Raw genomic sequence first — 247,085 nt, 5'->3', positions numbered from 1 at the left:
CAAACACCTACAAGATCTCTATCAAGCATTCTTACAACTTATTCTATGATTAACTACAATACCCACCTGCGGAAGTGAAGAAACAGATTGATAGAGCCAGATATATGCCATCATGTGCCAGCAATGCCCCTCTGCCATGTACATTGGTCAAACTGGACAGTCTCTACGTAAAAGAATAAATGGACACAAATCAGATGTCAAGAATTATAACATTCATAAACCAGTCGGAGAACACTTCAATCTCTCTGGTCACACGATTACAGACATGAAAGTTGCGATATTACAACAAAAAAAACTTCAAATCCAGACTCCAGCGGGAAACTGTTGAATTGGAATTCATTTGCAAATTGGATACAATTAACTTAGGCTTGAATAGAGACTGGGAGTGGCTCAATCATTATGCAAGGTAACCTATTTCCTGTTTTTTCCTACCCACCCCTCCTCAGACGTTCTTGTTAAACGCTGGATTTGTGCTGGAAATGGCCCAACTTGATTATCATACACAATGTAAGGAGAGTGATCACTTTAGATAAGCTATTACCAGCAGGAGAGTGGGGTGGGGAGAGGTATTTTTTCATGCTTTGTGTGTATAAAAAGATCTTCTACACTTTCCACAGTATGCATCCGATGAAGTGAGCTGTAGCTCACGAAAGCTTAAGCTCAAATAAATTGGTTAGTCTCTAAGGTGCCACAAGTCCTCCTTTTCTTTTTGCAAATACAGACTAACACGGCTGTTACTCTGAAACCTGAAAAATAATCTATGCTTTCGGAGACAGATTAGATTTTGGACAGTTGAAGTTCTCAGATGAACTCCATTAAAAAAAAATATCCACACAACACTTGCATTTATTTTTCCCTTCTTATCCAAAAAGAAGGGAAGGAACGGTGGCCCATTGGTTGGGGCACCGGCCCTGGACAGGGGAAACCCAGGTTCGGTTGCCTGGTCGGCCAAAGACTTCGCGTGTGACCTTGGACAAGTCACTTAGCCTCTCTGTGCCTCAGTTTCCCATCTATACGTGGGGATGATAATGCTTCCCTACCTCAGGGGTCCCAGAGAGGAGGTGGGCATGACTGAGATAGAAGTGCCAGTGAAACATCCTAAAATGAGTCCCGTGATTGAATTGGTCATAAGATGCATAGACAACGACATCCAAATGGAATGTAACTAATATATACCAAGCAAATGAATCTATACATACACTCACATGCACATTTCTTGGGCTGCCTATCATTTTTGTCTGATTAATGAATACTACCGTGGGGTGGGGGAGGGGAAGGGGAGAGATAAGAGGCGGCTACGGTATCAGGTTTAACACCTGTGCAAACCTCCTTTCCTGAGTATGGATGTAGAATTCCACTATTATAGTTATGGCTTCCACTACATTTATTTATTGACTTTAGTGTGGTTGAAATTGGAGCATTTGAATCTAATTCTGTTCTATTTTGGACCAATCGCCTAAAATTTTCTCTCATGCAGTTTCCAGCAAGCAATAAGAATGTCTTGGTTGATTATAGGACATAGAATCGATATTCAGAAATCAGACCATCAAGTCTAGTGTCCTGGCTCTTTCACTAACCAACAGCTAGGAAAAGCTGGACTGATTCTCCAGTCTTGCATCAACATTTACACCTGTTCAAAGAGTCTGGAAAGTGGTACCATTCTAATTTTGTAGCATTTTACATCCTCTTTGCATAGGAATAAATGACTAAGCAAGGTGCAAGACAGTAGAGAATAAAGTCCCTATTGCAAGCTTCCCTTGTGAGCTGTGGGTCCTAAGTATCTCTGAAAATCAAGCACAAGATGTAGCAACAGTTGGGCACCCAAAACTTGAGGCACAATTAGTTAACACTTCAAAAATATGGCTGTGTAGCAGTAAATGTATGTTGCATTCAACATCACTTAGTGGGAAAAATTATAAAAAGTACTTTATAACTGCTTCTGTTTCTGCCTTTTGGGCATTTGAACATGCAGTTACATGATATTTGTCCACAATAGTGGTAAGTGCAAATAAGGTGCATACTTGTGAAACACCAACAGACCCCCAGTCGTCAGCAGGTGGGAACCTGGGACCTCTGGAGCTTAGTGCATGAGCCTCTACTGCACGAGCTAAAAACCAACTGGCTGTTAGTTAAGGCTGTAGAGCAGACTCAACCTCTAAGTGGTCTCTGTGCCACTAGATGGGACAGAACACCACACCCAGAAGGGGTATAGGTTACATACTTCCCCTAGGTGAGGAAGCACATCCTGAGCTTCAGAGTCTTCCCAGTTGCAATCCCGGACCAGCCCCCACTTGTAACACCAACTGACCCCAGCTGTCGGTGGGCGGGATTGAACCTGGGACCTCTGGAGCTTAGTGCATGAGCCTTTACCACATGAGCTAAAAGCCAACTGGCTGTTAGCTAAGGCTGCAGAGCAAACTCATTAATCGCTCTCTACATGGTCTCGATGCCACTAGATGGGACAGAACACTACATCCAGAAGGTGTGTGGGTTACACTTGCACACCTAAATTATTTGAAATTCTTGTCCTTAGGTTATTGTTAGTCTTAAAAGACAGCCCACGGAAATGAATGCTGTTCAGAGCTGTTTTAGATCGTCTAAGGATTATGTTGGGTCATCTTTGAAAAGCTTTCTTTAAAGCTATGAGGGCTAAGAATGTACTTTTTAAAAAAAAATGGAAGCTCTTAATCTGCAAAATCTGAATCTGTTGTAGAATCAGATAAACACATCATTCAGATCAGATGAGCCCATGGGCTGTAAATACATAAAGTACTTACTATGTACTCCTTCAGCGAGTTTTCAACTGATGATCAATGTCAGCTCACTACATTAAGGAATCAAAACAACTGCAAAAATCAAGCCCACAAAGTTTTGAGTAAAAGTTTGACTTTTCACCTGAAAAAGAAATTTACCCTAACTAAAAAGTAAAATGAAAAATATTGTCTCTTCTAATTAATACCTGGTGCTTCAGAAGGAGGTGAAAAAGCCTCCCATGTAGCTAGATGCAAACTCTGTTCTTACTTCCATGCAGACAAGCAGCAATTTGCTGCATGTCAGTGGAACCTATGCAGTTTGGGGGCACTAGGAATGCAAGGTCTGTTAAGTGTATTTTAGGAGGAGCACATCCGCTGTCATGGGGCATACACCAGGCATTAGGCTGGAGTAAGTTTCGTGGAATGGCTCCACTGTTGGTTCACAGTCTTGTAGGAAGTATTCTTTCCTTCCCCCGTAAATCTCCCTAGAGTTCACGCAGAATAATCAGTTAGGATACAACAGACTAGATCTGCTCCTTAGTCCAGTGGACCATGCAATATAAGATAGAATAAAATGCCTTTATGACCCTTTTTATACCTTTGTACCACAAAGCATGCAGTTTGATAATTCTGTATCATTTTATCTTAAATTATTTACTACAAATTTTATTAATGAATATAAACTCATAATATCTTTTCTGGTCCACTGGTTAGAACTCTAGCTTAGGACTTAGAAAAACTAGGTTTAATTCCCTGCTCTGCCTGTTGCAGGGTATGCACACCCTGTCCCCTTTTGGGGCAGGTCAGGGTTGTGATACTACCAGAGTTACAGTCTACCCAACTATCCCTGAGCTGAGAGCAGCACAACCCAATGGCCAGAGTCAGTATGGCTTCCCTGGGGCTCAAGGCTGTGTGGCCAGAGTCAATACAGATGCCCTTCAGGGTCAGGGTGTTGCAGCCCAATGACCAGAATCAGTATGACTGCCCTGGGGATCAGGGCCTTGTGGCTTAATAGCCATCATCAATATAACCACCCTTGGAGATCAGGGCAGCATGGCCTAGTAGCCAGAGTCAATACAACTTCCCTTGGGCTTCAGGGCTGTGGGGCCTAATGACCAGAGTCAGGGGCCACCACACAGCAGAGGTTGGGGGGGTTTGAGAGCTGGGGTAGAGGGACCCAGGCCCTCCCTGCTCAGGGCCCTGTCAGTGGCAAGTATGGCCACCACCCTCTCAGCAGGGAACCTGCTGCAACACACTGACTTTCCTCGGGTGGGGGATACCACTCACACCACCTTCTTTGGCCACTTCCTACTGTGTCTCCTGAAGCTGGGGTCCATACGTCATTGGGGCCTCCAAGCTCCTCAGTATAGGCAGCTCCCGGGGATTCTGAGTCCAGCTGGCCTACGGTAGGCAATAGGTCTCGTGTCTGGTCCTTGGGATCTCTGGTTCCAGCAGTCAAGTCCTGAAGTGGCTCCTAGGCAGGAGCCTCCACCAAACATCCTTCTTCCTTGGTGGTCAGCCTAGAATGAGCTGGGCTGCTCCCTTTTATACTGAGGCAGCAGTTGGAGCATGCCCAGCACTGTCAGATGAGCAGGACTTCCACCGCCATAGTGTAGGGTTAACCCTTTCTTGCCTAGTGTGAGGTATTCACACCCCATCACACTGCCCTAGACTTCCTGTGTGACCTTGCATGTCACTTAGCTGATCTGTGCCTCAGTTCCCCATCTATAAAATGGAAATTCCCTATCTCTCAGAGGTGTTGAGGGGATAAATACATTAAAGATTATAAGGCAATTGCATACTAGGGAGATGCGAGCAATATGAGTACCTGCAGCACTGAATTCTACACATTGCCTATGTGAATAAACATTTTCCTTTCATTACTTCTTTATGATTTTGAGTGATCCCTCTTTTTAACGTTCCAGAACAGCATAAAAAGAAAGCAATTATGTTGTTCCACTATATCCTTCCAAATGTCAATACCCCCCTTATGCACTGTCACAGAGGGTGCAGTTTCCAAGCTTGCTCTGCTGGCCTAGTATAACCCAACAGGCCACAGCCATGACTACGCCCTGTGCTCAAGAGTCTCAGCAATTACTCCACCTCCACCTTTTTAAATCAGAAAGCATCCCCTGTTCTAGGTTTATTTATTAATGGTCGAAATAACTCTGCCCACAGCCTTAAAACAAACCTTAGTGTCCCAACTTAAAGTCCTTGGTCAATCCCTTCTTCTCCGTGCCTGGTTCTTCAGACATTCTACTCCTTTTCCCTCTGCACAGGCTCCAAGTTCCTTCATAAATGAAGCAGTCAAACAAAATGATATCTTTCCAGCCAGGTGTAATCACAGTGTTTTCATATTCCATACCTGTCCTCTCTGGGCTGACTTTCTTTCCAAGTGGTTTCAAGCAGCTTCCCAACTATTCTCTTTTTGACCCCTGTCCTGGTAATCATGACAGGAGCCAGCTTCCCTCCTGCAGCTCTATTCAGTGGCTTCCCCTAGTCTCCTCTTCCAGCTTGTTTCTGGGATGGCTGTTTTGCAGCTTCCTCCCTTTTTTAGGTACCTGGCTGCAGATCTTTTCTTATCTTCTAATTCAGGTGTTGACCGGCCCCTCATTAAGCGTCCCCTACTCATCAGGGGAGCTGGACCTGCTGCACTTGAAGGGGACAGCCACCCTGTGACAAGCCCCCTTTAACATTTATTCTAAGCTTAAATAATGCTAGTTTATTCTCTCATCCCACTGTATAAATCCAGCAGACAGTATTTAAACTGAAGCAGTTAAACAAAAGAAGTCCTTGAACAATTTTAGAATGTTTGGTGGTGTGACTTTGAAAAGAAATAAACTCAAGTTTCTAAGAAAGCATTACGATCAAGAGGAAAAAATTACTTTAGTGTCCTTTAATTTGCCAATGCATCGTTAGCAACAAATTCTTGAATTATGATGCTTGTAAATGATTCATTTTCAAACTCTTTGGCTGCTGGTATCTACTGCAGCCTCTGTGTAGCTTTAAAATGCCAATTTTCTATATCGATTAGTAAATCAATAACTCAATATTTATTTGTATTTATTCCAGTAACTGTCCAACACATGAAGCTGCCATTAATGTGAAAGCTCTCTCTTCCACCTCCCTCCAGTATGTTCAAAGCTTTAATATACCAGAAAAAAAGTGCCAATGTAAGCAACAATTTGAAATGAGAACAGGAACCCGTACATTCTTTATAAATATTTTACTATATGCAAGAGACAAATTAGACAGATTCTTTATCAAAAACAAATCAAGCTTTTTTAATGAAAAGAAATCATGAAAATGTTTTAATCAGTATTTCTAGAATGCCTCTTCCCTCTTATACTGTGAAATATTAGCTTGGAATTGGTACCATGTAACAAAATGATTAGAATATACCAATCATCGGTCTAGACTGGTGGTGATGTGACAGTGCAAAATGCAGGCCCCATGAGGAATTCAAATTTGGATTCAGAAATTGACCCCTTGATCATCAGGTCAACAGATATTGGGAATGGAATGGAGGCAGCATGCTTAACCCAGTGGGTGAAGGGGTTTTGCACCCCTGTTAAGCAATTCCTTCTGGATGACACTCAGATATGCATAGATTGGTTCTGGAAGATGGTTAGTCCTTGTCAGACAAATGGAGGGTCAGTGCAGATCTGGGGTCATTGGAGGTGATGTTGGGAAAGAAAATGAAGAGGCAAAATGGGAAGTCTTAGAAAAAACCTTCTCAAACAAAACAAAACCCAGCAACCCAACCCACAAGACAGAAAAACATAAGAACATAAGAATGGCCCTACTGGGTCAGACAAAAGGTCCATCTAGTAACCTGTCTACCAACAGTGGCCAGTGCCAGGTGCCCCAGAGGGAATGAACAGAACAGGTAATCATCCAGTGATCCATCCCCTGTCGCCCATTCCAAGCTTCTGGCAAACAGAGGCTAAGGGCACCATCCCTGCCCACCCTGGCTAACAGCCATTGATGGACCTATCCTCCATGAATTTATCTAGTTCTTTTTTGAAGCCTGATATGGTTTTGGCCTTCACAACATCCTCTGGCAAGGAGTTACACAGATTGACTGTGCGTTGTATAAAAAAAATACTTCCTTTTATTTGTTTTAAACCTGCTGCCTATTAATTTCATTTGGTGATCCCTAGTTCTTGTGTTATGACAAGTGGTAAACAACACTTCCTTATCCACTTTCTCAACACCAGTCAGGATTTTATAGACCTCAATCATATCTCCCCTTAGCCATCTCTTTTCCAAGCTGAAAAGTCCCAGTCTTATTATTCTCTCCTCATTTGGAAGCCGTTCCATACCCCAAATCATTTTTCTGCCCTTTTCTGAACCTTTTCCAATTCTAATATATCTTTTTTGAGATGGGATGACCACATCTGCACACAGTATTCAAGATGTGGGAGTACCACGGATTTATATAGAGGCAATATGATATTTTCTGTCTTATTATCTATCCCTTTCTTAACGATTCCCAACATTCTGTTAGTTTTTTTGACTGCCGCTGCACATTGAGTGAATGTCTTCAGAGAACTATCCACAATGACTCCAAGATCTCTTTCTTGGGTGATAACAGCTAATTTAGACCCCATTATTTTAGATGTATAGTTGGGATTATGCTTTCCAATGTGCATTACTTTGCATTTATCAACACTGAATTTCATCTGCCATTTTGTTGCCCAGTCACCCAGTTCTGAGAGATCCTTTTGTAGCTCTTCGCAGTCTTAACTATCTTTAGTAATTTTGTATCATCTGCAAATTTTGCCACCTCACTGTTTACTCCTTTTTTCATAATTTATAATTTATGAATATATTGAATAGCACGGGCCCAGTACAGACCCTTGGGGGACATCACTATTTATCTCTCTCCATTCTGAAAACTGACCATTTATACCTACCCTTTGTTTCCTATCTTTTAACCAGTTACCAATCCATGAGAGCACCTTCCCTCTTATCCTGTGGCAGCTTACTTTGCGTAAGAGACTTTCGTGAGGGACCTTGTCAAACGTTTTCTGAAAATCTAAGTATACTATATCCACTGGATCCACTTGGTCCACATGCTTGTTCACCCCCTCAAAGAATTCTAGTAGATTGGTGAGGCATGATTTCCCTTTACTAAAACCATGTTGACTCTTCCTCAACAAATTATGTTCACCTATATGTCTGACAATATTGTTCTTTATTATAGTTTTAACAAGTTTGCCCAGTACTGAAGTCAGGCTTACAGGCCTGTAATTGCCAGGATCACCTCTGGAGCCCTTTTTAAAAATTGGTATCACGTTAGCTATCCTCCAGTCATCTGGTACAGCACCTGATTTAAATGATGGGTTATAGTTTACAGTTAAAAGAAAAGGAGGACTTGTGGCACTTTAGAGACTAACAAATTTATCTGAGTATAAGCTTTCGTGAGCTACAGCTCACTTCATCGGATGAAGTGAGCTGTAGTTCACGAAAGCTTATGCTCAAATAAATTTGTTAGTCTCTAAGATGCCACAAGTTCTCCTTTTCTTTTTGAAGATACAGACTAAAGTGGCTGCTACTCTGAAACCTGTCAGATTACAGTTAATAGTTCTGCAATTTCACATTTGAGTTCCTTCAGAACTCTTGGGTGAATACCATCTGGTCCTGATGACTTATTGCTGTTTAATTTAACAATTTGTTCCAAAACCTCCTCTAATGATACCTCAATCTGGGACTGTTCCTCAGACCTGTCACCTAAAAAGTTTAGCTCAGGTTTGGGAATCTCCCTCACATCCTCAGCCATGAAGACTGATGCAAAGAATTCATTTAGTTTCTCCGCAATGGCCTTATCATCCTTGAGTGCTCCTTTAGCACCTCCATTGTCCAGTGGCCCCACTGGTTGTTTAGCAGGCTTCCTGCTTCTGATGTACTTAAAAAAAATTGGCTATTACTTTTTGAGTCTTTGGCTGTTCCTTAAATTCTTTTTTGGACTTCCTAATTGTATTTTTATACTTCGTTTGCCATTGTTTATGCTCCTTTCTATTTTCCTCACTAGGATTGAACTTCCACTTTTTAAAGGATGCCTTTTTGCCTCTTACTGCTTCTTTTAATTTGTTGTTTAACCACGGTGGCTCTTTTTTGGTTCTCTTACTATGTTTTTTAAATTGGGGTATACATTTAAGTTGAGGCTCTATTATAGTGTTTTTAAAAAGTTTCCACGCAGCTTGCAGAGATTTCACTTTTGGCACTGTACCCTTTAATTTCTGTTTTAACTAACCTCCTCATTTTTGTGTTGTTCCCCTTTCTGAAATTAAATGCTACAGTGTTGGGCTGCTGTGGTGTTTCTCCTGTCACAGGGATATTAAATTTAATTATATTATGGTCACTATTACCAAGAAGTCAAGCTATATTCACCTCTTGGATCAGATCCTGTGCTCCACTTAGGACTAAATCAAGAATTTAGTCCTAGTGGATTCCAGGACCAGCTGCTCCAAGAAACAGTAATTTAAGGTGTCAAGAAACTTTATCTCTGCATCCTGTCCTGAGGTGACATGTACCCAGTCAATATGGGGATAACTGTAATTCCCCATTCTTATTATTATTGAGTTTTTAATTTTAATAGCCTCTCTAATCTCCCTGAGCATTTCACAGTCACTATCACCATCCTGGTGAGGTGGTCGGTAATATATCCCTGCCACTATATTCTTATTATTAGAGCATGGGATTTCTAGCCATAGAGATTCTATGGTACAGTTTGATTGGTTTATGATTTTTACTTCATTTGATTCTACACTTTCTTTCACATATAATGCTACTCCTCCACCTGCATGACCTGTTCTGTCCTTCTGATTTTGTATTTTGTACCCTGCTATTACTGTACCGCATTGATTATCCTCATTCCACCAAGTTTCTGTGATGCCTATTATATCAATATCCTCATTAATACGAGGCACTCTAGTTCACCCATTTTATTATTTAGACTTTTAGCATTGGTATATAAGCACTTTAAAAACTTTTAGCTGTCTGCTATTACACGATGTACTTGAATGGGACTCTCTTTTATTTGACTGTTTCTGATCAGACCCTGCCTGTATTTTATCATTTTCCATCCGCTTGTCCTCACTAGGACATAGAGTTTCTCTATTAATAGATCCTCCCCGAAGGGATGTCCGAACCATGTTCTCCTCTGCACCTGTCGGCTTCCCCCAGCCCCTAGTTTAAAAACTGCTATATGAACTTTTTAATGTTAAGTGCTAGCAATCTGGTTCCATTTTGGTTTAGGTGGAGCCCATCCTTCCTGCATAGGCTCCCCCTTCCCCAAAAGTTTCCCCAGTTTCTTATAAATCTAAACCCCTTCTCCCTACACCATCGTCTCATCCATGCATTGAGACTCTGCAGTTCTGTCTGTGTAACTGGCCCTGTGCATGGAACTGGGAGCAACTTTGGAAAATGAATTCTAAAGACTGCCTGCAGATCTTATGGTACATAAAAATGTCTAAAGCAGCTCAAAGTTCTTCAAGAAAATTCATTGGGCAACTGTGCAAACTTAAAATTCTGACAAGATCAGATTTTTGATCTGTAAGTCCATCTGGAAAGGATAAATATTGCCAAATCTTCACAAACATAATCAAAACACCCAGGTTGGAACAGTGAATATCTGTATCTACAAAGCTCAGAAATATTATTCAGTGGACAATCAAAAGTAAGAATAACAAAGCATATAATTTTGCTTTTAGCCCTGTTAACCTGTTTTTGATAGTCGGATGGGGCGAAGACCAAAAAAATGAATCCCAATTTGAAAATTAGCCTCACAATACATTTTCTTGAATTGAATAACTGTGTAACATCAGAAGGTTTATGAACATCATTAAGTAAACTACCTCTGCACAATCTCACATTTTAGTACCAATATTCTGACACTTCTATAGCTAACTATACACACTTTTATATAGTTAATTTGACTATAGAATGTATAGGTTTGAGCTCTCCCAAGAGAAGAAGGCGGGTGGTGGTGGTCGGGGACTCTCTCCTCCGGGGGACTGAGTCATCTATCTGCCGCCCTGACCGGGAAAACCGAGAAGTCTGCTGCTTGCCGGGGGCTAAGATTCACGATGTGATGGAGAGACTGCCGAGACTCATCAAGCCCTCGGATCGCTACCCCTTCCTGCTTCTCCACGTGGGCACCAATGATACTGCCAAGAATGACCTTGAGCGGATCACTGCGGACTACGTGGCCCTGGGAAGAAGGATAAAGGAGTTTGAGGCGCAAGTGGTGTTCTCGTCCATTCTCCCCGTGGAAGGAAAAGGCCTGGGTAGGGACCACCGAATCGTGGAAGTCAATGAATGGCTACGCAGGTGGTGTCGGAGAGAAGGCTTTGGATTCTTTGACCATGGGATGGTCTTCCACGAAGGAGGAGTGCTGGGCAGAGATGGGCTCCACCTTACGAAGAGAGGGAAGAGCATCTTTGCGAGCAGGCTGGCTAACCTAGTGAGGAGGGCTTTAAACTAGGTTCACCGGGGGAAGGAGACCAAAGCCCTGAGGTAAGTGGGAAAGCGGGATACCGGGAGGAAGCACAGGCAGGAATGTCTGTGAGGGGAGGGCTCCTGCCTCATACTGAGAATGAGGGGCGGTCAGCAGGTTATCTCAAGTGCTTATATACGAATGCACAAAGCCTTGGAAACAAGCAGGGAGAACTGGAGGTCCTGGTGATGTCAAGGAATTATGACGTGATTGGAATAACAGAGACTTGGTGGGATAACTCACATGACTGGAGTACTGTCATGGATGGTTATAAACTGTTCAGGAAGGACAGGCAGGGCAGAAAAGGTGGGGGAGTAGCACTGTATGTAAGGGAGCAGTATGACTGCTCAGAGCTCCGGTACGAAACTGCAGAAAAACCTGAGTGTCTCTGGATTAAGTTTAGAAGTGTGAGCAACAAGAGTAATGTAGTGGTGGGAGTCTGCTATAGACCACCGGACCAGGGGGATGAGGTGGATGAGGCTTTCTTCCGGCAGCTCACAGAAGCTACTAGATCGCACGCCCTGGTTCTCATGGGTGACTTTAATTTTCCTGATATCTGCTGGGAGAGCAATACAGCGGTGCATAGACAATCCAGGAAGTTTATGGAAAGCGTAGGGGACAATTTCCTGGTGCAAGTGCTAGAGGAGCCAACTAAGGGGGGGAGCTTTTCTTGACCTGCTGCTCACAAACCGGGAAGAATTAGTGGGGGAAGCAAAAGTGGATGGGAATCTGGGAGGCAGTGACCATGAGTTGGTTGAGTTCAGGATCCTGACACAGGGAAGAAAGGTAAGCAGCAGGATACGGACCCTGGACTTCAGAAAAGCAGACTTCGACTTCCTCAGGGAACGGATGGGTAGGATCCCCTGGGGGACTAACATGAAGGGGAAAGGAGTCCAGGAGACCTGGCTGTATTTCAAGGAATCCCTGTTGAGGTTACAGGGACGAACCATCCCAATGTGTCGAAAGAATAGTAAATATGGCAGGCGACCAGCTTGGCTTAACGGTGAAATCCTAGTGGATCTTAAACATAAAAAAGAAGCTTACAAGAGTGGAAGGTTGGACATATGACCAGGGAAGAGTATAAAAATATTGCTCGGGCATGTAGGAATGAAATCAGGAGGGCCTTAATGAATGAGGGAGGCAACCTAGTGACAGAGGATGTGGAAAAAACTAATGTACTCAATGCTTTTTTTGCCTCTGTCTTCACTAACAAGGTCAGCTCCCAGACTGCTGCGCTGGGCATCACAAAATGGGGAATAGATGGCCAGCCCTCTGTGGAGAAAGAGGTGGTTAGGGACTATTTAGAAAAGCTGGACGTGCACAAGTCCATGGGGCTGGACGAGTTGCATCCGAGAGTGCTAAAGGAATTGGCGGATGTGATTGCAGAGCCATTGGCCATTATCTTTGAAAACTCGTGGCGAACGGGGGAAGTTCCGGATGACTGGAAAAAGGCTAATGTAGTGCCAATCTTTAAAAAAGGGAAGAAGGAGGATCCTGGGAACTACAGGCCAGTCAGCCTCACCTCAGTCCCCGGAAAAATCATGGAGCAGGTCCTCAAAGAATCAATCCTGAAGCACTTACATGAGAGGAAAGTGATCAGGAACAGTCAGCATGGATTCACCAAGGGAAGGTCATGCCTGACTAATCTAATCGCCTTCTATGATGAGATTACTGGTTCTGTGGATGAAGGGAAAGCAGTGGATGTATTGTTTCTTGACTTTAGCAAAGCTTTTGACACGGTCTCCCACAGTATTCTTGTCAGCAAGTTAAAGAAGTATGGGCTGGATGAATGCACTATAAGGTGGGTAGAAAGTTGGCTAGATTGTCGGGCTCAACGGGTAGTGATCAATGGCTCCATGTCTAGTTGGCAGCTGGTGTCAAGTGGAGTGCCCCAGGGGTCGGTCCTGGGGCCGGTTTTGTTCAATATCTTCATAAATGATCTGGAGGATGGTGTGGATTGCACTCTCAGCAAATTTGCGGATGATACTAAACTGGGAGGAGTGGTAGATACCCTGGAGGGCAGGGATAGGATACAGAGGGACCTAGACAAATTGGAGGATTGGGCCAAAAGAAATCTGATGAGGTTCAATAAGGATAAATGCAGGGTCCTGCACTTAGGACGGAAGAACCCAATGCACCGCTACAGACTAGGGACCGAATGGCTAGGCAGCAGTTCTGCGGAAAAGGACCTCGGGGTGACAGTGGACGAGAAGCTGGATATGAGTCAGCAGTGTGCCCTGGTTGCCAAGAAGGCCAATGGCATTTTGGGATGTATAAGGGGCATAGCGAGCAGATCGAGGGACGTGATCGTTCCCCTCTATTCGACATTGGTGAGGTCTTATCTGGAGTACTGTGTCCAGTTTTGGGCCCCACACTACAAGAAGGATGTGGATAAATTGGAGAGAGTCCGGCGAAGGGCAACAAAAATGATTAGGGGTCTGGAACACATGACTTATGAGGAGAGGCTGAGGGAACTGGGATTGTTTAGTCTGCAGAAGAGAAGAATGAGGGGGGATTTGATAGCTGCTTTCAACTACCTGAGAGGTGGTTCCAGAGAGGATGGTTCTAGACTATTCTCAGTGGTAGAAGAGGACAGGACAAGGAGTAATGGTCTCAAGTTGCAGTGGGGGAGGTTTAGGTTGGATATTAGGAAAAACTTTTTCACTAGGAGGGTGGTGAAACACTGGAATGCGTTACCTAGGGAGGTGGTAGAATCTCCTTCCTTAGAAGTTTTTAAGGTCAGGCTTGACAAAGCCCTGGCTGGGATGATTTAATTGGGGATTGGTCCTGCTTTGAGCAGGGGGTTGGACTAGATGACCTCCTAAGGTCCCTTCCAACCCTGATATTCTATGATTCTATGGTTCTTTTGCAAAATGGTTTAGCTCAAGGCATAAAATAGTTCCAAGGCAAAGGGTTCTCTCAAATAAGAATATTTTTGTACAAATGTAAAATTGGTGCCATAATGATCAGAAGCCACATACAAGAGATATTTTCCACTAGCTGTCAAAGAGAATGTAACTTTAAAGTATACACTTTTTAGATTGGCCACTAGATAGTCAATTAATCTAAAACCGATAAACCTCGTAGCAGTCACATATCCATCCTACAGAGGGCAGGCAGTACATTACAATGAGAGTTTCCAGTTCTTACTTTTAAAAAGAGACTATCAGGACAAAAATTATATGTTTGTTTTTGTTGCCATTTTTTAAAACATCTCTGTTACTAGTAATATTTTAGGTCACAGGAAATGGAAACGTGGAAACTAATGTATTTCCATCATTTTTCTTGTTTATTTACTATTTGCATGTAATTCAAATGGAACAGTGAAACAATCTAATTTCACTTCCTGCTTTTCGTGTGATAACACTGTTTGGGTTCATAAGTCTGCAACATGGTGTTTAAATATGTTTTTTAAAAAATTATTTTTTTTACAAATGCTTTTAATTTTACAGACACATTTACATAAGAACTGCCATACTAGGTCAGGCCAATTGTCCATCTAGCTCAGTCTCCTGTCTTCCGACTGTGGCCAATACGAAATATTTCCAAGCAATTATTATTTCTATTCACTTTATGTTTTATAAAAACATTTTTAAAAACAGATCCTAATTGTTGAGTCTTAACAAACTGGCAACATCTTCCATATATTTTTACAACATCTTTATGTTTCAAACTATTGAATTAATTTTATTTTGACGCATATCATGTAAATGCTTTTTTAAAGCTAACTAAAGAGGCAGAATTCCAAAAAAGGCATTGAAGACAACAAAGAGAAACTGTCAATCAACATATATATACAAGTTTGGGAACAGTATATATCACCACACAGACACACAGGAATGCTTCTCTTTGACGACTAAGCAGTCTAACAAAAGCTCAAGACAATATGCCATGTCTGAACTTGATAGTGTTGTTTCAGTGCATCTATTGCTATCATACAAAACTGATTCCAGGGAAAAGGTAACTCCCAGTGCAAAAAGGAAGTATTTAAGTTTATATTTCCATACAGTTCCATGTGAACTTGTGGAATTATCTTCTATGAGAGAGATAACATCTCTTGGATATTGCTAGAAGTAGGTCAGCATCTAAGACTTAATCATTTTGCAGAATGCCCACAAGCCAATGGACAAGAGAACAATCATAATATTTCAATCAGATGCAAGTCAATTTCCAAGAAGAGTACACACTAAAATTTCCTAAACATTTGCATCTCACTTCCTGTCAGCAAATTTCACATTGATGGCGTCTCCAGGAGTCAAAAGTCCATGGGTTTTGGCCTTAACTGGTTTAGTTTTGGGAGAAATTTTGATCTCAAAATTTTGAAGCAGCTGGAAAGAGACATATGTTGATATTAGACAGCTTATAAATTGACAAATACAAACTTATAATTCTAGAAACAGAAAACCAGTAATACTCCTTAGAGTTCATCACTACCACTAATGTTGCTATCAGTTCCATTGAACCTGCTTAACATGATTTCTCAGTGGGGAAAATGAAATGGCTCCAGGATGAAGACCATGGTTGACAGCTATGCTCCTCTGGCACGATGGAACTTTCGACAATAAGAGAAAAGCTTGTCTGTGCAGGAGACAGAGCTTTTTCGGTGCCTGGCCTAAAACTGTGGAAAAAACTCCCACAGGAACTAAGGACTCTCTAAGTGCAAGGCATGTATGTCTGACCTTGCCATCATGAACAAATATATAGTGTGTGTATATAATGAAAAATATTCCAAAACAAAATACTCCACTGCACACACTTCTCCACCTGGGCAGAGGATGGAACAACAGAACATGACAGATGTTAGTTGCATTCCTTAATGCAAGTGCTCTGATAATAAAGTGATGAGCATGATACAAGAACCTATATTGAACAGAATAACAATAAGAGTCTGTCATTCAATCAAGGTGATTCTGCTGATATTAGACCATTGCACTGATGCCCATGATACATCCACTAAAGCAGCATGAGAACCAACACATGGGAGAGACAGCAACTTCTTTGAAATGCTACAGTGCATTACACAAATGACTGTGGAGCACATCCAAGTAGATCAGTTCTGACTGTGAAGTCATGGTAAATAAATAAACCAACAAACAAACAAATAAATAAAATTGCAAACTCATGTGGTTTGATTGCTCAATCTGATCCAAATCTTTTGGGGGATTCTTGGAGATGCATACATACAGTAGGAATTGATAGGAAAGCCTTCTCTACCTCAGGATGTAATACAAAATAATCTATATAAAACAGCAAAAAAGAATACATGCAGAAGCCTGAAAAAGAAGACACAGGGATCAGAGAAAAATGGAGACGGTGAATGTTTGATTTGAATGTTGGTTAGTATGGTCTGCCTTAGTCTCAGGATTACAAACCTTCTTCACTTTCTGGTAAATGCTCCACTGTTCTCAATACAACAATGTTTTAATCAAAATCCTATAACTGAGTAAAGAACCATCCTGCCATATGCCAAGGGAGCCTTTCATTTAAAGGTTGCAATTGACTTATGAAAATCCTTTTACCCTAAAGTAATTTATTTCCTTGGTAATCTTACATTGGATGGATTTTGCTTGTACTACAACTGGGATTTACAATTTTTATTTCTGTAATGTAGATTTTTATTGAAATGCTTATTTCTAAGCACATGTGTATTCTGAATGAAAAAGAATGCAGGATCGGGGCCTAGTCAACATTCTTTAAACAAAGCTTTTCTTAAATAAAAAGATGTCCAGAGGCAGTTTGCATATTAAAGAGCTGATACTAATATATTTTATCTCTTTATAACACTGTCACAGATTCCTCACCTGAATCAGTGCAAGGTGAATTTCCAGTTCTGCAATTCTTTTTCCTATACAACTGCGAATGCCATAACCAAATGGAATGGAACCAAAGTTGTCCACTCTGTCCGTATTGTCTTTCCTCAGCCAGCGCTCAGGTCGGAAATCATTTGCCATTGGGAAATTCTCTTCCTCATACGATGTAGCATAATGACAGAGTGCTAACTGGGTCTGAGAAAACAAATGATATTTTATTTTTAATTAATGCTGATACACATAGCAATAATAATAATAATAATTCAGTTATAATTTGTATAACATGAAATATGATGGATAAAAAGATGATGTAGAAATTACATATCTGAGTTTTCACAAAGAGCAGTATCTCAAAATTAGATCTCCTTCTCATTGGCTCAAATTAGATCATCTTCAAAAACTTTTAGGCTCAGTAAAAGATTCCTCATGAGCTTGTATAAAAAGAAAATACACAAGGGAATGTAATATAATAAACCCTTTTATGTCTGTTTTTCTCCTATATGTATTGCCTAACACAATCAAAGGAAAAAAGGAAGAGATGGTTACTCACCCTGTGCAGTAAATGAGGTTCTTGGAGAGGTGTGTTCCTATGGGTGCTCCACTGTAGGGGCGGCAGCACCCCCTGCACCTGGGATGGGAGATCTTCACCAGCAGTGCCCATCAGACCGCGCGTACGCACCTCCCCTCTCTCGCTCTGTGTGCGGGACGCATATAGAGTGCTGTGCGGTCCGACCACCCCCAGTTCCTTCTCTACTGCAGAGCTTATATTTTCGTCTCTGAAGCAGAGGGGAGGTGGGTGGGTAGTGGAGCACCCACAGGGACACACATCTCGAAGAACCTCAGTTACTGCACAGGGCAAGTAACCTTTTCTTCTTTGAGTGACGTCCCTATGGGTGCTCCAGTGTAGGTGACTATAAAGCAGTGACCCTAGTTGGAAGGCTGGGGCTTCAGAGCAACATGTACTATTGAGGATAGGACAGCATGTCCAAGGAGAGTATTGTGCAAAACTGCCAGGCAAAAGTGTTTGTTGGTGCCCATGTGGCAGCCTTACAAATGTCATCAATGGGGACATTATTAAGAAAGGCAAACGAGGTAAATAATGATCATGTGGAATGTGTTCTGACTGAGATAGGAGGTTGTCTATCGTGGAGTTCATAAAATAAATGCATACAAATGTGCATACATTTAGAGAGGCATTGTTTTGATATAGCAGTGCCTCTGGATCTTTTAGTGGTGGATTGGAATAATCATGACGATTTCCGGAAGCATTTAGTCCTGTCCAAGTAGAAGACTCATGCACACCTCACATCTAGGGTTTGTAGAGCTGCCTCCTATTGATTACTGTGAGGCTTTCAGAAGAAGCAAAGGAGGTGTATTGGTTGATTGAGATGAAAAGATGTTGGGACCTTAGGTAAGAATCTTGGGTGTGGGCGTAGTTTAATTTTGTCTTTACAGTAACACTGTGTATGGTGGACATACCACGAGGGCTGTGAATTCGCCCACCTGCCTAGCAGAGATGATGGCAAAAAGAAAGGCCATTTTCCTTGATAGGTGTATGTAAGAACAGGTTGCCATTGGTTCAAACGGGGGCCTAGTGAGAGAACAGACGACTAGGCTGGGGCCAGGCTGAGGTCAAGTCTTGTATATGGCAAATACCCATCAACAAGTGCTTCATGAGCAGGTGTGTGAAGACGGAGTGGCCAACAATGGGGGAGGGAAAGGTAGTGATTGCCACCAAGTGTAGTCTAATAGAGCTATTGGCCAATCCTGGCTGTTTAAAGGGGAGGGTGTGTAGTGGGACAGTGGCCCCACTTTGGCAGAAGAGGAGTTAAAGCAGGCTGGAGGGCGCCTGTGCAGAACCTGACCAATCAGAGAAGGGCAGAAAGGCAGCCAGTCAGGGCCAGGCTGGGCCCTATATAAAGGCTGCAAAGAATAAGTGGCAATGGAGAGTGTGCTGTGTCAACCTGACGTGAGCTACATCAGCAGTGAAATCTAGTCCATTCTTGAATGTAAGTGTGTCTGGTTGTGTCACGCCTGCTATTCAAAAGTATCTGTTTGATTTAGTCTGAGCAGGCTATTTCTGGACCCCAGAACCACAGAGGAGCCAGGCTTTAAGGTGGAGCATCTGCGGATTGGGATGGAGAATGCATCCTGTGTCCTGTGAGAGGATCCACGGTTTTAGGTGGAGACAGATCGGTCAGCATACCATCACGCGTAGAAGGTAAGTATACCAGACCTGTTGTGGCCATGTTTGGAGTTATTAGTATGACATGAGCTCGGTACGCCTGTATTTTGCGAAGTACTCGGAATAGGAGAAAGGGAGGGAAGGCATAAAGGAGTGGTATATCCCAGGTTACGAAGAACAAGTGTCCCAGCAATCCGCGCCCCAGTCCTGCTCCAGAACAGAATTGAGGGCAGTGTGCACTGTGTTGAGTGCCAAAGAGATCTATGATGGGACAGCCCCAGTGGTTGAATATGGGTTGAAGTGCTCGCATATCCAGCTCCCACTCATGATCGTGCAAGACCATCCTGCTCAATGTGTCTGCGGTTGTGTTCTGGGAGGTGCGTGGCTGAAATGGAGATGTTATTCTGGATACACCAGTTCCACAATTTGATTGCCTCTGAGCATAAAGAGTGGAACCTCGCTCCACCCTGCCTGTTGATGTAATACATTCAGGCAAGATTATCCGTCATCACTCTTATGATATGATGTTTGAGAAGAGGTAAGAAATGTCAGCAGGCATTGCGAACCACTCGTAGCTTTAGGAGATTGATGTGTAAGGTAGATTCGGTGGACAACAATCTGCCCTGCATTGTTGAGTTCGGGATCACAGGGGGCAGTTGATACTTCCCTGAGCATCCCTTTGGTGCTGGCATGTATATCCGGAGAGAACAAAGTGTAGCTCAAGAATCTTTAAGGGAGTGCAGAGAGTTATCTGTGCACTCTGAGAATAGTTCCTGGCCTTGGAATGGTAAGTCCTCTACTGCTGTTTGTACCTCCTTAGGAAAGCCTGAGAAGTGGAGCCATGATGCACACCTCATGACCACAGCAGTTGCGATGGATTGAGCAGCGGTGTCTGCAGGATCTAGCGAGGTTTGTAGGGCTGTACAGGCTAGAAGGTGTCCCTCCAATATTAAGGACTGGAATGGCTCCTTTTTGGTCTCTGGTATATCGTGACAGAATTCCTCCAATTTGGAGTAGTTCAGATCATTATACTGGGCCATGAGAGCTTCATAATTTGACATCCTAAATCGTAGCGTGGAGAGTATGCCTTGTGTCCAAATAGGGTCCAGGCGTTTCCAATCTCTTCTGGATGACTAGATCGAGGTTGGTACTGATGGCTTTTCTCCTGCACCGCACTGACCACCAAAGCATTTGGGGTGGGGAGCGAAAAGAAAAATTCAGCATCCTTCATCAGAACATAACATTTTCTGTCGGCGTGTTTGCAGGTCAGAGGGATGGAAGCTGGTGTCTGCCATAGAACCTTTGCAGGTTCGAGAAAAGCTTCACTGAACAATAGTGTGATCTCTGAGGAAGAGGATGTGTGGAGAATGTCCAGCAGTTTATGCTGCTGGTCTTTGACTTCCTCCAATGATATCTGGAGGGAATCCACAATCCTATGGAATAGATCTTGAAAGTGCCTGAAGTCATCGGCAGATTTAGGGGGTGGTGGCATAATCGCCTTGTCAGGTGAGAAGGAGGAAAAATTTAAAGTTGTGGGAGCCTCCTCTTCCTGCTCTTTCTCCTGTTCTTCCTCCCTGGTACTGGGGGTGGTTCGACTTCCTGAGGACAAGAGACTGATGGAGAAGGGAGAGGTGTAGGTCTCCAACTTTGCTCTCTGGGAGGGTTCCTGAATTGTGCCCTGTAGCCCAAGGGTCCCAATATGGCCAGTTTGGTGGGAGTGGCACATGTGGCTGCATCCACAGTGGTCCCTGCCAGGATTGGGGGCCAGAGTGAGGATAAGCCAGTGCAAATTGCCCAGAAGTCGAGGGAACAATGGAGCCCTTGTCCTCCTCCTCCTCTTCCTCCCTGGGGAAGGGAGGTGCTGTCCTCGGCGAAGAGAGGAAGGAATGTTGTGAATCCAGAGAGGAAGGCAGAAGTGGGGGGAGATCCCGTCAAAGAAGTGAAGACTCGGGAGTGTCAGATATCAGCAGGTCTTTAGAGTATCTGAAGTCTTGTGGAGGGGAAAGGAGCATCATTGGTGCCTTTGTAATACACGGTGCCGAAGAGAGGGTGTATGTCCCTGAAATTTTAGAAGATGGCTCCAGAGACTTAGCCGATGACTTGACCAGTGCCAAAGACTTGACTGGTGCTTAAGATTTCAGTGTCAATGATTCGGCTGGCGTCAGTAACTTGGCTGGTGCCAATGATTTTAATGGTGCCGAGGACTTACTCGGTGCCAACAGCTTTATCAATGCCAGAAACAGTGTCGATGCATAGTTCCAGCAAGCGGGCTGCCTCAGTCCCCAGAGCTGGGAAATGGCATCGAAGTCTGAAGGTCTGGCCAGATAGGTTCTTTAAACAATTTCTTTGAGCCTGTACCAGAGGTACTCAGACGAGCCCTGGAGCTATGTCCCCTGTCGGATGAGGCTGAGGCCACCAACCTAGCCAGGGACAGTGTTCTGGCAGGCTGCACCTCAGAATGTGAGGAGGAGGACGCCCGTTTCTGGTCATCTGCACAATCACAGGATGACTTTCTCTTCACACAGCATGGATAATAGGGGTCAGCAGATGACCTGGCAGAGTGTGAGGGCCTCTCTGGGGGAGAGTCCGGGCCCGGGTCCGATGCTGGATGTAGCAATCTCTCCATGAGGAAAAGTTTCAATCTAATGTCCCTGTCCTTTCTGGCGCTGGGTTTCAGGTGAGACAGTGTCTCCAGACAGCAGATACGCTGCGGGTGGCTGTCCATTATCGAGAAGGCAGCCCCACACGAAACGCACTCTTAAACTCGGGAGAGCCAGGCATAAGGGTGAAGGGAAAAGGCTTCGCAGTCGGGAAAGGTGGGAAGTGAGAAAAACAGAAACCTAAACTATGAGAAGAACTGTAAAGATTAAGTTAAAACAAAACAAAACAAAATTTTGTAGATAGAAGGAGAAAGAAAAAGAGGAGGAAAATACTAACTACATTATCAGGTAAGGCACTCTCTATGAGGGAATAGGAGAAGTGGGCTCTGCTAGTGGATTCCGTACCAGACCAAAAGGTGGTAGAGCAGGAAGTGGGGGTGGTCAGACAGCACAGCTCTACATATACGTCCTGCGCACAGCACAAAAGAGGGGAGCTGCACATGTGCAGTCCGACGGGCACTGCTGGTGAAAATCTCTGATCCCAGCTGCAGGGGGTGCTGCCGCACCTACATTGGAACACCCACAAGGACATCACTTGAAGAAGAACTGCATTTATCAAAAAAGAAATTGGAGACTAGATTTTGTTCTCAACTACTTTAGGGGGTGTAAATCTCAACTACTTTGGTGTAAATCCTGCATATCTTCACTGATTTCAACAGATTAACTCTGAATTTACACCAGTGTAACAGTGGAATTTGGCCTTAGGAGGTGACACAACAAGAGATAGCATGGCAAAGAACATACATCACAATTTATAATATAAAAACAGAAATGAACAGAAGCCACATGTGTACACCTAAGTGCAGAATTTAGCCATAAGGGTTGACACAACAGGCAGTTGCATCACTCCTTCGAAACATTCTGATCTATTTTGCAAACATATATCAGAATTAAACCAGTGGTTTCAAACACATGACTCATGAGCCAAACCCACTCCCAGTGTGATGCATTGTTGTGGCCCAAATGCCATACTCAGATTCTGCAAAATCTAAGCTTTCATTTTTAAAAAAAATAATTTTTTAACCTCATGATTGTGAAAATAACTTTCCAAACACGAACCAGGTGTAAATCAATGCAATTCTTGAGTCTGCAGACATTGTGAAACAATAACTTTGAGGGATGTGGGTTCCCCAGCTCCCTCATTAACTCATGGATTAACATTAAAGTCTATTTACAACATTGTAACGGTCAGCATTAATTATTTAACTGATGATTATTTTAGAGCAGAAGGGATGGGGAAGGCATAGGTACAAAACTGGGAATTGTGTCAGGAAGAGAAATGCAAGATGGAGACGGGAGGAGACAGACACAAAGGCTCATATCCACAAAGGGGACTGGACCATGGGTCTCCCACCTGCCAGGTGGATGCTCAGCTCACCAGGCTATAAAATTATTCTCACTCTCTTTGGCACACTGACGAACTATTTATTTAAAGCACAACAGCTTGAACAGGAGGGACTGAGGGAGCCCCACGTCAAAATAACCCATAACTCAGTGGTTAGAGCACTGTCCTGAGGGGAGAACCTTTCCCACCTCCTTTCTCTGTATCAGATAGAGGGGAGAATTGAACCTGGGTCTCCCATATCCCAAGTGAGTACTCTAACCATTGGGTTATAAGGTTGGCACCACTCTCTCCTCTTCTGCCAGTTGTTTGTGTGGAGTGAGACAGATGCCTAACTCAGGACTTGTCTACACTGGCACTTTACAGTGCTGCAACTTTCTCACTTAGGGGTGTGAAAAAACACACCCCTGAGCACTGCAAGTTTCAGCGCAGTAAAGTGCCGGTGTAATAGCTATTCCCCTTGTGAAGGTATTTTTTTTATAGCACTGGGAGAGCTCTCTCCCAGCGCTATGCTGTGACTACACAAGCCATGTTAAAGCGCTGCCATGGTGCTAGTGAAGACATGCCCTCATTCTCACAATAAATGACTAAGGCCTGACTGCAGCAGAATGATTCCTGGTTGTGGATCACTAGCAGAGATAGGTGCCTCCCTGCAGCCCAGATTTAGGTGCCTATCTCCTAGAAATGGATGGAACTTAGGACATACCACTCTTGTCAGAATTTCCCATTGGCTAGCTTAGGCTAGCTCCTTGCCTAGTGTGCTGACTTTTGTGGATTGTATTCTTAGACACCTATCTCTCCCCATTCATTGTATAGGGAGCCTAGGTGATGTGGTTCTCGTTATTCCGATGATTTTCCAGGTAACACCTAAATCCCTTTGTGGATTCAGGCCAAGACAGTGGAAAAGGAGAGAAACAGAAATGAGAATGTAGAAGAAAGGAAAACAGAGATCAGAAATAGTGGCAGTACTAAAGGTGATCATTTAACCAAGAGAGATGCTGAATGCAATAGATAAATAATAAAGAATGTTAAGAACGCAAGGGTCTGTTTCTTTACACTAAGGCCCTTTTACTTTGCTCTGACAATGTAAAAGGATTTTAAAGGAGCAAATTACACTTACATCCATTTAAAAGGCCACTTAACTCTTCTATAGCAATGTCAGGGAGCCTTAACGTAAATGAGAATCAGGCCTTCTAAGCTTAGTTACTTTATAAAAGCATACTCTACCCTTCATCTTGTGTAAGTCTCCAAATGGTATCAATGAGAGTTCCACTGTGAACTGAGAGTAGTTTGTAGTCCTAATTTTATACCTTGGCTATGACCATAATTAAAACAAAAATTCACCTCTCCCGATAGAATGAGTTTGATACCCCAAATTACACTAATTTACAAAAATAATTAAATGTGTGCTCTAGTTTGAAATCTAATCATAGCAACCTAATACAAATTTATCAACAGCCCTCTTTGTTTCTAAGGTACTGAAGAGTAAAGCCAAAACTGAAAGACTCATCAGAGGGTGAGAACCAGTCCTTCTAATAAGGAAAACACTCACATTTCCATCAGGATTTAGGTAAAAAACATAGTCAGTGATAAAATTATTTTTTTTCACATAAATGAACACTATTATAAATTCCTCTTTCCTGTGCTTCCATCTTTGGTGATATCTTGCAAAGTCACACAAGTGTACTTCTGTCTTAATGGAAGACTTTCCATACATAAAGACATAAATCTGTCAGGACTGGTCTAGGTATATTTATCCTGCCTCAGCATGGTAGGGATACCCCTATAGGAGATTGGGCCAGGGATACAAGATGACCTTTTGAAGTCCTTTCCAGTCCAACATTTCTATGATTCTATGAAGAAAATCTGTTCCCTGTCTCCCTCCATAAGGCCATCACACAACTCACCCCTTTAGGTATCAAGTATCCTCCAACAACCAAGTCTTCTTGTGTCACTCTACCATTTCCTGGCAATACTGGGAATAACCTACAGACAAATGTTAATGAGGGATTCAGCATCTATAATTTATAAAATTTACAAAGGTTTACAAAAGATCCAGTTTAGCTACCACATTAACATATACTCAGAGTGAAAAGAACTGTAGCAAGTATGGATTCTCTTGGGGACCAAAAGAGTGTGGGGCGCCATGGTCTGTCTATTGGTCTCTATAAGACTAGTTGCTAGTATCTCTTTAGTTCTAATTTTGGCTCTGCCAGAGAAATAATAAGAGACAAGATGGGTGAGGTAATATCTTTTATTGGACTAAAGTACCTTTTCCGGACCTGAAGAAGAGTTCTGCGTAAGTCTGAAAGCTTGTCTTTTTCACCAACAGAAGCTGGTCCAATAAAAGATATCACCTCACCCACCTTGTCTCGCTAATATTCTGGGACCAACACGGTTCAACAACATTGCAAACAAAAGTGAAATAATGGGTAGCTGTAACATGACAAATTAATCTCAATGCCTCAGTTTCTCCATCTGTGAAATAGGGATAATGATACTTCTGTCATTTTACTTCCATGAGCACAGGTACTGCTCCTGGCTAGCAGAGCTAGCCACCCCTAAAAGGGAGAAGTAGGCTATGTGTCCATGGCCTCAAGAATGGTAGCAGTGGGCACACTCTCCCTGTACTCCCTGAGGCACAACTTCTCCAGAACTCCTGCTGAGGTGGTATGGTTTCACAGTCCCTCACAGTGATCAGTGCTCTAACGGCACAGTCAAGCTCTTAATTATCTATTACAGGAACATTGTGAGCATTAATTAGCTAATATTTATACAGCACTTAGGAAACATAAAGTATTATATAGGTGCTATGTATGATATTAAATTGCTCAGAATGCACTGAGTATACTGGTGATACAATGAATAAAAGTAATAGCAGCCACCACCACCAATAGCAGAAACTGAAAACATATTTTAGCTTGGACACAAGAGTCACTATAACCAGAAAGAAACTGGCAGACAACTGCATGTTGATCATTAAAAGTTTCACTTACCTCAGGGTTTCTTTGAGCAGGCCTCTAATCAGTGGCAATTTGGGGACATCATCTGAAGTGGGAACTTGATCTTTTCCCAGATTATTGACTATCTCTTCATACACAGATTCCTGAACTTCAGGATGCTTTGCCAACAAGTATGTTGCCCAGGACAAAGTGAAAGAAGTCTAAGAAAGAAACCGCCAACATCATCAGGAAAAAGAAAAAAATAATGAAAGTAGCTACAAATATTTAATTCAATGCCAGGAAAAACAAGCAGTTTTCAACTAAGGATTCACTATGTACACACACAGTTATAAAACAAAAGGATATGAGTAACATCTGGGTTTCAGGGCATGGAATCAGTCTACATCATCCTCTACCTCAGCCCTTTTCCACCTGGAAAAACACACCAGAACTACCCCTCCTCTGTATTTCTACAAGTGAAAGATCAAAAAGCAACAAGAAAAGTAAACTACAAAATGATATATGTAATACAAAAGCTATAAACATGAATGGATGAAATTATTAGCTAGTTCTCAATTACTGCTGTGCCTTTCCTCCCAACAAAAATATTCTGCAGGATGATAGAATGCTATGCAGACCATTTCCACCCACTGTAAGCATATTGCATTCTCCTCACAGAATCCTAGTAACGATAACATTGATATTACCATTTCTAGAATTATATCTCATCATTTAGTAAGTGATGTTGTAACATAATATGCATTTTCCAGCAGTTGGAAACTACCAATATGACATAATTCTACCTCCTATGGAAAGTTTTCCTATCAATGCTTAAGGGGAGTGTGTGTATAAATCAGAGTTTAAAACAACCCAGCATAATTCACCTTTTTACTCTCTTCATGAATAAGCTGTTTCCATTAAAATGACATATTCAAAGAAAACAAATCACACATTTATGATACTAATGATCATGAAAGACTGTACAGAATTACAGGTTTCAGAATTAGGCATTTAAGGAGACACTGGCATATTAAAAATCATAAATTCCAAATGTGGCTTGCCCTGCATAAGCGCACAAAGGCAGGGATAGGACACAAGAACAGGAGCCATGTCCCCATCCTTCTCTACACCAGCTAAATGACTGAAGTTGGTTCAGGTGCATGTGTGTGTCGGAGACCACATGTTACCACATCCAAAAAGAAGGTACAGCAGCCTCTTTTGAACCTGCTTCCCTCAGAACTCCTCTCCACAGACAGAATACCTCCAAGACTGACTGATTCAGTGTCCCTTGGCAAACATGGCAGTTTACTTTTTTATAAATAACATCTTCGATTACTAAAAGTGAAAGAAGATTTAATCTCTACTTTATTTTTCACCATTGAAAAATAATGTGGTTTGAGTTTGCATTTTTCTCAGTTTATATAATGAAAACAGATTATTCAGTTTCATTTTTGTATAGTTAGTTACCAATCAATTTTACTTTCAGGTTCTCATGCACTACAACAACGTTGGAATTTTTGGGTTGCCAACAATATACTGGTAAAAACAAATTTATGGAAATATTTCTGTTGGTATAACTTTACAAAATTGGAATCAGAGAGCAAGTTTGACATGACAGTGACCTTTTCAGTTTGTGTTTATTTGCAAAAATAGGACACAATGCTGAAAATCCTGTCCCCAAATGTGTCTACTCTGCAACGTAAGCCCAGGGTTAGTAGAACATGAGTTAGCAGACCATGGGTTTGTTTACCTAGGGCTTGTGCATCTACACTCATTTGTAACCCCAAGTTAGGAATTGTTGAAACCTGGGTCTCAACCTGGGGCTCCAGCGTCTACACTGCATTCTGTGAACCCAAGACCAATCACACATATCCCTGACTTCCTTGCGCCCTCCCAAAATGTGAACACTCTGCCCTTTGTTCATAGTGCAGTGTGGAAAAACTTGACCAGCCACCAGAAGACTGTCCAATGGGCAAAAAGTTGGCTGGTGGGATTGCGTAATACTTTTTGCGGACTCCCTGTGCATAAATTCAGTGGGGCAGCATCTACACTGCAAAGCAATAGGGCTTGAACCATCGGACCCAGCTGGACTCAGGCTCGGACCCTCCACCCCTGGGCGGGTGCCCCTGGGTCAGAGCCCTGGGTTAGTGCGATTTGTGTGTAGATGGAAGGGAGATTAGGCTTGAGCCAGAATTCAAACCCTGGGCTTACATTTCAGGGTAGAAATAGCCCAAGAATCCTCTTTTTAGCCTTCCGTCCCTATAACATCCTTCACTACAGCTCAGTTCTGGGCTGCTCCTCTCTGAAGAGGCTGACAGTTGTGCCAAACTACACACAAGAGTTATTGTGATATAAACAGTGTCTCCTCTCAGGTTCCCAGGTCCTTCATATCCTCTTCAAAACTGGCTCTGTGCTACAACAGCCAAAATGCTTGGAAGCCAAATAACAGCTTTAGAAATTTATTCAAAATCTTTAATAATCCTTGTGAGCTCTTTCAGTTTCCATCATGTAACAAAACCTGAAACGCCAGCATTGGGGAAACAGGGCTCCCTCCATTTCTATCATGTACCAGAAGGGGGGAAGCCAGAAGCACATGTTTCTCATAAAATAATCATTGTTAGTTGAGAAAGCTGTATAAATGCAAACACAGACTCTGTTGTCATGAACTAGTATACTGCTCTTTTGGTTTAATGAAAACTCTCTCCGCCTAAAAGTGGAAAATTAGGGCTTTGAAAGGCTGGAAAACTAATGGGATGAATAAATTGTGTTTTATTTAAATAAACAATAAAAAGCTCACCAAGCTCATAAGCCTCTGGAAAACTTAACCAACCGAGTAATTCTAATACAGAAATAAGCCCTTACATATGCTTTTTGTTCTGAGGCTAATAAAGTTTCTTTTTTTCCCAACCATCCCTCCAGACCGCTCTCACACCCAGAGAAAGCTGAATCCAATTAGCAACAAATGAGCTGGATTTTTATTTCAAGCTTACTGGCAAACAAGCTTGTAGAGGGTTATAGATCTTCATCAAACCCTTCTAGGCTTGATCCAAAAAGTTTAATTACAATCTCCAGCACATGGCTCATTTATATCTCTGTGGATGAACCCAATCCTAGAATGCAATTCTCAGCTGTGCTGAGCCCATGCTGTGGGGCAGGGAAGGCAGAGGTGGCTCTAAAACCACCTTTATGCCACCCCAATCTCTAATCCACAGGGATGTTCTAACATGGACTGTCAAGAATGGTTCCTTAGGCATTATGTGTATCATACTCTAGCCTCGCTGCCTGCCCCCCCAACCAGGCTCCATCATGCCCCGCCCCTGCCTTCGAATGCCCCCACCACACCCCATCATGCCCCCTATACCAGCAGGGCTGGCAGAAAAACGGCACAGAGTTCAGGCTTCCTCCATGCTTGTGACTTCACATCATCCCCATACGGCTGGTCTAAGATCCCCTTGATATCAGTCTAGTGGTACAAAGGGACTTTAACAGAGGCCACGTATCTTATCTATAATGTCTCTCAATGATTAATTGTACATATATCAAAATCTATTAGCAAGTTCTAAATATACCTATTTTTTTAAAGAGAGACCCTCAATAGAGTTGCCTATTTCCTTTTTTCTGAAGGGCCATTAAATATTTATTCCATCCCCAAATTAGAAAAGGGAATTTAAGAAAAACTAACAAATACATATATTTCTATTAGACTGTGAAGTAGTGTCCTATAGAAAATGGTGGAAGCCCCATCACTTACAAAGTTCAAAATCAAATTGCACTGTAGAGAGTATATTTTGGCTTCAGTGGATGGACTATATGAACTAGTACATATTTTCCATTACTACTATGATTCCATGATTCATACATGCAATTTATGATGCACAAAAACGCTTACACAGCACTGGCCCAAGGTTGCAAATGGAGTGGATTTATACAGCAATAAAATTGTCCAAACAGAAAATGATATAATAATCTTACTGTGTCCACTCCTGCCAGAAGCATTTCAGTCATATTAGCATAGATCTCTTCCACAGTAAGCTCTTTAGTCATTAGGAGATAGGTGAGTAGCCCACCTTTTACTTCTTCTCCTTGGTCCAATTGGGACTGAATAGCCTTTATCTTGTTGTCAACGTGGATTTGACCTTTTAAATGACCAAAAAAAAAAAAAATTAAAAAAATCCCCTAATCATTGTTCAGCCCTTCTTTTCTTTCCTCCCTTCTTTCCGATTTATACTTCGGTGATTACAAACATGGCACCTCCAGTGTAGAGGTGGGTTATGCTAAAGAAGAGGTCATACCACAATGCTTAAACCACCCCACAGATTGGTCAGATGCTGACCTCATAGAAAAAAGAACCATAATTGGCATATTCTTGCATGAAGACCACACAGACAAACACACACACAAACAAACAGGTGACCTTGGTAAAGCACATAATCTCCAACTATATTTTAATTCCTTTTCACAGCAAGTGCTACTGCAAAAAAGAAACAATGTGACAAAGAAACCTGAAAACAAAGAGATTGGAGTCTGTTGTTGTTCAGTTGCTGTTAATATTAATCAGAGGTCTGCAGGGGAAGGGCTTGTTTGTTTGTTTTTGGAGGTGGGTGTTCCACAAGGGGAAATGGTAGAAGCCCCATCAAATGCATTCTTTAAAGCAATCAAAAATGTATTATAGGGAATAATTTTATATGTGTAGGGGTATGGACTTGATTTCCTGATAGATCTTGCACATCTTTCATTTTAGCCCTGGGGAAATTCTGCGGGAACTACCCCCCTCGCAGAATGCCTGTGCTTCCCTGCAGAAAACGTCAGGGGAAGCAAAGAGAAGCCTCACGGGCAGTGGGATGACCATGAGTGCAGTTGAGGGAGGGTTTCCCACACCCAAACAGGGGTGAGGCATGGGGGAAGCACACAGGGTACATGCCACTGCCCCTCCGCCCCTCATTTCTGCAACCACAGAGCTGTCCAGCTGAAGTAGGGGGATGAGATGGAGAAGAACGGGGATAGGGGAATTGCAAGGGGAAGCAGGAGTCCGGCATGTGGCGTCCCCTTGGCTGCATCTGGGGCTTCCCTGTTAAGCAGACCCATGGAACCCTTACCCTGAAAAGCCCTAGCCCCCTACACCTCGACCTCTCTGCTGAGCCCCTCACACCCAGACCCCCACTACACTGAGCCCCAACCAGCTGCACCTGGATCCCCCTCATCAAACCCCACTCCCCCAGTAACTGGACCCTCCCACTAAGCTCCCCACACTCAGACCCCCTCCACCAAGCCCCATCTCCCCATACCCAGACCCCCCCCCCCGAGCCCCCTACATTCAGAATTTTAAAATATTATTTTAAATACATTTTATTTTTTGGTGCCTAATTTTTAATTTTTTTGTGCGTAATTTCGCTCAGGAGTAATTACTATAGGTCAATACAGCTCCAGCCATATGACAGATTTATATCGTTAATAATCTGAAAGAACCTCAAAACTTCTCTCAAAAAGTATACATTTGGGGGAATGTAGAAAAAGAAGATTCTGCTACAATATGAATGAAGTAATATGCAGATGTTTCCTAGCACCACTTCTGCAGGGTAAAAAGATTAGAGGGTTTTTGATACCCCCAAATTTTAAATGAGAAATATGAAAACAGGACTCCACTTCCGCAGAGTGATTATAGGCCACTGAAATGCTTATAAATAGAATGTTTTAAACCATATGCCATACTTTCCCTTACTTTTCTTTCCTCATTTTTTTAAGTAGTAGGTATGTTTGCATGAAATACACTCAGTATTTCTTAAGAGTTCATGAGCTGATTCCTCATTTTGTTCACAGTCAGTTGAAGAGATGATGGTTTTGTTACAGAGCTCCTGTTCCAAAACTCACTGAAGTCAATGGGGAAAAAGCTTCCATTAAATTGAATAGGTTTTGGACAAGTGATGATTCTGACTTCAAGTGAGGAACAAGCAACAGAACAGATTAAAATAAATAATGAACTGGTAATGTAAAATAAGGGACTTACTAGACCATATTGGCAAAATTGTTTCCAAATGGAATATTTTTCAAACTTTTCTGTAAGAACATAAGAAGGCCATATTGGGTAGACCAATGGTGTATCTAGCCCAATATCCTGTCTTCCAAAAGTGGCCAATACCAGATGTTTCCAAGGGAATGGACAGAACAGGATAATCATCAAGGGATCCATCTGCTGCATCGAGTCCCAGCATCTGGCAGTCAGAGGCTTAGGGACATCCAGAGTGTAGAGTTGCATCTCTGCCCACTTTGTCTAATAGCCTTGATGGACCTATCCTCCACGAACTTATTTAATTCTTTTTTGAACTCAGTTATACTTTTGGCCTTCACAACATCTCCTGGCAATCAGTTCTACAGGTTGACTGTGCGTTGTGTGAAGAAGTACTTCCTTTTGTTTGTTTTAAATCTTCAGCCTATTAATTTCATTGGTGATCCCTGATTCTTGTGTTATGTGAAGGAGTAAATAACACTTCCTTATTCATGATTTTATAGACCTCTATCATATCCGCACTTAGTCATTTCTTTTCCAAGCTGAAAAGTCCATGTCTTTAAATCTCTCCTCATATGGAAGCTGTTCCATACCCTTAATCATTTTTGTTTCCCTTCTCTGTATCTTTTCCATTTCTAATGTCTTTCTTGAGATGGGTTGACCAGAACTGCACACAGTATTCAAGATGTGGGCGTACCATTGATTTATATAGTGGCATTATGATATTTACTCTCTTATTATCTATCCCTTTCCTAATGGTTCCTAACATTTTGTTAGCTTTTTTGACCCGCAGTGCACATTCAGTGGATGTTTTCAAAGAACTATCCGTGATGACTCCCAGATCTCTTTCTTGAATGATAACAGCTAATTTAGACCCCATCATTTTGTATGGATAGCTGGAAATATGTTTTCCAATATAGATTACTTTGCATTTATCAACATTGAATTTCATCTGCCATTTTGCAGTGCAGTCACCCAGTTTTGTGAGATCCCTTTGTAACTCTTTGCAGTCAACTTTGGACTTAACTATCTTGAGTAATTTTGTATCATCTGTAAACTTTGCCATCTCACTGGCAAATTGTGGGGTCAGCGACAAGGGACTGGTTGGGGATTATGACAGATATCCATTCCTCTCGCCAGAGTGTTTCTGCCCTAACATCCTGGCGTGGAAAATGAGACCATAATGGGCGACGTGATGACAAACATGCAGCTGGTGGTTTAAAAAGGTCATTGTGCAGCAGCAGGCTTGAATTGGTGCGTACTTTCTCCAGTAACTTGCCAGTGGCAACCTCTCATCTGATATGATGTGGAGCAATATTGCTTAGAACTGGAAGCCATGGGAGTGGGGTCAGACGCAGGGTGCCGGAGATGATATGCATGGTGGCATGTAACTGCGGATCCACCAGTTTGGTGTGTGACGATCGACTCCAAACTGGTGTGCAGTACTCCACCACCGAATAGGTGGTGGCAAGGGCTGATATCCACAAAGTTGGAGCATGAGCACCCCATGAAGAACCTGCCAGTTTGCTAAGAAGATTGTTGTGCGTCTTAACTTTAGCTGCTGTCTTCTTCAGGTGGGCATGGTAACTCAGTGTGCAGTCTAAGGTCACACCTAGATAGATCAGTTCTACTTCATGCTTCACCTTCTGACCATTCAGATAAACATTCAGTGTTTGGGTTGTGCTGGTGTGGCGAAGATGGAACAAACTGGAAACTGTTTTTATGACACTTGGCTGGAGGCACCCAGTCTTACAGTAGCTAACTTTATCATATCCCAGTTTAAGGTGGCATCAAGCTCGTGAAATGTCCAGGCTTGAGTACCGCAACAGATGTCATCTGCGTAAATGAACTTTCGTGACTCCATTGTTGGCAGGTCATTGATGTAAAAGTTGAACAGAGTTGGAAAAAGCACACAGACCTGGGGTAACGCATTGTTGTCTCTGGGGATATAAGGAGGTTGACACCAACTGTGAACAACTTGCAAACTGGGCATCTCGAAACAACCTTGCCCTTCTCCATGATGTTAAGCAGTGAGGCACGTTCCATTCTACTAGATGGGATCATGACTACTCTCCTGACTTGTGCTGGGTCAGTTCAGTTCATGGCCATCCTCAGCCAGCAACATGCCAAGTCTTGGATAACTTTCCACGCAGCCAACACAGACCGTCGCTGATCCATATCAGGCTACAGATCACAGTTGTTAAGAGTCCCAAAAAGAAGTGGTGGAGATTCTGAAAGGCAGACAGGGAAAAATACAGGGAAGCACTGGAGAAGAGAGTAGTGACAATACCAGCCGAGCATATCTCGGTAAATGAGACCTACTGTCACTTCTGTGGTGCTATCCCATGCGGTTGCCGCCCCGTCTACATCCCCTCTCTCGACGAAGAGTGCGCTGCCTTGCTAGGGCAGTATGAGGCATCTGGTGACCCAGATGTCACTGACCATCTGATCGAATCGTTGGACTCTGTTCGCCGAGCCAGATGGGAGGAGACAACCAACAAGATGAGCTTTACCCGCTCCAGCTGCAAGTGTTAGAGTCTGCTCTGAAGCCTTGGAGCAGGGCAGCAGCCACCTCCACTCTGCCGACCCTCAGTGACACCCAACCAGGTAGCTGGACACCTACTTAAAGTGGCCAGAGCACCTTTGGAGAAACAGGTGTGAAGACAAGTGAGGAACAAATGGCGTATGTTTAAATGTGTACACCAGATCAGAAGCTGCCCAGAACCATTCACTGTAACCAAGCTGGAACAGACACTGGGTAGCATCAAGTGTGGAACAGCTGCGGGCTATGACAACATATCTCCAGAATTCCTGAAAAACCTTGGCCCCCGTGCTCAGCTTTGGCTTGTGAAATGCAACAGGTGAACAAGACAGACAAACAAGGTGGATGGGTAAATGGGGTAACAAAACAAATAAGCTTTATGTCCGAATATCTTTAACCTCTAGATAATAAGCATGATTTCACAGAAACATAGAAGATAGTGATGGAAAAGAAGTGTTGGGCCGCACAGTCCACCACTTGGCCAATAAAGGATTGTTTCCTAGAATACTTTTCCTAGTTTTCTGTTCAGTTTAATTCCAATTGTCCCAATCAGTGCGGCTTCCACTACGCCTCTTAAAAGATTACCGCACCACATTCTAGTAGATCTCGTTGTCAAGAAGTTCTTTCTGCTATGTAGCCCAAATGTTCATCTAGTTTCTCTAAATAATCCCTTAATATTTCACACTGTACTTTATTCCTACTTTCTTCCTCTTCCCCAGTTTCTTACTATAATTTTAGGGTACAAATGCAACAAGCTCTATTCAAATACAGTGACAGCAGCTACAGAGACAAAGTTGAACTTTTCTATTATTAAATCTTACTGAATTTGAAGAGTCCATCCCAGGATCTGCAGAACTCTCTCCAAGGTTTTGGAATAAATGGACGAAGCCATTTGGGAATTGCCCCTGCATACATAGTTGTCTTAAACATGCTAAACATCAATTCCAGAGCCTCAATGTATTCCACAGTCTTCTCTGGGATGTTGTTTTCCAGGCAGCCCAATCGGGATTCATACAGAATAGTTGCCACACCTGAAAAGGAGAAAAGTCACAGAATTTACAGTCCCTTCATTCTTTTTATTTTCTTTGAGTTATTTATGGTACAGAATTAAAAGGTAAAGGAACAGAACCAAGTCTGCAAAAACATGCTTAATTAGTTTGACTAGCACTTACTTGGGATGGTTTAGGGATAGTACAGTCCCTTATAAAACAGAGGGTAGACTAAATGACCTCCTTATGTGTCCTTTCTATGATAAAGGAGATGTTAAAGTTATTTCTTTTATCTCCTTTTACCTCTTCATGGGCCACCTTGAAGAATTATTTCTGGACAAATGAACTATGAAACCAATGATATACCTGAGATACATCGATGATATATTCATTCTCTGGACAAACGACTTAAACTCCCTTATAGACTTCCACCACAACTTCAGCAATCACCACCTATCCATTAAACTCTCTCTGGAACATTCCCATACGAGCAACAATTTCCTTCATACCACAATCAGCTTCAACAATGGAATCCTACAGACAACTATATACAAGAAACCCACGGATTACCACACCTACCTTCATAGATCCAGTAACCACCCCAAACACACCAAGAAATCTGTTACTTACAACCAGGCACTCATATATCACAGAATATGCTCTGAGGAGAAAGTCCAGGACACTCAAAACTGCCTTCACCAAACAAGGACACTCCACCAGAAAAGAAGATTGTATCATAGAACAGGCCACCCAAATACCCTGAGAGAACCTGTTTCAATACAGAAATAAAACCACCTCTGACACACACCCCTACTTGTCACTAGCGCCCCACACTGGAACTCATACGGGGTGTCATCAAATAACTACAACCCGTACTCAATGGGGACCCCCATCCTGAAAGAAATATTTTCTGAACCCCCTCTCCTGGCCTTCCAACAATCCCACAACCTCTCCAAGCTCATCATCAGAAGCAAGCTTCTCACAGGCCAGGGGCACACCACTTCAAAGCAGTACCAGATCCTGCCCAAACAACAGATACAAAACCTGCAGATATACCTCCACTGCTACAATGATTGACATCCCCGACACACACCTTTCAAGATCCATGGGTCCTACTCATGCCTACAACAATATGTGGTGTACTTCATTCAGTGCACTCAATGCCCCAACAGAACCTATGTGGGTGAAACCAGACAATCATTACACTCTCCAATGAACTCACACAGGAAAATGATAAAAGACAAAAACACCCTATCTCCTGTGGGTGAACACTTTTCACAAAGCGATCACTCTATATCTAACCTATCAGTCTTCAACCTCAAAGGGAACCTGCACAACATTTCCAAAGATGAGCCTGGGAGCTTAAATTCATAACTTTGCTAGACACTAAAAATCATGGATTGAATTGAGACACAGGATTTATGGCTTATTACAACAATCTATAACCCCTAACAATGCCTCCTTAGTTGCTTCCCCCCACCACCACTTCCTTTCCTTCCTATGACTGGAGGGGTGACAACGGGTCACTTCACTTTGAAGGATCCCTGGAAATATATGTTAACTGCTTACACTAAACAATCTGTTCCATCTTGTATTTAGCTGTGACACTCTTAAGTTTCCCAGATCTGAAGAAAAGCTCTGTGTAAGCTCAAAAGTTTGTCTCTCTCATCAACAGAAGTTCGTCCAATAAAATATATTACCGCACTCCCCTTGTCTCTCTAGTTCATGCAGTGTCAGTTAAAGAACCACATGAAACTTTAAAACAAAAACTAATAATTCAACCACTGCTGAAAATCAGATATTTGGGAAAGGAATAAAACAAATGTTTAAATGCACAAAAAAAAAGCTACATAACAGTTACATAAGAACATAGGAATCGCTATATTTGATTGGACAGGAGATCCATCTAGTCAAGTATCTTTGCCTCCACCAGTAGCCAGATGCTTCTGAAGAATGCGTAAGACCCCCACAGTTAGGCAGATGTAGGCACTGAAGAAAAATACTTTTCCCTGTTGAAACTGAAGACAGAATTTAGGGAGGCTAAATGTGACCCCTTGGCCTAGAACTTGGTAAGTATATTGAAGCTTAATGTCCCTACACTTGTGAAAAGTACCCTAGTATTTTGGATGATTACAAGTGGTTAGGACCTTGGGTTTACACTTTGTTTGTAGGCGGGAACTTCAGTAGCAAGTGACCCTTAACACAAGGCAGATATGGGATTAGTTCTGACTCTGATGAAAGAATGCTACTGATTCTTTAGCTGAAGTAGGCGCTAGTTAAGTGAAGCATTTGTAGGATCAAGCCATCTAATTGTTTTAAATTAGCTCGAGTGTGGCAGTGGCAGTTTATGATAAAAATGCCTAATTATAATCACATGGTTTAGCATTAATTTTCTTTCCAGATATTATGTGGTCTGTGTCTCACCTTCCATGGAATACTTGAAGAAAAGGTTGTTAACATTGGTCACTGTTTCCCTATCTTCCTCTTGACTCCTGAGAGTGTTGATTCTCTTAATTAAATCTGTGATGACTTCATTGACTCCTTCAGAGAAAACAGCCACATCCTTGGGTTTCAGGACCTTCTGCCTTAGTACACTCCTCATTTTTAGCCATTCTTCCCCTTCCCTAGAAGAAATAATTTAAAATATCTATGTACAATTCTTCCTGACAATCGTTAGCGAGGCAGGAAGTTCATGAATTAAATAAGAGTCTCTCATTAGTGAGTGATAAACAAATTGGTAAAACTGAAACCACTACTGGGAAGGAGTATAGTGGACACTGGTGTGTCAAGTAATATGTTCTTAAGTTTCTTATTCTGTATTTACTGAAGGTGGCAAGTCATTCCATTGTCTAATTCACCTCACTGTTACAGTACGCAATCAAGTTTGTAAGTTAATTAATGTGCACTGGTTAGAGCTGTAGGACTCTTTCTGTCAGTATTCTGGAAGGGTCTTCAGGTAATTGTTTAATCACACCTGCTATATACATACAGTACCTGACCAACAAAACACATCTGAGATTCTGGTTTGCAAAAGTATCACACATATTCCCATTAAAATGAAATTTTAAATATACATTTATCTTTGCTAATTTGTTTTCTTTTATACAGATTTGGTGCTTTTCTCCCCAAAACATCCAACATAACCAGATTTCATGGTCCACTGGTCTGATTTAATATAGCAAATCCTGTTATTGGCATATCAAGCCCTGTTATGTTTATTCCAAATCTAGGGGAAGTTTTCTGTAAGCAAAGTTTACTTTCTGTGAGATATGGTACTTTTCAAGTCCTAACCACCTACAGTACGAGAAGTTCAAGACAGACCATTAATACATTAAGAATTACATAACTTAGAACAGTGGTTCTCAACAAGAGAGTACGTAGAGGTCTTTCAAACGGTACATCAAGTCATCTAGATATTTACCTAGGTTTACAATAGGCTACATAAAAAGCACTAGCAAAGTCAGTACAAACTAAAATTTCATACAGACAATGACTTGCTTATTCTACTCTGTATACTATACACTGAAATGTAAGTACAATATTTATAGTCCAATTGATTTATTTTATAATTATATGGTAAAAATGAGAAGGTCAGCAATTTTTCAATAACAGTGTGCAATGACACTTTTGTATTTTTATGTCTGATTTTTTAAGCAAGTTGTTTTTAAGTGAGGTGAAACTTGAAATACACAAGACAAATCAGATTCCTGAAGGGGTACAGTAGTCTGGAAAGGTTGAGAGCCACTGACTTAGAGTATGTGAGCTGAACAGGTTCATGCCAATTCAGATACTATAATGTGTCTGTATAATGTCTATGTGTATAACAGCAGTTCTCAACCAGGAGTCTGTGGGCCCTTTCTGTGGGGCCACAGGGCCCCACAGCTGAAACCCGGTGCCCCAAGTCCTAGCCCCCCCCCCCCCCCCCCCGGGGCTGAAACTAGGAGATCCAGGGTGAGGGGTGCGGGCTCTGGGAGAAAGTTCGGGAGCAGGGTGCAGGCTCTGGGCTGGGGCAGGAGGTTGTGGGGTGGGAGGGAGGATGGGAGTGGCCAATGGGAGCTGCAGAGTCGGCGCTCAGGGCGGGGGCAGCGGCACGGAGGGAGGGAGGCAGAGCGGGCAAGGAGCCGCCTTGGCCCTGCTGCTGGCATGTCTCTGCGCACCTCTTGCAGGGAGGGGGGCAGCAGGTCTCCGTGTGCTGCCCGGGCTGGGGGTAGCGCACGAAGCCACCTCCTCCCCGCTCCAGGGGCGCACAGAGACGTGCCAGCAGCCGTCCACTTCCGTGTGCGGCGTGGGGCCACCAGCCATGGCATGCAGTACCTGCCTGAGCCCTGCTGCACTGCTGGCTGGGACTCAGGGGCAGGTTGTCAAATATTTGTCCTGCATTTTGGGGCCCCCCTGTCATTGGGGGCCCCGTGCCACTGCACGGTTTGTTTCATGGTAAATCCGCTTCTGAGTGTTGTGGCAGCCATGTTGGTCCCAGGACATTAGAGAGACAAGGTGAGTGAGGTAATATCTTTTATTGGAACAACTTCTGTTAGTGAAAAAGACAAGCTTTTGTATTTACACAGTGCTCTTCTTCAGGTCTGGGAAAGGTACTCAAGAGTGTTACAGATAAGTACAAGGTGGATCAGATAAGGAACTAACACATACACACCAACTTAAAGCAGCACTAGTTGCTGCCATAACAACAGATGCAAAACCTGCAAACATATCTGCACTGCTCCAGTGATCAATATCCCCCCAACAAACACACCTTTCAAGATCCATACGTTCTACACATGCCCATCACAAAATGTGGTGTACCTCAATCAGTACACTAAATGCCCCCAAAAACTACATGGGTGAAACGAGAGAATCGTTACACTCAAATGAACTCACCCACAAAAATGATAAAAGACATATACACCATATCACCTGTGGGCAAACAATTTTCACAAAACGGTTATTCTGTATCTGACCTCTCAGTCCTCATCCTCAAAGGTAACCTGCACAACATCTTTAAAAAACAAGCCTGGGAACTTATATTCACAACTCCACTAGACACCAAAAATCATAGACTTAATAAAGATAAGGAGTACTTGTGGCACCTTAGAGACTAACAAATTTATTTGAGCATAAGCTTTCGTGAGCTACAGCTCACTTCACTGGATGCATAAAGTGGAAAATGCAGTGAGGATGTTTTATACACACAGACCATGAAAAAATGGGTGTTTATCACTTCAAAAGGTTTTCTCTCCCCCCACCCCACTCTCCTGCTGGTAATAGTTTATCTAAAGTGATCACTCTCCTTACAATGTGTATAAAGATAGGTTTCAGAGTAGCAGCCGTGTTAGTTTGTATTCGCAAAAAGAAAAGGAGTATTTGTCGCACCTTAGAGACTAACAAATTTATTTGAGCATAAGCTTTCGTGAGCTACAGCTCACTTCATCGGATGCATTAATAAAGATACTGGATTTATGGCTCATTACAACAATCTGTAAACTACTAACACACCTTTGGCCTAGGATTTTAGAAGTGTTAACTGCCCACTTCACCTTGAATGGTCTCTTGCAACATGAGTTGACTCCTTATCTGTTCCATCCTTGTATTTAGTTGTGACACTCTGAGTACCTTCCCCAGACCTGAAGAAGGGGAAAGCTTGTCTCTTTCACCAACAGAAGCTGGTCTAATATCTAAAGGTATTACCTCACCCACCGTCTCTCTCTTCGTTATTTAAGCAGACAAACCAACAGTCTTTCAAACATTTTTAAATTGTCATTTGAATAAGCACTCCCGCTGAAAGTCTTCCACTTGGAATGGGATGCTGCTGTAGATTACAGAAAGTTACTGGACCAGAGAGGAATTTCATCTCCCGCCACCTCCCCACTGCCTTCTCTTCTCTTGCTGTCTCTGGAATGCCCACTCCATCTCTAAAAAGGTCTCAGTCATCCATGACCTTTTCATATCTTGCTCCCTCCAGCTCCTGGCTCTCAGATACCTGAATCCCTTCGTTTGGCTTGGCCTCTGAAACTTGCCCTCTCTTATGGAGGCCTCTCCTCTCACATCTCCTGCCCTGCATCAGGCCACGGTGGAGTTGTCGGGCTTCCCTCCCATTCCTGCTGCTTCCAACCCCTCCCTCTTCCCCCTTCCCACCCTTTCTTCTCTTTTGGACAGCACGGCATCCAACTCTTCTCTCCTTTTCCTGTCCACGTTGCTATCAACTACCATTCACCCAACTCCTTCCCATCAGCCTTCTTCTCCGGCTATGATTCCTGGCTCTCTCTCTTCCTCTCCTCACAATCCACCATATGCATCCTTCTCATCCCTGAGTAATTTCATGTTGATAACCCATCCAACCCCCGTAAATGCATGTTTCCTCACCCTTCAACCTGCAGCCCTGGTTCAACTATCCCACTTGCAAAAAGAGCCATTCACTTGACTTGGTTTTACCAAGCACTGCTCTCTTTGATCTCTCTGTTGCTGAGTTCCCCCTCTTCAACCATTATTCAGTCTCGTTCAACATTGCCTGTCAGCCTCCTCTCTCATGCCCTGTCATTTGGCCTTTCCATGACTTCCAGTCCATCAGCACTTCCAGTGCACTTCTCATCTGCTCTCTGCTCTCTCTTCCCTTTCCTCCATTGATATGGTTGTTGATTCACTTAATTCCTCTCTGTCCTCCACCCTTGATTCTTTTGCCCCCCTTTCCCATTGAAAGGGCCACCCACAATCCCAGTTGTCTTTTCACCACCTTTACTCATTCCTCAAACTGTCTCATCTTCCTGTCTCCACTTCTCTCTTTGCAGAGTACCTTGCTGATTTCTAGCAGGAAAAAAATGACAAAATATTATGTGACTTTCCCCGACTCTTCAGTTTGCCTTCCCTTCCCCCTCCTACAACTCTCTCCTCCTTCTCTCTCATCACAGATGCACAAATTCTTCTCTGATCTCCTCCTTCAGGCCCTCCACTTGCCCCAGTGACATCATCCTATCCCATCTCCTGATCTCCCTTGTGCCCACTTTCATCCCCTACCTGACTCATCTCCTTAACTGCTCACTATCTTCCATCTCTTTGCCTTCACAATACAAACATATTTTAGTCTCTCATATCTTAAAAAAAAAAAAAAAAACCACCTGTGACCCCACTAGTCTCTGCAACTACTGCCCCAACTCCCTTCTCCATTTCATCTCCAAACTCATTGAACACACTGTCTACAATCGTTGTCTGGAGTTCCTCTTCTCCAATTCCATCCTAGACCCTCGTCAGTCTGGCTTCCACCCCTTACACTCAACTGAAGCCGCTCTCACCAAAGGCTCTAATGATCTCTTTTTTAAGCCAGATCACAGAACCAGTACTCCATCCTCATTCTCATTCTCCTTAACTTGTCTGCTGCCCTGTCATCCCTATCATCCAGTCTCAGCTTCTTGCAGAGGTTTAGGGACAACTGGAGCATGGGGCTGTGTCCCTGACCATCTTGGGTAATAGCCTTTGATGAACCTACCTTCATGATCTTATCTAATTCTTTATGGAACAGAGTTATACTTTTAGACTTTCCAACATCCCCTGGCAATGAGTTCTGCAGATTGTCTGTGCATTGTGTGAAGAACTACTTCTTTTTGCTTTCAACTTACTGCCTATTAATTTCATTGGGTGACTCCCGTTCTTGTGTTACATGAAGGGGTAAAGAACACTTCCCTATTCAGTTTCTCCACATCGTTCACAATTTTATAGACTTCTATCATATCCCCCTGACCCTTACTCAGCTCTTTTCTAAGCTGAACAGTCCCAGTCTTTTTAAATCTCTCCTCGTATGGAAGCTGTTCTATACCCCAATCAGTTTTGTTGCCCTTCTCTGCACCTTTTCCAATTCTTATATATCAACAAGGAGCCATTATTTTGAATCTGACCTATATTTTAACCTTGAGATTTTGGTGTAATGTGAGTGTTAAATGCATTATCAGGCTTTCACTATATAAAGCCTTTTGCTACTGCAATTTTATCTCATCAAAGTAAGAGAATGGCCATGACTCACAAAAAGATTGGTTCCCTTTTGCATAAACACATTACATCATTGATTACTGTGAATGCTTCACAAGGACAATTACCCTCATACACCCCCCCCACACACACACACACAATCATGTTACATGCAAGCTTTCAGAGGCAGATAACTCTTCTTGAACCAATCATATGCTAAATGAAAAAAACCACCAGGCTGATTTATATAGTACTTCAGAAGATTAACATGCTTTGATAATACAAATTAAGAAGGGAAAAAAGTAACCATACTTACGCAGAAATAAGTCCTGTAGCTCTCCCTCTTAAATCTCTGTACTCTTGCCAGGATTCCATGTTAGCTCTTTGTGGAGTTCTACCTTCCGCCCGGAGCACCTGAGCAACCATGTCTCGATCTGCAATGGACACTACAAACTGTGGACCAAAGTGAGACTTGAAGATCTTTCCATACTCCTGAGTGTGTTTTTGCTGCAACATCAACAACAAATCAGAGAAAAAAAACATTATGAAAAAAAAAATAAAGGCAAAGGAAACTGATACTTTTGTCATAGAACATATCAATTTGCATTGACATAAAATGCCACCTAATCTACTGAGGGGAGAGTTTGCAGCAGTAGCACTTTAGAAACAGAATAAGTTTTTCAGGAGCAAACCATACTTCTGAATACCAGCCATCTTCAAAGATATTTCATTACTTGAAAGACAGGAGTTGAAGACCAGCCTGATGATCTAGTGGCAGAACCGTGAGCAGTCATGTGTTGGATCCAGATCTAGGTCCCAAGCTCTTCAATCAAGCAATAGCTGGAAGTGTCACTAGAAAGCATCATCATTCTTGAAATACTCACCATGACCAGAAGGGGAGGTCACTGCTATGCAGGATCTTTGAGGCTGGAAAGACCCCAGACCTCCACAAGACACAAAGGGCTAGCTACACTGAATATTGAAGAGGTGAAAGGACTTGTGGAGTATGGAAATGTCCAACTCATGTCCAAAAGAGTGACAAAATTGTTTTCCTCCCATGTCAACCTGTTGTGCAGTGCTCCATTTTGAAAATATTGGTCTTATATAAAAGATCAGCCCCAAAAAGATCAAAACAAAGGATGAAAGTAAAGGGAGGTAAGAAGCATAGTCAAGAAGTAAATTTTTACTTTTTTGTTTTAAAAAGGCTCACTTGTCCCTCTTCAATAAATAAAGCAATTAGTGTGTTCCTTATTCTTTACAAAGTCTACTCAATGACCTTGCCATTAGGGCTGCCAGCACAACAGCAGTGCATTGAAATTTCCAAATTTTAGAGTAGATTTATTATGACAAACATCTCAAAAAAGGCATACATTGTCAGGTGGTGGAAAAGAAAAGGTGGAGGGTGTTCTACTTATCTAATAAGGTATCTCTGTTGAGTGATCCATGAATACTAGCTGGAGGCAAAGAGCAGGCAATTAAGAAAGAGGAATTGAGAAACATTCAACAATAAAAAAAACAAACAAAAAGATTTCTCAAAAGATTATTTTACAGAGTGATGCTCTATCTTTCCCAACAAATAGAAAAAGATTAACAGATTTCATTCGGAGATGGTCTTGAAATGAAGCACCCATCTCTCAGGAATTCATTTTGAATATATCTGAGGAGAGATTAGAACTAAATGTAGGCCGAGATAAAGCCACAAAACCACTTTAGGAGATAGTAGATATAGATAATAAAAATCCATTAGCAGGAGAGCTGGTGTAGAAGAACCAAGAGTTCTGAAGGAACTCAAATGTGAAATTGCAGGACCTCTAACTGTTGTCTGTAATCTATCATTTAAACCAGCTTCTGTATCAAATGACTGGAGGATACCTAATGTGACGTCAATTTTTAAAAAGGGCTCCAGAGATGACCCCAGCAATTACAGGCCGGTAAGCCTGACTTCAGTACCGGGCAAACTGATTGAAACTATAGTAAAGAACAAAATTGTCAGACAAATAGATGAGCATAATTTGTTGAGGAATAGTCAAAATGGTTTTTATAAAGGGAAATCATGCCTCACCAATCTACTAGAATTCTTTGAGGGGGTCAACAAGCATGTGGACAAGGGGAATCCAGTGGATGTAGTGTACTTGGATTTTCAGAAAGCCTTTGACAAGGTCCCTCACAAAAGGCTCTTAAGCAAAGTAAGTTGTAATAGGCTAAGAGGGAAGATTCTCTCATGGATTGGTAACTGGTTAAAAAATAGGAAACAAAGGGTAGGAATAAATGGTCAGTTTTCAGAATGGAGAGAGGTAAATAGTGGCGTTCCCCAAGGGTCTGTACTGGGCCCAGTCCTATTCAACATGTTCAGAAATGATCTGGAAAAAGGGGTAAACAGTGAGGTGGCAAAATTTGCAGATGATACAAAACTACTCAAGATAGTTAAGTCCCAAGCAGAATGCAAAGAGCTACAAAAGGATCTCTCAAAACTGGGTGACTGGGCAACAAAATGGCAGATGAAATTCAATGTTGATAAATGCAAAGTAATGCACACTGGAAAACATAATCCTAACTATACATATAAAATGATGGGGTCTAAATTAGCTGTTACAACTCAAGAAAGAGATCTTGGAGTCACTGTGGATAGTTCTCTGAAAACATCCACCCAATGTGCATCGACAGTCAAAAAAGCGAACGGAATGTTGGGCATCATTAAGAAAGGGATAGATAATAAGACAGAAAATATCATATTGCCTCTATATAAGTCCATGGTATGCCCACATCTTGAATACTGCATGCAGATGTGGTTGGCCCATCTCAAAAAATATATATTAGAATTGGAAAAGTTTCAGAAAAGGGCAACAAAATTTATTAGAAGTATGGAACGGCTGTCGTATGAGGAGAGATGAATAAGACTGGGACTTTTCATCTTGGAAAAGAGATGACTAAGGGGGGATATAATAGAGATCTATAAAATCATAAGGAAGTATTATTTACTCCTTCTCATAACTCAAGAACTAGGGGCCACCAAATGAAATTAATAGGCAGCAGGTTTAAAACAAACAAAAGGAAGTATTTTTTTTATACAACGCACAGTCAATCTGTGTAACTCCTTGCCAGAGGATGTTGTGAAGGCCAAGACTATAACAGGGTTCAAAAAAGAACTAGATAAATTCATGGAGGATAGGTCCATCAATGGCTATTAGCCAGAATGGGCAGGGATGGTGTCTCTAGCCTGTTTACCAGAAGCTGGGAATTGTGGGCAGGGGATGGATCACTTGATGATTACCTGTTCTGTTCATTCCCTCTGGGCTATTGACCTGGCATTGGCCACTGTCGGAAGACGGGATACTTCTGGGCTAGATGGACCTTTGGTCTGATCCAGTATGGCCGTTCTTATGGTAAGAAAATTTACAATCAGAGAATCAGGATCGGAAAAAATCCACCATCAGGAGAACAGATTTAATTTGAGTAAAAAGAAAACGGTGAAGTGAGCTGTAGCTCATGAAAGCTTATGCTCAAATAAATTTGTTAGTCTCTAAGGTGCCACAAGTCCTCCTTTTCCTTTTGCGAATACAGACTAACAGAGCTGCTACTTTGAAACCTTAATTTGAGTAGTATCCCTTAATCTTCCACTATTGTATAGATGAGATGTTCAATTGCCTGTAATAACCTTGGAAAGAATTAATCATTCTTTAACATATTGTACTACATTCTTATAACATACGTACATTCAGTTATACTCTTTATGGTGAGATTTATAAGCTAGAATTCAATAAAGACAACTTTGGACTAAATTTTGAGGAGTGAAATCTAATGAAATATGTGTTCTTTCCACAAATAATAGAAAAAGAAGGTAACTCTTCAGGGCAGGAATCTTGTCTTTCATTGTGACTGTACAGCCTCTAGCTCATCTGGGGACATTACTTGTAAAAAATAATAAAATAATAAACAAAATGGCGTTTTGTGCATCACATGTATATTGCAGATATGTCTGAAAGGTCTGTTTGATATTTTATTTCACAAACCCATTAATTCCATATTTTGTTTCTTGTTACAATTATTAAAAATATCCTGCCTTGTCTCCCTACTCCCTCATATGTCATGCTGTACTTCACACACAACATTTGAATTCACAGAGTCCAAACCCTTCCCCCTCACCTTCGTTTTCCTTCTCTCTGAACCTATGGGTGGAACACAACAGCTCCAACTCCACTGAACTCAAAACTCTTTTCCTTTACCCAGAGTTGCTGTAGGCACTGCTGCTATGGCCAACTAGATTCTGGAATCAGGTTACTGAGAACAGAACCTTCATTGTAAAAAATGCTTAAATCCCCCCCACACCACCCCTTTGCATATGGAACATTTCTGTCTTTCAAAGAACATAATTTAAGTAGCTGCAATGGTTACCAAGAGGTTTCAGATTAATTCATTCCTGATGTTCACTCTGTTGTTAAATTTAACAGGGTGTTATTAATCCAGTTACAGAGTATATACAAACAAGCCATCATGATTTGTAAACTAAAATGTTTTGTGAGACTCTAAACTGAATAAAAAATAGATAAGATATACTGCCCCACACCTTTTTTTGCGGTTTTTCCTTCCACAAATTGTATTGGATTAAGGGGAAAATCCTGTATTGTTCAGTGGTTGTGGCATGTATTACTATTTTTCCACCTCTAGTTTCTTTGATTGTTGTTATTTTCAAAAATTTTCATAGCACTAACAAATATTTTAGTTGCTAAAATTAAAGAAAGCAATATTTTGCACAGTACGTATAACCCTGTTGTAATTTAATTTGTGGATATGGGTCACATGTCTGTCTTGTACACCCACACACACACACAGTATTTTTTGCTTTGTTTCTCTCAGGGGGGAGTCAGTTGTTTTAATTGGCTACCAATCCAGTTAGGCCAAGAAATTAAAAAATAGAAGACTAAAGTTTGGCTGCCATTGACCTCACTAAAGATTTAAGAGTCTAACTCTAGTCTATTTTTAAAAATTTTAACAGAAAGTAACATATAATCTTTACTCTAAAATACAGCAACTTGTTTGAATTTTCCCTTTTTGCCTTTCCTTTCCCTTTCTGGGAATTTTTAGTCCCTCTTCTCCATCCTGATTTTTGTTTCCTTCCATAGTTCATGTTTCTATCCTGATACCTTGTGTTTTCTCAGCAGCTGCCCTTTCCTTTCCCCTCTTTTCCCTTTTTATCTTCTCTGCTCCTTTTCCATCCCCAAGATCCTCTGCTGCTGCTTCTTAGACCTGGTCTACACTTAAAAAGCTTTAACTTATGGCACAACTTATATTATTAAAGGGTATGATTTTTTACCAACAGTTAAACCCTAGCATAGGTGAGCCATACTGGTATAAAGCCCTTTATGCTAGCCTTGTATATTTTGTTCACCGAACAGGAATAAGCTATACTGGTAGAAGCACTTTTACTCTGGTATAACTGCATCTATATAACAGGGTTTCTGCTGCTTGAATTGAACTATGCCAGCATAGTTAAGGAAGCAAAACTTTTAAGTTTAGACAAGGCCTTATGGGCTGGAATACAGACAATCCCTCCACCTATAATGCAAGGCATTTGGTCACTCCCGCCCTTATATCCCCAGTGCAGCCACAGTTGCAGTCTTTGTATTTTTCTGGAGAGGAGGGGGAAGCAGACCTGCTTAACCCTGAGCTACTGTAAAACAGGTAATCAGATTTGACAGAAAATGAAGTATATGCTTTTAATTTTGCCCTCCTTAGGGATGGTGCCTTCAGAGGGCACACAAGTCCCTTCCTCACTCCAGTGGTTTCATTCAGTGTCAGTTCCCTTTTCTGCCTCTGAAGGGTGAAGAGCTCCTCTCTTCCTCTGAAGCTTCCCAACTCAAGTTTTTCCCTCCTTTCTGCCCCATCCCTTTCTGTTCCCCTTCCCCCAATGTCTAACAACTCCACAACTTTCCTCTGACTGTCTCATGACCCACTGGATTTTGCCCCTTTCAGGTCTCCTGCTCCCCACTGTCTTGACTCCACAAGGGAAGATGGGGACTCATTTGACTGTTGCTTCCGCCATTGCTTGATGCAGCACACCTTCTCTATATGGTACCTCACCACAGTCCCCACACTGCCTCTTTCCTCATGTAGCAAGAGCACAGAGCAGGAGCTGATGGAGAAACCAAAGAGAGTGTGACAAGGGATCAACCAAAGAAGAAAGAGAAGAAGTTTCAACTGCTGGTCTCTCACCTAGCCAGCAATTAAGAGTGAGCAGGAGAGAAACAAAATCCTGAATGCTGACCTAGCAAAGCTGGAGACACCACTGGGGAGCCCAGAATTGAGATGGAAAGCTATCCTCTGTCCAAAAGCCTGAGGTTAAGTTGTTTTGGGCACCAGGGATTCCTACTGTGGGTGTAACTACTGCGGGAAAATTCAAACCTATCTACAGTGACATCCCACCCTGTAGTGTATTGTGATGCCTAAAGTCTAATGTTATCTAACAAAAAGAAACATTTGATCAGACAGTATTTTTTCTAGCAATAATTATTCTAAAGGGTCAATACTCTGCATTACAAATGTCTGATTTTGTACCAGGCATGAAAACCCATTAGGTACTGTCCCTGAAAAATAAACACAAGCTTGTATTTTTCATACAGTTCTTTATTTTCTTGAAATGCAGGTGCTCACCCTAAACCCACTTGTCCGAGGAAGATGCAGATGGGAGGGAAGGGAGCCCCAGCATAGGAAGGAGTGGCTGCTTAAAAAACAAAGATAGAGGAACTCCCTCTTTATAAAAGACACATTCCAGAGGCTATGTCAGCAGCATGCTCTAATTATTGCACATCTCTCCTGCTGCTCCTGGGAATTGTGCAGGGACACCTTGCAGGCTGGGGCCTATCAAATGCAAAGGCGCAGGGCCTGGAGATGACAGGTCCCAACCCACAAGGCATTCCCATCTTTGCTCTCTGACCCAGACAGACCAAGATGATGACCCATTGTCTAGGCTGCTCGTCCCACAGGCCAGATTGTGGGAGCCCTGGGACTTCCCCAGTGGTGAAGCTAGGTGGAGCGAACAGGGGCAGCGGACATAAAAAAAGGTGCCACCCGCTTGTACGCACTGGGCGGCACTCCAGGTCCTCGGCAGCACTGAAGGCCCCCGCCAAGCTGGAGCGCATGAAGGCCCCCGCCGCCGAGGAGCCGGAGTGCGTGGAGGCCCCCACCGCCGAAGACCCGGAGCACTGCCGGGTGAGTAAAAATTAAAAAAGGTGCCTATAAATTAGAAAAGCGCCACTTGAGTTCAGAGCGGGAGCGGCCGCTCCCCCCGCTCCTTCCCTGGCTACGCTACTGGACTTCCCGTTAGCTGCCCACTCCAGACACTGGTCCTCTCCCACTCAAATTAAGAATCTGCCATCAGCATGTGGGGCCTCACCTGCCCTAGTCTATGTCATCGCTTGGCCCACCTCAGAGTAGTTTATTACATGCCTGGGTGTGGGGCTTTAGTGTCCATGCAACTGTGTGTGAAACATGAGTGAGCACAAAGCCAAGCTGTGGCCAAGGGGCCCCCAAGCCTGCAGTCACTCACTCGCCCGTCCCTTCTTAGAAGAATCATAGAATCACAGAAGATTAGGGTTAGAAGAGACCTCAGGCGGTCATCTAGTCCAACCCCCTGCTCAAAGCAGAACCAATCCCAACTAAATCATCCCAGCCAGGGCTTTGTCAAGCCGGGCCTTAAAAACCTCTAAGGAAGGAGATTCCACCACCTCCCTAGGGAACCCATTCCAGTGCTTCACCACCCTCCTCCTGAAACAGTGTTTCCTAATATCCAACCTAGACCTCCCCCACTGCAACTTGAGAGCACCACTCCTTGTTCTGTCATCTGCCACCACTGAGAACAGCCGAGCGCCATCCTCCTTGGAACCCCCCTTCAGGTAGTTGAAGGCTTTTATCAAATCCCCCCTCAGTCTTCTCTTCTAAACTAAGTCTAAACAAGCCCAGACTAAACAAACCCAGTTCCCTCAGCCTCTCCTCGTAAATCACGTGCCCCAGCCCCCTAATCATTTTTGTTGCCCTCCGCAGGACTCTCTCCAATTTGTCCACCTCCCTTCTATAGTGGGGGGGCCCCCAAACTGGATGCAATACTCCAGATTAACAAATTTATTTGAGCATAAGCTTTCCTGAGCTACAGCTCACTTCATGGGATGCATGCATGCATCCCATGAAGTGAGCTGTAGCTCAGGAAAGCTTATGCTCAAATAAATTTGTTAGTCTCTAAGGGGCCACAAGTCCTCCTGTTCTTTTTGCAGATACAGACTAACAGGGCTGCTACTCTGAATACTCCAGATGTGGCCTCACAGTGCCAGACAGAGGGGAATGATCACGTCCCTTGATCTGCTCCCAACGCTCCTACTTCTTGCCCACTACCAGGAAGCCTCCTCCCCCCGCAACTAGAAGGGGGCCAGCCCCTCCCCTCTATACAACCACCCCCTCGCACACGTGGGGTCCGTCCCTCCCTGCTGTCTGCCAATAGGGGGTGCAGGAGGGAGGGCAGCTGTCTCGGGGACATGGGGGAGCCGCGCCATTGGCTCCCTTCCGGCAGCGCGAGCCCCTTTGGAACGTTGGGGCGCCGCGAGCCGCGACCGTTGGCTGGGTCCCCCCCACCCCCAACTTTGGCGCGCGCTGCCATCCTCCGAAGGGGTGGAGGGAGGGGGAAGGGAGGGTTTCAAATGGCCCGCCTGCCGCTGAGGGGATGGCTGTCTAAACAACTCAGCGGCGGCAGCCCCGCCAGCCCTCAGGCCAATACACAGCCGGCGCAGACATATACACAGAAACCGGCCCCCGAGGGGCCCGATATGTGAAGGGTCTGCATGCAGAGCGGGGTGCGAGCGAGGGATAGTTAAGAGACAAAATGGTCTCTCTGAGGAACTGATGAGCTCTGGGGAGATGTAGGTGAAAAAAGCTGAGGGAACCACCCCCCGCAATGTGTTGTATAGAGCCAAATTCTGCTCACAGAGACATGTGCGCCCCCACAGCATAGTGTGGACGCTGCTCCAAGGTTGCAGTTCAAATTTTCATTATAAGTCACAGAAATTCTGCCTTGTGCTGACACTGCCTCGTTCTGGAGATGAACAGAGTTGGTTGGTTTTTGGTAAAATCTGAGGAAAAATCCTCTCTTGTGTTCCTCAAATCTTAAAGGGGAAAAAAAGCCCCCTCTGCCATGTATTATTATGGCTGGATTTCTTCAGTTCTACATGTAATGTTAAACAAGTCAGTCGTGCCAACTAAAACCCCAAACAGCTAAGGTTGAAAAGACGGGAAAATATTGCCCCAAAAAAGGGAGGAGGAGGAAGATGCAAAGGAAGTCCCACAAGATGCTGGGTTTGTGGGGGATAGAGAAAGCCCTAATATTAGATGAGAGATTTGGAAAAAAACCACAAGAATCAGTCAGAAATCTGTTCTCACTAAAGCAGATTCTAATGCACGTTTTGCAGACTCTTGTCCATGACTGAAAAGCACGTTTTTAATACTGTTCTCTGACGGAAAGAAAGAAGAAAGCCAGGGTTGAAGTCGCCAAACACTGAAACACTCATTGCATGAAGATTGAATGGGGCGAACAGGGATCCTGTAAACAAACACCAACTGTAGCGTGACAACAGCACCAACACGACGTTGTCATGACAAGCAGGATTAACTGGGACTGCAACTCATTAATTAAGCAGATACTTTTTTAAAAAAAAAACTGATATCCTAGAGTAAATCAAAATGGTTCTTTTAACTAAACTGTACCTGGATTTCATGAATGCGACCAAAGCCGTCCTTCCAGAAGAACTCAACCAGGTTGGAGAGGGTTTTGGGTCCAGGCATTTCTTGCAGGCTCTTCACTTTGCAGTGGTGGTGTTGGGTGGGTTTCAGGAGCCGCTCTGCCTCCTCTGAAACTGCCACCATCTCCTCCTCTTTGTCCTCTGCTGCTGCAGCTGCTGTTGTAGTGTTATTTTGCACCTCCAAAGTCTGGCTGCTAGAACGTTTGGTCAGTTGGTGAAACCCGCTGACAAAAATCACACGAAAAAAGCAACTCCTTTTCTCAGGCTCAAGCGCCTGTCTGCAACTGCTCTTCAAGACTTTGGTGAAAAGAGACATTTTTTTTTTATATTCAGTAAAAGTTCTGTTTTGTTTCTGCAGCCGCTTTTTATTTGATTGCCGTTTCTCTTCTCCTTTAACTTGCGCAAGCAGCACTTCTCCAATCTCTTAATGCCTGAGCATCAGTTTACACAGACCATTATTAAAGGCTCCCTCCCCTAAGGCTGGAAAAGGGGTGGTGGTCTGGAATGAGACTTGAATAAAATGAGCCTTTTGTTTTGTTTAATTCAAATCCGATAAATTTACTAATTAAGCCTGCTCTGAAGCAATCAAGGTTTAGATTCCACCCTTCCGCCCCCTGTTTTTGGCAAAAATCTCTCATGGGTTACAGTTTTCTCATTCATTAAAAGGTGGTGTTAAGATTAGTAAACGATTTTTTTTTCTGAAAGCTAGCATTTCCACCTTTCAGCAAATACTAAGTTCTTTTAATAAAACTTATGTAACTACCACTCAATATGCAATAAAATACAAGAACGTTTTTATTCATATATAAATACCAGTGCTTTTCTACAGCATCTGATGAAGTGAGCTGTAGCTCACAAAAGCTTATGCTCTAATAAATTGGTTAGTCTCTAAGGTGCCACAAGTACTCCTTTTCTTACAGCAATTATGTTTGCCAACAATTCCTGTGATAATAATCAGGTTGCCCATATGTTTTCTTTGTTCTTGAATTTATTGCACAAATATCTCTCATCAGAAGTAACTTCTGCATGTTTTGGTAGAACAGTTTCAACTGAACATTATCTTGTAATTGCATGTCATGTTCAGCCACCTTTTGATTCTCAATAAATATGTACACATCTATAATGAATTGTGATTATTTTTTCTGCACAGGGAATTAAAGTTAAAACCGGATAGCAATTTCTTTTGCACAATTTTAAAAATAATTCAACAACAAAAGCCTGCTAAAATCAAATAGTGTGTAATAGCTATTTTTTTGTAGATGAAATCTGTTTTTATCCTTTCTTCCAAGCAATTTTTAGTTACTTCAGTCCTTTTTGTCAGCTTTGCTGGCCACACTACCCTTTTCCTTCATTCATGGCAATTCTGTCCCTCTGTTCCCACAGACTTAATTGCCTCTTGGCTTGCCCAGACAAAACCTTCTTTCTTGGCTCTCCATATTATAACTGTTCCTTTTTCAGTTTCCACCTTGTCTTTGTTTCTCACGTCTCTACTATACAACCTGTCACTGAAAAATAATAACAGGTTTCAGAGTAGCAGCCGTGTTAGTCTGTATTCACAAAAAGAAAAGGAGGACTTGTGGCACCTTAGAGACTAACAAATTTATTTGAGCATAAGCTTTCGTGAGCTGATGAAGTGAGCTGTAGCTCACGAAAGCTTATGCTCAAATAAATTTGTTAGTCTCTAAGGTGCCACAAGTAATTCTTTTTTTGAAAAATAATAATAGACTTCCACACTCAAGAGCAACAATATTCAGTAGTAACAACACTATTTTTTTTGGCAGTGGAAATACAGTGCTATCACTAAGGCAATAGTGTTCAGGACTTAAATCATTCTATGCCAGTGGTTTTCAACCGTTTTTCATTTGTGGACCCTTAAAAACATTTCGAATGGAGTTGCAGACCCCTTTGGAAATTCTGTCTGCGGTCTGCAGACTCCTACCATAGAAGTCTTAGGCTGAAAGCAGACTGAACAGAATTCAACTTTAAATGTTGCACATGATCGGCAAGGCTTTGGCATTTGATGTAGCGTGAAAAGGGGCGCTAAATGGTGGGCTTCTATGGTAATGACAAAACTTCTGGGTTTTGACCGTTAGGCCAGCACATCTCTCAGCCCGCGCCGTTTCCCACAGCCCCCATTGGCCTGGAACGGCGAACCGCAGCCAGTGGGAGCTGTGATCAGCCGAACCTGCGGTCACTGCAGGTAAACAAACTGTCCCGGCCTGCCAGCAGATTTCCCTGAATGGCCATGTGCCAAAGGTTGCCGATCCCTGGTATACCCCATCACAGGTAGGCAGAATAGAATTAAGCAATTTTGAATTTGCCTAGAATATTGTGTTAAGTGTCTACAATAACAGTACAAGAGTATTCAGACTTCACAGCAAATCTTTCTCTTCCCCGTATCAGATAAAGAAATATACCAAATATCTTCTGAATATGGCCTCCTCTTAAAGCACATAAAAGCAGCAAAGAGTCCTGTGGCACCTTATAGACTAACAGACGTATTGGAGCATAAGCTTTCGTGGGTGAATACCCACTTCGTCGGATGACATGCATCCGACGAAGTGGGTATTCACCCATGAAAGCTTAAGGTGCCACAGGACTCTTTGCCGCTTTTATAGATCCAGACTAACAGGGCTACCCTTCTGATACTTAAAGCACATAGTGTTCCACAACATGTAAGGGTATGCAAAAGAAACATTTCCAACTACATAAATCTTATTAACCATTTTATTTACTAAAAAGAGTAACAAAGATCATAAGGTCATTACAGATTTAGTACACAATGTGAGAGGAACATGATAGTCTAAGAAAAGTTCTAACAAATAAATTAAAAATTAAGAGAAAAATACCCTATAGCAGCACTAGATCTAAAATATTTGGAAATATATTAGTTAAAAACCCTATTAAACTGGATTAGTCTAAATGAAGATAAGCAACTCAAAATAAAATAGGAATTACAGATATTCCAAGGAATAGTTATGTACTTGTAATTACACTACTGAGTTCCTATACACACTAAAAAAAAAAAAAAAATGACAAGAAAACATTACTGAATAAACCTTGAGCTTACAGCACTTTTCATCAGAGTACAAAATAGGCATCCTGATTTCTGAGCATTTAAGGTACTAGTTATAATCTTTTTTCTTATGTGTCACAAGGTGATATCTAGATTGATGCAGCAGATAGATGGCTGAACACTGAGGGTAGCAAAGTGTTACAGTCTGCTCTGCCCTCCAATCTTCTAGTTGTGGAGGTGTGTGCAATAAAAGGTTAGCATCGCTGTCCCACAATTACTGTGGAGATTGGGCTAAGTCAAATTTTTGCATTGTGGCAACCCACTCAGCTTTCCAGTCAGTAGCCTATTAAGTCTAGTCCAGGGCCTGTGTCCCAGGATGAAAACAGATGTAAATTAGGACTTCTGAAGTTCATCAGTTGCTGCCACTCTGCTGGCTCGTATATGCCATTGGTCATCTGAGATTGGCAGTGGGTTGGCAGCACTAGACATAAGTGCATGAATGGCCACCACAAAAGAATGTTGTGATGTCAGTCATGGCAAGTCAGTAGGAACTTCAGGTGCAGGTGTTTTCTTCTGGAGGCAGGCAGATCTCATAGGAAGCATGTGTTGCTTGTTGGCACCTATTTGAACCATTGTCAGCCTTTTGTGCAGCAAGTTGTTTTATCCATCGTAGCCCTCCAGGCAGTTTTAAGGGTAATAGCATCTCATCAAAGTTTTGGGCGAGCTATATGAGCCAAGATATACAAATTAGACATTAATGTGTGCAGAGGCGCTGACTTTCTACTGTGCCAAGGGGTGCTCAACTCCCCCTCTGCCCCACTCCACTCCTTCCCCCAAAGCCCCATCCCTGCCCCACCTCTTCCCGCCCCCGCTCCCACCTCAAGCCCTCTCCACCATTGCTCCTTCTCCTCCCTCTCAGCGCCTCCGGAGGAACAGCTGATCCGCGGTGGGCGGGAGGCACTGGGAGAGAGGGGGAGGCGCTGATCGGTGGGGCTACCAGCGGGTGGGAGGTGCTGGGAGGGATGGGGAGGCGCTGATAGGGGAGCTGCCGGTGGACGCTCAGCACCCCCATTCTTTTTCCTGTGGGTGCTCCAGCCCCAAAGCATCCATGGAGTCGGCACCTATGAAGGTGTGTCTAAGGCAATCACTAATGGTATGGTTGGGTGTATTCAGCTCCAAATCAATGAGATGAATATGCTGACTTTTGCCCCAAACTGCTGCACAATATGTTGTTGGATTGAATACCAGCACCTTGACTGAGGTTAATAAAACATTTGTCTTTGCTCCCCCAGGAGGCTCTTGCTAGCTTCTGGAGGATCAAGGCATTGTAGGAGGTGATCTGTTTCCTTAAGTTCTAGATGGGAATGGTATGTTAGACTGTGGTCCAGTTTGATAAATAAGGGGGCTCTGGGTTGAGGCAGGGGGTTGGGGTGTGGGAGGTGGTACGGGCTCTGGGCTGGGGGTGCAGGTTTCAGGGTGGGGCCAGAAATGAGGGGTTCAGGGTGTGGGAGGGGGCTCCAGACTGGGGCTGGGGGTTGGGATGCGGGGGGCTCAGGGTGCAGACTCTGGGGTGAGGCTGGGGATGAGGGGCTTGGGGTGCAAGAGAGTGCTCTACGCTGGGATCGAGGGGTTCAGCAGGCAGGAAGGGGATCAGGGCTGGGGTGCAGGGGTGTGTGAGGGCTCTGTCTGGGGGTGCAGACTCTGGGGTGTGGCTGGGGATGAGGGGCTTGGGGTGTAGGAGGGTGCTCCAGGCTGGGACTGAGGGGTTCAGAGGGCAGGAGGGGGATCAGGGCTGGGGCAGAGGGTTGGGGCATGGGGGCAAGTGAGGGCTCTGGCTGGTGGTGCAGGCTCTGGGGTGGGGCTGGGAATGAGGGATTTGGGGTGCAAGAGGGTGCTCTGGGCTGGGATTGAGGGGTTCGGAGGGCAGGAAGGGGATCAGGGCTGGGGTAGGGTGTTGGGGCACAGGGGGGTGGCTCAGGGGTGCAGGCTCAGGGATGCAGGCTCAGGGCAGCACTTACCTCAAGTGGCTCCCAGAAACAGCAGTATGTCTCCCCTCCGGCTCCTACATGGAGGCGCAGCCAGGCAGCTCTGTGTGCTGCCCGTCCACAGACACTGCCCCCGCAGCTACCGTTGGCTGCGGTTCCCTGCCAATGGGAGCTGCAGGGGCATCGCTTGGGGCAGGGGCATCATGCAGCACCCCCTGGCTGCCCCTATGCATAGTAGCTGGAGGAGAGACATGCCAGATGCTTCCCGGGAGCCGCGTGGACGCTAGCAGGGAGTCTGCGAGCCCCGCTGTGCGGCGCCACCAACCAAACAGTCAACCACCCAGTCAGCATGGACACCTGGTCACCTTCGCAGTATACCAGGCATGCTACCGGCACCCTAGGTGTTTGGGATACACTGTAACCTCAATAACTACAAGTTTTTGTTCAAAATGAATAACTGACTTATCTTCCAGTTTCACTTTGGTCTACAGTACTGTAATCCTACTGCTCTCTGTAGAAAGAAGGACTACATACTTGAACTCTGTCACCCTCACTGGTTTCTTATCCACCTCACCCTTTGTCCAAACTCTGCATGGACTTAATATCTAGCTGTTTCCAATCCTCTTCACTCCACATCAGTCAAGTTTTCCTCTGTGTCCTCACCCCGTGACTCTCCACAGTTCGTGATCACATGATCATTTAAATTGCCCGATCTATTAGGAATTCTATCTTCTGCTAAGTTATTGTCACTTCCGAGCTACTGAGTCACTCTTTGATTTAAAACCTGGTTTGTATTCAGTTTAGGGCTCCTGGCCTATCTCCCCAGCCCAGGAAGGACTAATGCCACACCCAAAATCTTTTCAGGCCCTTTTGTCAGGATACAGTGCATTCTTTGCACACAATAAAACAGTTCAACATAAGTTCCACATGTAACCCCCTCTCCTGTTCACTGACCTAGTATGAGGTTGTTCAAGAAAGCTATGTCGGCACAGCCGGTGTCCGAGATCAGGGCACACACACACCTAGAATGGAATGGACATGAGCAACACATCTCGAAGAACAACAGTTATGAAAGGTAGGTAACCATTTTTTCCCAGGGGTGCTGTTTACACACACTAGACCTTGGGCTACACCCTCCCCCCACTTATAGAAAAGGCGACCTTGTCCCTTTCCTTTTTTGAGGACCGGTAAGTAAATGTCCTGGCCTGTGTGGAACTGGGAAACGACCTTGGGCAGAAAAGCCAGATGCGGGTGCAGCTGGACCTTGTCCTCGTAGAAGACCGTACAAGGCAGCTCCCAAGTGAGTGCCCTGATCTCGGACGCCTGCCGGGCTGACATTATAGTCATCAAGAAGGACACTTTGCAAGAAAGGAGCAGGAGGGAGCAGGAAGCTAGGGGTTCAAAAGGAGGGCCAATGAGCTTTGAGAGCTGCAGATTCAGGCCCCACGGAGGAACCTGATCTCAGACATGTGGGTACAAGCACTCTAGAGCTTTCACGAATCGTGCCGTCATGGATGGGCAAAGAGCAACCTGCCTTGATTGATTTATTTTATAATTATATGGTAAAAATAAGAAAGGAAGCAATTTTTCAGCAATACTGTGCTGTGACAATTGTATTTTTATGTCTGATTTTGTAAGTAAATAGTCTTTAAGTTAGGTGAAACTTGGGGGGTATGCAAGACAAATCAGACTCCAGAAAGGGGTACAGTAGTCTGGAAAGTTGAAAGCCACTGAGTTAAGGCACTTGCAGCACTTTTGGAGGGGAGTGCAGCTTAGGAAGAACTGCTCTAATCTAGCACTCAAGCCTCAAACTGGTGGATATATCCCAGTAAAAATTGTGTGTAGATGTTTACAGAATTAACTTTCCCTCCTTGCCTTACTGAGGGCGCCAGGAGTATAAATGACCACTGGCTTTTGAATGATCCATGCTGTCAGAAACAATGCAGAGAAACTAGCTTTCTGTGCATATGCCCCACGATGGTAGGAATTGAACTTGATTTCCCAATGTATTTTTGGACATCCCTGCAGTTAAAAAGCCAGGTGGTTAGAAAGCCCTGCCTTCTGCGTTTTCTGAATGTCCACACACTCCTTCCTGAGGGGAGAGTTTTTCAGGCTGTCTATGCAGATACCTCCATCATGGAGTTCTCTGCATACTTTCCCATTTTGCATGGGTTTGCCTGTTAGTGCCGAATATGAGTATGAGGTGAGAGCAGAGCTCGTAGTCAGTTATGAAAGCAGTTTTGGTTTAAGAAAAGTCTGTTAATACAGATAAACTTTAGGTTTCTGCACCCCATCATCTATCACATGACAGCCACTAAAGTCTAAACCAAACATTTTAACAAAAGAAGAGATTAAAAAAAAAAGATTGAAGAAAAGGAGGAAAGAAATTCAAGTCCATAGCAGTGGTAACATTCCATGTGACTGTGTTCAGTATTTAATAAAGAACATTAATTGATTGCAACAAAGAACATGAGAGAATTCAACTTTGCACATGGATTTTTGTAACAGGTCTGGAGTCTGACCCCTCCCATGCTTCTTTGTTACTTTTTTCTAATGAAGTGTTGGTATTTGAGATATGGAGGGATATAACTCAGAGAGAAGACTTTTAACATGTCTACATAGCAGCAGCTTTCTCTGTTCCACTAAGTCCTTCCCTATTTCTCTTCTTTAAGTACAAGTCACACGAAGGTAAGTAAAGCTATGAATACTGTACAGTAATTAACTAATCAAAGGATTAAAAGGCAAAAATTGCAAGGTTAATTAGTCTGTTCTCCCTTGGAGATATTCCTAACTCCCATTAACAGCAATATGAGTTACAAACAAGCTTTAAAAAAAACAAACTGTTAAAGTCCTAATCCTGCAACCCTTAATCACGAGTCCATTTACATACTTAGTGGAACTACTTGTGTGAATACAGGATTCCTTTTATGAATTGAAGGTATAAGATTGGGGCTATGGACTTGATCCTGCTCTTACCCTTAAAGCAATGGCAAAACTCCAACTGATGTCAACAGGATAAAGTTCAGGTCCTGTATTTATAAATCAATCACTTTTGTACTGTATACTGAAATGTAGGAAACAAAAATATTGCATTTGTTTTGTTCACTTGAGCCCTAAAGTACTCTCTACTATGACTTTATAGTTTTGTTTTCACAGATCATCTCCCTCAACTCATATTAAACTCAAAGTTTAGATTTTGTTAAACTGAAACATTAGAAAAATATCCTAAGACCAATAAAAATATTTCCATTAATTTGTGCATAAAACTTCCAAAGGAAGAAGTTATTTTAAAACAAGTGAATATCTGTAATGTTTTCAACCCAAACATTGCAGCATGTTCTCAGAGCTATGAAACCTGGCTATGAACAAAAGCAACACAGATTTAACTGATTTTCATTGTACACACAGAGTAATGCAAAAAGTAAACCACATAAAAAGTAAAAATAAAATTCTTGACTGTATTTGTTATTAGTAACGTAAGTAAAAAGGCATTTATTTACAGAATGTGATTTTTATTTCAGTGTCCCTTTTAAATATTTGAAGCTTTTTATTTTGTGACAAGCCCAAACTTCTAAAAATGTTCTCTATAGTTCTTTATTACTTTTAGTAAATATATCCATAAAATTGTAAGATTTGTGCATGACAACTATTTTTCAAACTCAGTTGCAATTAGCAATATCTGCTGCTCCACTATGGAAAGAGTTTTTATTTAAAGGGAGACTATTATCTTAAAATCTAGTCATTTTAAAATAGTGAATTAAAAGTAATTTCCATTACTACAACTGTTTCTAAGAGCCACAACATAACTTTGTGGCTTTACAATCTCATTTTCCTGTTCCAGTTTGAGGTTGGAAAGGAATTTTCCCTCAGTGCAGGGACCCTTCTGGTTTTTTGCCTTCCTCTATACCACTGATCGCATGTAGGAGCATTTGGACTTATCTCATCTAGTCAATCCCCTGACATTGCAGAGGTCTTGGGAATTGGTGGTGACTTAGTTTCTCCTGTTCTCCAGAGTTAGACTAAAGAATTTCAGTCCTCAAGTCATTGGGCTTAATACAGGGATAATTTAAGGGCCTGTGATATACAGGAGGTCAAATTAGATGATCTAAGGATCCCTTCTGGCATTAAACACTAAGAACATTAAGCACTATGAAAATGACTTGCTTTTGAAAATTTTATCCTTTGTGATTGATTACCTTTCTTCCAACCTTCTGTAGAAATAGCATTGTGCTTTTCCTTCAAAGGGGAAAATAGAAAGCGAGAGGGGAGAATTTAAGTTATAAAAAGTCAACAAATGTCAACAAATAGTTTAATGTGGAAGAACTTGATTTAACTTAGAGAACTCCCTTTATAGGTGTGTGAGGAAGAAAACATGTTTTTTTCACAACAGGGATACTATCTCTTACCTTAGGACCCACTCTTACAGTTTTTGCTTAGGCAAAAGTTTCTGAAATCAATGGAAATTATGCTTGAGTAATGTCTGCAGGATAGAGCCCTTTGTGTATGTTTCCCTAATTTCAGGTTGCTGGTTAAGATCAAAAGAGAAAAAGTAAAATAAAAGGTCTGGATTTCATCAACAAGCTGTTCAGCTTTTATTCTTCCCTGGCTAATTGTCTCTCAAGACTCTCTATGTAAACTGGTGTTAAAAAAAAGGAGAAATACCTATTTATTTGTTTTACTTGAAGTTGTTAGTCTGTCTCTTAGTAACATTCACTTTCCATGTCTGTGTCTGGCAGTCCTGGAGTTTTCATTTAAATTTGATCTCCCTTCCACGATTTATATTCTACCACCTAGAGTGAATGTACTGAAACAAGATTGCATATGGTCCTGTGGCTTTCATTTTAATTAAATTGAAAAAGCTGAACAATGCTAATGTGAAATCATGAAAACATCTGATGGATGGCAGTACATGAAGAAAAGTTCACAGATATAAACTTGGAACTGTGAAAGACAAGACTGAGTCCATATTCAGATACAGTGACAGTGTTTCATCATAACATTATAGGAAAGACACTGGAAAAAATGGAAAGTTGCACTAGATACTTGGGTAAGTTGTTCCAGTCGTTAGTCACCTTTGATGTTAAATATTTACATACTATATTTCTAGTCTCGGTTTGTCTAGGTAAGGCTTCCAACCATTGGATCTCATTATGGCTTTTTCTGCTAGACTTAAGAGCAATCTATTATAAGAAATCTCTTCACCATGACGATACTTGTAGACCATGATCAAGTTTCCTTTTAATTTTCTCTTGTTCAATCTATTTAGTTTATCCTTCTTTCGTCTGTCACTATAAAGCATGTTTTTTCAGAACTTGAATAATTCTTGTAGTTTTTTTCTGAACTCTTTCCAATTTTTCAACACTTTTTTGAAGTGCGGACAAAAGAACTGGACTCAGTAATGAAGCAATGTTCCCACCAATTCTGTATTCAGAGGTAATACCACCTCCTCACTCCTTTTTTATATTTCCCCATTTATATATCCAAGAACGACTACCACTCTTGTAGCTACACTATTGCACAGGAGGTTCTTGTTCAATTGGTTATCTAGCACAGCCCTTAGGTCCTTTTCAGAGCCATTGCTTTCTAAAATACAGTCAGCCATCTTATAAATGTGACCCATATTCTTTGTCCCTAAATGTATCACCGTGCATTTGGTTGTGTTTAAACACGTTATTCAAATGATCCCACCTTTCCAAATGATCCAGATCAGTCTGTAGAACTGTCTGTCCCCATCATTATTTACCTCTTCACCAATGTTTGTGTCATCTGCAAATTTTATCAGCAATGATTTTATTTTCTTGCAAGTTATTGATAAATATACTCAATATCATTGGCCAAGAATGATCCCTGAAACAACCCCACTAGAAATGCCCCCCAGTGAATGACAACTGCCCATTTAAAATTACTTCTTGCAATCTGCCAATTAACCAGTTTTTAATCCATTTATTGTGGGCTATATTGAGTTTGTATAATGCTGTTTTTAATCAGAATATCAGGTGGGACAAAATCAAATGCCTTAAGGAAGTCTAAGTACATTACGTCAACACAGTTACCTTTATTAACCAAACTTGTGATTTCATCAGAAAACGAATTTGCTTGACAAAACCTATTTTCCATAAAACCATGTTGATTGGCATTAACTAAGCTGTCATCTTTTAATTCTTTACCATTTGTGTCCTTTTCATGAACAGTCAGAAATGACTTCTTGGGTTATCCACTCAGCCCTCTCTGCATTTATAGAACCTTTTCCTAAACGATTGATTTAAAATCTTATCTTTTACATAAATGATAATAAAATATCCTATTCAATCCAAGCCTGATTAGCAGAATGATTCCTTTTACAATTAAACTGACAAACAGCATGAATTTCACAACGAACAAACATATCATTTTGACTGTTAGGACATCAGTTTACAGAAAAGAGCAAGGATAATTGAAACACTAGTAAACTATTACACGCAAAAAATTAGTGCAGTGAAAAGTATTTATTTGATGAGTATTGAATGGGAATGGCCTAGCAATTTGAGCAATTAATTGGAAGTCTGTTCTATCCAATTTATGTATTTATAATGCTCTCATCATTGTCTCATCCAGGTACCAAAATATAAGAAAGCAACACTTCAATCCAAAAGGATTTTTGTTTTCCACCCTTCTCACGTTTATTTTGCATTCTTAAAGGATTGTAAGGCTCCAACCCATTCTGATCTTCTGTTGTAAGAAAGTCCATGGCCATTTGGCCAAGAGTTTCACCTTGGGCTCTGACAGCTGCATCTTTCTTGTATGGACCTATCAGACAGTCATGTCCTCTTTACTCTTCTAGTTGTCACTGTGCTTATCTAACGGTTATAACTCTTTCTCATATAGCAACCTCTCCAGCCACCTACATTTTTAAAATTTCTGTTCTCCTTAAATTTGTTAGGAATTTCCTGTTCGTGTAGTACCCAGAACTGAGATTATTATTCCAGGTGTGGCTTCACTTTCTATTGCTCATTTCCTTCAAACAGAAATTCAAAATATAGGCCTCTTCACAAACGTGAGATACATTATCGCATTGTTCTTACAAACATGCCAAGTGACAAATATTTTGATGTTCTAAAATGATCAGATTAAATGTTATCACCAAGGAACGGTCAGATTAACAACAAGAGTATTTTATTTGTTCTTGTTCACAGCTTATTATGACAAATCCTTGAAAAATGGTACTATTAATTTACTAAATTAATACAATTAAATATCCCTACAGCATCACTAGTAAAACACTCCTGTCCTGAATTTGGACAGGTATTCACCTAGCTATATTTATGTCACACAGATAAACTTGAGTTGCCTGCCAGGACATTACCTTTGCAAGAAGACTTTTGTAAGGACAAAAAATGCATCATTAATAAGCTATTACTTTGTAATGAAGAAAACAGAATGGGCCTTCATTACAAAACAAGCCCATGTCACACATTAACACTATCTTAAAGTCCAATAGTCTAAAATAGTCCCAAAGCGGGGTCTCATATATAGCCTTATCTTCTATTTCCAGAGCACCAAACTAGCATTATTTCTTATTTTCCTAAATTCAGATCTGTTTGGTTCATTATGGAGGTGTCAACTTCAGCTCCACAATTAAGGATGAGTTAAGTTTTACAATTAAAGCAGAGATTTAACATCTTTACATATAAACAAATACAGCACATGCTCACCAAAATGAACACTTACTGAATATAGAATGAATTTTCTGAGAATTGATAAATAAATCTAATTAGACTTAAAATTAATTTAAAGACAGGTCCTTTAAGAAATGTGGATCCTGCTTGTATCCCAAACGATCTCATCAGAACACCAGACTTGCCTCAAACTTTTTATATAACTTAAACTCACTCATCTTGTGCCTAGGCTATATGTGAAGAAGTTTTACAATTAATGGTCATTTTTTTCTGTTACTCTTCATAAAGAAAAGTTGCTTACTTGTACAGCAACTGGAATTCTCTGAAATGTTGTCCATATACATATATTCCATTCCTGGGGCACATGCATTCAAGATTGGAGCCTTTGGGCCAGCAGTAGTTGTTGGGTCTGCACATGCACCCTGATTGTCCTTGTATTCTCATACTGAAGGAATAAAGGGTAGTGTGGGACCAAGTGCCACTAAGTTCTTTCACCACTCTGAAGTGGGACTCTGAAGCAAAGGGGAATAAAGGCGGGTCATGAAATTTTATATATAGTATATATGGACAACACATCTCAAAAAACTCCACTTATTGTACAGGTAAGTAACTTTTTTCTCTTCTTTGAGTGCTTGTCCATATATATAAACTCTCCAGCAGCAATCTAACTAAAGTGATGGGTGCTCTGAGTTTCACTTAAAGATAGACTGTAAGAAACAGCTCTGCCAAAGGAAGCATCTGCTCCAGAAGCTGTCACTAAGGTTGAATTTATAGAAGTCTATTTTTAGGAAGCAATTTTATACAGTCGATTGTGTGTCCCCCCACTAAGCACATTAAATTGGCGGAGTACGTCCACAGAACCGTGGTTAGCATCGACTTTAGGAGCGTTGCACTGTGGGTAGCTATCCCACAGTTCCTGCAGTCTCCGCTGCCCATTGGAATTCTGGGTTGATGGGACAAAAACATTGTCGCGGGTGGTTTTGGGTACATGTCGTCAGTCGCCCCTCCCTCCGTGAAAGCAACGGCAGACAATCGTTTTGCACCTTTTTTCCTTGCCAACGCCATACTGCTGTCAGCAGACGGTGCAGTAGGACTGCTAACTGTCGTCATCCACCGCTTCCGCAGCAACTCTGCTCTCCTGGTGCCATGAGTCCACCTCGCAGGTCCTCTCGTCATTCTGTATAAATATCTATTCTCGTGGTATCCGTCGTCATCCACTGCTTCTGCTGCAACTCTGCTCTCCTGCAGACGCCATACCATGGCAAGCATGGAGCCCCCTCAGCCCACCGCTGCTGTTGTGCGCATTGTAAACACCTCATGCATTATCCTGCAGTATGTGCAGAACCTGCAAAAGCAGGCGAAGAGGCGACAACAGCGCGATCACGATAGTGATGAGAACATGGACACAGACTTCTCTCAAAGCACGGGCCCTGGCAATTTGGACATCATGGTGGTAATGGGGCAGGTTCTTGCTATGGAACGCCGATTCAGGGCCCGGAAAACAAGCACAGACTGGTGGGACTGCATAGTGTTGCAGGTCTGGGATGATTCCCAGTGGCTGTGAAACTTTCGCATGCGTTAGGGCACTTTCATGGAACTTTGTGACTTGCTTTCCCCTGCCCTAAAGTGCAAGAATACCAAGATGAGAGCAGCCCTCACAGTTGAGAAGTGAGTGGCGATAGCGTTCTGGAAGCTTGCAACACCAGGCAGCTACCGGTCAGTCGGGAATCAGTTTGGAGTGGGTAAATCTACTGTAGGGGCTGCTATAATCCAAGTAGCCAATGCAATCACTGAGCTGCTGCTATCAAGGGTACTGACTCTGGGAAATGTACAGGCCATAGTGGATGGCTTTGCTGCAATGGGGTTCCCTAACTGTGGTGGGGTGATAGACGGAACGCATATCCCTAACTTGGGACCGGACCACCTTGGCAGCCAGTACGTAAACCGCAATGGGTACTTTTCAATGGTTCTGCAAGCACTGGTGGATCACAAGGGACATTTCACCAACATCAAAGTGGGATGGCAGGGAAAGGTGCATGATGCTCGCATCTTCAAGAACTCTGATCTGTTTGAACAGCTGCAGGAAGGGATTTACTTCCCAGACCAGCAAATAACTGTTGTGGATGTTGAAATGCCTATAGTTATCCTTGGGGACCCAGCCTACCCTTTAATGCCATGGCTCATGAAGCCATACACAGGTACCCTGGACAGTAGGAAGGAGCAGTTCAACTACAGGCTGAGCAAGTGCAGAATGGTGGTGGAATGTGCATTTGGACGTTTTAAAGCTCGCTGGCGCAGTTTACTGACTCGGTTAGACCTCAGCTAAACCAATATTCCCATTGTTATTGCTGCTTGCTGTGTCCTCCACAATATCTGTGAGAATAAGGGGGAAGATGTTTATGGCAGGGTGGGAGGTTGAGGCAAATCACCTGGCGGCCGATTACACGCAGCCAGACACCAGGGAGATTAGAAGAGCACAGCTGGGCGCACTGCGCAGCAGAGAAGCTTTGAAAACCAGTTTCATGACTGACCAGGCTACGGTGTGACAGTTCTGTTTGTTTCTCCTTGATGAAAGCCCGCCCCCTTGATTGACTCTACTTCCCTGTAAGCCAACTGACCTTCCCGCTTCAATCACCACTTTCAGAGGCAATAAAGTCATAATTGTTTCAAAATCATGCATTCTTTATTAATTCATCACACAAATAGGGAGAAAACTCGCAAGGTAGCCAGGGAGGGGTGGGTGAGGAGGGAAGCAGCGGGTGGGGTGGTGGATGAGGAGAGGAGGGAAGGAAAGGCCACACTACAGTTCAAAACTTATTGAATGCCAGCCTTCTGTTGCTTGGGCAATTCTCTGGGGTGGAGTGGCTGGGTGCCCGTAGCCTCCGCCCTCCCCCTCCTGTGTTCTTGGGCATCTGGGTGAGGAGGATATGGAACTTGGGGAGGAGGGCAGGTGGTTATACAGGGGCTGCAGCGGCAGTCTGGGCTCCTGTTGCCTTTCCTGCAGCTCCACCAGGTGCCTGAGCAGGTCAGTTTGCTCCCCCCATTAGCCTCAGCATTGCATCCTGCCTCCTCTCTGCGTGCTTCTCCCTCCTCTCATCGCGTTCATTTAACGCTTTCCTGGACTCTGCCATTGTTGGCCTCCACACATTCTGCTGAGCTCTTTCAGTGCAGGAGGACTGCATGAGCTCTGAGAATGTCATTGCAAGTGCGTTTCTTCCGCCTTCTAGTCTGCGCTAGCCACTGGGATGGAGATGATAGGGGAAGCGTAGAAAAATTTGCAGCTGCGGGAGGAAAAAAAGGGAGAGTAGTATTTAAAAAGATACATTTTAGAGAACAAAGGGAAGACTATTTCACACTGAATCAAGCGATTCACATTACATAGCACATGTGCTTTTGGTACAAGGTGGCATTTTGCCGCTTATATTGCGTGCCTGCCGGTTTGGTGTGAGACATCACACAAGCTCGGCTGGGCGACAGAATTCGGCTTGTAGGCAGCCATGGTAAGGCAAAGGGTTTTGGCTTCTTCAACCTTCATAACATGTGGGAACAGTTTCAAACAGCAGCGCCCTCCTTCCCCATACCAAGCAAAGCCCGTTGGGTTGGCCATTTAAAAGGAGGGGCTGCGGTTTTAGGGTGAATGTGCAGCACAATCCAAACCCCCCTCCACTCAATTCTCTGGAATGATCACTTCACGCACACACTCACCCCACCGCATGGCTAGTATCAGGGAAGATCCCTGTCAGCCAAACACAAACAGCTCAGCATGAACAGGCCTCCCTCCACCGGGTGGCTAACAGCGGGGATGATTTCTTTTCAGCCAAAGGCAAACAGCCCAGCAGGAACGGCACCTCTGAATGTCCCCTTAAACAAATTTCCCGTATTTCAACCAGGTGACCATGAATGATATCACTCTCCTGAGGCTAACGCAGAGATAAAGAATGGATGTTGCTTGAATGCCACCAAAGCCCGGGCCCATTCGCTGCAATGCTTTGTTTTGCAATGATTCCAGACTACTTGCTACTGGCTTGGCATGGTAAAGTCTCCTACCATGGAGGACGAAATAAGGCTGCCCTCCCCAGAAACCTTCTGCAAAGGCTTTTAGAGTACCTCCAGGAGAGTTTCATGGAAATATCCCTGGAGGATTTCCGCTCCATCCCCAGAGACGTTAACAGACTTTTCCAGTAGCTATACTGGCTGCGAATGCATCCCAAGTCTTCATGGCAAATTTATCATTAAACACACTTGCTTTTAAACCCTGTATTATATTTACAAAGGTACACTCACCAGAGGTGCCGTCTCCAGTTTCATGGTCCGGGAGCCTGCCTTGGGAGGGTTGGGAGGGTATTGGCTCCAGGGTGATGAACAGTTCCTGGCTGCTGGGGAGAAGGGATTCTCTGCTTGCCTGCTCTGTGCTATCCTCAACCTCCTCCTCATCTTCCTCATCCACAAAATCCTCATCCCTGTTGTGAGAGACTCCCCCCTTGCAGGTGTCCACACACAGTGGTGGGGTAGTGGTAGCCCCCCCCCCCCCGTGAATTGCATGCAGCTTATTATAGAAGCAGCATGTATGGGGCTCTGACCCGGAGCGACCGTTTGCATCCTTTGTTTTTTGGTAGGCTTGCCTCAGCTCCTTAACTTTCACGCAGCAATGCTGTGTGTCCCTGTTGTAGCCTCTGTCCATCATGCCCTTGGAGATTTTTGCAAATATTTTGGCATTTCATCTTTTGGAATGGAGGTCTGCCTGCACGGATTCTTCTCCCCATACAGCGATCAAATCCAGTACCTCCCATTCAGTCCATGCTGGAGCTCTTTTGTGATTCTGGGACTCCATGGTCACCTGTGCTGCTGAGCTCTGCATGGTCACCTGCGCTGATCAGCTCGCCATGCTGGCCAAACAGGAAATGAAATTCAAAAGTTCCCGGGGATTTTCCTGTCTACTTGGCCAGAGCATCTGAGTTGAGAGCGCTGTCCAGAGAGGTCACAATGGAGCACTCTGGAATAGCTCCCGGAGGCCAATACCGTTGAATTGCATCCACACTACCCCAAATTCGACCCAGCAAGGTCGATTTTAGCGCTAAACCCCTCACTGGGGAGGAGTACAGAAATCGATTTTAAGAGCCCTTTAAGTCAACAAAACAGGCTTGGTCGTATGGACGGGTGCAGGGTTAAATCGACCTAATGTTGCTAAATTCAACCTAAACTTGTAGTGTAGACCAGGGCTCAGGTACAGTGTCTGATTAAATGTATGTATAGAACCCAATGTGGCTGCTTCACAAAATGCTTCTCAAGGAAGCAGCTGAAACTGCCTGTGAACTAGTAAAATGGACTCTAATATCCATGGTGGATGTAATTTAGCTAGTTCATAGCAGAGAGTAATCCACCCTCAAACCCATTTAAATAATCTTTGGGTGGAAATAGGATTGACTTTTATCTTCTCAGCAAAGGATAAGAACTGTCTAAGAAATGAAGTAAAAGGTATCGTTTGCTGTAGTAAAAAGGCTCAAGCCCTAGGCACATCAAAAGGTATGTAATTTAACTTAACTATAGAATCATAGAACTGGAAGGGACCTCAAGAGGTCATCTAGTCCAGTACCCTGCACTCAAGGCTGGACTAAGTATTATCATCCCTGGCAGGTGTTTGTCCAACCTGCTCTTAAAAATCCCCAATGATGGAGATTCCAGCACCTCCCTAGGCAATTTATTCCAGTGCTTAACCACTCTGACAGTGAGAAAGTTTTTCCTAATGTCCAACCTAAACCACCCTTGCTGCAATTTAAGCCCATTGCTTCTTGTCCTATCCTCAGAAGTTAAGCACAATTTTTCTCCCTCCTTGTAACAACCTTTTATGGACTTGAAAACTGTTATAATGTCCCCTTTCAGTCTTCTCTTTTCCAGACTAAACAAACCCAATTTTTTCAACCTTCCCTCATAGGTCATGTTTTCTAGACCGTTAATCATTTTTATTGCTCTTCTCTGGACTTTCTCCAATTTGTCCACATCTTTCCTGAAATGTGGCACCCAGAACTGAACACAATACTTCAGTTAAGGCCTAATCAGCACGGAGTAGAGCAGAAGAATTACTTCTCGTGTCTTGCTTACAATACTCCTGCTAATACATCCCAGAATGATGTTTGCTTTTTTTGCACCGTGTTACACTGTTGACTCTTATTTAGCTTGTGATCCACTATGACCCCCAGATCCCTTTCCACAATGAGGTTTGGAAAAATATAGGTAGATTTATAACCTGATTTAAACTTTTCAGTAGAACTTAGGATGTGGTCTCAGACACCTTTTCTGAGTGAAAAATAGTATAAGGGGGATCCACCATGAGTGACCTTGTCTCCCCAATTCTCCTAGCTGATGTGACTGCTATAAGGAAGGAGGTCTTTATAAATACGTGTAAGAGAACATGATGTCATGAGCTCAAATGGAGGACCCAGGAGGCCCACAAGTACACCATTAAGGTTCCAAGTGGGAGTTGGTTCTTCTTATAGGTGGAAAATCTCTTAAGAAACCCCTGAGAAATCTGAAAATAGTGGAATAGGAAAAAAATTGTATACGCCCCTCCAGGTGGATGGAATGTGTGAAAAGCTGCAAGTTGCAGCTTGACAAAACTAACTGAAAGTCCTGAGTTCTTTAGAGAGAGTAAGAAGTCTAAAATGGCAATGATTTGTGCCTCAAGAGGCTGAAAGTGATGGTGTTCACACCAAGCTGAAAATCTCCACTTAGCTGCATAAGTCTTCCTGGTAGAGTCTTTCTGTTATTAGTTAAAATGTTATGTTCAGTTGGTGCACAGAACTTCTCTATTTCTGACATCCTGTGACAGGGTGTATTTACCCCGCACTGACCCTGCAGAGGACACCATGCCCCTTTGCTGGGCATGCTCCAACTGGAGGCAGACTATAAAAGAGGCTAGTCTGGCTCAGTCTGGGCTGACCAGGGAGGTGAGTGGACATGTGTTGCAAACTCCCACCCAGAAGTTGTCGGAACCAGAGGCCTCAGAGACCAACCACACCAAGACCCATGGGTGGAAGGAGTTGTAGGAAACCCCACCCACCAAGTGCCCCATGGAGGAGGATGACCTGCAGGCTACAGAGCAGGGAGACCGGGTCAGAAGTAGTCCAGGGGAACCAGACATTGGTCCGGTTGTGGTACCGGGAATGGAGTCAGCGTATTTCGGTGCTATCCCTCTGACCCAGTGTTGGGACCACTCACTAGTGATGGGGCCCTGGGCTGGGATCCAGTGGAGTAGGAAGGGCCTGAGTTCCTTACCCCTGGCCTCCAGCCCCACCACTAGGTGGCATGGCCTGCTCCCCTTTGGCTTCAAGGCCCAAACTTGTTGCTGATTTGCCGCAGCAAGGAAGCTGTGGGACCCTATACAGTGAGGGCTGCCTGCCCAGCCCTATCGACTGACCACTAGGACACACCACCCTGCATCAGAGGATAGTCCTATCAACTGTGGCCACTAGGTCATGCTGCCCTGCACCAAAGGGCGGCCCTATTGACTCTGGCCACTAGGCCACATGGCCCTGCACCGAAGGAAAGCCATATTGACTTTGGCCACTAGGCCTCGCTGCCCTGCACAGGAGGAAAGCCACCTTGATGCTTATCTGACACCCCGTGACGGGGTATACTTACCCAGCGATACATCCATTCAGAAACCAGGCTGTTAGCTGAAGGGTGGATGTGCTGGGATGAAGGATGGCTCCTTCATTCTTAAATAACAGGTCTAGGAATAGTGGGAGTAGTTTTGGAGGATGGTTTGACAACTATAACAGTTTCAGGTACCAGAACTGCCTTGGCCAGGCAGGAGTGATCACGATGACCCTGGCTGCATTTTGTCTGATATTTCTAAGTACCCTTGGGAGCAATACAATCAGTGACTAAGTGTGCATCAGTGCACAAGACCAAGGAACACATATGATAGGGATGCTGGACTCTGTCCCCCTCTGGAGCAGAAAATACTTGACATTACTTGTTCCTGTCAATCACAAATAAGACTACTGATTGGATGATCCCATTTCTTGAAAATCGACTAAATAACTGACTAGTGAATTGTCCATTCATGCTCTGATGAATAGTATCTGCTCAAATCGTTCACCAGAGTGTTCTGTAGCCCCATATAGTGAATTGCTGAGAGAGATATCTGATGTTGAATGCACTAATTCCATAATTGAACTGTTTCTTGGCACAGAGGAGATAAGAGTCCCTCCTGTGGGTTTGTATAAAACATGGCAGTTGTGTTGTTTGTCATTAACTGAACAGACAGTCTGCGTATTGGAGGTAAGGGCTCCATGCAAGCTTTGCACACTACTGAGTTCTTGAATATTGAGTCTCCGTTTGCCTTGCCTAATTTGTGATCCAAGTGGGGTTCCTCAACCCAGTAACGAAGCATCAGTCACTATGGTCTTGGTTGGGATAGTTGGGAGAAAGGGACTCCCATTCATACCTTGTTATGATTCTTCTACAACTAAGAGAGCAGAGAATGTCTTGTGGCACCATCAGAGGTATGTCTAAGTTATGCTAGCTCAAAATTTCACTACACTGATTTCAGCCACACCTGTATGCAACAAAGGTGCAGTCTAGCATGCAGCGTGACAAAATGCAGGAGGCCATGTGACCCAGCAGATTTAGACAAGTTCTTAGTATGGTTTGAGGATTTGTCTGAAGCTGGGAGACAAGCATGGCTATTGTCTGGAACCTGCTGTAGGTTAAGCTCTGGTTGTCTTGGAGTCTATAATGGTCCCTATAAATTCTTCCTATAAATTGGTGTAATAATGGCCTAAAAGTCAACAGATAAGTCCAAGGGATATGAATAGCTCAAAAATGCTTTGGATGGTGCTCTGTACCTCTGATGAGCCAGTCATCCAGGTATAGCGACACACTTATTCTCTGTCTCTTCAGGTGTACTACTACTATGGCTAAGACTTTTGTACATAATCTTGGTGCTATAGAAAGGCCAAAGAGACCTCTATATTGGTAGTGGTTTTGATGTAACATATCTCAGGAATTTCTTGTGCACCCAATGTATGATGATATGAAAATAGATGTCCTGCAGGTAGAGAGCCGCAACCAATCTTCTTCATCTGGAGATGGTATTATGTAGGCTAAGGTGTCCATTCTGAACTTTATTCAGTGGATAAAAGGTATTAAGTGCTCTGTAATCCAGAATTGGCCCTTATCCCCCTTTCTTCTGGGTATGAGGATATAATCTGATTAGAAACCTTTCCCTCGGTTGTAGAGGAATCTCTTCTATTGCTCCAAGAGACAGAAATGATTCTACTTCTTGGAGTAAATCTCTCATGAAAGAGGTCCCTGAATAGGGATGGGGAAGGTGGAGAGGAGGCCGGTGTAGAATGATATAGGAATCCCTCAAAGTGTGAAAAGCATCATCTGTTTTCGTTTTGAAAAAAATCTGAACCCTCAAACAGAAAATCCTCCACTGTTGATTGCACTTCTCTTGGGATCTCGGAACTTTTCCCAGCATAGTTGCATGCAAAACATCCAGTAACTTATGAGGAGCCCTCTGTACCTTCTCAAACAGAATGTGAAGCAATTGGACTACTCTCATCATCTGTTTCTGGATGCTTTTATAGTCATCCAAATGAGATTGTGCTGAAGGGATCACCATCTCATCTAGAGACAAAGAAGAGTGGTTACTAGTGCCTGAATATCCTAATTTCTAGGTTGTTGTTCTTCCTCGAGATGCCGAGGGGATGCTTGAGGTTGCACTGTTTTTTGCCTCTGTGCAGCTCTCTGAGACAGTACATGTGAGGTATGCCTGTAATAAGGACCCCAGTGGTTTCAATATGGCCATACAGTAACCAGAATTGAAATGCTCAGGTCCAATACCTTTATCTGTACCTAAGAGGAGCCAGTGCTGACATATGTGGTGCTGCACACACCTCAGTAGTCTCTGTATTTATTAAGTACCACCTTCAATTAATGGTATTGAACAGTTAGTAGTATACTCCCTTGAAGGCCCTCAACTCAGGCTGTGAAATCTCCTTGGATTGGGAATGAAGGGATTATTTTGATCTCTGTTTTATAGAGCTCTCTTGAGAAAAACTGCCTCTACTCTTAGAGAAGGAACAATTCTCCTTTCTGTCTCACTACTCTTAACAGGGACTGTCCTACCCAAACCTATGGAAGTCAAAGAAACCCTGCAGCTAGCTGATATTAGGCTCCCAGGGGCACAGCTCTTTACCACAAACTGATGTACCAGGTACAAAGGCTGACCCAGGCTGCATGGAGAAGTTTAGAAGAAACATTTTAAGCCTTGCTCCTCTGGCTTTTAAAGTCCTTTTAGAAAAAGGGCTTGTGGACAATGCATTTATTGGGGATATGGGACTACCCCAAACAAAACAAAAAAAGAGACAACTTGTGTGCCCATCAGCGAGACATGTCCTGGTACTGGGAAGGTTCTGGTCAAGAATATATACAAAGGGAAGGAAAGAATTTTTCTTCCAAAATTTAACTAAAGATCATCAAAAAGGGGAGTACCAATGGGCAACTACTCAATCTAAATAACTAAACTAGAAATTACTGTATCAAGTGAGAGTGTAGCATGGACACTTGGAGCTCTGTCTAAAACCCAAAGGTGAGGAGAAAGAACTATGGGGCGGTTGGTCCCGCACCACCATTTATGCCCTTGGGATGGAGCATGAGGGCACTCAGGGCATGTCTGCACAGACCCAACGGACACTGCTGACCAAAAGAATGCAATCTCAAGCTCATAGGGTATATGTGCGCATAGATTGGAAGGACTACACACACACACAGACACACGTACGTACATATGGACAAGTACTTAAAGAGCTGAAAGTTTCTTCAGCAGAAGCTGAAAAATTATTTTTCTACAGAGAATTCCATGAAGATTCAAAATGGCTGCTATCTCCCATTAACAGGACTGAAGCAACCAAGGAGGAAGAAAACTGACATCCTTCTACTTTACAGACCTTTGGACACCAAAGGCTTCCTGTAAGAGAGAGTCTCTAATTATGATTGAGCACTATCTGATTGTGGTAATGGAGTTCAGAAGAGTTTAGAGTTCAAGACATCATCATCTTGAGAGACTCCAACGTCAACGCAGATCACAACATAAAACCTCCTGCCCTTTTCACTTTTGTTTTCACACAAGATATGGACACACCCATCCACACGGGGACGCACCCAGGACTGGATAGAGATATTAGCAGTGCAAGAACTATCCTGTATAGATCACTTCCTTCTCCAGGCAGAGATTCGTACTTCCCCCCCCCATCACATAACAGGAAGCTATCACACCATCGCTCACCTTCGGAAACTTGGGGCCCTGTTAAATTCCAAAAATTGTTCACAGAAAATTATTCAATTAAGAGCCTTGGGAGAATTAGTAAACACTGCAACCAAATTCCTGAAAAGAGACTTGGGCATCAAAGCAACCTTCCCACCACATTGCCCCTACACATCTATCCACCCGGATTCTTATACTGGCATCTATCACGTTAGTATCTGAGTTGAGTACGCCATTGACGTGTGACTTAAGGGTATTCTGCACTTTACGGGATGGGCCAGGGCTGAAGCAATTCTGCTGTGTTCCATTCCATTCTTCAAAAATGAACTGAGCATTTGGGTGCATGGCAGGGAAAACAAGAAAAAAATGAGGCAGATTATCTCCAACTATAGCAGAGATCATTTTTCACTTCTTCCAGTGAGCTGTTCATCATGCAGGTCAGCTGAACGTCTGTATCAATAAACCAGGTACAGTACAGTCAAACCAGCCTTTGGTAATTACCCTATGGACCAGAAAAAGTTGGTTACACAATAAAAGCTGTCTTTAAAGGATGAAAGAAATTACACTAGAAACTGCATGGGGATACTTTGAAGTGTTCATTTTAAAAGGTGGAAGAGTCACTTGAAGGTGACATTTTAGGTTTTACTCTATATCAGTAAGTGACCTATGAATAGCCATTCTTCAGACTGCTAGTAACAAGAATTTTGAAAACTAGAAATCTTTGAATAATCAGATTTATGGAACATTAGCAGGCCATGATCCAGATACAGTTATGCACAACTTTAAACAAGGGACCCTATTGTTTATTTTAAAATGTAGCAATGTTCTCTCTAAGCATAGTAGAATACACACTAGCTGTACAGCTCTGAAGACCTAGATTCTACTCTTGAAATGAGTGGCAGCGGTTTGCTTAATTCTTACCACACATGCAGTCGTGCGTACTATTTCTGTGCCGAGCACAGTCTGAACAAGAGGTTTCCATGCATAGTGCCATAGCAGGAGGGCTAGATGTCAGGACCAACATGCATTGTCAAAGCTGCAGAGCACATGTTTGGCTCTAGCCAGTGCTATAGATGCATCATGAGGATTAATTTAACTAGTAAATTACAGCCATCTCCATATTTGGCATAGTACAGCTTTTTCAAAGTTTGTAAAAACAGAAAGTGGTTCTGAAGTGAGCATTAAAACCTGGCAGAGATAAGCGTCCCACTAGGAACACTGACAAACTTGTATGCTTAATGATCACATCATCCCACTTCCTCATTCTGTTCTCCTAAACAAACAGTTCAACAAACTGCTTTGTGTAAGGCCCAAGACAAAGAGAAGAGATATGAGGAATGGGCAAATGTTCCAGTGCTGTGCCCTTGCTTATTGTCTGAGGAATTCAAAGGGGAAAGGAATGAGCACCGAGATACTACACACGTTATTCCTATATAGATATCTTAAATCAAGCTACCCAAGCACCACCTTGACAGGTTCCAGGCTTGCCACATGGAAGGAAGATACAGCACAGGGGAGGGAGAATTGAGCATTGTGAGATGAAGTTGCGGGGACTAACAATGAAACAATTTGAATTGAACCGGTTGGATTCAATTCTCACATCTGTCTGGATCTGGTGCAGTTATACAGATCCTGGGAATACTTGTGAAACATCAGAAGCATTTGTGTGAATGTTAACAGTTTGCATTCCAAGCACATTAACCAAAAAATGGAAACACCAGCATTCGCCAGCATAAACAGAGCTTTGGTGTTCATTTCCCATAAGGAAATAAGTCCATCTCTGTTTTTTTCCCCTCAAAAGATCCCCCTGCTCTGTAGCTACCTGAAGACTTAGCCCCGAATATACATCTCATCCAGCATAGTAAGGCTAATCCTAACCTTAGATCTGAACTGGTGAATCAAGGGCAGCATTACATTATAGGTTGTTCACAAAAATCCTACTCACAGAAAAGGAGCTAATAAATGCAATATCAAAAGTTTTGGTCTTATATCATTAGTGGGCTGTTTGGTGGGTTTGTGTTTAAAACAAATCTCAGCAGTTTCATGATTACATTTATTTTGTTAGGAATTTTCACAGTGGTAAAAGCAAATCCATCACTGAATCAAATTAACTCTCACTTCAGAAGACTTCTTTGCCAGTATTGCCAAGAATAAAAAATACCCATGTTTTAAAAAAGGGCTCTCTCCATCGCAACCCAGCTTTCAGCTCTCCCTGTAGCAAGTCAAAATACTACCTTTTTATGCAAAACTAAAATGGTAATATGCCAATGTTAAACAGAGGATTATTTATGATGGCAGTGTATGATGTATACAACAGAAAAACTGTAGTAAGAACACCAAAAATACAGGTTAAATGGATTGCTCATTAACTTTTAAATGTTTTTCCCAGTTTTACTCCAGTGACAAAGTCCCTCTTCAGGTTTTTTCTCTTGAAGTTTCATGACATGTTGAGCTAGTTTGTTATAAATTTAAACTAGGTTAAATTAGGAGTACAAATTACTCAATTCTCCATATGTAAAAAACATAATAAAATGTGCACAATGAATGATTTTTATGCAAGTTTTATTTAAGTTTTTCCTTCAAGCATTTTAGACTTCCTTATGTTTTTTTCAACTAGAATACTTATGAGATAAATAAAATTTTAAACATTAGTACAAACTTGATATACAAAAAAAATCACGTTTGCAGCATTTGCTTAAAAAGTGGTCTTTAAATTCACTTGATAAAAATAAAGGTTTTTTATTACCTTGGGAACACCACAGAGGCATAACCAGGGTTCAGTCCTTCTATAACATCTTTCACTGTGGTCAGAGATAGTTCATTCACTTTTTCAGTCTCACCCATTAGCATACATATATTGCTAACTATTTATGCATCTATATAGCCACACATTAAAGAGTCCTTTAAGGGTCTACAAGATATTTAGGCTCCATATTCCGCTGTATGGAAGGATAAATAGGTCCACAATTTGACAAAATGCATCCATATATTACATCATTTCCTGAAACGTTTGAAAAGTGGATGGACATGTTTATTTGAAGATGCCTTGCTCCGTGAAGTATGATATTCCATATAAACTGCGTCATCTGCTCCAGACATAGAGCTCATTGTGCCAAAACGACGGGACACCTAGAGTAAGAGAAATCACAATTGTTCAGTTTAACTACATACATAATGTTCTTAACCCACTGATGCCAGAGTAGCTAGATGCAATGCTGAATGATCAAATTTATATTTATTTATTTTAAATTAAATACGAAAACGCTGGACACCTAGTGGATGATCAAGAATTCTGTACAACGAAGTGCGTAGGTAAGTATACCCCTACGCCTGCGCCAGGGATGCTCCTCAACCAAAGCACCTCACAGCTAACTGCAGGAGTAATATGCCTCTAGTTAAAGCTGGTATAACAAAAGCAATGGATCTATAGAAAAGATACCTCAAGAGATTGAGAATTCAAAGGGCGTTCCAGCCCAATGCCACCATAGTTAATGGTCAAGCCTGAAGTCTGAGCAACACTCCTATGATGTCCCCTTAACTCATAATATATTAGCAACCCTTAGGCTTGTCTATGCAGGGACGCTAAGGAAAATTAATCCAAATTAATTTTAGAAGTGGATTAGTAAAACTGTATTAAATGCCTGTGGGAACACCCTCATTCAGACTAAAGTGGCTTTAATTCAGGTTAGCTTAATTAACTTCAGAAATGAATTAAACTAAACCAAATAAAGGCCACTTTAGTCTGAATGAGGATGTTCATGCAGGAATTTAATGTGGTTTAACTAATCCACTACAAATTCACACGTTTGGTTAATTCATATTAATTTTCTTAGATCTCCCTGTGTAGAAAAGCCCTTAGTTTCTCATGTTTATTTTTAGGGAAATCATGTTTTATTTTCTAGGAGTAAAAATAAAATAGCATATATAAAGACTCATCTTCTTGAATAGCCTTAACAGTCAGCCCTATTTGAAGTACTATAGGGGGTAAGGTCTTGGAGCATGAAACCTTTCAATCAGTGTGACACGACAAATAAATTAAGTGCACTAGGATATTTTTAATGTGTATTTCATAAAATTGATCTCAATAAAAGAAATTTGCCATCTGCCACCAATGTCCTAAAACATAAAAGGATACTGTAGAGGTCACACTTGAACAAGTGTCTCATTTCTCTCTCCCAACTTGATTATCATACACATTGTAAGGAGAGTGATCACTTTAGATAAGTTATTACCAGCAGGAGAGTGGGGTCGGGGGAGGTATTTTTTCATGCTTTATGTGTATAAAAAGATCTTCTACACTTTCCACAGTATGCATCCGATGAAGTGAGCTGTAGCTCACGAAAGCTTATGCTCAAATAAATTGGTTAGTCTCTAAGGTGCCACAAGTACTCCTTTTCTTTTCGCAAATACAGACTAACACGGCTGTTACTCTGAAACCTGTCATTTCTCTCTAGTACCTAAGCTAGCAATTACTCTTATTGCTAAATAAGGTGTTATACGAGCTGAAAGTAAAGAAGTCTATTTTTCTATTCTTTTTTGCGTATTGGCATGGTTATGCAGAAGCAAGACTAAGAAGTAAGGGTCCAGTTCTGTAGCATTTGTAGTTCACAATTACCAGAAGCTAAGCATTCTTCATTTACCTGAGTTGACTTTGAGCCATACTCTCCTGCTACCACCTCTTCCTCAGCATCCAGGTCAGATGCTTGCAGGACCTTCTGAAGAAGCTGCTGCTGCTCTTCTTTGGATGAAAATGAAAGTTGTTCTTCTTCCATTCCTGCAAGCTTTGTGATCACCTAGGAAGCAGAATGTGGTGGAGGATGCATTTTCTCAGTGTTCAGTTTAGTTTTTTTTTAAATTAGCATCTCCCCCATTCCCAAGAAAATCAACTACGCCCCCCAATGGACCTTACTGCATTTATAGCGTATTAGCAGTCCAACAGCTTTGCTTCACAGCTAGCACAAATATACGTAGGCTTGGAAAGATTATATTTTTAAATTAGTAAATGTCGGTAAATCTCGATTCACCGCACATACAAACTGACAGAAATATTTCCATCAATGATAATCGAAATTTACAGATGGGCAAAGAAAGAAAAATGACGTTTCAGAACGTAGAATTTGATTTAAGAATTTTACTTTGTATATTTTGACAGTTATAAAGCTTCTAATTTTTGACTCTCAATATCTACTGTCATTAAATTATTCCCTGACCCCTCCCGCCAATTTTATACAAACTGTGAAAATTTAAATTGATAAAATTAGAAAAAAAAAGCTTAAAAATAAAAAAAATAATTTTGATGGATATATGGGTTTAAAAATTGAATTCTGCCAAGTCTAAATACACATAATGCAAAGTGAATGATACCACACACCTGCCTTGTTACATTCTGTGCTAAAGGAACCTAATGCAAAATGTCATTTAGATAAGAGACTAGAACAAAAGCACATAGCTGAGGATGAAGGCATTTCAGAATGTTCAGCCAAATGCTTAATGTACCACATTGACAAGGAAATTGAGCAAAGCACATTTAGCTTAGTAATTATATTTGAGTTAATAATAAAGAGGGCAGAAAACTGCTTTTTAGATTAGTTTCTTCTTATGGACTGACCCTCTTTTGTTTATTCCTTTAGCTTTCTTCACTATTCTACATTTTCATGAGGCACAATCCACCAGCTCTCACTATGAGAATTCTGACATGTGCATCCCACCCTGATTTACCTTCACCACCAAGGATAGGAGTACAGTTTAGCACATATTTTAGTCTCCTATTTAGTCAGATATCTGGGCAAGTATAGTAAATGTGCTATCTCCACTCTACTTCAAAGTCCTTCTTTCCTAGAGAACTCCAAAGTCTCCCAGCTTCTGCTTCTTAGTCTTAGTGAAAAAAGAATGTTTACAATATATGACCATTCGCTGTAAATTCAGTTTCTTTCACAATCACTGAAACATCTCTCCCCTCAGTAGGGCTCTCAGACTCAAATACAATCTCTGTTTAAATCCAGAGTAGAAAGGAATAGACATTCCCCTCCGCCCCCCTCTCCCCCCGCATTTTGATTACTGAGCCAAGTTTACTGCTTTTAAAAAAATGCGCTAGTCCTGGGTGCACTTCTAACTTCCCAGCGTTCCCAGCCATGGCAGGTTGCAAGACAGACATTCAAATTGGGTCACACTGATTTATCATCTGGCTTTTTTCCTCTCCCATCTCAATTTAGATATCCTCTGAACACCCGAGTTCTCTTGAACTTCTACAGTTAAGAGGTTAATGCTTGATACCATTAGGCAGCTAGGACACCAAACTGTGATCATATTTTATAAAGCTTTGCTTTATATAGCTGTTTAGAACATATAATTAATGCCAGTCACCATGGTTTATGGAAAATAGATCTTGTCAAACATTATTATATATACATATTTATGAAATTACAAAGGTATAGCGTTCATGTAATATATTTAGACTTCTATAAAGCATTTTGAATAAGAAACTGGAATGATATATCAACATGGAACACAAATGGATGAAAGACTGGCTAACAGACATGTCTCAAAATGTAAACAGAAATGGGGAATCATTATCAAGGGGATGTATGTTTCTACTGAGGTTCCACAGTTATCGGTTCTTCGCACAGTTGACAAATACTTACACGGGGCACAAAACTTTGATAACGGGCTCTTCAATCTGGCAGAGAAGGGTGTAACAATGACTAGAAATCGAAACTAGACAAATTCACACTAGAAATAAGGTGCATATTTTTAACAGTGAGGGTAATTAACCACTGCTCCACTTACCAACAGTTGCAGTGGATTCTCCCTCACTGGAGGTTTTTTTAAATCAAGATTGAACAATAGAGTATCTTTTAGAAAAACATCTAAACAGAAATTAATTCAGGGAAGTCCCTATGGCCTCCGTTAGACAGGGCTAACTAGATCACAATTGTCCCTTCTAGCCTTACAATCTGTGAATCTATGAAAAATAGCATCTGCTAAGATCGTGTCCAGCTTCTAACAGGAAAAAGTGTATTAATCTGTCCCTTGCGATGATTTAAAAACAAAATTATGTGTACCACTAAAGAGAGACTCTTTGCTTTTCAGCAGTATACAGTACTTGTTTCAAGCTGGCCTGGTTCAAGATGGGTCAAATTTATAAGTTATCACCGATTCTTAGACCAACAGCAGAAAAACCTGCTAGACCAAAGATTTAGTATAAAAGTCTTAGATTTTGTAGAGCAATATTTTTCAAAGGGAATATACTTTAATAAGATGTAACATGAGCCAAGTGCAGTTAACTCACTGGGTTCTGAGCAAGGAATCATGACAAGAGGGCTCTATTTAAAAAGCCAGTGCACCACACAAAATAGCAAAAAGATGAAAAAAGCCACAATTTTTATCCCTACAGACAGATATAACACATGGAACTATTTAATAAATGGCACATAAAACTATCCATAAATAGCAAGTGTTTCCAAAAAACTAATTTTTATTTCTTCCCACATTACCAGCCTTAAGTTTGGCACCAACCATTTGGCACTAACACTTGTCCTAGTTATAATGCCAATTTAAGGCTCCTAAAACTGATTACTTGCAAAAGGAAATCTCTCTGTTTTGGACTTTTTTAATTAGTTCCATAATCCAAAGCATTCAAATACAAGTAAAGAGATTTCTTTGAGTCTTTTTGGCTATAACCACATAGGCCTGTTCGCTATTAGATCAACCCTAATCTGCAATGATTTGGGCACATTTGATATGCTACAAAAAAGGCTTTCATATAAAAAGACTGCGGTGAATTATTTCAATTGTGAGGCCTGTTCTGAAGCGGTCCTCTTAACTAGCCATAGACTATGAAAAAAAGGATTCTTCTGGATGTTTTATCCGCGCAGATCCCACTCAAGGTTGTGCAAGTACCTCATGTGTGCAAGGTCAGAATCTTTCTATAGTAGTGTCCACTGGGCTACGCCTGCACTGTGGATGTCCTAGTGACCCCTTCCCTCACCCAAGGGCAAAGCAGCCACAACCGTCCCACAGCTCCCTCAATTCTTAATATCAATTAAAGACTCTGAAAAAGCAGGGATGGAGGGTGGATCATGGGCAAAACACTGAAGAACCAGAGTTATTGTAAGATAAATAATAGTTTTTTCTCAGAGTATTTGAACCCATTCTAGGGCTCTGCTCATCAGTCACCATCTGGAAGAGGGGACTGAGGAGTCCTAGCTGCCACTAAATCAGGATAACATTCCCCTACCATGTTTGGCACCTGATCTTTCCAACAAGTTGAGGGCATAATATTTAACCAAAGTAGAGGGGGTTCTACAAGTGGCTGCCAGGTTTATCTCATATGTAGAGGTTTGTAAAACAAGTCTGCGCTCTAGTGGAATGAGCTTTGACATCTGGAGAAAGTACACCAGCCAGGTGATAGCAAGCTGAAATACCCTAAATGGATATATCAGTATATGTCTATGTTGCAATTCAGAAGTTTGATTGCAACATGTAAACATACCCAAGGTAGATCAAAGATAACTAGAATTGCAGTATTAAAGATGCAGCACCATGGGTGGTGGCCACTTGAGCATGTACCTCGAGTCCTGGGTGGTCAGGGCTTCACTGTTGTTTCGTGAGCTAGCTATGATCTAACTACATCAAAGATAGCTCAGGTATGTCTGACAACTTTGGGGATAAACGTAAGATGAGCTCTCAATGGAATGTTGTTTAAGGAGGGTTGCCCATGGGAGTTTGAAATTTGTTGACCCTTCTGTCTGATGTCAAAAAGGTGGTGGGGAAAAGCCTCCATGAGGCTTGAAAGGACAATATTAAGATCTCACATTGCAGGGATTCCCTAATTGGTAGTTAAATATAGAGTAACCCCTTTCAAAAATCTACATAGAGTGGGGTAAGAAAAACTGAACATGACTGGAAGAGGGAGTTGTCCTGCCAAAAGTCACTGCACAGTGGACCTTAAAGGATCTGAATGAAAGTTCAAAGTATTTCAAATGTAGAATATAATCAAGGATTTTAGGTATGGGGCCTCCAAAAGGTCATGTTTGTGCTGGGCTGCCCAAACAATTTTTGTTGAATAAGTATGCCTTGTCAGAGTTTTCTGCTCTGCAGTAGAATTTCTCATATTTGCAGTGAGAAATTTCTACTAGTGGCATTCAATCAGCCAACACTCAGGCTGTAAGGTGCAGTGGTTTTTGGTGGGCCTGGGTGTAATATTTGCCCTTGGTTCTGCGTTGTGTCTAGACAGTCTGGAAGGGCTATCAGAGGCTCAGTAGACATTCTGAGCTCTGTTAACCAGAACTGTTTGGGCAAATATAGTACCCCAGGTATTTTTCCATATCATCCTGAGTATTAGCAAGATCCGTTGAAATGCCTAAGTGAGATATTGATCCACAGGACAAAATGATGTCTTGTGAGGATCCCAGGCTTACATCTCCTCTAGAGCAAAAGACTGGATAGTATGTTTTCTTTTTGATGGCAAGCAAACCTATAATGGGATTTCCCCAATGGTGAAATATCTGTCTGAGAAGGGAACTCTTCAGTGACCATTTGTGGTTGGTAATGGATTGTCCTCTTAGGAAGCCTGTGAAATCACTGCTGGCTCCTAGGAGATGAAAAGCTACTGGGGTTATTCCATGGAGTTGACATTATGTCCATAATTTGATTGCCTTCTGCCACAAGGGTGATGAGCAGGTTCCTCCCTTGCTTGCTTACATAATACATTGCAAGTGTGTTGCCTGTGAGAATCTGTACTATGGAATTTTTTAAAACAGGTTGGAATACTATGCAAGCTAGTGAGATCGCTTATAATTCTAGAGTTATGTATACATTCATGTCCTTTTGGGACCATATCCCTATTCTAGTCTATCTAGATTTTTATACCACTTTCATCCCCACAGCATCTGGGGACCTTCCAAGTAGCAGATTAAGCAACATGAATACACATCTCTCATGTGTTTGTTCTCTTATCCCATCCCCAGAGTGGGAAGCATGTACAGTGGAAAGTCCCTGTATCTGGAGGTGGTCCAGGTGTGCACTGTTCCTGACTGATGTCTTATCAGTCTTTGTAGGAGGGTATAGAGAAGGATACTCCCCTTCTGAACTCTCTTGATGTAACTGAACTGGTGGTCAGATAACAGGATGTAAACTAGAACCACAACTTGTGTGTGGTCATCTGATGTCTTCTGGGGTGATAAACTGACTTTAGCCAGCATTGCAACGGACATGGGTGAAATCTGATTAGTGGTGTCAGGTAGCTGCATGCTGACATGTGGCCATTAAATCTGAGGCAAGTTCTGATTGTGGCTGATTAATTCACTTTGATGTTGGTGATAACTGTCTAGAGAGAGTGAAATGTGTCTTTGGGAAAGTATGCTTTGGGTGACTTGGAATCAAGTAGGGCTCCTATGAACTCTGATGGGTTGGGAGTCTTTCCCCATGCTGTCTACATAGGTGAAGGACATAGTTCTAGGCTGTGGTGACTTCTTGATGAGACCAGCCTTTGACCAGCCAATTGTCTAAATATGGATAGATGTGAAAGGTTTGTCTCAGTTATGCTGCCGCAACAAGTAGGCATTTTGTGAAGACTACTGGTGTGTGGAGAGACTGAACAGTAGCATCTTGTATTGGATCACAGTATTGAAGTCACGTCTTGGAGATCAACAGCTACAAACCAATCTTGAGCTAAAGGGAAGGGATGATGGCCGCAATCATTTTCAGCCTGAACCTGAAATGGCATAGATATTCGTTCAGTCTGCTCAGGTCTAAGATAGGACAAAGACGCCCTTTTGTCTTCAGAATAAGGATATTTTGTGATCTGAAGCCTCTTGCCCTAAACTCCACAGGTAGCTTCTCAAGGATCCCTAGATGAAGAAGGGAAACTACTTAGAATCATAGAATATCAGGGTTGGAAGGGACCTCAGGAGATTATCTAGTCCAACCCCCTGCTCAAAGCAGGGCCAATCCCCAATTTTTGCCCCAGATCCCTAAATGGCCCCCCTCAAGGATTGAGCTCAGAACCCTGGGTTTAGCAGGCCAATGCTCAAACCACTGAGCTATCCCTCTCCCTTCTTTTAGTTGGTTTTCATAAGAAGGATCCCTGAAGAGGGATGGGAAGGGATTTGGGGGAGAGGGGAAAGATTTAAATAGGTTCTAGTATTCAGTGGCAACAACTTCCAGCACCCCTTTGTCAATTGTTATTCCAGTTGGGCTTGGTAGAAAAGAGAAAGATGGCACCTGAAGGTGGGGTTTGGGGATGACTCTCGTCCAGTTTCAGTGTGGTACTCAACTCCTGCGTCAAATCTATCTGGCAGCAAGTGTAGTCTGAATAGTGATTGCGAAAGATTTACTTCTTTTGAGAGAGTCTTGGCTTCTTTCTAGGTGGGTACTCAGAAGGCCGTTGTTGAGAGTAGCTGCGTCTCTTCTGTCTAGCTTGCCTTTTGTATCTGAATAGCTTGCAGTTTGGGGCTGAGTGCCCAGTGACCATAGTGTGACTCTGAAATCTTTTAGGGCATATAACGCATCATCATCAGTATGTCATATTAATAAATCTGTACCCAAAACTGAGAAATCTACTGTATTCTGTCTCCCCTTAGGAATACCAGAGGCATGATGCTCTTTTACATAGTAACTACAGTGGCCCTATGTCTAGCCATCATGTCTGATGCATCCATGGCTGCCGGTAACTTCTTTGCCATTAGTTATTTTTAATCATAATAGTTTTTAACTCCACTCTATAGAGTTTGGGAAGAAAGAAAGATAGTATGTCCCAGGTTACATAATTCAATTTTGCAAACAAAGCTTTAGTTCACTATTTGTAGCTGAAGTGATGCTGATGAATAAGCCTTCCTCCCAAAAGAGATCTACTTTCTTTAGGTCTTTGTGCGTTGGTGTACTCTTAAATGGTTTCATTTTTTCATGAACTGCAGAGTCCACGAAATAATCCAGAGTTGGGAAGGGGCATAATTGCTTAAAACCCTTTTGCCTATTTGGTACCTTTTTTCCTGCTCTTTTAGCAGTCGGCGGTAATGTTGCTTGCATTCACCACAGAATTTTTGCAGTTCTAAAATGCCCTTGTTAATGGGCAATGCTATTACAGCAGAACCGAAATAATATATTATGTCAAATAAATTTCCTTAGTCAATGAGGTCTCTGTTTCTGGTTCATCAACAATCCAGGCAAACAGCTTCTGGAAGCGCCTAAAGTCATCAGGAGATAGTATAAGTGCCAAGACAACTGCCTTGATGGGAGAAGATGAGGAGTCTTGGGACAGAATGAAGGATGTTGGTCAGGTGGCTCAAGATCTGTCATTTGAATGGTGGGGAGAAGGTTCTCCGCTGGAAGTTGAGTAGACTCCTTCCAGTGGTGGTGCTAATCTTTGAGGCAATGTTGATACCAACCTGTTATTGTTGGGATAGTTATTGCTCACTATGCCAGCCCTACTGATGCCACTAGTCCAACGATAAGGAATCAGAAATGCTTCATTTACAAATTTCTGAGAGCTATCTTTGATAGAATAATACCTCTGAGCCCTTACTAAGTGTGGATGCTGAAAACAAATCCCAAGAGAAAAAAAAAAAGATACCAACCACTGAACCATTAATTTGGGCAATATGGTTTCAGAAATAAAGGCTGTTCAAACTGCAATTCAATTATGAAGCCTTTCATGACAGCATCAAGCAGAACTGATGAAGTGGAGGGAAGGAAAAGGTCACAAATGAAAAAAAAAAGTAGTGTTCTTAAGATATAACCAGAGGAAGTAAAATATACCAAGATATTCACTGGACTCTGATGTACACTATACACAACATCACCTACAGCAATGAGGACTTGGACCAACTGGGGACACAAAGCTAGTTTAATTGAGTCTCTATTCTTCACACTCTCAAATGGGAAGGCTTCCAAAACTTCCAAGTACAGGTTAAGGCCATCCCATTTTTGTGGAATCAGTCAATTTTTCCCATAAGTGTTCTTACTTTGGTCCCACTCCCCAGTTGTTGCCTGCTATAAAGTCAGAATGCTTTGCATGGTCAGATGCTGTAATTAATGCTACCTTACCATGTCCTCTATAGCAGTACAGACACCACAATATAGTAACGTTACAGCAACAGTAGTTGCCTGTAAGCACCAACTGATTAACCAATTGCACCCTTCATTATCTTCAGGAGGTACAGGAGGTACATTAAGACTCCAAGATGCGCGAATTTGACATTATATGCACAAGTCATCAGTGTTCCACATTAAAGGGACAAAATTACCTTGAAGCTGTAACCTTGATCTACCAGAAATCTTTGTCGTTTGGTTGAATATGCCATTTCCTGAGTATCTTGGGATACAAGGGAATAAAAGAAGGCATTGTATTCCTCTGCAACCGTCCCTAGGAGACAAGAAGTATTGGACAATTAGCCTATATGAGTATATTGAAGAATAAAAAGAAAACATCCAGAGCAGAAGTGTAAAGTTATTTTTACAGAATTGCTTTTCTGAACATACTTTAAAGATTAACTGCACACATGCATTAAGGTAATCTGATCCATCAGCAAGTGATCATGTATATAGCATGGAAATTCTTGCTGAGAACTACTGACAGCCTGAAAAGAATATGGGAAGAGGCAATGGGAGATATAGGAGACCTAACTCTTGGAGGAAAATATTGCTTGTTGAGTTGTGTATTCCAAACAAGGTAAGAACAAAAATTCACAAGGGTGCTATGCAGGATAATCTTAAAAACAACTCAAGTTGTGCTTGAGATACAAGTCAGGAAATAGTACTGCAGCAAGATACCAGAGGAAAAGTTTTATAAATGTAAATGTAGAGATTTGCACTGACATGGCACAAAACCAGATGAGACAATAAGATATTTAGCTTTATTCAGGAATTAGTAAGGCTATTCAATATTCAGAATAACCTAGGCTATATACAGTAGTTGTATATGGGTAATAGATTTTATGGCTCAAACAGCACAAAGCAACTATTAGAGAATCTAAGCCCTCTCCCCCCGCACTAGCTAGTACAATAGTGCAAATGTTATATCTATTTCAGACACATTTTCAAATCCATACTGTTCCCATTGTGCAATCTAAGCAACAAGGAACCATATCCTGAGTGTGCACTAAGGGTTGCACTTTCTAATTTCAAACATAAACAGTGCTTCGGGTAACTGCTGTCTCAATACAAGGCACTTTAGGTACATTTTTCAAAAGCACCTAAGCACTGAGGAACTCAAGTTCTGTTTTCAAAAGCAACCTAGGCACTTGGTTGGGGACTTGGGACACAATGGGACTTGGTTTAAAAAATTAGATATGTACATTTAGAGTAATGCTACAATAATAACTAGGATTATCGGTCAGGAGAGCATTGAGGAATGGAAAACTAAAGGAAGGTGAATTAGAGGGAACTTTACCTGTAGATAAAAATGTGTATTACTTGGAGTCCACTTGGAAATTAGACACTGAATCTAATAGAGATTACTCTAATGAAAAGTAGCACAAAATACATATAGTATATTTCTTCTAATTTATAAAAATATATGCACCCATCTTATGCTTTGGGTGCCCAGACCATGAACTGAAGGGCACCGGATATAAACGGAATATCCCTAAATATGCAACTTGCCCATTTCTCCTCAGTAGCTGGAGGGGAAGGGAGCTTTACAGCATGCCAGAGAGGTTTAGAAACCACACTCTGCAGTCCAGTGTTGGGGAGCAAGATACCAAGTCACTGACCTTCACAGAGAATGCCCTGCCAGCACCTCCAGTTCAAATACCACCAGTGACTTAATTGTGGTGGCTGGGCAAGGGGAGAAAGGGATCTCAAGTAAGGAGGTCTCAAATTATTTAGGGCCTTACAAGGTACAACCAGCTCCTTGAATTCCACCTGGAAGCTTACTGCAAGCCCTGCAGATCCCAGGGCACTGATCTGACATGTTTCCCATGTGCAATTCCATTCACCAGAAAGGACTTAGCATTTTGCACTAGCTTCAGCCTCTAACTAGTCCCAAGATGAAAAGGAGGACTTGTGGCACCTTAGAGACTAACCAATTTATTTGAGCATAAGCTTTCGGGAGCTACAGCTCACTTCATCGGATGTAGACCCACACCAAGTGCGTTACAGCAATCTAGTTTCCAGGTGATAAAGGCATGGATAATTGTGGCGAGGTCTGCACTGAAGATAAGGTCATACTTCTTACATGGTAAGGATGGGAAAAGCAGCACTGTGCACACCACAGTCACTATCCAGGCATCCAAAAGCAGTCCCGGATGTGACAACTATGGTGTTACAAATGGTTGCACTCTCTCAATGAGGGCAGCAAGCAAGTTCTACTAAAATTCTTCTGGCTGCCTCCCCCAGCCAATTAACATTCTCTCTCTCTCTCTCTCTCTCTCTCTCTTTTTTCAGGATTATGTTACAGTTGGCCCCAAGCTCATAGAATCGTAGAATATCAGGGTTGGAAGGGACCTCAGGAGGTCATCTAGTCCAACCCCCCGCTCAAAGCAGGGCCAATCCCCAATTTTTTTTTTGCTCCAGATCCCTAAATGGCCCCCTCAAGGACTGAATTCAAACCCCTGGGTTTACCATGCCAATGTTCAAACCACTGAGCTATCCCTCCCCCTCATCTAGGCACAGTGGTACCTTGCAGGAAAGAACCCTTGAAGTAAAGGAAGAGTTGCCTCCAGCTACGTTTTAGGTTCTCCCAGAACAATACCAGAGCCATTTAAGAGCAGCTCAACCACTTCTGAGAGGGTCCACAAGTGAATCAAAGTCTTATGCTCCAAACCATCAAAGGTAGCTTACAGATTTGAGAATAAGCATGTCTTCATCCATTGACAGTAAATAATCAACTAATGCAATCAGTGCAGTTTTGGCACCTGACTTGTAACTCAACTAACTTGAGGCCAAGGAAATCTGATCAATCAAGAAACTGAGCACTGCCCCACTACCACCTTCTTAATGACCTTCCCCAGGTGGATGATGGATACCCAGTCACAGTTAGCCAGAATGTCAGTATCAAGAATTGGTTTCTTGAACTCTGGCCTCAATAGCTTAAGACCCACTGGCATCTTTCCCACCACATAGGGAAACATCAACACACACAAGGAAAAACGGACACAGTACTCTCCAGCTGGCCTTCACTTGAAAGTTGTAGGATAAAAGCATTCCAGCACCTCTGTAACCTGAATGGCACCAGCTGTAATTCAAGCAAAGATGACAGCATTTCCCCCTGCTGGAGACGGTTCTGTATCCGCGTCAGCAGACAGCTCATTCTGAAATCAGAACAAGTTTGTCTGCAAAACATGAAATTTTTCACATAAGTCAAGCTCAACCTCAGTGGTTACAGGCTTTACCAAGCTGTTGGTCACTTCAAACAGTTCTGTTGTGATGGAAGGAGAAGAAACCTGTCTTTACTTCCTGCAAAGCCACAACATACAATCTTAAAGTCTGCACATCATAACTGGTCAGATTCACGAGACTTCCACCATCAATGCTCTAGTTGTCTCTCCTCTTATTTCATTGGTTATGGGTCATCAGAACCACAGTGAGCGGTGAGGACAGAGTTGGTGAAGTGGATATTTAGGGACCACAGAACCAACAATGGTATACTGTGATCATCTAGGCCAAGTAGTAGTTAGATTCCTCTTCCTTAATTATGGAAGCCATCATTCCAGAACTGCAGCCAAAACTTAACAAGTTTTTTAGTTTACATTTATTCGAAAAGAAAAACCTTTCAGGACTGAAAGAAATGTTCATTCTGATTTTCAACAGATTAGATTTGAGGTGGAGAGTGATTATAAGTGTTAAGCACTGAGCGGCTTTGAGATCTGCCACTCAGAAATTTCTCAACTCAAAATCCACAGCTCAGAGAACAGCAGTTTCAAGTACTACGATTATGCAACTACGAAGACAACTTGAAAATATACTCTCATTGTCTTGCAAACATTTATCTAGTTTTTAAATGTGAAAATTATGCTGGTGGAAGGTACCAGTCGGTGGTCCATCTTGTGGCCAAAGAAGGGAGGATATCTGAAGCACCAAGATCTGATTCATGAGTTCGGAGGAGGCCTTGAAAGTTGTGAATGTGCTATGGTATGGGAGCAGTGGCCTTCAGCTTTACTGGGAGCTAATCAGTACCCAGTGCTGCAGTAGATTCAAGTCACCAAAGCATTCTCCCACCAAGTATAAAATGGTGAGAAGTCCAAGATGTGTCAAGAAAGAGTCAATCCTAAAATTGTCTAAGTAGGAGAGAAGAGAAGCAATTGAGACTCCCGCATCCCATCCCACCCAGGACCACACAGGTAGGAAAAAAAAACCCTTGCCCCAGAGGGAGGAATGAATAAATGGAGGATCCTACTCAGGAGTTGGTGGGGAGGGAGAACAGTATTCTACATATCATGCCGCCTGGAAGCCTGGAAGGGAGGCAGAGGAGTGTATCAAGGAGAAAACACAGGATTTGTTTGTTAACCATTTTCTGAAGTTTTGGTGGTTCCATGCCCATCCACACCTGTCCTCTACAGAACAGAAAAAGCACCGAACAGTACTAGTGCAAGCTTTCCCACACCAGCTTGCCAGTGTCTGACCTCTGCTCTGAAGGCACTATCTAGACAAGTGATAAGATAATTCTGTCTCAACACACAGACAAATGCTTGACCTCTGCAGATACTTTCAACAAGATTATCAATTTGTGCTCATTTTCACAGTGGTGTCAGTAATGCTGACACTTGTTCATTAGGAACTGCAATGAGACCCAATCTCCAGAATACTGATTAAATGTGTTTCAAGACTGCACTTTGCTGGGGTTTCCTGAAGAAAATGGACCTTAATAAGTTCTTAAAGGAAAGGAAAGGCAAAACAAAGAAAGAAGAAGAGAGAGCCAAGCAGGAACCAGGGGTGATCAAGTGTTCTAACAGGCAGACAGGAAAGGATAGGAGATAAGACCAAGAAGTATGAAAAGGAGAAAGATAAAGGAAGGAAAGAAAAAGTCAGGATAAGAAGTAGAGAACATGAAAGAAACAGAAAAGAGGTGGCTCCTTAGTGCAGCAGAATTTAATAACTACTCTTCAATTTTTATCTTACATGTAAACTTGGGTCAACAGTGGCCACTGCCGACTATGGCAATCTGCCTGCTTAGTTATATGGATGGTTTGTGTTACACCAACATTTGAGTGTTCAACCTCAATTATTAAAAATTCCTAATCTTGTACTAGGACTCAAGACATAAAGCCCAAAACCATGCTCATTTACCTTTTTTGGCTCTCAGCACACGTCCCAATCTTTGAGCCTCCTGTCTTCGAGACCCACCATGGGACGAAATCTGAATCAGAACATTGGCTTCTGGTAGATCAAACGATGTGTCACCTACCTACAATACAAAAGCATCCTCTGAGCAATAAGCTATTTTCCCACATTAAGAAATGAAGACCATGAAAAATACAACTTTGGTGATGCAATAAGTAGTATGTCAAAAATAAGCTGGCACATGTAACTTACTGCATTTTTAAAATAAATTTGCACCCTTCAATCTGATGCAGCATCACAGCGAATGTCTTCACTTACCTTGGAAATAAAGATAGTGTTGATTTTTGGATTGTGCTTGAAGTTCTGTAGAATCTGCATTCTCTCTCCTTGTGCAGTAGGACCATATATGTAAGGTCTAAGATAGAACAAACATTGAAAGTAATCAGTTCTCAAGACTTCTCAGAACTATTTATCCTTAGGTGTTAGAATACCATGGTGGGGAATGCAGTAAAACTATTTAAAATTTCAGATCAGTATATAAATAGGAGTGTTTTGGGTTTTGTTTAAAAACAAAAAAAGTTTTGCTGCTCATCTTTAATCCTTTGGCTCTTTACTGTAATCCTGCCCAAATGTTAACTGAATCACCACCTGGGGCAAACCCAAGCTGCCAGAGGCAGACATCTTTCCACTTTCTGCAGAAATAAATCCTGACAGTGGTAAGTGCTTTTCATTTGATGTGCTCTGACTGAACTGCGGATCAGTGGACTGAAAACATTTGCTAATCCTAGATGAAAGGTTGAATGCAGCTGTTAAAATAAAAAGGTGGGTGGCTGGATTTTTTTGTTTTTTTTTTTTTGCTCAAATCCAATGAGCCAGCATATGGACAGCTGTGCCCTTCTCACTTCTTCCCACTAGAGTCCTTAATAATCCAAGTTTCCCTTTTAATTAAATTCTCAGTGTCTCAAGCTGGCTGTTAGGCATTTTATCTGGAAATGACATCTATATTTTGAAGTCAACACCTTTCTCCTCCTCTCCAGTAACCCCTGGACATGTGGTTTGTGACCAGGATAGAATGTTCACTGGGTTCTATGGAAAAGAGCAGAACAACCTGGGATTTACAATGGTGGAGGAAGCTATGAGACTCTTTAGTGTACCTTGCAAGCCGACACTCAAAGGTTAAGATACATGCGGCAAGTTCATATTTCTGTCTGCAATCTCAAAATGACTGCAGCACAGTTCAGACTGTACAGGTTACCTCCTTACAGCGTCCGAAAGGAAAGTGATAATACAGGAAGTTTTTGTGGGAAATGTTGTACATACCCTGACTTTGTACCTGTAGAGCTGGATTGCCCCTGGATCTCCTTCGTTCCACATAGTCTCCAAACTACCTTACATTAGCAGCAGTTTTCCATAACACCACATATAACTTGACCCCTTCATCAACTCCCTCCCACTTTAAAGTCTGTTGTGACTCTGCCAGGGCCTGACTGTAAATGCAAGAGAAACCTGCAGTAATGTGTAGCTGCTGCTTTTCCATCTCTTCCCCATTCTTTGGAGAAGCTTGTTAACAAGCACCTTCAAAAACCAAGAGGAGCAAGTTTCATAATTTATGTTAAGAAGTTTTTTCCCTATTTTTTTTTAATTAGGCCCAAAAATTTAGCTTAAGTTTACATACTGCACACATCACCATGGCATCTGAGCACAAGAACCCAACTCATAGCATGCCAAGGCCTTCTACATCCCCTGGGCATTGGCTGTTAATGCCTTCTCTTACTGAAAACGTCATTCTAGTTTTTGTGCTGCCAAATCTCCTCTAATCCAATTCTTCTACTTGGTACATTTTGGTAACAGTCTTTTCCTAGCCAAAGCTGAAGTGGCTCATAGGAATGAGACACAAAGTGTTTTAAACAATACTGTTGTTGTACAGCTAGGGATACCCTGTAATGCTGCTGTAGTTACCAGTCTGCCAGTGCTTCTATTTTAAGCCTTCATTTATAATTTCATTTTAGGATGTGAAGGTGATATTCGTCCCAAACAAAATTCACACGCAAAACATCCGCTGTTGATTGAACTAAGATTTAAAAACTTGTGAGAACTTCACGTCCATCAGGTGCTGCTTCCCAAGGCTGTAAACAGAGAGCTTCTCAAGCATTTGCCTATATTGCTGTAGTTAAACCAAAAAAGTGGGATGACCTAAAACTGTTGGGTGTCTAATCTCCCCTTAACTCCCATCAGTTGGGTTTATCGTGATGAACAAACAAGTTATAACACTTCCCCACCCAGAACAAACAAAAACCATCTAACAACAACAACTTGAAAACCAACCTTTCCTCCAACCAATGGGAAGATGAGCCTCAAGGATCAATACCTGTGTCGTCATAATCTGTCAAACCCAGGAAGGCTGGACGTGGCTTTTATAAAGCAATGATTTAGATGTATTGATAAGCATCAGGGCTGTACGTAAAGAATGGCTTTCATACAAGCTATACTAGCTCTTGCTCTGGAGGATGCAAAGAATGATGGTCAAGATGCCAGGATCAGCTCAAGAGACTCCTAATCTCAGCATTTAACATGAGCTTTAAGAAACTCCACCTTTTCTGCCCCATGCCAATCCCCCGTGACTGCCAAGCATTGCAATCCTGCCTTCCCTGTGGTACTGACAGTTGTGTAACCTTGGGCTCCACTCCAGATCCGAAGAGAGCAATTTGGAAGATGGAGATTTCATTTTAAAAAAGCAACTCCCCTCCCCCCATCCTCCAGCAATTTAATAACTCTGCCAAAAACCTTCAGTAGTTTTACTTACAATGTTTCTCAAACATCTTCACCAGTCACTAAGCTACAGGACTGCCCCCTCCCACCCATCTCTTTTTTATTCTTTACTCAAAAGACCCATTATATATATTATCTTATATGGAACACCGAACATAGTTATTAACATTCCAGCAGCATCATTCTAGCTAATCTCTGTCCAGACAGGTTTAAGAATGATGATGAAAGAGACCATGAGTTCTGAATCTGGAAGTCATCCAGCACTGTTAGCCCAGCTTATTGTTCGAAGTCACAGTGAGCTGGTGTAGAATGGCTATTGCACTGCCATTCAAAACTCATCACACATTTGGGAAAAAGAGATAAGGGAAGTTGTTTTTTGTAAGAAATACTGTTGGAAACTCCTGGACAGCTGAAAAAGTTTACAGGGCTAAATGGTCCTCACCATTTCTGCCAAGAGAGGGGAATAGAAAAGCCATGATTTCGACTCATAATTGAAAGGGTAAGGCTGGCTTCTCCACATGCTCCATGGAGAAAATCCTTCCACGAGTATCAGGCAGGGAAGAACCAATCTCCTTTACTATTCCCTCATTAATCCTGCAAGCACTTTGATGCTAAACCCTTGGCAAGTACATTTTAATTTTTACCTTTTCTTTTGCAACTGAACCCCGCCCCAAAGAGTAAGTCATTCCAAGGCAGCAGAGGGGCTCCTACAGAAGCTGTGCTGCTGTTTATTAATTGTATTAAAGTAGTGTGTGGAAGCACAATGTACTAGGCACTGTATAGACATGTTATATAAGCCATTGCCCCAAAGAGCTTAAAATCTTAGTTTAGGACAAAACTGCCACAGGCCTGGAAGGCGGCAGAAAGCAGGGAAGGCCACGGCTTTCTGTGGGCCTTGAAGGATGCAGGGGCTCCCTGGTACAAAATTTCCTTCTCATTTCACATGGGGGCAAGGAGACAAGTCTGTTACATGCACAGATAGTTGACCATCCAAATAGCCCCTTATTTAGTCACTTGCCTACAGTGCTTTTATCCTCAGCTCATTTTATTGTGACTATCAACTCTCTACATAAGTACTGGTTTCAAATTCCTCTGTAGCCACTACAGAAAATGCAGAGAGTTTAAACTTAGAATGTTACACTTGGAAAAATATATTGCAATACACATTGAAATTTACTTGAAATGCTCTTTGATGTTTCTTATCTTTATTAAGTTTAATGTTTATTATAAAAATGTCTGAAGTGACTGAAATTTGTGGAACATATTAATTTTCCAGTAAGAAGAAGAAGGCGGCGAAGCCCTCCTCATTCATGAATACTTACTTCCCCAGTCTGATTGCATACTCCTTCAACGCAAACACATTGTCAGCAAATACAATGATCTTGTCATTCCTTCGCTCATGAAATTTAATCAGGAACTGGCATGCTCTGAATTTATTTGGGTTCATAGTGTAGAGCAATATCCGCTTCTTTGTTTTGATAGCTACATATTCTCTGTAAAACTCTGGAGACATTGGGCACCAAACCTAGAATTTTTGAAAAAAAAAAAATTATACACAGTAATCCATAATGAGTTTCCATGTAGTAGAAAACAGATATTCATAGATTTTAAGGCCAGAAGGCACCATTATAATCATCTACTCTGGTTTCCGGGCCAGAGAATTTCACCCAATAATTCCTGCAACAAGCTCATAACTTCTGGTTGAACTAAAGGATATATTTTAGACATCCAATCTTGGTATAAAGATAGTCTTCTTTTGGACTTCCCACCACTAGTTGAAATCATCTCTTAAATCACGGTCAGCTGAAAGAGACATTTAGTGTACAAGTGTAGAAACTCATCAATCTGTTTTTAACATGTCCATGCCAAGTTCCATCTAATTTTAATTGCTATTTTCCAGAGATTTTTTTCTAAGAGAGTCCATTGCTTCACTGGTGCACATATAGATTCTGCCACTCCTGAAAAGCTTCAACTAGCACCGCTAGCTCAAATTAATAGGATTCTGGAGGCTTTCCTCATTTATGGGCTTTCCTTACAATTCATTTTTTAGCATTACATGATTTTATATTTAGTGAGACCCCTTTATTTACTTATTATTATTGCATATATTTAACTCAATTTGAGGAACTTGCCACAAATGCAGCGGTATTATCTGTACACCATAGTTTAGAATAGAAGTTCTCTCCCCCACCCCCATTCTGTATACCATGCTCTTTGCCATAGATGCCAAGCACCCAAGAACAGAACACTTGCAAATAAAAACTAAGAACGTATAACTACTCTGTAAATGAAAACGTAGTTTATAATTATTGTTTAATAAATCAAGTTTAAAAACAAATCTACCATTAATTTAATGGAACATTTGCATTATGGTATGGAAACAATATAGGAGACTTTACTGAATAATTACTTGCTTTCTTAGTGGTCATTATTATTTTCTTTTAGTCAAATCCTGTCTTCAGTGCACAGACTAAACAAGTGGACTACACAATGGGTTTAGAGGAAGTCTCTTTCCCACCAGGTTAGAGTGTAACAATGGAATTACTCTGGATTAGGTTTCATAGCTCCTGCACATCCCCTACTTGAAAGGGAAGTAAGAAATTTTACATCAATGAGTATTTTCAACTAGGACCAGCAGATGTGTGAGTTTGCTAGGGGGGAAAGGTGAAAGACAGAAATAAAGGATACTTCTTGACAACAGAATTTAAACCACAGGATTTAGGAATTACTGCCACAGAGTACACAGGATCTTTCCCATTTAGTGACTTATGCACTCATTCAAGAGTAAAACTGGTAAAAATGCACTTCCATCCCCACTGATCTTTTAATTTTAAAATTTTGCAAGGCATGTACTCCAAGGTATAAACCTGGGACAACATCTGGGGACAAGTTTATTGCAAATCAGAAACCTCTGGAAAAAAAAGAGTTAGTGGAAATATTAAAAATAATATGAGATAGGAGCAGCATTTCCCTTTAACATGCTGCAGCTACTACTGATAATTTTACAGTCTGTAACTCACACACTGAAGCAAGCGATATATGCCGTGAATATGATCTCCTGCATCACTGGGTAGCACTGCCCTCTACTGCCACATGGAAGATCTGGCCTCAGGAGCAACCAGGTTGCTTTCTCAGGCCAGAATAGATAAGGCAAGCTATGAAAGACACTACACGAATGTGAATAAAGTTCATAACGATCACAGACGTTCGTTACTTCCCAGAAACCACCATTACTTTTTTGGCTGGTTGTTGAAATAATGTAGATTTTAAATTAAATGTAAAAAAAAATCTAACACTCTCTTAAAGAACACGAACTCCCACAAAGCTGCAAGTAACTAAGAAAAGTTCACAACAAGGAACATTCGTTGTGCTTTATTTAATGCACAGGAGGTCAGCCTAGATCAGAAGTGGGCAAACTACGGCCTGCAGGACAGTCCTGCCCGGCCCCTGAGCTCCTGGCCCAGGAGGCTCGCCCCTGGCTCCTCCCCCGCTGACCCTCCTCCCCTGCAGGTATGCCATCATGTGTGCAGCGCTCTGGGGAGCAGCCAGACATGCTGCTCTGAGCGGCATGGTAAGGGGGCCAGGGCCAGGGGGTTGGATAAGGGGCAGGGAGTCGGGGGCGGGGGGTGTCAGGGGAACGGGGGGGTTAGATGGGGGCAGGGGCCAGGCTGTTTGCGGAGGCACAGCCTTCCCTACCCGGCCCTCCATACAGTTTCACAACACGATGTGGCCCTCGGGCCAAAAAGTTTGCCCACCCCTGGCCTAGATGATCATGATGGTCCCTTCTGACCTTAAAAAGTCTATGAGTCTATGACAGGAGTGGGCAAACTTTTTGGCCCAAGGGCCACATTTGGGTATGGAAATTGTATGGCAGGCCATGAATGCTCATGAAATTGGGGGTTGGGGTGCAGGAGGGGGTGAGGGCTCTGGCTGGGGGTGCGGGCTCTGGCGTGGGGCCAGAAATAAGGAGTTCAGGGTGCAGGAGTGGGCTCCAGGCTGGGACAGGGAGGAAGGGTTAGGGCTTCGGCTGGAGGTGCAGGCTCTGGGGTGGGGCTGGGATTAAGGGGTTTGGAGGGGGATCAGGGCAGCGCTTACCTCAAGCAGCTCCCGGAAGCAGCGGCATGTCCCCCCTCCAGCTCCTATGCAGAGGTGAGGCCAGGCGGCTCTGCACACTGCCCAGTCTGCAGGCACAGACCCTGCAGCTCCCACTGGCCACAGTTCCCAACCAATGGGAGTTGTGGGGGCGGTGCTTGGGGTGGGGGCAGCATGTGGAGCCCCCTGGCTACCTCTATGCGTAGGAGCCAGAGAGGGACATGCCGCTGCTTCTGGGAGCCGTGTGGAGCGCCCCCCGACCCCGCTTCGTGGCTGGAGTTTGGGAAGCCCCAGATCCTGCTCCCCAGCGAGAGCTCAAGGGCCGGATAAAATCAGCTGGCGGGCTGAATGTGGCCCACGGGCTGTAGTTTGCCCACCCCTAGTCTATGAGCTACCAGCCAGTGTGTGCAACAGGGAAACCGTACTCCTGAAATGGAATTGCCTAAAAAGTGTCTAATAATGGTTTTGTCAGCCTGGATTTTTTGGTTTTGTGTTTTAGCTTGATCAATTTCCAGTCATTCCAATTCCTGACAGAGCACCATCCAGAGCACAGTATGGACTCAAAAAAAAAAAAAAAGTAATTTGTATGAGACTTGAGATTCATAAGGTTGTTTTTAACAAGGCAAAAAATGACTCATTCTTCAGGGAAAGGTGGCTGGAAAATGCTGACAAATGTAAGTAAAACTAAAAACTAAAACAAAACAAGGTTTTGGTAAGCTTGGGTGTTACTTGTAATTAAATGGGTACAAAGATAGAATGAAATTTTCAAATTGTTGTCCCTATAATACTGCAGTTTCAGTGCTACAGTGTATATACATATGCAAAAAGAAAAGGAGTACTTGTGGCACCTTAGAGACTAACCAATTTATTTGAGCATGAGCTTTCGTGAGCTACAGCTCATTTCATCGGATGCATACCCATCTGATGAAGTGAGCTGTAGCTCACGAAAGCTCATGCTCAAATAAATTGGTTAGTCTCTAAGGTGCCACAAGTACTCCTTTTCTTTTTGCGAATACAGACTAACACGGCTGTTACTCTGAAACCTGTCATTATACATATGCATTTACCATGACAGCAGTCCTCCCAATAGCTCCATTGGAGGGACAAGATTAGTGGAAGCTTCACAGAACCAAGGGCAGGCACACTATTATATCTGAGAGGTTGGAAGTTCAACCTGCTTGGGGATTTATTTATTTTGTTTTAAGGAAAACCAATTTGTCCATAAGGAGACTGAGCTCACTCTCTAAGGCAGTGCAGTGGCAGCTATCAACAGTGCCTCCTGACCAGCACCAAACAGCTGATCAGTGGGTGGCTGGTGGGAGCTGAGCACCCTTCCCCCCAACCCCCATGGGTACTCCAGCCCCAGAGCACCCACAGAGTCAACACCTATGGGCAGAAGGAGAACCCCATAAGACTTCCATCTCACAGCAATCAATTACACTGAACTCTATTCCTGTCTGGAGAATTGCTTTACTTTATTTCAATTATATCCTCAAAAGCTTGAGGGCTTCAGATGCGAGAGACAGATTTTCCCTTCTCAGGCACCATAGTTCACACTAATCCTTTCCCTTCAATTGAGTGACTAGAGGAGATCAAACACAGGCACATTTCAAAGGTATAACAAGAACCAGTGGCTGGAATTTGCAGCCAAAGAAATCTGAACATGACATAAAGGCACACATTCATAGTAGTCAGGATAATTAACCACTGGAAGAGCTTTCCCAAGGGCTGTGGTAGATTCTCCATCACCTGAAGTCTTTAAATCAAGACTGGGTGCCTTTCTAAAATACAGTCTATGACAGGGGTCTATAGATCCATCACAAGTTACTGGGCTTGATACTAGGTGGCATTCCATGGTTTGTTATGCAAGAGAACAAAGGAGATGGTCATAATAGTCCCTTCTGACCTTAAAATCTATGATCAAAGAACTACATTAGTACTGAAGCCAGTGTGTGCCGATGTCTGAGGATGGGGCTACAGAGAGCCAACCAAACACCACAGTATCAGCAGTCAGCATTAGTGTCTCAACAGATGCATGTCCAGATACCGTTATATTAGCATGCAATGACAGAGTCACAATACAGTATTTAGCATGGATTTATGTTGATTACCGACAGTCTTGCCTGAAATACACAGTATCTCAATATTGTTGCAGATCTATAAAGACGACTGATTGCCCTAATTAAACATAAATGGGATTAGATAGTTCTGGCTGCAAGAGAATATAGACTGTAGCACTTGTAGTAAAAAGCGGAGCATCACCTCAGCACACTGGACTTTAGCAATGTAGCCATTGTTCTGTAGCTCCATCCAGTTGGCTTCATAGAGTTTTGGTCCAATCAGGAAATTCAAGTCGACAATTTTGTCATCTTCTCTGACGAGAGTAGCAGTCAGTCCCAGTTTGCAGTGAGCTTGCACAATGGTGAGCACACGTCTGAACATTTTGGCTAAGAAACACAAGGTGAGATTTCCTTTTGATTTCATAAAAGGATTAAAAAGACACACATTGCAAGTGTGTAGATTTTGTTGTATTAGCTATACGCCAGAGATGAGCACACTATAAATGGGTAAGCAACACGATTCTAATCTAATATTACTCCTACATTAAAACCAAACACTCGATTGGTTGCAGCTTTTGACTTATACTTAAGCACTTTTACTGCACTGTACATCTTCAAAGCACTGTACAAACCTTAACTAGTCCTCAGACCCCAGTATTATCCATGTCAACTGTCCGGAGCGGCTCACAAACATGGGTGCCAACTGTTACAAACCAGGGCGCGAACACCAAACTGGCTGTGTGTTCTATAATTAGATTTCACCAACCCAGTATCAAATGTGAACTGCTCAAGCAATATAACAGCCTTAACCTGGAGTCACAGAGAGTCCCCTTGGGCATCCCAGTCTATCTCCCCACCCAGGCAAGCTTGCCTTTGTGACAGAAGGACCCTTATGCCAAAAAAAATCACAACAAGGTACAGGTTACTTCCAGTCCCAAAAGGACCAGTCACTTACCTCAGGTCAATTGTACCTTAGATCTCTCACCAAAGACAATGCTAATAGTCAATCCTACATTAAGCTAACTAAAGGTTTGTTAACTAGGAAAAAGAAGTTAGAGTTATTTGTAATGCTGAAGCAGGTAAACATCTACACAAATGCATGACCGTCTTAGGTTCCAAAAAGTAATAGCAGCTGCTGCAATATGCAGGCTCTATGTGTCCTTTATGGCTAACTCAAACTAACCAACTTGGGGACTCCCCTCGCTTATGGGTTGAAATACTGCCCTCACCAAATTCCAAGCAGCACAGTGATATAGACCCTCCTGGTCAAGGATTTATATTCCTTTCCCCCCCAAGTTCAAACAGTGATGGGATGCAGATTTGTGCATATCCCCTCTTCATGGGTGTGGGAGGAGCAAACAACAAAGTCTTTTGTTCATTGATGTTCCACAGTAGTTTGTCTGGTGCTTAACAACTCTTTTGGTAAAACTAATATTTTACACTCGGTCATGTCTCTCTCTTGACTGTGGGGGTTTCCAGTTTCATAAGAAACACTTTTGTAGTTACAAAGCAAACACTCCAATATTATAACATGGGATATGGATATAAGAAGTAATATTAATGCAGGCAGTGACTCACAAGTATTTCACGAAGTCCAAACACTAAACACCAATCTATAAATCTAATACCTATTTTGACAATATTAACACACAGGCGAGCCAGACTGGTTTCCAGCTAAGCATTTGTCAGTGCGGCCTAGGGATCTTGTCATGAGCTGGCAGCTGGACTGCCAGCAACACAATCCCCGTTTACCAGATGGGAAAAAAGGAGAGATATAGAGGTGTTAAGTGACTTAGCCTAGGCCACACAGCACTTCAGAGCCAGGATAGAAAATAGGGGTTCTACTATTCCTAGGTTGAGTCCATTGGAGTACGATGGCATCATCTCTCTCAGGTATTTCCAGAACTCCCATCATCTTTCTAGTAGTATAAAGTAGGCCTTCTGCCTTATTTTTTATGACCAAGTCTAAGAAGCGATGATGGTAAGAAAATTGAGGCAACAGCATAGATCTTTGTTAAAAGTGGCTGCCAACGAGCAATGGCTATTTCCATATTTTACCATTTCTCCCATTTCTGTTAATACTTAAAAATTACATGCAAACTCTTTCAGTAAAGGTATAGCAGTCAGAGACTTGGACTGGACTGGGGGGGGGCATTTCTAACCAGCATTATTTCCTGTAAACTGAAATGCTCCATTCTTTCCTTCCAACACCATATATCCCTATCTGGAAGTCAACACACCTATTGATAAATTATTTTAGAAACAAATTAGCATAGATATATTTCTTCCCAGTAAAATACATACATAGACAAAGGGATCCCTAACTTATTCATAGGGACCACACTTCAAGAGATTGTATCAGGACACCTGCCTACCCACTTAAGAGAATGCAGACCAACTCTTCTCCCACTTGTGTTGATGTAACAGCCACATGGCAACTTTAGCAACTGTTACATGAAAAGTAAATGCATATTAAGTGTACTACAGAAATCTTTTACTGAAGTTTAAGCAGCTTCAGAAGAAAGCCTCCATCATGTTACCATCCATTCTCTGGAACAAAGCTCTAGAGATGACACCTCTTACTACTGTAATTAGGAAAAGTACTAACATTACTATAATGATTTCCCACTGGTATTAAGAATAGTAACACCTGTTCCCTAATGAGTTGAGAGGTCTCTGGAAAGCAGTCTTCCTATAAATACTGCAGTACTGCAAAAACTTCTACCAGAGCCGATGATCATTTACATGTATTAAACCTCAAATACTAAGCTATGAATTTATTCTAGAACTCCAGAACAACATTAAAGAGAAAGCCAGCAAGAAACAGCATGGCAACAGTAGCGAAGCATTAACAATGGGTCTGGGGGGGGAGGGGACTATTTAAGAATTTGTACACTCCTTACCAGGTATGGTGTGCACCTCATCAAGTATCATAAGGCCCCATTCTTGACTTTTAAGCCATTCCATTACTCTCTCTGCCTCCCAAGACCTCTTAGTTGTGTGTCCCAACATAGAGTAGGTACTAATTGCAACAGAGCAGCCGATAGGCTTGTCCTTGGCATCTGACGTGAATCGACAGATTTGGCTGTCATCTATGGTGGACCACATTTTGAATTGGGCTTTCCACTGCTCCACAGAGACAGAAGAGTTGCCAAGTACCAGGCAACGCTTACGGACTGTACACGCAGCTGTAACTCCAACTAAAGACTTGCCAGCACCTGTAGGAGGACAAATAAGAGCAACGGTCATCAGTAATCAGCTCAGACAGATAGATCCCATCATTCCTTGGATAAAAAGGGGGAGGGGAGGAAAACCACTGTGGAATGGTTAGCCAGGAATTGTCCTAGAGGAGGGGAAATTTCTCAGTAGCCACTGCTTCAAGACTAGAATAGAAGCAGCAGCCTTTACATATTAGCATATGAAACCACACATCTGTGTCTGCTGCTTGTCATACACTTATGAAAAATCTCAGCAAAATCACTGCAATTAATGTTCTCTTTGCAGCAAAATGAACTGCTTTGAATAGTTTCTTTGTTCCAAAACTTAGGCCAGGTCTACACTACAAGCCTACACTGGTAGAACGACGTCGCTCAGGGGTGTGAAAAATCCACTCCCTTAGTTACACCGACCTAACCCCTGGGTAGGCAGCGCTATGCTGATGAGACAGCTTCTCCTGTCGACAAAGCTACTGCCTCTCATGGAGATGGATTAACTACACCAAAGGGAGCAGCTCTCCTGTCAGCGTAGAACCGTCTTCACTAAAGCGGCACAGCTGTACGTGTCGACAACCCTTTAAATTAGACCAGATGGCTTCAGCAAGCTGCTAGTTACTGAGTGGGTCTTTGTTGCTTCTATAGGCTGAGCCCATTGCACACCAGGGGCTCATTGCATTCCTCTATTCCCCACCCCTACAAGCTCCCGTTGTGCCACCCTCATAAGAACGGCCAGACTGGGTCAGACCAAAGGTCCATCTAGCCCAGGATCCTGTCTGCCGACAGTGGCCAATGCCAGGTGCCCCAGAGGGAATGAACAGAACAGGTAATTGTCAAGTAGTCCATCTTCTGTCGCCCACTGCCATCCCCATCTATTTCAGAGGCTCCCTGGCAGTTTCCTACCCACCCCCTCCATCATGCCAGGGCTCTGTGTACTCCCAGACGCTCATGGATCGCTAACTGGTTAAAAGACAGGAAAACAAAGGGTAGGAATAAATGGTCAGTTTTCAGAATGGAGAGAGGTAAATAGTGGTGTCCCCCAGGGGTCTGTACTGGGCCCAGTCCTATTCAACATATTCATAAATGATCTGGAAAAAGGGGTAAACAGTGAGGTGGCAAAATCTGCAGATGATACAAAATTACTCAAGATAGTCAAGTCCAAAACAAAGGGTTACAAAAGTATCTCACTAAACTGGGTGACTGAGCGACAAAATGGCAGATTTCAGAGTAGCAGCCGTGTTAGTCTGTATTCGCAAAAAGAACAGGAGTACTTGTGGCACCTTAGAGACTAACAAATTTATTTGAGCATGAGCTTTCGTGAGCTACAGCTCACTTCATCGGATACATTTGTTAGTCTCTTAGGTGCTACAAGTACTCCTGTTCTTTTTGCAAAATGGCAGATGAAATTCAATGTTGATAAATGCAAAGTAATGCACATTGGAAAACAATCCCAACTCTACATACAAAATAATGGGGTCTAATTTAGCTGTTACTACTGAAGAGAGAGATCGTAGAGTCATCGTGGATAGTTCTCGGAAAACATCTGCTCAGTGTGCAGCAGCAGTCGTCAAAAAAGCTAACAATGTTAGGAACCATTAGGAAAGGAATCGATAATAAGACACAAAATATCATAGTGCCATTATATAAATCCATGGTGTGCCCGCACCTTGAACAGTGCATGCAGTTCTGGTCACCCTATCTCAAAAAAAATATTAGAAATGGAGAAAGGTACAGAGAAGGGCAATGGAAATGATTAAGGGTATGGAACAGCTTCCATACAAGGAGAGATGAAAAAGACGGCGACTTTTCAGCTTGGAAAAGCGACGACTAAGAGGGAATGTAATTGAGGTCGATAAAAGCTTGACTGGTGTGGAAAAAAATGAATAAGAAAGTGTTATTTATTCCTTTCACGTAACACAAGAACCAGGGGGCATGTGATGAAATTAATAGGCAGCAGGTTTAAAACAAACAAAAAGAAATAGTTCTTCACATGACACAGTCAACCTGTGGAATTCGTTGCCTGGGGAATTGTGAAGGTCAAAACTATAGCAGTGTTCAAAAAACAATGAGATAAATTCACAGAGGACAGGTCTATCAATGGCTATTAGCAAAGATGGTCAGTGATACAACCCCATGCTCTGGGTGTCCCTAGCCTCTGACTGCCAGAAGCTGGGAGTGGACACAGGGAATGAATCACTTGATCATTGCTCTGTTCTCTGCCTTCCCTTGGAAGCACCTGGCATTGGCCACTGTCAGAAGACAGGATACTGAGCTAGAAGGACCATTGGTCTGACCCAATATGGCTGTTCTTACATTTCCTGCTTTGCCATCATTCTTATTTCTTTTCTTTCTATTTGGAAGATAAATCATTTATGGTGTCAACATTTTAAAACTCTATTGGCACAAGCAAAAGAACTGAGATGGGGGGGGGGGCGGTATTGTTATACTGGAAGGTGTTAATGGCTGCCAGCAGCTGGTTCTTTGATCGGCAGATATTTGCAGACCTACCTGCTAACCAGATGCCAGGGGCTCTGTCCCCCCGCAAGGGTTATGCCCAGAACATTCCCTGAAACTCTCTGGAACTGATCAGCTGTGGCAGTCAAAAATTAGTTACAAACAGAGAAATGCCATCAAGTTGCGCATAAGGCCTTACTTCAACTTAGCCAAAATCCAACTACTTACCACATGGCAGGACAATAACACCAGATCTAGCACGCCCATTCCCAAACATCTTCCTTAGACTTTTCTCCTGGTAAGGTCTGAGAACTGCTGTGGGCTTCAGGTCGATATTAATGTCAGGATTCACTGAATCATTTCTGAAATCATACTCTGCCAGCAAGGGGTACTCCAAGTGAATGCAACGCTTCTGAAGCTCTTCAATCATTTCCTAGAAAGGAAACAAAGCTTCTAACAGCATATTCTAAATTTCTGAAACCTGCTGAGGATTTTTTAAAGTCATCAGTTTATATACCCTAGCTGTATAAAGGCAAGTTAATTGTTCTTTTACACCCTTTGCTTGCTCTATAACAGCAGGAGTTAAAACCTATTCTCAGAACTTTGCTGGTGATCAAAGCAGAAAACAGAACAATTTAAGTATTATTATATATTAGAAACAAAGGGGGGAAATTGTTGACAAATGGAAAAAAGTGAGATATTCAAATCTCTGAAAGGGTGTTATTCTGTAGGGAAAGCCCCTGATAATGTCCTTTATAGGACTATTGACAAATCAACATTTTGAACACAAACAATTCAAAATACAGCATCTCTAGTCACTTTTGTAACTGAAGGTCCACAGAAGCTACACAGGTGACTCAGAAATCTTCGCTCTGCAGTAACAGATACTCTACCACAAAAGCATGTTGCATTTAATTGCTATCTGAGACATTGAAAAAATGACCTGAATAGCCTGCCGATTGTCTTTATGTTTCCTATAAGGCAACAAAAGACTTGCCAAATCTAGGATAAAACGACAGAAAATTCACAAAAAAGCCTCATAAATACATCTGATCTAATAAGTCAATTCATATGCAGCACCTGCTAAGCACCGATATCCTCCATTCTGTACATGACAGAAATATAAAAAGCATCTTTGTCCAAAGATTTTATAATCCAAGAGATTTTAGACAAAACACTGCAAGAAACAAACTGATTCAGACCCCTACATGATCTCACACCTCACTAATTACACACTGCTGGGATGGGGAAGGCACTTAACAGAAATGACTTAACAGAAGCAGTAACATTAAAGGTTCCACACCCGCAAATAAGAACAGTGTATCTCTTTACATAGGCCAGGTTTGCATAAGGAGTAAGAATAGTATTGTAGCTAAGGCATTAGAGTGGAACTCGTGAACTTTGTCCTTGGGCCAGTCGCTTAAGCTCCTGGGACCTCAGCTCCCCATCTGCATGAGGGAAGAAATAACGATCTCTATTTCACACAAGATTGGGGTTTTTGAGGATCGAGGTTGGGATTTTCAAATGTGCCCAAGGGAGTTAAGCATGCAACTCCCTTTTAACTTCCATAGGATCCTCTGAAAATCATAGCCAAATTCACTAGTATTTGTGACGTGCTCAGACATTACAACAATGAGCACCAAAGAAAAGTCCACAAGATCTTACTTACCAAGCTCCTCAAACATATGGGACATGTATGCAAGCCACATTAACTTTTGCTGAATAGTGTAGGTTAACCGCCAACAAGATCAAGCAGACAAGGTAAATTTAAGAACAGTCTCACAGTTGCCAGAAGCTGCTGGGGCTGGAAGGAGATGTGAAGTCACACAAAGCATCTGGGTGGATTTAGAATCTGCCTTCAGACTACATTAATATTTTCAAGTAATTATCTCACTCAGGTTTGGTCAGCATAACAGTCCACACGAGATAGCACATTCAATCCTGCAGAAAGGGAGCCCATATACCCTAGCAACTGCCCTGTAGCCTGTCAACATCGCTCACGCGTCAGCCAGGGAAGGGGCAGTGTCTAGTCCCTCCCACCAGGCTGGAGAGGAAGAATCTGTGATGTGGGACTTTCAGAGGTGAGGGAAGAAGTCTTTGTGGCTCAGAGGGCCACCCCCGATAGAAAAGCCTTAGAATATGGTATTTAGCAACCCCACATCCAATTGCCTGCAGTGGGACTCACTATGACCATGGGTGCCAAGCAGTTAACAGATATTTTACCTGCTTGACTTCAAAAGATACAGTCTGTGTTTCTTCCTCCTCCTCCTCATCTTTGTCCATCTGCTCGTAAAACTCAAATAAGTCGGCCGGGACATCCGATTTATTCTGAGCATCTGTCCCTTGTGATGTTGAAGGACCTCCGTCACTGGATTTGGAAATCTGAAACAGGAATTTAAAAGACCCCATTAGAGATTCTCGCTGAGCAATGGTTCATTAATGAAGCACAGAGCATGTGCAATGTTTACAACAGAAGGAAGTATGCAATAACCACCGCTGCAGATATTCAACAGTATGTACAGCCTCACAAAGAGGAATCCAGCATTTTAGAAGATGACCCTCGATCCCAACGTACTGCTGATTTGCTCGTGAATGTCTCTGTGATGAGCTCGGTTTCTTCTCCCTCAGCGTTTCTCAGCCGACACTCTTTGATGACGTGGTCCTGAAGAAGCTGCTGGATGACTTCAGGGTGGGTGCTTTCTACAAAATACCTAGATGGAAAGGACAAACAAGAACTAGACAAGCAGCTCCCAACAAAGTTTAAAGCATGTTATACCAATCAGAGAATCTGTCTGAGCACCTACTGCAACACCGGAACTGGCGTTTCAATCTACCTGACAGTGATTCCAGATGGAGTCACTCAAGCTATAGCATCTTTGCCATCGCTCGTGCGTATGAGGGTTAAAACAATTGTTGCTACTACAGAGAACTTTTCACAGACATCCTCACAGCAAATATTTAACTGCTAAAGATTCCCTTGCTTGAATAATCCATTTCAAAACTTAGATAAGACTAGAAAGACTCCAAAAGCACCATTTAGATAACCCTGGAAAGCTCCCCACTTCACCGTCCATCATCTCTAAAAGGAGGCAATTCTTTTGAAGCCGCCTTTGGGGTGGGGCCAGGAAAGAAATCCGAGTACACAGGGTGAGCTGCCTGAGCCCTTAGTATAAGGCAGAAGCTATGAAAACCTCATTCTGCAAGCTCTAGGAGTGTTTCTTCCCCTTGAAGCTTGCCAATAAAGATGCTCGTTGGAGAGTCTCATTAAAACGTGAGCCTACAGAAGCTGAAAAACGTTTGAACTGGAGAAGCAGGTGGTGGTTCAGGGAGGACTCCTAAAAATGGCTATAAAGAGCGTGCTAGTATTGAACAGAAGAACGGCCACCCTGGGTCAGACCAAAGGCCCATCTAGCCCAGTCTCCTGTCTTCCGACAGCAGCCAATGCCAGGTGCTCCAGAGGGAATGAACAGAACAGGGAATCATCCAGTGATCCATCCCCTGTTGCCCATTCCCAGCTTCTGACAAACAGAGGCTAGGAACACCATCCCTGCCCATCCTGGATAATAGCCACTGATGGACCTGTCCTCCATGAATTTATCTAGTTCTTTTTTTAATCCTTTTTTGAATCCTGAGTCTTGGCCTTCACAACATCCTCTGGCAAAGAGTTCCACAGGTGGGTGAATTTCTGTTTTACCCAACAGGGCAGGTTAAAAGGGAGGCGAGAGGGCACCGGGAGTCAGGAGTCCTGGGTTCTATTCCTGGCTCAGCCACTGACACGCTGTGGCATCTCAGGCATGCCACTTCCCCTCTGACCCTTGGTTTTCTCATATGCAGGATAGATTTTAAGGCTAAAAGGGACCATTTAGATCATCTAGGCCAGTGGTGGGCAACCTGCGGCCCGCACACAGTTCGTCAGGGTCATCCGCTGGCGGGCCGCCAGACAGTTTGTTTACATTTGCAAGGCTGCCTGCAGCTTCCAGTGGTCGCGGTTCACCGTTCCTGGCCAACGGGAGCCATGGGAAGCGGCAGCCAGCATGTCCCATGCAGCCCGCGCCACTTCCCGCAGTAAGACAATCTACTGCAGTAAAACAAACATCGTCAGCTCAGCAGTCTGAGACCATAGATTGACCAGTCAATTAACGTAAATCAGCACTTTTGGTTTGAAGAATCTTTCTAAAAAAAAACCAAAAAAACAAAAAACAAACAAAGCATACCCATGCTAACACAATGATCACCACTAGAGTGAACCCAGAACAGTCAAACTTAAAGCAAATAACTACTATACTAAAGTACTGCAAGCAGGGGGAATAAAAAAAAAAAATTATATTCCCTCCCTCCCACCCCCTTCCCCACACACACACAAGAAAAGCTGCTTACCTGTTGTGTTTCAGAACTAGCTTTACCTTTCCATAGCTGACAGTACACAGCTACAAACAGACAAGAACATCCATTAGGAACAAGCAATTCAGATTCAGCATAATAAAGCAGTGGCTGATTTAATGACACAACATTTGTGTGTGTATACAAAAATACAGACACACAACCTTTGCTGCGTAACCAGAATGGTTCACCAAGACTAGTACAGGATCAATAAGAGTCAGAACAAATGGGAAGTATAAGGGAGAACTGAAATCAGTCAACTCTACACGCACAGGATTGCTGAGAGCTGCTGCAAAATAGATGGGCATCAAAGACGAGAGGTCTTCAAGAGGTTTCACAACCTATTATGGATTACGTAAAAAAAATGGTCTTCGTTACCACTAAGAACTGGATGCTTTGAAACATCGGAGGAATTCCTCCTCTGAATATAGAAGAGATGGGAACTCATCTATCCCGCAATATAGTGTTAGAGACTCCAGGTCAAGTCTGGAATCTTTGGTAATATCTGTCCAAATGGCAGCTTGTTCACAAATATTTAGGGCTACGCCATGGTGTCTCTCACATGCTTCTGCACCTCACAATCCATATGCATAGAGACCTGGAGGACCCAGACAGGTTATAGCTATTTGCTGATAACAAGACTGGTTACGACAGGTGCCTGGCAATGTCCACAATAGTTTTTATTTGTATTATCATAGCACTTAGGAGTACAATTCAAGGACGAGGACCCTGGTGTGCTAGATGAACGAAAAGACAGCCCCTGCTACTTGCTAAGGTTGAAAGGCACAATCCTCACTAAGGAGCATGTGCTTTTCTTGGCTTAAAATAAATTACATTTTTATCATTTTCAGAGAACTGCCTCCCGCCAACCAGTGTACATTAATTTCCATTATTATGCAATAGCTACGTTTCATTAATGCAAGGCTATGATTGCTCAGTTAAATTAGGATTCTTATAGCAATGTTAACTCTGACACACTGCACAGCTTGAATATTCTATGGAATACTTTCTACCAAAAATAATAAGATTTAGTTCCTAATTCCTGATTAAGAGTGTGTTTTCTACACTACTTTTATGGCTATATGTGTAGATTACTGTATTTCTGTTAATATAAAAAATACATTCAAAAAAACATACAGGATGCACAACACAGGTGGGTTAATACATCTTTTGGAACCTTGACTTTGGCATTTCTGACTTTGATTTTAATAGAGCAACCTCAACTATGCATTAACTTACTATTAAATGCAAAAAACCATAAGCAACTCAGACACTGTTCTATAGTGCAGGTTTGTACCTTTCGACAATGTGACGTTTTAATGCATATAGCAGGGGTGATTCCAAATTTGGGGCCAGATGCTGTAGCACTTACTGACTCCAGTTAAATTATTTACATGAACAATGGTTACAAGATCAGACCTTTACATGAAATTTTCTATTTGTGGGTCAAACCTATTTATAAGGTGTATTTAGGATATGCATACATGTTGCATGGAGAAATCAATCAGAAATATGCAATTTTGATGTCCAGTTCCAATCTGTCACAGCCTGAAAGCTATGTTTCTGATGCTATCCTAAGGGTAAAGGAAGAAGATAGGATGAAGAGCGTGCTTCCCTGAATTCTGAAACCAAGCAATAGAAGAGAACAGGAGCATTAGAGACATGAAAAGACAATGGAGAATGACTCTCCACTGAAACGATCTCACCTTGATAAACTGAATTATTCCATCTGGGACACCAGTCTTGCTCAGCTTTCGCAAATATTCAGTGATGTCACTTGTCTGTAAACCAACACTGACAGCAGCATAAAGCGAGTAAGCAGTGAGTTTGTATTCGTGTACATGGGTTGGCCTGCACACAGGTTCAGCAATAGCAACCAGAAAATCCTGGGCATATTTGTAAACAGGAGAAAAGGCTTCCAGGAAAACATGGCCATCAGGAGCCTAGAAGACAGAAAAGGAAAAATGGGTTAAAGAAATAATGAGGTTGTGTGAGAAAGGTAGAAAGCCCTCTCTACTACTAGGATTAAGGACACACGATGCAAAGGGACCATTATTATTTAATGGACAGTATGTCATGGGGCATGGAAAAGGTGCTGCTGTTTCAGGGTGAGAGCCACATATGAAGGAAAACTAATCTGATGTTCAAGACACAAACAAAATAAGTCAGCAAAAAACTCGAGGCCACCTTGAGGTTCATCTAATCAGTTTCACGATTACCAATTTTCCCATCAGAGAGCATCAAGTGAGAGAAAAAAGCTTTTTAAAAATAGGCTGTAACAGGGTGAATAAAATTGATGATTTAAAAAGTCAGATCTTTTAAAATTAAATACAGGTTTATTGTTAAAATAATAAACCTATTTAAAATTGGCAATTTATGTTAAGGCCTAAACCAATCATAATCTGTTAAAATCATTTAATGAAATACAACAAACAACATGTTTGCTGCCAACTTCTTAAGAAAATCCAACCACTGAACTGGTGGAAGTCACTGGCTAAGCATCTGGGCCACAGTTTGCTGAAGTGTTAAGCCAGTTTTGGACAGCAGTAGCAGAGCAAATATTTTCTTCATTTCAGTTTATGCGACTAGTTCAGTTCAATGACTAGTTCTTTCAAAATTAAGAGACCAATGGGAGCTGAAAAAGCAAGAAAGCTTGTTATCCTCTTCCAGTCTATGAATAAAAACTGGGATGAGATCTATTAGTTCTAAAGGCTTGAAGGACATGGTGACCAGAAACAATCAGTTCAATTTGCTAACTACAGATCATAGTTCCTTCGCTTAATAAATCAGTTTTAAAACTAAAATCGGTTTTGATAAACTTTTTTCTTATGTATCCAGCACATTTGAAGTAGTTTAAATTTAATAAACCAAAATAATATGCTGTTTTTGTCCTTCAATTGAATTTGAATTACCATCCAAATAAAGCTTGACACAAATCACAAGTAAAAAATTAATTGTCTACTAAATAAGAAATGCACCATTCACCATTAACATAATACAAAAATTAAAATTGAGACTGCGAATACATGTAAGTTAAGCTGCATAACTGCTTAAATAAATGTGTATAGATACGGTGTATCCTGGTTAGCACCAAGAATCACCAAGTGTAGTGTAAAGGCTATATTAGTTGCAAATCAATATGTTTAACCACCAATAAAAATAAACCTTTCTTTAGGAAAATATCTAACTAAAATGTACAAATGCAAAACACGATTAAAATCGATGGATTTAAATCAAGGTTTCCTGCTTGCTGATTTAAATCGTGTTGACTTACATCAATTCACCCTGGGCTTTAAAACCACAAAAACTGACAGGGGACTCAGAGCTAGGCATAGTACCAGAACCTACTTTTAACTCATTTTCTGCAAGTGACCAGATACTAATTTGTTGGTGTCTCTTTAATGCATTCAAGTGTAAACGCCCCTAGAACTGATGAGGTTTTTTCAGTCTGACATATTAATTTTGTAGTAAGACCACATACTAACTGTTTGAGAAGAGTCACTATGCTAATCAAAGTCCTGAATCATAACAGCAATACACACTGACTCATGGGATAAGAAGGAAGGTCCTCTCATGGATCAGTAACTGGTTGAAAGATAGGAAACAAAGGTTTTACAGTTTTCACAGTGGAGAGAAGTAAACAGCGAGTTGTCCCCAAAGGATCTGTATTGGGACCAGTGCTGTTCAACAAATTCAATGATTTAGAAAAAGGGTAAACAGTGAGGTTGCAAAAATTTTGCAGATGACACAAAATTACTCAAAATAGTTAAGTCCAAAGCAGATTGCAAAGGGTTACAAAGGGATCTCACTAAACTGGATGACTGTGCGACAAACTGGCAGATGAAATTCAATGTTGATAAATGCACAGTAATTCACATTGGAAAACAATCCCAACTATACATATAAAGTGACTGAGTCTAAATTAGCTGTTACCACTCAAGAGACCTTGAAGTCTTGGATAGTTCTCTGAAAACATCTGCTCAATATTCAGCAGCAGTCAAAGAAGCTAGAAGAATACTAGGAACCATTAGGAAAGGGACAAATGATAAAATAGTAAATATCGTATCACCATTATATAAATCCTTGGTATGCTCACACCTTGAATACTGGGTGCAGTTCTGGTTGCCCTCATCTCACAAAAGATATATTAGGATTGGAAAAGACCAGAAAAAGTGATTAGGGTTACGGAACACCGTGCGTATGAGGCAAGATTAAAAAGACAGGGATTGTTCAGCTTGGAAAAGAGACGACTGAGGGGGGATATGAAACAGGTCTACAAAATCATGAATGGTGTGTGGAGACAGTAAATAAGGAAGTGTTATTTACACCTTCACGTTATACAAGAACCAAGCGTCACACAATGAAATGAATAGGCAGCAGGTTTAAAACAAATGCAAGGAAGTACTTCCTCACAAAACACAAAGTCAACCTGTGCCAGACGACACTGAGAAGCCCAAAACCATAACTGGATTCAAAAGAGAATTAAATAAGTTCATGGAGGACAGGTACATCAATGGCTATTATTGAAAATGGTCATGGAGGCAACCCCATGCCCTGGGTGTCCTGAAACCCCTGACTGCCAGAAGCTTGGACTGCATGATAGGGGATGGCTCACTCGATAAATCTGGTTAGTTGTGAAAGGGTATTTGGTGGGAGAGCCTCCCAACCAACCCTTGCAGGCCATCTGTTTATGCCCTGATACACAAAGTTTGCTTTCCTCAATAAGAACATAAAAATGGCCGTATTGAGTCAGACAAATGGTCCATCTAGTCCAGTATCCTGTCTTCCAACAGTGGCCGGTGCCAGATGCTTCAGAGGGAATGAACAGAACAGGGCAATTTATCGAGGCAGGACTAAGTAATATCTAGACCATCCCTGACAGGTGTTTGTCCAACCTGCTCTTAAAAATCCCCAATGATGCAGATTCCACAACCTCCCTAGGCAATTTATTCCAGTGCTTAACCACCCTGACAGTTAGGAAAAATTTCCTAATGTCCAACCTAAACCTCCCTTCCTGCAATTTAAGCCCATTGCTTCTTGTTCTATCCTCAGAGGTTAAGATGAATAATTTTTCTCCCTCCTCCTTGTAATAACCTTTTATGTACTTGAAAACTGTTATATCCCCTCTCAGTCTTCTCTTCTCCAGACTAAACAAACCCAATTTTTTTCAAACTTCCCTTTTAGGTCATGTTTTCTAGACCTTTAATCACTTTTGTTGCTCTTCTCTGGACTTTCTCCAATTTGTCCCCATCTTTCTTGAAATGTGTTGCCCAGAACTGGACACAATGCTCCAGTTGAGGCCTAATCAGCGCAGAGTAGAGCGGAAAAATTACTTCTCGCATCTTGCTTACAACACTCCTGCTAATACATCCCAGAATGATGTTTGCTTTTTTTGCAAGTGTGTGTGACAAAGCTCCTCCTCTGCCTTGGTGGGTCCTGTGCTTTTGGCAGATTTGCTCACCTCAGAGACTGACGGCAGCCCTCAGTTTGGCCGCTTCTGCTAGAGGCTCAAATCTGCCATTCACTCAGCTAACCTCATCACTGGTCAGCATGAGGGAAACGGAGAACGATCTCCGCAGTCTCTGTTGTCCCACCTAGTGGGTTGGGGACAGGCCAGATCCCTTTCCAAATTAGCCCTTCCCTTCTGGTGTTGCTCACAGACCAGGTCAACTCCTCCTGTGTCTGATCAGGAGTTGGGGGGACAGACCCAGGCCTGCCCTTTACACTGGGTTCCAGCCAGGGCCCTGTGGATAACAGTTGTCTACAATGTCTCCTGTATCAGCTGTGTGACAGCTACAACTCCCTGGGTTACTTCCCCATGGCCTCCCCCCCACAGCACCTTCTTTATCCTCATCGCAGGATCTTCCTCCTGAAGCCTGATCACACTTGTTCTTCTCAGTCCTCCAAGCAGCATGCCTTCTCGCTCCTTGTACACCCTCCACTAACTGATGGGAGGTCCTTTTTAAACCAGGTGTCCTGATTAGCCTGCCTGCCATAATTGATTCTCTTAAGTTCTTAATTGGCTCCAGGCGTCTTAATTAGCTTGCCTGTCTTAATTGGTTCTAGCACATTCCTGATTGCTCTAGCACAGCCCCTGCTCTGGTCACCCAGGGAACAGAAAACTATTCATCCAGTAGCCAGTATATTTGCCTTCGACCAGACTCCAGTATCCCACTGGTCTGGGTCTGTCACAAGTGTTACACTGTTGACTCATAGTTAGCTTGTGATCCACTATGACCCCGAGATCCCTTTCCACAGTACTCCTTCCTAGGCAGTCATTTTGTATGTGTGCAACTAATTGTTCCTTCCTAAGTGGAGTACTTTGCATTTGTCCTTATTGAATTTCATCCTATTTACTTCTGACCATTTCTCCAGATCATTCTCAATTTTAATCCTATCCTTCAAAGAACTTGCAACCCCTCCCAGCTTGGTATTGCCGCAAACTTTATAAGTGTACTCTTTATGCCATTATCTAAATCATTGATGAAGATATTCAAAACAACTAGACCCAGAACCGATCCCTGCTGGACCCCACTCGTTATGCTCTTCCAGCATAACTGTGAACCACTGATAACTACTCTATGGGAATGATTTTCCAACCATTTATGCACCCACCTTATAGTAGTTCCATATAGATTGCATTTCCCTATTTGTTTATGAGAAGGTGATGCGAGACAGTATCAAAAGCCTTACTAAAGTCAAGATATACCACATCTACCGCTTTCCCCCTATCCACAAGGCTCCATTATCTTTCCAGGTACAGAAGTTAAGCTGACTGGTCTGTAATATCCTGGGTTGTCCTTATTTCCCTTTTTATATATGGACACTATATTTGCCCTTTTGCAGTCTTCTGGAATGTCTCCCGTCTTCCATGACTTTTCAAAGATAATTGCTAATGGCTCAGATATCTCCTCAGTCAGCTCCTGGAGCATTCTAGGATGCATTTCATCAGGCCTTGGTCATTTGAAGACATCTAACTTGTTTAATTTTTGACTTCTTCTTTCCCTATTTTAGACTCCGATCCTACCTCATTTTCACTGGCATTCACTATGTTAGACATCCAATCGCCACCAACCTTCTTGGTGAAAACTGAAACAAATAAGTCATTAAGCATCTCTGTCATCCTCTCATGCCACTCTAAACTAGGACTGTACCAAAACTTTAAAGTTTGCTCAGAATGTTTTACACGGGCAAACTCACACCAAGATTTCTGTCTACCTGGAGACACATGATATGTTTTTGTCCCCCCCCCCCCCCCCCACTATGCCTCTCTACTAGATTGCAATAAGTGAAGCATATTTTGAAATGGCTACAAATCCTCCTGTATTCCCAGCTTTTCTCTGGGGAAAAAATATTGATGGGGCCTTCCAGTTTTAACCTTTTACCTCAAACCTCATTTGTACCATATTACAGAGAAAGGTATTTGCCTAGATAACATGAATCCCTCCTCTAGATCTCCAAAGCATCCCGTCCTATGTCCGTTGTTAGCAATCTAGGGCAGAGACTGTCTCCCTGGCTGTGTTTTGCACAGCATTTGTCCGTATTGTTGGGTCTTATGCAAAATCTTCCTCCTCACAGTGTCCCTTTCTAAGTCTACCTAATTCAAACTCACTGCACAGTACTATACTTCATTCTCCTTTGTTATTTGCCACAAACAAAAGAAGTCTTTTACAAAGCTGTTTGATGGGACTTACCACCCAGAGTGGACGTGAGGAATGATCACCCTTTAGAAGCATCTGGAGTCTGTAGTCTTTTGCTCCATACTCATCCACTTTGATCCCAGACTCTTCCACTTGTTTCCCAGCTGCAGATGGAACGGCTTCCTGAGACTCTCTACCAGGAGTTTCATCGTCGTCGTCATCGTCATCATCGTAATGACGTTTCTTAGATTTCTTCTTATCTGAAAACAAAGTCACAAAAATTAAAATATAAATTTATCTACACCTTGATCAGTTAAGGTCCATCAAGACGACAAGACACTGTCCAGATCTGTAGCCGAGTGAGTCAGACATCTATTTAAAAAAACCAAAAACCTACATTAAGAGATACTTGCTGGGAGGTTATTGATAGGATAGGCATCATAGAAACTTGGTGGAATGAGGAAAATCAAGGAGACCCAGTAATATCAGGGTACAAAATATATGAAACGACAGGTCGTGCTGGTGAGGGCGCTACACTACATGTGAAAGAAAGCATAGAGTCAAATAAAGTAAAGATCTTAAATGAATCAAACTGTACCACAGAATGTCTATGGATAGAAATCCCATGCTTGAATAGTAAGACTATAGCAGTAGGTATATACTACTGACCACTTGACCAGGATGGTGATTGTGAAAAGCTCAGGGAGATTAGGTAGCCTACAAGGTAGAAAATGCATTTTCATGGGGGATTTCAACTATCCTCATACTAACTGGGAATGTGTCACCTCAGGGAGGGATGCAGAGACAAAATTTCTAGACACATTGATTGACTGCTTCTTGGAGCAGCTTGTCCCGGAACTCACAAGGAGAGAGGCAATTCTTGATTTAGTCTTAAGTAGAACACAGGATCTGGTTCTGTTCATCCTGAATATAGCTGAACCGCTCAGTAATAGCAACCATAAATGTAATTAAATTTCACATCCTTAATTGGGGGAAAATGCCAAAGAACCGCACTACAGAAGCATTTAACTTCAAAAAGGAGAACTACACAAAAATGAGGAAGCTAGTTAAATGGAAATTAAAAGGAACTGTCACAAGGGAGAAATGCCTGCAAACTGCATGGACGCTATTTAAAAAGTTTCAGAGTAGCAGCCGTGTTAGTCTGTATCCGCAAAAAGAAAAGGAGTACTTGTGGCACCTTAGCGACTAACAAATTTATTTGAGCATAAGCTTTCATGAGCTACAGCTCACTTCACTGGATGCATATAAATCTCCCCACTGTATTTTCCACTGAATGCATCCGATGAAGTGAGCTGTAGCTCACAAAAGCTTATGCTCAAATAAATTGGTTAGTCTCTAAGGTGTCACAAGTACTCCTTTACTATTTAAAAATATCATAATAGAGATTCAAACTAAAGCTATATGCCAAATATAAAAATAAAAGTAAGAGGACCAAAAAAACGCCACCATGGCTAAACAAAAGAGTTCGTTAGATGCAAAAAGACATCCTTTAACAATTGGAAGTCAAATTCTAGTGAGGAGTCAGAAAGGAGCATAAACTCTGGCAAGTCAAGTGTAGAAGCATAAGGCAGGCGGGCCAAGAAAGAATCTGAAGAGCAACTAGCAGGAAACAGAAAAACTAACAGCAAAAATACTTTTTAAGTACACCCGAAGCAGAAAGCCTGCCAAACAATCAGTGGGGTCACTGGACGTTAGAGGTGCTAAAGGAGCACTCAAGGAAGACAAGGCTGTTGTGGAGAAGCTAAATGAATTATTTGCACAACAGAGGATGAGGGGGAGATTCCCACATCTGAGCCATTTTTTTTAGATGACAAATCTGAAAAACTGTCTCAGACGGAGGTGTCGGTAGAGAAGGTTTTGGAAAAAAGTCACCAGGACCAGATGGCATTCACCCAAGAGTTCTGAAGGAACTCAAATATGTGTGGTATGTAACCTATCACTTAAATCAGCCTCTGTATCAAATGACCGAAGGGTAACTAATGTAACACCTATGTTTAAAAGAGGCTCCAGAGGCTATCCTGGCAATTACAGGCCAGTAATCCTAACTACAGTACCAGGTAAATTGGTTGAAACTATCATAAATTACAGAATTATAGGACACATAGACAAACACAGTTTGTTGGGGAAAAGTCAACACAGCTTTTGTAAAGGGAAATCATGCCTCCCCATCTACAATTCTTTGAGGGGGTAAAACAGACACATGGACAAGAACGATCCAGTGGATATAGTATACTTGGATTTTCAGAAAGTCTTTGACAAGGTCCCTCACCAAAGGCTCTCAAACAAAGTAACAAGTCATGGGATAAAAGGGAAGGTCCTCTCGCGGATGAGTAACTGGTTAAAAGATAGGAAACAAAGGCTAGGAATAAATCATCAGTTTTCACAATAGAGAGGTAAATAAAAGGGTCCCAATGGATCTGTACTGGAACCTGTGCTAGTCAACATGTTCATAACGGGTGTGGAAAAAGGGGTGAACACGAACGTGGCAAAGTTTGCAGACGATACAAAATTACTCAAGATAGTTACGTTCAAAGCAGACAGCAAAGAGTTACAACGGGATCTCACTAAACTGAGTAAGTGGGTCACAAGATGGAAGAAGAAATTCAGTGCTGATGAATGCAAAGTAATGCACACTGGAAAATATAATCCAAAGTACACATAAAAAACGATGGGGTCTAAATGAGCTATTAAAACTCAAGAAGGAGATTTTGGAGTCATTGTGGATAGTTCCCTGAAAACATCCGCTCAGTGTGCAGCAGCACTCAAAAAACCTAACCAAATGGTAAGAACCAATAGGAAAGAGAGAGATAAAAACCCCCAGAAAACATAATGCCACTATATAAATACGTGGTACACCCACACTTTGAATACTGTGTACAGTTCTGGCTGCCCCATCTTTTTTTTAAAAAAAAAGATACATTTGAATTGGGACAGGTACAGAGAAAAGATAAGGGCAATAAAAATGATTGGGGTATGAAACAGCTTCCATACAAAGAGAAATTAAAAAGACTGGGGCTGTTCAGTTTAGAAAAGAGATGACTAAGGGGGGATATGATACAAGTCTTTAAAATCATCCATGGTGTGGAAAAAGCAAATAGAGAAGCGTTATTCATCCCTTCACATAACACAAGAATTAGGGGTCCCCTGCCAAAATTAATAGGCATCATATTTAAAACAAACTTAAGGAAGTACTTCTTCACACAATGCACAATCCACTTGTGGAACTCATTGCCAGGAGATGTTTTGAAGGACAAAAGCATAACAGCGTTCAAAGAAGAAATAGATAAGTTCACAGAGAATAGGTCCATCAATGGTTAATAGCCAAGATAGTCAGGGAGGTAACCCCATACAACTGGGTTGTGTCCCTAAACTTCCAGCTGCCAGAAGCCGAGACTGGACAACAGGGGTTAAATCACTCGAAATTGCCCTGTTCTGTTCATTTTTTCTGAACTATATGGCACCGGCCACCGTCAGAAGACAGGATATGGGACTAGATGGACCATTGGTCTGACCCAGTATGGCTGTTCTTATGAGTTTAGCTCCTGGTTGGCAGATGAAGAGGGACCTGCATGTAGGAAGACTTTGGCAGGAAGACTTGAGATAGGAATTTAGAAGTGGGGAAAAGGAAAAGTCACCTTCTGTTCAGATTATTTTGTAAACATGGGATATGCCTGCACTACAGCAACACAGCTGCAGTCATGCCACTGTAGTACAGACACTTACGAAAGCCACGAAAGGGGGTTTTCCATTGCTGTACTAAATTCACCTACTTTAGAGGTGGTAGCTAAGTTGAGGGGAGAATTCTTCTATTGATCTAGTGGTGTCTACACCGGAACTTAGGTCAGTTAAACAACATCGCTTTTCACATGAGTGACATAACTAAGTGGACGTAAGTATTAGCTTACATCGGGTCTTAGCTTTCACAAGTAGAGATCCCTCAACTTTCCCAATGGCTCTTAGCTCCCTGGATTTCAATCACACCCACCATCAGTTACAGGGGCACCAAGCACAACAAGGTTATTTAATATGTGTACGACAGTAATGACCAACCTCGCACACCAATAAGGGGGCTCCCTCGTGCTAGGTGGTGTGTGGGTGCGCACGTGCAAGGCATGCACAGACAAATGCCAGGCACCCACACACACTCACCTGCCACACACAAGACACACGTGCACCTGCCACACATGCACACTCACCCACCATGAGCATACACACACAGTCGCCCGCACAGACACCTGCCACGCGCCCGCAGACACGGACACGCGCCCGCAGACACGGACACGCGGGCACCTGCCACGCGCCCGCGGACGCGCGCACCTGCCACGCGCCCGCAGACGCGGACACGCGCACCTGCCACGCGCCCGCAGACGCGGACACGCGCACCTGCCACGCGCCCGCAGACGCGGCACGCGCACCTGCCACGCGCCCGCAGACGCGGACACGCGCACCTGCCACGCGCCCGCAGACGCGGACACGCGCACCTGCCACGCGCCCGCAGACGCGGACACGCGCACCTGCCACGCGCCCGCAGACGCGGACACGCGCACCTGCCACGCGCCCGCAGACGCGGACACGCGCACCTGCCACGCGCCCGCAGACACGGACACGGACACGCGCGCGCACCTGCCACGCGCCCGCAGACGCGGACACGGACACGCGCGCGCACCTGCCACGCGCCCGCAGACGCGGACACGCGCGCGCACCTGCCACGCGCCCGCAGACGCGGACACGCGCGCGCACCTGCCACGCGCCCGCAGACGCGGACACGCGCGCGCACCTGCCACGCGCCCGCAGACGCGGACACGCGCGCGCACCTGCCACGCGCCCGCAGACGCGGACACGCGCGCGCACCTGCCACGCGCCCGCAGACGCGGACGCGCGCGCGCACCTGCCACGCGCCCGCAGACGCGGACACGGACACGCGCACCTGCCACGCGCCCGCAGACGCGGACACGGACACGCGCACCTGCCACGCGCCCGCAGACGCGGACACGGACACGGACACGCGCACCTGCCACGCGCCCGCAGACGCGGACACGGACACCTGCCACGCGCCCGCAGACGCGGACACGGACACGCGCACCTGCCACGCGCCCGCAGACGCGGACACGCGCACCGGACACGCGGACACGCGCACACGCCTGTTACACGCCCAGTCTAAGGGCCACAGCCCCGGGGCCCGGTTTCCAGACGTGGCCCCTGCGGCTGGTGGCGGCCGGAGCCCAGGGAAGCCGGGCGGGGGCAGCTCCCATCGCCCCGCAGGCTGCGCGGCCCGTCGGGGGGCCCCGGCTACGCCCGGGGCGGGAAAGGGGCGCACCGGGCGCGGGGGGCGCTGGCGGGGAGCGGAGCCGCCGCGGGGGGGGGGGTCTCACCTCGCTCCCGCCGGCCCATCGTCACGGGCCCGTCCGCGCCCGCCCGCCGCCAGCAGCACCGCGGGCCCCGCCCAGCCGGCGCCGGCCCCGACCCCGAGCGTCACTTCCGGGACGGGGCGCCGCCCGCGGCCTGTCACCTAGCAACCCCCGCGCCTCACAGCCCCTCCCCTCGCACCCCTCCCCAGTCCCCCCGGCACCCCTCAAATACCCGCCGACACCCGCCCTCGCATCGTCCCCCGCCTCGGTCCCCAGCACAGCCACGGCCCCCCCCCTCCTCCCCCTACACTCCCCTTCCCCCCCGGTACTCGCCACCCCCCGGCACCCCGCCTCCCGCGACACCCCCCGTCCCCGTCCCCACCCCGGCACCCCGCCTTCCCCCACGTCCCCGTCCCCACCCCGGCACCCCGCCTCCCCCCCGTTCCCCGACACCCCCGTCCCCATCCCCACCCCGGCAGCCCGCCTTCCCCTCCCCGTCCCCGTCCCCACCCCGGCACCCCGCCTTCCCCCGTTCCCCGACACCCCCCGTCCCCACCCCGGCACCCCGCCTTCCCCCCCGTCCCCACCCCTGCAGCCCGCGTCTCCCTCCCCTGACACCCCCGTCTCCGTCCCCACCCCGCCTCTCCCTCCCCATCCCCATCCCGGCAGCCCGCCTCTTCCTCCCCCATTCCCCCGACACCCCCGTCCCCATCCCGGCAGCCCGCCTCTCCCCCGTCTCCATCTCTATCCCAGCAGCCTGCGTCTCCCCCCTTCCCCCGACACCCCCGTCCCCACCCTGCCTCCCCCCCCACACACACTCCCCCGGCGCCCCCCATCCCCACCCCGGCAGCCCACGTCTCCCCCCACACACACTGCCCCGGCGTCCCCCATCCCAACCGCAGCTGCCCACGTCTCCCCCCACACACTCCCCCAGCACCCCGTGTCCCAACTGCAGCAGCCCGCACCCCCCAGTCCTCAGGCACCCCCTGTCCCAACTCCGGCACCCCTCCAGCAGCCCGTGTCACCCCCCACTCCCCCAGCACCTCCGTCCCAACCCCAGCAACCCGCACCCCCCATTCCTCTGGCACCCCCCCCCAGCACCCTCTGTACCAACCCCAGAAGCCCACATCACCCCCAGTCAGCCCCTGTACAAACTCCAGCAGCCCGCATCACCGGACTCCCCAAACACCCCTGCGGCCCCTCAACAGGGGACGGCAGAGATCTATTTTAAAAATGAGTAGGGAACCATCCATTGTGCAAATTGTTCACCCCCAGCCCTAGTGATTACTTCCCTTATCTTCACCCCCAGCACATTTTGTCAGGCATGGAGGTGCTGGAACAATGTATATGTGTATAGTGGGGGTGCTGAGAGCCATTGAACAAACTGTAAACCCTGAATATGAGGGAAACCATTTCAAGCCAGGGGATGCAGCAGCACCCCCAGGTCCAGCCCCTCTGTCAGTCATGCTCAGTGCATTCCATTCCATTGAAAGCTCTTCCAGGTACAGCCCATGCGGCCTGTCTTTGTACAGCACCTAGCACCAGAGGGCACGTCCCAGAGACGGCTCTTGTTTGACTTACAGCAGATGTTTTTCGAAAAACATTATCTTGATTTTAAAATGGCCAGCAATAGAGCATTCACCCCCACCGTTGGTAAATTGTTCCAGTGGTTAATCATCCTCAGTGTTAAAAATTCACACCTTCTTTCCAGTTTTCAGAGTAGCAGCCGTGTTAGTCTGTAGCCGCAAAAAGAAAAGGAGGACTTGTGGCACCTTAGAGACTAACATTTATTTGAGCATAAGCTTTCATGAGCTACAGCTCACTTCCTCGGATGCATTTCCAGTCTGACCTTTAAGCCAACTTTAAGCCTTTGGATCTTGTATACCTTTGTCTGCTACATTAAAGGTACCACTATAAAATAGATTGAGCTCCTTGAGGCACATAGCTACTGTTTCTACTGAAATGTGAGGATGTGAAGCATTATATTAGTGAAGATTACTTAAAGGGCTCTAGTTTTGCTCTCAATTATTTTTAAAAGTTGTCCCTTTTCCACGTGAAAGTTCTAGTTCTGAATGACAGCATACTTTGAGCCAGCTCCATTCTTACTTCCTTAAACTCAGAACAGATGATGTCTCTCCCTTGCCTGGTATGGTGGTTAAAAATCCCTCCGCATTTTTGCAGAAATGATTGTTCCAGGCAAAAAAAGTTAAACTGAGGTGACAGGTCCCAATCCTGCCATTTACAATGCACAGACATGCTGCTGCAGCCCGATAGACAGCCCTGTTGATTTCAATGCGGCTTCAGGTTGTAGTCTGCCTATACATTGAAAACTGCAGAATCAGTGCCTTAGAGAATATCAGTTAAAACTAAGTCATATAAATAAGTCACAAACGGACTAAAATTTTAAAAATACTCTTATGCTTATTGTCAAGCTCTGGGACAGTCACAAGGTTGCACAACAACAAAAAGCTGCCGAATAGCTGCAATTTCTCTCCAACAAAGCGTGACTCTCCTCCCCAATTCTGAATATAGCCTGAATATTCCCTTGTTTGTATAAAGAAATATCCAAAAGTCAAATAAAAACATACCTAGTAAAGATGGGTTTTCCCCCATTCTACAACAGGAGTGTGTCCTTGCAGATGGTATTTCACATAGACAGCTACCTGCTGGAGCTTACTCGTGTCTAACAACCTCTTTTCGGCATGAGCAGGAGTTGAACACTGTGCTCCTGGTTCCCATCTCAGTTACGCAGGCCAGTTTTTACTGTATAACAAAAATCAGAGGCATTTGCTTTACAGCATGAGAGGGTGATCGTTTTTTATTTCCACGATCTTTGCATTTATAAGAGGATCTTTGTAGATTTAAACATTCTAACTCATGGATGTTGAGAGATGCTTTCTGTACCATGTTATATACTTTGCTTTACTTTGAACAGACTAGTCTAGTGTTGCAGGCAAATGTAGTATGTGAAGCGTGTAAATTTGCTGTTTTGAAAACATAAAATAAATGAAGGGAAAAACAAATTGGAAATAAATATTTTGTTTTATTAACACTCAAAGTGCCATTATCTATAGTCGTTCCATAGTTCATAAGGTTACATCCAGTAAACCTCTGCACCATAACCTTTCAAAAATGAATAAAAATTTGGAAGAAAAAGCAATCTTTCATTGTGCTAATTCTTGCAGGTCCTCATGCATGATCAACCTAAACAAAGATGTGTACCAACAATATATAAATTTCATATAAACAAAGTCATTGGTCAAACACAAAATATAAACATGGCTTCTTTTACATCCGATACAAAAAAAACCCAACCCAAACAAAATAAAAGCCATTTACCAGCAAGAAAATAAAACAGGTAAATACATAAAAAAGTAAAAAAAATCAAAAAAGTTTTTTATACATTTTTACAAGCACAATTTTGAGAATGTAACAAAGTCAAAATGTGCACGAAAAGTGGAAGAAACCACACCGTACCAGGCAATTAGTAGGTCCTTTGTTTGACAGAGTATACTGGCTCTTTTCCTAAACTATGGATTTAGAGACATTCAACAGTGCACTGTATACCTAGCATGAGAATTTTTACTTGGGTATCACTTTAAACATTATACAGGATTTTTTTTTTTTAAGCCACAAAAATGTTAATCAAAATGGAAGTCAAAAGTTTGACTAGTATTCTTGAAAGGAGTAAGCCACATTTTTAAAGCATGTTCTTATCTCATGCGCCAATCAATCAACAATATAGTAACATGCTTTATCTTTTCTAATACCAGAAAACTAGAAATGGGAAAGGATAAAGAAAGAGAAGCATTACCATTAAATGTAACACAAAGAACAGGAGATGGAAAAATCTGACTTTTCCAATTTTGATTTTTTCCCCCCCCTCACATTTTTTCAAGTAGCTCTGAGAATTCAAAGATTGCTTTCCCCTTTTCACAACAGTGGATTTTCTCCGTATCACTGACACATTAGCATTTTGGTTTTTTACAAAAGTCTTAAAGAGAAATCCCACTGTTGTCCCTCCAGAGTGTTTTAATATACTTCTAAGTACAATTCATGTCCAATTTTGGAAATACAAATACATTTTGAATGATTAAAAACAAAATTAAAAAAATATTTTCTGAACATCAGCCAGCTGAAAATATATTTATCTAGTAAATTATCTCTCAAAGCTTTTATATATTTAATTATTCTAACTAAACATAGTACCCTTAAAAAACAAGTTCATAAAAATGTAGAAATGAAACTGTGGAATAAGACAACTGGGATATTTCTGTGTGTGTGTGTGTGTGTGTGTGTGTACACACCGCGTACGCACGCACACAAAGTTCATATACAGAATTACAAGTATACTTTAAAGTTGGGAAAGTTGTTAGACACATTATAGAACTAGTAAGCAATGCTCAACTCCTGAGTTCCTCAACCAAGATATAACCATAGGCTAATACACTTGTACACAAGATATTCCATTTAAAGCAGCAACAGCAGTGCAGTTACTGATAGCAACATCTCAAAAGTAATAAAAAAACATACATCCAAACAGTAGTACATTGCACACATACTTGATTCTCATACGCCCATCAACAATTGGTCAGAGTATTAAATCAGTGTACAAATTAAACATTTTCAAAAATGTGCAAAAAAGTCAACATTGATAGAAAAAAACACCTTTGTGTATACATTACAAACTGTGCCCAGCATTCAACTGAGAGTAAAAACATATACAGAGAGAAACTGATAGATTAAATATAGAGAATTTAACAGCTACATAAAAATGTACATTAGATCAAAAGGGCAAATTTACACATTTATTCATAGCATTGTGAAAATTAAAAAGCCTACTTTCAAACTTATCCAAGTCTCCAACATTTATTTACAATGATATTCCATTAAATGAACTGTGTGACATCTGAGATGGCAGACAAGTTTTAACAAACCATTTACATTTTAGAATGAATGACATCAAGATTTAAACCAGTATTAGCGAAAGATAAACACTGTGAAACTGACAAAAAATTCAATGCTTGTCTTTATATCCACATTTATATATTCTTGGGGGAGGGGGAAAGAAGATCTATTATAGGGGGAAAAGATGCAAAACTTTCTGAAATATTTCCCACCTTACATTCAGTGTAAACCCATATTATCTTTCTTCTCTCCTCCCCCCAAGGAGCCTGATCCTGCAATCCTTACCAGCAGGAGTCCCACCAGCATAACAACTGAATGATCAGGGCCAAATTTTCACTAATTTTTATCCAGTTTTTCTCCCCTTTTAAAAAAATAATGGAAAAAAAAAAGCTAGTCAAAATGAGCTTACTAAATTCTGTCCTTTCAATACGTGAGAGGTCAACTGAATTACACCTTTAGTTGCTACAGATTTTCCCCAAGGTATTGCTCAAATATGATCCAAAAAAGGTACTGAAGTAATGCCAAAGAAATTTAAAACGTAAATCAGCCAAACAAAGGTTAAATGCAAAAGCACTCTTTGTTCCTGATGTGGAGTTTAATGACTTAGAAATCCTATCTTGGGGGAAATTCTGCTCCCTCCAGTGTGCATTCGTGGCTCTCCCCTTAAGGGCAGTGGAAGTCCCTTGTATCTAGGGGTGAGATTTGGCTCTTAAATTAAAAGGACTGCTTCCTGCAGCAACCTCTGAAGTCTTCTGGTTTGCTATGGCACTACGAGCAGTTCAGATCATAAATCTACTTTTCTTCATGGCTTTCCTTAAATGCCCCCAAGCTCAAACTTGGCTATAAAGAATATCATAGGAAAGGAATTTAATCACCAAGTTTGTGCATTATGTTAGTGATGTCAATAAGATCGTGTAGATCTTTTTTCAAACTTTTCCTTTTAATGCTGGAATGAATTTTGCATCTCAAAACAGCAACGAGGAGCCTCCAAACCTATCCTTAAAAATGGGCAGTGCTGGACATAACTTTTATTAGTACCTGTTTTATTCCATTTAGCAATAGTTTACTGGTAGATAAGGATGAGTAATAGTACTAATCTACGAAACATCACTTTTGGCTCTTGTAGAGGGGATAGAAAAGCTTTGGTTTTTTAAGTGATTTGACACTGCATACTTGTCATGAATACAAGATAGGAAGTTCCCAGCAATAAGAAATGGTATGGGCAGTAATACCTTTGCTATTCCAAAAAACACCATATGGGTTTCCATTCAAGCACACAAAAATATGCTTTTTTTATATTCATGATAAAGTTTAAAGAACTAGACGATTAAAAAGCTAACAAATAAATTTACTTCTAAACAACTGTAGATCTGACCAATTTGCTCAAGTCTCTGAAGCGGCAGTTTGACACTGGTCAATGTTGTCTGAAGGAATGGCTTACTATACTGCACTGTACCTTCTGCTTCTAGCGGGAACGCTTTCATTCAAGACAATGGCAGAGTTAGGATTATTTAAAAGAAGAGAACACAATATCATTGGAAACAAAGGTAGCTCATTTGAACTATCTGCTAATTTGTGCAGTAGTATTGGCTCTGTCTTAACACTTTTCTTAGCCAAACTTCCTTTATTATAGTACAGTACCACGTATAGCAAGTGGCATGTCTAAGCCTATGATCTTGGGCAAGTTATCTAGCCCACGTCTCAGTTTTCCAATCTGTAAAATGGGGATAACACTAACATCCTTGTTGGAATGTTTGTACAGTACTCTGAAAAAGGAGAGCACTGTAGGTGCTAAGTATTTTTATCATTTAAAAACAACTGTAGTAAATTCTCAACCTAAAAGTCTGCTACAGATACTAGTTAAAGTACAACTTTTGATGTAGTTAGTGAGTTCTGCCTTGGAAACTTGCATATATTTTTAAAGACTATTTTGGTGGCACTGAATAATTAGACGGCCATATGATTTAAATATGGTGTCTATACAAAAACAAAATTAAGGCATACAGATAAAAAGGCACTAGCTGAAGAGACAGCTGTTAAATTATTTTTCAATATTATAACCAAAAGGACAGTTTAGCTCAATTTGAAACGTACCCTGAACTATTACTCAAAAATTTTGCCTAAAAAATTGGAAGGAATTATGTATGCATAAAGTATAGTTTGTGGTTTAGATTAACTGAAATTCTACTCAATTCTTTTTTGTAAAGTAAGCATTTTCTTAAAATCATCACTGCACATCATTCTCCCCTTAGACAGGACTGAACTTGTACCAAAGCACATTGTTTGTTTTTACAAATGGAGTCTGTGCCAGCCATAAGTTATTCATATTTTTCTCCATTTCAATCAGATAGAAACCAGCTTATTAAAAAATACACAGAAAACTGTAGTTTAATTAATAAGCTTATTTCTGACTGGCTGAAGTACAAACCTACTGGTTATATAAGCCAATAAGAATGCAGCATATCAGAATTATGCAGCGACTAGCTCACTATTAAAACCAATTTACAGACAAGTTGTTAAATATTTATTACTAAACAGATGTAACAGAAATAAAGTCAGTGTAATAAAAAATAGTTGCCAGATCAACAGCTCCTGATTTGAAAATAAGCATTTCTCCTCTCCCAATAAATCTTGACACTTCTGTAAGCCCAGTTCTGCTTTGGTATTGACATAGGAGGAGACCAAAACCCTGTGACAACATTCTGTTCCACTGACATTTTCTCATAATTGGACGTAGTACTCACAAGTTAACGATTCTAAAATACTCTAATGTTAGTTGGTAGGTTATTCAAAGTGGCGCAGAGAAATCTTGCTTCATGACCCTCATCTTCAATGGGATTTTAATTATGCAGCTCCATGCACCTTCAGAATTATAGACATAAATTGTATTAGTTATACTGCCAGTGATGTGCTAGATGCCTTATGGACATGTAGGGATCTACTGCACCATCATTAAAAGCAGATAACACAAAAACCATTTTACCTCAACATGATCTTACCAAGTTTCCAAAAATGCAACATGCAAGGGAATGAATGTACTGCCTGTTTCTCAAAAGGCAGAATTTGACTAGCTTCAATAGTTCCTATTTCTAGCTCAAAATATAGTTTTATTTTATACAGTAATTGTTTAAAGGGTTATACATAAGTAGCTTAGATCGGTTGGGAGGTTCTCCCAAGGGTAAAAAAATAGTTCAGTCCTTCTTGTGATTCATATGACAAGATCTTAATCATGAACAACAAAACTGGTGAAATTAGTCATAATTAAAGAGGTACTATATTGCCTCAGTAGCTTTCTGATATGTCCAACAATTTACAATTCAGATGGAATTATATTTTAAGGGGAAAACTATGCCTAAAAGTTTTTAAAACTTTGTATTATTCTGCAAGTTCTCTCTTTTCCCAATCTCAAACCAGTTTACCATTGTCAAGACAGAAAGCAATCTTTTAAAAAGGCACAAAAGCAGCAGTCTTGGGTTTTTTTGTTTTGTTTTCCAGTCACAGCTAAGAAATGACACTGCAGCATAGAGAAGCCAACTCTGCCTTGCAAATAGGGTATATTTTTTAAAAACTTCAAGCTTCAGAGAGCAGTTTCTTTTATTGATCCAAGAGTATCTTTAAAATTTCTGAGTGCTGCAGTTAAACCTGGTTACATTTTCCCTTTAAAGTTCATTTTTTGTACTTTTTGGTAATATAAATGACTTTCTTACCCTTTCAGATACCACTGTCTATATATGTACATTTTCAGCTTGGCTTTTGATACCTTCTTAATTCGTTTGAAATCAATTTCAGATATATGGTTTGTACATTATGTAAACTATTAGTCTACAGTAGAACCTCAGAGTTTCAAACATCTCAGGAAAGGAGGTTGTTCATAAGTCTGAACAAAATGTTATGGTGATTCTTTCAAAAGTTTACAACTGAACATTGACTTAATACAGCTTTGAACCTTTATTGTGCAGAAGAAAAATGCGGCTTTAACCATCTTAATTTAAATGAAATAAGTACAGATAGTTTCCTTACCTTGTCAAACCTTTTTTTAAAACTTTCCCTTTACTTTTTTAGTAGTTTACATTTAACACTGTACTGTGCTGTATAGTCTTTGCTGCGTTTTTGTCTTTGCTGCCTGATTAAGTACTTCTGGTTACAGATGAGGTGTGTAGTTGACCAGTCAGTTCGTAACTCTAGTGTTCATAACTCTGAGGTTCTACTGTATTTTAAAGACAGTCTCTACATAACTCCCCATACTGTCCCCACTGCCACTAAATTTTGCTTATGAAGCAAAGGTCCTTTACAGCACAAAGGTTCATGCAGATTCTTTCCATAGACTGCTTCCATAGAGTGACAAAGAAGCCAAAGAAAGTGAACACAAGTTTACTTTAATTTTGGCTCATGGGTTTTCCCTGACTGAACTCTCATCTCATGCATGTAAACCCTGCACTGCTGCTTACCATGACCAACAAAATGACCAACCAGATAAAAGTCACAATAATTACAGAAAACAGACAACTAGAATAGGCCACCTGTCCAAAATATTGTGATCGTGACCCCAATAGAAGAATAATTGTTCACCTACTACAGGTAAATGGATTAGGATAGATCCAGACTCCTAGTTATGCTGCTGATACACAATTTAGCAGCTAAATTCGCAAAATAAAAATTCAGAAACCTCAAGAGTCTCTGTCTCGTGAGCCAACACTTTAATTTCTCATTGTAGCCCCAATACATTCATTTCTTAATTTTCATGCACCTCAAGCTTTTGATAGTCCTAATAAGGACAAAAAGCACAGTGGACTCTTGGAACCATTACACAAAGTCTTGCCAGAATGGTTTGATGTCCAAAGCATCAGCACATTCCGTCTTTACATAACTGTGAGGGTAAGATAGGCAACCAGTGAATCAATCATACTATCAAGAATCAAACTTAAGTTATATAGGTCAAAGAACTTATTTCCAAACTCTCTCTCAAATTCTGTATATTGCATACTTTTATAAAGATGGGAGGGTTTGACTTCTCTCTCTAAAGTGAAGTCAGTTAGTAAATGCTTCTCATCAGTATTTTTCAGTGGAGCTGTTCAAGGACTGTGAGATTTTGTCTCAGAATTTTACTCTTTTACTGCCCTGTTCTAGAGATGGAAAAGATAAATAAACAGTTTATGACTGTCTGAGATCTAGCACAGTTTGATCCTTCTGGATTGCAAAATTGTAGACTCATACTATTTAGTTGCTTTGTTCCTTTTACATCTTTGGTCATTTTTAATGCAAAACTCAGCATGACACATTGTGCTGCTGCTCTTTGTTTAGTTAGACTTCATTTTCAAAATTCATGTACAATTGCTACGTCACACAAGCAGCTTTAAAAATATTCCACTTTTTCTGTATGGTCTGTCCCTGATGTTTCTATGTTGACTGCTTTTAATGCTTTCCCTAGGAAAGAGGCATTTTAAAGTTTTTTTTTATCATCATTGCTGCTTGAAAAATATGACCTAAGAAGTCTTGAAGTGCCTTGTTGTCAATTGACACTAATGGAATTAGACACAAGGAATTAGAATTCATTTTATTTCAGGGACTTTTTCTAACATCCTAATAACTGGATTGTGTTATTAAAACAATCGCATTTAAAACAATTTGAGAAGGATTATTATATTCAGAAAAAAGAAAAGGAGTACTTGTGGCACCTTAGAGACGAACACATTTATTATTAGTCTCTAAGGTGCCACAAGTACTCCTTTTCTGTTTGCGAATACAGACTAACACAGCTGCTACCCTAAAACCTGTTATTATATTCAGTTGCATGACCTTCAAAATACATTCCTTCTCAGTCTCTGACAATTGTTCTGAATGTCTTATTCCTTGGTGTTCATTTGGATAGTCAGATAATGCATACAGTAAATAAGGATTAATTTTTTTCTTTGACATTCATTGGATGGTGAACGACTTTGTAAGACACAAACCGGTGTGAGATAATCACCTAAGGGAAGTGACTCCTCCCACCCCCTTAACTTCTATAGTAAGTGTATCTTTGGCAGCTGCAGGGGGTAAGGATTCTCCTGACTTATTTCTATTTATCTGTTGATCTTTTTGGTTATTTTTTGTTTCTTCATTATGGAGACTACCCCCTGAGCTTTGCAGTCTCTAGAAGTTTGGATCTATAATAATTGATTTACCTGTAATTTTTGATCTATGAAGGTAACAGAATAACTTTATACCAGCTCCCACCAACTACTGATTTAGGGTTACGCTCCTGCCTTATTTTCTTTTGGTCACAAAGGAAGTGTCAGGCAGGTGCTCTATTATGCAGAGCATTCTCTACTGAGGGTTCTAAGTTCTTTGAGCTTTCTAATTAATTTCCAGAACTGTGGGTTCATGCCTCAAGTGTGATATTCAGAAACTGATTAACAAGCTAAAATATAACTTAAAACCCTCAGCAGCAACTACCTACAGTACAAAGAACAAATCACAGATAATGATTTTATTCTCCCTGCATGCTAGCTGCTAATGTATTTTTCCCTGCATCCTGAGACAGTCAGCGGTGTTAGAAAATGTTACAGTTCTTGACAGTCCAAGTCACATGTCTGTTTTCCCCTTAGTTAAGGAATGAATATGTACTAAAGTGCTTTATCTGTGAACCACATCAGTACATTACAGAAACAAAAGGTTCTAGGTCGGGAGGGGGGACCCTCATTCTAAATACAAAAATTTAGATTCTTGCTTATAATCTAAGTGAAACAAAGAATCAAGAGAAATATGTTTTCTCTCTTGTCTTTTTTCTCCTTTTTTTGTACAAAAATAAAAATAAAAGTGCAGTCAAATAGAAAATAAATGCAGTAGATGCAAGCTGAGTTGAGGCAGGCTGTTAGTGATAATGTGCAAATGTGTGTCTTAGCAGTTCATCTGCAGATGGTCGCAACTTGGCCTCGATAAAAATCCGCTTGAGGAAATCCCGACCATGGTCCGAGACATGAGGTGGCAGCTGTGGATTGGTTGGCTGGGTGGCAATTTTAAAGATGGCAGCCATTGCTTCATACTCTGCCCAAGGGGGTTTCTCAGTGAGCATTTCTACCACTGTACAACCTACGCTCCTGAAACAGAGGTGAAAGTAAAAGAGCAGGTTACAAACAGAATGATGTTCTCCCCCGTGGAAACAAAAACTACAACATGGAAGCTTACTGAAATGCCACAAATGGAAGATTGTTGCCCACACATCATTGCAACTCAATTCAATTGAAAAAACAGACTTTTATCACGTCTATAATTACACACTTGATTTGAAGGTCATGCTAGCTACTGCAAATCACAACTTATGTCCTGCTCCACATGTCAGCTAACCTGAATGCAATTATTTCAGTGGCAGATGTTTATGTGACTTGCTCATGTGACCCTGGAATCCACCTTGTGCCTATAATTTTCCACAAACTGAGACTGAGAACTTTGTTTGGACAGTAATATTCCACTCACATGGGAGAAGGTATAAAAGACCCTTGGAAACATCTCCATTTTGTCTTCATGTCCTGCTTCATTTTTCTGGACTGAATTTCTAACAAGGAAGCTCTAAACAAGGACTCATAATCCCCAAGCTATTTGGGTAACTTCCAGATAGACTTTTTCAAACTAGCAGTTTATTCCATCATTGTTTATTCCATCACTGATATAAGAATTTATGCATATAATCATTGCAATGAATTCCTCAACCATTTTAAACTACTTCTTTTCTCTTAAAAATAAATCTTTAGATTTTAGCCACTAAAGGACTGGCAACAGTGTGATTAGTGGGTAAGATCTGAGTTATATATTGATCTGGCGATCTGGCTGATCTTGAGAGACCAGAAGAACCCTGTTTGATGAAATTGGTTTTCAATAACCACTCATCATAAAGTATAGTGTCTAGGTGGTAAAATAAGTGCTGGAATGCCTAAAGAGACTGCATTTTTTATTTCTTGTTAACCAGTGTGGTGAGACAGAAGTTTACTTTTATTACTGGCTTGGTATATCTTATGATAGAATAACTATCAGTTTGGGGGTAAGTCTGCCCTATTTCTCAGCAGTTTGTCCTGAATCTGGCATCCTCAGCTGTGACCCACTGACACATGGTCAGTTTATCTAGACAGCACGTTAATTTCTTACTTGAAAAATAAGATTTACAAATGCTAGAGCCAGCAATCTGAATTTCTGGGCCAACTCCACAGTTTAGTGGCAGTGCTATCAGACAGTGGTGTTAAAATTATTCTTATGGAGAAATCCCTCTCCCTCCTTGCTCTGGCTTTAAGGTTGCTGCAATGGGAACATTTTAGAGAAATGTGCTCTTCCCGTAAGCAGCGGACACACTGTGAGTATCCATCAGAGACAGGCATTGTGTCCTTACACGAAGTGCATCTTTTAAACTCAGGAGAGCTTGGCATTTTCAGAGTCCAACTTAAGTCACAGGACAATAAAAGAAAAAGGGGGAAAGGGAACTCCTGAGTGGGTTTTTTTTTTTTTTTTTTAAAAGAAAAAGTCTAAATGGTTAAAACGGAAACCTAAGACTAACAATGAACTAACTACTGGGGACTAAACTGAACTAATAACTATTTCAAATTCTTTTCTAGGTAATTTTGTGACACTGCCGTTGGAGCTCTGTCTGCAGCCGAGGACGGCTGAGAAGGAACTGAGGGGGGTTGGGACACGCGAGCACGAAATGAAGTGCCAACGACATCGCGAAACAGCTACTGCGCACGGGCATCCCGACCAGGCACTGCTACCAAAAAATCTCTGATCGGCGGCGCCAGGACACACTGGCACCTGAAGTGGAGCACCCACAGGGACAGCACTCAAAGAAGAATTATTCTCATTCTTGTAAGATGGTGATATTTCACTGTGTGTTTTGTGTCCCAAGCATTTTGATGGGGAATGGGACACTATATAAATAAAATTATTAATTTTGAGACCTTTTGAGTATCAACCATCCAGAGTACAATGCACTTGCAAATAGTTGTGTCATTTCACTCAAAGAGCTCTTCAAATCACAATGCTCCCTTAGTTCTACTGTTCTGAATGTTGCAGTTTCTTTTTTTAAATAAAATCTTCAGTATAAAATATGTTGGTGTTATATTTTGTGTGATAGCTAAGTAAACTCAACACGTAATCCATTCTGTTAACATATGGTAGAGACCTTCAGGTATACAAGGGAGCAGAAGAAAGAAATAAAACTAAAACAAATTAGCCTCTTCCCCTCTCAACATGGTTGTGCTCATGATATGGTTTGGGCAAATGCTACTTAGGTAACTTTCATTAATCACTGAACTGAATGAATTGTGACATTTTCCTATGTTAGTGCCCCTCTAGTATTTACAAGTATGCCAGATAGGCCTAACTTCATGTGAGCTTGGTCCACAGTGTTCTCTTGTGGTCCTAAGTCAGTCAGCACAGTCACTGATATACAAAAACCAATCTGTTTAGTGTTAACTGATCCCCTGCCCCAATATATTCTTCATTGTCTACATAGCTTGTTTTCACCTTGGGCAACCAGAAACACATAATGAGTGCGCTCACGCTTAAAATAATGAAAATTTATATTTTGCACAGTTGACCACAAGGACATCTCCTCTGGGGTAGTATGTAGCTGTTTTTCATTAGAATAGCTCTTTGACCTACCAGATATCTGCTTTTCTCCCATACCCTTCTCCACTGATAACTTCAGGACTCATCCAGTATGGAGTCCCCATGACAGACTTCATTCCCGTGCCAGAGAGACAGATAGTCTGAAGTCGCTTGCTGGCACCGAAATCACCTAGCTTCACATTGCCTGCTGAATCCCGCAGAATATTTGCTCCTGGAAGAAAAAGAAAAATCTCTGCTTTATAGTCAGTAAAAGCCAATCAACTGCATGAGAGTGAATCAACACACATTTGGTTTAACTGATGCATTATAACAACAGCCAAGTATATTACATGGCACAGAACTTGCCCCTTGCTCAGAACTGTTCTCTAGAATCTGAGCTTTCATTTTAAAAATTATTTCTAGCCCCTATGGTTGGAGAAAAAAACCTCTGAAATCTGAACCAAGTGTAACTGATGCAGTGTCATCTACCTGCATCTGCAGAGAGTCTGAAAATTATAGTCCTGAGGCATAACCTGCCCTATTTGTCTCACTCAAGTCTCTGTGGATGCCACAATTCCACAGCTGCATAATTTGGCATATTTCCAAAATGCCATGGAATTCATCATTTTGCTGCAGCCTGGCAACCAACATTTTTGTGTGTGTCCCTGGGCTGCCTGCACTACCTCTTGCTCTGCAGCTTTGCGCATAAGGGGAAGTTAATTGAATTACAGTGCATGATCCCTGCAGAGTTCGCTGGAGCCAGGTAACAGGAAGTTGGGGAGCCAGAGCTAGAATCCAGCTTGCATCTAAGGACGAGAGGAGATGGACGCGTAGTTTGATAGGCTAGGAAGCAAGAGACTAGGTCAGCTAAGGAGGTAAACTGCTAAAGCTAGCTGCTTCCAACTTTCCTGACTCTTATGAGAAAAAGGAAGATCTGAGCTGAGTTCTCTGGGCAACACCCTGGGAGTTGAGGCTCAGGTAGCGGAACTGGGCCATCCGGAGAACATAATAAAATCCCACAACTGACAATCATGAATGAATTTTACATTAATGACTATTTTCCACTCTGAGCTACAGCTGTGTGTGTACTGGCAGTCGTGGTGGGGATGGGGACAAGAGACTATTTCATGGCCTTAGAATAAAGTGATGTTGCTGCAGAATTTAAGAGTTCTTGCTGTGGAATATATGGGGCCTGATTCTAATCTTAAATGAAGTTATATTTGAAATAATTTAATGAACAAAAATAAAGTCAAAATCCGGAGGGCAGAATATTAGGGGCACCTCTGTCATCTAAGAGTTTGCAGGTTATTTCAAAAATTGACCAATTTGGAAAAAAAAAAGTGCTGGATTAACTCAGAGCTTCTCAACCTTTTCCATTATCAGAGTGCTCTAGGGGTCTCCATTCCTCTAACCAGGACTACCTATCCCCCCATTTAGCAATATAAAAATGGAAGGGTGGCCACAGCTCCCTGACACTGATTTGCAACCCCCTGGGAATTATGGAGGTCCTTTCTATGAACTTTCTGAGAAAGTTATTGACTTGCCAAATCTATCTTATATTAAGAATAAATAAAAGGGAACTGGTTGGGTAAGAAAGAAGTGAAGTAAGGAAGGAAAGTGCCTAGAGCACTCAGAAAATCTGCATCTTCATATCATGTTTAAAGTGAATGACATACTTTTAGGTTTACAAATTTATTTAACTTGGTATAAACAGGATAGTTGAAATCTGTCACCTTGAAATTTACAAAAAATTATATTGACACATAAACAGGAAAATAATGTAGCAATTTTAGCAGCTATGATACAGTTATGTCCACCAGATTTACTCACGCTCGCTAAGGGTTTCAACATTGTGTTCGCTGGATTGTTGTTCATAAATAAATGTTTTGAAAAGTCCTGATATTAAAACAGTCATATATACCCCTATTAGTATCCCATTACTCACTAAAACATTTTTTTTTTCTCAGTTTGCAACATTGGCAATTTTCAGGTTTGAAAAACATTACAAAGACTGGACTATTGAAGTAAATCCTGATGGAACTGCTTGAAGTTAAGCCAATATTCTGGCATCAGAAATTTAGCAGTGACCCTTTAATTTTATTGCAATCATTTCCCTTTGGTTTATGAAGCTTCAAATGTTTCAAGGTCATGTTGCTTATTTGGAGTAGAGAAAGCAGAACTCACATCTCTTCTTCAATTACCTTTAATATCTCTATGTACAATCATATTACTGTGCAAATAGTAAACTCCCTCCAAAATCTGCCGTGTGTATTTTCGGGTCACATTCTCTGTGAGTGCTCCATATGCTTTTAACTGGTCCTTAATGGAACCCTGTGGCCAAAAAGAAAAAGTATTAATAATTATAGCACTTTTAAGAATGATAGAATAATTTATCTTTTAACCATTATTAAAAAATAACTGGATTGTATGAAGTTTGTACCAGAAATTTAGAGATGCAAGGCTCTACGACTTCTCCGGATCAGCTTAATTCACATTAGCAGTTATATCTCCAGCTAAACTAAATGATTCAGCCTTTAACAGGAGCATAATGATACACAGAAATGTTATCAAGACAATGAATTTTAAAAATACCAAATAGTTTAAATGTTGCTGAGCTGCTGTACAGGTAACACAGTAGAGTATTTTCCTTCTAAGCATGATTTTTTAGAGATTTACTAGTTACATGATGATGCTGTGTTTGGCACTGTACACGACACAGCCATTGACCGCACCCAATCCATCTTACACTCTGAGAGACAACAAACGGAGAAAACGATCTGGACAACCCAGAGCATGACATTTAAAAATATGTTGTTTAATAAGTTTTAGGTCTCAATAAAACAACAGGCAGAAACTTGGCATAAAAAAAAAGTCTCAGCCTACATCTGATGTTTTTCTAAATATCTTAATACAATTTGGGTTGGCCATTTTAAATTACACACTTTAATGGTTTAAAAGGAACAGTACCAAGACAAAAACCCAAAACTATACAGGTCTTTAAAACTGCATACTTTGATACTCTGTCCTCCAGATCTCAGAAAATCTTACAAGTCTCTAAAATGAGATCCTCGTCTCATCTAAAATCCTAATTTTTCTTCTGTGCAGCCTTATAACAACAAACTAGAATGCAGCAATTACTTATGAACATTTAGGGATACATGAAACAACTGCATCTTACTATACTCAGGTCTGCTTGTTCTATTTTGTGAATAAGTGAAAATCTGCAGTTTTCAGAAAGCAAAATATTTCCATAAAGGAGTAGGCAGACAGGAGGGACAGTACAATACATGCCTCTGTGCCAACAAAAAGACAGCTGCAAGATCTAATTTTCAACTTATCTCTGGCTATTATTAACTAGTTTTTGCCCTCACAACATCTTTGACTGGCTGACACAGTGACCTAGTAATAGTGCCCAATGCACTGAGAGAGAGACCTAAACCTTAGAACTCGAGCTTGATCTCTCTCTCTCCCCCCAAGTCAACAGGAGTCCTATGTATGGCTACTGGGATACTCCCTTCATAGGCTTGCTAATTGGTTCAAGAGGCAGCTGTGTATATTCCTCATCTGTTAGAAGCATCTCTAGAACACAGTCAAGCTGGAGGTGGATGCAAACTTAAAAAGGAATGTTAAACTTGAGATACATGATTAAAAGTTGTTAAAAAAAAGCTCACAAAACTGTTTTTAAAAGATATTTGTTGCAAGTAGTCAGCCAGAAGCACACAAATATTGTGCTCTCTAAACTAATTCTAATTCTGAATTAATAAGCAATTAATACAGTAGGCAAAACTCAAATGTTATAATGCAGTTGTGTCTGTCTTTGGTTAATGATTTATCATCAGACATTTCCTTAACATCTGTGTGTGCTCCTGCAAATCTTATCCATTTAGATCATTGGTTCTCAAACTTTTGCATTGGTGACCCCTTTCACACAGTAAGCCTCTGAGTGCAATCCCTCCTTATAAATTAAAAACACATTTAACACTATTATAAATGCTGAAGGTGAAGCGGGGGTTGGGGGTGGAGGCTGAGAGCTCGCAACCCTCCCTCTCCCTGTAATAACCTTGTGACCCCCTGAGGGGTCATGACCGTCTGTTTGAGAACCCCTGATTTAGACTGTTGGCACACATTCTGTAGAAATGAGAATAGCCTCATTAGCCTCATAGCCTGCAATGAGCTCTCTTGCTTACCCCTGGCATGTATTCCATGAATATAGAGAGTGTTCTTTCGGGGGGATCCCTCAAGCAGCCATAATACTGAACAATTCTTTCATGCAGCAGGTTTTTCAACAGCTGAATCTCACATTCAAGTGCATTTACCTCCTGAAAAGAAAATATTCAGTAAAACTTACTATAGTTGAGACAAAATGATCTCACACAACTTTTAGATTTCTGTTAATAAGACTGACTTTATGAGGGTTTACTCTGCAGTCTGTGTAAAGTTAACACATTTTCTTGTTAGAAAACATCAGCAGTAGAAGAGGGAGAGCAGATCTACAGCATAATCTGAGAAATGTTTTGACTTCTATAAATTCTTTAGGGATATTTTCCAGTTATTTCAGTTTCTTTTGATTTCAAGAATCATTCTCAATCTCATATACTCAGAAACTAGAACCTGTCAGGTACTTTATTTTAAAATGTCAACAAATTCAAGAGCTGTACTGTAATATTATGTTACAAATTTTCAGTTGGATGAAAAATTCTCAAATTAAGTCTTTCTTCGGGTATCACTAGAATTAGTTCATAAAAGCTTATCTCAAGTTAAGCAACACATTTATAAATCTAAACTATAGTTCACAATTAATTACATATTTTAGTTTTGTTTTTCCTCCCAGATATATATTTTATTATTTATTTTTATAGCATGGAAGTGGTTAAGGGTGGAAAAGCCACTTATTCCCTGCTGTAAATTTCCCTATACAAGTTCATTAAAAAATAGGTATGATTTAGAATTTTAAGCATTCCAGAGATTCCATATGGAAGCCCTTCACCAAAACTTGGTATTTATCCATCACAGACCACTTGATGTTGCCACGGGTGTGTTACAAGAAGTAATGGCAAGTTTGGTAACTTCTGAAAGGTAACTACTGCAAAAATGGCATCATGTGGTTCCACGTTTACTGTCCTTATGATTTCCAGAGCAAATTGGTTACTTTTTACAATAATTTGTTTTTAAAGCACCAGCACTAAAAACTACAGCTGCAAGTCAATCTTTGTTCTGTCTAGCTCCTATGCCACCAGCAGTAATACAGTCTACAGCTGGAAGTCAGCCAGTTAATTCTGCAGATGATGCATGAGCTGGAATGGAATCCAGCCCACTCTCCCCACAACTGTACTGACTATGGAATCCTAATGAATGAAAAGAAGAATTTATTTTTGTCAGTAAAACTGGCAGCTACAACTTGGAATACAAACAAGGAGCAGATCTGGGCAGTAACATGGTGCCGTTTTTACATTTCTGACTGTAACTGTATTTAAAGAAGGACAAGTTCAGATTAGACGTATGGAAATACTACCTGTCAACAAAAGCACTAAAACAATGCTCTTGGGAGAGCAATATAGGGGACCAATTACAGTAGGTTCATTGGCATTGCACTTTACCTATAATGTCAATTTGTACATAACTGCAGTCATATCCATTAAACAGTGTTCTTCATCAAAACATTCTCTATTGGTTTCATTATCAAACAAAGCTAATGTACACTAGGTTCCTATATTTTTCACTTTACTACTTAAAATAATATTTCTGTAGAATGTACCTTCCATGTTAGATTATGGTTTAGCTTTATAGCCTCAGACTGTATTGAATTTGATAATACATGTTAGTTTCAGAGAGATATATCTGAAGATGAAATCATGTGTTACATACCACTATATTCATTCAACTGAGTTATGAAGATTTTAATGAAACGGGATGTTTATCTGTCGTACAGACTCATAGAAGTATATGTCCTCAAACATTCATAAAATTAAGTGAAAGCAAAAAGCAACATCAGTTTAGACCACACAGAAAACCACTCTTAAAGTGATCCCTTTACAAATATTTCTTTCAGGGTCTCTTACCTTGCTTGTCTCTGGACTGTCAGGGTCAAATTGAACCTGTTTAACAGCCAATTCTCTTCCGGTGTCAGCATCATAACATAGATATACTCTGCCAAAAGCACCCTGACCCAGCAGCTTGCCAAGTCTCCAGTTAGTTGGCGCTCGTGGTGCTGAAAATAGAAGTATGTCTTGTTTTTAGAATGAGTTTGTTATTCAGTTGTTCAAGAAAAACTGGAACACAAAAATAAAACTCTTGAAAAAAATACTTTAATTTTAAATTTCCATGTAAAAAGCACGGATTTATAAAATTTCCTCTAAATAGAAAATGTGATCCTGTCAGCTACCTAATAATCTATATTTTATCCATAAAAATACATCCAAACACATAAGTACAAGATACGCACATCTGAGGTACTTACTAAAGTACCTGAAAAGGAGACTAAAATACATTTCATCACCGAAGTATTTTAAGAGTACCCTTTAAAAACAAGACATGATCTACAGCAACTACAAAGCATACATAGCTAGTATAAACACACACACCCAACCACCATACTAATTAAGTCCCCTGTTTATCGAAACAAAAAAATTAAGCCCATAGCAGCAAGAGCAAATAAAGTCATCATTTGACTGGTAAGCATCTTACTACTTCAGGTCCAGATGTACACTAACATTATTAAATGTTAAGAAAATTAGTGATTAGTTATAATATAAGTTATAATTATAATGTAATACTGTAATACTACTATGGATATGCCTTTAATAACATGTATTTTAGTAATTTTGTTGGTTCTGATGTATTATATATTTAACGAGATTTTTTTAAAATTTTCCTTTGAAGACTGTAATGTGCCTTTTTAACTTACAGCGGCTAGGTGGGCTGATGTCCATTACTGACAGGGTAGGATTGTCTATGTCACTTCCCCTTCTTCTCATTCGATTCTCCTCATACTCTGGAGTAAAGGTGCTGCTCCCACTGCTTGTACTCAGGGAGTGATCGGTGGGGCTGAAACTGACTGGAGACCGGAAGCTGTTCCCCTGGGTCCTTCTAGCCCTTGGAAAGGTTTTACGACCTGTAATGATGCACAAAGACTACCTAGAATACTGTACCATGAAGAATAAGTACTAAACAATATATGTCTGTAAACTGTATGAAGTGTGCACTGAAAACAAAACAATTCAAATCTTCCATAGAATATGATGAAATGATAATGAAAGTTACTGGTTTAGCCTGCTGAGAGGGAAAGTGTGCAGAATGCCTACATGTAGAGCTCAGACTTAAACTAGCTTAATGACTTAGTCCAAGACTGGCTAGCTGGGAGAAGTGCATAAGTAACATCTGCAATTCCTGCAAACAGTTTCATAATTAAGTGACTCTTTCTACTGGTGGTTTGAAGAAAATGGAGACAAGTTCCAAAGGCAACAATACTTCTATCTTCACTGCTATGAGAGGCTATTATCTATTCCTGGAAAACAGGCCAAAGATACACTAGAGTTCTAATGGCCCACCTAGTGAGGAATCCTCACACAGAAGGTGTTTAAGTTCAGATGAAGATGAAAGATAGTCCATAATGGACACTACGGGAATTACCTGCCTGTAGAAGTTTCTTCCTGTCAACCACTAACTGATGGGAGCTAGGAAGAAACTTCTACAGGCATGGAAGCATGGATTCCCTCCCCTCTTTTTTCTCTATCTAATGTAACTCATTATCCAAATGTCTAATCTTGTTTTGAAATACAATACCTTCCAGCAATTAGTTCCACAGGTTAATTAACAAGTATTTTTGAGTTTTAAATTTATTGCTTTTCAATTTCATGACCTATCCTTCTTCTCTTTTATTATGAGAATCAGTAAACAGGAGCAACAATTTAGCTACTCTATGCTATTCCAGATTGAGTAACAGCGAAGTCTATTCTGGGTAGTAAAGTATCACAATTACTCATGGCATTCATTGTATGTTCTGTATAGTTTGTGCATAGGCTTTTGGCAGAGATGGTTTCCATGTACAGTTGCTCCCATGATTCCCTAATACTCTAATCTACATCTTCACAGGAGCTGGGGCAGCTCAGCATCTTTGAAAAATCAGGCTACTTTAATTTAGGTGCCTTGTGGTAGGGTGGTGCCCCACCCCCAGGCAAGATTGGGCTACAACAGGCCAGAGCGGCTGTGTGGAACGGCAGCCAAACAGAGAGGGACTGTGGGGGAGCCAATCAGTGCAGAGCAGAGGGCAGCCAATCGGGGCCAGGCTAGACTCCTCTATATAAAGGCTGCCCAGGAGAGGAGCAGGGAGTTTCTCCCAGGCCTTCAGAGGGGAAGGTCTGTCTCCTGAGCTAAGGAGACCAGCACCTTGGACAGCGCAGTGCTGGGCAGGCTTGGGGCGCGCCCAGAGGAGAGCTCCAGCCCAATACCTGTCAGACTGCAGGCCCTGACCAGAAGGGCCTAGAGGGTGCAAGGGGTCAGAGGGGAAGTGACCCAGGGAAGACGGACAGATGAGCGGAGAGAAGGAGGATGGAGAGGCTGACACTAGAGGGTCCCTGGGTTGGGACCCAGAGCAGTAGGAGGGCCTGGGTGTCTGCCTCTCCCCCCCCCCCCCCCACCCCTTGTACTGCACCTGGCTGTGGAGGAGTGGCCGTGACAGACTGCAACTGGCCCTTGAGCAGAGGGACTAGACTTTAGGGGTTGTGGTTGGCCACTGTGGCAGAGGCGAGCTGGAAGACTGCTGTTAAACCCCCCTGGCCCGGAAGGGGGTAAGGATGGACTAAGGGGCACTGTCGGAGGGCAGTGACCAGAAGCAGACGTCGCCCATCAGGGAGCAACGTGGCTCTGGATATGAACAGGGGAGCAGATGATGAACGGGACACCACTGGCACAGGGTGCCCTGCAGAGGACAGAGCTAATTCCCAGATGTGCCAGCGGGAAGCGCTGCAGTGGTGAGTCCCAACCCCGTCACATGCCTAAACACAGATTTGTGACTAACTTTAAGCATGCTTTACATTTATTTCAGAGAGAACACCTGTTTGCTTCTCCAACATTTTCAGATTATATTTGTTAACTCTTTCAACTTCTTTTTTGAAAAAAATAAATATTGAAAATGTTACTGTCCCATACTCACCATCATTGTAATCTTGGTGATGATATGAAATATGATACCTTCGGGGATAAGTCCCGCCTTTTCCAAATTTCTCAAATACTGGGATATCATAGTCTATGGGGAACAAAGAAAATATTATCATACATTGCAAAATTAAACACATGAGGAAAAATTCATAAAACAAACCAAATTTTAATTGGTCTTGCATCACAAGTGTTTAAAAAAGCAACCCTACACTTAACCCTGAAGTGGACTCTTGTATAAAGAGACTTGTAAACTGGAAGGCTGTGCATATAAAGATCAGCAAATTAACATTCAGCCTACTAATCATGTTTTAGTCCCTATAAATGATAAAACAGCAAAACAATAAAAAAATAAATTTAATTAGATATCACATCCACTCAAACATGCTACCATCTGTTTCTAAGCAGGCACAAGATTACAATACCAATAGAACAGAAAATTATGTCTTAGTAGATTTTTTTCCTTCGATTGGCAAGTAAGCTTTTTCTATAAACCTTAGTTAGTAAACTATCTGGAGCGGCAGCATTGTTTGTGGGAATTTTCTGCCTGAAATGTTAAAAGCAATCTCCTGTTTATGCTGAATGGAAAAAAGATTCATGGCACTTTCTGTAAAAATATCTAAGACATCTACAGACTTCATGTGTACGGAAACACTGCATTCTATTCATTTAACGTTCAACACATAAGAAGGGTTTGTCCTAGCATCTGTTGCTAAACCTCTCCCTCACTGGTGTATCCAGTTGTCTGCCACCCACTACCCCATAGGTCACTGCATGATTCCTATCATAAGCAGGGCTGGTTGCACCACCTATTAAGGTTGTCCAACACTTCTCCTTATAAGACCCTGTTTTTCAGTTTTGTACCTTGCCAAACTTTAACTATTTGGGCTGACATTTTCTGTGCTGGTTGTCTGCCTCAGGCTCAATTTGTCTGGAAAATTTCTGCCAAAAGGGTTTAGATGTTTCTGAGAATGAGGCTCAGAAAATATATATATTTTGACCATGTTAAAAAAATTCTGGTGACTTTCTTTGAAATGCTCGAACACCTGCATGCTTTGGAGCAGGTTCCTGAAATTTGGCAAGGAGCAGGAGCGGCCTTTGTTTCAAGGATGTGTTTTTTGCCCTCTGGTAAAAAGGCCACTCAAATCTGGCTAAATTATAAACCTTTACAAAAAAATTGTTTTCACATACTCAGTTTAGACTTGCTAGCTAAAATCTCCAAAGATTCCATCCTCACTGAGCATGCTCCAGCCTCTCAGCTCCTAGCACTGACCAGACTAAACATGTATCATCCTCACAGATTGACTGAGCATGCTCCAACCCAGAGCTACAAAGGCTGGTACGGAAACAGAGCAAGTAGCTGGTCTCTCCTGTGCTCTCAACTCTCCTGCTGGCACTCAGGCAGTGTGAAGGAGTAAGCTGTCTCATTCGAATGCAGAAGGGACAAAAACCAGACCATGAGAGAGAGACAGGAGCAGACTGGAACAAGTGGCCTGGTGAGACAGGGATTGGCAGTGGAGAAACTGTGACTGGGAGTTGGGGAGGGGATAGACTGGGAATTGGGAGCTGGGACAGAGTTGGTGAGGGAAACAGGAGAGGGGTAGAAGGAAGAGCTGGTAGCCAGGTACCTGAGTAGGGAACACTGAGATTAGACGAGGAGCTGGGGAGACTGGGACCTGGAGCCAAGGAGGAGGTGGGGGTGGGGATGGGAGGCTGAAATTGGATGAGGAGCCCAGGGAGAGAGACTGAGCCAGAGGTGGGGCAGGAGAAAGATATAGACTGTATGAGGAACCAGGGAAAGACTATGATGAGGGCTGTCTGGGCAATAAGACTGACAACAAGGAGCTGGGACAAGAAAGGAGGAACTGGAGCTGACTGAGCAAGGAGGCTGGAATCAGAAGCCAGGAGTAGGGAAGAGTCAGCACTGGGACAGGTTGGAAGGAATGGGGTAGAAGAGGTCAAGCTTTGAAGTAGGCCAAAAGAGGACATTCTCTTCTAGAGCCTGGAATGGAACCCAAGATTCTTGAGTCTCAGTTTCTGCTGTCAGCAAATACTTGTCAACCCCACTGCCAAAGTATGTGTCATCTTCCATTAGTGCTGCTCCACATAGAGGATGATAACCTAATACTGCTATCATTTACTCTGTTAGCTCAAGTGGCAGAGATGTGGTGATCTAAAGGTTCAATATGATGCCACCTGATGGAATTAGAGTGTGTAAGTGTAATTTCATAAGTTTTTAAAAAAAAAAAATCTTCAGATTGCAGAGTCAAGCACACAAGTTAAGAAATGCCAGAATTCAGGTTGCCTGTGCAACCTTAATTAAGCCCCCTTATGTGAATGCATTATGACAGTCTTTAATGATCAGATCCTATTTTTTCCATAGGACACTTGTCTCATTCACTACACCTGATAGACCTACTCTGGGGACAAATCAGGGATGTGCAATGAAGCAGGCTGTTGGCTGTAGGACTACTGCCTCATTTGTTGTAGAAGTTGGAAGGTATGCAGTGACCGAGATAGGAAATAGCAGGAAGAGAAAGGAAGATCCCGTGGTTAAACCAGTTGAACGCTGCCCCAGAAAATCTGATTCTATCGTCTCTGCCACAGAGTTCCTGTCTGATGCTAACCAAGTCACTTACACCAAGCTTTTCACAGGTGGCCACTGATTGTGTCATTTTCCAGGTGTCTGCCTTCAGACTCTGGGGTCTGATTTGCAGAAGTTCCGAACACTCACAAATGCAACTGAAGCCAACTGGAGTTGTGCTTCAATATAAAAACTACTACATAATACTAGTTACTCTGAAAAATCAGGTCCAGGCACCTCAAATTAGGCACCCAAAATTAGAGAATACTTTTAATCCTAATCTGTGCTTCAGCTCCCCGTGTGTAAAATGGGGATAATATCTTGTCACCTCACAGCAGTTTTGTGAAGATTAATTAATAGATGTTTGTGAAGCACTTGGATACTATCGTGATGAGTGCCAATGAAAAACCTCTGACAAAATTAATAATCCTGCTTTTACAGAAGGGTTTGAATAGTGTGCACTAAGTAAGATCGAGGACCATATACTGAACAAAAAGGATCAAACAAAATATTGAATAGCTGTCCATTAATTGAGCATTGTCTATTCTGTGCATTGAATGAGGCATGGGACATGTGGAAAAAATAGTGAAATAAAGGCTCAGACAGGTTAAATAAATCACCCAAGGTTACACAACTATTCACTGGCAAACCGGAACTATGGTCCTGGTCTGACTCCTAGTCCTGTGCCACCAAACAAAGGTGTCTCTCTTGCTTTTGGATGAGAGGCAAAATTATCTTCTCCTGTGACCCAAAAATCCCTTGGTGCCAACTGGCAGACAGTGCAGAGGGTTTCACAGGGATCCCTTGGGTATTTGTAGAATAGTTCACCAAAGGGTGGTATGTGAGGTCTCTATTGAGACCCAGTAGCCACTGGTCATTATAATCAATGCAAAATGTCTGTACTAATTGGATAATACTTTGCAAAATCTACAAGAGAAGAAATCTATAGGAAGGAACAAACTGAAGGGGGATATTCTTGTTTATGAATAAAGACAAAAGATTGGTCTGGCCTATCTTGGAAGTCCAAAGGGACACACTGAATACTTCACCTAGGAAGCAAACTGACAGCATGCTTGTCTCTTGTCTCATGAAAAGAGGGTCATAGCCAGCCAGGCTGTAAAGCACTGCAAAGATTCTGGGTGAGCAATACTCTACAAGACATGAGTATCTTAAGTTTAGGCTCTACAATGTGTGTTATGATTTTATTTCATTTGTAATTTGTTTTCAATACTTCTACTTGCTACTACTTGATTCTCTATGCTTTGTTAAATAAACTTATACCTGATTTCACTATAAACAAATCTAAGTGTTATGTGTTAAGCACAGCACTGATCTGAGGTGAAACTGGTAAGCTGAGGTGTTTTGAGTCTTTGGAAACAGCGAATCTGTGAATATGGAGAGTGTTCAGCGGATGAGAGGATGTACTGTAGAGATGCCTGAAGAGTTGAGGTGTGCCAACTACTGACCTGTAGAGGGACAGCGGGGCCTGTGAGGTCTAGAGGCAAGTGCTTGTATGGCCATGGCTGGTAGCGCTGGGGAGCTGAGCCATGGCAAACACAAACAAAAGGTTTCCTCACCCTAAGGGAAGGTGGTAGTGAGGTGCCTCAAAACCCTGGGTACCCCAAGGAAGCATCACATATACTATGTACATGCATCCTGAGACATGTTACTTACAGCTGGATGTATCTGGTAAGACTAAATGGCCCCAATAGATTTACCTACCTGAAAACTCCTGGTGGTTATCTGGATAGCTCTGTGCTCGTGGCATCCGAGATTTGGGGTAGCTATCTCTAGAAGCGTAAGACAACATTTTAGATGCTCTGTTACTGGAGAGTCAGAGTAGTCAGGCAAGCACTTAAGTTTTACTGTTTTATAATTGTTGAATTATACAGTACAGTGTGTGCTATCGTAGACATGAATGGGACTCAACTTTGAAATACCAAAGCTTGTAGGCATCAATTACAATGGATGGATCTTGCTTGGGATAGGGAGGAAACGAATGGCACTGCTCATTAGTACAGACTCTTAGTAGACACAGCAGTGCCAATGAAGCCACACACGAGCTCGTGCTTTGCACCTTCATGGATAAACAAAATCAAAACATCAGTTACAGGATATTAATTTAGCAAGAATTTTTGTAGCCTATTAATATTTTTTGCCAAAGAAATGCAGAGTCTTGCAGCTCTCGGATTTCCTTTTTCCTTCTGTGAAGCTCAAGTGTTTTCATAAAAAACTTTAAAAAGCAATTTTATTGAATTAAGGGGTTTTTCATGTGGTCAAATTTCTTACCTAGAAATTTGTCTTTATGTAACTCCCAGCCACCAAACAGGAATGGATGGGATTCCAGTCAGACAGAACAACCAATTGCAGTAGAGCACTTTCATAACCATACCACCCCAGCATCTTCCTTTTCCAGATAAGGATTTCTCTAGTAGGCAACAGAAGCAGAAATGGAGACAAGCCTAAACCCCTGTTAGGAGTCCTTGAACAAAGTAAGAGGCAAACTAAATGAGGATGACAAGAGTCTCTGGATTGGTTGAGGCAAGTCAAAAAATTTCTATGCAAGAAACTTTTTCATAGGATACTTTCAGTCTACCAATCAAGGTTAATTGGTTCTCTTAGAAAAAATCAAAAATTAGGCAAAAAATGAAGGCTGTTACTCAATCACAGTTAACTCATGTGATTAACTCAAAAAAATCACACTGTTAAACAGAATACCAATTGAAATTTATTAAATATTTTGGATGTTTTACTACATTTTCAAATATCTTTCTATTACAACACAGAATATGAAGTGTACAGTGCTCACTTTATATTTTTTATTACAAATATTTGCACTGTAAAAAATATTTTTCAATTAACCTCATACCAGTATTGTAGTGCAACCTCTTTATCATGAAACTGCAACTTACAAATGTAGTTTTGTTACATAACTGCACTCAAACAAAAGAATGTAAAATTTTAGCGCCTACAAGTCCACTCAGTCCTACTTCTTATTCAGCCAATCGTTAAGAGAAAAGTTTGTTTAAATTTACAGTAGATAATGCTGCCCACTTCTTGTTTACAATATCACCTGAAAGTGAGAACAGGCATTCACATGGTACTTTTGTAGCTGGCACTGCATGGTATTTACATGCTAGATATGCTAAACATTTGTATGCCCCTTCATGCTTCAGCCACCATTCCGGAGGACATGCTTCTGTGCTGATGAGGCTAGTTAAAAAAATAATGCGTTAATTAAATTTGTGACTGAACTCCCTGGGGGAGAACTGTATGTCTCTTGCTCTGTTTACCCACATTCTGCCATATATTTCTTGTTATAGCAGTCTCGGATGATGACCCAGCACATGTTAGTTTTTAAGAATACTTTCACTGCAAATCTGACAAAATGTAAAAATACCAATATGAAATTTCTAAAGATAGCTACAGCACTCGATCCGAGAATCTGAAATGCCTTCCAAAATCAGAGGGATGAGGGGGTGGAGCATGCTTTCAGAAGTCTTAAAAGAACAAACACTCTGATGCGGAAACTACAGAACCCAAACCACCAAAAAAGAAAATCAACCTTCTGCTAGTGGCATCTGGCTCAGATGATGATGATGAACCTGCATCGGTTTGCCCAGCTTTGGATAGTTATTGAGCAGAACCCATCATTAGCATGGATGCATGTCTTCTGGAATGGTGGTTGAAACATGAATGGACATATGAATCTTTAGTGCATCTGGCATGTAAATATCTTGTGACACTGCCTACAACAGTGCCATGCAAATGCCTGTTCTCACTTTCAGGTGATATTGTAAACAAAAAGCAGGCAGCATCATCTTCTGCAAATGTAAACAAACTTGTTTGTCTGAGTGATTGGCTGACCAAGAAGTAGGACTGATTGGACTTGTAGGCTCTAAAGTTTTACACTGTTTCTGAATGCAGGGGTTTTTTGTACATAATTCTACATTTGTAAGTTCAACTTTCATGATAAAGCAATTGAAACCTCATACTAATATAACTGAAAAATACTTTCTTTTGTTTGTTTTCAGTGTACATATTTGTAATCAAAAAGTGAGCACTGTATACTTTGTATTCTGTTGTAATTGAAATCAATATATTTGAATATTGATTTTTTTTTAATTGTGTGATTAATCGTGATTTTTTTAATCACTTGACAGCCCAATAAAAACCCTAACTACCTAAAATCGAGTGCATAACCTTTTACACACCAGCTACAAAGTGGATATTTCAAGCATTGATGCAATCTCTCTGTACCATACATAAGTTTTGTTATCTGTAAAATGGGGATAACAATTATCTTAAAGGGGTAGTTGAGAGACTAAAATAATATTTGTGAAGCACTGATTCTCAAATGAAAAGTTGCTATAGAAGTGCCAATTATTCAGGAGTAGAAAGCTTTCTTTCCTACAGAAATGGAGTACTCTTATTAGAAAACAAATGCTACATGAATGGAGGAATGGAGATCTATGATTCAAGTTTTCTTGAAGTATGTGAAGCTTCTTGAAACTTCTTAAACATGGTATAAATAGCTATAGAACTAATCTTTCCTTCCACTGGAAAGGATAGTAATTTCTCTCTCCTTCTCTAATTGGATAAGCATAACTAAATGAACTCATCCAGTAAGCAATCTTTTGCCCCTAAGTATTTCCAAGCTTCCGGAAAGTTCAAATCTCAAAAATTTTCAAAGATCCTTTTGTGATACTTTGACATGAAATTGTAAGCTAATTGTCTTTCCCAAAAAATGGACATGAAGAGATACATGCCTTAACTCTAAGTAGTTATAGCCTTCAAAGTTTAAACAATGTGGAGTCCTTGTGGCACCTTACACTAACCAATTTATTTGGGTATACATGGGCTATAACCCACTTCATCATATGCATCCGATGAAGTAGGTTATAGCCCACGAAAGCTTATGCCCAAATAAATTTGTTAGTCTTTAAGGTGCCACAAGGACTCCTCATTGTTTTTGCTGATACAGGCTAACAGGGCTACCCCTCTGAAACTTAAAGTTTGCAGTCTAAGATGTATCTGATCTTCAACTCCAAGGTAACCATATTCAGTATGCCACTGATATCAAGCTAGATTTCAGAGTGACTCACATACCCCATTGCTGTGCCACTATTTTGACTCATGGGACTCCAGTCTAGTTCTGAGTCCACTTAGCATGTGTTCCTGGACACAGCAGTTTTTCCCTACCAGTATAAACATTTGAGAAGCGGAGATAGATCAGAAGCCCCTGTTGTTGTCATTCTCTGTCCCATGCTCCATAAGCACAAAACAAGCTGGGAGTGAATCTTTCCCCACACTTTTTACCCTCTTCTAGCCCTGCATTGCTAGTACAGGAAAGGAGTGCTGTTGATGTTTTGACAGTGAGAACAGATTAGAGGAAGAAGTTCCTGCGGTGCTTTGGATATGGGAAGTTAGTCTTTTGGCTCTTGTCAGAGTGGAACAGGAAGAGAGCAAGACTTTTGAATGGATATTTAACTCCATGAGCGCTTCAATCATCAACAGTTAATTACTGGCAGGATCACAAAACTTTACAACAAATTAAATTACAAGACAACACAAAGGGAAAGCATGGACATGTTTCATTTCTGATGACAATGCAGAAATTTTGCACCATGTGCTGGGTTGAAGAATTTTATTTATTTGAGTTATGATGTCTACCCACACCTTTAACCATCACCCAAAATTTAAGTATATTTTAGGGTTTTTTTCATGAAACCTGTCATTATAAAGTTTTGATTCAAACTTCCAATTTCAAATAGATTAATTTTTACTTTCCCACAAAAGAGAATAAATGCCCTCTCCACAACCATATGGTGAGACCCTCTCAGATCATCCTTCAGTTTCCAGCTCCCCGATTATTTTAAATGCCGGAAAAAATGGACTTTGCAGCATGCGTGGAAGATAAGTCCTTCCACAATGATGTCTTCATCAAATAAGGAAAGAAGGCACAAGGAATTTACCTCAACTATGACTGGCTGTTCTGCCAGTCTGACTGGTTCAACATGGGAACAACCATCCATTTCAGGTTGGTGGATCTGTGGTTCATAAATGTGTACTAATAATTTTAATTAAGTATTTAAACTCCACACCTCCAAATATTAGACAAGAGTGGCACAAAATGACAAAACCTAAAGCAAATTTAAAACCAAACCAAGATAAGTTGACTGTATCTGCTTGTTTCTCCTGTACAATGATTTATTTCAGAACAGAAAATATTCAACTTAGCAAATAAGTCAGTCAGTTCATCTGGGAAATGTTCAAATTTTGTTTTATTTATAATATTTGGGCATGTAGGTGGAACTGAAATGTTCAGTGAAATGTGCCAACAATATAATCTTATGTTTTGAATGGATCTTTATCTGCAATGACTATACACAACTATCACTCACCTTTCCATTTATGTTTGACTGTTTGCACTGATTTATCATCTGTGCAGTAATATTAAGCACAATGCTGGGTAACCTATTAGTAGAATGGAAGTTTCTTGCAGATTATGCCAAATTCTAAAGTGGATGTTTAATGGAGCTGTTCATGGCTGTGGAATACACTCAATTTACAAACAAGACAACGATGTCCAGATTTACAATAAATCTCTGTGTGCAACAAAAAGCAGCAAGTCCAGAAACTGATGTATTAAATTTCATGCATCTTCAAAAATAACAGGCTGATATGGCACTCTTCTCTTCTGTGCATCAGTAAGCAGTTAAATCCCAATAAGTTATAGTGTTTTTGCTTTTCTGTGTGTGTTTGAAAAAAGTACACCTAGAAATTGTTTCTGAAGGTTGACTTACTATGTTCTGTGGTCAGTACTTTCAAGCAATCTAGCAGAAAAAAGTGCTCAATGTAAGTAGTTCTTACCCATCTAAAGGACTGTCAAGTGAGGGGCAGCTTCCTGAGCCAGAGTTTTCAGGACTGCTCAAGGACAATGGATCCAGCATCTAGTAAGTAACCATAAGAGAGGGACTGAAATTTTTTTTTTATTGTTGATGGTTCTTTGCATCACATTTTATAGCTCAAAACCCTAACATACTGATCATAAAAATCAGCAGTTATAACTGATGTGGCCGAAGTCATATTGTATGGAGTCCTGCTTGTTGAAAAGCACTCTGGTGCTCTTCTCCCACCTAATACAAACAGTGTTTGTATTTAATTTACAGTGTTTAGGAAATAGTAAATTATAGCAATTATGTTAAAAGAAATGTATGTAGTACACACACAAAGAGAGGAAGTATTTGCAACACCTATATTAGATTAACAAAATTGCTTGGTCTCTATCTCAGGCTGAAATTTTTTGGAAAATATGAGCAAAAAAATTAAGCTACTAAAGATAGTTAGCTGTGGCAATGTTTCAAAAAATTTTGTTTTTTAAAGAAACGGCTCCAGGAGAAGGAACTTGAAATTTGGAAAAGAGATGGTTATGGGGTCAGAGGTGTGTCTTTTGCTGTGTCGGTGGCAATCCAGGTTACATGCCCTTTTGAGTGGCTGGTCCAGAGAGGATAACAGTCTACTACTTCTACCAGCTGAGTGAGTTATTCCTATAGATTAAATGGTAGAGGCATATGCTATAGAGCTGAAGGTCCTAGGTTTAAACACTGATGACTCATGCAGGTGGTTGTTACAGTTGCATGTGCTATAAATATTTTACGTTTTGGAGTGTCCATACATGCAATCCTTGGTCTCTAATTTCCTGTGAGCATTTGTGTACTTGAAATGTCTGAGAGGCATCAACTGACTTTATGCAGGCCAATGGTAATGATTATTATGTACAGAAATGGGCTGGATCTGATCAGAGGATGGGTAGGCAGCGTTGTCCAGAGGACAGGGCCTGGCACTGAGGGTCTGGAGATATAAGTTCTACTCCCAGTTCAGACACTGACTTGCTGTGCAACTGACAAGTCACTTTCACACTATGCTTCTGTTTTCTCTTCCACTCTCTCTCATCTCATCTCATTGTAAATGCTTCATTGTAAGTACTGACTCTTACTACTTGTGAGTACAAAGTCTTCCTGTAGGGGGTCCTGATCTCAAATGGGGCAATGAGACACCACTGTAATAAGGATAAATAATAATGGCCCAGATGTGAAAAGTACTACATATCCCCTTTTCAATCCTCTGAGCTATTCAGACCCCACCCACCTTTTCCATCAGTATCCAGATAGGATATGATATTGAGAGAGAGAGCAGGAATTCTGGTAGATTCTAATAGCTTCATTCTGGTGGAATAGTTGAGTAACAGACAGATCAGAGGAACAGAATGACACGCCCCTGTGCACCTGCTAGAGGAAGGTGGTAATGCTTACTAGGTTTATAGTACTTAAACCATTATAGAAACATTAACTGAAAAGCTGATAGGTGGTAATTGGTAGGTCAGTCAGTCACCATGCCCACAGTGACATTTAATCAAGTGGAAATGGAAAAAAAAAATATTTACTTGATCCATGCTTTCTGGAATGAACTCTCCTTCACTATTGATACTAGTGAATGATCCATTTCGTACCACCTGGTGCAGCTCATCTGGAATGTATCCTGGGGGAGGTGAACTCCTATCACGTGTATTAGATCCTTTTAATAAAAAAAAGGCAATATTGGAGAACAGTTTTCTTGGACTGGAGATTAAAAACAATCCTCTCCTGCAAAAAAGCTTACTATGGTATTTTTTCTTTTTGTAAAGCACAAAGTTTGCTTCTACATCTACCATGACTTATTTCACAGTTTTTAAAAGCTGACTGTTGCTCTCATGGAGCCTGATACTGCAAGGTGCTGATTTTCCAATGGCCAAGGATTCAAAAAACAACCGCTCCTCCTCCCATTAGGCACCATCAACTAAAACTTTAATGTCATCTCCTAAAATTTAATACTTTAAAATGTATTAAGTGACAAAATAAAGCCCAAATCCTGCTCAATGGATGTGGACTCTGCTCATGCGGAGCAGCTTCCAGGATCAGGTCTGATGACGACAAATTAAGAACTACTACACATCATAGGTAGGATTGCTTAAGAAAGTCAATCTACATATTGAAGGACTGGAAAAGTGTATTGGGGTACTTGAGTTTACCATGATTAAAATTAAAATTTCCATTGTTTCTTATAGCAGAGAACAAGAACAGTTCAGTTTACTAAAGAGGGTTTAAAGGTGACTGCAAACAATCCACTACCATCACATCACTATGCCTTTAGTATGCTGGAGAGGGTTCCAGAATGATTCTTTGGGATAAACCCCCAAATTAATTGACTCATATTATATGAAAGTGTGTGAAAGGAATGAATCTTAAGGTGTACTTCAGACATCTTCCTTTGTCCCCACAGATTAGTATATATTTGTTTGTTTTCAGTGTTAGCTTTAAGGATAGAACTTACTTTTAAAATATGAAATTCTCCTTTACATCCTCAATAACCCCAAATTAAGGGCAGTCATAAGCTTCATGGGGCCCAGAGCTAGCTGTGATCACTTTCTCCTTTACAAACATTCCTAGACCTGTAGTCAACATTCTGTGTTTCTCCTGGCGTTTTTGGTGCCCTTAACTTCATTAGAAGAGACAATATAATTCTAAATTTATAATCTGGGAATTGTGTCCATCTACATATCCGTCTCTGGATAAAAATTTGCCTCTGCCAATGTGCAAGCTAATCTGGTGCATTCTAAATCTTGCATTTAGAATGCACCAGATTGAATGTACTTTTCCACTGTACAGCACAGGCATATAATTCATTAATTCCCAGCACACCAGATGACTGGATCTAGATTTCATAAGAGAGGAGTATTTACTGATGCCAATTCTCATGATTTTTATTGACAACCTCATGAACTTTTACTTAAAACCCCAGCTCCTGGAGTCTTATGAGGATGTGAGAATTTCAGCTTTCACTAAAACACACAACAAAAAATGTTTATAACCATCATCAGTGCAGAGAAGAGCTTGAAAACACAAACCCTAAAGACTTAATCCAGAAGGCAAATAAAAATAATCCAAAATGTAAAAAAAAGAGAGTACTTGTGGCACCTTCGAGACTAACAAATTTATTTGAGCTTCACGAAAGCTTATGCTCACATAAATTTGTTAGTCTCTAAGGTGCCACAAGTCCTCCTTTTCTTTTTGTGAATACGGACTAACACGGCTGCTACTCAAACAAATCCAAAATGTATTATTTATTTTAAAAAAACTCATGATTTTTTGTGGCCTGACTCATTATTTTAAATCTTGCAGCAGGTACTACTGGGAGTTGTAAATAAAAAGCACATTTCAACTGTATCAAACCAGGTGTGACAAATCGTTACCTAAATACAAAGGTCCTTATATTACATTAACATCTGTATTTAATATGGTCATATTTAAAATTTTAAAGAAAAGATGTCTGAATATCCAATCCCAAAATAAAGTAAGCAAACATTTAATTAAGCATCCAACTATCTCCTTAACACAGATGAGTTACAGTGCCACACTATTTTCTTTTGTTTGTAACAGTGCAATATATACACTGCAAAAATATGCTTACATGATGTGCAAAATCAGAACGTAATTGACAATTAAACTGACAAACAAATGTTACTTGTTCAATTAATTCTTTAGTCACAGAAGACATGAAACCAAGGAATCCACATAATTAAATTTCACAAGTTAACCTCACACTTCAAACTGCATAGGAGAAAAGGTTAATTAGTCCAATGCTAACACAGCTGCTTCTCTTAGAGGTACTTTAAGAGCAGCCTGAACAATCTAAATCACCAAACATTTTTAAGAATGGAATCTTGCAGTCAGGAAAATGCATTGCCATTTAAATAAATATGGCTTTGTTCAGAAGCTCAATCCTGCATGTAATGAAGTCAAAGAGAGTACTGACACTGAGTTTAATGGACAGAAGGGATAAGTCTGCAAATGAACAATAAAAAAGAAAATCTATAGGCTAACATTGGGGAACAAAGAATTAACCCATTTGCTAATATCCCAAATCTAATTCTATTACAGGGTTCTTTCAACTATGGATCAATTCTTTTTTTTGGTCAGTCTTTTCTGCACTAAACATTTAGGCAAATTAAAAAAATATTTACCTTTATTTATTTTTTCTTTGATTTTTACAACTAAAAATTATCACCCAACTCATCAGCATGAATAAACCTCAGTAAAAGAAACATGACATCAACCAGTCAATCAGGATTAACGGAGATACTCTCTCAAAAGTATGAGTCTGCAGACAATTTAAAATGAAAGCTCATACACTTAAAGTCACAGGAATATTAATTGCTTTACCTATTACAGACAGCCTGTTTTTCCTCTCTGCCACTCCAAATACTGTATTATCCAAATCTTCCAGTGATGGCAAGGGTTCCATGTTACTCAGAACAGGAACCTAAAAATGAAAAAAATATAAAATAATATATGTTTAATTCTGTAGTCCCAAAAGGAGAAGAAATAAAGAAAAACACACTACAGATTTCCAAAAGCTCTTTGTTACGAGAAACGTTTCCATGCGATATCTTTTTTTGCGTAAGGAAAAGAAGCCAATTTGCTTCAAAGTCCATGTATTTCATATCATTTCAGTTGTTTACTCAAACATTTCTACAACCATGTCTTAAATTACACTGAAATAGCAAGTTATGTTTTTGTTATAATTAGAATTTTTTTCAAACTTGCAATTTTCAGTTTGTGTCAAGAAAAATACACACTCTCTTTTAGCTCATAGAATCTGATGTTTGGATTTCATCTTCAAAGAATCACTATACAAAATAATAATAATTACTTATAATGTGGTATAACTCAAATGACCAAAGTATTATTGTGCTAGTAATGTCCACATAAAGTGGTACTGTGGGACATGACAAAAACCTATTATATCTTCACTGTTACCATTTGTTGTGACAGATACATTTGAACACCTCTTTTTTTATTTAAAGAAAATTTGAAATTATTAATTTAAAAAAGTTAAATGCATTAGCCTCTGAAATTGCATTCCTATGTTGGCGATTTTACACATTTTCCTATTTTAAAAAATATCTTTTGCTGCTGTATGAAAAACCCACACAAAGAGGGTAACTCAAATAATTTAACTCTCCAGGGGAACACAGTGAAAATGACCAAACATGAAATGTTGCATGCATAAAGTAAACAAACTCAAAAAATAGAAAAAACATTCTCTCTAATCTCTTATGTTTCTTATAACAATAATAGATACATATTTCACAGAGAAGTGTAATTTTTAAGTAGGCAATGTCCCGTTGAACTCTTTAATCTAGACATAAATAAATATACTAATTCATACCTGTGAATTTCCATGTATTACAAGCAATATCTTGAGGCTCTTCATGTGAACACTACGATCTAGCAGTTCAACAGCTTTGTCCAAATCATCCTGTGTGGTTAATGGAATCACCAGCTACAGGGAGAGAGAGGAAAAAAGTTGTCTTAGTAAGGGACAAAAAGAGTAGTGTTGGTGTAAACCCGATACTGTGTGTGACTAAGAACCCCCCAAAAAATGTTTTTAAAACCAATTAATATAAACTACTATAATAATGCAGCATTGAGACACCTCAGTCAGGCACTGAAGAGAATTAGGAAATAATGTTAAATTTGAATCACAACTTTAACTTTGCCTTCTAGTCTGCAAAGCATTATGAAACAGGCATTCATAACAAAGTAACAACCATTTCAAAATATACAATGTAACATTTTCTGCAGCTTTAGATACATGTAGCATCTTATAGTATATTTTCTTCATTCTCCTACATAGAAGTATCATAATAAATCACTATACCTTCCCCCCACAGAGCTCATAAATAATTTCTTTTCTACATCATTATGTACAGTATTTTGTCACCTCACATAGTATACATTCAAAATACATTTTTTAAAAACAGTAATGTTGTTTGTACACATTCCCCAATGACTTATCTATTAAGTAATTGCATTATTCAAGAAAGGTGCTAGACATAAACATTCCTACATGGGATAAATACAGGCCTCACTAGGAAGGCATGAACTGAATTAATTCTTTGCCTAGGCCAAGGTCACAAATTGCCGACTGAAATCCATTTAAATTATAATTAACATTTTTTAAACCATAACCATATTTTAATCAAATTAGAATTGAAATATCTCCTGTTTATAAAAAGAAACTGCACAATACTGGTCTATATCAATGGATTTTCCCTGCCCACAAGTAACTATTGTAATGAAATTTGAGGAATGAAACATTTTGCAAATTTGGTTCTATAGCAATCAATTAACCTCCATGTTACTCAAAGAAAAACACAATCAAACGGGTGTGTGTGGAGGTGCGGGGTGGTGTACATTTTAGAATAAAACCAGAAACTAAGCTATTAGTATTTGTATTATGTTAGTACCTAAAACCCATAATCAGGGATTGGGACATCACCATAACGGTCACTGTAGAGATATAAAGTATAGTAAAGACTGTCCTATCATACAATCCTAGAAGATTAGGGTTGGAAAAGACCTCAGGAGGTCACCTAGTCCAACCCACTGCTCAAAGCAGGACCAATCCCAACTAAATCATTCCAGCCAGGGCTTTGTCAAGCCGGGCCTTAAAAACCTCTACGGATGGAGATTCCACCACCTCCCTCGGTAACCCATTCCAGTGATTCACCATCCTCCTAGTGAAATACCTAGTCCTACCTCAAAGACCTTAATTACAATACAACAAGTGGACAACAAGTGGACAAGAAGACAAGGTAAACAGTAGTTTCTAATATTTATTAGCTTAACAGTGGCAGGTTGTTTCTAACACACTTCTGACTATACCTTCTCCTTTCTCATTTTAACTCAAAAAGGGGACAAGAAGAGCAGAAAATTCATTCACATGCCCAGAGGCAGATTACCCTTTTGTGGGGCCCTGGGCCAGAGCAAGTGGGTGCCCTCCCCACCCCTTCTGCCTGCAGTAGCTCCCTCTGCTGCTCCCCCTTCCCTCATGCTCCTACCAACAGGAGAGCCAGGCGGGTAGGCAGAGCGGGTCACGAGGCAGGGGCACCCATTTTTCTGGGGCTCCTCAGTTGGCTGTGCTGCCCAGAAGAACTAGGGGGAAGAAAACAATTAAGTCCAGAAATGGGACAGAAGGTCCGGCTCTTTACTCAAATGTCCCAATTCTAATAATAGTATTTAACACTTACATAATATTAATCTTTAAATCTCCAAGCACTTTACTGTGAGGGTAAATATCATCCACATTTTACAAAAAGGAAGGGAGGCACAAGAAGAGATTAAATGAGTTGTCCAAAGGCACACAGCAGGTCAGTGGCAAAGCTGGGAATAAAAATCAAATTCACGACCCCCATCCCCAATCTGGTGTCCCATCCATCAGGGCATGCTGCCTCCCTACAACATTTTGGGCTGTGCCCTCTTCCTTATCCCTGTTTAGACAAATCCCATTCACCTGAGGGAATGGTGCACTGGAGAACCCTGCAAACTCATGGTAGAAGTGACTAACCTTGGCCATTCTGCAACTTTTTAAGCAGGAGGCCATCAGGTGGCCTTCAGTCATTATGAAAATACGTTGGATTTCAGTCTTGAAATGTTCAGCTGTCAAAACCATTAATACATTAGAAACTGAGGATTTAGGAAGGCAGAATATTACCTCATTATTGCTGTAATGCAAGTCCATAGGCTGTCCAAAAGCAACTTTAGCTTTAGATGCAAGATCTTCTAGTTTGACAGGCCTGGGAAATTGTAGAATCCTGTAACACAAAAAATAATTTTTGGAGAAATTTTTCACTAATTTGAAAGGATCATTGTTTATTAATGAATTACCCATGAATAATCTTATAACAGGAAAAAGAAAAAACAGTTTACCAAATATTAGCTGCCTGCCTTTCTGGGACATTAATATGCAGAATAAATTTAAAAAGCATCTTCTGTAGTAAAAATTAAAGGAACGCTCACAGTTTTTCATATTTTACTAGGCATAAAATTAGGTCCTGCTAGCTGTGCTTGAGTAATTTGCATATTGCTCCATTCTGGTGAGCACTCACAGCATTAAGTATTCCAGAATCCTGCTCCAACTATTCCAGAATGGAGGATTCTTGTAAATTTCAATAACTTCTGTTTAACAGAACTAAGTAGAACACGGGAGGCAGCTATCACTGAGGCTTGATCTGTTCAACATACTTACTTCGGTATAATTACGCCACTTGGGTGTGAAAAATCCACACCCCGAACGAAGTAGTTATACCGACCTTAACACACACACACACACACACACACGTAGACAGAGCTACGACGGCGGGAGAACTTCTCCCACTGACATAGCTACCACTTCTTGCAGAGGTGGAGTTAAGCCAATGAGAGAGTTCTCGCCCATTGGCTTTAAGCATCTTCACCAGATGTGCTGCAGTTGTGCCAATGTGAATTTGTAGTGTACACCTGCCCTAAGAAAAACAGGATGTAGGCTAGTAATTGACTGACCAGCAGAAGAGTTAGAATTACATCAATATTACCGCCTTCATTTTAACTGGCTAACAAATTTTCTAGAATCATGAGGAGAGTTTAAAAATACCATCCAGCCACCCCCCTTTTTGAAAGATATGATGTAGTTAAATTGTTAAGACTAACAACATTGACAGTGTTTCTTTAAGTAAAATTCCCTTAAAAATTTCTAAAATGTGGGTTATAAACTTAAAGATTTCCTATTAGCTGAATGCCACCAAAACTAAAAGATCCTAAATGTGTGTCACTCTGAGCTTCCATTACGTACAAATATCTCTCAAAAAGAAGCTGTTAAATTATTTCAGCAGAAGGCCATATAACAGACTTTTGCTTCATCGCTATTCTAAGTGACCGAGGCAGATATGAACCACAAATCCTGAAGAGGAATTCCACTTGAATTTTATGGATATTATGCTGGAAAATGAACAATGGCTAATGGTCCCTTTTATCTGTGTCTTCATTAACCAACATACCAGTAAGAACGTTGTTTCCTCGGGAAAAGGAGGAGAGAAGCTAGGTCATCGTCTCTTTCCTTTCTCACCTTTGTGCAAGCCTGGAACTTTGCTTACTAGAAGACTTTGGCTATCAGTTTAGAATGCCATATATATTATCTTAGGAACTTATGAATAGCTCTGACTCCTCCTTTCTGCCTCCTATTTTACAACAATGTAGAAGCACCATTCAAAATATTTATTTATTGCATAACCCTATGTCCATTGTGCCACCCCATCCTGGTATCTTTGGAACTGTATGTTCTTACACAGAACAGAGCTCAACCTGCATATTGGACGTGGTTCGTCCAGCATCACCTGTTTGCAGTTGTAGCTATGTTGGACCCAGGATACTAGAGGCACAAGGTGGGTGAGGTAACATCTTTTATTGTCCCCACTGCTGTTGGTGAAAAAGGCACGCTTTTACCAACAGAAGTGGGTCCAATAAAAGAATGTTACCTCACCCACCTTCCTTCTCCAGTATCACCTGGGCATTAGCTCCAAATCACTTCTATCTGGCCTGAATAGTCTTAATTTTAAAGGAAGCTACAAGGATGTCTTTTGCATTACATAAAACATTCTTCCACAAATGATGTGCTAATACATTTCAATTACAATTCTAGACACAGACAGTGAAGTCTGTTAATGGCCAGTAAGAGTACTTCTATTTTTCTAGCCATTTTAAAAGGTGGCCACACTGCATTCTGATTAGCATGGAAGAACTTGCATTGATAGATTTTACAGGCCACTAACAACTGGTGACCAGTAGCACAGGCTTCAGTGTAATCTGGTTTTTTAAAAAGGAAAAGAGAACTGTTGCATTTGCTATTGTTAAAAATGGGGTTCTCTATCATCATTATTACTGGTTACATAGTACTGAGTGTGCTTGGTGTTTCACCAATATAAGGATAAAGGTCCTTGCTCTGAAGAGTTTACAATTTACACAATGAATATGACCAGAATTTTTGAGGTTGTTTTTTTATTTTGAGTTAATTTTCAATAGTTTAACTTGTGACCACTACTCACAGGAAGGTCTAGGGATTTACTTTGTAAGAAGCATATTGGCAGGAAGTACTTGGAGAAGAGAAATGAGGCATGGCAAACCTGTTCAGGAACAGAGTTCCAAGCAAAGGAGATGCATGAAGGAGGAGAGTGGGAGACCTCCACAAAGGGGAGATTGAGTCATACATCTTAGCTTTAATTATGCATTTTAAGCTTTTGAATATCTTTTTGAATATCTGGAAACCAATCAGAACAGCCCAGTTACAAATCTCAGAAGACTTTCCTACAGAAGAATTGCCAGTTAGGATTTTCCCACAAAATCACAGTCAGTACAGAAAGATCAAATCAAAACGTTTCCTTTTCTTACTAATGTAGGGCTTGATCCTGCAACCACTTATTCATATGAGAATAAGTCCCAGTAACTTTACTCGTGAATAAAGTTATTCATGAGAGAGCATTTGAAGAATCAGGTCCATTCTTTGGAATTTACATCTAAGTAAATCCTATTTGACAATTCCTTGACTAATCGAAAGGGTATAAAGCTAATTATGCAATGAAAAAAGTTTTCTAAATCCCACTTTTCACTCTTACAAATATATCAACTTAATAAAGCTTAGGGCTGGAAGAAGTCTCCAGATTAGTCTGCCCTTCTGCAAAAGTGCATGAATTGCTCAACTCATTTCTCTGGAAGTTACATTGCGAGTTTGTCTACACATTTCTGGTAATGGAAAACCGCTCTGGGTCAGGTATTCCTCTGACCTCATGATCAACATTTTTTTTCTTAACATTTAAACTAGACTTTTATAGATAATTTTATAGATCATTGCTGCTAGTGACTACAACACACAGCATCAGACCCCAACTAGGATGGCAGGCAAATATGGTAGTCTCAGTAATCACTATAAATTCTTTGTACTGATAACAAAATAGCTCTGGTGATCCAGTTTAGATTTTGCATTCTCACTTCATGTACCATGACCATACTGCTTCAACAATTCCTGACCACATATACAAATCTACTTATATTTGAGGTGTACACTCCTTGTTTGTGTAATTAATCTATGCTAGAAAGTTCTATTTTAAAAGCTAACATATGAAGATTTGGTAAGACATTTGCTAATAAGATACCTTTTTAGTTTTAAGAACAGTTTGGGGTCTACATTTAACAGCTTTTAATTAATTTTGTTTAAATTATACATTTCTATTTTCTGCTTATTTGTGCTGACTGTTCTATTTCTCTTAAGTCATGTGTGTACATCAATTTCTATCAAGTACTTTTAATGGTTTCTTTGGGACACTAGCAGAGAAATAGCAATAAAACCCATAAACTAGCAATAGAAATGCATTAAAAAGTTTCTTTTCCTGCCTTACCTTTTTTCACCTCGGTGTTCGAATTTGACTCTAACATCATTCTGTAATGAAAGAGAGAAATTATACATTTTTTAAAAAGCCATAATAGAAACCATTATAAATTATTAGTTGGTGACAAATTCTTACTCAGAAAACCATAAAAATACATTTAACATTCTCAGACATTTTGTTTAATCTTTAGAGGGGCCATAAGGTTTATTTATATTCTTTTCTGCCTTACTGAACATTTTGGCAGAAACTAACACAGACAAGTGGAAGATTATTTCTTCTGGTAAGGTATCAGATATGATAAGTCCAGAAATCCATGAGGATCAAAAGGATGGTTTTGAAGTAAACTAAACACTTGTGTGAGAAAAAACACACATTGGCCAGGAACGGCGAACCGCGGCCACTGGGAGCTGCAAGGGGTCATACCTGCCAACGTAAACAAAATGTCTCACAGCCCCCCAGTGGATTACTCTGATGGGCCACGTGCCAAAGATTTCCAACCCCTGATTTACATTTAGCTGTATTAAAATGCATGTAGTTTGCTTGTGCCCACTTTACCAAACGATCCAGATCGCTCTGAATCAGTGACCTTTGCTCTTCATTATTTACTGCTCCCCAACTTTTGTGTCATCTGTAAACTTTATCAGCAATGATTTTTAGGTTGTCTTCCAGATAATTCATAAAAATATTAAAATAACTGAACGGAACCCAGCGGGACCCGACGAAAAACACACCAGTTCAATGATTCTCATTTCACAGTTATTTTTTCAGACTCATCAGTTAGCTAGTTTTTTAATTAATTTAACATGTGCCATTTTTCTTTTAGATCTTTCTAGTTTTTTAATCAAAATGTCATGTGGTACCAAGTCAAACACCTTACAGAACTCTAAGGATATTATACCAACACTATGACCTGTATCAACCATAATTGATTTTTTAAATGAGATTACAAGTTAGTTTAATGGGATCTATTTTCCCTAAACCCATGCGATTTGCATTAATTATATTATTCTCCTTTAACTATTTATTAATTGAGTCCCATATCAGCCACTCCATTATCTTTCCAAGGATCAATGTCAGTCAGACAAGCCTACAATTTACCTGAGTCATCCCATTTATTCTTTTTAAAAATTGGCACAACATTAGCTTTCTTCCAGTCTTCTGGAATTTCCCCAGTGCTCCAGCATTTCAGCATTAATGGTCCAGTCAGCTCCTCAGCAAGCTCTTTTAAAATTCTTGGATGGGCAGTTATTTGGGCATGCTGATTTAAAAATGGTCAGCTTTCCATTCCACTAATATCTCTGAAGGATGTTAAAGAGTGTTATCACCATATGATGAGACCATATCATCTGTTTTTCCCCAAATACGGAACAGAAATATTTATTGAACCACGTCCACTTTTTCTGCATTATTATTGATAATTCTACCATTTCCATGCAGTAATGGAGCAATACTACTGTCGGGATACTTTTTGTTCCTAATATATTTTTTAAAACTTGTTTTTTCATCTTAATATACACACATGCTTTACAGCTGCCTTCACTTCCCCTCTAAACCAGGTCAGTTTTTTTTAACCAAGACAGCCTTCTTCCTTGATTATGACTCTCTGGGCAGCTAGCAAGGTGTTAAAGTATTTCCAATTATCATTCAATTTTTTCTGATTAAAATCTTCCTCTCATCTGATTTGGCTCACAATTGTTTTCAGCTTTGTGAAACTGGCCCTGTAAAAGCACCAAGTACACACATTACTGGTTTGGACTTTATTCTGCTTGCATATTATGATACAAGCTTGTATCTAAGCTACCATTAATTTTTAGTTTTGTAATCAGTTCCTCTTCATCGGTTAGGTCAAGGTCTAAGAAAGAATTACCCACATATTGGCTGCAACACTTTTTGAGTTAGGAAATTGTCATCTATAATGTCTAGGAATTCTAAGTCTGTTTTAATACTGGCAGCATGAGAACTCCAGCACATCACTCAAACTGAAGTTCTCCATGATCTCACAGTTCTTTTCCCTACACATTGTAAATAGGTACATAAGGAGGTTGTCATCCTGTTCCCTAGTATGATTGGGAGGTCTATAGCAGACACCAACTAGTACCCCATCTTGTGCTTTATTTGTTAGGATATTGATCCATAAACATTCAAGATCATTTTCTTCCAAGTTATCACTGACTCAGAAACAGATTATGCGATTTATGACAGAGTGCCACTCCTCCTCTCCTTCTGCCCGCTCAATCCTTCCTAAATCAGTATTGCCATTTTAACATTCTGATTGTGTGAATCAACCCATCAGGTTTCAGTAATACCAACCTCATCAAATTTATGCTCAAACGGAAAATTCCAATCACAATTCCTTGTTTGTTACAAGTGGAATATCTATGGCTTTTAAACCACCAATAAGGAATGACCCCCGCCCCCTTCTTCCAAATACTGAAGATAAAATAGATTAATACACAAATACATGTAAAAATTCAAATGTCTTGATAGACCACCAATTCAGGCCCCAATCCAACAAACATCCATTTAATTCTATGGGATTATTCTCATGAGCAATGCTATTCACATGCCCTTATACAGAATGTACAGAATGTGACCTACTGTACAAAGGCAAAAAACTGTGGCTTTTTGCTTCTTTATGAAGCTCACAGAAGCCCTAAATATTATTTTTCAAAATAAATATAAAATTTGAACATTCTGACTAAAAACTTCTCCCCCCACCCAATTGTTCAGCTTTATCAATTCTCTTTTGCAATACCACAATCTCCACTAGTTCTCTAGCTGCCCATAGTCTCTGGGAAAAACACAGTTCACAAGAACTAGTATTTCTAATGTCAAACAAATGAAAAAAAAATCTTTCATACTTTCTCTATGTATTTCCCCCCACTGCAAACCACCTTTAATATGACAGTTTCAATACCTGGATAGTCCAATTCAGTTGTATATGACTAAATTCAGTCTAAAGAAACAATTCAAAGAAGGGACGGCAGCAAATCTTGCTTTTAAAATAAAAATCCTAAAATAAGTCAGCAAAAAAGACTGTGATCCAAACCAAAGTGTGATCTTGACAATTAGTGTAATTCTCGGTCTTTAAATATTCAATTAGGGAGTAGGAAGGGGATGCTTTACCTTCACCAGATACATTTAGTGTGCATGTGTTTAGAATGTGTCCTGAAACATTACTCTTCATTTTTGTAACTAATTTCAAAAATATGCAGCATCCACAAGGGATTAGAATCGCTCATTTAACACTGACTTTGGTCTTGCAATTGGAAAATTATAGAAGTCACAGTAGGATATACATTGTTCATTGTGTTAGACAAGAATGCAGAAAATTACCTGTTTTTTGGGTGAAGATGATTTTGGTTTTCCTGTTTCTTGTACTGGCAATGCAGGACGACTAGCCTTATGAAGGACAGCCAAATCCTGCATGATTGAATTCAAAGCTTGCTGCTCGATAGAATTGAAAGACTGATCATCTGTTTAAAAAAAAACCAAAAAAACAAACACACCAACAATAGGACACTTAAAAGTTCAAATTGTTTCACTTGAAAGCTGCATTTAAAAATTGACTAGGAAAATAAACATGTTTCCTAAAAACTTAAGAAAGGGCACACACATTCATCACAATTAGCTAAAAAAAAAAAGAGATCCTGTAGCTAGCATGTTGCAATTACAAACATTCATTAATTTGTTTCTAGGAAGTAACATCATAAGCAGGACTTAAGGAACTAAACTTTTATTGTTAAGTACTTAAATTTAAATTTTTGAAAAAAAGTAAAAGCAGCTTCCCAACAAATTAGGACTGACAATTCAATTCACCTTGATACAACTGCAGACTATAACTAGGAAAAAGGGTTTCAAAGGCTGTTTCATGTAAAACGCTTAGGAAAATGTGAGAGAAAAAAATTAGATCTTCAATTTGTAAAGATGCACTATTATGGCAGTACTTGTTTGTGGCACAGAAAGACCAAAGTTAACAATTTACTGTGGGCATCATTCTTCCCCAACCTAAACCAGTAGAACTCAGGCACACCGAAAAAGCAACACATTGGAACTCTAATTAGAAGAGACTTTTGCTACTTGCTGATTGCTCTCAATGTAGTTTTTAGCTAGCTTCAGGACAAATTCTGCAGCAAAGTTCATGTAGACAGGTGGTGAAGAGCTCCCACTAGAATCTAGAGAACTGCTTAAATGGATTAAGCATGCACATGACTTTATATTTCATAAAACTAAAGCCGTTTGCACAGCAGGGAAAGCCTGGGAGATTGGTAGAAAGGAGAGAACAGTTACATATATTAAAACTTAGTTCCTCTTGGAAACTCACATTTTAAATGTGCATAACCCTCCTTTGAGGCCAATACAAAGTCAAACAACTATATGAATGACCCCATCAGTCCTTCAAAAGGTGAAACACCAGAGTCTCTAATGTTTTAATAGAATGCCAATCATTGCAGTCACCCCTGTGGAAGAACTCTATTAGGTTATCAAAGTTAAATATTAATGGCTGCATTGGTCCTATGCATAAATGAATGCCAGGTTCAAAGATTCAATTTTATGATCCTTGACAAGCATTCTTGTGAAATGCAATTTTGTTATAATGTTAATTTTGCAGAAGTAGGAAGCAAGCAAGAATAATGTGCTCTCACTTGAAGAGGTGTCAGGGCTAAGTCAGATGTCACTGACAAATATGAATGGTGACTCCTCAACTTCAGTATTTGCAACTGATACTGTTCATTTATGCCATCACCACCTTACACAAGGAAAGGAAGAGCTGGGGATAACAGCAATTCCATGTTCATCTAGCTAACTTCTCTCTTCTTTAAAATAACTTGTACTGGGATTTACAGCAACTTAATATTTCACTGTCACGGTCCTTTTAAGCTGTGGTTTATGCTGAACACTAAAAAGTGGTTGAAAAGAATAAAATACAAACTTGTATAATGTATAAACAACTGTTTAATGTAAATAGTAAATATAATCCAGATTTTAATTTTTTTAAATTATCCAAAGACCTTTGGCCATGAATGCCTAAAAATTAGTTAGACCAGGTAGGTAACATAATATCTTTTATTGGATCAATTTCTGTTCGTGGAAGGGATGCATTTTTGAGATTCACAGAGCTCTAAATAATAAATACGAATCTAATAAATATGAATCATCTATTATTGCTCATTGATCAAACTGAACTCAAAAATAAAAATCAAGTTACAGTAAATTCATTTATTTAAAGATAAAAACACTGGCAAGTTCAAAAATACCATTTCCTGTCTTTAGTACCGCAAGAATTGTCATAAAATATTGTAACAGTACCATATGATTGCAGTAACACCACAATTGTAAATGTCTGCACACAACTGAAGATGTTAAAAATGTAGTTATTGTTAGCCAATAGCAGTAATGAGCTACCCAAGAGTTTGTGTGGGATGAAGGTTGATGATTCGATACATTCAAATAATTTAAATCTAGTTTCCAGTCTTTATTCGTGAGCTGTAGCTCACAAAAGCTTATGCTCAAATAAATTTGTTAGTCTCTAAGGTGCCACAAGTCCTCCTTTTCTTTTTGAGGATACAGACTAACACGGCTGCTACTCTTAAACCTGTCAAAATAGGCAGGTCAAAACTTTTACTTGGAACTAACCAATAGTGAAAATCTGCATTCATAATAATGGTATAAAGCCTCTAAAATTTTCCTACCAAGGGAAAAATTAAAAGCAGATCTGTTTCTTACTGCAATACTCTCAAGCAAGCCAACTGATGCACACTTGCTCTTTACTATGATTTATGGTGGAGTTTATGATGAGAATCCTGGACCTGGATCAAAGGATTTGAAGCATGTCATCGATGTGCTTCATCAGTTGCTGAACTACCTGAAGTCATCTGCCATGGAAGGTGGTGGAGGCAGTGCAGCTTCGCCAGGCAATGACGACAATACAATTGTGTGAGGTGTCACCTCCTTGTCAGCCCTTGCTTCCTGCTCCTTGAAGGTCTCCTCCAGTGGTTCTGGTTGAGATCGTGGAAGTAGAGGTTGGGGAGACTCTGCATATGTGCCCTATGACAGCGATTCAGGGCCCTAACGAACTATTGGTGATAAAGGACCCGGGGTCCCAACAAGGTTACTCTAGGAGCCCAGAGAGCATAGGAGGAGGCATCCACCATTGATATCAGGTGCACAGGGGTCAAGGTAGAAAAATGATGTCTTGGAGGATAAACAGGAGAATGCTGTACTGAAATCTGAGAGTCGGAAGAGTCATCCTCAACATAATCCAGAGTTGGTGATAACTGTTCACTTTGGATGGTTCAAGTCTGTAAACAAGGTGGTTCCAATGAAAAAATGTGGAGTGAGCGACCAAGAGCATCTCTGTGCAGACAGCTGTCCGGTACCAGTAAGTAACAAGGATTCTAGCTCAGTGTAGACAAGCAGGTTTTTGAGTGTCTAAACTCCTGCGGTACTGGTGGTATGTAGGAGGGAGTTAAATGAGGTCTGGTGGAGAACGGCTTTGGTACCAAGCTAGGTACTTGTGTTGAGTGTATGAATGCTATGGATGTCAAACACTTGATATGAGGGACAGACTCCAATAGTATGATACAGAGATATGAGATGATGGTATAAGGACCAGGTGTGACACTGCACCCCATATTCTTCATAGTGATATTAGTATGATATAATTATATCATGATTATGATGTATTTTATGCAATATAAGGCATGTGAGGTGTCATTGGAAAGGCTATGGTTTGCTGAATATGTATTATTTTTGTATCCAAAGTTACGAATATTGACTATATCTATTTCACACATAGCTATTCCTGGGCATCCCCCACTAGGCAAAATGCTCTCAGTCTAGATGGCTGGCTGGGAAGGGCCCATTCAGGTTAAATGAGCCATTAGGAAGAAACAACAGGCCTTAGGAGAAGCTTATCTCCCATCTGGTGCGCCTTCCTGTGAAGGCTCTCAACAGCCTGTGGGAGATGGCTGCTGTGACTCTACAGGGAAACATGACCAGGTAACCTGGTGCTGGATTCCATCTTGGAATGTCAGTATTTTTCCACTGACTGGCATGGGAAGCAACCTTTGAAACAAAGGGTTGCAACCATATGCAAAAGCTATAGAAGGCAGGGGAATGACATCATCTGGATTCTTCACTCCCCACCCAAGAAGACTCCTGGAAACACCTGAGGAATGAAGACTGAACTGGAGGAAGTGCTGGACCCAGGCTAAAGGGATTTTTAGCCTGTGAATGGAACACCTGGGGGTTCCAAAATGGAAGCAAGTGCAGCTTGCCCCTTAAGAATCTGCAGCCTGCTTATATCCTCACTTAGGGTGAGAATCTGCTATTCATATCCAACCTATTTAGTATATTAAGCTTAGATTGCATTTTTTGATTATTTGCTAGGTAATCTGCTTTGATCTGCTTGCTTTATAATCACTTAAAATCTATCTTTTGTAGTTAATAAATTTGTTTTTGCATTATCGAAACTAGTGTATGGGAATCCTAACTCGGGGGGAAGAAGGCTGTTGCATATTCCTCTCCACACTGAGGGAGGGGGTGAATTTTATGAGCTTAGGCTGTAGTCCTCTGTGCAGCGCAAGATGGTATAATTTTGGGTTTATATTCTGGGGGAGGGGTTACGTGCTTAAGGAGCTGGGAGGTACCCAAGCTGGAGCCTTTCCATGCAGGGGCTGGTCAGAGAACCTAACTGCATGTAACCGCAGCTTAGTGTGACCCTACCTGTATGTATGCTGGTGAAAGTGCAGGCTAGAGGGGGTTTTGCAGCTTGTCACAGCAGTACAGTGTAAAGGGAGCCCAGTCTGGTGGGTCAGGGTGGGCTCAGTGGTACCCCAGTTCTAGGTGGCACCCCAGGGGGAACCCATCACACGGGGGATATGGAAGGGTACAATGGTGTAGACCTCTCTGACATAAAATTTCTAAACTGGATATGGCCATCTGCAGTTGAAGTCCTCAGTACAGAGTCCCATTTCATAGTATGGCTCTTAAGGGACATTTTAGATGTTCTCAGGGTACTGGAGTGACTGGGAGCTTCAGTGGAACTGAGGTCTCTGGAGCCTTCTTAAGAACATAAGAACGGCCATCCTGGGTCAGACCATCTAGCCCAGTATCCTGTCTTCCGACAGTGGCCAATGCCATCTGCCCCAGAGGGAATGAACAGAACAGGTAATCATCAAGTGATCCATCCCCTGTCACTCATTCTCAGCTTCTGGCATTGATGGACCTAACCTCCATGAATGTATCTAGTTCTTTTTTGAACCCTGTTATAGTCTTGGCCTTCACAACATCCTCTGGCAAGGAGTTCCACAGGTTGACTGTGCATTGTGTGGAAAAAATACTTCCTTTTGTTTGTTTTAAACCTGCTGCCTATTAATTTCATTTGGTGGCCCCAGGTCTTGTGTTATGAGAAGGAGTAAATAACACTTCCTTATTTACTTTCTCCACACCAGTCATGATTTTATAAACCTCTATCTTATCCCCTCTTAGTCGTCTCTTTTCAAAGCTGAAAAGTCCCAGTCTTATTCATCTTTTCTCAGATGGCAGCCGTTCCATACCCTAATAATTTTTGTTGCCCTTTTCTGAACCTTTTCCAATTCTGATGTATCTTTTTTGAGATTTGGCGATCACATCTGCATGGAGTATTCAAGATGTGGGAGTACCATGGAATTATACAGAGGCAATATATTATTTGCGGTCTTATTATCTATCCCTTTCTTAATGATGCCCAACATTCTGTTAGTTTTTTTGACTGCCGCTGCACATTGAGTGGATGTTTACAGAGAACTATCCACAATGACTCCCAGATCTCCTTCAGTGGTAACAGCCAATTTAGACCCCATCATTTTATATGTATAGTTGGGATTATGTTTTCCAATGTGCATTACTTTGCATTTATCAACATTGGGCAACAATACGGCAGATGAAATTCAATCACCCAGTTTTGAGAGATCCTTTTGTAGCTCTTCACAGTCTGCTTAGGACTTAACTATCTTGAGTAGTTTTGTATCATCTGCAAATTTTGCCACCTCCCTGTTTCCCCCTTTTTCGAGATCATTCACGAATATGATGAAAAGGACTGGGCCTAGAACAGACCCCTGGGGGACACCACTATTTACTTCTCCCCATTCTGAAAACTGACCATTTATTCCTATCCTTTATTTTCTTTTAACCAGTTACCAATCCATGACAGGACCTTCCCTCTTTATCCCATGACAGCTTACTTTGCTTGAGAGCCTTCGGTGAGGGACCTTGCCAAAGACTTTCTGAAAATCTAAGTACACTATACCCACTGGATCCCTTTGTTCACATGCTTGTTGACCCCCTCAAAGAATTCTAGTAGACTGGTGAGGCATGATTTCCCATTACAAAAAGCATGTTGACTATTCCCCAACAAAGTGTGTTCATCTGTGTCTGACAGTTTTTTTCTTTACTTATCAGGCGATGACCAAGATTTCTTAAGACATCTAGTATGCCTACTTTCCTTGTTGGTACCCTGAGATTTAGAAATGAAGCTCTTTTTACTGCAGACATCAGTACAAGTGCTGCCTCTCCTGAGCTGGTCACCAAGACTCGGAGGCAGACAGGGTAGCAACACTTGGATCCTTCAAGACTCCTGGTGACAGGGATCCTGAATTCTACGAGGCATAAAGAGTACTCAGAGGCCTATGTGCAGAAGGGTTCTCAGAGCCTGGGTCAGAAGCTAGTCTTAGGGCTTACTCCCTTATCAATAATTTGATCTTCCTGTTTTCCCAAGATCTGGTTTTGAAGGAGCAGCATATTTTACACTTCTTGGGGCAGATGGGTGTCTCCCAAATAGCAGAGGAACCAAGAATGGCGGTCATTGATTTGGGATAGCTTGCTGGCAGGAGACACTCTGCTTAAACCCTGGGGATCCTGCCATACCCCAAAGCAGAAGTTCAGAATCAACCCTCAATCGGGGAAATTGAACAAAAGGGGAAAGAAACTATTAAACTAAAACTATACTAGAAATTAAGTCTGAGTAAAGTGGGCATGGTTGATGTTCTGCCTCAAGCTGAAGGTGGTTGAGAAGGAACTGAGGGCAGTTTGCCTGGGCAGCCCTATATGACCTTGGTATGGGACAAAAGGATGAGAAGGTTGCATGCATGGGCCGAACAGGCACTGTTCCCAAAAATCTCCCATCAAAAGCACATGGATGGGCACACAGTCAGGTGGACACACAATCCTGAAGTGGAGCACTACTCAAAGAAGAATACCAAATGTGATGGGGTCCCCCCCCACGAAGCCTGAAATTAGACCAATTAACCTTAGGCTGCACCTGGAGGAAACATAGGGACTGCTAGGGCCTAATTGCAGATGAAGTCCAGGTCGGGGGAGGAGCTCAGCAGGTCTATAGAGAGAGGAAGTTTGTAGGTTGCAGGAGAGGAAACCTGCAGTTGTACTCCCTGACATAAGGGGGAAGAGCAGGAAGCAGTCCAGGGAAGGAGCAGTAAGGGCTGGGAGAGTAAAAGCCCAGAGCTGCTGGGTTGAGGGTCCCTGGACTGGAAAACAGTGGAGAGAGTGCGTCCGGGTTCCCCTACCAGCTACTGAGAGAGTAGCGCACACCAGGCATGAGGAGAGGACTGCCTGGGACAGGTGGAAGGTCCGCCGTGGCCCCCAACAGCTGTCTCTTGCTGTGGCCGGGCTGTGGCTCCGAGCCGCCACCTCCCTCCCCCACCTGGAGCCATGTTGGGGAGAGCTGAACTGGCAGCTATGGGGAACCTAAGTGTCTCCACCTGCCCTGGGTCAGAGGCCTGGAGGGCAGGGACACAGGCCTGGGGCTGCTCGGGCCCCCCACCCAGGGCAGGTGGAGAGACACAGGCTCCCCATAGCACATCTCTCCCTGACCCGGCTATGCAGGGGAGAGGGAGGTAGCTTGGAGCTGCAGCCCGGCCATGGTAAGAGCCAGGCAGGCAGCTGTGGGAAGCCACGGCAGACCCTCCACCTGCCCTGGACAGGGGGCCCAAGCAGCCCCCTGTCTGTGTCCATGCCCCTCAAGCCCCCCGCCAAGGGCAGGTGGAGGGTCTGCACTGTGGTTCCTCATAGCTGCCCACCCAGCTCTTACCATCAGAGCACTGCACGGATACATAATTTGTATCTGCATGTATGCTGCTATCTGCAAAAATGGTCCAGGGATATCCACATCTGTGGATACCCGCAGCTATAAAGCGGATACCCATGGATTTTCAGTGCTCCATGGGTATGACCTCCCCTTGAGAGCGGCCGTGCAGAGGAAGAAGTAATCTGTTAGACCACTGTATTTGATAAAAATAAGAAATTAAGTTTTAGCTTGAGGACTCTAAATGCAATTTAACATCTAATGCATGTTATAATTTGACAAAATCCCTATTCTTACAAATTTCAGTGTGTGCAGAAACATTAGCAGCATGAAAAGCACTATATTCTTAAACAATCCTGGCTCATTGTTTTTTGTTTTTTTTTAAAGTATCAGATTAGGACCAACACTTACACAAAAATCAGTTATATCATAATTCCCAGACAAAGAATACACTAAAATAGAGTTACGGTTGAGAGCATATATCAGTATTTTTAGGTTAAAATTGGGATGGTGCAATCATTCTAAAAACTAATCATCCATCATAAATCCCAAAAATTCAGGTTAAATGTAACAAAAAATCCAAACATTTTGAGGTACAGAAATGCATAGTTAGGATATCTAGACAGCCTTTACGCCACCTTGTAGTGAAACTAGGCATCAAATGTGCTTATGATTAAGGCATTTGAGTGTTTGTAGTCTCAGATTAGATTAAAATCATTTTTAAAGAAAGATTTTGCCCCCCACCCATGGTGTCATTAAAGAGTGAGTGTTGTGTATCCTAACAGCACATTTCCATACTTTAACTTTTTTCAATTTCTTTTAAATTTATTCTATATCCACAGAGTAAGTGCTGTAATTTTGTCAACAATTTGCAATATTTTTCATATTCAAACTGGTTGAATGTCTGCTTTAAGTGCAAGCCTCAATTCAAATTTCACTATCAAAGTCATGACATGCATTTCCAGCATAAAAAATGTTAATTACGTAAGTGGTCTTGTTCTTTTCACAAGGAATTAAGCCAAGGTAACAGTTTAATTGGATTCCACTTATAGGTAACTTACCCATCATGGCAGCCAGCCAGAAAACCTGAACCTCAGGGAAATGGCTGTCCCATTAGCATTCATTTATTTTCTAAAGAGAAAAACAATTAAAAAACATGTAAGCTCTGAAGACTTAAGAGTAAAGGTTTAAAGTGTAAAAAATTTACATATGAAGTATAACTATTTTCACTAACTCCTACATTTCTTGAGAGTTTTAAACCACATGTCTGAAACGCTGGAAGTTTTAATCTAATATAACACCTACAACTACAATTTAAAGACCAAATTATGAATCTTCATTTCAGTTGTTATTTCTACCTCAACATACGGATGTGAAAGCTGAAAATCCACTAGAGCAATGGTTACCAAACTTTTCACGTTGTGACCCCTCCCCCCCCACTCCTGGTCCACACCCATAGCTGGGAGCAAGGCTGTGATGGCGGGAGAGAAAGAGCCACAGACAGGAGTAAGGGGGCCAAGGCTGGGGATGGGAGTGGGGCCATGGCTCAGAGAGAACCTGCAGCTGGGGGTTGAGGCACGGCCAGGAGCTGAGACGGGGGGCTGAGTAGGGTTGGGGGCACTCCCTCCTCATCCCGCATGGGGGCTGGCCCAGGCCCTGCCACACACCCCTGAATGTTCCTCTGTGTCCACCTTGGGGGGCATGCCCTACAGTTTGTGGACCACTGCACTGGAGGTATAGACAGCTGTATAAATGCCTATAGGAAAATACTAGGTATTAAATGGAGTGAATTGATAACAAGTTTCTCCAAAAAAGAATTCTTCTGCTGGATTTTCTTCCTCCTGGATCCTCTCCCACAAGAGGGAACAATGTGTTCCTCCACACAGTATTATAATCAAGACTTTAGACAAAAAAATAGTCAGGAAATTCAGATTTATAGTTCACCTTAATTTGGTCCCCACTGAGCACATAAAATATTTTCAGAACTAATTTCTTAGTATTTGCAATGTGCTAACTTGCACAGATATTATGTGACTATACAGACACAAGTTAAAGTCACAGCCATAATAAAGTATTTGTATTTACATTTCTCAATTTCTTTTAAAAATATTTACACACAATTTATAAGGAAAAAATGCAAATGATCACTGAATAAAGACACATGAAGTCAAAGCACCCAGACAAATGAAGTAAGATGGCACTAGAACCCAGAGCCAAACCCTAATCATTGTCACACATGAAGACGAAATCATCCTAAAAACATAAAGGACTACCTTTGACTCTCAATAGTTGGAAAAGTTCCAGGTCAACTGTTTACATACACTATATGTTCATACATTCAGAATCCCCCAGTCACCTTACAGCCCAAGAGAAAGGCTGTAGAGAAAGCCAAGATAGGATAATAGCAATAATGTAAACAATTCAAAAAAGAGTTGAGGCAAAGTATGCAGCTTCTGTTTAACAGTATAATTATCACCATATCTTAAACCACACTAGGATCATGAGAAAAATCAGAAAAGCACACTTCCTAATTGATCTGCCAGAATACCATCTCACACAACATAGGCAAGGACAGTCTTTTTGATCTGTGGCTGTATATCACTTAGCACAACAGTGTCCCACTCTTAGGTGCTACAGTAGTACAAATAAAAACAACAGACTTTAACCCTGCAAACAGAACTGGCAATCACAGACACACTTCCACTAGTGGCCTCCCACTGACTTCAATGATGTCATGCACATGTGCAGTGCTTTATGTTACAGGATCAAGCCCATAAAAAGACATCCACACATTTTTCCTTTTAATTTACTAAAGCATCTGGCAACACTGAAGGTACAAAATTTTATTTTCTTTAAACGAAAAGAAAAAGTTGTTTAACAAGGAAGTTTCTCCACAAACTGAAAATAGCTTGCTTTCATATAACTGCTTACTTTTAAATCACTCAGCTTGATGGGATCAGAGTTCAGACGCCAAGAAGAGACTTTGAAACACAGAGGGACTGTGTACTTTAGGCAAAGGGAAAAGTAATTACTCTCTAGGTGCCATTCTGGCTAGCAGCAAAAGACTATGGTCACTGCAAAGAGTGGTGTTAAGGAGTTCTGAAGGGAATAGCCCCTTGATCCTTTCTGCTAGATCAAGTATCACAACAGCATAGGCTCTAGAAGGAGAATGGGGAGTGTAAGTGAGGATCTTTATGAACTATAGAGCTACTGAAAGGGGTGGGAAGAAGAGGCTATGATCTTGTAACTATTTATAGCCATTAAAACTTGCCCTCCTAATTTAGAGATTAAAACATGCAGCTCAGCAAAATCTGCTAAAAATCCTTAAAATTATAACAGTAAGCATGTTTGTATCTTCTTTGAGCATTTGTCCATATATATTACACTTTTGGTACATATGAACTCGAGATCAGAATCATTTGACCAGCAGCATGCATTGGTGTCCACCCTCCCCAAGAGCACAAAGGGCACAGAGAAGGTAACCACCTCACAGTTCCTTCACCAATACAGAATCCAAATGTTATAAAACTCTGTAAAAGTAGGCATGGACGGTGTGTTGTGGAACATACATATGGAAAACACATCTTTAAAAAAAAGTTATTTAAAGTAAGCAACTTTTCTTCTTTGAATGCTTGCCCATACATATATCACTCTTTATGGCCCACAAGCAATAAACCTGTAAAACAGCTCTGCCAAAGGAGACAGTCTAGAAGCTCCTATCAACGAATGGTGTTTTGAGAAAGTATGAACTGATCCCCAAGTACACCTCTACCCCGATATAACATGACCTGATATAACACGAATTCGGATAGAATGCGGTAAAGCAGCGCTCCAGGAGGGTGCTGCGCGCTCCAGTGGATCAAAGCAAGTTCGATATAATGCGGTTTCACCTATAACGCGGTATGATCTTTTGGCTCCTGAGGATAGCGTTATATCGGGGTAGAGGTGTAGCTGCTATACATATTTCTGAGACTGAACAATTCTGAAAAACTGCCTGAGCTCAAGTGAAATAAACCCTGACTTGATCTGGTGGATCTAAACTAGCTAACCGATAACATATCTTAATATAACCTGAGACCCACTTACACAACTTTTGAGATGAAATGGCTTGGCCCTTCATTCTCCCCACAAAGGCAACAATATAAGTTAAATACGAAATGACTTTAATTCTATCCAGGTAAAGATAAAGGGGTTTGTGTATATCTGAAGAGTGTAGTCTAGACTGCCCTTGGTTGGAGTGGGGCTTGGGTAATAACACTGGTAGATGAATCATGTGGTTTAGGTGGAAGTCAAAAACAGCTTTGGGTAGAAATTTTGAATGGGGCCAACGCATTGCCTCCCTATATGCACAAAAAAAAAGGTTACCATGCGTGCAGGCAATTCCCCGATCCTACCGGCTGGTGACTGCCACTTAGAAGTCCGAAAGATAGTGTAAGGAACATGATGCTACAACTCAAAGGGAGGACCCATCAACCCACCTAAGTCCACACTGAGATCCCAGTAGAGTGAAGGCTCCCACACTGGTGGGAATACATGTAGTAGTCCCTTAAGAAATCCCCCCAAATTGGGATGAAATCCTGAACAGGAGGATGGTGCCCTGATAGAGCTGCCAGGTGCACCTTACAGAACTGATAAAAAACCCTGATCTTTTTATCAACATTAAATAGTCCAGATATTTAGGAATGTTTGCTGCTGTTGGAGAAATACGATGTTGCTCTGCCAATAAGGAGAACTTTTCTACTTTGCAGCGTATGTGAACCTTGTAACATCCTTTCTATTTTGTAGGATAATGTTTTGGAAATCTCTAGAACAAGCTCTTTCAATGATTGTCAACATCCAGAATGTGAGAAGTAGAGAGGCCAAATTTGGATACTAGATATTCTCATTGTTCAGGAAGACAATGTTTGGACTCACTGGCAATGTTACTGGAGGCTAAATTGAAAGTCTCATGAAGGCTGGGAACCAGAATTGCCTGGGCCAAGCTGGTGCTATCAAGATCATTAGTCTTGTTTGAGTTTCCAGGAATGGAATCTATATATGGACAACACATTTTAAAGAACCACAATTACAGTACGATAAATAACCATATTTTTTACATGTAACAACTGCACTCAAAATTTGTCACCTTTTTTTGTATTAAGATTCTCAGCACTTACAGCAGATGGTGTTAAACATGGTCTCTGAATGCAGATATAGCAGCATCCAACAAATGCTGCAACAGCAGAACATGCTCATACTCATTTTAAAAGCTTATGCTAAAGAAGGGGAAAATATATTCAAAGTTCAACCTGACACTCCTAAAATACAGACCCAGATGAGTCTCTGAGCACATAATCTTGTACTTTATCACACTCCCACCCACTATGGAGGTGCAAGAAATTAAACCAAAGATAGAGGGGCACCATCAACTTTAAAAACACATTTGTATCTGAACATTTACCTGCCCCCTATCCTCCCAAGCACACCTATGATTATTGTAGCAAAGATTAGAGAAAACACCTTTAATTTCAGTTTAATTGTGCATTTGTTGATACTTAGTTTCATTATTTCCTTTGTGGCCTTAGTTTCCCTTGTTTATGTGGCTGGTGTTTTGTACACCAAAGGAGGAAAAAGACATTTTTACAAACATGAAATTGTTATAGTAAACCTAAAAAAGTTGGCATGTTGATTTAAGAGTACGTAGACTATTTTAACAAAAATTTAAAGTGGTTTCTAATTGCCAATGTCCCTTTAACAAGAGCCTATCAACCTGAAGCAATGATTAGTTCTGTTCTGTTCAGGTTTTGACACCATGCCCATCACCAGGACAAGATTCCCTTTGTTTGACCCTTTGACCGCCTTCCTATTCCTGTTATTTTATTAGTTGTCCCCTGGAATTACTTGGCTTCCAGGTCCTGTGGATCCCCCCCATAGGGTGGGGGTGGGGACCTTTTAGCAGTGAGCGGGCGTCCGCCCATTTCCTGGGTCCCAGTAGGAGTAGGACAATATTAAGACATAGCCACTATAGGCCCACACCTAGCATTCCAGTGTTATCAAAATCTCAGCTTTCATTTTCTAAAAAAATAAGTTTATAGTCCTGATGGTTGTGAAGAAAAGCTTGAAAACATGACTCAAATGTAACAAACACAATGATGTCTTACATCTACTGACAGCCTAAAACAATAGCTCAGAATTGAGTGAACTTCCCCATACACCTCAATGGGGTGTTACCTCCAAGACCTACTGTTCTGGGGGGCCCAGACAACACCATTCCTGCAGAGGACTGTGTGTGTCTGGCAAGAGGGGGAAAGAGTGCAGCAGGACTGTTCTGGTCCACCCACCCAAGCAGATACACCCTAAATACTGGGTGGAGCACCCTGCTGGCACTCTGCCTCTCCATGGTAGGAGAGCATGGTAGGACACCTTCCTCACTCCTTGTTTCCAAGGGGAGGAAGCTCCTGATACTGCTCCTGGAAGGAGAAGGAGTTATGCTTCTGCCTCTCTGGGAGATTAAATGGACCATCCCCGTCCCCCCCAGTCCACGTGGGGAAAGGAACACTGGGGCATAAATATTGGGGCCTCCTGTCGCAAGTTGCCAAGGGGGCCTGGATTGCCTTTATCCAGCTCTTAACCATCGGTATCTGATCACCTTCCAGGAGTTCATTAAGTGACATGACTACCATGTATGGTTCTCTCCTTCTCACCACTCAGATGGAAAGTTACATTTGAATGTTTTTCAAAAATAATTTTTATGTCTGATATACAATGTGATGTTTGTAGTAGTGCTCAGATGCCACAGGATTTTGTTCCACAGTCTTGGAGGAGTCCCATAAAAGCTCTATTGCTTTATCAATTTGTTACATTGTTCTTAAAAGAAACATTTTACTCGCTATTTGTTTCAACTTCCCTGAAATGGAAACTGGGTCCTTTTAATAAATGTTATCTATTTTAATTAATTGTCTAATTGTATATTAAAGCACCAAAAATATGTTCTATATTCTCTGCTGAAATGCTGTATTTCCCTGACAACTGTGCTGCCAAATTAACCCCTCCATACACTTTTAAAAAAAGATTATATCCCATTTCTTCAAAAATGAAAGCGTCAAAGGCATTAGCAGGATCTGAAATAGGAAAAACTGGGAGTAAAGAGTCTTAGGACTGGAAGGAGCATAGGGAGCAAGAGAGAAAGAAAGACGACAAAACCAGAGATGAAGCGGAGATGAGATTATAGCAAAGACTTGAAGACAAGGACAGGCAGCATGAGTTGAGACAGAGGATACCCAGGAAGGTATTTCAAGGAGAGGACGTTGTGGTAAGAATGGCAGACAAAGAAGAAAACTAACAACTGCATTTTGGTTATATTGGAAAACGGTAGAGTATTCATATGCAAGGAGGCCAGAACAGAAGGTTACACTGGCCAAGCAAGAGGTGGATAACTAAGGTTTGGAGAAGGATTGGGGCCAGAGTGGTATAAAACAGCTTTAATTTAAATGAGAATCAGCTGTTTTATCTACAGCCCATTATTAAATATTTGTTCCCAATGCAGATACTTACAGATTGCAATCAAGTCACCCCTTAACTTCCTCTTTGCTAAACTAAATAGCTAGAGCTCCTTGAGTCTATCACTATAAGGCATGTTTTCGAATTCTTTAATCATTCTCAGAGCTCAACTCTGAACCCTCTCCAGTTGATCAACATTCTGCTTGAATTGTGAACAGACTAGGACACAGTATTCTGGCAGCAGTCACACCAGTAACACATCTAGAGGTAAAATAGCCTCTCTACTCCTACTCAAGTCTTCCTTATGTATGCATCCAAAGATTACATTAGCCCTTTTGGCCACATCACCACATTAGGAGCTCATGTTCAGTTGCTTACTCATCATGGTTCCCAACTCTTTTTCAGAATCACTAGTTCCCAGGATAGAGTGGCTCATTAAGTAAGTATGGCCTTCACCAGGGAGGGGCAAACTTTTTGGCCTGAAGGCCATATATGGGTATGGGTAATTTCCATATCATGAAAATTGTATGGTGGGCCATGAATGCTCACAAAATTGGGGGTTAAGGTGCGGGAGGGGGTGAGGGCTCCGGCTGGGGGTGTGGGCTCTGGGGTGGGGCCAGAAATGAGGAGTTCAGGGTGTGGATTCCCAGCCAATGGGAGCTGCAGAGCCAGTGCACCGTGTAGAGCCCCCTGGCTCCCAGGCCCCTACGCATAGGAGCTGGAGGGGGGGGGGGGCATGCTGTTGCTTTTGGGAGCCGCGTGGAGTGGGGCAAGCACCCAACCCTGCTCCCCAGCGGGAGCTCGAGGGCTGAATTAAAAGGTCAGACGGTCTGGATGCGGCCCGTGAGCTATAGTCTGCCCACCCCTGGCCTACACTCTTTGTTCCTAGCTGTATATAGATATATTTGGCCATATTAAAATGCATATTCTTTACCTACGCCCAGTTTACCAGATCACATTGCCTCAGTGACCTGTCCTCTTCATTGCTTACAACTCCCCCAATGTGTGTGTTTGACAAACTTTATCAGTTATTTTATGTTTTATTCCAGGTCATTAATAAAAACGCTAAATAGCAGAGGGCCAAGAACTGATCTATATGGGACCCCACTGGAAATACCCGTCTGATGATGATTTTCCCATTTACAATTATGTTTTGAGACCTATCTGTACGCCAGCTTTTAATCCATTTAATGTGTGCCATGTTAATTTTATACCATTCTAGTTTTTTTAATCAAAAGCATTCAATACCAAGTCAAATGTCTAAGTCTATTACACAAACACTATTGCCTTCATCAACCACACTTGGTATCTGTTTTTGATGACATTACAAGCTAGACAGGATCTATTTTCCATAAGCATAAGAATACAGGAACATAAGAATGGCCATACTGGGTCAGACCAAAGGTCCATTCAGCCCAGTATCCTGTCTACCGACAGTGGCCAATGCAAGGTGCTCCAGAGGGAGTGAACCTAACAGGTGATGATCAAGTGATCTCTCTCCTGCAATCCATCTCCACCCGCCGACACACAGAGGCTAGGGACACCATTCCTTACCCATCCTTAACAGCCATTAATGGACTTAACCTCTATGAATTTATCTAGTTCTCTTTTAAACCCTGTTATAGTCCTAGCATTCACAACCTCCTCAGGCAAGGAGTTCCACAGGTTGACTGTGGGCTGTGTGAAGAAGAACCTCCTTTTATTTGTTTTAAACCTGCTGCCCATTAATTTAATTTGGTGGTCCCTAGTTCTTATATTATGGGAACAAGTAAACAACGTTTCCTTATTCACTTTCTCCACATCACTCATGATTTTATATACCTGTCACATCCCCCCTTAGTCTCCTCTTTTCCAAGCTGAAAAGTCCTAGCCTCTTTAATCTCTCCTCATATGGGATCCGTTCCAAACCCCTAATCATTTTAGTTGCCCTTCTCTGAAGCTTTTCTAATGCCAGTATATCTTTTTTGAGATGAGGAGACCACATCTGTATGCAGTATTCAAGATGTGGGCGTACCATGGATTTATATAAGGGCAATAAGATATTCTCAGTCTTATTCTCTGTCCCTTTTTTAATGATTCCTAACATCCCGTTTGCTTTTTTGAGAGCCGCTGCACACTGCGTGGATGTCTTCAGAGAACTATCCACGATGACTCCAAGATCTCTTTCCTGATTAGCTGTAGCTAAATTAGCCCCAATCATATTGTATGTATCATTGGCGTTATTTTTTCCAGTGTGCATTACTTCACATTTATCCACATTAAATTTCATTTGTCATTTTGTGGCCCAATCACTTAGTTTTGTTGAGTTTTTTTGAAGTTCTTCACAGTCTGCTTTGGTCTTAACTATCTTGAGCAGTTTAGTATTATCTGCAAACTTTGCCACCTCACTCTTTACCCCTTTCTCCAGATCATTTATGAACAAGTTGAATAGGATTGGTCCTAGGACTGAGTCGTAGGAAACACCACTAGTTACCCCTCTCCATTCTGAAAATTTACTGTTTATTCCTACCCTTTGTTCCTTGTCTTTTAACCAGTTCTCAATCCATGAAAGGATCTTCCCTCTTATCCCATGACAACTTAATTTATTAAGAGCCTTTGGTGAGGGACCTTGTCAAAGCCTTTCTGGAAATCTAAGTACATTATGTCCACTGGATCCCCCTTGTCCACATGTTTGTTGACCCCTTCAAAGAACTCCAATAGATTAGTAAGACATGATTTCCCTTTACAGAAACCATGCTGACTTTTACCCAACAATTTATGTTCTTCTATGTGTCTGACAATTTTATTCTTTATTATTGTTTTGACTAATTTGCCCGGTACTGACATTAGACTTACTGGTCTATAATTGCTGGGATCACCTCTAGAGCCATTTTTAAATATTGGTGTTACATTAGCTATCTTCCAGTCATTGGGTACAGTGGCTGATTTAAAGGACAGTTTACAAACCATAGTTACTACTTCGCAATCTCACATTTGAGTTCTTTCAGAACTCTTGGGTGAATGCCATCTGGTCCCGGTGACTTATTACTGTTAAGTTTATCAATTAATTCCAAAACCTCCTCTAGCGACACTTCAGTGTGTAACAATTCCTCAGATTTGTCACCTACAAAAGATCGTCCAGGGGCCCCACTGGATGTTTAGCAGGCTTCCTGCTTCTGATGTACTTAAAAAATATTTTGTTATTACCTTTTGAGGTTTTGGCTAGCTGTTCTTCAAACGCCTTTTTGGCTTTTCTTATTACATTTTTACACTTAATTTGGCAGTGTTTATGCTCTTTTCTATTTAACTCATTAGGGTTTGACTTCCACTTTTTAAAAGATGCCTTTTTATCTCTCTTACTGTTTCTTTTACATGGTTGTTAAGCCATGGTGGCTCTTTTTTAGTTCTTTTACTGTGTTTTTTAATTTGGGGTATACATTTAAGTTGGGCCTCTATTATGGTGTCTTTGAAAAGTGTCCATGCAGCTTGCAGGGATTTCACTCTCATCACTGTACCTTTTAATTTCTGTTTAACTAACCTCCTCATTTTTGCATAGTTCCCCTTTCTGAAATTAAACGCCACAGTGTTGGGCTGTTGAGGTGATCTTCCCATCACAGGAATGTTAAATGTTGTTATATTATGGTCACTATTTCCAAGCAGTCCTGTCATAGTTACCTCTCGGACCAGATCCTGCCACTCCAAACTAAATTGAGAATTGCCTCTCCTCTTGTGGGTTCCTGTACCAGCTGCTCCAAGAAGCAGTCATTTAAAGTATCGAGAAATTTTGTCTCTGCATTTCGTCCGAAGTGACACGTACCCAGTCAATATGGGGATAACTGAAATCCCGCACTATTATTGAGTTCTTTATTTTGGTAGTCTCTCTAATCTCCCTTAGCATCTCATCATTACTCTCACTGTCCTAGTCAGGTGGTCAATAATCGATCCCTAATGTTATATTCTTATTAGAGCATGGAATTACTATCCATCCAGATTCTATGGAACATGTGGCTTCATTTAAGATTTTTACTTCATTTGATTCTACATTTTCTTTCACATATAATGCCACTCTTCTCCCCTCCCGTTCGTCCCCCCCAATGACCTGTTCTGTCCTTCAGTTATATTTAGTACCCCGGAATGATTATGTCTCATTGATTGTCCTCACTCCACCAGGTTTCTGTGATGCCTATTATATCAATATCCTCCTTTAACATGAGGCACTCTAGTTCACCCATCTTATTATTTAGACTTCTAGCATTTGTGTACAAGCACTTAAACTTGTCACTGTTTATTTGTCTGCCCTTTTCTGATGTGTCAGATTCTTTTTTATGTGAATGTTTCTCGTCTGATCTGGCCCGTACTTTATCATCTTCCATCCTCTCCTCCTGACTAAAACCTAGAGAATCTCTATCAATAGACTCTCCTCTAAGAGAAGTCTCTGTCTGATCCACGTGCTCCTCTGCAGCAATCGACTTTCCCCCATCTCTTAGTTTAAAACCTGGTCTGCAATCTTTTTAATGTTAAGTGCCAGCAGTCTGGATCCACTTTCGTTTAGGTGGAGCCCACCCTTCCTGTATAGACTCCCCAATCCCAAAAGTTCCCCCAGTTCCTAATAGATCTAAACCCCTTCTCTCTACATCATCGTCTCATCCACGCATTGAGACTCTGAAGCTCTGCCTGCCTACCTGGCCCTGAGCGTGGAACTGGAAGCCCATGTTGGTATGCATAAATTATGTTACTCTCCTTTCATTCTTTATTAAGTCCCGTATCACCCACTCCATTCTCTTGATTGGATGAATGTCAGACCGAAAGGCTTTTAACATTAGCTTTCTTACAGTCTTCTGGAACTTCTTATCAACTGTCTGATTCCTAGCTTCTGATTTATATTCGTTACTATCTACTTCCCCTTTCTTTTATTTGTTATATTTATGTAGATAGATATAGCTATATCTGCCTTAACTTCCCCTCAAAATCAGTGTTGTTTTTTTTAACCAATACAGCCTTTCCCCTCAACTGTAGCTTTTTGCGCATCTAATAATGTATTCTTAAACAATTCCCAATTATCATTCACATTTTTCTGATTAAGCGCTTCATCCCAGCTGATTTGGCTCATAACTGTTTTCAGCTTTGTGAAATTGGCCCTCTTAAGGCACTTCGTTTATATATCACTGGCCTGGACTTTATTTTGTTTCCACATTATAAATAGAAAAGGAGTACTTGTGGCACCTTAGAAACTAACCAATTTATTTGAGCATGAGCTTTCATGAGCTACAGCTCACTTCATAGGATGCATCCGATGAAGTGAGTTGTAGCTCACGAAAGCTCATGCTCAAATAAATTGGTTAGTCTCTAAGGTGCCACAAATACTCCTTTTCTTTTTGCGAATACAGACTAACACGGCTGTTACTCTGAAACCTCACATTATAAATGTGATCAAGTATGACAAAGTTTGAACTCTAACATTTGTGGCAGAGGTGAGAATGTTTTCATTTACTCTTTATATTATTTGTACTTGATAAAATTATAAATTCAATCTAGTTCCAACATTGTTCTTGGCTCTGATTTACAAACAAGATCACTACATTTCTGTATAAGTACTGCCAGATCTCAGAATACTCTACAGAAAGGAATTCTTACTGTATATCCAAGTATGACATGATCTATTTGTCTGTGTCCTCCATTGTCTACAAAACAGACATGTTTCCCATTCAGTTTCTGCAGATGGACAACATACTTTATTTTCTTAGTTTGGATTTTTGCTTTCTTAATTTCTGCTGCATTTATAAGTCACCCAACAGCATGCTGATGTCATATTACAGGGCCTTAAAGGAAATATTTAATGGGTTTATCTTTATCTTCACTAAAATCATACTTGATTACTATGCTAAGAGCCATACCCACATATTAAAAGGGTTTTTTGATTTGTTTGCCCTTTGTTAGTTTTTTCTGGTTGGGGAGGAGTGGGGGTGTTTTTCTGCATTGCTGCTTGGTTTTTGTTTTTAAAGGCAGTCTAAGCTAAGGTACCATTAGCTTCTGGTGATCTTGGAAGGTCTTCTGCTGAAACTTTCACTGGGTGGCACTACTGCCAGTTGTAACTCAATCTTACGGCCGAAGAGTCAACCTATTTTCTTTGGTTTGGTAAACATGATATAAAGCTCAGTATTTCTGTTACAGAAGCTTCAATGCATTAAATTTTATTTCTTCAAGAAGCCATAGCTAAGGCCTTTTTAAAAACAAACATCCTAAGAGTTGTAAGCCATACTCCCTGAAGTGTATGTATGTACAGGATATTTCTGTTATTTATATTATAGAAGAACTCAGACACCAGTCAGAACTGAGGTCTAATTACACTATGCTGTACAAACAAAGTGAAATACACTTCAACAGTTGTTTCCGGTTCTAGAAGTATTACTGATTGCAGCATATTCCCCATTCTTAAAATGAGGCATAGCACTAAAAGTGGTAACATCTCTAAAGTCAGAATGAACTACGTTTACCTACTTATTGAAAAGGCAATTCCTGCCCTCAAGGAGCTTATAATCTATTAACATTAATTTTAAGTAATAAGAATATAAATTAAAATTGAGATCTGACTCCCTATATAAATTTAGCGCTACATACAATTAGGACAAAAGTGTTTCACTACCATAATTTAAGTATGAATAGCTACATTTTGCTCATGGATTGAGATACACGTTTGACAGTTCACCTCCATATGCACCCGAGTCTCAAGTACAGGGTACACAATTTAATATCCAGTATCTAGAACTTTACAATTATTCTTTTACAGGTTTATGCTTAAGTTCTATGACCCCCAATGGGCTGAAAGTCTACCATTTTGGGGGAGCAAGAAAGCCAGAAATATGAATTCCTTGTACATGCTACCTGTAAAGAATACTTATTGTAGACTATATATTGGATTACTGTAGGCTATATTTATTATTTTGACTTTTTAAAAAATAAACAATTACATGCAGAACAAAGAGGGAAAATTCAACATAAGTATTTTTTATAACTATACTAAAGATGGCAGTATTAGCTTTTTCAGGACATTGTGGAAAGGCAAGACAATCTTTCATAAAGCATTTAATCAAGTCTCCAGGAAAAATAACATTTTCTATGCCTTGCAATACAACTAGTTATTAGACCGATACATTATTCTAAACTTGCTCGTGCATTCACACAAAAATCTGATGTAGCAACAGAACTGTATATTTCCAGTTTTGCTGAATGTGTTTTTGGAATGGGAAGTGTTCTCAAAATAAACTTTGTAAGCTATAGATGTGCCACTCTAATAGCTATCACATCCAAATAAGTTATGTTAAAAGAGCGTTAAGGTTGCAGAAGTACATACTCAAGTTAGGAAATGTCAAAATTAAGGTTGCCTACGAAACTTTAATCCCTCCTGTATTTGTGATATGATCTTTAAATATATTATCACTTACTATTTTTTACACAGTACTTCTGCCTCAATCAGTGCACAGGATGGATGATGCTAAATGAATGGGTAGCTATTCAATATTTATTTTTATCTTCTTTCAGAATGTGGCCCCATGCATCATTTACTGCACATCCTTAAGAGCCTGCTCTGAATACAAAATTAATTGTCCTTATAAGCTTTTCTATGGTGATCTTATTTTGGTATCTTATTTCTTTACAAACCTTAATTTATCACCACAACACATCTATGAAGTGATATGGTATTATCCCCATTTTACATGAGGAACTGCGGCAAAGAGACGCCCAATTTGAGAAGCCTAGGGAAGGCCTGATTTTTCATATTACCTAACTCTTTTCAGGTTCAGAGCACAGCTCCTACTGACTTCAGTTGCGAATGCTAAGCACTTCTGTAAATCAGATCCCAAGTGTCTCAAGTTCCCTAACATTCTAAGGAACACATGGATCATTTTAGCTGAAACTTTCCAAAACAAATTCAGCTTGAGGCAAACACTTGGCATGGAAAATTCCAGCCTTAAAGGTTAAAGTTTGGCAAAGTTATAAGCGCAACTCAAAACAGGGTCTTAATAATGGGAAGCACTGGACAACTTTTACTACTGGCATCACTACCAGCATCATCAATAATATGGTAATGCACGACTTTCACGGCCTTTACACTTACATTAAAAGTGATGTTTATCCTAGATATGTTGTCACACAATATTTTACCATTTAACTTAGTTGAAAATTCCAACTTTCACCATCCATCTAGGTTACTAATACAACACTGAAACTTACTGAATCAGTCTCAGTCAGATGCAAGATTAGAAATGGTACTTTTATTATTTTTCTTATTAGTATTACCGTAGTGCCTACAAGCCCGTGTCATGGACCAGAACCCCATTGTGCTAGGGACTGCACAAACAGACCACAAACACTGTCCCCAACCCCAAAGAGCTTACAACTTAAGTAAAAAACAAGCATCAACAGCTGGATACAGACAAAATACTCTCCTAAACAATCAGTCGACTGAGTATTGAGATGAAGGTGGCCTAGATGAAAAAAATTCTTCCAAGTATATGTTTTTGAGAGCATCAGCCTTTTAGGTGGGACCTGATATTTTTAGTCAGCATGTTCTGGAAAAGCAGAGATAGATGCTGGCATAGCACACAAGTCTTTTGCAGGTTTAAGAATGCCCTCGTCGACAGGTAGGGCTACTCTATTTTGTGTAGATGGTTGAAGAATGTTGAAAAGTTAGTCTTCTTCTAAACCACCTCCAAAGGAATCTCAAATCACATCAACCATCCTCTAAGGGCTCCTGGAAATTCTTAAAACCATTTATAGACACTGATACTGACAACACTAGTGTTGTATCTGGAGATGAAGATGAAAAACATCTCTTTGGAGATGATTCTACCTGGTGTGCCTCTTCTTCCTCTTCGCTCAACTGTAGTGTTTCTGAAGTAATTTATCTTGAAGGAAAGAGCCTAGATACTTGAAGACACACCATGTCTTGAGAGAAGAGCAGATGGATGACTTGATGTTCTGGAATGTTTAAGATAAAGCATATTGGGCAAGGTGGTGGCATCTAGGGAGCAAAGGGGGTTTCTCATATGGGATTTCTGAATGTAGTTCAAAATGAGCCTTTCTTGAGCTGTCCACTAAGTTGATAACCTGAATTGCTAAGTTGATACCATATCCATAATTTGATTGTCTTTTGGAACATAGGCGACAAACATTCACCTCTCTTGCTCTCCCCCTGCACCCATCACACACTAACTACACTGGGGATGTATTGTCTGTGAGGATGTGTACGCTGGAATTCGTTTAGCCTGCAAAGCATTTCTGATTACCTTATCTTATTGCCCCAAGTTGCAAGACATTGAAATGGAGTCTCATCTCTTCCTGGGACCACATTTTCTATGTTTGGAAATGGTAAAGGTGAGCATTCCAACCTGTTCCGTATCCATCTGTGATCACTGTCTTTAGAGGTGCAGGGGTGGAGGAAGAGTATCCTTATCTAAATATTCAGGGAGTCTGTCCACTAGTTTTGCGATAAAAGGATATGAGCTGGGACTATAATATGCATGTCCAGCTGAGGTGTCTCAGGGCAATACATGGACCTCAGCTAGCCCTGTAATGGGCGTAGGTGAAGTCTAGCTAGTAAATGCAAGCCTGCATATGACCTGTTTGAGATAGAGTCTCAACGTGATGGATTTATCTCGAAGCTAGAGATTATCTGGCTCTGTAGCTGAAATCTCTCCTCTGAAAGGTATGCCTTTGCTAATTTGAAGTCAATTATAGCTCCTATGACCTCTATCCTCTGCGAATGGTTGAGCAATAGCTTTCTGTAGCTCACTATCAGGCTCAACTCCCTGAACAGGTTGCAGATGGTCTCATGAGGCCTGTCCGATCAGCCAATCATCTAGATATAGACAGACATTAATTACTTGCCTCTACGTGTGTGGCCACCAAGGCTAGGCATTGTGTGAAGACTCTTGGAGCCACAGGGAGCACGAATGGCAGTATCTTGTACTGATAATGATTGGACCCTACTACAAAATGCAGATGCTTCCTGTGGGCTTGACGGATCACAATATGGAAGTATGCATCCTTGAGGTCTAGAGCCACTAACCAGTCTTGTCTCATGCCTATAAAGAAGGGATGGTGGAGGCTAGCATTATTATTTATCCTTTGTATTATCATAGTGCCTAGGAGCCACAGTCATGGACCAGGACTCCACTGTGGTAGGTGCTGTACAAACAGAACATATCTGAGACTGTGTGTATAATTCTTTAGTCCTTTCAGATCAAGGATAGGAGAAACACCCCATCTCTTTTTGGAGTAAGAAAATATCACAAGTAGAAACCTTTTGGCCTGACTTCCAGAAATGGCAAAGCAGGGCAGCCACTTTTCAGTTGATTTTTGTGAGACGGTTCCCTGAAGAACGATGGGGAAGCTGGTGGGTAGGATGCAGGGACTGGAATTGTTGAAAATAGTCTACTCTGAGACTGGAGTCTGAAGTGTTTCCATCTCAAGACCAGGGTATTGTTACCTAGTGATATCAGAGTGGCTCTGGAGTCCTACACTGAATGCAAAGCCTCATCAGTTCAGTTGCTGAATAGGTCTGTGCGCTCAAGAGCAAGTCCTCTACGGTATTCTGTACTACTTTTGGTACACTGGATGGTTGGTGCCACAAAGCCTTCCTCATTGTAACTGCCACAGCCATGGACCAAGATATGGTGTCAGTGTAGAGATTTTCAAGATAACAGTTGATGTTCAGAGATTATGGCTTTAATTCCTCCCTGGTTTCTTGAGGAAGTTTGTTGAAAAAAAGGGGGACCCTTGCCCCATGTAAAGAAATCATACTTCGTGACTACAACTTGGTATTTTGCTGTTCATAATTGGAGAGCAGCAGAGAAGTAAGCCTTTCCCCTAGCCCCCTTCCCACTATCTGGAGAAATTTAGCTTTTTCAGATCTTCTGGAATGGCTCTTGGAAGGTCAGGTTGTCTAGCTTTCCCTTAGACTACAGAGATTCCAGGGGCAGTTAGGTATAAAACGGTCTGAAGTCCCTCTGGAACACTAGATAACATTTTTTCCACTCTTTTTGCAGTTGGGGCAAGGTAGATGGTGTTTGCCAGAGCTTTTGCTGGCTCCAAAATGCCCTTCTTAACAGTCATTACTATCCTGCCCAGAATACAGAAGTGCAAGATATCAAATAATTTGTGCACCTTTTCTTTGATTACTGAAGTCTCAATTTCTAAGGCACCAGCAATCCAAGAGAGCAAGTTTTGAAGGCTCTGAAACAGTTAGGTGCTGGTATCAGGGATGATGAAACTCCATCAAGAGAGGACTGTGGATATTTAGAAGAGACTGATGGACACTGATCTGGTGGTTCAGGATCAGTTTCTTTTTTGTCTTTCAGTAAATTATGATTTGAGAACTTCAGTAACTCAGCCAGAGGCTATTGGTCTATTACAGGAGTGGAAGAGTGAGGTTCTCTGGCATGAAATGTTCAGGAGGACAGACTAGACGATCATGATGGTCCCTTCTGGCCTTAAAGTCTATTAATCTAATTCATCCTCCTTCTTATGCTGTTTAATAGGCACTGGCAGAGGCACAGAAGGATGTCTTGAAATACGCCTGTAGGAAGTCATGGATTCCGTGACTTTCCGGGACCTCTGTGACTTTTGCAGCAGCTGTTGCAACTGATCTCCGGGCCACCTGAGCAGCTTGGGCAGCCCCCAGGCCAGCCACACCAGCCACAGCTGGGGCAGTCCCGGGCCACCCCCTGCCCCAGAGCACCCAAGCAATATGTCTTCATTATTTTTATTCTTGCACACTATATGCAGAAATTCAACAGATTCAGTTTAAAAAAAAACTTAAAGGAAAGTTATCTTCTAATCTCCCTTATAGTTTGCTCACTCAAGAAAACACATGCCTCACATTTTGCACACCTAACAGGGTAGTAGTGACTTCCTTTGAATGTGGAAACAGGAAGTGCTTGGGACAGTAGCAAGAAGCATGGGACAAAATGTTTCTCAGTTTCTGCAGGGAAAGAGAAGCACAGAAGATATACATATATCAACTTTCTTTTAAATTTTACAAGGCTAACAAAGTTCTGCTTCATAAACATTCAACAGCAAAAATATTTTAAAGGTAATTTAGAGGGGCCATCAACTTGAAATGTTTACATTTTTAATTAAAGTAGTTTTAAGGACTCTCTCTCTCTCTCTGCGCAAGTCTTCCTGCCAATTTATTATTTTACAAACACGTTTTCCTATTTTTTTTAAAAAAGCTTTTTTCTCCCTATTGCTGTCTGAAAAATCCACATAAACAGGGAAGACTGACTACTGAAAAGTAGTTGAATTGCATATCTGAAAAGTCAAGTTGAAAAAGAAAAACGTTTAACTAATCTTTCAATACTAGTAATCTTTAGGGGATACTTGTAACATAAGATTTAAAAAATAAAGGAGGCCAACGGTTATCTTTCAGTTAGATGACACTCAAATATTAACACGTGATTATACTTTAAAAATTACACCAGTTCCAAGTTTGCTTCCCCAATGATTCAGTACCAAATTGCTTTCATTTTCTAAACTGTTAATGCTGCAAACTTATCCTGTGATCTGAAAGACAAGTTTTGTTTTGCTTTTCTTGCTGTATACATCAGAAGAAACAATCTGCAAGTCAAATTCTGCCCTTAGTTACATGGCTTGGATCGGTTTAATAAAGCAGGATTTGACTTTGTAAATGTAACTTTCTGTCGGTGTGAACCAGAAGAATCCATCTCTCTCAGCTATATTGGATCTGCAGTGCTAAGAGAAGTTAAAAGCAGTAAAAGTTTACTTAGAGAACCAAGAACCAAATACAAGTAGGAAAACAACATATCCTCATTTTGCTTCTTTCACACATTTCCCACACTCCATCATCGGAAGTCCTAGGGACAGGATCCTTGTTTTGGTATTTAGGAGACATGTATAAAACACTTTCTGGTATTGTTTTAGATACACTTTTTTTTTCTTCAATCGATAAAATACAAGAACACCAGATAGGATTAGGAAGAAACCTATGGGAAGTTGTTCTATAACTATGCAGTTAAGGGATTATCTGATGCTCTGAAGCAAGAATGTTTAAATCCCTATTCATTTTTATCAATTCTAGTAAAATGTAACCATTCTGGCTACTGTTCCGATTCCTCACACTGATTCACTATTCCAACATGATTTTAGCAGCCAATATTCTCATAAAGCCCTGAAGTTAGAAATTCACGCTGTAGTATGCTTTTAGAAGGCATACAATAGTGTTCTAGTTCTAACTTATGGAGTCCACTAGAGTGGAAGCTTAGAGTCAAGAAAGAAATGTGATATACAATCAGAACACTGGCTTCTCAAATTTCCAATGGTGCACAGTATTAGTTTTTCTAGTTCTTGCGGTTCCCGAGATCTCTGGAATAGTCACTAGTCTCTTGGCCCAGAAGTATTATTTTGGCACTGGTCCACTACTTCAAGGAAATCCTGGACCAGTGTCATTTTCAATCCATACTGTGTTTAGAGTTGCATCAGCAATTGTGTATCCATTTTTACAGAGATATAAAACCAAGTGAAGCAGCATGCAATGGATTAAAACTCTGCAATACATATTTTAAACATCTGCAAACTGGGATTTAAATTTAATTTCTCATTTGAAAGTTTTATTTGGTGCTCATGAATGGTGCCAAACTGACAGTTTTGGAGTCTCAAGACTTTTATTCACAGAACAGTTACAACACAGGCCACAGCAGTGAATAAAATAGCCTTAACCCTGATGTGAAGGGAGTTCTCATAAGGGAGATAGGGTAGTTCATAGAGTTCAAACCTTCACCTCAAAAGAATATTAACTAGGATGCCAGATGTGGAAATGGTTTGTGAACTGAACATCAGCCCACTAGGAAGTGGGCCAAGACCATGAACCCATTTTATGCAGGCCAACATACATCCACCACTACTGCACAACAGATTGGGCTAGACTTTAACCAGGATAAAAGCTGAAATATTCTACACCTGGTTACAAATTACTAAAATATTCAGTGCTGCATTTTTTTTTAAATGTAGTATTTATATATTAGCAAATAAAATATACTTAGGGATAGTGCACCCAACCCCTCAAAAGCATGGAAAGAAGAAGTTATGGGAAAAGACTTGTGCGTTCCTTTCCACCTTCACATTGCCTACAAAACAGTCACCAACACTCCAATGCTCCATAAGGCTTTAAGGTATGTGTTGGGAAAGCAATACATACCCCAACTTCAAACTTACATTCCAATGCAAAATCTTAAGGGCCCACATTTGCTTTTATATCAGTTATATCAACAGATCAGCATGTATGAATGACTGTCACACTTTCTATGTATTTGGAAGTTATTTTGCCTTAATGTAGCTGACATTAGCTTGCTGTTCTGGCTAAAAACTAATAAAATATTTTACTGTCCTATACTCCCAACACATTTATGATTCCAGGACTCAGTACGAGGAACAATGTGGCCAAAGGACAGGGTCCCAGAGCATTTTAGATTTCTTGCAAAAGTGGTACAAAGAAAAGTGAGATGCTGCAGTGAAAAAAATACATAAAGGGATGATGGATGGATTCATGACTTCATCAAGAGCAAGTCATGCCTGACTAATCTAATTGCCTTTGATGATGAGATAACTGGCTCTGTGGATGAGGGGAAAGCAGTGGACGTGTTGTCCCTTGACTTTAGCAAAGCTTTTGACATGGTCTCCCACAGTATTCTTGCCAGTAAGTTAAAGTAGTATGGACTGGACAAATGGAATACAAGGTGGACAGAAAGCTGACTAGATTGTCAGGCTCAACGGGTAGTGATCAATGGCTCCATGTCTAGTTTGCAGCCGGTATCAAGCGGAGTGCCCCAAGGGTCGGTCCTCGGGCTGGTTTTGTTCAATATCTTCCTTAATGATCTGGAGGATGGTGTGGATTGCAGATGACACTAAACTAAGGAGAAGTAGATACGCTGGAGGGTAGGGATAGGATACAGAGGGCCCTAGATAAATTGGAGGATTGGGCCAAAAGAAATCTGATGAGGTTCAACAAGGACAAGTGCAGAGTCCTGCACTTAGGACAGAAGAATCCCATGCACCGCTACAGACTAGGGACCGAATGGCTAGGCAGCAGTTCTGCAGAAAAGGACCTAGGGGTTATAGTAAATGAGAAGCTGGATATGAGTCAACAGTGTGCCATTGTTGCCAAGAAGGCCAATGGCATTTTGAGATGTATAAGTAGGGGCATTACCAGCAGATCGAGGGACGTGATCATTCCCCTCTATTCGACATTGGTGAGACTTCATCTGGAGTACTGTGTCCAGTTTTCGGCCCCACACTACAAGGAGGATGTGGAAAAATTGGAAAATGTCCAGTGGAGGGCAACAAAAATGACTAGGGGACTGGAACACATGACTTATGAGGAGAGGCTGAGGGAACTGGGATTGTTTAGTCTGCAGAAGAACGAGGGGGGATTTGGTCACTGCTTTCAACTACCTGAAAAGGGGTTCCGAAGAGGATGGATCTAGACTGTTCTCAGTGGTAGTGGATGACAGAATGAGGAGTAATGGTCTCAAGCTGCAGTGGGGGAAGTTTAGGCTGGATATTAGGAAAAACTTTTTCACTAGGAGAGTGGTGAAACACTGGAAGTTTTTAAGGTCAGGCTTAACAAAGCCCTGCCTGGGATGATTTAGTTGGGGATTGGTCCTGCTTTGAGCAGGGGGTTGGACTAGATGACCTCCTGAGGTCCCTTCCAACCCTGATATTCTATGATTTTTAAATTCTTATTCTCTGTATTGATTCATTTTTCACTGAACCATGAAAAATTCAAACAGTGATCAGTTTATTCTATGTTTTGGTTTTTGCCATTTCAATTAGATTTTTACAAAATGAAGAACTCTACCACTACTACTGCAACCTAACAATTGCGACACAGTGACATTAATCTGTCAGTAACTGGACAATGAATATAGAGTGACTTTTTAAAATCAACCATATTCAAGCAGTCAGAACCTGCTTTTCAAAAATGTGTAGGGTACGAATTCCCCACCACTCTGCGATAAAACATGTCTGCTGCTTTCTTTAGTTCCCTGAAGAAGTTGGTAGGGATGTCAACATTTTAATTTCCTTTGTTACTGTGGTTGTCAGCAGAGTCAGATGTTCTAATTTTATATTCATTATCTGAGTGTTTGCTAGTCTCCAGCTGCTCTGCTGAAATGTAAAATCTTCACTCCAAGGTGAAATTCTAGTTCCCATTTGCATAGATTTGCCTCCATAGTGCTGAAAACTGTCAGCATTTAGATGGTTTAACCTTTCTTAAATTCTTTCTGCACCAGCAGCCCGTCCAATAGTTTTAGCTTAATCACCATCTACACTGAGTTATCATTTATATCCAAGATGACAAATCCCCTCCCATGCTTTCCTTAACGACCACCGTTGGTATTTGTTTTGTTCTTGGACACGATTCTCTATCGGTACTGCCCTCAATCTGCCCCATAAGGACAATTGTCTGACTCACTATCCCTTCCACTAAGGCCAGGTCTACCCTAGAAACTTTTGTTGATATAATGTCAGTTCAGAGTGTGATTTTTATGATGTTTTATAATGGCAAAAGCGCTATTTTAGGCACGAACTATAGCAAAACAAGTGTTTTGCCACTATAGCTTGTTTGGGAAACCGTTATAAGCTATACCAGCAAAAGCACATTTTTCCTCAAGAGAACCTGTTTCTATACTGGGAGGGTTTGTCAGTACACCTATATCACCACACCTTTACTAGTGTAAACTAGACCCAAGTTTAGAAGTCCCAGGGGTAGGGTGTTTTTGGAAAGGGTTGTGGAATAGTAGGAACTGTGTTTTTCCACATCATCATCCATTTGTTAACTCATCCAAGTGAGGGGATCCAACTCCTATTGCACCTGTGCTCCTGCAAAGAAGTGGTCCCTTCATAAGCATCAGCAGTTCAAAACAGATTTGAACGTCATTATTCAAACCATAGGGGCTATCTAACTATTGTTACTGTGCTTAGCAGGGGCGCATTTCTTTGGTGTCCTTTGCTGCTGTGCATACTCAGAGATGCAAATTATGAAGGGGCTGCTGGGAAAGAAACAAGCGACAAAAGAGACATAAAAACCAAGGTCTGCCGGAAGCAAGGCAGTGACAAGGAGAGAAACAGATCCCCATGTAACTGGACATTAGCATACATAAAATGATTTCACACTCAGCTGACACCAGGAACTAAACAACTTAATCTCTTGGCAAGTACACCTATTTTATAAGCATACAATATTTGACAAATGTGAACATGCAATAAGAGACTTCCAACTAATATGCACAAGAGATGAGTTAAGGGTGTATATACCATCTTAATTTTGTCATTTTGTGACTTCAGCACTCAACTCGTGTATGTGTGTGTTTTGCATTTCCTATCTTTACTGCACTTATATAACACTTGTTCATCTTGAGGACTTTACAAAGATAAGAAAGAATACTTTAAAGCACCATCAAACTCAGGAGAGAGAGTTGTGTGTGTACACAGGAGGGAGGTTAGAAGCGACACCTGATTAAGAGCCCAAGTTAACTGCACAGTGAAGACGTACTCTCACAGGCCAAAGATCTAGGTTCTGTTCCAGGCAGCAAGTCACTTAAACCACGATGTTCCAGTTTCCCCAACTGTGAAAAGGGGTAATATTTAATAGTGGAGACAACCTGCTTGGTCCTGCACAAGTCATAACAAGAGCATTCTTGCCCCAGAGATCTACTTCCAGTTTGCAAACTGACTTCGAAAAACAAGATGTATAAGGAGATCCAGGGGAGGGTTCTTGGGCAAACAGCAAAATAAAAAGATATAAGAATATTTACTTAAGTGAGGTGTTAGGCCTTACTAAAGTAAGTTCACAATAAGCAAAAAGTATTACGGCCAATTAGTGGAAGAAGTGAACAGAATTCAAGTCCTCTGGACTCTCAAGCCCTAAAGCCAGTGCTTCTCAATGACCAGCCCATGGACCGGCACCAGTACCTGAGATCTCCCTGACACAGTTTAGGAAGGTAGCAAGCTAATCCCTGATAATCAAAAAGGTTGAGATACTATGCCCTAGGCTATGCGGGTTATTTTAGTGAGAAGAACAGCAATAGACAACTGATCATCAGGCAGTGGGATTTTCAAAAGCACTCCCTATTGTTCTAACCATTGAAGTCAATGGAAGTTTTACCATTGACTTCAGAGACCAGAGTTAGTCCAACGCTAAATGCTTTTGAAAATCCCACCATAGATTCCTGAAACATCTGTAATGTCCTTATTCATAAGTTGAATTTAAAATCAGAAATATAGGCCTGGACAGAAATTCAAGAAGTCACCTAGGCTATGGCTACACTACAGCTTATGTCAGCACAATTTATGCCACTCCCCCAACTGACATAAATGAATCACCCCCAAGTGACATAAATTACACCGACATAAGTGCCAGTGTGGACAACGCTACTGCTCCTCGCAGAGGCTGGGGTAATTAAGCAGGCAGGAAAGCTCTCTCCCATCGGCTTAGAGTGGCTAATTCGGGAATTTATAGTGGCAAAGCTGTGCCCCTAGTCCAGCCCCCTGCACCGTGGCAGGCCCAAGTAGACCATCCCTGACAGGCGTTTGTCTAACCTATTCTTACAAACCCCAAATGATGGGGATTCCACAACCTCCCCTGGTAACATATTCCAGAGCTTATATATTCTTGTAGTTATAAAGTTATTTCTAATATCTAACCTAAATCTCTCTTGCTGCAGATTAAGCCCATTAGCTCTTGTCCTATCTTCAGTGGACATGGGGACCAATTGATCGTTGTCCTCTTTGTAACAGCCCTTTAAGACTTATCAGGTCCCGTCTGTCTTCTTTCCTGAAGACTAAATAGTTTTTTTTAAAACCTCTCCTTACATCATTTTTGTTGCTCTTCTCTGGACTCTTTCCAATACGGCCAGATCTTTCTTTAACTTACAGCAGTTCAAGTTAAAATAAATGCCAATGATCACAACTATCAAATCGAAACCAATTTCCTCTGGAATAAGGTGACGAACTACTCTTCAAAGGCGAGCTATAACAGTCAAATCATCACCATTTTTACTATAATCATACTCAGAAAAAGAATGTTAAAGGTTTTTCTTTCCTCTCAGAAGTTGCTGAACCATTTTATCCTCAGAATTAAAAAAAGAAAAAGAAAATGTTCACCTTAGGGCACAGGTGAAGCATGGAAAATTTAAGCCTCAAAGGTGATTACAATGACTAGTTGATGACAAATTTATAACAAACTGTTTTGCAACTAGAATTATAGACAAAAAGGCATTCTTTAAAAGTGAAAGTTAAATACTAGTGAGGAAAATAGAAAGGAGCATAAATTCTGGCAAATGAAGTGTAAAAATATAATTAGGGAGTCCAAAAGAGAATTTGAAGACCAGCTAGCCAAAAAGAAATAGCTTCCCCCCCCCCAAAAAAAATTAAGTACATCAGAAGCAGGAAGCCTGCTAAACAACCAGTAGGGCCACTGGACGATTGAGATGCTAAAGGAGCACTCAAGGACGATAAGGTCATTGCTGAGAAACTAAATGAATTCTTTGCTTCGGTCTTCACGGCTGAGGATGTGAAGGAGATTCCCAAAACTGAGCCATTCTTTTTAGGTGACAAATCTGAGGAAATGTCGCAGATTGAGGTGTCAGAGGAAGTTCTGGAACAAACTCATAAACTAAACAGTAATAAGTCACCAGGACCAGATGGCATTCACCCAAGAGTTCTGAAGGAACTCTAACGTGAAACTACAGGACTACTAACTGTAGTTTGTAACCTATCATTTAAATCAGCTTCTGTACCAAATGACTGGAGGATAACTAATGTGATGCCAATTTTTTAAAAGGGCTCTAGAGGTGATCCTGACAATTACAGGCTGGTAAGCCTTACTTCAGTACTGGGCAAACTCGATGAAACTATAGTAAAAAGTAAAATTGTCAGATACATAGATGAACACAGTTTGTTGGAGAATAGTCAACATACTTTTTGTAATGGGAAATCATGCCTCACTAATCTACTAGAATTCTTTGAGGGGATCAACAAGCATGAGAACAAAGGGGACCAAGTGGATAAAGTGTACTTAGATTTTCAGAAAGCCTTTGGCAAGGTCCCTCACCGAAGGCTCTTAAGCAAAGTAAGCTGTCATGGGATAAAGAGGGAAGGTCCTGTCATGGATTGGTAACTGGTTAAAAGAAAATAAAGGGTAGGAATAAATGGTCAGTTTTCAGAATGGAGAGAAGTAAATAGTGGTGTCCCCCAGGGGTCTGTTCTAGGCCCAGTCCTTTTCAACATATTCATGAATGATCTCGAAAAAGGGAGAAACAGGGAGGTGGCAAAATTTGCAGATGATACAAAACTACTCAAGATAGTTAAGTCCTAAGCAGACTGTGAAGAGCTACAAAAGGATCTCTCAAAACTGGGTGATTGAATTTCATCTGCCGTATTGTTGCCCAATGTTGATAAATGCAAAGTAGTGCACATTGGAAAACATAATCCCAACTATACATATAAAATGATGGGGTCTAAATTGGCTGTTACCACTGAAGGAGATCTTGGAGTCATTGTGGATAGTTCTCTGAAAACATCCACTCAATGTGCAGCGGCAGTCAAAAAAACTAACAGAACGTTGGGCATCATTAAGAAAGGGATAGATAATAAGACCGCAAATATCATATTGCCTCTATATAATTCCATGGTACTCCCACATCTTGAATACTCCATGCAGATGTGATCGCCCAATCTCAAAAAAGATACATCGGAATTGGAAAAGGTTCAGAAAAGGGCAACAAAAATTATTAGGGGTATGGAACGGCTGCCATCTGAGAAAAGATGAATAAGACTGGGACTTTTCAGCTTTGAAAAGAGATGACTAAGAGGGGATAAGATAGAGGTTTATAAAATCATGACTGGTGTGGAGAAAGTAAATAAGGAAGTGTTATTTACTCCTTCTCATAACACAAGACCTAGGGGCCACCAAATGAAATTAATAGGCAGCAGGTTTAAAACAAACAAAAGGAAGTATTTTTTCCACACAATGCACAGTCAACCTGTGGAACTCCTTGCCAGAGGATGTTGTGACCCTCCCCAGCCCAGTGCAAATGAGCGAGTGAGGGTGGGGGAGAGGGAGCTACAGAGGATGGAGTGAGTGGGGTGGGGCCTCGGAGAAGGCGTAGGGCAAGGGCGTTCGGTTTTGTGCGATTAGAAAGTTGGCAATCCTATGTGAAGGCCAAGACTATACATAACACGGTTCAAAAAAAGAACTAGATAAGTTCGTGGAAGATAGGTCGATCAATAGCTATTAGCCAGGATGGACAGGGATGGGGTCTTTAGCCTTTGTTTGCCAGAAGTTGGAAATGGGCGACAGGGCGTGGATCACTTGATGATTACCTTTTCTGTTCACTCCCTCTGGGGCACCTAGCATTGGCCACTGTCGGAAGACAGGATACTGGGCTAGATGGACCTTTGGTCTGACCCAGTATGGCCGTTTTTATGTTTTTATTCACCATTGCTATAATAAAGTCCAATTGCTTTTGCCCAATTTTTCCAAATTTAAGATATCTAGCACTGAGTGTTAAATATAGTCTAATTAACATAATATATAGTCTATTTAACACACACACAGTAAATATACCCCTTTTATTTGCCTTCCATAAAATAATCTTTTGTTGTGGTGGTTTTGGGTTTTTTTGTGTGAGAGAAGTTAGAAAAAAGTTACTCTGTTCACATTTTATTATACTTTCAATTTAAGAACATAAGAACAGCCATACTGGGTCAGATCAAAGGTCCATCTAGCCCAGTAATCTGCCTTCCGACATATATTACACTTTACAAACAATAATCTTCACCTTCATGATACTGTGTTGAAATGTGATATCACAAATATTACCATTTTGAGTCCAGAGGATGTTCAGTAGTTTTGACATATCGGGTCTGTAAACAAGTCCCACCAAAACACACTGTTACACTTAATTCATAACTGAAAATGTAATCCTATAATTTATAAAAGTCAGCCTGTAGTCAAATTTACATAAAATATAACAGATGAAGATGGTTAACAAATACCACTTGAAACTACTAAATACATGGAACCTCCCTCAAGAAGGTTTCTCCAAGCGTATGTATCAATACTGCAAAGTTTTCATACCACATCTGACTTGAACCAATTATTTATAAACAGTATCTGAGGAAAGGTTAACAGAAGAAAAACCCAAGAACAGTACTGGCAACATGCGTGAAGGAAATTTACAGAGTGACTGATTTTCTAGCCCTCTAAAGCACAAACTTTATGTTTACAATAAAACAAAGCATGCTTCTGTATCTAGCTACAGTCATTTTTAAAGATTCAAAGCTCTAGACTCTGAATAACTTTCCTAGGAACCACAGGAAAGAAGCAGAGATGGAATTATAACCAAATTGTAAAGTCTATTTACCTCACATTTTTACTTTTACTACACATCTACATATTTGTACAAATATTATATTAAACTGTGTATATATAATTCAATGTGTGTTTATGCAAGGTTTTTTTACTCCACAAGAGCATTAAAATATCTTAAACAAAAACAGCATTATTGCAACATTATATGGTGACAAATTTTAAGAATTGAGGAAGTTCTCTCAAACCTCAGTTGTCTCCAAAATATGCACATTTACATGTAAGCAGTGTTGTTGTAGCCATGTCAGTCCAAGGATATTAGAGGGAAAAGATGGATGAGGTACATTAGCATCTCAGAGTTATGACGAACACCAGAGTTACGAACTTACCGGTCAAACACACACCTCATTTGTAACCAGAAGTACACAGACTGCAGCAGAGACAAAAAATAATAATACAGTACAGTACTGTGTTAAATGTAAACTACTACAAAAGTCAAATCTTTTTTTAAACTTTCCCTTGATAAGTTAAAGAAACTGTTTCTGTGCTCATTTAAATTAAGATGGTTAAAAGCAGTATTCTTCTTCTGCATAGTAAAGTTTCAAAGCTGTATTAAGTCAATGTTCAGTTGTAAACTTTTGAAAGAACCATAACATTTTGTTCAAAATTACAAACATTTCCGAGTTATGAACAACCTCTATTGCTGAGGTGCTCATAACTCTGAGGTTCTACTGTAATATCTTTATTGGACCAACTTCTGTTGGAGAGAGAGAGAAGCTTTTGAGCTTACACAGACCTCTTCTTCAAGCCTGGAAAATTAACTCAGGTATGTCTACATGGCAAAGAAAAACCCGTGGCTGGCCTGTGCCAGCCAACTCAGGCTCACAGGGCTCAGGGCAGTTTCACTGCTGTGTAAACCCTGTGAAGCCAGGGCTTCAGCCTGAGCCTGGAAGTCTACACAGCACTGAAATAGCCCCCCAGACCAAATCCTGTGAGCCAGAGTCAGCTGGCATGGGCCAGTCAGGGATTTTCTTTGCTGTGCAGACATTGATTCAGAGTGTCACTGCTAAATACAAGGTGGAACAGACTGTCTATCATAAAGAAAAGGAGGACTTGTGGCACCTTAGAGACTCAAATTTATTTGAGCATAAGCTTTCGTGAGCTGTAGCTCACTTCATCGGATGTATTCTCACGAAGCTTATGTAGCTCACGAAAGCTTATGCTCAAATAAATTTGTTAGTCTCTAAGGTGCCGCAAGTCCTCCTTTTCTTTTTGCAGATACAGTCTGCTACTCTGAAACCTGTTTAGCATAAGTAGTTAACATATTTCAAGGAACCATTCAAGGTTAAGTGGCCCATTAGCACCCCTCCAGTCAGGGATGAAAGGAAGGAGTGTGGGGGAAAGCAGCTGGGCAGTGGTTGTTAGTGCGTTACATATTGTTGTAATAAGCCATAAATCCAGTAAGTCTACGCAGTCCAGGGCCGTAACTAGGGAGGAGTGAGCGGGGCAGTCGCCCAGGGTGCAAAGCCACAGGGGGGTAGTTTCACAGACACAGGATCACCGCACAGATGCTTCTAGTCTCTGTATCTACGCAGCCTGGCAGGCCAGAGGCTGATCACTTGCCTGGCTCTACAGCCCCGCCACAACCATTTCTTTCCCCCCCCCTGGATCCCCAAGCCATGTCCCCTCCTGTACAGATCCTGCTTGGCTCTGCCCCTTCCCCCTCATGTAAATTCTAGTCCCACTGCTGGACAAGAAGCCCCAACTCCTCCCCACTGCCCCACCCATCTATCTGCTCCTCCTCAGGTAGGTGCTGGCCTCCCCTTACCACAACCCCCTCCCCCGATCCTCCTCAGGTAAGTGCCAGCCCCACCTCCTCCTCTCCCCCCGCCCAAGACCACAGCCCCAGCCTGTTTGGAGGCCAGAAGCCAAAGCCGGGCAGTGCAGGTCAGCTGCTACACAGGCTAGTGCCATGGTCTGGATAGCCACAGTGCTCCCCCATCTCCTCCTCCTGCTGAGTCTGCTAGTGCCCGGAGCTGTGGCTGCACCTAAGCGCCGCACCACTCTTTGACTGCTTGCAGCCAGTATGAGCCACCCAGGCAGGGAGACCCAGCTCCAGGGCCAGCAGAGCCCTTGGGGAGCAGTTACCACAGGGTGCAGGGCCCAGAAGCCCAGGGCAGAGTGAATCAGTTTGGGCTGCTGTGGGAAGCTCTGGACCCTCCACCTGCCCTGGGCAGCATGCCACAGCAGAGACACGGGCAGGGGGCTGCTCTCCAGCCTCCCTCTGCCCCTCAGCTGCTGAAATGAAAGGACCTCCCCCGCTTCAAGCGAGACCTGGGGTGTTACTAGCTGAAGGGCTTGCCCACTCCCTGTTACAAACCCCCTTCTCAGCTGGCCCCGCCTGGCCGTGGGACAGGTGGCAGCTGCCTGGCCATGGCGGGGTTAGTCCCAGCCTTTCACCCCACATCACAATTCCACCTTGAACCTGACCTCTGACTAGGAGCAGCAATGGCCCAGTGGCCTGAGCACAGGGACGGGAATAGCCTTGGTGCTGTGCCCAGCTCTCCCATTATTTGCTCATGACCTTCTGATTACTCAATTTTAATCAAAGTGGACACTGATTTGGAGGTGATCACCCATAAATGCCACTTTTGGAAGATGTTGGCATTCAGTGCAGTGCCTCTGGAAATCAGGCATAAAGTGTCCCCAGTTAGGCATCCAAAATTACTGACAGCACATTAAAAGTTTTGCTCTGAAACTCCACCTCAGTTACTCCATCTGTAAAAGGGGAACAATGCTTGAAACTTCTGTCAAAACCTCTGACATCTACTGATGAAAAGTTCTATTTAAGTGCAAGTAATAGTATTAAAATTAGAATCTATACACACAGTGGTTCTTTTATTAACGGTCTTCCAAGGGTCCAGGGAAAAAATAATTTTCCTACTACAAGTGGTAGTAGGTAATAGTTAAATTGTTTTCAAACATATCCTGTTACAAACACTTCCGATCCCAGACCTCTCACCTCCCATTCCCTACAGAAACTCAGGGCTTGTCTACACTGGCAATTTACAGCGCTGCAACTTTTTCGCTTAGCAGTGTGAAAAAACACCCCCCTGAGAGCAGCAAGTTTAAGCGCTGTAAAGCAACAGTGTAGACAACTGGGAGCTACGCCCCTTGTGGAGGTGTTTTTTTTAAGAGCGCCAGGAGAGCTCTCTCCCAGCACTGTGCCGCAACTACACAAGGTGCGGCAGCACTTTAGCATTGCCAGCGTAGACTAGCCCTTAGTAATGTTTGGTTAACTGAAGAAGTAATGTAAAGGCATTATTAAAGATACAGGATCAAAATAAACTTGCTTTAATTCGGTAGGTAGGTATGCATGGTTTCTTCCAGGCTGCTGTTTAATTTTAAAATATTCCTAGCCATTACAGTTGTGAAGAGTGTTCTGAATATAAGCGTGATGCAGTGGTGTCATGCTGGGTTTGCAAAAAGCAGCTCCACTGCCCCAGCTGCTGCTCAGAACTTTCCCAAGCAGCAGCACAATGAAACTTGGGACATTCTGGCTACTGTCAGTGATGCTGTATAGAACTCTGGGGGTAGTAATGACAACGAGCTGCAAAGGAAAGCTATGTGAAGCCCTAGTTTTGTGTTTGTTAGTACCATATCTTTCCACACAAACCACTTTGATTCAAGACCACAAAACGGCATGGAGAGATTAGTCTTCTTGTGTGTTAGAAAACACAAACTCTTCTTTGAAAATTGTCCATAGGGATGCCCATTCTGAGAAAAATATGCTCCCAGAAACCTCTAGTAAGTGGCAGCTATGGAGGGTCACTAATGCTGGTTAATCTTCTAAGAAAAGGGATTCACAGAGTAAATATGGGAAGAACAACTCACTCACTCATATGGATCCACCCTCTTTGACCACCTTCCCCATTTTTTAAGTCTCCAGTTAAGGATTCAAGAACTAACAGAGTGAACTAAAATACAAATCGGACCCCTCTTGCTCTCAAAACCAGAGAGAGGGAGAAGGATGAGAAAGCACAGGGACATAACCAGGGTGGGGCAAGCAGGGCAGCCGCCCAGGGCACAGAGCAACGGGGCGGAAAAATGACAAAAAAATGGTAGCGGGGCTGATACACTCCCTCACGCTTTGGAAGCGGGGCAGAGGTGCGTTACAGCCCCACCGCTGAGTCAGTAGTACAGCCCTGGCTATCGGGGCAGTGCAGCCTAGCGGCCAGAGTCAGTAGTGGTAGTGAGCTGGGCCACCACCCTGGGGTGGGTGGTGGCCAGGATAGGAGGACCTGGGCCTGCCCTCTCCACCGGACAGCTTGGTGGGGATCCTACCAAAACATGATGAGCCCGTCTATGGTTCTACAACCGCTTCCCTGCAACATTTCCCTGAGTCACTTCCTAACCGATTCTCTGCAGTTTGCTGTCTCCGAGTCTCCACAGTCTCTCCCCTCTCTGCGGGATCCCGAGCCCGTGTGTTGGGGTCCATCTGCGTCTTGCTGGCCTCCTGTTCCTGGAGTGCAGGCGGTCCTACCACAGGAGTCAGTTGTGCACCTCCTTCCTCATCGGCGGTCAGTCCCAACTGAGCTGCTCTGCTGGCTTTTATACCCTGTCTCCAGCTGGAACATAGCCAGCAGAGCCACAGGGGCGTGGCCTCCTTGGCCCAGAGGGGAGGATTAATCCCTGCTGCATGCAGGGCTGATGCACTCAGTCACACACCCTCTTCCTTAAGATAGCATCTGGGAGCTGTCTTCCTTGCCCTTCTTCCCCTCCCTCACGGGAGAAGTCATCTACATTTGCATTGGCCTTCCCTGGCCAGTGCAGCACACAGAAGGCATAAGGTTGGAGGGAGAGGTACTACCGCATAATTCACACATTGGTTTCCTTCGTACTATGGATCCGTCGGAGGGGTGCGTGGTCAGTTACCAAAAGAAAGGGGTTCTCTAAGAGGTAATACCTTAAGGTGTCGACCGCACACTTAACGGCAAGGGCCTCTTGTTCTACCGTGGAGTAGTGGGTCTCCCGGGGCAAAAACTTGCGGCTGAGGTACAGGATTGGGTGCTCCTCCCCCTCTAGTTCTTGTGACAACACTGCTCCCCGTCCTGCCTCCGAAGTATCTGTTTCAAGGATGAAAGGTTTTGGGAAGTCAGGCTGGGACACCACTGGCTCTCGTAGGGCTTGGAAGATGGCCTCACAGTCCTCTGACCACTGGACTTTCCGTAGTTGGGAGTTTTTTATCAAGTTCATCAGTGGAGTGGCAAGTGTGGTGAAGTTGAGCACAGATGGTAGTAGTACGCAGCCAGCCCTAAGAATTTCCGTACTTGTCCCTTTGTCGTGGGGGTGGGGTAGTTCCATAAGGCCTGCACCTTTTCCATTAAGGAGCATAGCTTTCCCTTACCCACAGTGTAGCCCAGTTAAGTCACCACCCGCTGGCCTAAATTACACTTGGCCAGGTTCGCGGTGAGGCCCGTGACTCCCAGGGCTTGCAGTACACTGATGAAATGTTCCTTTCAGCCCACGCTATAGTCAACAATATCGTCAATGTACACAGCAGCATACGAATTATGGAGGCTCAGTATTTGGTTCATAAGCCATTGGAAGGTGGCTGCAGCCCCATGCAACCCAAAAGGCATCAAGGGGACTGGTATCTTCTTGGGGAGCAGACGGTGGTTATTTCTCACTTTCTGTCCGGGGATGGTGGCGATGTGATGGCTTCTCACATTTGTTCACATTCACACATTCGTTCTCCCTGACCAGGCTGGCAAGATGGACGGGAAGGCTGACATTAGCGGTCATATCTGATCCTGCTATTCGGGGTTGAGCTACTGGATGATTGCCACTGGCCCTGATTCAGAGGGTTTGTCAGCCAGCAGCCCCAACTCAGGTTCCAGGAGATATAGTGCAATCATCAGGCCTTCCCAATCCTTCCAGACCTTGAGGAGGTTCACGTGGTAAACCTGTGCGCCTCTCCTGAGTCCTGGTAGCTGTATCTTGTAGTCAACAGGCCCAACCTATCTAGTTACCTTGCAGGGGCCCTGACACTTGGCCAGCAGCTTAGACTCTGAGGAGGGTAACAACAACAGGACTTGGTCTCCAGGCTCAAAGGTCCTCATCTTCATTCCCCTGTTGTACTGGCTCTCTTGGGCACATTGGGCCCGCAACAGGTTCTACCATGCCAAGGTACCCAAGATAGGGGGACCCACATCCACGCTCTCCACCGGGTCCTAACTGCCACCAGCTCGTCAGGGATCCTACCGAAACATGCTGAGCCCATCTATGGTTCTACAACCGCTTCCCTGCAACGTTTCCCTGGGTCGCTTCCTACCGGATTCTTTGCAGTTTCCTGTCTCTGGATCTCCCTGGTCTCTCCCCTCTCTGTGGTATCCCGAGCCTGTGTGTCAGGTTCCGTCTGCGTCTTGCTGGCCTACGCTTCCTGGAGTGCAGGCGGTCCTACACCAGGAGTCAGTAGTTCACCTCCTTTCTTATCGGCGGTCAGCCCTAACTGAACTGCTCTGCTGCCTTTTATATCATCTCCCCAGCTGAAGCATACCCAGCAGAGCCACGGGGGCGTGCCCTCCTTGGCCCAGAAAGAAGGATTAACCCCTGCTGCACCAGTGCTGATACATCCCATCACAGAGTGCAAACATGTTTACTCACCCTTGGTGCTAAAATGCCTAGTTATGACTCTGATGCAATCCATAATTTTTAGTGTCCACCAAAGTTATGAATTATCTATATGGTAAGGGACTGAACTTCTGCCCCACCACAGACCTAATATGATGCTAATGTGGAGAACTAAGAGTTTTCCCACCGACTCCACCTCAAAGAATTATGTCACAACAATGACACTCTACTCACAGTTACCACGTCCCCACGGGTATCATAAGGAGAAAAGGGATCTAGCTGACCACCACAGAGCAGATGAAACCACACTCTTGATCGTTACATTGATTGCTTCAGGAAAAAAAATCTTAAACAAACATCACATCAACCAAAATCTCTCCAGCTCCAAGAGGACAGCTACACAGTCCCTGAAATCTAACCACCAGACAGTGATCAAACCAGCAGACAAAAGAAGGCACCACTGTAGTCCTCAACTATGATGACTACATTAATGAGGCCAACCAACAAATCTCCAACACCACCTTCTATGAAGAACTAAAGGTGACTTCAGACCACAATTTCCCCAGGAATTTAAGGATATCAAATCCTTCCCCAAACAACTCCAAGAGAAACTCTACAAACTCATCTCCCACAAACCTGCTCCGGGGAACTTTTACATGCTTCCTAAGATACACAAACAAGAGAACCCAGGAAGACCCACCAGATCTAACCATGGCACTCTTACTGAAGGAATATCAGCACTGTTAGAAACCATCCTCAAACCTCTCATCACACAAAGGTTCAGCTTCCTCCAAGACACTGACTTCCTCCACAAACAACACAACATTAAAAACCGCAGTCAGAACAGCATTCTTGCCACTATGTATATGTCACCTCCCTATACACTACGCACTGTAAGATTTCTAGATACTTGAACACTGTTGTTATTTCTAAACAAAGTTTCCTTTCACACTTTCATTTAGAACTCTCTCAAACAACTGGAGACAAACTATTTAAAAACGTGGATATTTTCTTCACAATAGCCCTCCATTAATGTCATGTAAACAAATGATACAAAGAATTTCACAAGACAAACAGGATATACATATTTTCTCCAAATATAAGTCGATTTGTAAAATACCAGCTTGTCATTCTGCTTTATGAAAACCTAGATGGCCCTTTTACTCTGTATTTAGTGACACTAACAACTGACATTACCAGTTTGCTTCAATATGTCCTATGTCGTGGTTGTTACTGAAACAAATGTCCAGGGAAAAAACCAAGTATTAGTTACGAGATGTTCACATTTTTAAATACCGTGTGTGTCTGTGTGTGGAGAGAGAGAGAGAAAGAACAGTGTATATCAAAGAAAATATCAATTTCCCATATTTCTTACTATGTTGCTGTTAATGAGGGAGTTTTTTTAGTCTCAGAAACATTCTATAAAAAATTTTATCATTGTAATGTAGCATCCAGAGTCTTTCCTAACAACTTCTTCATTTTCTCCTCCCTCCAACAAAATAAATGAATCACAGAATTTTCTGCTATTCCCCCCCTTCCCTAACAAGTGCCACTCCACAAGAGAATCCAAGATGTTTTGCAAGACAAGCATGTAGACCTTCATCTTGCAAATACTAAGCCTTTGCCACATATGTAGCAGTGAATTTCTGAAGGCCTCTTGTACTCAGCAAAATACTGCATTGTTTTAAAGTGAATCTCACAATTTAGAGCTATTTGTATATACCATAAGCTTCCCTTCTATCAAAGATGCAAGACAGACTTCCCTTATCCTCTTCAACACTCCCCACAAATAGAACTTTAATGATATAATATCCATAATTGCTTAGCACCTTTCATGCTTTGATCTTTAAAACCAAAAATCTTGTGGCAAACCTTTAAAAATTTGTTTGCCAAGAAAAAGCAGAAGCCAAGGAAATACCTTACATGTATTGCAATGCACTTCACAACTGAGAGGGAAAAAAGAACCTAACGTTCTCTCTTTTCCGACAAAAATACCTGCTGATAGCCAGCCCACATAAACAGCTACAGTGCTGCCACCATCACAGAACTCTTTAAAGGAATGAGACTTAAAGGAAGGAGACTACTTATCTCAATGATGGCATACTGTCAAAAGCCTAAGTGACATTATAATTAAATATTATGTATTTTTTTTATAAAACACCCAATTCCATCAAGGCTCTATAATTACAACGTAAACACTACTATTATGTCCAATTAACACACACAAAAGCCACAAAGAACTAATTTATTGTGCTATTTTGTTTAAACAGCTTTGTTACTTGGTCTGGGGGTAGCCCTGTTACTGTTTGTTTGTAGTAACCCACAAGATACGTTTCAGAGCAGCAAAAAGAAAAGGAGTACTTGTAGCACCTTAGAGACTAACAAATTTATTTGAGCATAAGCATACTGGTCACTTTCCGGGCATTCAGGAAGGAGCGCTTTGCTGTGAAGAACTCAGCTCATCAAGAACGCCCCCCCCCATCAAGACCCCCCCATAGTTGGGGACTGGTCCTGCGTTGAGCAGGGGGTTGGACTAGGTGACCTCCTCAAGTCCCTTCCATCCCTGACATTCTGGGATTCTATGATCACCTGACACCAACATGTCATCCCCAAACTGATGGCTCCGGACTCTCTACTCCTCATTGTCTTCTGCACCCCCCTAGACTGCTGGGCTGTCATCCCCCCCAAACCCACCACTGCAATTCAGCAGCTCAGTGGCTCCCCCCCCACGATCCTTCCCCCCCCCACACACACTCCACCTCGGCAGCTCACGTTCCCCCGCCACACACATACTCAGGGTCCCCCTCCCCCACCAGCTAAGGCTCTTCCCCCCCACCCCCACCCCGGACAGCTAAATGGCTCCCCCTCACCACGGCAACTCAGGGGCCCCTCCCTCTCCCTTCCCCCCAGCTGGGCAGCTCAGACACCCCCCCATACACACATTCAGGCCCCCCCCTCCCCTCCGGACCTCGGCACCCCCCTCTCCCTCCACACCTGCCACACACCTACCTGGGTCCCAGCCGAGCCCCGAGTGGGGGTGAGGAAGCCGTTGGTGCCCGAGCCCAGGGAGCCCCCCCACAGCTCCCTGCCCGGTGCAGGCCCAGGGGACGCGGGTGAGGAGCAGGCTCGGGGAGGGGGGGGGGCGCAGCCAGGTTTCCGGGCACAGGCGGGGGGGGGGGCGCGGGCAGGACCCTGCAGCCCGCCTGCCCCTAGCCCCCCGGGGCGGCGGGACTGGGGGGCCTATCGGCGGGGGTGACGGCAGACGAGGCCGCAGCAGGAGACTCCCGGGAGAAGGCGGGCGGGCCAGAGGCCGGAGTGGGGGGGGGGGACGAAGATGGGGAGCGAGCTGCCGAAGGGAGGGCGCCCGCCACCCCTCACGCGGATCGAGGGCAGAAGGGGCGGGGGGGGGGGAGCGACCCTTCAACGTGAGGCGCCCGCGACCGCCGCTACCGTCCCCGCTGAAAGCGCCGCCTCCTCCACCCAGAAACTCGTGACGTAAACCGCAGGGGCCGTCAAAGCCGGGGCCTACGGGGCGGGGAGCGCTTGAGGAGAACGTCATCCCGCCAGACAAGACCTGTAGGCGCACGCACAGCACGCCAGCCCTCTCGCGCTCCTCACAACGCGACCTGAGAACGCTGGGGGGGGGGAGGTAAGGCGGCCCCCCAGTGGCGCATGCGCAGTGGGAAAGCCACCCGTTGTTCCGATTCCGGCGCGTGCGCCTGAAGAGCGGCGCGGGAGGCTTCTGTCAAAGCTTCTTCATAGGGAGGGTCGTTGAAAGAACCTGTCTTCGCAGCGTCTCGCTGTGCGCATGCGCAATTAGACTCCCCTGAGGCGCCAGAATGACGCCCTGTGACCCTTGGGGGCCTGCAGGAGCTGTGGTAGGGCAGCTGGGGGCTGGGTTCTCACTAGCTGCCCTTGGGCCACCATTGGCCTTAGCCTACTGCTGCCAACCACGTGCCCCTGCCCCTAGAGCTATAGGGGAGTCTCCACTCGCTGTATAGGAGCTTTGACACACAGTGGGGCAAGAGTGCTGCCAGGCACCAGCACTTAGTTGACATCAGGTTTGGGGGAGGGAGGTGTTCCCCCAAATTGCAGGGACACTCCACGGTGTGGGGGAGAATAGGAGGGTCAGGCAGGAGGAAGAATTTGGGCACCTCTTGAGCTACAGCTCACGAAAGCTCATGCTCAAATAAATTGGTTAGTCTCTAAGGTGCCACAAGGACTCCTTTTCTTTTTGCGAATACAGACTAACACGGCTGTTACTCTGAAACTTGGGCACCTCTGTTTCTCCACGGGTGTAGGCACTGTTTCCTGGCTATGGACGGTCCTGTCTGCCCCCTTCTGGGCCACCGGCTGAGGGGTGCATTGAAATTAGGCTTGGATGGAGTCGATTTTTAAAGGTAAACATCAATTCCACCGTACACACATGCAGCAAGTGATACACAAATATTTCCATCAGTAATTGAAATGTACAGATAGGCAAAAGAACTAAAAAGCTACACTAGGACTTATTAGAGTCAAACTGTACTGATTAGGCTTTTGAATAAGGCTTGTTCCGAATAGCCTAGCAAATGAATGGTAAAAACAGGTACGGTTTGTTAACTTAAGAATATTTACTTTGTATATTTTGACATGATGTTAATTTGTTTAAACAGTTTATAAAGCTTTAATTTTTTGACTCTCAACAGTTACTGTCATTAAATTATCTGACCTCCCCAGTTTCTCTCAGCTGTGAAAATCTAAATCTATCAAAATTAGAAAATGCTTAAAGCCCATAATTTCATGCAACTATGAACATTTAAATAGATAAAAGTTTAAAAGAAATGCTTAAACATTGATATTCGTCAAAATTAAAATATAAATTTTTTTGCCAGCCCTAAGAATAATGTACCAAAGAGGCTCAAAGAAGGGAGCTTGTAGGGGGAGCAATTTTTTACCACAAAGTGAGACCGTTGCCAATCACACTGACCAGTACTGTCTCATTGTTTCCTTATACGCCCCATCTGTTTGTATCCATCTGATGTCTTGGACTGTAAGCTCTTTGTGGCAGGGACAGTCTTTTTGTTTGGTGTTTGTACAGTGCCTAGCACAACAGGGTCCTGATCCATGACTGGGGCTCCCAGGTGCTACAACAATACAAACATAAAAATTAATAAGTGCAAATGCCCCCAAATGCAAGGCAGAATGCACAGAGTCTTCCACACAGAGAGCCAGTCAACTTTTCACATTGCTCCTTCACTGTATTTTCTGTGTATCTCACAAAGAGATCATTACCAGTATAGCTGTACTATCAGACAATTCAGGTTTCCCAGTAGAAAACAAGAAAGTGATTTAGGTTTAAAGTCATATATTTAAGCAGTAATACCAGTACGTGCCAGTCTGTTACACACATCTCACTCTCTTCTTTCAAGTCACAGAGGTTGGAGGCGGGGGAGAATGATTTTGGTCAAGAATAGCATTTAGTGAGCTACCTTTTAACTACCTGAAAGGGGGTTCCAAAGAGGATGGATCTAGACTGTTCTCAGTGGTAGCAGATGAGAGAACGAGGAGTAATGGTCTCAAGTTGCAGTGGGGGAAGTTTAGGTTGGATATTAGGAAATACTTTTTCACTAGGAGGGTGGTGAAACACTGGAATGGGTTACCTAGGGAGGTGGTGGAATCTCCTTCCTTAGAAGTTTTTAAGGTCAGGCTTGACAAAGCCCTGGCAGGGATGATTTAATTGGGGATTGGTCCTGCTTTGAGCAGGGGGTTGGACTAGATGACCTCCTGAGGTCCCTTCCAACCCTGATATTCTATGATTCTAAGAGGTCAACCATCTCCATCCTTTCATGACCAAGAGGCAAATTCAGTTACAAGCAACCTAAGGTCAACAGCAAGTTGTTTCTGGACTCCTTGTGTCAAATTGTGCTATCTTGAGAGAGAGGATTGTGACAACTGCACTTGAAATTAGGGGAAGTTTTCAATGATCTCTGAGTAGTGACTTCCTCAAAACCTGTTGTTGAGATTACAAGGCTTCAGATGGTTATTGCATCATTATGTTGATGTTTATGTACTATATCCCCTAGTGCTTCTCACTTTGCTATAGATTTTTGAAAAGGAGATTAGTTTGCCAGCCCATGGCAGGAGGAAAGTTTTAGAGCAATACTGAACTTTACCTTCTGAAGAGATATAGGACCAGATAGTTACTCTCATTAGCAGGATGGTTCTGCAGTTAAGGTGCAGAAATTACCTAAATTAACTGTTCAGCATGCAGGCCAAGACCCGTGAAGGGGGAAAGGCATAACGATGCTGAGTCTTGCAGCACCTACCTTTTAGGCACCTAGAAAAATCACAGGAACAACACTTCAGTACACAAAGCCTGAATTAGGTGCCAAACATGTGGCTAATTTACAGTTAAAGTGCAGCTCATAGAGTCCCCCATGCATCCTCCATTCTCCGCCTACCAGACTGGGCAGGGTGGAGCTCGGGGCTTCTGCCCTGCGGCTGGGTTGTGGGACTAGGGGCTTCTGCCCTGTGGTGGGGTCTTTCTCCTGAAGGGAGGAGGTCTAATGGCTTTAGCCCCATGGGAGAGAGTTGGGGCAGAAGCCTCACACCCTGGCAGGCGCCACCCCACAAAGCTGGTTGTGTGTGTCTTGCGGCTCTCGAACTTCTGAAGATTATGCGATTTGGGGGGTCAGTAATTTTGGCCTTTCCTGTTCTATACAATGAAGCGGGAGAGATAGGTGCCTTACACTGTGATCCACAAAGGCAGCAAGCTACCCAGGTTGCTGCCTAAGCTAGCCAAGGTGAGACACTGACCAGAGGGATGTGTGCTAAGCCTTGCCCTTTTCTCAGAGATAGGTGCCAAAGTCCAGCTGTGGGGAGGCACTTCGCAGTGCTAGCAATCCACGAACTGGCAGAAGATGAGATTTGGCCACCCTAGTTGCGTTCGGGGCCTGAAACAAAATGGCGGGGGAGGGAAGAGGAGGATCTCCCTTATAACCTTTAGCCTCTAGTGAATACATACTCAGCCTGAATGTGGGAGACCCCCCAATTAAGTCCCTCCTCCTCCTGAGAGGAAGAAGGGATTTGAACTGGGATGTGCCACCTGTCAGGCTAACAACTAGGTTCTGGAATATTCTGATGTGGGTCTCCCTCAATCTTGCTGATTGAAGTTGATCCACTTTAATTAATTAATATTAATTGGGCCAGTAAAAATTAGAATGACTATATGGCCTAACTGTTAGGGCACTCACATGATAGTTCAAATCCCTTCTTCCCCTTGGCCCTTTTGTGTGAGCTCACTTAAGGGGCCTGCTCCAGTTCGCAGCCTCTGACCACACCTACCGGATCAGGCCTCCATACATAACTTAGTTGGATAGGCACCTGTCTTTCCCAGTTTGGGAATCATTCTGGGGCTTAGGCAAGACATGAGTGTCTGGATGCCAATCATGAGGCCGTAGTGCGCATGCTCAGGCAGGAGAAGCTGCAGTGTGCATGCCCAGAGGCAGAAACTCAGTCGCCGAGTTTTAGGCACCTACAGGGTTTGCTAGCAGCCAAGCGGGGATTTTATGAATTGCAGTGGTGCCTAAAAATGGGACTTCAGTGCATAAGTACCTTTGTGGATCGCACGCATCCTTAGATACTATCATGATAGCCATTGTAGAAATCCATGTTTATTTTTCATAAACATTTATGTTACTATAACTCCCACATGGAGCTCCATTGTATTGGGCATTGTATAGATACACAGATGAGAGACAATTCCTGCCCCAGAGCGTTTACAGTCTAAAAGACAGGAGGAGACAAAGGATTGAGCAGGGACAGGCCAAACAACATATGCACGAACACCAACAACTTTTTTAGTGACATGTGTTATTGTCTGGCTTTTTAATTAGGGGTAGAGATAGGGGATGAAATCCTGAAGTCAATTGAAGTCAATGGCAAAACTCCTATTGACTGCAGTGAGGCCAAGGTTTCAGTCAGAGCAAGGAACAGCTGGAATGGGGAAATTAGAGAGAGCAAAGGACTGGAAAAAAGGAAAGGGAAGGGGACAGGTAAGAGGGATGTCACACCTCATTACCTGCCTGCTCTTGATTACCAAGCAGGGTACCGTAGGCACCACAGCAGGGAGTATGTCTTACAGTGAGATTTGAAAGAAGATAAGGTAATAACCCTATGGATTTTATCAGGGAGTTTTTCCCATGCAGAAGGAGCAATGTGGGAGATATCACAAAAGTGTTTCAGGGAGAAACTGACTGGTGGGCAGAAAGGCTGGGAATGCTCTCAGAGCAATGGTTGCAGTTGTTATTGCAGTAAGTTGTATGCAGTGTTGTTGTAGCCATGTTGGTTCCAGGATAGTAGAGAGGCAAGGGGGGTGAGGTAATATCTTTTATTAGACCAACCAACTTCTGCTGGTGAGAGAGACAAGCTTTGGAGCAGAGTTCTTCTTCAGATCTGAGAAGGATACTCAGAGTGTCACTGTGACAGTCTATATCCCTATGGTTACCCTTTTTACAAAACTGTAATGGATTATGTACAAAGTATACCTTGTGAGGTATCATTTTAAAACTCATAATGGGCTGATCATTATTATCCTGGTAAAATATGTGTGGCAACGCTGCATGTAAAGTTATAAGATTCTTCTGTATAACATTACTGAGACATATTTCAAGTTTAGAAAAACAGGCACAAACCAGTTCCTCAAAGACAAAAGGCAAACTGATGTCTCAGGTAGGTGTTAACAAAATCAAATGGACCATCACCTGGTTACGTGGCCATTCCTTGGCAGGAAAAGGGTGTGAGTGAGAAATGTACATCTTGGTAAAGAAACAGCTGTGAGTTTTCATCGCAGAGATTTTCTGTCTCCTGAACCCCACCTGGAGATGATTCTCAAAGAGGAGGAAAAGATATAAAAATGGGGAACAGATGCCCCAAAGGATCTCTCTCCCTTCATCTCTACTCATGGCATCGACAACACTTGAAAGACAAAAGAAGCATCATTGGACTGGGGATGGATCCTGGCTGAAAGATTCAGCCAGTAAGGCTGTTAGAACATGTGGTGAGAGAGACCTTTTGGTTTGAATTCATTTGAACTTAAGTTAGAATTAATTGTGTTTTACCTTGTATTTTCTTGGAACCAATTCTGACTTTTATGCCTCATTACTTGTAATCACTTCAAATCTATCTTTCTGTAGTTAATAAACTTTCTTTATTGTTTTATCTAAACTAGCGTGTGTTTGGACTGAAGTGTTAGGGAGACTTCATTTGGGATAACAAGGTTTGTGAATATCATTTTCTATTAATGAAATGATGGGCTTTACCTGAGCTTGTATTGTCCAGAAGGGTGCTGGGCAATTCAAGATACAGATATCTGGGGGTAAGGCTGGGACTGGGAGTCTGCTGGTGTTGCCGTGCAGTGTAATTCGTGGGTGTCTGAATATAGTACTCATACCGGATACCTGGGAGTGATTTACATGCTGAAGGCTGTGTGTGGGCAGACCAGGAGTGGTTGCTCTCACAGCGAAGCAGTGTAAAAGGCACCCTAGGTTAGAGAATTGAGGGGACACAGCTGTCCAGCAGTCCAGATTGTACCCTGGGTACTGTCGGACTCACAGTTAAGTATGAGGTCAAACAGATAAGTAGTTAGCACATATTCTAACCTATGCTAAGAGACCATTCAAGATGAAATGGCCTGTTAACACCCCCGTAGTCATAGGACAAAGAGGGGGGGTTAGCGGATAACAGATTGTTGTAATAAGCCATAAATCCAGTGTCTCTGTTCAATCCATGATTTTTAGTGTCTAGCAAAGTTATGAGCTCTGCATACCTTACAGCTGCACTGCTGCAGCAGCACATCTGTGTCACTGTAAGGGCTTATTTTAGAATAAGAGTGTTCTTAGGGGAAGTTATACCTGTTTAACTATAGCAGTATAATTATGCTGGTAAGTTTCCCCGTGTAGACAAGCTCTTTTATAAGGGCCCAATCATTCAAATCCTTAGACGTAGCTAGTAATCTTTCAGTGGGGTTTCCTCACATAAGGGCTATGTACATGTCTAAGAGAATTACAGGATAAGACCATCCTATTTTTATGTGCTTTGAGATCCTTCAAAGGCAAATGCTGTTGTGAAAGATAATTGAAATAGTTCTTACAAATGTCTCTTTAAAAGTGCCAAATAAGTACACAACTGATGAGCATCCCAATGAGAGGCATGAGGCTCTGAATCACACTAATGAATAAGGGTCCCATTTAACACTATTTTGTCAGGACCCTGAGAATTAAAGAACAGAGGGTGCACAAGGGTCCTGCCAAGTCAGGCAGCTTCATCCCACAGCAGACAAAGCCTTGCCAGGCATGTTCCTCCTAGCATGCTGAGATGATGACTATCATTGATCAAAGCTCCGTTCAGAACTCTTAACTAGTCAGTAACCAAGGTGACCTTTTGCATTAAGTGACAGGAGAAGAGCCAAGAGAAATGCTGACATTGTGTGATGCTTCTGTGTTGTCTAGTACAGTGTTTTTCAATGACCACTAGCAGATCAATGAGCCACAGCTGCCTACTGTGCTTTGAAAACACATCCAACATTCCCCCCTTTTATTCCTGTTCCAGCCCACAGCCATTTGTCCGTTTTAAACATCTTTAGAAAGGAATTTCACTGAAGGGGAAAGAACAGCTGGAGGGTGGGGTATTGAAGGTAGCTTCTACCATATTAGAGGAACTCTTGCGAGGTTGGAGAGAGCTCATCATTTCACCTTTTCCCCCCCTTATATCTGGCTCAAATCATGCAAACCCTCCTAGCATACAGCTCCCATCCACTGTAATGGTAGTTCAAGGGCTGGGGCACTTTGAAAAGTCAGTGTAGTTCCTTGTGGGTGCCAGTTTTGCTTGTGTCAGAAGAAATAATCCCAGGAGTTCAGAGTCCGTGGTATAAATACCCAGAACACATCTACCTCTTTTTAAATTTAAAAAAAAAAGAGAGAGAGAGAACACATCACCAGCATGGGCTAGCACTTTTAGAATGACTTCACCTATGCCTTAGCAAGCTGGGTCTATGCCAAGATCTCAGCGTTAGGTGTGATTATTACTTGCTAAACAACTTGTTAGCACAGACAAAGTCTCCTGGACTTCCTCCCTTCAGTGCAATTTCCTGATCTTTGATATGGGGAGCCCCTCATTCAACCCAGGTGTGGCTCATCCTGTAATCAGGGCTGGCTTAGCCCCAGGCTCTCCAGCCCATAGGCAAGCCACCCTATTACAGGTATATTAACAGGAGTGTCATATCTAAGACACAGGAAGCAATTGTCCTGCTCTGTTCAGCACTGGTGAGGCCCCAGCAGGAGTGCTGTGTCCACTTCTGGGCACCAAACTTTCAGAAAGCTGCAAGGAAACTGGAGAGGGTCCAGAGGAGAGCAACATAAATGATAAAAGGTTTAAACAATCTGACCTATGAGGAAAGGTTAAAAAACTGGGCATGTTTAGTCTTGAGAAAAGAAGACTGAGGGAGGACCTGATAGGAGTTTTCAGATATATTAAGGACTGTTATAAAGAGGAGAGTGATCAGTTGTTCTCCACATACTTTGAAGGTAGCACAAGAAGTCTTCTTAGCGTATATGCAACATGTCTCAGGTGGCACGTGACCAGGATTCATCACCGAATTTTAGTCTGCTGGCTGGATCATTAGCTTCCCCAGCCTGGGCCCGGTACTGATGGGGAGTGCAATGTGAATGCTGATCCATGCCCTCAATGATAAGGAGTAATGGGCTTAATCTGCAACAAGGGAAATTAGGTTTAGATATTAGAAAAACTTTCTAACTACAATGATATTTAAGCACTGGAATAGGTTTCCAAGGAGGGTTATAGAATCCTCATCACTGGAGGTTTTATCTAACAGGTTAGACAAACACCTGTTAGGGATGGTCCAGGTATACTTGGTCCTGCCTCTGTACAGGGGACTGGACTAGATGACCTTTTGAGGTCTCTTCCATCCCTACATTTCTTTGATTCTGTGCTGGTGCAGTAAACTGGAAAGTCTGTGACAGCTTAATTATATTAAGCTGCTGAAGATTTGTATTCATTGAATATGAAAATGAATAATACAATGGACACAAGAAAGCCTGTTATTTAGGTATTAAATTCAACACTTGCAGAGGCATAGGAAGCATTAGGTTAGGAGACTGTAGAATAAGTACTAGCCGTTTCTACAAAAGTAACTGACAGTGAAATAGTCAGTTTGGCATAAAGCCGGGGTAAGAAGTTGTGCGGTGGGGTTTGCCCCTGTGTAAACTCATGCACACAGGGGTTGGGCTGGAGGCAAGAATAGGACCTGGAGGGACTTAAGTAGCTGCCACGGAGCTGAGGATTTGGCCTCAGAGCAGGTAAGAACTGCTGGGATCCCCCTTTCCAGCCTGGAGCCGACTGCCCATCCCTGCCCCACCAGGTCTGAGTAGCTCCCTTCTCTCCTTCTCCTCTTCCTATCTCTCTGTCCCCCCATTCACAGTGTTTCCTTGTACCAGTTGGTTTCCATTCATGTGGGAGTCTGTGTTGAGATCAGGAGTATGTGACCCTGCCACAGCCAGCACTTCCTTCTGATTCTGGTGAAAACAAACTGCTGATTCATGATCTCTTTGTTGGTACTGAAGTCTTTCCAACCAATTCCTGGAATCTCTCGTAGGCACTTAGTTTCGTTTTAGTCGAGCTCCAGCTCTCACCGTGGTACGTTAGCACTGAGATTACATTTGAATGGAAAATTCTCAGTTTTGTTCTGATGCTATCCACAACCTCACCTCTGCACTTTGTTGTGCTGCACTGGTCCCAAGCCCGGATAAAATAGGGAAGACTGAGTGCAAAGTTAACCAGCTAACCTTGTGAAAAAAGGCTTCACTGGCTTCAGAAATTGAACCAGGCTACCATTCTGGTAAAGACGGTTGCTCAGCATAGAGCACTGCTGACCCCTTGTGCTGCATGAAGGTTCCTGGTGAAAGCCAGTCTTTGGAAGCCAGGGCCCTGTAAAGTTTGGTTCTGGCCACAGGAAAACACTTTGAAGTGGCCTCTATTGCATTGTTCTTCATCTTCCACCACAGGACACGTTATTTCTGAGACAGTCTGTACTGTATGTTCACCCCTTTTTCAAGACTATGATACATTTTGTACAAACTCCGCCTTCTAAGGTATCATTTGAAAACACATAATTTGCTGATCATTATAGTCCTGGTAAAATATGTGGGGCTACATTGTATGTAAAGTTATAAGATTCTACTGGATGATGTTACTAAGACATATGCCAAATTTGGGGAAGCAGCCACAAACCAGTTCCTCAAAGACAAAAAGCAAACTGACTCCTCAGGCAGGTGTTGACAAAATCAAATGGACCATTACCTGCTTAAGTGACCATTCTTTGGCAGGAAAAAAGGTGTGATCGAGAAATTCACATCTTGGCAAAGCAACAGCTGGAGATTCATGTACCCACAGACTCTGTCTCCTGAACCCCAGCTGGAGAGGATTCTCAAAGAAGAGGAAAAAGTATAAGAATGGGGAACAGATACCTCAAGTTATTCCTCCTTTTCTCTCTATCCACAGAAGCCAGACCTAAGGAACAGACACAGCTTTGGACTGACGGAGGGAGGGAACCTGTCTGAAGGGAATCAGCCAGTAAGACTGCTGCCTGAAGCATGCAGAGAGAGAGACTTTTGCTTTGAATTAATTTAGGCTTGTTAAATTAAGCTGCATTTTACCTTTTATTTCTTTGTAAGCAATTCTGACTTTATGCCCCATTACTTGTAATCACTTAAAGTGTATCTTTCTGTAGTTAATAAACTTGTTTTATCTAAACCAGTGCTTGGATTGAAGTGTTTGGGAAACTCCATTTGAGAGACTAGAAAAATGATATGCACAAATCCTGTTAATAAAATGACAGACTTTATATGAGCTTGTGTTGCCCAGAAGGTGGGCAGTACAAGACGCACATTTCTGGGGGAAAGTCTAGGACTGGGAGTTTGCTAGGACTGGGAGTGGTGCTCTACAGTGCAATTTAAGAGTGGCTGGCCATAGCATTCATATTGTTAAGCCTGGCCAGGGACTTACATCGGTTTACACCCCTGCATCCCGCATCTATCATCAGGTGCTTTTACCCCAACAGAGGACCTGACAGAACATAAGGTGCAAAACAGATAAAGTTTATTAACAAGGTGGGACTCCGGACACCCAACTTAAACAGATAGACCTAGAACAATACCTCACCTGTTAACTCCCCAACCAGGGCTTAAAGCCCAGGGCCAAAAATATTTACAATAGGTAGGAATAAGATATGACAAGCTGACACTGTACCATCTCTTGTTGACAAGTAGGGCACGTCTCACCAGCAGGACAGGAGCACTGGCCACATAGATGGAGAACCAGATCCTGGAATTGGGCGCACGAGGACTTCTTCAGGTAAGTAGCTCTTCTTCTTGGTCTTCTCCCCAGCGCTGTCCTGGGTGCAAGTATGAGTTGAAGGTGGATAGCTGATGGACTGCTATCCTGAGTGGAAGTAAGAAACCCTCATCAGTATGCTGCAGATGTTACACCAATGGTACAGATACCTGGAGGTAATCCCACCTATGGACTGGCTACCCCCCCACGGGCTCTGAATGCCGCTCGAGCAAACAGAATCTGCTGCTACCTCCAGTACAAACCGCTTTCACTGCTGCTTCTAGGGTGGACAGCCCCGGGTGACTGGATTGTTGGCCTTATATAATCTCCTGTTGCTGAGCAGATTAGCCAGTCACATGACCCCCCTACCTGTTCCCACTATGGCATGAAAAGAGCACCCAAATGAAAAAGGGTGTCAAAGCCTGGATGAAGAAAGGGAATCAAGATGTATGCCAAACAATGACATAGGGAATCCAAGATGGCCTGATAGGGAATAAAATCAAAAGTTCCCTTACAATATAGTGTAGCTGGGAGTAATTTACATGCTGGAGGCTGGGCGTGAGCATGGTTGCTCTCACAGCGAAGCACCTATTGAATTCCAGGGGTGGGTGGGTGGAAGCCTGCCCACATCTGAAAGCTCTCCCCCAGCCTAAGGGGAGGAGCTACTAGACCCAGGGTTCAAATGAAAGCAGAGGACAACAAATGATAAAACATGAATGAGCATGAGGGTCATAGGTTAAAAATCAGGGATCTGGAAGGGGCCCCTGAGCAGAGAACCCTGGACAGTGCCTACTGGTCCTCAAAGGTGTTAAGGGAGCCAGCAGAAGCAGCCCAGAGGAACTCTTCCCAGATATGTGAGCTAAGGGAGGAGTGGAAATAGGTCCCACAGTCACATAGTACCTCCCCGTCCAGCATCCTCCTCCTGGGGTGGTGAACGGCCACTTTGGCCAGCACCAGGAGGAGACTGACGAGGAGGTCTTGCAACTTCATGGGGCCACGGACAGGGTGTACGTAGATCAGGCGGTGCGGGGAGATTCTGGAGGAGCCAGAAAAGGACTGCAACCTGGTGCACTCCAGAGAGATGTGTGCCGGGGTCTTCCGCACACTGAAAAAAGGACAGGTGTCAAAAATGGGGTTGAACCAGAGACAGACGCATCCCCTTCAGCTTCCTGACCCACATGCTACCCTTCTCCATTCTGTATTCACCTGCTGAGATCACTGCCCTTGCCCATTGTTCTGACTACATCAAATACGTATTCCCAGGGCTGGCCTTAGGGAAAATGGCACCGTGGGTGAACATGTATTTTGGTGCCTTTCCTTTGAAGGCAGATGCACAGGGGTTGGGTGGACAGGAGGGCAGCTCGTTGCATGGTGACTCCTCCCACAGCAGCAGAGGAGCGATTGGGGCAGGAAGTGGGTGGGGGAGAGTGCGGAACTTCTTGCAGCCAGGGGAGGTTTTCAGAGGTGGATCGGACCCAGAACTAGGAGCGACCCATGCAGGGGAAGAGGAAGTCCTATTCCTACCCAGCCTGGCAGAGACTAGCAGCTGGAGTCTGGCACATGGTAAAAGGTCCCTGGCCAGACCACCCCGAGCCCTGGCCCTCCCCGGCTCTGGGCCAGCACTCAGGTGTTAAAGGGGGCTTGGACTGGCTTTGTGAGTGTGGTGGCGGTTGACCACTGTGCCCCCATGCCACAGCACCCTGGGTGGTCACCCACAGCAGTCACCCACCTGTAAGGCTGGCCCTGCATATCCCCTTCTTTGAATCCTTCCACTGGCTCCCCATTTTTCACTGCATCAATTCCTTGTCCTTATGTCCCTTCACAATTCTCTTCCTTAACAGTTATCTGCTCTAGTCTCATCACTGTCACCTCCTGCTCTTATACCAATAAAATAAAAACCAGCAGGATCTTATTAAAGGGGAAAAGGCAAAATGCCACATTTATTGTGAATACAGAAAGAATCATAGTAAACAGTTAGTTATAGCTATAACATTCCATTCAATTTCATATTTATTCACACACACACAGGTTCTGCAAGGTTGTTATCATAATTACCAGCCTTAGAGTTGCTCATGCCAAGCCACTGGCCAGATGGCCTGGACATGAGGAGGGAGCAGGGCCTCGTCAGATGCGCATCTGATGCTCCTGGAAGTTGGTTTGCAGGATCAGACCCCAAAGTCTTTCTAGAGTCCTTTTTTATAGGAATTTCTTCCTATGCCAGTCTATGGGAATTGCTTCATCATGCTGTTGCTGAATCAATCACCAGATGGCACATTCCTGACGGCTCCGTGCTATCTTGTTATCTTTTTCTTTGATTCTCCTATCCTTGAGGCTGATGGATGGATTCCAGTCTGCCCTCCGGGGGGTCCTCTGGTTGTTTCCACTTGACGCCTTCTTCAGCCAATGGACACTGGATTCTTAGGCTGGCACCTCCCTGATCATTCAGTTATTATCCACACACATCCTCTATCTCTATTTTAATCACAATTGTTAACAAAGCGAGATGAATACAACAAAAGGGAGGGGAGTCTATGGGTGCTGTTTCTGTTGTTACAGAGTATTGCTTTGGGTCTCTCTCTGTATGAGTAGTTGTTGTTACAAAGAATTGCTTTGAGACCAGACTCTGTCTTAGAATGTACTAACACAATTAGCAGCTTGCAAGTTTCACACAGAGAGGGAGAGAAACAGTACCAAAAACCAAGAGACCTCTTAATTAGTAATACCCTGGAATTTAAACTATGGGGAATCAAACTCATTTGTGATTTTAATACAGAACTTCTTTAATATGATCCAACACTGCCCCTTCCACCAGCGATAGCAGCCTGTTTATCTCGTCCTTCAATTACCACCTTTGGGCTTTCTTCCACACCAGAACGCCTTCCTTGCACTAGTCCATAAAGGCACTACTCTTTCCTTCAGATGCCACTCTCAGAACCCTCTTGTACCCTGACGCCTCCAAGAAACTGACCAGCATATAATGGCTGGAGTGGAGGGCAGCTGCACAAGTTTGTTTAAATCCTCCCCAAAAAACCCTAACAAGCCATGGCCGTATCATCTCCCTGACCACTGTGCATGTACATTGTATCCTCTTATCCTTCCCTTCATTCCTTTTTGTCATCTTAGATTGTAACCTCTGACACATGGATCATCCATCTGTATACTTACACAAACTTATCATGGTAGTATCTGAACACGCTCCTGAGGCACAAAGAGGCTAAAGGTCACAGGAAAACTACCATACTTGTCTTCTGAGGGTCAGTCTAGTGCTTTAACCACAAGAACATCCTTCCACCTCTTGTCTATAAGTTTATACCAATAACATAGAACCCACATCCTCACTGGAGGCTTTGGACACTATCCCAGCGTAGATAAATAATAATGACCTCTGATTTTCTCATTGGCCTAAGATGCTCCCCAGTTATCTGCTGCTCCCATGGGACCATCTCCCTTACAGACAGTTTTTCCCCCCACTCCTCTGCCTTTTCCTGCTAAGGCTTAATAAAGTTAACAGGCAGTTGTTTAGACAATTGCTCAAGTGAGCTATACAATGTGGGGATGGGAGGGGAAAGAATCTAGATCCTTACATTACAATGGGAGGCATGCGAGTTACATTAGAAAATCAAGAGCATGATCATTCCTTTAAAAAAAAATAAGTTGGGTCAACAACTTCAGCAAGTTACTAGTGATTTTGGGCACCCAAATTGAGGGGTCTCAACTTCCAACAGGGCCGAGCACCCATCCTGTGAAAGTCAGACCCCTTTAAAAGGGGTCTTAAGTTGGGCACCCAAGAATGGAGGCATACAAAAAATAATTTTAAAATATTTTGAAAGCATTGGCCGATATTACACCAAATGTTTGAACAAGCAAGGCCAAGAAAGGAGGGAAGTGTGATGGAGATAAATGTAGCAATGGCAGGGCAAGAGATATTTGAAAAAAGAGAGAGATCAAAGCTTCAAGGCAGGGGAGAGGGAGTTACAAGTTGCTAACTGACTGTTTATTACTGTGGTAATCATTACAACTTATATTTATGGAGGATCCTGCAATACCATGGCTCTGGGAACTGTATAGTTAACCGTGGAAATAGAACCATGACAACTTAAGACAGTTGAAAGTTAGGTTTCAGAGTAACAGCCGTGTTAGTCTGTATTCGCAAAAAGAAAAGGAGTACTTGTGGCACCTTAGAGACTAACCAATTTATTTGAGCATGAGCTAATTGGTTAGTCTCTAAGGTGCCACAAGTACTCCTTTTCTTTTTAGTTGAAAGTTAGTGAACCTATTTCTTTAGCCTAGGCATGAAGAAAGAAACTTTGCATCTCTAATTGCAACAGGCCGCAAGCACAAGAGCTTGGGGGCACAGGTACAAGAGACCCTATATACCAATGAAGTTTAGGAGTAGAGGAAAAAATAACAATGAACGGCTGATTTAGATTGTAAAATTTGGGAGGGAAATAAAGTGATGGGAAATAATGTCATCATTTAGGACCTTGGAATGGATTTCTTGAGCTATTTCTATGGGGGGAAAAACACATTGTAAATCAGATCAGGGAGAGGCATCTAAGCTGACAGGTTTGTCTGCTCAAGCCCCATAAATGTAAGTTTATGAAGTAGCTCATCTGTCTTCAGACAGAGACTCAACCATTCTCAGCAATCCGGAACACTGGCAATGTTGATTTTTTAAAACAAGATTATTTTCCTTAATGTCAGCCTGCAGCAAGCTGGCCCAGCTACCTGAGACAGCGCAAGAGTGGACGGTCGTTAGAAGGGGATGAAATTATTCCATTATGGCACATGCTATGCTCTGCTTCCTTTGAGATTATACAAGATGTCCTACTTGTCCATTCAAAGACTAAACACAGCTATAAAAGTTGGTCCCAGGCAGCTTTTGCCTCATCATACTCGTTAAAAATTACATACACTGAGGCAGACACTTCATAGAATCATAGAATATCAGGGTTGGAAGGAACCTCAGGAGGTCATCTAGTCCAAACCCCTGCTCAAAGCAGGACCAATCCTCAACTAAATCATCCCAGCCAGGACTTTGTCAAGACTGACCTTAAAAACTTCTAAGGAAGGAGATTTCACCTTACTGCTGACTTGCACTGAGAACCAGAACATACTCCCTGCAACAACCACAATGATAATCATTAACCTCTAAAGAATGAAGTTTTTACAACTGGTTCTTCCTTATTGTCTAAATAAGTATGCAAAATGCTGATAATTCAGGCTGGTGGAAAAGGTAACTGTCTCTACAGTGTAGGTCAAGTATGATTAAAAGATAGCCATTCATGGAGCCATATCAGTTTTGGGGTTGGGTGAAGCACTCCTGTATATTCACACACAATAATAAGAAAGATCAGCAAGGAAGTAATTTATCAGTTTGGTGAAAAGACACTAACTGAATAAATGGATGCTTAACTGGTGTCATGAGGCGAAATAGGTAAAGAGAGAAAAGCAGAGGTAGATTACAAGAGTAAAGAAACATAGGGGAGATCACTTCTAGAAAAGAATGCCAGAGGTAATGTTTATTCTGATGGCATTGCTTTTTACTCATTACAATTCTATGGCACAAGCAACATTCATAAGCGGCTGGTGTGTGGTCATTTAAACCTCAGTAAAAATCTCCCCCTACCATTTTCTGTGGCTGCCTTCACCTTCCCTGTTGGGATATGATTAGGTAGCTCCAGAAGAGCTAAGCAAGCCACAGACAGGACAGATATTTTCACCACCCACACATATATTTTCCTTCTCGGTGCCCTTTGACCAAGAGGGACTGTTGCCAGAATTCAGCATGGTAGCCGTGTTAGTCTGTATCAGCAAAAACAACGAGGAGTCCTTGTGGCACCTTAGAGACTAACACATTTATTTGGGCATAAGCTTTCGTGGGCTAAAACCCACTTCATCAGATGCATGGAGTGGGGGAAAAAACAGTAGGCGGGTATATATACACACAGTACATGAAAAGATGGGAGTTGCCTTACCAAGTGGGGGGGGGGTCACTGCTAATGAGACAATTCAATTAAAGTGGAAGTGGACTTTTCTCAACAGTAGAATACCAAAGAAGGGGGGAAAAAATCACTTTTGTAGTGGTAATGAGGCCAATGTAAACAGGGTGGCCCATTTCAAACAATTGAGAAGAAGGTGTGAGTAACAATAGGGGGAAATTAGTATGGGGAAATTAGTTTTTGTAGTGACCCATCAAAAGTCACTACAAAAACTAATTTCCCCCTATTGCTACTCACACCTTCTTCTCAATCCTAGAATATCAGGGTTGGAAGGGACCCTCAGGGGGTCATCTAGTCCAACCTCCTGCTCAAAGCAGGACCAATCCCCAATTTTTTGCCCCAGATCCCTCAATGGCCCCCTCAAGGATTGAACTCACAACCCTAGGTTTAGGGGGCTAATGCTCAGACCACTGAGCTATCCCTCCCCTCCATCAATTGTTTGAAATGGGCCACCCTGTTTACATTGGCCTCATTACCACTACAAAAGTGATTTCCCCCCCCCCTTCTTTGGTATTCTACTGTTGAGAATAGTCCACTTCCACTTTAATTGAATTGTCTCATTAGCACTGACCCCCCCCTCCCCGGTAAGGCAACTCCCATCTTTTCATGTACTGTGTGTACTGATGAAGTGGGTTTTAGCCCACGAAAGCTTATGTCCAAATAAATGTGTTAGTCTCTAAGGTGCCACAAGGACTCCTCGTTGTTTTTATTCCAGAATGGCATAGCAGCAGATCTGCAGACTTATTTTTAATCTTGCATTGAGAACCACATCTACAGCTGGCAATACAGTCAGCAGGCCACTACAGCATCCCACTTTTGTAACATGTTTCAAGACCCCCCCCCATAAAGTTACATTTCTTCTATCCCAGTTGGTAAAGGGAGAGAAATGGCCAAAACGTTCAGGTGTGAAGCTACGCGACTGATATGTGAAGTATGCATGTGCATATGTGTTCATGACACTACAAGCTTCAGCATATATCAGATGTAAGGCCTAACACTGTTTCTCAAGTACAAAATTGTAAAGGGAATCAATGTTCCCCCTATTTGAGGATGCATTTTAAGTGATGCTAATGCTGTATTCCACCATAATCATACATAATATCCCTCTCCTCTATATGCAGATTCATACTACAGTAAAAAAAAACAAAAAACCAAAAAAAAAACCAAAAAAAAACAAACCAGCAGATACTTTTAGTATAGAGGATAAGGAGTCATTTTGTATTATGCAAATTAAGTTACTCTTTTCTTTTTAGTTTATGGTTCACTCTATCTGTAGATCAGCGGTTTTCAAACTTCATTGCACCGTGACCCCCCTTCTGACAAGAAAAATTACTACATGACCCCAGGAGGGGGGACCGAAGCCAGTGTGCGTCTGAGCCCTGCCACCTCAAGTGTGTGTGTGTGGGGGGGGGGGGGGCGGGGCAAAGCCTGAGTCCCACTACCCTTCACGGTGGGGGGGAGGAGCCAAAGGGTTTCAGCCCCAGGTGGGGGGCTGTAACCTGAGCCCTGTCACCCAGGGCTGAAGCCCTCAGGCTTCGGCTTTAACCCCAGGCAGTGGGGCTCGGGCTTCGGCTTCAGCCCCAGCAAGTCTAACACCAGCTCTGGGTGACCCCATTAAACAGGGTCCCGACCTAGTTTGAGAACTGGTGCTGTAGGGTGCTCTGGGATACTGTATAGGCAAGTGTTTTAGGTTCCTAAAACAAGCTTCAGTTCACTTCCAATCAGCATTCTTTTGTGGATCCTAGAAGTTCAGAAGCCAAACATATGCGGAGGGGAAGTTGCATGAACTCGACACAGGGATCTTGTGTTTAGTTTTAATTTCTTACATAGGAACAAATGAAACATGTAGAAATATGGTTATCTTGGCAAGCTAAGAATTGCACTTAAGCAAATGCAGATGATCACATCACTGGGTTTTAGTCAATTTAATGACTGGATTTTCTTCCAGGAATGTTCTCTAATTGTTTACCTTATCTAATACTTACTGTAGGAAGGACATGTCCACACTGGCAGGTTTGAAGGAGCTGATTTTATCTCTTTACAGGTCCTTCCTTACTACTAGCTCAATGAGTAATGACTTACTCAGAAAAACAGCTATCAGTATGAGATTAAATCTAATACAAAAGCTTCTTAGCTTTATACGCTCAAACTCCTCCTCCCACTCAGAACCAGTATTTGTGTTTTTTATAACATTAAGGAACTCAGGAAGTTGTTATATTTTATTACCAAAACCAAGCAGCTTCACTGTGTTGGAGGTGGACAACCGGCAACCAAGTCTTACACAGAATCCAAGATTAAATGTTAATGAAGGCCCTTTTGCTTCCATTTTGCACCAACCGCCTGCCCCCAGTTGTGGATTTCTGCTGTCACAAACCAAACAGAACAATCCATCACTTATTTTAGTTTTGGCCATTATGGCAAATGGTAACAGAGGTCTATCTGGGGACATTTGTTTTAAACTGAATGCTAACATCACACATATATACCACGTTAGTGTGGTATACATGCTAAACAGTATGAAAAGTTATGAAATTTTAGATGAAAGTTATCCACTTTACTAATCACACAAAAATGTGCATTTTTGTAGCATTATAACCCAAATGTCTTTATCCCAGCTGAGTTAAGACACCGCTGGAATTATGAAAATGCAGAAAGTGACACTTAAAAGCCTTTCAGTTGATCTTTAACTTGCTAAGAAAATGAGTGCAGACATCAAGAGTTTCTCCTGCAACAACTGAAAACATCTCAAGCACCTACACGACAGAACCATTTCTTAAGCTACCTTATATGCCTGAAGTTACATGTTCTTGCAGGTGAAGACGCAGTCCTGAACTCTGGTCACTGCCAGTAAGAACAGGAAGCAATGCGTTTATAAAATAGTTTTAAATATAGTTACACACTGCAAAACATACAAAGTTAAGGATTAAAGTGACAAGAGAGGAGATTCAGGTTTAGAGATGCACTTCTCTTTAACCAACCCTATAGCGCACATTGGTTAGTGCTCCCAGACTCTGTGTGCTAAGCCACTGCATAGTGAAGTTTTCTCCCCGTAAGTTTCAAAGCTTGGGAAAACTTTATTGTGACGCATGGCTAGAAACGGTTAAACATTGGCTGAATGACCCCAAGCCCTCCTTTAAAGTCATGTTAGAAAGGTATGTGAATGATAATTAGGGCAATTCATGCTAAATAGGCTAGAACTTTGAAATGCAAACCTATATTGTTAGAAGTGATACTAATTATGTGTATCTTAGATGCTACCCATAAACAGACAGTTCCTGTCTGTCACTATAACTATTGATTCAGAGATCAAAAGGGAATATTAACATTTGGATGAATCTTGGGTAAAATGGATGAATCTTGGGTAAAATAATGTCATTGTCTATATGTCTCTTTGGAGTTTGTAATAGACTGCCTAATGGATAAATTGCCCTATGTTAATTTGTGTAACTAATTACTGGTGGTGTTTAGAAAGCAAAAGGTTACATTAAAAGCCTATTATTTAACCAGGACTGTGTGGTCAAGTAGATGCTAGAACACTGTGTAAAAAGGCCTGATCCTGTTAATCTCAGATCTGCTTTAGCTTCATCAGGGGACATTTGAGTCACAAGACTGAGGTCCCAGTTATGCTGGTATGCCCTGAATATGATATTTGGACATTGGACTATAAACTATTTCTGAAAGAACTCTTTGCAACTACAAAGCTCACCATCTCTGATATGAATCTGAACCTCGATGAATTGAACTCATGTCTGTATGTATATTGATCTTTTTAACCAGATTCTCTCTCTTTTGTTTTTTAATACATTTTAGTTTAGTTAATAAGAATTGGCTGTAGTGTGTATTTGGGTAAGTTCTGAAACATTCATTAACCTGGAAGGTAATGTGTCCAATCCTTTGGTATTGATAGAACCCTTTATTTTATATGATGAAATAAGATTTTCAGAAATCATCATATTTGACTTAGGTACCTCGATGGAGGTGTGAGGATGGATCACTTTAAGGGAACTGTGTTGTTTGGACTTCTGAATAACCGGTAAGGTAACATAGAAGCTGTTTTGGTGAATCTAAGTATTGGAATATCCACCAGCTTTATGGGGTTTGTCTGCCCATTATTTGTAGTTCACCCTAATTGAGTGACCATAGTTGGCCCCCACTAGGACCCCGGTCACATTTATAATGAATTTATCCTATTGTATGGAACTCGACATACAGAAATAATTCACATTCTGCAATGGTCTTCAACAGCACTTTCAACTTCTAAGGAGAACGTGACACACAGGTGCCAACTGGCAAAGAATTTACTGTTCTGTAACAGCAAGTCTTAGCAGGCCTGACAAACTCGCCACACCTAACACACTGCTTTCATCGTATTTATCCATAAAGAATATAATGGAAGGTATAATGGGGTCATCACCTGCCTCTTGCAAGTGCCCCCTTCCCTGGCTGATAGTGCCTGCAATCTTTTGAGTGGGTCTTAAGCAACTCAACACTCTGAGCTGCATTCACTGTCCGCCCCCCCTTCTGGGGTATGCAGTCTTGGGTTCTTTTCCTGGCCCTGGTATGGGGCTGTAGATCTACGGCTTCTTCCTAGAGGCCCTGCCTTCTTCAACAACCTAACCAAGCCCATCTCAGCAGTCCTCCTTGGGGTCAGTCTGAAACCAGACCAGCTGGGCTCACCTCAGTGCCCTTGCCTGGTCAGGCCAGGTTCTGGGCTCATTTCGCCTGCACTGATGTGCCCATGATCCTGCTGCTCATCCATCCAGCTAGGCACCTAGTCCTCTCTCTTCAAGCTCCAGACAGGAACTGAATTCTTTGCTCTGCTGCTTGCCTTTTATATGGCCCTTCTGGCCCTGATTACTTGCTCCAGCAGGCCCTCCAATTGGTTGCTTCTGTGCAGTCATTTTAGGCTGCCTGGAGGACTTCTCTGCTACTCTTTCCTGGGGTGGGGGGTAGGGAGGGATGACACATGGGTGTAAGGCCTTCAGCAGGGGGCCTCTGGACCTTGTCCGCGCCATCACAGAAGGTCTCTAATAAAACCTTGTCATACTGATCCTTATAATCACTGCATGATGTATGTACGGCTGATATTTAAGGAGTTGTGTATATGTAATAAAAGTATGTGTTTAAGTCTGTCACCAACCAAAGAGAAAACAGTTTTCCCTCAAACAGGGGTTAGGAGGTCTATTCACCTGTCTATCTCAGTTCACACATAAATTAAGCATTGTAAACTAATACAACAGGGACTCAATTTACATATGAAGTCAACAGGGGGATGGGAAGACACTGGTGACTAAGTCTCAGGGGTTGTCCTGTTTGTGGGAGGCAAAAAAGAACATGGAAGATTAACAAAATGTCTCCTGGCATTCTATTTATTGTCATTCAGTGAGGAAACTCACTAGTGGGGGAGGGGGGCAGGGAAGAGGGGCTTCATGAAAGTTGGATCCTGGTTTGTCTGAAACTAGCTAGCTCTCTAAAAGTCTGAACCCTTGGCACAAAATCTACTTTATTATATAGGAAAGGTAACCATTGATAGAGTTTCAGAGTAACAGCCGTGTTAGTCTGTATTCGCAAAAAGAAAAGGAGTACTTGTGGCACCTTAGAGACTAACCAATTTATTTGAGCATGAGCTTTCGTGAACTACAGCTCACTTCATCGGATGCGTACTGTGGAAAGTACAGAAGACCTTTTTATACACACAAACCATGAAAAAATGGGTGTTTACCACTACAAAAGGTTTTCTCTCCCCCCACCCCACTCTCCTGCTGGTAATAGCTTATCTAAAGTGATCACTCTCCTTACAATGTGTATGATAATCAAGGTGGGCCATTTCCAGCACAAATCCAGGGTTTAACAAGTACGGCTGGGGGAAGGAACAACAAGGGGAAATAGGTTACCTTGCATAATGACTTAGGCTTGAATAGAGACTGGGAGTGGCTAAGTTAATTGTATCCAATTTGCAAATGAACTCCAGTTCAACAGTCTCTCGCTGGAGTCTGGTTTTGAAGTTTTTCTGTTGTAATATCGCAACTTTCATGTCTGTAATCGCGTGACCAGAGAGATTGAAGTGTTCTCCGACTGCTTTATGAATGTTATAATTCTTGACATCTCATTTGTGTTCATTTATTCTTTTACGTAGAGACTGTCCAGTTTGTCCAATGTACATGGCAGAGGGGCATTGCTGGCACATGATGGCATATATCACATTGGTGGATGTGCAGGTGAACGAGCCTCTGATAGTGTGGCTGATGTGATTAGGCCCTGTGATGGTGTCCCCTGAATAGATATGTGGGCACAGTTGGCAACGGGCTTTGTTGCAAGGATAGGTTCCTGGGTTAGTGGTTCTGTTGTGTGGAATGTGGTTGCTGGTGAGTATTTGCTTCAGGTTGGGGGGCTGTCTGTAGGCAAGGACTGGCCTGTCTCCCAAGATTTGAGAGAGTTTTGGGTCATCCTTCAGAATAGGTTGTAGATCCTTAATAATGCGTTGAAGGGGTTTTAGTTGGGGGCCGAAGGTGACGGCTAGTGGCGTTATGTGATATATGCCATCATGTGCCAGCATTGCCCCTCTGCCATGTACATTGGTCAAACTGGACAGTCTCTACGTAAAAGAATAAATGGACACAAATCAGATGTCAAGAATTATAACATTCATAAAGCAGTCGGAGAACACTTCAATCTCTCTGGTCACGCGATTACAGACATGAAAGTTGCGATATTACAACAAAAAAACTTCAAAACCAGATTCCAGCGAGAGAGTGTTGAATTGGAATTCATTTGCAAATTGGATACAATTAACTTAGGCTTGAATAGAGACTGGGAGTGGCTAAGTCATTATGCAAGGTAATCTATTTCCCCTTGTTTTTTCCTCCCCTCCCCCCGACGTTCTTGTTCAACGCTGGATTTGTGCTGGAAACGGCCCACCTTGATTATCACACACATTGTAAGGACAGTGATCACTTTAGATAAGCTATTACCAGCAGGAGAGTGGGGTGGGGGGAAAGAAAACCTTTTGTAGTGGTAAACACCCATTTTT

At 41.9% G+C, this 247,085-nt stretch overlaps 3 protein-coding genes and 1 long non-coding RNA gene across 4 annotated transcripts; 1 reads left to right on the top strand and 3 right to left on the bottom strand.

Annotated features, from left to right (window-relative positions):
* Positions 1-14,957: 14,957 nt before the first annotated feature.
* On the bottom strand, positions 14,958-53,863 carry CYP27C1 (cytochrome P450 family 27 subfamily C member 1). Its single transcript, XM_084642707.1, has 9 exons — positions 53,425-53,863; positions 43,997-44,187; positions 38,155-38,354; positions 35,563-35,772; positions 30,168-30,331; positions 26,250-26,416; positions 25,161-25,239; positions 17,058-17,261; positions 14,958-15,584 (listed from the first exon to the last, which is right to left on the bottom strand). The coding sequence occupies exons 1-9, from the start codon at positions 53,773-53,775 to the stop codon at positions 15,468-15,470; spliced, it is 1,683 nt and encodes a 560-aa protein (XP_084498833.1). The 5' UTR covers positions 53,776-53,863; the 3' UTR covers positions 14,958-15,467.
* Positions 53,864-79,983: 26,120 nt separating this feature from the next.
* On the bottom strand, positions 79,984-127,735 carry ERCC3 (ERCC excision repair 3, TFIIH core complex helicase subunit). The gene is made up of 15 exons (XM_084643154.1): positions 127,610-127,735; positions 122,271-122,476; positions 116,283-116,519; positions 114,574-114,623; positions 112,772-112,907; positions 112,420-112,578; positions 110,425-110,629; positions 107,434-107,748; positions 104,733-104,917; positions 99,701-99,903; positions 95,928-96,024; positions 95,616-95,733; positions 90,635-90,753; positions 82,031-82,183; positions 79,984-80,519 (listed from the first exon to the last, which is right to left on the bottom strand). Exons 1-15 carry the CDS (start codon positions 127,626-127,628, stop codon positions 80,385-80,387), a joined length of 2,337 nt encoding a protein of 778 aa, XP_084499280.1. The 5' UTR covers positions 127,629-127,735; the 3' UTR covers positions 79,984-80,384.
* Positions 127,736-138,200: 10,465 nt separating this feature from the next.
* Positions 138,201-222,797, bottom strand: MAP3K2 (mitogen-activated protein kinase kinase kinase 2). The gene is made up of 17 exons (XM_084643955.1): positions 222,675-222,797; positions 184,249-184,318; positions 175,441-175,580; positions 172,114-172,154; positions 168,402-168,501; positions 166,074-166,187; positions 165,065-165,164; positions 162,250-162,380; positions 160,677-160,756; positions 155,526-155,593; positions 151,218-151,310; positions 148,971-149,177; positions 148,126-148,274; positions 146,254-146,385; positions 144,268-144,397; positions 142,121-142,298; positions 138,201-139,572 (listed from the first exon to the last, which is right to left on the bottom strand). Exons 2-17 carry the CDS (start codon positions 184,253-184,255, stop codon positions 139,347-139,349), a joined length of 1,896 nt encoding a protein of 631 aa, XP_084500081.1. The 5' UTR covers positions 184,256-184,318; positions 222,675-222,797; the 3' UTR covers positions 138,201-139,346.
* A 439-nt stretch (positions 222,798-223,236) lies between these two features.
* LOC311528078 lies at positions 223,237-233,360 on the top strand. The gene is made up of 3 exons (XR_014713507.1): positions 223,237-223,314; positions 223,967-224,065; positions 233,223-233,360. It is a non-coding gene; the product is annotated as an uncharacterized lncRNA (long non-coding RNA).
* Positions 233,361-247,085: the final 13,725 nt, after the last annotated feature.

This window comes from Lepidochelys olivacea (genome assembly GCF_965140295.1).
Source record: "Lepidochelys olivacea isolate rLepOli2 genome assembly, chromosome: 11".
Lineage (NCBI taxonomy): Eukaryota > Metazoa > Chordata > Testudines > Cheloniidae > Lepidochelys > Lepidochelys olivacea.
The sequence above is the reverse complement of the archived record's forward strand: the minus strand, read 5'-3'. Positions and strand labels throughout refer to the sequence as shown.

Coding starts and splice junctions, on each gene's coding strand:
- CYP27C1 (XM_084642707.1), bottom strand. CDS start 53,775: ATGTCTCTTTTCACCAAAGTCTTGAAGAGCAGTTGCAGACAGGCGCTT. Junction 26,417..30,167: donor TTCTGGCAGGAGTGGACACA/GTAAGATTATTA, acceptor TTTCTTTCTTAG/ACTTCTTTCACTTTGTCCTG. Junction 15,585..17,057: donor TTCACCTTGCACTGATTCAG/GTGAGGAATCTG, acceptor GTCTCTTTCCAG/CTGCTTCAAAATTTTGAGAT.
- ERCC3 (XM_084643154.1), bottom strand. Junction 116,520..122,270: donor CCTCACGTCCACTCTGGGTG/GTAAGTCCCATC, acceptor TCTGTCTTCTAG/GCTCCTGATGGCCATGTTTT. Junction 114,624..116,282: donor GAATAATTCAGTTTATCAAG/GTGAGATCGTTT, acceptor GTCTGTTTGTAG/CTGTGTACTGTCAGCTATGG.
- MAP3K2 (XM_084643955.1), bottom strand. Junction 168,502..172,113: donor GAACACCGAGGTGAAAAAAG/GTAAGGCAGGAA, acceptor TTTGTGTTACAG/GATTCTACAATTTCCCAGGC. Junction 160,757..162,249: donor TTCCAGAAAGCATGGATCAA/GTAAATATTTTT, acceptor GTTACTTACTAG/ATGCTGGATCCATTGTCCTT.